The sequence below is a fragment of the Ursus americanus genome, chromosome 23 (assembly GCF_024610735.1).
Source record: "Ursus americanus isolate L20-20 chromosome 23, mUrsAme1.1.p, whole genome shotgun sequence".
NCBI classification, from domain to species: Eukaryota; Metazoa; Chordata; class Mammalia; order Carnivora; family Ursidae; genus Ursus; species Ursus americanus.
The window spans coordinates 24,443,198-24,720,049 of record NC_142149.1 but is presented as its reverse complement, the minus strand read 5'-3'; the positions used below and the strand labels follow the sequence as shown (position 1 = coordinate 24,720,049).

General features: G+C 55.2%; 10 protein-coding genes and 2 non-coding genes across 23 annotated transcripts in view; 5 read left to right on the top strand and 7 right to left on the bottom strand.

Annotated features, from left to right (window-relative positions):
- Positions 1–23,284: 23,284 nt before the first annotated feature.
- Positions 23,285–28,159, bottom strand: TMEM92 (transmembrane protein 92). Its single transcript, XM_045773100.2, has 5 exons — positions 28,010–28,159; positions 25,338–25,363; positions 24,440–24,514; positions 24,121–24,316; positions 23,285–23,879 (listed from the first exon to the last, which is right to left on the bottom strand). The coding sequence occupies exons 1-5, from the start codon at positions 28,076–28,078 to the stop codon at positions 23,772–23,774; spliced, it is 474 nt and encodes a 157-aa protein (XP_045629056.2). The 5' UTR covers positions 28,079–28,159; the 3' UTR covers positions 23,285–23,771.
- Positions 28,160–47,374: 19,215 nt separating this feature from the next.
- On the bottom strand, positions 47,375–47,444 carry LOC123776829 (small nucleolar RNA U2-30). Its single transcript, XR_006775504.1, has one exon. It is a non-coding gene; the product is annotated as a small nucleolar RNA U2-30 (small nucleolar RNA).
- Positions 47,445–47,603: 159 nt separating this feature from the next.
- Positions 47,604–47,683, bottom strand: LOC123776825 (small nucleolar RNA U2-19). Its single transcript, XR_006775500.1, has one exon. It is a non-coding gene; the product is annotated as a small nucleolar RNA U2-19 (small nucleolar RNA).
- A 38,544-nt stretch (positions 47,684–86,227) lies between these two features.
- On the top strand, positions 86,228–103,526 carry COL1A1 (collagen type I alpha 1 chain). Its single transcript, XM_045773051.2, has 51 exons — positions 86,228–86,455; positions 87,983–88,177; positions 88,275–88,309; positions 88,415–88,450; positions 88,546–88,647; positions 89,451–89,522; positions 89,779–89,823; positions 89,988–90,041; positions 90,237–90,290; positions 90,813–90,866; positions 90,987–91,040; positions 91,369–91,422; positions 91,513–91,557; positions 91,675–91,728; positions 91,844–91,888; positions 92,033–92,086; positions 92,325–92,423; positions 92,516–92,560; positions 92,656–92,754; positions 92,889–92,942; positions 93,052–93,159; positions 93,240–93,293; positions 93,568–93,666; positions 93,835–93,888; positions 93,977–94,075; positions 94,663–94,716; positions 94,946–94,999; positions 95,104–95,157; positions 95,256–95,309; positions 95,780–95,824; positions 95,917–96,015; positions 96,271–96,378; positions 96,822–96,929; positions 97,133–97,186; positions 97,358–97,411; positions 97,647–97,754; positions 97,842–97,895; positions 98,015–98,068; positions 98,225–98,386; positions 98,472–98,579; positions 98,746–98,853; positions 98,961–99,014; positions 99,122–99,229; positions 99,596–99,649; positions 99,764–99,871; positions 100,169–100,222; positions 100,513–100,620; positions 100,712–100,994; positions 101,132–101,322; positions 101,636–101,878; positions 101,997–103,526. Exons 1-51 carry the CDS (start codon positions 86,362–86,364, stop codon positions 102,141–102,143), a joined length of 4,386 nt encoding a protein of 1,461 aa, XP_045629007.2. The 5' UTR covers positions 86,228–86,361; the 3' UTR covers positions 102,144–103,526.
- A 7,422-nt stretch (positions 103,527–110,948) lies between these two features.
- On the bottom strand, positions 110,949–121,061 carry SGCA (sarcoglycan alpha). The gene is made up of 10 exons (XM_045773082.2): positions 120,882–121,061; positions 119,665–119,784; positions 119,410–119,564; positions 119,179–119,251; positions 118,627–118,825; positions 118,067–118,229; positions 116,908–117,116; positions 116,683–116,709; positions 111,407–111,599; positions 110,949–111,142 (listed from the first exon to the last, which is right to left on the bottom strand). Exons 1-9 carry the CDS (start codon positions 121,045–121,047, stop codon positions 111,419–111,421), a joined length of 1,293 nt encoding a protein of 430 aa, XP_045629038.2. The 5' UTR covers positions 121,048–121,061; the 3' UTR covers positions 110,949–111,142; positions 111,407–111,418.
- LOC148107963 (histone H1.9-like) lies at positions 115,449–116,031 on the top strand. Its single transcript, XM_087854495.1, has one exon. It carries the CDS (start codon positions 115,453–115,455, stop codon positions 115,963–115,965), a length of 513 nt encoding a protein of 170 aa, XP_087710621.1. The 5' UTR covers positions 115,449–115,452; the 3' UTR covers positions 115,966–116,031.
- A 13,635-nt stretch (positions 121,062–134,696) lies between the features above and the next one.
- PPP1R9B (protein phosphatase 1 regulatory subunit 9B) lies at positions 134,697–151,126 on the top strand. The gene is made up of 10 exons (XM_045773015.2): positions 134,697–136,608; positions 140,534–140,666; positions 141,943–142,063; positions 143,917–144,021; positions 145,117–145,252; positions 145,879–146,031; positions 146,142–146,195; positions 148,670–148,899; positions 149,234–149,330; positions 149,524–151,126. Exons 1-10 carry the CDS (start codon positions 135,232–135,234, stop codon positions 149,575–149,577), a joined length of 2,460 nt encoding a protein of 819 aa, XP_045628971.1. The 5' UTR covers positions 134,697–135,231; the 3' UTR covers positions 149,578–151,126.
- A 3,337-nt stretch (positions 151,127–154,463) lies between these two features.
- On the top strand, positions 154,464–170,435 carry SAMD14 (sterile alpha motif domain containing 14). Its single transcript, XM_045773016.2, has 10 exons — positions 154,464–154,981; positions 158,326–158,380; positions 164,074–164,240; positions 164,745–165,033; positions 165,758–165,845; positions 165,945–166,019; positions 166,124–166,283; positions 167,459–167,578; positions 167,663–167,818; positions 168,695–170,435. The coding sequence occupies exons 2-10, from the start codon at positions 158,338–158,340 to the stop codon at positions 168,848–168,850; spliced, it is 1,254 nt and encodes a 417-aa protein (XP_045628972.1). The 5' UTR covers positions 154,464–154,981; positions 158,326–158,337; the 3' UTR covers positions 168,851–170,435.
- A 278-nt stretch (positions 170,436–170,713) lies between these two features.
- On the bottom strand, positions 170,714–187,267 carry PDK2 (pyruvate dehydrogenase kinase 2). 4 transcript variants are annotated; one of them, XM_087854493.1, is made up of 11 exons: positions 187,129–187,267; positions 184,239–184,380; positions 177,190–177,261; positions 176,622–176,806; positions 176,018–176,107; positions 175,734–175,811; positions 173,546–173,622; positions 173,354–173,452; positions 173,085–173,192; positions 172,374–172,487; positions 170,714–171,786 (listed from the first exon to the last, which is right to left on the bottom strand). In XM_087854493.1, exons 2-11 carry the CDS (start codon positions 184,304–184,306, stop codon positions 171,646–171,648), a joined length of 1,032 nt encoding a protein of 343 aa, XP_087710619.1. In that variant the 5' UTR covers positions 184,307–184,380; positions 187,129–187,267; the 3' UTR covers positions 170,714–171,645. The 4 variants fall into 4 exon arrangements, with proteins under 4 accessions (XP_087710619.1, XP_045628974.1, XP_045628973.1 ...); XM_045773018.2 differs by lacking the exon at positions 187,129–187,267 and adding an exon at positions 186,257–186,536 and having other exon boundaries at positions 173,546–173,619; XM_045773017.2 differs by lacking the exon at positions 187,129–187,267 and adding an exon at positions 186,257–186,535.
- A 3,914-nt stretch (positions 187,268–191,181) lies between these two features.
- Positions 191,182–223,092, bottom strand: ITGA3 (integrin subunit alpha 3). Of its 9 annotated transcripts, XM_087854490.1 has the most exons (31): positions 222,970–223,092; positions 222,476–222,544; positions 221,686–222,126; positions 221,545–221,610; positions 219,792–221,367; positions 218,950–219,157; positions 211,345–211,472; positions 210,946–211,025; positions 208,973–209,222; positions 207,625–207,711; positions 207,039–207,246; positions 206,416–206,612; positions 204,675–204,763; positions 204,411–204,547; positions 204,169–204,255; positions 203,006–203,073; positions 202,797–202,933; positions 202,081–202,230; positions 201,886–201,983; positions 201,374–201,521; positions 201,032–201,100; positions 200,115–200,194; positions 199,927–200,004; positions 199,296–199,398; positions 198,970–199,152; positions 198,643–198,765; positions 197,785–197,898; positions 196,733–196,831; positions 193,778–193,903; positions 193,243–193,385; positions 192,367–192,531 (listed from the first exon to the last, which is right to left on the bottom strand). In XM_087854490.1, exons 5-30 carry the CDS (start codon positions 219,880–219,882, stop codon positions 193,275–193,277), a joined length of 3,249 nt encoding a protein of 1,082 aa, XP_087710616.1. In that variant the 5' UTR covers positions 219,883–221,367; positions 221,545–221,610; positions 221,686–222,126; positions 222,476–222,544; positions 222,970–223,092; the 3' UTR covers positions 192,367–192,531; positions 193,243–193,274. The 9 variants fall into 9 exon arrangements, with proteins under 9 accessions (XP_087710617.1, XP_087710616.1, XP_087710614.1 ...); XM_087854488.1 differs by having other exon boundaries at positions 221,545–222,126; XM_087854489.1 differs by having other exon boundaries at positions 219,792–221,610.
- A 31,865-nt stretch (positions 223,093–254,957) lies between these two features.
- Positions 254,958–260,960, top strand: DLX3 (distal-less homeobox 3). Its single transcript, XM_045773050.2, has 3 exons — positions 254,958–256,298; positions 257,317–257,507; positions 259,096–260,960. Exons 1-3 carry the CDS (start codon positions 255,974–255,976, stop codon positions 259,441–259,443), a joined length of 864 nt encoding a protein of 287 aa, XP_045629006.2. The 5' UTR covers positions 254,958–255,973; the 3' UTR covers positions 259,444–260,960.
- Positions 260,961–275,023: 14,063 nt separating this feature from the next.
- DLX4 (distal-less homeobox 4) overlaps positions 275,024–276,852 on the bottom strand; it is a 5,123-nt gene continuing 3,294 nt past the window's right edge. The window contains exons 2-3 of the mRNA XM_045773075.2: positions 276,057–276,253; positions 275,024–275,645 (exon numbers count right to left, since the gene is read on the bottom strand). Of these exons, the coding sequence (XP_045629031.1) occupies positions 275,403–275,645; positions 276,057–276,253 (440 nt within the window). The 3' untranslated portion in view covers positions 275,024–275,402. The remainder of the gene's footprint in view (positions 275,646–276,056; positions 276,254–276,852) is intronic.

The window sequence follows — 276,852 nt, the reverse complement described above, 5'->3', positions numbered from 1 at the left end:
GGGCACGTGCACTCCACAACGGTTTGGGAGACCGCAGGGCACCGGGGTTCCCCTCATGGGCTCTAGAGCCAGGCGACATGGGTCCTGATCCTCCAGGCACAGCTGAGTGACCCTGAACGAATTACAGAAACTCTCTGAGCCCTGGTTCTTCTCTAAGGTGGGGGTAAGAGTTACACCTACTACCTCCGGCCGTAGTAGGGCGAGCACAGGGCCTGGCTCCTGCCAACACCTGGGAGTCAGGGTGTCACCATTATATTCTTACTTGACCCAGCCGACTGTTTTGGAGCCTCCCCTCCCCATGTCGCCTCGGGCGGAGGGCTGGGCAGGCCTGAGCTGCACCTTTATTGACATTCCCACCCCACGGGCTTACGTGCTGCACCTTGTCCCCACACGGCTGCAGTTGACAAGCGTTTCTCTGAGCACCAGAAGGCAGCCCCTTCTCACGGGCAAGGGTGAGACTGCCGGCCGGGAGTCAAGGACGCCTGCGGACAAGGGCTTCGCGCGGACGGCGCTGTGTTGCACTGATGGCATTGCCCATGATTCTCCCGGCAGGGGTGTGGGGAAGCACGGGAGGAAACCCCTCGGTGGAAACCCAGGCCAGGCTGAGGCCCTCGAGAACACAGCCACACGCCTTGATCAGGAAACATTCTTCTTGCCCCATCGGTGGCTTCTGGATGAGACAGCAGGTGACTGCAGGTCTCTTCGGGGACCTAACGAAGACCATTTGAACACGTCCTAACTTGCGCTCTTCGGAGATACTGTCCTCTCTCCAAAACCTCTCTCAGACACATTTAGGCATGTGAACACACACACACACACACACGCGCGCACACACACACACACACACACTCAGAGCTTGCACCTAATAAACTACTACTTGGTCCTTCAATGCTTACCTTCAAAGTCAGTACCTAACGGATGGGAGGCTCTGACCTGCGTTCCCTTGACGCGTCCTGGGGCGTTAACACTTTCCCAACCCGTTAGGGAGTTGGTGAGCACCAGGAAGGTGTGTAGGCCAAGAATCCCGTGCCTAGGACCTGCTTCTCCCTGTCCCTGCTGCCGCTGAACGTGGTCTTGCCCACCTACGGAACTCCCTCCACCAGTTTCCATCCAGGCTGCCAGCTTCCAGTTCCTTCTAACTGAATTCCTCAAACTCAGGCCTTGGCTCTTCTTCAAAACTCTGGAATGTTCTGTGCACAAAGCCACAGAGAAATCCCAAAAGAAACACCGACTGATCTGACTAGGTCAAATGGAAGACTTCTGACGGTTAAAGAAACAATACGTTAAAGGCAAACCACAATCCAGGGAGAACATTTGCCACTGGGAGGAGGGATGAAAGGTAGTGGGTTCAACAAATATTTACGGAGGGCCTAGTGCTCGCTGAGCATCGGGAGACAGAACGGAGCGGGAGCACAGTTTGTGAGGTTGCCTTGTGTGTGCACACACGCCCATGTAAATGTGTGTGTCTGGAGTGTGCGTGGAAGGAGTTCCAGTTAGAGGGAGTCCAGGAGGGACGGAGTTTGGCGCACAGCGGGTGCTGGGAGAAGATCGATGTAGCTGGATTGTAGACGATGAGGGGCTAAGGCCAGAAGGGGAGAGAGGGGCTTCAGCAGAGGCCAGACCTGCCGGGCTTTGTATTGTTTATTTTTTAAAATATTTTATTTATTTATTTGAGAGGGAGAGAAAGCGCATGAGCAGGGGGAATGGGCAGAAGGAGAAAATTCTCAAGCAGACTCCGTTGAGTGGGGAGCCTGTCATGGGGCTTGATCTCATGACCCATGAGATCAGGACCTGAGCCAAACCCAAGAGTCAGACACTTAATCAACTGAGCCAGCCAGGCACCCCTTCTTTTATTTTTTATACTTTACTCTAAGAGCCATGATAGACCCTGGGTGGATTTTAAGCAGGAGGGAACACGGTGGGATTTGCCTTTTTCCAAGCTCAGCATGGCCGGTAAAGGGACGGATGGTGGAGAGCAGTGCAGGGGTGGAGGCAGGGATCCCTGACAGGACTAATGGCAGCGTGTGAGGTCAGGCACGCGGCAGTGCTGGCTTGGAGCAAGTGGCTGCACCTGCCACAGGTTAGTGACGTGGCGAGAGACTCTGAGCCAGAATTACGCACCAAGCCACTCCCAGATTCGGACTCTCAGAAACACTGTTAGGTAATACAGATTTGTTGGTAGAAAGTGCTCGGTTTGGGAGTAATTTTGAATGCAGCAATAGAGAACGAATACACCCCTGGCTATTGTTTTAGGCAATTTTTTCATTTAGCAAATCTTCGTTGAACAACGACTCTTTCGAAACAGAAATCGTACTTAAGAACCCTAAGTAAAAAGCAAAGCACACAGGACAGCATGGGGAATAGTCTGATTTGTATAAAGATGTGTGTGTGCTGCAGGATATTTAGACCACACAACGTGTATCGCTTTCTGCTATAAATTTTCCTATATTGTCGGAGTTTCTTTACAGTGAGCGTGGAGATCCTGGGGGTTTCCTAGGAAAGTCGGAAGCCCGTGTGTCCAACATCAGCGCTTCACACACTCTGACACACGTTACCGGTTGTCCAGGGGGATTTGTTAAAATGCTGAGCCTGATTCGGGAAGCTTGCAGGGGGCCTGAGATCCTGCATTATTCTAGCAAGCTCCTGTGCGATGCGGAGTCCGCCTGGCACGGACTATATTCTGAGTGGCCAGGCTCTAAAGCGACCCTGAATTTGGCTCAGGGCTCTGGGTTCGAATGCTGACTCTGTTCCTAAGCCTTGAGAAAAACACATAACTGCCTTGGTCTGGGTTTCCTCTTTGGTAGAAGGAAAGCGGGGAACATCTGTCATTGTTGGGACTCCATCCTTTGATATTGGGCCCTCTCTGGGCCCTGAAATGGGCCTAGAAACCAGCTTTTCGAGCCCCACTCCCTGCCTCTTCATGTGAGGGGCATGGCTGGCCCTCCGGAGTAGGCCCTGGGTCTCCCAGTCAGTGAGAAGGGGGCTCAGTTCCCGCTGTCCCACCTCCCCGCCTGGCCCGGTGGGTCTCAGTCCCTCTGCGTCCCCGCAATCCCTCCTCTGTCCAGACGATGGCAGCAGAGGACAAGGAGTCCCAGAGGGTGGCATCCTGCCAACGGAAGGTGACAAGTGGGCTTTGGAAACATTTTTCCAAGCTCAAATGCTTACGAGACTAACCGTGCCAGGTCTAATTCACATTTTTATTTGTTTAGGATTTAGTCTCTAGCTTTTTTCCCCCAAGAAGATTTGAAGCATTATGTTAAGGGGGAGAATTCGGGATTCAAAATAGAGCAGAAGCCAGGCCGAGATCTTACCTTGCACACCTGAACTGACCCTCCAGTCCTCAAGTGAGTTCTGAGTGTCAAAGGAGAAGCACGGGGTCTTCGGGGCAGGAATGGAGGGGGTGACCGCACGCAAGTCGAGCCAGCCTGAGCCACAGTCAGGCTGGGACCCGGAGGCTCGGTTTTGCTTTCTAGCCTCGCGATCCAAGGGATTCTTAGCTCGATTTACAGAGGTGGGAACAGATCCTGCGAGGCCAGCATGGTGACCACGGCCCCCCAGCTTAAGCGGCAGCGCCGTGACCTCTCCCCTACCTCCCTCCGTCTCCCTCTAGGGACACGATTTTCATTTTCTGGTCCAGCGGCCATACCCACCATTGCAGAAAGGTTTTTTGGTTTTCGTCTTTATCCCTGGAGATTACACTCATCGGAGTGTGTCAAATGACCCAGCCTCACAATGAGCGGTGGTTTGCACAACGGTTGCGCAAGGCCCGGACTCTGTGTCACAGATGGGCGTGTGGCACATGGCGTCAAGGGCCAAGGATAACAAGCCAACTTGGAATTCCTGGAGACTGAGAGAAACTGGTTCAGTCCTATTGCTTTCCGATGGTTCCTCACACTCTGGCCACACAGGCCTCCTGGACGTTTCTCCAACTTACCAGACACACTCCTACCCCTGGGCTCTCGCACCTGCTGTTCCTCTGCTGGGGACATGTTTCCCTGATAACAGCAAAGCTCCTGTCTTCGCCTCTTTCAAGTCTTGGCTCTACGGAGTCTTCAGGGAGCCTGCCCGGACCTTTTGATTTACAGCTGTACCCCCTCGGCCCCACAACGCTGGTCCCCCTGTCCTTGCCCTACACGTTCCCAGGACTCATCACCTGGTCACAGACTATGTCATTTATTTACGTATGACGCCTACTTACTTATTTATATGCTTACGCTGTTGTTGTTAGGATTATATCAAATAATAATAATTTGCAATCGAATCTTTAGTGATTACTCTGCCGTTTATTGTCTTGTCTTTAGGAAGGCAGGCTTTTTGGTGTTTTGTTCCCTGTTGTATCCACTGAGCCTGAAACAGTGACTGCCACATTGAGTAGGAACTCCAGAATGAATGAATGAATGAATGAATGAATGAATGAGCTACCCTGATAGTTACATGTCAGACACACACTAGACCTATCAGGGAAATACTGCCCAGTGGACAAGTGACTCACATGTGAAATTCATATGAGCACATGTGGCCGACATGTGCGGGATGTGTCACCCACCCCGGCAGACACTGGACCAGAACATGACAGAGGGACCATGCGATGCATGTGTAGACACATGTAAATCAAGTGACAGGATATAAAAGACATGGGAGGGGAAGGTGATGGCCCAGGCCGAGTCCACTGAGGAACATGGGACAGATCAGACGGGGCAGGTGGCAGACACATGGAGAGAGAGGCTCGTCGCAGGCCCGTAGGAGTGCTACCGCCCGAAACCTCCGAGAGCGGGCCCGTCTTCATTACCTCACAGAAACAGATGCGGTTCCCAAACAAACAGCTTCCACTTTCTCTTAAATGAATAGAAGTTCACTCCCCGCCGACCCCCAAAATATCTTATGCCTGGACCCTCTTCCCACAGTTCAGAGATTTTATTTTTATTTTTTAATTTTAATTTAATTTTATTTTTGCCCTGGGCCTTTTTGGCAATCTGTGGAAGTCTATGGACCCCTTGTCAGAAAAATGCCTAAATGCACTTTGAATGTATAACATAAAAGACATTGGAACAAAGAAACAAATAGGATTAAGAAGCAATAACCAAAATATTTGGGAAAATTATCATAAAATAATGCATGTGCTTCTTTATAAAAATACTAAATAAAGAGATCTAGTGGTGGGTCTCATAACTAACTTAATCTTGAAGTAGTTCTGAGTATAAATGATATTTCGAGGCACTGGCAATGCCTGTAAGGTGAGACACAACATCTGTGGTTTCTGTGGGACAAATCCACAGGTCCCACTGTGCTCACATCGCCGTGGCTTGTTGCCTACCTTCGTGCCAAACTGCACGTAGAAGTTTGTGAAAATGAAGGCATAAGCACTTTCCCATTTCAGTTTGCAGATTCCCTGAATTCTATCCAGGACTCTACTGGGGGTCCGTGGACCTCATTGTTCAAACCTGCCTTCCAGCCACCCTCCGGAACCGCAGGCAGCTTAAAAGAGTCTATCCTGGCTCTAGGAATTCAGCTTTAAGCCTCTTCCCCATCGAGGAGGTAAAAGGTTTAAATCACAGTGAAGAAGAACGACAGACTGGCAAGGCTTGATTTTGGCTGGGTCTGGAAGGAGGAAGAAACAGAAGGTCCTCATCACCAGTCAGGCATTTTGCCATCTGCTCACGCGCTGTCGAACTGTCACACTGATCACCGCAGGAGACTAGAGCCAGTGGCGGGCGTCCTCCTCCTTGTGGCCAGGATAGGAAAGGGTCCCCCCATGGAGACCAAGCTGGACTCCTCCATGAGCCTTGCGGGTCTCGTACAGAGGGCCCGGTGAAGTGACATCAAATAGGGACTACAGACAGGAAGCCCCAGGAGGAGGGTGGTCAGCCTGGCAGGTTGTGTCCAGGTGCTCCGGAGAACCTGGCTAGGACAGATCACGGTCACTGAGGAGTTCTGAGGGACTGCCAAACGCTCTTGACATTGAACCCATCTGGTTCTCACAGCTTATTCTGAGGATTCCAGAGCCTTCCCAAGGCTTTCTCCTGTGTCCGGGACTGAGAAGCTGCCCTGGGGAGTCCCGATGTTTCCCAGGTTAAAGGAGAGTCGTGCAATTGATCCAGTCCCACTTCCGGTGTGAGCACGGTGTGACCCATGGAAAAATAAATATGACAGTACATCCTGGATTTTCTAGGGTAGTTCTGCTGGTGCAGATTGTGTGCCATTGTCAGAATATACGTCCCACAGATGAAAGGATAAAGAAGATGTGGTTACATACAACGGAATACTACCCAGCCATCAACAAAAGGACATCTTGCCATTTGCAATGACGCGGATGGAACCGGAGGGCATTATGCTAAGCGAAGTAAGTCAATCAGAGAAAGACAATTATATGATCTCACCGATATGTGGAATTTAAGAAACAAACAGAGGCGCATAGGGGAAGAGAGGGAAAAATAAAACGACAAAATCAAAACCGTATGAGACTTTTTTTTTAAATACATATTTTTTAATATTTTATTTCTTTGACAGAGAGAGAGAGCTCAAGCAGAGGGAAAGGCAGGCAGAGGGAGAAGCAGGCTCCCCACTGAGCAGGGAGCCCGACACGGGGCTCAATCTCAGGACTCTGGGATCATGACCTGAGCCCAAGGCAGCCGCTTAACTGACTGAATCACCCAGGGGTCCCCCATAAGAGACTCTTTATCATAGGAAACAAACTGAGGGTTGCTGGAGGGGATGGAGTTGGGGGATGGGGTCACTGGGTGTTGGGTATTAAGGGGGGGCACGTGATGTAATGAGCCCTGGGTGTTATATGCAACTGATGAATCCCTGACCTCTACCTCTGAAACTAATAATACACTATATGTTAATTAATTTAATTTAAATAAATTTTTTAAAAAAGAATATATGTCCCACTTTTGAGTATGAGAAGTGAAGTAACCACACACGTGGATCGGGTTACTGTTTTGGAGATGGGAGGACATTTGTTTTGCTATATGAAAACTTTTTTTTTTTTAAAGATTTTATTTATTTATTTGACAGAGAGAGAGAGACAGCCAGCGAGAGAGGGAACACAGCAGGGAGTGGGAGAGGAAGAAGCAGGCTCATAGCGGAGGAGCCTGATGTGGGACTCGATCCCATAACTCCGGGATCACGCCCTAAGCTGAAGGCAGACGCTTAACCGCTGTGCCACCCAGGCGTCCCTATATGAAAACTTTTGCTACGGTTTGTGAATTATATCTGCTGGTCCAGAATCAAGCATAATCACTTTAACAGAGACAATTACTCCCTGGATTAGGAAAAGCACCTTGACGCACATTTCTGTTCATGGAAAGCAAGACCTCAGAGTCATGGAAAGTCTTAGATAAAAAGAGTTAAAATGCTCTTCAGAGTGGGCTGCAGGCTGCAGTTTGGGGGTCTTTGGGGAACACAGGGAGAGGAAGAGAGATCCAGCTGCAGGTGGGGCGTGGGGAAACCGCACGTGAGGCGCCCCGAGCTGGGAGGGCTGGAGTCTCGAGCTCACGGGTGATTAACGCACATCATGAAATGTAACCTTTCGGGAAGGTTTTACAGCGGGTGGGGTTTGGGGCTGCCCAGAACTTGCCCTCGGCCCCAGGAGCCCACCGGAGTGGCACGTGACTGTGGCAGGGTCAGAGGGCACCAAGGGCCAGTGGGCTGGGAGATGTCAGGGACTGTGGCTTCTCGGGGCACCCCGCATTACCAGAGCATTGGCCAAGGGATTCTGCCCATCCTGGGTAAAGATCGGCCTTGTCCTAGGTAGCTTTAAGTGGGGTCACCGAACAACTTGTCCTTCCAGCCACTTCTTCCTGAAACCTCCTGAGCCCCCCCCCCCCCGCCCCCCGCCCTGGCACAATTGCCTCATGGGGCTGGAAAAGCTGCTTCCAGCAAGTTCGCTGGGATGTAACTAACAGGTGGTTCTGGAGACAAGTTCTTGCTTGTCTACACACACCATCTCGCTACACGTTTCCAATTAGGGTCCTTAGGTCATCTATGTAGCACTGACCACTCTGTGCCCGCATATCTATCACGTGACCCGCCAGAGCCCATCGCCCTTGTTACACGACTTTGTCAGTGGGGCTTGGGAGGTGGGAAGCAGGTGGGAGCCTGTCGAGGGTGGGGTGAGGGAACAGGAGGAGAGCGCCAACTACAGAACCTCACAGGGCTGGCGAGGTGCTGCCACTAGGGAGACATAGGCATCTGGACACACACCCCCGGAAGCCATCTTATTTTTTAAGGGCGACCTCAGGAGTCTGGAAGGCTTGGGGCCCCATGGGCTGCCGACCCTTGAGTGGGTCTCACATCTCCGTTAGCCTTGGTTAAGAGGATATTCATTGGCTCAGTTTAACCTGAATCCTGGGGGGGAGTTTTGCAAAGATATAAAGATCTCGTTTGATCCCTGAGAGCTCAGCCATAAATATTGTGGTACCCTTTTAGTTTCTACCTCTACGGAGGCTGACTTTGTTCTTCCCATCCTCAGTTTCCTGTGCTCACCCTCCAGGTCCTAGGTCTCTAGTTATGTTTTGGTGGTCTCCTATTTTTATCCCTTTCCCTTTGTTTTGCAGGTAGGAGGAGGTACGGAGGCATTTCCCTCCCACTGAGGGCTTTGGAAATCTCCTACAGGCTTTAGAAATGTCACATGGTACTGCAGTCACAGCAGCCGGGCAGAAACACACGGGAGCTGCTGTCTGCAAACCCAAGATTTAATTCTAGCCCAGCTACTCACTTACCTCACAGCCTCCGGGAAGGTAGAGCCTTTCTCAGAATCTGTTTTTTCATCTGTAAAGTGAGGGAGGGGGTCCAGTAGGTTACTCTGGGCTCTTGGGGTTGCAAACCACAATAAACCAATTCACACTAGCTTGAGCAAAAGTGGGGGATCATTAGCTATTGGTTGCCAAAGAAGAGGGGAGTGGCCAGGCTATGGGAAGGCAGCTGGACCTCAGGAACAAATAGAGCCAGGCATTTAATGGTCATCAGGACTTTCTCTCTGTCTCCTGTCTCCACTTTCTTTGTCGTTGTCATTGTTTTTGTTTTGCTCTTTTTTTAAAATATTTTATGTATTTATTTATTTGAGAGAGAAAGCATGAGCATGGGGAGAGAGGAAGAGGGAGAAGCAGGCTCCCCTGCTGAGCAGGGAGCTCGAAGTGGGGCTCAATCCCAGGACCCTGAGATCATGCCCCGAGCCGAAGGCAGACCGACTGAGACACCCAGACGTCCCTCCACTTTCTTTTAAATGTTGACTTCTTTCTTTCCCGCTCACCAGGTTTCCTTGTGTAGTGGCCAGCACGGCCCCGGGGCCGCCGGACCTCCGTCTGACAGCTGCGCTACCTGGGCAACCCGGAAATTAGACAGACGGCACGGAGTTCCAAATCCGAAATTCTCATGGGCCCAGACTGGAGCGGCGCCCACCCTGCACCGGTCAGCTGTGGCCAGAGAGGTAGAGCCAGCCACCTAGTGAAAAACGGCTGCTCCCTAGTCCCAGGGTGAGGATGTGAATGCGGAAGGGGTGCAAGTGGAGACAGATCCAAGAGAATCTAAGGGACAGGACAGATGGGAAAATGTGCAGTATAATAAGTTTGGAGTTTAATTTTTAAAAAAAATTTTAAAAGATTTTATTTATTTGCCAGAGAGGGAGCAAGAGTGAGAGAGCAAGAGCACAGGCAGGGGGAGCGGCAGAGGCAGAAGGAGAAGCAGGCTCCCCGCTGAGCAAGGAGCCCGATGCGGGAATCATTCCAGGACCCTGGGATCATGACCTGAGCCGGAGGCAGACACTTAACGACTGAGCCACCCAGGTGTCCCTGGAGTTTGACTGTTAATGGAAGTTCTGATGTTGCTGTGTCAAAACAGCAAAAAGTGTCTTCTCGAGTCTCTGATCAAAGTTCTTAACCACCTTTGTTCTGAGAAAATGTTGGCAGGAAACTAAAGCAAGTTTTGCATAAATTATTGGTCAAATCTCAGCTAACACAATAGATTTTCTCAAACGGATACAATTAAAATGTAATCCCTTTGAAAGGATTCTGAGAAGATCCTGGAGCAGAAAGCAACTCAGGAATCTATCTCCTTGCCTAGACAACAATTGCACTGGCAACCACTGTCTGATGTAACTCTTTTGGAACTCCGGAGTCCATTAAAGGCTTGCAAGTTCCAGGGGAAGGCTTGGGCAGTAAATTGCAGTTAATTTCAGTCAATTTCAGTTCTTAGCACAGTAGTAGCTGCCCATCCCCCGTCCCATCCAGGTGGCAGCCAGCTGTGCGTGTCTTCCCAGAGCGCCTTGCACACAGCTTGTGGGAACCCAGACAGGCAAAAAGGACCCTGTCCTCCAAATACCAGGGATCTGTGCTCTGACTGCCCATCACTGCATCTGATCTCAGAGGCACAAAGAGGAGGGCCCCTTCTAGTAACACAAAACCTACCAAGATGAAATCATAAAGAAGTAGAAAATGTGAATAGATCTATGATGAGCAAGGAGTTTGAATCAGTAATCAAAAATCTTCAGGCAAACACGCAAAACAAAACAAACAAACTCTGGACCTGATGGCTTCACTGGTGAATTCTACCCAATACTTACAGGAGACCTAATACCGATTCTTCTCAAAATTTTCCAAAAACAATGATGAGGAGGGAACACTTCCTAAGTCATTCTACGAAGCCAGCATTACCCTGATACCAAAGCCAGACAGAGACACTATAAGATAACTACAGACCAGCATCCCTTATGGACATTGATGCAAAAATCCTCAATGAAGGGGCGCCTGGGTGGCACAGCGGTTAAGCGTCTGCCTTCGGCTCAGGGCGTGATCCCGGCGTTACGGGATCGAGCCCCACATCAGGCTCTTCCGCTATGGGCCTGCTTCTTCCTCTCCCACTCCCCCTGCTTGTGTTCCCTCTCTCGCTGGCTGTCTCTCTCTGTTGAATAAATAAATAAAATCTTTAAAAAAAAAAAAAATCCTCAATGAAATACTAGCAAACTTAATTGAGCAGCATATTAAGAAGATTTTATACCATGACCGAGTGGGATTTATTCCTGAAATGCAAGCATGCTTCAACATATGAAGATCGAGTCATGTAACACACCACATGAACAGGATGAAGGGAAAAAGCACACGCGATCATCTGTTGATGCAGAAAAAGACTTTGACAAAATTCAACAGTTTTTCGTGATAAATACAACAAACTAGGAAGGAAATGACCTCAATGTGATAAAAGCTATCTATTAAAAACCCACAGAGGGGCGCCGGGGTGCCTCAGTTGTTAAGCGTCTGCCTTTGGCTCAGGGCGTGATCCCAGGGTCCTGGGATCCTGGGGCATCAGACTCCCTGCTCTGCTGGGAGCCTGCTTCTTCCTCTCCCACCCCCCCTGCTTGTGTTCCCTCTCTCACTGGCTGTCTCTCTCTGTCAAATAAATAAATAAAATCTTTAAAAAAAATAAAAATAAAAACCCACAGAATTCACACAACTAGAACAAATAATCCTAAAATTTGTGTGAACCACAAAAGACTCCAAATAGCCAAAGCAATCTTGAAAAAGAAGAGCAAAACTGGAGGCATCATAATCCCAGACTTCAAGATACACAACAAAGCTGTAGTAATCAAAACACTATGGTACTGCCATAAAAATAGACACATAGGAAAAAATGCAGACACACAGATCAGTGGAGCAGGATAGAAAGCCCAGAAATAAACTGACGATTCTATGGTCAGTTGATCTTCGACAAAGGAGGCAAGACTATGCAATGGGAAAAGGAGAATCTCTTCAACCAATGGTGCTGGGAAAACTGGACAGCCACAGGCAGAAGGATCTGGACTACTTCTTACACCAGACATAAAAATAGACTCCAAATGGATTAAGGACCTAAATGTGAGACCTGAAATCACAAATATCCTAGAAAAGAGCATAGGCAGTGATTTCTCTGACATCAGCTGAAACAATATTTTTCTAGATATGTCTCTTAAGGTAAGGGATACAAAAAAGTAAACTCTTGGGATGACATCAAAATTAAAAGCTTCTGCACAGCAAAGGAAACAATCAACAAAACCAAAGACAACCTACTGAGTGGGAGAAAATATTTGCAAATGACACAGCCAATAAAGGATTAGTATCCAAAATGTATCAAGAACTTATGAACTCAATACCAAAAAATCCAATTAAAAAGTGGGCAGAAGACATGAACAGGGGCGCCTGGGTAGCACAGTGGTTAAGCGTCTGCCTTCGGCTCAGGGGGTGATCCCGGCGTTATGGGATCGAGCCCCACATCAGCCTCCTCCGAAATGAGCCTGCTTCTCTCCCACTCCCCCTGCTTGTGTTCCCTCTCTCGCTGGCTGTCTCTATCTCTGTCCAATAAATAAATAAAAAATCTTAAAAAAAAAAAAAAAAAGACATGAACAGACATTTCTCCAAAGAAGACATCCAGATGGCAACAGACACATGAAAAGATGCTCAGCATCACTGATCATCGGGGAAATGCAAATCAAAACCATAAAGAGATATCACCTCACACCTGTCAAAATGGCTAAAATAAAAAAAAAAATACACAAGAAACAACAAGTGTTGGCAAGGATGTGGAGAAAAAGGGCCCTCATGCACTGTTGGTGGGGATGTAAACTGGTACAGCCACTGTGGACAACAGTATGGAGGCTCTTTAAAAAATTAAAAACAGAATTATCATAGGATCCAATAATTCCACTGCTGGGTATTTACTCAAAGAATACAAAAACACTATTCACAAGGATACATGCAGGCCTGTTTATTGCAGCATTATTTACAACAGCCAATGAATGGATAAAGAAGATGTGGTATAGACATCCGATGGAATATTACTCAACCATAAAAAAGAATGAAATCTTGCCATTTGCAACAACATGGATGGATCTAGAGGGTATCATGCTAAGCAAAATAAATCAGCCAGAGAAAGACAAATGCCATATGATTTCACTCATATGAATTGAAGAAAGAAAACAAATAAACAAAGAACAAAAGAGACAAACAAAAAACCCAGACTCTTAAACATAAAGAGCAAACTGGTGGTTGCCAGAGGGGAGATGGGTGGGGGGCTGGGTAAAATAGGAGAAGGGGATTAAGAGTACAAAACCCCCGCTATTACATTGGGGCTTGCTTTATACTGAAGCATGGGTGGCGATGTCACAAACAGAATTGAGTTTAAATTTATAGCTGCATCCTGAAATTAAGTGTGATGCTTTTGTTCCTTTTATTGTCAAATAGTTTTATGAAACTGGTTGGGTTTGAGAAAAAAAGAACCCACAGGGAATGTCATATTCAATCGTGAAAGACTGAGGGCTTTTCCTTTAAGATCAGAAAGAAGTCAAGAATGTCTGCCTTTGCCATTTCTTTTTTTTTTTTTTTTTTTTAGATTTTATTTATTTATTTAACAGAGATAGAGCCAGCGAGAGAGGGAACACAAGCAGGGGGAGTGGGAGAGGAAGAAGCAGGCTCCCAGTGGAGGAGCCTGACGTGGGGCTCGATCCCGTAACGCCGGGATCACGCCCTGAGCCGAAGGCAGATGCTTAACTGCCGTGCCACCCAGGCGCCCCGCCTTTGCCATTACTACTCATCATAGTACTACAAGGTCTAGCCAGAGAAATTAGGGAAGAAAAAGAAGCAGAAGGCACCCAAGCTGGAAAAGAAGTGAAATTCTCTCTGTTCACAGATGACAGGATCTTATATGTAGAAAACCCTAGAGATTTTACACCAATGATTATAACTAAGAAATGAATTCAGCAAAGTAGCAGGATACAAAGTCAACACACAAAAACCGGTTACATTTCTATACACTCGCAATGAACAATCTGAAAAGAACATTACAAAACAAACATTTGTAACAGTATCAAAAAGAATAAAATACTTAGGAATTAATTTAACCAAGGAGGTGAAATACTCTTACAATGAAAACTACTAAACATTTCTGAGAGAATTTATAGAAGATATCAATAAACGGAAACACATCTCATGTTCATGAATTGGAAGACAAATGTCTATACTCTTCAATCTTCAGACCCAACACGATGCCTGTAAAAATCCCAAAGATGTTGGGATGCCTGGGTGGTACAGTCAAGGTTAAGTGTCGGATTCTTGGTGTCAGCTCAGGTCTTGATCTCAGGGTTGTGGGCGGGAGCCCCGTGTTGGGCTCAGCACTTAGGATGGAGTCTGCTTGGGACTCTCTCTCTCTCCCTCTCCTTCTGCCCTCCCCCCCCCATGCTCACTCTCTCTAAAATAAATTAAAATATCCCAATGATGGGTTGGTTTGTTTTTTTTTTTTTTCAGAAATAGAAAAACTCACCCTAAAATACACATGGAATTTTGAGGGACTCAAAACAGCCAAAACAGTCTTGAAAACCAAGAACAGGAGGACTCATTTCCTCGTTTCCAAACCTTCCATGAAGCTGCAGGCGTCAAAGCTGTGCGGTACTGGCATAGAGACGGACATCTAGACCAATGGAACGGAACAGAGAGCCCAGAAACAAACGCTCGCACACAGGGGCAAATGATTTTCGATGAGGCTGTCAAGACCGTTCAATGGGGGAAAGGAGAGTCTTTCAACAAATGGTGCGGAGAAAACTGGGTCTCCACACATAAATGAATGAAGCTGGAGCCACGCTTAACATCATATGCAAAAATTAACTCAAAATGGATGAAAGACCTAAATGTAAGACCTAAAACTGTAAAACTCTTAGAAGAAAGCATAAGGCAAAAGCTTCATGACATTGGCTTTGGCACAGATTTCTTGGATAGGACTCCAACGGTACAAACAACAAGAGAAAAAAATAGACAAAGTGGACTTCATGACAATTAACATTTCTTGTGAATCAAAAGATAATATCAGGGCACCTGGGGGGCTCAGTCAGTGAAGCGGCTGCCTTCGGCTCAGGTCATGACCCCAGGGTCCTGGGATCGAGTCCTGCGTCGAGCTCTTTGCTAAGCAGGGAGCCTGCTTCTCCCTCTCCCTCTGCCTGCCACTCCCCCTGCTTGTGCTCTTTCTCTCTCTGTCAAATAAAGAAATACAATCTTTTTTAAAAAGGAGGGAAGAAAAAGACAATATCAAGAGTAACAAGGCAACCGACTGCATTTGAAACAATATTTGCAAATCATACATCTAATAAAGAAGTATTACCCAGAATATATTCAGAACGCCTAAGACTCAAAAACAAGAATGCAGACATCCTGATTTTAAAATGGACAGAGGGCTGGGGCGCTTGGGGGGCTCCGGTGGCTAAGCATCCTGCTCTTGATTTCGGCTCAGGTCATGATCTCAGGGTAGTGAGATTAAGCTCCAGGTAGGGCTCTGTGCTGGGTGTGGAGCCTGCTTAAGAGTCTCTCCCTCCCTCTCTGCCCAACCCCTGCTTGTCCGCACTCTCTAAATAAATAAATAAAATGAACAGAGGGCTTAAGTAGATCTCTCTCCAAAGAGGATTTACAAACGGCCGAAAAAGCACACGGAAAGGTGTTCAACATCACTGATCATTAAAGAAATGGAAAGCCAATGAGATACCACCTCCCACCCATTAGGATGGCTACTATCAAAACCACACAAAACAGGATATGAGGGCAATTTGCCTGGGACATCTGTCACCCCATTGATTGCTAGGGTTGATGAGGCTGGTCTGGCTGGCTAGGCGGGTGTCCCCTCCCCACCCTCCCCGCTGCATGGAAGAGGACGCCCTTCCCGATAGAGGCTGTTCTTCCAGCCAAGGGTATACGGGTAGCTGCGTTCCTGGGCCAGATCCTCCAAGCGAGCTCTCAGGATCCATGTGTAGGAGAATGTCGGAGAGTCAAGCCTCCCAGGCTCCAGACACATCTAGATGAAATGCTGCATGTGGCCACCTGTCTTTAAAAAACAAACAAACAAACAAAAAACCTGGAAAATGAATGGAGAAATTAAAATCTTTGTGCACTCTTGGTGGGAATGTAAAATGGTACAGCCATGCTGGAATACAGTACAGCAATTCTTCAACAAACTGAACATAGAGGGGCACTTGGGGGGGCACAGTCCATTGAGCACCTGACTCTTGGTTTCCACTCAGGTCATCATCTCAGGGTCGTGGGATCGAGCCCCGCATCGGGAATCCGTGCTCAGTGTGGCGCCTGCTTGAAATTCTCTCTCCCTCTCCCTTTGCCCCTACTGCTCATACTTTCTCTCTCTTAAATATATAAAAAAATCTTAAAAAAAAAAAACCTGAACATAGAATTACCATATGACCCAGGAATTCCACCTGTGGGTCTATACTCAAAAGAATGGAAAGCAAGGTCTTGAAGAGCTATTTGTACAGCAAAAGTTCGCGGCAGCACTATTCACAATAGCCACAATGTGGAAGCAACCCAAGTTCCATCAGCACATGAACGGATACGCAAATACACACAATGGAATATTGTTCAACCTTAAAAAGGAAGGAAATTCTGACACACACGACCACATGGATGAACCCTGACGATGTTCTACTGAGTGAAATAAGCCAGACCCAAAAGACAAATACTGTATGATTCCACTTAGATGAGGCACTCAGTCATATATAAGGGGTCAAAGTCATAGGGTCAGAAAGCAGGATGGTGGTTGCTAGGGACTGGGGGGAAAGAGCGAGAGAATGGAGAGTTACTATCTAATGGGTACAGTTTTACAGATGAAAGGAGCTATGCATTTGGATGGAACCCCCGCATGGAGGTGGCGATGGCTGCAAGCAAAAATGCCATTGGTCCCACTGAACTGAACGCTTCAAAAGGGTCATGGCAAATTTCGCATTCTGTATCTTTTACCTCAATAAAAAAAACTGGACAGGAAATTGGAAAAACAAACAAAACCACAACAAAAGCAACCAAATGGCACAAGCAAGCTGGGTAGGGGATAAGAGACGGAAGAATAAGACTTATTTATATGATGTTTTAGTTCGGAAGTCCACAAACTATAGAAATTGGTAACTGTGTGTATATACCATATATAATATATATATCTCATGCCCCATGGAGGTGCGCCTAGATGCCCAGGAAACGTCTCTGAAGTTGAGGTCTTCTTCCTCTTGTCTCTGCGTCTCTGTGTGAGCAGGAAACACATTTGGCTACAAGAAAGTCATGGTCAGGTACGAAGGAGGGAGAAGATCGATTCAACTTTGCATTCACCACTGCAGTGGAGTCTGCGGATTACATCCCCCTACACGCAAATTACTAGTTCAAATGAACTGCAAATTAACAAAAGCAATAAACATGGCTTTGTATTGGAGCCTGGGCACAAACACCGAACCTGAATTTGACCTAATGATCTTTAACAACGTAAAAAAAAAAAAAAAAAATTTAATGTGGAGCCAGGAAATTTATTTTTTTAATAATCTTTTTATTTTGAAATCATTGCAGATTCATAGGAAGTGACAAAGATAGTAGGAAGAGGTCCCGAGTTCCCTTTGCCCAGTTCTTCCCAGTGGGTACATTTTACCCACATTCTCAAAATCAGGAAACTGACACTGGGACAATGTGTGTGTGTGTCATTTTATCACCCACGTGGATCTGTTGTAACCACCACTGCGAACAAGGTACAGAGCCATTCCGCCAGGGCAAGGACGTCCTTCCTGCCACTCCTTGATGGTTACACCCACTCCGTTCCGCTGCCTGCCCCACGTCACCCCTGACCATTGGCACCCACCGATTCATTCTCCATCTCTATCACCTTGAGGACACTGAGTTTAATTTTTTTAAGATTTATTTATTAGAGAGAAAGAGGGAAGGCATGTGCATGTAGGTGCACAGTGGGAAGGGAGGGGCACAGGGAGAAAGGGAAGCTCGGGCAGACGCCCCGCTGAGTGCGGAGCCTGACTCAGGGCTCCATCTCATGACCCTGAGATCAGGACCTGAGCTGAAATCAAGAGTCGGACACCCAGGTACTCCGAGGAGACTGAGTTTTAAACCCAACGTTTGGTCCTGCCAGCTGTGTGATCTTGGATGAGTCACGTCTCTTTCCCGGACTTTGTTCATCGAATCTCTAATAAGATGAGGTTGGACTACATCAACATTTCTCCCAAATTTCCGTAAGATGATAGGATCCCGAAGTTCCACAGGGATTATGAGAAGGAAAACAGGTTTTATGGGGAGATAAACTACATCCAGGAGCTCCTTAACCTGGGTATTTCTCTTGCAGGAACTTCTGAGCTTTGCTTTCGAGGTGGCCATGAACACGGTGGCCAAAGTGTGAGTCAGTCAACAAAGAGTGACATCTACCACATGGGCACTATTGGATGGGACAGGGAACATGGCAAAACGCCGTCCCGGAGGAGGCTGGGTTCCGAGTGGGGAAACAGATCGTAAACATGGAAGCACACAGATAAATACGAGGCCCTTCAGTACTGGGAAGCATGGTAAGGAAGAGAGAGGGGTGCCGTGAATGTAATGGAGTGGGATGGTCAGGGAAGGCTTCTTGGAGGAGGTGACAGCTGAACTGGAATGAGGGTGATGAAAGGTGGCTGCCATGTGAAGACTATGGGAGAAGTTCAGGGGAGAGGAACAATTCCAAGGAGAAAGGCCATCAAAGGCCCTGAACTAGGCTGATTTGGGACAGTCAAGGCTCAGAGAGAGGGCCGCTATGGCTGGAATGCAGTGAGGAGGGAGGGGAGAAGAGGTAATTTTGGAGGGGATGGGAGGGACCACACCTGGTACGTCCTGCAGGCCACAGTCAGGGGGTTGGAGTTTATTCTGAGCACAATGGGCAACCAGCAGAGGCTTTCAAGCAGGGGAATGACGTGTCCTATTTGGGCTTTAGAAAGATCTCCCTGACTTCAGTGTGTCACATGAACAGCACGGGCGAGAGGGACGCAACAGCAGCGGAGGCAGGAGGCCGGTTAGAATGTCACTGGGATGGCCTAGGCTAGACTTGACCATGTCTTGGTCTAGGGCTGGAACTGTGAAATGGTGACAAGTCCTATGGGTCTAATTTCAAGGCAGGCGGAGAGGGTAAGAGACAGAGGGAAGTCACAATCACTGGTTTTGGCCCGAGCAGCTGGCTGGCTGCCCTCTATTCAGGGTGGGACAACTTGGGAAGGACTTGGCCGGGGTGGGGGGGCGGCAGGAATTTAGAGCCTAGTCATGGCTGTGGTGTGTTCCTTCGGTGTCCGAGTGGAGGTGTTAGGCAGTTGAGCAGAAGTTAAAGACAGAAGACTGCAGTTCGAGGGAGAAGCCTTGGCCAGAGGTAAGGATTTGAGATCGGCCGAGCAGTAGATGGTCTCTGAAGGCCCAGACTGGATGGGAGCCACTGTGGGAATGGGTGAAGATAAGAAGGGAGTGACAGTCAACTCAGGTCCCTCAGGGCAACCATCATTCCGAGATGGTGGAGGAGGAGGGGAAAGCGAAGGAGCCTGAGAGGGAGCTGTGGGTGAGTAGGAGGAAACCCAGGGAGGGTGGCATCAGGGAAGTCTGGAAAAGAAAGTTTTTCGAGGAGGAGGAAGTGACCAAGTGTGCCAAATGTCGCCGACAGACTGAGTACATGAGGTTAGAGAACTGACTTCTGACTTCGGCAGAATGTAGGTCAGTGGTGATGGGGACAGGAGCCACTGCAGGTCAATGATGGGGACAAAGGGATGGCTGGAGCAGACCGGATGAGGATGGGGTGGAGGAGGGGCGTGGACCAGCAGGCATGGGAATGAGGGTGTCAAGCAGGGCTTCTCCAAGATGGGCAGTGAGGCGTACTGATGCCCCGAAGAGAATGACAAAGGTCCACTCGTGAGGGAGAAACAGCTGATGCAGCAGCATCGGGAACGAGGTCCTGACAGGGTACGAGGGGGTGAAGCCCAGAGAGGGGTTGTCACCAGAGGTGGGGCGGGTATCAGGCGGTTCTCCTGTGACTGTATTCTTTTCTGTCTCTGAAGTCCGTGGCACCATCACCAGCTGAAATTGAGGCTGGGCATGTGGGAGAGTCAAAGAGAGTAGAAGGTACAAATCAGTCATCTCCAGAATGAGACTGGGAAGCTTCCAGGGCATGTTGGAGGAGTTGGGGGCCCGCTTGGGATCTGCGGTTTTGATTCTAAAGGGAGTCCAACCGCACAGGCGTGCTGGTCCTTGAGCAAAAGCTGGACCCAACCAGAGTTTGGGGTTTTGCCAGGTGAGTACGAGGGATGGAGAAGGGGATAGAGGGGTTGGAGGCAGGGCAGTGACAATCGGGCTGGATCAAGGACTCCAGGCTGCGTAAGGAGGCCAGTGAGGACGTGGCGGATGGCGCTGCTGGGGGGCTAAGGCTTGGAGGTCTCATGGGCTCAGAGAGCTGCTGCCGCCGGGCTAGTGCAGCTGTAAGACTAGGAGGTGAGGCTCAGGGAGCGGGGCGCTTGAGGGTTACCAGGGATGACACACTGGGGCGCGTGGCTAATGTAGGGGTGGAGGTGAGGCTGCTGTAGTCAAGGGGGATCCCTGAATTCTCTTACCTCCTTAGCCCTCCCCACGTGGGAGTCCGAGAGCTACCTCCTACCGGAGCTGGAAGGGGTGAACCTCTTCACTGCACAGAGAAACTGAGACCCAAGATGCCAGGTGCAGAAACTTCAAGATCAGAAGCCAGAGTTCTGAATCTCAGCCCCAGAGTGAGGGGAGATTCTTGTTGTTGTCATCCCTCCCCCTCATCCCCCAGCCTGCCCCCTGCCCCAAGGCTTTCCCCTGCACTCCCCAGCCTCTGGGGAGAGTCTCCTGCAGACAGAAGTTCACAGCCACAAGGAGTGCCTTCTCGTTGTTAACCACGCCACACGTGTCCTTACAAACGTCTGGTGGCAGATCTGCACACTTGTTCTGTCGTTCATTCTCCCACTCAGTTAATCGTTCCTTCCTTCCTTCCTTCCTTCCTTCCTTCCTTCCTTCCTTCCTTCCTTCCTTCCTTCCTTCCTTCCTTCCTTCCTTCCTTCCCTTCCTTCCTTCATTCATTCCATGATTCCATCTTTCAATATTCTTTCATTAGGCTCGAGCTGTTAAACCAAGTGCAAAGGATGAGTTTTCGGTCACTGTGAAATTGCTCATTCACCCAACCAACCAGCCAGACACCCGACACGTACGGAGTGCCTGCCAGTCCCACAGCTGCATCAGCGAACATGTGGGCATCACATGTTCTCAAACATCTGGCAGGTGTCCAGGCTTTCCCCTGCCCGCTGCTGCTCTCGTCCCTGGCAGCACATGTCATATGTGTGCCAAATGTCGGAGCTCTTCCAGCCTCTCCCTCATAGCAGGGCTGGTAATATATGAACTGCTGTCGATCAAAGTCCACAAGGCGAGTCTTCATAAACTTCTAAAGCTGCCTCTCTCTCCATTAAAGAATTTTTTTTTTTGATTTGAGGAAGCAGTGCTTGCTTATTGTAAAAAATACGACAAAGCATACATAGTAAAAATCCTCCCTTACCATCGGCTCCCTCTGTCCCTCCATCCCACAGTGCCAACCACTCTTAGACGTGGGGCAGTGGGTGTGGTTTGGTTCGCATCTTGTATAGATCTTTTCTATACATTTGCAAAGAAAAAAATATATATATAAATATGCATGATCAAGTATATACTTACAAATTGAGACCTAGACTATTATTCTGCAACTTGCCTTTTCTCTGTGACAACGAATGATGAGCGTTGTGCCAGGCTGGTGCTACTGACCTCCTTCATCCTTTCTAAAGGCTGCATTGCATTCATGCTATGGACGGACGTGGCACATTTAATTGGCTCCAGACAACGACGTGTCTGGTCTTTTGATTTACCCCCCCAGCTACAATGCTGCGATGGATATCTTTCTGAGTTCCTCTGTCCGAGCTTTTCTGAAGGCTCATTCCCAGAAGTGGAGCTGCTGGGTCACGTGCATTTTCAATTTTAATGGATACCCAGTGCCACGCATAGTACCCAACACATAGTAGGAGCTCTGTAACGATTCGTGGCGGGAGAGGATGCTGCTAGATTGCCCTCCAAGGTCACGCTATTTCCCCGCCTGCCACTAATAAGCAGAGAGACCTAGAACTGGCCGTGTCTGCCACGAGGTCCCAGCAATGCTGGGTTTCAGGATGACCACTGACTTTCCCTCGGGCCACTCCACTGCCACTGGGGAGGACTGAAAGGTCTCATGCCATCTTTGATGAAAAGGAGGTGGCGTCTGGGATGAAGGGGAGCTCCTCCTCCGGGTCTGCAAAGCCCATCGCTTCACGTCCTCCCGCCCAGGTGGGTGTTTACCCAACAGGGGCAGCATCAGCCCTGGGACTGCTCCAACTGGGGCTAGCCACCCTTGCACAAAGCAGACGCATCTTCCTTCTGCTCTGCCAGATCAATCCCTGAAACTCAGGGAAACTTGTCATGACTGACGATATTGTCCCTAACTACTCTTCTCTCTCTGGAGCTCTGTCCCCAGCCCCAGCCAGGCAGCCCCTGTTCCTAGCATCTTCTGGTCTGGCTGTGCCATGTCCCTGCCCCCGGCCCTGCCAACTGCCCGGGTCGTGACACCCTAAGGCTGGGTATTCTCAAGAGAGTGCCGGCGGAGGCATCCCTGCCCACACAGCAGGGCCAGTCCTACCTCTGATCCTTCCAGGAGCTTTGGCCAGTGTTGTGGCTGTGCCCACTAGTCTGGGGAGGAAGGCCGGAGGCATGTGTGGGCTGCAGGGAGCAGCTCAAAGGCAGGGTCTCGGTGGAGGAGCCCAGCCCTATCTGGGCCCTGACACCAGCATGGGGGGAACCCTTCTCACTCTGCATCCCCCATGCTAGTCCCCCACCTCCACGCTTTGCTGTAGGCCCCATGGGGACTGATGCCCCAAGAAGACGCAAGACGCGATGGTGAATGCTTCTTTCCTCTTAAGGGTTAATCCCAAAGATGAGCTCAGGTGGCAGTGCCCGGAACCACACTGGGCTGGAGCAAGGGAGAATCTACCCTTTCCTCTCCCTCCAGGAGCTTCCAGGGCGGGGCAGATCAAGGTCTTCGGAGGCTCTGCCCCACAGATGGCCAGCCTCCCCCACACCCCTCTCCTTTGCCCCCTCCCCACCCCCACGGTGAGAAAGGCCGGGAGCTGAGCCCCTGGGCAGAGCAGTGGGAGGATGGGATGGGGAAGAAAAGGACCATCACTCTCATGCCATCCCAGCTCCCTGTCCAGGCTCTTCAGCACCCTGAGCCCTGGGGCTGGGTCCAAGCATCTGCAAAGACCCTCTTCCAGAGGGTGATTCACAGGGGTACCGTCTGCCCAGGTTCATCACCAACACATCAATGGTGAGATTTTAGGTGCAGGGATCTGCCCCCCAGCGCACCCCAGCAGTGCCTGGGCTTACTCCCCGATGACCTCCCCACGCGACCTCCCCACACAGCCGGAGGCAGACTCTCAGTGCCAATCAGCTAAAATTTAGTGAGTACACATGAGGAGGGGTTCAATGGGGTCCTCCCTATTCAGGTAGACCTCGGAGCCCACGCAGTCCAATCAGTCTCCCGCGGCACAGCAGTGCCCTCTAGAATCTCTCAGAGCTGGCTGTCCAGGCAAGGTGTGTATGCCCTCCAGAAACAGGGTTCTCTCCACTCCTCAGAGTAGCCCATTCCACCATTAGGTGCCTCAAGGGTTGACATTTTCCTCCTTAGCAGCCTCTGACATGGGATGGAGGGGGGCAGGGGGACGCTGACACTCGGGACCAGCTCTCGGGAGGAGAGGCAGCTTAGATGAACCAGGACAGGAAAAGCAATAAGTTAAAACCAAGAAGAGCCAGAGACACGGCAGGATGGATGGGGCATCACAGGGGTCCCAGGAGTCTCTGGCTTAACCCAGGAGGTGTTGGCAGGGAGGGGCCGAGGCTGCAGTCCTGGCAGGTGGCCGGGGCTCAGAAGGCTGGGTTGTCCACGCCCCTGCGCACCTCGGCAAATTCTTCAGGACTGAAGCTGTAGGGAGGGGGCGGCTCCATGGGGGGCAGGACCGGCTTCAGAATAATCTGCAGGGAAGAGAGGGGACACAGAGACTTCTAGGGCCCGGCAGCAGCCCTCACCACCCACGTGCTGGCTGAGTGTCTTTACCAGGGGGAGGGGTGCCCCGTGGCGGCTGCAGAGCCCCCTCTAGGTCCGGAGGCCTGGTGTAAGGAGGGCCCCACTGTTACCCATGGCTCTAAAAATCTGCACCGTAGGGAGGGAGGGCCAACTGAGGAATAGAGCCAGGAGTGGGACAGAGACACCCACCTCGCTGTAGGGGGGCGGGGGCTCAAAGGTGGGCGTCCTGACCCTCTCTGGGGGGACAATGGAGGGCGGCTCCGGGAGCCCCTGGTGATCCACTGGGGGGTCCTGCTCCTGTTCTCCGCAGCTGCGACAGAACCGCTTAGCCAGGCCGCAGATGCACAAAAGGGGTAGAATGATGAGGACGGTGATGATGAAGACCCTGGGGTGAGGAACCACCGACATCCGCCTGAGTCTCTCTGGGCTGCCCCTGCCACCCCCCCAACCGGAAGTCCTCCCCCCACCACCACGGACACTGTGCCCGAGGAGCCGGCCCTGGGCTCACCTCAGGGGGCCGGAGAACAGCTCATATTCTTGGCAACAGCTATCCCCACAGCATTTGAATCCTTTGGGGCAGGTGCTGGGAGGGGGGGGTGGTGGCAAAGAGAGGCTGTTGGTACCAAGGTGGCAGGAAGACCCCAGCCTCCCCCGAACTCACCCATATCCTCGGGGAACGAGCCACGCCCCAGCAGGGTGGGGAGGAGGGGCCCTCCTTGGAGCCTGTGGGCGAACCTGGGGCTGGGACCTTGGGGCTGGGACCCAGGAGCTGGATTCTAGGCTCATCTCACTGCTTGTGCCAAGTTCCACTCCTTTCTGGGTCTCACTCTCCTCATCTATGAAATGGGTGTAAAGAATGTCCTGTCGACTTCACTGGGCAGGTTTAGGGGCGGCGTGTTGCAGTGGCTGCAAGAGCCCTCGAAGGAGATGGACAGGGAGGGAAGCAGTGGGAGCTAACTCGCTGGAGCCCTCGCTGGTGCCCTTGGACTAAGAGGGGGGAGGGAGAGGGTGTCCCTGGAACATTCATCTGCTCAGGGACCACCCCCCTCAGCCCTCCTTATTGCGCTCAGGCCTTTTAACATTTATGTATTAAGAACGGCACAAACGGTTTGCGGCCCCACCCCCTGGGGGGGGGATACCCTCGGAGGAGAGACAGCCTGAGACCCAGAGGGCGGAAAGAGGGGCGGGGATTAGACTTCAGACACGCCCACGACTGCAACTCCTCCCCTCTTGGCTGGAGGAGGAGGGCAGGGAGTCGGAGGAGCGGGGAACCCTCTCCGCTAGAAAGGCAGTGCGTGAAGATGACGAATGGGGTAACTTTCTGCGCCCCCCATGAAGGCAGACAGGGAAGGATTTGGGGTGTCTCTTCCCCAGACTGGAAGTTATAGCCCAAATCCCAGACTTACAAGAAAAGTCCACATCTGGCAGCAGCCTGTGGAAGAAAAGAGGCAAAAGTTGGGGGGGGGGATCATAAACCGAGGGGTGGGGCGGCATCCCTATCCCCCTGCTGCCCTGGTAGCTTTGAGCCTGCAGCGGGCTCCCAATGGATCAGCACCCTCCCGGGAGCCTGCTCGCCACCTCGCTCCAGGTCTGTGCCTGGAGCCCCAGCTGACTCCGGGTGCCCCCAGCTCTTCTTTCTCTCCGCACCACACCCCTCACCCCCAGGTCTGTAAGCTCCTGCCTCTGAGCACCCCTCTAGTCTATCTCCTTTCCATGGCTCAAGTACAGTCAGGGGTTCCAGCAGCTCTCCTCCTGCTTACCCCAATCACTGTCCACACTGCAGACAAGTTCCTCTCCAGCAAATCTGATCACCCAAAACCCTGCTGGGGGCCCCCTTCAGTGGCTCCCTGGTGCCTGGACTCCCCGCGACCAGCCTCTCCCCCTTGCCCTCGTGCACACGCACCCACTGGGAGTTCCCAGAACACTCCTGGCTGTTCTACACCTGCGTGCAAGGGCAGGCCCTCTTCCTCCTGCCTCCATCCTTCATAGTCTGCCAAACACCCATTCATCTTCTGGATCTCCGCCTGGTGGTGGGGGGGGGTGTTCCTTGCTCTTTGAAGCCACCCAGACTTTCCTCTCCAGGCCCATTTTCCTGGGCCCTCCCTTCCTCTTCTGCACCAGTTCGGTAGGGCATCCAGGGTACTGGTCCAGAAGTTACCCGGACGACTAGCAATGATGTGTACACGCTGCACTTGGAACGTTCTTACCCCGGGTATCGGCAAGCCTGGCTCCCGCCTCTCACTCTCTGCCCATCTTACTGAAAGCTTCGTCTACACCCCCACAGCATTCCTTGCCCCTCACCTGGCTTTTCTGCAGTGCTTCTACCCACATCGAGCACACTGCAGGCTTCCCTCTGACTTGTTCATTGTCTCATCAGAAGAATGTGAACCCCAGGAGGGCAGGCATTTTTGTCTCATCACTGGTGAAACACCCAACCATCACAATATTGGCAGAATGAATGAAAGAGCATTCGCTGATTACCCGGTTGCTGCTCCCAGACTGCGGGGAGAGGGGTGGGGGGCCGTGGGGAATGCAGGGGTGGGACACGGGAGGGAATGGGAGGTTATCTGTCACTCCACCCCAGCCTCAGGGGACAAACAACCACAGCGTAAGAGTAAGTTGCCGACTTCAGCACACCTACCACGACTACCACGTCTTCATACCTTCACTGGAAAATAACTCAATCACCTTTCAAGTACTAACGACAATAAAGCCAAGAAAACCAACGACAGCCAGTAACAGGTGTGGGCTGATTCCCCTTTTCTGGGCTCAGCTCCACCCGGAAGCCTCCCTCCCACAAGCCTTGGCCCCTGGGGACTATAGCAGGAATGAACCCCCTGAAGGCTGGCCCAGAGAGGGTGGGAGCTTCACAGCACACAGAGGCAACTGCAGAGTTGGGGACAGACCCAGGGGTCCAGGCACTCAGCAGCACCCTCTTCCCCCTCCCCCAGATTCCAGACCCCATCTCTCCGGGTCTCTCCCCATCTCCAGGCCCCCAACTAAGATGGACAGAAAACAAACAGGTTTAATAAATGAACGCTGGGTTGCTGTTTGGGAAGGTAGGTCTCCCAAATTCTCTTCCCCTACTTTAACCTAGGGCTGGTCTTGTCTAAGGTGGCTCAGTCTGAGTTTTACTGGGCGTCAGCGTGGTCGTGGAGAACCCCAGCTTGCTGACACGTGCAGTGGGGAGATTACCAGCACCTGCCGCCTGAAGTTGCTGGGAGAAATCAGGGGGATGCTCGGCTTAGTGCTGGCACCCACAGCTGGCCGAGGAGGAGCGCCAGGGCTTCACCGGCACGGCCCCACGAGGCAACACAGTTGTGTGACTGTGCCCTGTTCTGGGGAGGGGGCCCGGGATGTCGCTGGCATTGTCAAACAGAAGTGAAAAAAATCCCTGTTCTAGGCCCATGTCGATTGCCAGAATGATCTCCCCAACATTTTCAGAGTTTAACGGAGGAACAGGAGCAATGAAGGGACGCATCAACCCTGGGTCTGCTCAGAATCACAGATTTCAGAGGTCAACCCAGCCTTGGGTCAAGCAGCCAGATCAAATCCTGCCTAGGCTGGAATCCTACTTCCACTCCTGGGAGGGGTGGAAGGAGCCTTCTCTCCCCTAAGGCATAAGCAGAGACACAGTCCCAGAGAGCGCCAGAGTTTCCCCCAAGGTCACCCAGCACTGGAAGAACAGAGTTAGGGTGATAAGCTGGCCAGACGACCAGACTTCAGTCCCCTTTCTGACGCACCGGGAAGAAGCGGGAAGGTCGAGGCCAGGCTAATGGGAGGGTCAAAGTCCCCACTCACAGAGCGGCACTAGGTGTCAGATGGTGGTGGGCGGGGGCCGGGTCCCTCCACACGATCCCCCCTATACGGTTCCGCGATAGGAACCCAGGCCTTATCAGGGCCTCTCTAGGCTGCCCCCACCTGCACCTCCCCAGCAGAGAGAAAGGAAGTCTCTAATCGAGTACGGTCACGAGGAAATCCTGACAATGGAAGGTGGTGACCGGGCTCCAGAAGTAGGCCCCTGACCCACAAGGGTAGGGCCCTGAAAGTTCTACAGCTTTACCTCCCCAGCGCTCACCTGTTGGGGGCCGACCAGGAGGCCGAACAGCAAAGTGGGTACGAGGCCGGGGACCCAGGTGTCGGACATCCTGGCACGGGGGCCAAGGAGCTTCCGTGTGTAAGGGGAGGAGGGGAGAGGCGGGGCCGCGACCTCTCCCACGTCTCTCCACCTATGGGGCCCCGCCTCGGGATGGAGGCGGAGCTTATGCACGCGCAAAGGGCCGGACTTGGGGCAGGGAGGGGGAGGGAAGGAGAGGGGAAGAGATCGGGTTTGGGTCTTGGAAGTTATGAGGTAGAAGAGATTAACTGGTTAAAAAAAAGAAAATGTGGGGTCAGTTCTAGAGCTACTCCTTGCCAGTCCCCGCTCCTCCACCCTTAAGTGGCCCCAGGCTTGAGGGAGGCAGTGCTGCGCGGGGCCGGGAGTGGGGTGGGGGGCGCTGGGGGAAAGGATACGGGCAGAGCGAGCCGCCCACTGCAAGCCGCCTCTCATCTAGGCTTGCGGGGAACAGAGGTTGCGGGAGAGGGAGGCAGAGGCCCAGGAGTGGATTGAGGGCGTTGTATGGGGGGGGGGGAGGTGTCACTTTTTTTTTTTTTTTTTTTTTTGGCCAAGAAGAGAGGGACTGGAGGCCTGGTTGATTTCAGGAGCACAGCATTCGTGTCTGCCCAGGGTCCCCTGCAATCCTGGGAGGATGTGTTGGTGCACTTCCTCCATTTGACTCCAGGGGAAATTAAGGCCCAGGGTTCAGACACTTGCCCCCTGGTTCTTCAGCGGTCGGGAATAGCGGAAGCTAGGCGAGCAGGGGCGCGGCGGAGCAGGCCCATCCGGATTCCAGGAAAGACCCCGCGGAGGAGGTACCGGCTGGGAAGGCCGGATTCCGACCCTCAGCGGCCGCACCCCAGCCCTCCAGGCGCGCTGTGCTTCCCAGGTCCGGCCGGCAGGTGGCAGCATCGCCCAACGCCGGATTCCCATGGAGCCGGGCTGCGCGGCGCTGGGACCTGCGGCCGGGTCCCCCAGAGCTCCCGCCCTAGGGGAGCTGGTTGGTGGGCGGGGTGGAAGGCCGCTTCGGGGGACCACAGGCGCCGGGCCAGAGCCAGATGCCCAAACACGAAGGAGACGTGTGGACCCGGTGCCGGAGGGGGAGAGATGGAGCCCGGACCCCTGGGGAGGGGGCGCAGTGGAGCTGGCGGGTGGGGTGCTGCTCCCGGCCCGGGGAGACAGGGAGGGCTCCCGGAGAGACTCAGCAAGCAGCTGGTTAGGCGTCTCCTGCCGCGTCCCTAATCTGACTTTGCCACTGAAAAAGATCCCCAACTTGGTAGGGATGCACACACTTCCTCCCCTGGCTGTCTTGTCTTTTGCTTTTTCTCTCACCGCTTTCTCTTTATCTCTGTTCTCATCTCTGTCTTGTGTAACCTTTCCTTGTCTCTCCCCGTCCTCCTGTTTGTTCGCCCCATCGCCCTCTCCACGCGGTTCCTCTCCATCTCTGCGTGTGAGCTTGTTTTCCCATCTCCGCTTGTGAATCACTGTCTCCCTTGGAGTCTATTTCTTTCTCTGTGTTTCTATTTCCTTTGTCTCTGATTTGGTCCTGTGTCTCCCTGACTATATTTCTCACCGACTCCCTGGTCTCTCTCTGTCCCTTTTTCCCTGTCTCTGTTTCTCATTATCTGTTGGCCCTTTTTTTTTTTTTTTTTTTTTTTTGCCCCTAAGGACAGAATCTTCCAGTCTCCTGATCCAAGTGAAATCAGTGTCTGGCCCCACAAAATGGCCTCTATTTCCAGTTCCCGGTGACTCTGAGCTTGGAGAAGGTCACGGGCAGGGCATCTCTTCCCTCCTGCCCATGCAGTTGGCTCTGGCCCCAGCTAGACCCTCTACCAACAGGGGGCTAACCCATCGAGTCTCGGAACCTTCTCCCAGCAACACCCACACCGCTCCCTCCTTAGTGAGGTTGTTGCTAAGCTGGGCTACCCTCCTGCCCCTCCTTCCCTCCTGCCCCTGCCCTGTCACACCCACACCCAGGGCTGGGATCCCCTGCCACTCCGCCCAGACCTGGAGTCCTGCAGAGGCGAGGCCTTTAGGAGAGAGGAAGATGGGTGAGCTTAGGGGAAGAGGGCATCCTGGGGAGTGAAATGATGGAGCTGAGAAGGGGATGGAGGAGCTTGAGGGGTGGCCGTGGAAGGCTGGGAGGACTGATGCGGTGTGGGGACCAGGCAGGCACCAGTGCCCCGAGGAGGGGCAGGCGGGGGGGCAGGAGGCTGGCATTACCCCCTCTGGCTTTCTGGCATCCACCTGACACAGTTCCGCTGTCTGCTACTGGACAAAATACAGGACGCCCCGTTAGATTTGAGTTTCAGGTAAACTGAATCATTTTTTAGTATGAATAGATTAAATATTCCCGTGCAATATTTGGAACATACTTACACTAAAATTTATATGTTGTTTATCTGGAATGCAACTGTAACTAGGTGTCCTGTATTTTTATTTGTTAAACCTGGCAACCCCTACCCATGTTCCTAAAATGTCATCGGCACAGACATTTGAGAAGAGCCCCTCCGCCTCCCGTCCCACATTTCCCCAGTGGGAAAGGGAGGCTCATGGGGTCAAGTCCAGAGGGCCTCTGGCATCTGCCTCTTGGTCCCCAGTTTTGTTGTTTTTTTTTTTTTCATGACACCAACCTGCCTTTCTCTGTGCCTTCCCGCAGTCGGGGACGGGGTGAGGGACCTGGAAGTGGGTGGTCCCAACTCAGGCCAGGAACCCCAAACCTCATTGTCAACGTCCAGCGTGGCTCCCAGGGGGCCCCAGGATTCTTGATGGGTGAGGTCGGGGGAGGGGCGGGGGCACAACGGGGCCCCAGACAGAGGAGACAGAGGCCGCTCTTGTCCGGAGGAGGAAGGTCCTGCACAGGACACCATCTTCTGTTGGACACTCAATCTGGCCATGGGAGCGAAGTGTAGGCATGCCTGTACGTGTGCGCTTAGGCACGCAGGAGGGGAGGCCCGGAGGCCTTAGGCGGTCAGTGGGTCCCTCTAGATTCCACGCCAGATTCCATCTGGGGTTTCCCAAGAGCAGTGAAGTCGGAATGTCTTCACACTCGCTAGCTGCCTCCCCAGCCCATTCACCGAAGAACGAGCCGATTGTCTGTAGCCTACGAGGGCCCAGCTGCAAGGGTCCTGGAGGTCAGCGGGTCCACTTGCTCCCCTCTCGGAGAAGCCAACAGGGGCCCGGAGGGGTGGGAAGGCCAAGTCACACAGGACCCTGGGGCTGAGTCAGGACCAGAACCCTGCAGGCCTCGAGACCCCACACCCACAGGCAGCCTGGGAGGAAGAAGCTGGTGGTCTGGAGGAAGGACTTCCTCACAGGGGGCTGGGGGGGGGGGTCTTGCCCAGTCCTAAGTGAGGGGGAAGAGCCAGGCTGAGTTCTGTGCCTCTCAGCCCCTCCCCTGTGCTGTGATGGACGCTGATAACCCGTAATGACTTATGGCAGTTGGACTGGATCTTTCTTTTCAAAGTCTGCAGAACGCTGTTCTGCTCGAGCCCAGTTCTGCTGCAGGGAGGGAGAGACTGTGTCGGGAAGTGTGTCACCGCGGTGTGCTGTGTGGTCTTAGGACACTAACCCTCACTTGGCCTCTCCAGACTCTCTGTGGTGGGGGGTGGGGGTGGGGAACAGGGGGTCACAGAGGTCATCGTGAGGATGACATAAACTGCTCAGCGTTGGCATACAGTGACGGTAAATAAACGCTAGCCTAATCCTCACAAGCAGTAAATGTTTAACTCCTGGCAGAGGAAAAGGGCCCCAAGCTCCTTCTCTCCATTTCACGTCAAGGCCCAGTGAGGTGCCCAGGAATGAAGGGCCTTGCTTCAGTCTGAGACCCTCTCTCGGCCCCCTCTGGATGGGCCACTGAAGTCCAGCCCCCTCTGCTGGCCATGAAGTGAGTCTGGGCCCCACCCAAGAGCCAGGTAAGAGAGGGCAGGGCCCGGGACCCACCTCAGACAGTGCGGGGGTATTGACCACTCTTCCTAGAGGACCACAGGGGGACCGGTTTTGGCGGTGGTGCTGGGACCAGGGATTTGAGTAATTCGTTCTGTTTCTGGTCTGTCCCCCACTTCTGCTCCCCCACTGCCAGCTGAGGGCTGCCAGGGTTGGCCTCCTGGTGGCTGCCCACGTCTCCCTCAGGCTGAGAGCCCAGGGGGACTACGCCTGTGCTCATCACAGGTGTCTCCCTGTCACCGCCTTCATGCCCACGGGCTCCCCGCCTGCCTTTGCCATGCGTGTGCTCTGTGTCCTGCCCGCACGTCCTCCAGCCACCCAGCAGACCCCTGTTCTTTCCCTTCTTCCCTCTGCGTGAGCCATTCTCCCCACCCAGAACACCTGTCCCCAGACCCCCTCTGAAACGGAAGAAATTCTCGCACATTCTTCAAGGCTGAGCTCAAATACCAGCTCCTCCAGAAAGCCTTCCAGGACTCGGATCTTCACACCCAGGCCTTTTCTCTCAGCCTCTCTGCTGGCCCTGGGCCATTCTCCCTAGAAGATGTGTCTACATGTTCTAATGTTCCCACCAGGCTGCGGGGGCTGGTCCAGTTCTGATTCATCTTCATTTCCCCATGACGCCGGGTTCCAAGTAAACACTGGCTCTGTTGTCCCTGAATTGAAGCCGGTTGGGGGCCTCCCAGGGTCAGGGGCCGGATTTCTCTGAGGGGTTAGGGAATGAATTCCCAAAATCCTTGGGAGGGCGGGGGGAGAGGGCTCTCATTTTGGCGGGGGGGGTTGTCCCAGGCTGACTGGGCTGTGTGTTTTGGGGGAATCCATCTCTCCTGCTTCCCGACCACCCCCCATCAAGTGGACACATACCCTCTCAGTGAGTAAGATCGCTCCCTCGGGATCAACTCCTACGGGGGCGAGCTGCGAGCACTGCTTGGCTCACAGTCCACCTTCCAGGCGGCCGCAGGATGCATGTCGGGTTGCCAACAGGAATGCTTGGCCATGGGGCCAGGATCTGAGCCTCCTTTCCCAGCATTCCTTTGGAAACTGAAGTCCACTGGTCCTTCGTTCATTCTCCGGGTGATGGGCATGGGGTGGGGAGGTGACTTCTAGAGTTGATCCCAAGTCTGAGCCACCAACCTGCGGGCCAGGAGGGGGGAGGGAGGCCGGCCACCTGACACTTAACGCTGCAGGCAGCTTATTATCCTAATGAGCGGCTGGAGGGGCTCCACTAACACTCACCTTCCCAGAGGCTAAGCAGAGACAAAAACGGCATTTGGGAGCCATTATTCTTCCAAAGTGTAGGTTTCAGGGGGGCACGGCCAGGGGTGGAGAGAGAGAGAAACACCTCCAAGAGGTGGGGTAGAGAGTCTGGGGCGCCAAGCCCTGGTCCCCTCTCTCTGGGTCTCCTTCTCCCCAAGGCTTCCCTGCCCCTCCCCCTCTCTGCAGCCCCACTCCCACCCCCAGCCTTGTGTTGACTGCTTTAGATAGAATCCTGTAGCCAGAGAGAAAAAAAGGGTTGGCAATCCCCTGATATCTCCCACTTCCTAGCTCTGCTCTACTTGGCCCCTTGAAAGAGGACCCTCCTGCACCCCACGTGTAGGTGCCTTTGTGTCAGATCCAGATGTTACCGGGGATTGTAGTCAGACTTCAGAAGAACTTCCCAGTCCCAAAGAAGCTGGGACTTCAGGCAGCCAGGGGAAAGAGCAGCCCCTTCCGGGGGCTGGGCGCATCCAGGGGAGGGCCTCTAATGGGTCTGGGGGCTCAGACTAAAATGCAGAGAAGGCACAGCTTGAGACACCCCTGAAGCGGATCGCTTCTTAAGGACCTGGGGGTCAGGCAAAGAATGAGGGCGAGCAGAGGGCCGGGAGAAGGGAGGTGGGCAGAGATCTCGTTCTTCCGCAAACCAAACCATAGCTCCTCTAAGCAGCCACATCATCTGGCCCCCGGCCCAGGACAGACTTGGCCCCAGTTGTGCGCACGCACCCTTGTGTGGGCGCGTGCAGCGTGTCCGCCTGTGTGTACATACATGTGCACGCGTGTATGCACAACCCCCGCCCCCCGCTTCCCCAGCTGATGTGGTGGCCCCCCTCCTCGCCCCCCTTCCCCCACCTTATCACCAGGCCAGCCGTTAGGGGGCGGCCTCCAGGATCCCCCTCACCCCAGTGGCCCTGTTAGCACTTCCTCCCTCCCTTGTTAGCGCCTCCCAGCCCCTCTTCCGCCTCTGGCCCCTGCCATCCCTGGAGAGAGGCCCCGTGGCTTGCAGCCCAGTTCTCATCTTCCCATTCCTCTTGGGCTTCTATTTTCCTTCTTTTCCCGAAGCTGAAGCCCCCTGTCCTGTCCATTCTTCCTCATCCACGTGGAGAGGTCCTTCCCCCCACCCCCCACCCCCGACAGGGGAGCCTGGGGGATGATGAAGTCAGGGCCCCAACAGTGGAGGTGGCCCTCCTCCTCTAGGCTGTGGTACCAAGTGAGCCCATCGGCCTGGCCTGGCCTGCCTGCAGGGTGGGAAGGGGCAGATTTGGGAGGGAGCCCGGTTCTAGGGGCCAATGCTAAGCCCCGGTGCCCGTGGTGTCACCCCCCCGCAGGGCCAGTCCCCAGTCTGTCTGCAGCACTGGGGGAGATGGAGAGAGGGTAGAAGCGTCCTCTTCTGCCCCGCGGCCCCCGGCCGCGTGTGCCCCAGCTGAGCCTGGGCTGCTGAGTGGGACAGGGTGGTCTTACGCCCGGAGCCAGGCTGTCAGGCGGCCAGGACTGCAGGTTTCCTCTGCTGAAGGGCCCCTTCCTGGCCGGCTTTGATGTGTCTGCGAGGTTAGGGAACGATGTTTGGCTTCAAGGCCTCTCGCCAGGGTAAACTCCCTCTGCCTGCTGGGCCAAACCACTGCCTCCTCACTGGGGCTCGCCGGCCTCCCCCAGCCTGGGGCCTGGCCTCCCCCAAGGCCAGCGCGGTCCTGCCTGCCCGGTGCCGTGGGCACCAAGGGGCCAAGGTCACTGTCACCTGGGAAGGAGCCGGTGGTCAGTAGACGTCCTGTTGCAGAGATTGTCTCTGGGGCGCTTGCCTGCCTGCTAGGTGACACGGGCCCAGCCCAGGTCGGGGTGGAGGGGGTGACCCCAGCTTCTGTGAGGGGTGGGAGTGAAATGCAGTGTGGGGGAGGGGTGTCCACGTGGAGCTGGCTGCACAGGCTTCAGCTCTTCCAGATGTGCCGAGGCTCCAGATGTGGGGATGACTCAGCCCGGAGTGGGGAGGGGTGGGCGGTCCATGTGGGGGGTATGACAAGCAGGGGGAAGTGAGGCCCCCCCAGCAACTGTCGGCTGCAGCTCCCCTTGCTCTGGAGCCCCCCTGGGCCGGGCGGGTGGAGCTGCCGGGAGCTGCCCAGATGTGCAATCTGGGTGCAGATGGGCAGAGGAGAGAACGAGGCTCCAGGGCAGGGGGCTCTGCTAGGAGGTCACCCAGAGACCAAGAGACAGAGGCAGAAGGCGGGGGCAGTGAGTGGGGAGGGGGTGGGTAGAGGAGGTGGGAGGGGGGATAGAGATGGAGGGAGAGGCAGGGAGAAGCTCAGGACTGAAATGTTAGACCCCTCCTGGCTCTTTTGGGGGGTGTGGTGCTGGGAGGAGGGTGTGTGTGTGTGTGTGTGTGTGTAGGACCTTGCTGCTAGAGTGTAGGTCCATGTGCGGTAGGGGGGATCGGGGCGAGCATCGTGTGTCTGACCCCTGTAAGCTGTATCTGTGTGCGGAGTATTAGAAGCCCTTGTGCACGCCGGGTGCGCTGGGCAGTGGGGCATGGTGTCTATGGTCTGTATGATGGAGGAGGAACGTGGAGACAGTATGGGTGTGGTGATTGGCGGGGTGGGGGGCTGTGATGGCGTGTGCCTTTGGGTGGGTCAGTCCTGCAGACCTGGGGAGTCCAGAGGCGTCCAGGCACACCAGAGCAGGGCTCCAAAGTCCTGAGGCTTCTTCCACCTCCTCCAGCCTCCCCACTCCCTGGTCCCCACCTGGCCCGTGAGATCATCTCTTGTCGTGCAGCTGAGAGGCCGAGGAGCTTTGGGGGGCTCGCGCCCCATGTGCAGCTATGTGAGGTCCAGGTTTGCAGCCGTGCTGGATGTCTCTCCCTGCACCCCTCCCCCAGCTGCGCAGTCCTGGCCTCCTTTCTGGCCTCCAGGTGGGTCTGCTGGCCGTGCCTCTGGCGGCTCCCTGGAGAGCCCCACCTGTGCCAGCTGCCCATGCCAGGGTAAACAGGGCACTAAGTGTCTGAGCCGGTGCCCGCCACGCTGGGCACTGCTTCTCCACTCCAGGCTCTGCTGTGGTTTGGGTGACCTCCTCCAGCTGAACGGCAGGTCCGATGCCCCAGGCCCCATAAACAGGGTTTTCTGGGCAGGTAGGGATTATGGGGACCTGGTAAGCGGCCGGATAATCAAGTTTAATAGGGACACAACATGTTACCACCTATAAGGGGGAGGAGCTGTTGTAACTGGCACCCCCCCACACACTGCAGGAATCCTCACCCCTCCCAGGCAGCACTGGTGGGATCTTCTATTCCCTCCCACCGCGCCCCCCCCAACTACTCTCTCCTCTAGGATCTCGGCACAGTTCTTGGCACCCACTTCATTTGTGAATGCAAATATCCTTACAGTGGTGGCCCCTGACCCGCTCCTCTTGTTCTGTCCTGTTCGCTCCCTTCTCAGTCCGTGGGCGAGCCCTGTCCCCTAAATCACATGCGTGAGGTATGAACTTGGACGTGCACCTGACCCGCAGACACAGCCGTACCGCAGCCACTGCCCGATCCCTGGGCCACCTCACTCTCTGCTCCTGGGACTCAGACCTGGAAGCCAGCTCCTGGGGGCGGGTTCTCCTGGCCTCCCCACTTCCTCACCCCCCTTCACCCCCTCCTTCAGCACCAGTCCCCTCCCCTCCTCTGGGGCTGAGGCCACGGAGAGAGGGGGCACTTATCTACCTGTCCACCCTCTGAACTCACTGCGCTCCCCCCCCCCCACAGGGCAACGGAGAGGCCAGAGAAGCCTCAGCCCCCAGGAAGCCTTCTGAGGGGCAGCCAGTGGGAGCAGAGGGGAGGGGCCCCCCTGGCAGGGGTGGGGCAGGGAGGAGCAGCAGGAGGGTCTCCCCCCGACCCCGCCGCTCCCCCACCCCGGGGTGGCCTGGAGACCTTTCATCCACACTCTTGACAAGCAGGGCAGAGGAGCCCAGGGGGCAGGGGCCAGGCGTCCAGGCTCACGGGTGCCACGCAGTAGAGGCCGGGTGCTGCCAGGCGGGGCCCGCCCCGTCCTCCCGGCCTCCGTGATGTCACGCACCTGGGTGTTTCTGAGTCTGTGTCTTCCCTTACTTCTGTTCGTCTGTTCCTCTCTATCTCCCACTGTCTTCTCGTTCCTTCTCTTTCGCCTTTTCCCTCCCCTCCCTTCTCTGTAGTCCTTGAGGAAAGCAGCTCCAACCCGGAGCTGGGTTCCCAGAACGGAAGGTGGTTTTTCCAGGGAGGTCCTTGGCTTGGCCCTGTGGTCTCAAAATAACCACGTCCAGCTTCCCACTTTCTTTGCCCAGCCCCCCACACCAAAATCCCCCTGTGCTTGGGGTCCTTGGAGCCGGAGCCATCTTGCCCTTGCCAGGTTGGGGGGGAGGGGCTGCCCATCTTCAGAACTGCTCGCTTGGCAACCAGGGGGTGAAGACACCTCTCTCTCTCTCATTCCTGAGAAACCTGAATTCGGGGAGAGTGAGTGCAGTCCGGGGCCCCATTCCTGGGTGACCAGAAGCCCAGCGTGCCCGAGATCCAGATCTACCCTTGCCTGGGTGTAACTGTTAGCAGCACTCCCGAAGTCTCCTGACAGGGACTGTAAATGATATCCCCGTGCCCTGTCAGACCCTGGGGAGTCTCACAGCCTCCCCCACTGACTTCAACTTCCTGGGAGAGCTGTGTAGCCTGCTTGGGCCTCACCCACCAAAGGTCAGCAGGGCCAGATGGCAAAGAGGGGAGCCGTATAAATAGCCATTTTGGGGGGAGGCCCCCCAGCTTTGGTCAGGGTGGATCCACTTGCTGGAGAGGGAAGAAGGAGAGTTGTGGTTGCCCCCAGGCAGCATGTAATTTAAGATTTATTTTGGGGCACTCTCTCCAGCTGGGGTGGGGCTGAGGTTAATTTAAGGGTTTAATGGGGCAGAGGTTAGAGGGGAGGGGGGAGAGAAGCCCTCCTCCTCAGGCCTGTCTGGGAAGGGGGGGTTCCTTTCCAAGATTGCGGCCACCCTCGGATCCTGGGTCCGTCTGCAGAGCCCTCCCTGGGCCCCCTGCACCTGCTGGCCAGGGCTCCGGCTCATGGGTCTCAGGCACCGACAGCAGTGGCTGCTGAAGGACGTGGTGGCGGCTGTGGTGGGGGCAGCAGTTAGCGCGCGGTGGGCGCTGCTGGAGGAAGGGGGGCCCTGCTGGAGGCTCGATGGCAGGGGAAGCAGCCATTCGTGGGAGCTCTCTGCGCACCCAGCTCTTGCCCCCAGATGCTCCCTTCTCTGTCCTTCCGCAGACGTGCGGGGCTCCACGTCTGATGGAGACGCAGGCTCTGCCCGCACGGAGGAGCCCTGGGTCACGGGCTCTACTCTCAGTGACCAGTCATTATTTTCTTCACAACCCCTATCATGATCTTCATTTTCAGTCTGTATTTGTTTATGGCTTTAGAGTCTGGGTCTCTTCCTGGAACTTAAACTCTGGGATGGCAGGGACTTTATTTTGGCCCTCCCAGTGTCGTCAGCACTTACCTGGCACAGAGGAGGAAATTTCCCGAATGAGTGAGTGAATGAATGAATGAATGAGGAGGGAAGCAGCACCAGGTTGGAGAGGCCCAGGTCAAGAGGCAGTGGGGGACACAGTCTGAGGTCTCTGTAGGTACCCCACACCCCTGTGCTCTGGCCCCTTCACCTTGCAGCCTCCTGCCCCCTCTTTGCGGCCAGGAGCCACCCCGAGCTACGGGCTGCCGTGCAAACGTGGGCCCCTTTCCACGGGCACACCCTCTCTCACCCTCCCCTCCTCCTGTGGTTCCTTTTGCTGCCATGGCCACTTGACCAAATCCTGCTAGTCCTCTCAGGCCCCAGGCAGAGTCAGTCGCCTTTTCTGTGAAGTCTGCTAGGGTCCCTCTGCTGGATCCACACTCCCGTAGCTTGTTCTCTGGGCCTCCCCTCTCAGTCTGCACGGGCCTGCTGGGGTCATTGCTTCTCTCTCTCCTTTAGGCCAGAAGCCCCTGGGGGCCAGGCTGTCCTGGAGCCGGTCTGGAGCCTGGCAGCCCACCGGGGTTGCATCTAGGAGACTGTGAGCTACCCAGGAGGCCAGAAGTGGGTGTGTGCTCGTCTCCGGCCCAGCTTCTGGATCTGCGTGATTCGCTGGTGAGAGGTGTATGTGATGGTATATACTGTTGGTGGTGGTGGGTGATTTCAGAAGTCTGGGACGACAGCCAGGACCCAAGTGGTGGAGGGGGGGCATGGAGTTCCTCTTAGAAAGATGTGGAGTCTTCGGGTCAGAGAGAAGGAGTGAGGTGGAAGAGGGCACCGGGGGAAGAGTGAGGGGCATGGAAGGGTGGGGGAGCCTGGGGCATGGAGAGGATGGTGGGACCTGGGAACAGAGATCTGGGCAGGCTGGGGCCAGGGAGAAACCATGACCAAGGGTCAGAAAAAGGCAAAAGCTTCTTGGTCCCTAGACAATGTGTCCCTTCCGCGCCTCAGCCTGCTTTACTTGTGTGGCTGTTGACATCATTGGCCTTTAAGGAGACCTCCTCCTTTGGGGGCTTTGGCGGCCCCCTCCTCTCCTGGTTTCCCACCTCCCTCTCCGGCTCCTCCTTCTCTACCCCCTCAGGGGCGCTGTCTTCTCTGTCTTGCCCCGGGTTTGGGCCTGGCCTCTTCTCTCGGCCCTCTCTGCGGGGGCCCTTCACACCTCCAGCCGCCTGGGAAGCCCCTCTAGGTGGGTCACAGCGTGGATCACTGCGTTCGGCAGAAAACCGCCCGGCCAGATGTTCAATCCAGAAAGCCAGGAGCCAGCCCTTATCCCTCTGCCCATCTGTCACCGAGTCCTGTGACTTCGGCCTCCTGTATCTCTGTCAATCTGGCCACCTCTTTCCACCCTGCCGCCACTGGCCTGGGCCTGGCCACTGTCACCTCCCACCTGGACCGCGGGTGGCAGCCTCCTAGGGGCCGCCCCTCCTCCACGCCGATCACTTTCCAGCCAGTCCACCATATGTCACCCTGAAATCTTCCCAGAACACACATTCGATCCTCTCATCTGACCACCCCCACCGCCACCCTAAGCGCTCCTGCATCTCCCTCCTCTCTTGCCCCCCCAGCCCCCCCCCCCCAGCCTCTACACCTGCAGCTTCTGTACTGGGTTCTCGCTCATACTGGGCTGTTGCAGGGGCTGCTCCCGAGGCCAGCCACGCTCTCCCTCAGGGCTCCAGACTGGGAAGTCTTATCTAATGCTCTGCTCCCTGAGCTTGGCTCAGGACTTCTCTCCCAGCACCCCCAACACACTGCATTGAGTGCATTGCACCGCACTTCACTCCTTGCTTGCCGAAGCTCTCCTGGGACAGAGGCCGTAAGTGCCCACGATAAGGCCTGGCACAGGCAGGGTAGGTGCATGGGAATTGTTTCTTGGTGGAACATTCCTTCAGGGGAGACTGACGGGGCAAGAAGGAGGAAGGCAGAGGGCTTCGTCCCAGGGCGGGGCAGTGAGGCAGTGGGGTGGGGGAGCTGCCAGGACCTGGGGACAAGCAGGGGCCTTGCTTGGGGTGCTGGCCCTGGGGTCCAAGTTGAGGCCGCCCTGGGCCTGTGCTGCTTGTCCCGTGGAAACGGACCTTCTCGGGAGACATGAGAATCAGCAGAGGGCTCGGCTCTGGGCCACTGCCTCCCAGCATGCTCCACGGCTGCCCCCCCTCACCCAGCAACATCTTCAGCAACAGCCTGGGGTCCGAACAAACTGGCCACACGCAGATATGCCCACTGTCTCCTCCTGCTTCGTGGCCAGGCCCAGGGGGAAGAGGCTGTTCCCAGGCGTCTGTGGACAGTCCCAAGTGGAGATCTTTTCTGAGAACTTGTAAAAAAAACTCATAGGGCGTTTTACTCCCTACCGCATACTATGTCCTTGTATGTTTTAATATGAAAATAATGCTTTAAATCACTTACCATGGGGAAAAAAATGGACACCCTGGGGAGAGGAAGCAAATGATCAGGCCTGAGCTGTTCTTGCCCTCTTCGTGGGTTTGGCAAGAGTGCAGACCAGGAGCTGCGGACCGGGTCCTAGGCCCTGCTCTGCACGCACTGAGCATGTCTGCAGCGTCCACAAAATGGGCGGTGGGCCGGTCATGTGTTGGCTGAAGACTGTGGCCGCCGTTCAGCGGAGCAGTGGGTGTATGGACCCAATGATTCACACACGGTACCATAGGTTCCCGGCTGGAGGTCTGGGAGCCCGGCCCTCTCCAGGTGCCCTCAGGGACCAGCAGAAGCAGAAGGGAGCACCTAGGCCGGTGCCCCTGACCTGCCCTCGCCCCCGCCCCCCGCTTCTGGGGAGCAGGATGGGGCCTGGGGGTCCAGGCCGTGCCGCCCCCTTGACGGCTAGAGGAAAGGGTGAGCTCACCCTCTGGCCCCAGCAGAAGCAAGCGGGTAGGAGAATAATTAAAATGCCAGAGGTTAGGAGGTGAAGTTACAATGGAAAGAATGAAGCCCAGCGCTGCCGGCTGCTCTCCCACCCCACTCCCTCTGCCAAGCCCACATTTGATTTTTATTTCGGGAGCCGCCAGCACAGCACTTGGGAGGGAGCAGAGAAACCTCACTCTTGCTGGCCCTGCCACGTCTGGAGCTGGGGCCTGCATGGGGGAGGGGCTCCGGGCCCCCCCACCCCCACCCTGAGGGAGAGCCTCCAGGGCCCTCACCCCCAGGGACCCAGCCAGCCTTGGGAACCAGGCATAGGGGAAGGCGGCAAGTGGGGCAGGACTGGGACTGGGAGGCGAGGAATGGAGACCCAGAAAGAGCGAAGGATCTTCCTTCCTGTTTTCATTGGCCTTTGCCCCTTTACTTCACTCATTTGAAGCTGAGGGAGAGAAAAATCCTCCAGCCTCTAGCCTGCCCCCTTTTCCAACTTTTGCACCCCCATCCCAACTCTAGGGATGTCCAGTCCATTGACATGTAAATATATGTGGAAGGGCTCTCCCTCCCACCTTGTTCCTTATGACTTGCTGGGTGATCCTGGGGAAGTTACTATCCCTCTCTGGACCTCAGTTTCATCTGTGAAATGGGAGAGTAGGTAAGATAAGAGGCTCGTTTCCAGAGGCCTGGACACTGTCTTCCGCAGGCCATCCTCTCCCAGGCACATCTCTTATCTGCCCCCTCCAGGGACTGGGAAAGTGGGGGGAGCTGCTGGCCCATCCTCTGAAGAGCACTGAGCCCCTTCTTCCTGTAGATGGGAGCCTCGGGGGCCAACTCACATTTTCCTGCTCTCGGCTTTCTCTGCCGCCCGTAATACACTCCAGATGGTTTCTCCATCTGAAAGCCGAGGCAGCAGATTCCAGAGGGAAAGTGGTTGGGCTCCTCTCTGGGCTCCTCTTTCCATCAGGCTGGAGAGGGGGCCTGGGTGAGGGACTGGGGTGGCTGGAAAAATGGACTGAGGAGTGGGGGTGGTGCTAGCTCCACAAGAGGAGGGTGGGAGGTCTCCCCGGGCTCCTCTCTGCCAGACGAGGTGCTGGGGACAGTGGGAGAGACTGCGGGGCTGCGCGGAGGCAGGGGCATGGCCCAAAGCACCCCATGGCTTCCTGCAGGTTCTCTCCCCGATGGATGGGGCAGCCCACCAAGAGCTAGCTGTTCAGGGGGCTCTGGGCCCCGGGAAGGAAGGCTTTCCGGGGCTTCCAGTGCTGGGGAGAGAACGCTCTCCAATGAGCCAGACATAAATCCTGACCGCCACTTTGAGGCTCTGCAAACCTTGACTTCTTAGAGCCTCCATTTCCTCACCTATAAAATGGGGCATAAAATGCTGCTTGGGGTGGTCGTGAAGGTGACATGGATCATGGAGAGAAAGGCTTCCCATGTCTCCAGGTGTCCAGAAATGCCCAGTGGCTGCCTGGGGGACCCTCTGAGCTTGCCTCCCCCTTAGGAAAAAGCCCTGGGCTATCCCGACTTGGCTCCCTCTTGCACAGCTTCCCAGTGGTTCCTTCTAGGACACCAAGGGGACTTTAAGTCACCCTTCGGAGGCTGTTTTGGCAATAAGCCTGGGAAGAGGGTGCTAAGGGCCTGAGGCTGAACCCAAGCCAGGGCTGGCCTCCTCCCTGGCCCCTCCTCCTCCACCTCAGCCTTGTAGGACTGAAGCCTGGGCCTGGAGAGCCACGTAGAACGAGGGGGCTGGGGGGGGGGCAGTCCTTCCCAGCCAGGCCCCGCCTGCCCCTCAACTTCCCTGCCAGGACAGCCTCCTAGCCACGCTCTCGCCTTCTCCCCTCCGCCTCAGCTGTACCAAGGGGAGTGCTTCGATTTTTCCACCAGAAGAGCCAAGAGCAAAATGGGAAACAAATCCAGCCTGGTCCCCCTGCCTGACCTGTGGGGAATGGAGGGAGGCAGAGAGGAAGCCCCCAGCCCCTTCCTTACCCCCACTCCCCTCCCACGCAGGACACTGGTCTGCTCCAGGATCCCACGGGCCAAAGACCTAACTGAGGAGGGGAGGAGAGAGAAAGGGAGGGACCCTCACTTCCCCACACCCACCATGAGGCAGAAAGTCTGGGGCTCGCAGTCTTGCTGCCTTCCCCCCTCCCCACCCACTGGTTCTCTGGAAAAGAATAAGAAAAGAGGCCACCTCTTCACTTCTCACTCTGAGGCTCTGTGTTGGGACCATTATCAAAGGGGAAGGGACAGTTCCTGCTCTCAGGTGCTCCCTGTCTAGACAAAGAGATGGGACCTCCAAGCCCCCTTCCAATTAATGGCCTCCCCCAGGTCCTTCCCCTCATTAAGCTCCCTCCTGCCACCAAGCTCCCCTCCCTCACTGACACGCCCCCCCATCACTGAGTCACGCTCCCCCCGCTGCATCCTGTTCCTTCCACCTCCTTCCCCCACCCTGGGCTACCCTTCTCTGCAGTGAGCTCACCTCAGCCGCACAGAGGTGCGCAGAGATGCAGGCAGGGTCCCAGCCAAAGTCCTAGACACCTGGCAGGCCTGAGCCTTTCCTCTCCTCGCCCTAGGAAGTGGTCCCCTCTCCTGGCCAAAGCCCGCCTCCCCGGGCTCAGGGCCCCGCATTGCTGCCCTCCCTCCCCTCCCTGGTTCTCCAGGTGCTGCCCACATCTCCCACTGGACGGGCCTCCTTCCCGTCTGCCCACAGACACAGGCTAGTGTCTCTCCCCACCCTGCGCTCCTGAACCCCCACGTCACCTTCCAGGCCCTCTCCTCCCTTCCCAGCACACTTCTGAGGGCTGTCTCAGCGGCCAGGGAGCTCACTCCTCAACCTGCTGCAATCTGGCTTACCTTGGGACCCTGGAAGGGAATGGCGTTCTCTGTGGAAGAAGATGACATCAACCGGAGCCTTTATAACCGGTCACACACCACGTCGACCTTTCAATAAAAAATTGTCAGGCAGACAGCTGTCTTCCTCCATCTCCTCCTTCTCCTTGCCCTCCTCTTTCTTTTCCTCTTCCCTTCCCTTCCCTTCAGGAACAATTCAGTCCAGAAGCCTTTAGATAGGCCAAGCATGGTAGATGTCCCTGGGGGTGGGGCTGGGGAATGCAGTGGTCCAGCAATGGTTTGGGAGCTCCAGTGAAGTAAGGAGGGCTTCTCTGCTTGGGGGGACAGCCAGAGCAGGACGGGCAGTGGGACAGGCGAGAGAGAGAGTGAGAGAAGAGAGTCAACGCTCAATCATGGAAGCAGATAGCCTCACCCAAATGTCAGAGCTTGAGCAGAAAAAGGAAGGCATCCAACGGGGAAGACAACCTCGTGTGAGATGTTAAGACCCAAACAAGATAAGGACGATATCCACGTGGGGGCCAGCTCCGTGAGGGAGATTGGTTGGACCCTGAAGGGGCATTTGACTAAGGTGGTGGCCAAGCACCAAGAAGGGGAGTCCACAGGGGATAAGAAGGGCATCCCTGAAAAGGCGGGGGCAGGGCATCCAAAGGGTGTGGGATGTCAGAGCCTGTTGAGGTGAAGAACATGTCCAGGCGGGGGAGAGGGTGGTCATGGTGGCCTGGGGCAGAGTGTTGGAGCCCAGGAGGGCTTAGGAGGGGTCTGCACAGGGAGCAGGGGCAAAGGCCATTGGTTACCCATAGAGGGACCAATCCAATAAGGAAATGTGTTGAAAGAATGAGCCAAGTTTCTCAGTGTTGGCAAAACATGTTAAAAATATGGGAAGGGAGAAAACTAGAATGAACCCTATGGTGTGGGGTTGGAATTGGAGGTATTGGTGAGAACTCGTGATTTTCAAAATAAACAGATATAGAAATAAATGTTGATGTCAGTGTGTACATAGGTGTTTATGTTGTGTGTATGTGTCAATGCACATACAAGTATGTATATACATGCATACATTTCCTAGCTTCACCCACCGAGAGGGCTTGGGAGCAGTGACATCTTAATAATAATGAGCATAGCTAGCACCCAAGTCTTGATTTCTTTCCTTTTTTTAAACTGAAGTATAGTCGACACACAGTTAACATTAGTTTCAGCTGTACAACACTGTGATTTGACAACTCTATACGTTATGCTATGCTCAAGTCTTGATTTCTAAATACCGCTGTCCACCAGAAGAAACCAGGACTCCTTTCAGGAAATGGCTGATTACAGGGCTGGGGCAGGGAAAGTACAAGACAAGCCTGAATCATCTTGTGCCAGAAAATAAAAGAAGTACTCAGGAATGATTAAATAGAGTTACCATTTCTAAGCACACCCAAGAGAAATAAAAGCATATGTCCGCACAAAGACTTGTGCAGGGATGTTTATAGCAACATTGTTCGTAACAGTCAAAAGGTGGAAACAACTCAAATGTCCATCAACTGATGAAAACAAACAAAACATGGTCTATCCATACAACGGAGTATTATTCAGCCATAAAGAGGAACGAAGTAATTATACGTGCTACCCCTTGGTTGAGCCTTGAAAACATGATACTAAGTGAAAAAAGCCAGTCACAAAATACCACGTGTTATAGGATTCCATTCCTGTGAAAGTCCAGAATAGGGAGATGTACGGAGACAGAATGTAGATTAGTGGTTGCCTAGGGCTGAAGTGGGGACAGGAGGATACGAGGAGGATAGCTAAAGATTACAAGGTTTACTTTGGAGACAACGAAACTGTTCTAAAATTGACCGTGGTGATGCCACACATCTGTGAATGTACTAGAAACCACTGAATTGTACACTTTAAATGGGTGAATTGTATGGTATGTGAATTATACTCAATAAAGCTCTGCTAAAAATAAGTAGTCAAAGAATGATGGAGACATGTCAGAAGAACGCAGGAGCCAGCTGGGAAGGACTTCCATTGGCTGCGTCTGATTCTTTTGAGCATCAAAATAACAAATGATATTAATAGATTCCAACTTATTGAATAAAATAGGGATCCACGACTCTATACCGATATAAATGAATGAATCCATGGAAAGTCTGTTGAGGAATGAGGTATTTACACATTCTCAAAGTGCTTTCCTACAAAATATTTATCCATTGTAAAGGGAAAAAGGTAACTTTACAGTGAAGAAGGCTGGTAGACACCAACTTCATGAAGTAGTCAAAGCGAACACCACAGTAATGGGACAAATGACAATCAGGCAGGACCCAATAGGATGCAATGGGAGAGAGACAGTATCATTTCTGCTACATTCCTACATGAAATACTCAATCTGAATTTAATTAGGAGGAAACATTGGACAAGTCCAAGTTAAGAGACTGTCTACAGAACAATGGGCCTATAACACATGCATAACTACATGCGTGTCATCAAGGTTAAGAAGAGACTGAAATGTCATTCCATGTTGACGGAGAATAGAGATATCTGAGCACCACAGGTAATAATGTGATTCTGTCCTGGATCCTTTTGCTACAAGGACTTTATTGGGATCACTGGTGAAATGTGAATGGGAGGTGTGGGTTAGATGGCAGTCAGGCTTCAATGTTAATTTCCTGACTTTGATGATGTTATCCAAGAGGATGTCCTTCTTCACAAGGACCACGCACTGAAGTGTTTGGGAGATAGTGGCAATTTCCTCCCAGATGAGACAGAGGAATAGGTTTTTGTACTATATTAGGGACTATTCTGTAAGTTTGAGATTGCTTCAACTTAAATAAAATTAATTATCATGTCTGTAAAGAAACTGGAATAATGCCTGAAACCTAAGAGAAAAACAGATCATAGAAAATACAACCTCCCAGGAGATCCAGATATTAGAGTTATCAGACATAGTTTGTTGTTGTTCTTGTTTTTCAATTCTGAGCTCAGATCAAATGTAGAAACCTTCACAGTTATAAAGGTCAGTAGTAAAACCTTTTCATCATTGCTCAGAACTGATTAACCTTTTATATACACACATCCCCCCATTCTCATTCATCCATCAGCAAGTCCTCAGTTATCCACTGTCACTTTTACACACACACACACACACACACACACACACCACAGGCATAAGCCTTATTGTTTTAAATTACTTTATATATTTGCTTCTCAGAACTGCAGAGATTAGGCATTAGGTAGACTGGAAGGTCTTCTGATGCTCAAATTTGGCTATTTTCATCAAGACACAGTTTGAAAATGAGATTTTACTGTGTAAAGAAATAGATAAAAAACTGTAGGCTTTCATAAAAGAATTGGGATTCATGAACAGTAAAGAATCAGATGGAATCCTAGAATGGAAAAAAATACAATAACTAAAATTAAGAATTTATTACACAGATCTAAAGGCATTGTAGATGGAGCAGAAGAGAGAATTAGTAAGCCGGAAGGGAGTTTGGCAGGAAATACCTAGATTGAAGCACGGACAGAAAAAAAAGACAGAGAAGACAGAGAATAGCACTAATGTTACATGCAATACAGCAAAAGTTCTAACATATGTTTCTGGAGTCCAAAAAGGAGAAGAGAGAGATAATGGGGTAGAAATAATATTACTGGCCAAAATATACTAGCCAAAAATACTCTATACTTGGCATAAGCACCAAACTAAATAGGGTAATTACAAAGAAACCATACTCAGGCGCATTGTAGTTAACTTGCTAAAAATTAAAAACAGAGATAAATCTTAAGAGGCACATTACTTCAAGGACACAACCTTAAGACTGACAAATTGAAGAAATGAAACACATATAATCCGAATGTATTTTGAATATAGTTTGAATAGATGGGATTAACAGCATATTAGACATTGCAGAAGAAGAGATCAGTAGACTTGAAGCCATATGACGACATATCAGTGGAATGTTTCTGAAAGGAAGCACGGGGAGAAAAAAAAGAAGCACACTGAAAACATAAGAGAACCAGTGACCTCGAAGAGGCTATCAAGTGCTCTAACATACTTCTGGCGGACGCCCTGAAAGAGAGGAGAAAATGGAAAAATAGTGACCCCAGATTCTCCAAATCTGGCAAAAACTAGAAACCCAAAGATCCAAGAATCTCAGCACTCACCACAAAATGATAGTGAGGTCGATTATCATCAAGTTGCTGAACGTCTGTGACAATGAGAAAATCTTAAAAGAAACTAGAGGGGGAAAAGGACATTACATGCAGAGAGGTAAAATCATCACGGCCTTATTGTCAGAGGCTACGCAGCCAGAAGACTATAGAATATAATTTTTTTAAGTGGTGAGTGAGAAGGTACTATCAACCTAGATCTTTAAGCTTAGTGAAAATACCTTAAAAAAGAAGGTGAAATGAAGACTTTTGCGCACACACAGACGTGAAGGAATTTGTCATTAGTCAGCCCGCACTATAACAAATGTTTGAGTTTTTCAGGCAGAGGGAGCACGATGCCAGATGGAAATTTGAATCTACACAAAGGAATAAATAGAATCTGAAATGGAAAATATGTGGTTAAATATGAAAGATATTTTTCACCCTTACAAATTGGTTTAATAGACAATTGGCTATTTAAATAAAAAAGAATAAACTGTATTGTAGGGTTTATAACACGTGGAAATGAAATGTATACACACAATGGCACAAAGTATTAGAAGGGAAAATGGGACGATACTAAGTTTTTAACTTTTACACGATGTGATATAATCTTTTTTTTTTAAGATTTTATTTATTTATTTGACAGAGACAGAGACAGCCAGTGAGAGAGGGAACACAAGCAGGGGGAATGGGAGAGGAAGAAGCAGGCTCATAGCGGAGGAGCCCGATGTGGGGCTCGATCCCATAACGCCGGGATCACGCCCTGAGCCGAAGGCAGACGCTTAACCGCTGCGCCACCCAGGCACCCTGATGTGATATAATCTTATTTGAAGGAAAACCGTTATAAGTTAAAGATCCATATTGTAAACCCTAGATCAAGTGTCGGCAACATTTTCCTGTAAGGAGCCAGAGAGTGAACATCTTAGATGTCAAAGGCCATACATTATCTGTTGCAACTAATCAACTCTACTGTCGTCATATAAAAGCAGCCATAGACAAGATGTAAATGAGTGAGCATAGCTGTGTTCCAATAAAACTTTATTTGTAGACTCTGAAATCTGAATTTCAAACCATTTCATATATCATCAAATATTACTCTTTTGAATTTTTCAACCTTTGAAAAATGTAAAACCTATTCTTAACAAATCTCCCAGGCAAAAGAAACCCAGATAATTTATGTAGATACTCTGTTCTCAAGGTGATAATAACTCCCCACTCCTTACACATGTGGGCTGGGCACGGTGACTTCCCTCCAAACAGTACAGTATGGAAAGGGATGAAAGGGTAATGTTACAGAATCCTGAAAAATACTACCTCAGCCAGATGTTCAAGATCCATATAAACAATGATAAGTCACATTGATAGTATGTACTCTTGATTCAAGATCCATATAAACAATGATAAGTCACATTGATAGTATGTACTCTTGATTCAAGATCCATATAAACAATGATAAGTCACATTGATAGTATGTACTCTTGATGTGATGTGATTAAAACAACACTTCCGGAGCTCCTGGGTGGCGCAGTCGTTAAGCATCTGCCTTCGGCTCAGGGCGTGATCCCGGAGTCCTGGGATCGAGTCCCGTGTCAGGCTCCCTGCTCTGCTGGGAGCCTGCTTCTTCCTCTCCCACTCCCCCTGCTTGTGTTCCCTCTCTCGCTGGCTGTCTCTCTCTCTGTCCAATAAATAAATAAAATCTTAAAAAAAACAAAAAAAATGACACTTCCCCTGTGTGGTCTTCCTTAAAAAAACCCTTAACCCTAGTCAAAGCATGAGAAAAACATCAGACAAATCCAAATAAAGGGATATTATATAAAATATCTGACCGCTACTCTTCAATATCGTCCAAGTCATAAAAAAATGGATGAATGGAAAAGAAAGAGAGAAAGAAAGAAGAGAAAAAAGAAAAAGGAAAGTCTGAGAAGCTGTCACTGCCCAGAGGAGCCTGAGAAAACATGATGTTTAAATGTAGTGTGGCATCCTGGATTGGAGCCCGGAATGACAAAAGGACATTAGGTAAAAACTGAGGAAATCTCCCAAGTAATTGTTGATGGATGAGTGGGTAAACAAAATGTGGAATATACATACAATGGGATATTAACCAAGCTTAAAAAGGAAGGAAATCCTGACACAGCTACAACATGGATGAACCTGGAGGACGTTAGGCTAAGTGAAATAAACTGGTCATGAAAAGATAGATCCTATGTGATTCCACTTATGTAAGGTATCTAGAGTGATCAAATTCATAAAAATACAAAGTAAAATGGTGATTGCCAGGGGATGGAAGAGGGAAAAACGGGGAGATATTGTTTAATGGGTATAGAGTTTCAGTTTTGTAAGATGAAAAGACTTCTGGAGATGGGTTGCACAATGATGTGAATATATTTAACACTACTGAGCCAAACACTTAAAAATGGCAAGGATGGTAAATTTTTTTTAAAGATTTTATTTATTTATTTATTTATTTATTTATTTATTTATTTATTCATTTGAGAGAGAGGGAGAGCACGAGAGAGCACAGAGGGATAGTGAGAGGGAGAAGCAGAGTCCCCTCTGAGCAGAGAGCTTGAGGTGGGACTCGATCCCAGGACCCCGCGATTAAGACCTGAGCTGAAAGCAGATGCTTAACCAACTGAGCCACCCAGGCGCCCCTAAGATGGTAAATTTTTTGTTGTGTGTATTTTATCATACTTTGAAAGGTTTTATTTATTTGTTTATTTGTTTATTTGAGAGAGAGACTGTGTGTGTGTATGTGCAAGCAGGGGAGGGGCAGAGGGAGGAGGAGAGAGAGAATCCCAAGTAGACTCTGCGCTGAATGTGGAGCTGGATGCGGGACTCGATCATGATCTGAGCCAAAATCAAGAGTCAGACACTTAGGGGCGCCTGGGTGGCACAGCGGTTGAGCGTCTGCCTTCGGCTCAGGGCGTGATCCCGGCATTGTGGGATCGAGCCCCACATCGGGCTCTTCTGCTATGAGCCTGCTTCTTCCTCTCCCACTCCCCCTGCCTGTGTTCCCTCTCTCGCTGGCTGTCTCTATCTCTGTTGAATGAATAAATAAATAAAGTCTTTAAAAAAAAAAGAGTCAGACACTTAACCAACTGAGCCATCTGGGCCCCCTTATTTTATCACAGTTCCTAAAAACTAAGAAAATCTGAATAAAGTATGAACCTTAGTTAACAAAAATGTATACTACTGGTTCGTTAATTGTAACACACGGACCATACTATAAGGTAAGATGCTAGGAATAGAGAAGAGTGAGCACAGGACATATGGAAAAGCCACACTTTCTTCACAATTTTATATACTTCTTAAACTGTTCTACAAAATTAAGCCTGTTATTTAAAAAGAGTTCTTGTTTCATGGGCCATAAAAAACAGGTGAGGGGCTGACTCCTGCCCTAAAACAACCACTAAAAATATTTAAAAGCAATATGGATATTAAGGGATTAGTAAAGATCAAAGGAATATTTTAAAACAATTAATTTTAAAAAGGCAAGAAAAGAAGAGAAAAGAAAGAATACATGGGACTTATAGAAAACAAATAACAATGGATGGAACTAGAGGGTATTACGCTAAGTGAAATCAGAGAAAGACAGTTATCATATGCTTTCACTGATATGTGGAATTTAAGAAACAAAACAGAGGATCATAGGAGAAGGGAGGGAAAAATTAGATGAAATCAAAGAGAGAGACAAACCATAAGAGACTCTTAACCATAGGAAAAAAACTGAGGGTTGCTGAAGGGGAGGTGGGTTGGGGGAAGGGGTAACTGGGTGATGGGCATTAAGGGGGGCATGTGATGTAATGATCACTGGGTGTTACATGCAACTGATGAATCACTGAACTCTACCTCTGAAACTAATAATACCCTATATATTAATTAATTGATTTAAATAAAACAAAAATTTATTTTAAAAAAGCTAATATTAAGATGGTAGATTTAGACCCAACCATACTGATCATTACATCACTGTAAATGATCTAAATCCTCCAAGACAGACTATCAGATTGGATCTTTACAAATCAAGCCCCAATTATATGCTATCTTTAAGACATAAGACTGACATCTATTTCCACAGAAATGATGGAAATGAGAAAACAATGAAATGACGTATTTGAAGCACTGTAAAATAACTGGCAAACAAGTGAAAATATCTTTAAAAGATAAAGATGATTTGGGGTGCCTGGGTGGCACAGTGGTTAAGCATCTGCCTTCGGCTCAGGGCGTTCTGGGATCGAGCCCCGCATCGGGCTCTTCTGCTAGGAGCCTGCTTCTTCCTCTCCCACTCCCCCCGCTTGTGTTCCCTCTCTTGCTGGCTGTCTCTATCTCTGTCAAATAAATAAATAAAATCTTAAAAAAAATAAAAATAATAAAAGATAAAGATGATTCCCATCTGGCATGTGAGGAAGCTTGGAAGTCATAATCCCATCCTAAAAACAACTAAAAAGCTAAACAAATTGAAAAAAATCAACAGTTCTTCTCAGATCCATGACAGGGCAAACTCCTGTTCCAATATTGGAGACAGATAGGCAGATACCAAGCATCACAATCTACTTGAGCAGAAATCTCTGCAGGGATCAGTGCCAAGGTAGGCAAACCTGAGGTATAACTGACGAATTTCAGGAGGCTCAGTGTAAACGTCTGAAAGTTAAAAATTTCAGAGGGACCCAGGTATAGAGGAGCCCTACACTTCTGTGAATTTTACTTCCAAGAGCTCCAAAAGGGTTCAATCAGAGAAAAATCCCCTCATGCTTCCAGGAAGGAGAAGAGGAAAGAGAGCATTGTGAAATATCTTGTGTACATTAAAAGGATAATAAAGGAATATGATGAAAAATTCTACGCCCACGAATCTGACAACCTAGATGAAATAGACCAATTTCTTGAAAGACGCAATCTGCCAAAACTCACACAAGGAAAAATAGACAATTTGAATGGGTGTATATCTGTTAAAGAAATTGAATTGATAACTCATAACCTTCCCAAACAGAAAGCACCAGGCCCAGATGGGCTGTCTGGTGAATTCTACAAAGAATTTAAGGAAGAAATTACACCCATTCTCTACAATCTCTTCCAGAAGATAGGAGCAGACAGATTACTTTCGCTCTTATTCCATGAGGCCAGCATTATCCTAATAGCAAAACCAGACAAAGACAGTACAAGTAAAGAAATCTAGAGACCAACATCTCTCATGTACACAGATGCAAAAATTCTCAACAAAATATTAGCAAATCAAATCCAACAATATATAAAAAGAAGTATACACCACAACCAAGTGAGATTTATCCCAAGTATCCAAGGCTAGTTGAACATTTGAAAATCAATTAATGCAATCCGTAATATCAATGAGCTTAAGAATAAAAATAACACAATCATCAATAGATGCAGAAAAAAACATTGACAAATTCCAACCCATTCATGATAAATAGTCTCGCCAAACTAGAAATAGAGGGAAAATTCTTCCCTTAGCAATTATAGAAAAGCTGAAGAAGAAAAAAGTAAGCAAAGAGAGAATTCAAACCAATATGAGTGATATATATATCATATCATATCATATCATATCATATCATATCATATCATATCATATCATATATATATCGGTGATATATAGCAATTCATATATGTATATATCAGGTTCATATATATATACATATATGTATATATTCAGGTTCACATGCATGGAACAATTACCAAAATTGACCTTATACTAGGTCACAAAGAAAGTCTTGGAAAATGTCAAAGAAAGGAAATTATACAGAGTATGATCGCAGACAACCATGGAAGTGAGCTAGAAATCAGTAATAAAAGGATAACTTGAAAATCTCCAAGTGTTTCCTTAAAGAAAAATAACCTATTCCTCAAAGAAAAATTATGCTTGATATCAGAAAATGTTTTAAATAAATTATAATGAAACATATTAAAACTTGGGAGGTAGCTAAAACAGTTCTTAGAGGGAAATTTATGGACATATATACATACATTAGAAAAGAAGAAAGTCTGAGAAGTCATTTAAAATAACAAAATAAACCCCCTAATAAAACAAACCCAATAAAAGAGAAGGAAGAAATAATAAAGACCAAGAATGATCATGAAAGAAAGAAAGGGCACCAATTACCAACCTCAACAGTAAGAGGTCATCACCATAAATCTTACAGACAATTAAAATATTATGAGGATATTTTCATGATTCTCTGCCAATAAACTTGAAAATTTTGATGAAATGGGCAAATTCATTGAAAAACATGAGTTACCAATCTTCAGAAGACAACATAAAGAATAGTCTTATATCTATTAGAAATATTTGTCAGTAATTAAACATTTTCCTACAATGAAAATTGTAAGTCCAGATGGCTTCTCTGGTGGATTAACATTAAAGACATTAAAGAAAGAAATTACACCAGTTTTACATGAACTCTTACAGAAGAGAGAGACAGAGAGAGGGAGAGAGAGATTGAGAGAGAGAGCTTCCTAACTTTTTGGATGAGGGTGACATAATCTTGATATTAAAACCCAATTACAACATTACCAAAAGGATAATTACAGAATAATATCTGTTAAAACATGGATATAAATTCTAAATAAAATAATAGCAACAAATTCAGTGTTATATAAAGATGATAATGTATCATGATGAATTTGAGTTCATTCCAGGAAAGTGAGGTTGCCCCTACATATGAAAACCAATTATGTAATTTACTACACTAAAGTATAAAGGAGTAAAGTCATATTTCAATAGATGTGAAAAAAATTCAATAAAAATTTGACATTTATTCATGAAGAGAATTTCATAGCAAACTAAGAATAAAAGGGAATTTTCTTAATCTGATAATCTAAAACAAAATAGTTTTAATAAATATCACACTTAATGGTAAGGTATTAGAAGCTATCCTTTTGAGACTGGAATAAATGAGGATGTCCACCACCACCACTTCTATTTCATTTTATGGGCAGTCCTAGCCATTGCAATAAGGCAAGAAAAAGAAAAGAGATGTAAGATTTGAAAAGGAAAAAAAAAACCCAAAAACAAAAACAAACAAACCTGTGGTCATTTGTTGATGGCATGATTATGTATGTTGAGAATCTTAAAAAATCTATAGGTATGCTAGAAGAAAGAGTAAATTTAGCAAGGTTACTAGAAACAAGATCAATACACAAAAACCAATTGTATTTTTATAAGTTGACAATAAGCAATTAGAAAATGAGAAAAGATTTCATTGACAATAGCATTTTTTAGATTAAAAAAACCCTAAATACTTAGGAATAAAATCTGACAAAATATGTTTATAAATTTACAGAGTATTACTGAGAGGAAAAAAGACTATTTATTTATTTATTATTTTAAGTAGGCTCTCCATTCAGTGTGAGCCCAACATGGGCCTTGAACTCACAACTCTGAGATCAAGATCTGAGCTGAGATCAAGAGTTGGTTGCTTAACTGACTGAGCCACCCAGTCACCCTGAAAAGAGACTTAAAAAAAAAAAGAAATAAGAATATACTATATTCATAAATTGGTAGTGTCAATATTGTAAAATGGTCAGTCTTCCCCCAATTGGCCAACAGTTTCAGTTCAATCTTAATAAAACCCAATACACTGCTGGTAACAATTAAAAATGGTGAAGCCTCTTTGGGAAACAGTTGGTTAGAAACAGTTGGTCAGTTTCTACAAAGGATAAATAAAATGTTACTATGTGATCCAGCAACTCCATTCCTAGGTATATGCCCAAGAGAAATTAAAACATGTCCACACAGGGACGCCTGGGTGCCTCAGACAGTTAAGCCTCTGCCTTCAGCTCAGGTCATGATCTCAGGGTCCTGGGATTGAGTCCCACGTTGGGCTCCTTGCTCATGGGGGACCCTGCTTCTCCCTCTGCCTGCTCTGCCCGTCACTCTCCCTGCTTGTGCTCTCTCTCTTTCTGACAAATAAATAAAATCTTTTAAAAAAAAAATGTCCACACAAAAACTTGCACATGATTGTTCACAGTGGCATTATTCATAAAAGTGCAAATACGAAAACAGCCCAAATGACTATCAACTAATGAGTAGATAAATAAAATGTGGTACATCCGTGCGAAGAAATATTATTCAGCCATAAAAAAGAGTGAAATACTGACACATGCTAACATGGATGAACTTTGTAAACATTACACTAAGTGAAAGAAGCAAGTCATAAAAGACCACATATTTTATGATCCCATTTATATGAAATGTTCAGAATAGGCAAATCTATAAAGACAGAAAAAAGAATTAACGATTGCCTAAGGTTGGAGTAGGGAGGAGTGACTGCAAACAGGCATGGGGTTTTTCTTGAAGGGTGATGAAAATGTTCTAAAATTTATTGTACAAATGTTTGCACAACTCTGTGAATATACTAAAATCCACTGAACTATACACTTATTTGAGTGGATGATTTGTACGGCATGTGAATTAAATCTCAAATCTACTAGTTTTTTAAAAATTCAATTAGATATCTCTGAAGGGGGTTTTTTTGGTGGAAATTGATAAGCTGATTCTAAAATTTATATGGAAATTCAAAAGGCAAAGGATAACAAAGATGGTCTTAAAGGAGTACGAAGTTGGGGTGGCTGGGTTGCGCAGTCAGTTAAGTGTCTGCCTTCGGCTCAGGTCATGATCCTGGGGTCCTGGGATTGAGCCCTGCATTGGGCTCCCTGCTCAGTGGGGAGTCTGCTTCTCCCTCTCCCTCTGCCCCTCCCCCCAACTTGTGCTTGCTCTCTCTCTCCCTCTCAAATAAATAAATAAAATCTTAAAAAAAAAAAGAAGTATGAAGTTGAAGGACATAAACTAGCTGTTAGGAAGACTTATTTCAAAGCTACAAAAATTAGAACAGTAAAACAGTTAAAACTTACAGACAAATAGATTGATAATGATACAATGGAGTGTTGAGAAACAGGCCCACACTTATATGGTCCAATGATATGATGTGGGGAAAGAATGATCTTTTCAATAAATGCTACTGGATAAATTTACTATCCATTTTGGGGGGAAAAAACTTTGATTCTTACTTCAAACTATACAGAAAATTCTTCCTAGGTATATCATTAATACAAGTGTAAAGGACGATAGAAATATGCCTTTGAAATGTGAAGGAAAACCATTTGTCACCTGGAACTATATACCCAGTAAAATTATTAGTTGAGTGCGCGGGTTGATTAAAGACATTCTTAGATGTTCAAAGTTTCAGAAATTATAACTCCTTTGCACATCTTCTCTAGAATCTATTGGAGGATGTACTCCTAAAAACAAGAGAATAAGACAAGAAGGAGGACGACATAGCCTTCAGAAAATGAGGGAATCATGGGGCGCCTGGGTGGCACAGCGGTTAAGCGTCTGCCTTCGGCTCAGGGTGTGATCCCGGCGTTCTGGGATCGAGCCCCACATCAGGCTCCTCCACTATGAGCCTGCTTCTTCCTCTCCCACTCCCCCTGCTTGTGCTCCCTCTCTCGCTGGCTGTCTCTATCTCTGTCGAATAAATAAATAAAATCTTAAAAAAAAAAAAAAGAAAATGAGGGAATCGGATGTAGGAAAGAGGCAAAGGAAACCTAAGGAGGATGGTGGAGGGTTTCAGCATGAGCGCCGTTCATGGGGGTTAGAGAGACATGGGATTGGGGTGGATCCATGGTCTGCAACATGGATCGCTTCAAGAAGAGGAAACTGGCAGAATACCTGATGTGTCCGAACATTAACAGGGGATTTGGACAACTAGGGTTGAAATAGTGGTCATTACTTAGAAAACTAAATGAACATCAGCAATAACCACAAAAAGATAATTATTAACTCCCGAAGAAAAAGCAAAAGTGATCATAGTACACTATCCAGCTCAGACATGAATAACAATTACATCGACATAATAGGGTAAACACTGCAAACTGGCCTAACCCAAACTATCATGTAACCATATTGGGAGATTTGGTGGGCCTGGGAGTGTGATTAAGTGTGGTAGAGGCAAAGAATGAAAAAAAATTACATCCTCATCTTCCATACTGGGAAGTCAAAAGAGAATGGCTAAAACTGAAAAATCAAGAATTGGCCACAAAGCCTTGTTATTTAGAGATAAGGAGAATTTCTCTCAAAAAAATCAGCTGATTGAATGGAAAATCACGACTTGGGGAAGCAAGAAATAAGTATGAAGGGATCCGGGACTGCTCCTTTTCCTTATATGCCCGGTAAACTCTTTGCCTCTTAAACCATGTGCATGTATATCCTTGGTAAAACTTAAACTACATCTTTTTTTTTTAAGATTTTATTTATTTGACAGAGACAGCCAGCGAGAGAGGGAACACAAGCAGGGGGAGTGGGAGAGGAAGAAGCAGGCTCCTAGCGGAAGAGCCTGATGTGGGGCTCGATCCCAGAATGCTGGGATCACGCCCTGAGCCGAAGGCAGACGCTTAACCGCTGTGCCACCCAGGTGCCCCTTAAGACTACATCTAAAAAGACTAATGCACACAGTAAAAGAAAAAGAAAGCTTCTAGAAGAAAACAGTGGAGAATAGCAAAAGAAAATAAGCCCATTATTTTAAAATTAGGCAAAGAATTCTTAAATAACACACACAACTAATTATCAAGAAAAGATGTATTTTTGTAAAATCAAAGACTTCTATTTATTAAAAGACATGACTGAACAAAAAGGCAAGCCGCAGAATGAATGATAGTTTCTTTTCTTTTTTTAAAGATTTTATTTATTAATTTGTGTGTGTGAGAGAGAGCGAGCTCCTGCACAAGCAGGGGGAGAGGCAGGCAGAAGGAGAAGCAGGCTCTCTGCTGCGCAAGGACCCTGGGATCATGACCTGAGCCAAAGGGCAGACACTCAACCAACTGAGCCACTCAGGAATCCCGAAAGATATTTTCAATGTATGTATCTGACAAAGATCTCCTAGCCAGAATATATTAAAATTATCCTACAAAATAAGAGAAAAAGATAGACAATTTGATGATTTTTTTAAATGGGAAAAGACAACATACTTTTCATAAAGGAAGGTATACAAATAGCTAATATGTGCATGAAAAGGCATTCAACAGAGTTATCAGAGAAATGCAAGTTAATACCACAATGAAGTACCAGCACCCATTCCCCAGGAAGACTAACATTTAAAAGACTGATAATTCTAAGCGCTGGCAAAGAGATGGCCACTGGAACTCTCGCATCGCTGAGAGAAGTGTGTATCCAATCACTTTACAAAACCCCTGGCAATAACTACTACGGAAGCTGAACTTATGCATTCATTATAATTCAACAGTTCCACTTTCAAGTACAGAGCCGATAGAAGTGCACACATATATGCACCAAAAGGGCATTTAAGTGTGATATTAGCCACATTATTCCTAATGGTAAAAAACTAGAAAGAATCCAAGTAGCCATCGGTGATGGAATGGGTAGATAAATAGTGGTCTATTCCTTCAGTGGAATACTATACAGCAATGCCAAAGACCGTCTATGGCAACACGCGGAAACATGGGCAAATCTCACAAACGGAACATTGAGTCAATGGAGTCAGTCACAGACAAAAGAATATACAATGTGTTTCATTTACATAACGTTTAAAAATCAGCAAAATTATTCCACAGTGCTAGAAGTTAGTTATCTTGGGGAGGGTAATAATTGGATGGTGTATGAGGGGGACGTCTAAGGGGCTGCTGGTAAAATTCCACTTTGTAAAAGCTTATGAAGTATGCCCTTAAGATCTGTGCACTTTATTTATTTACTGTTTTTTTGAGAGAGAGAGAGAGTGTGTGTTCAAGTGCGAGCGAGGTGGGGAGGGCCAGAAGGAGAGGGGGAGAGAAAGAGAATCTTAGGCAGGCTTCATACTCAGTGTGGAGCCCCATGCAGGGCTCAATCTCACAACCCTGAGATCATGACCTGAGCCGAAATCAAGAGTGGGACACTTAGGGGTGCCTGGGTGGCACAGTGGTTAAGCATCTGCTTTTGGCTCAGGGCGTGATCTCGGCGTTATGGGATCGAGCCCCACATCAGGCTCTTCCTCTATGAGCCTGCTTCTTCCTCTCCCACTCCCCTTGCTTGTGTTCCCTCTCTCACTGGCTGTCTCTATCTCTGTCGAATAAATAAATAAAATCTTTAAAAAAAAAAAAGAGTTGGACACTTAATCCACTGAGCCACCCAGGCGCCCCAAGATTTGTGCACTTTTAAAAAAAGATTTTATTTATTTATTTGGGAGAGAGAGAGTATAAGCAGGGGGAAGGGGCAGAGGCAGCAGGAGAAGCAGACTCCCCACTGAGCAAGGAGCTCGATGCAGGGCTCCATCCCAGGACCCTGGGATCCTGACCTGACCCGAAGGCAGACGCTTCAGCGACTGAGCCACCCAGGTGCCCCAAATGTATGCACTTCAAAGTAAGTATGCTTACCTCGATTTTTAAAAATCCTCTTCCTGTCTCTTTCCCCTTTCATCTTTCCCTTCTTTTCTTTTCCTTTCCTTCCCTTCCTTTGCTTTCCCTTCTCTTTTCTTTTCTACCTGAACAATGTAGCCCTTAAATCATCAGGTAGGCCAGAGCAAGGTAGATGCCGTTGGTGGTGGAAGCTATAGTGGTCCAGAGAAAGGGATCAGAGCCAGAGCAGGGCGACGAGGACATCCACCTTGAGGAGGGGGTGGCTGGCATGGTTCGTCAGCCTGACAAGGGTGACAGGGGTCTATGCATTGGAATGGCCCCATCCAGTTTATTAGAGCCTGGGTGAGGAGGGCATCCCTGCATGGGGAAGCCACAACCACAGTATGTTTAAGAAGTATTCCATGCATATGGGGTGGCCAGGTGTGGGGTGTCAGACTGAGAAGAGTAAGGAGGGCATCCACATGGCGGGGGATGACCAAGTGTGAGGAGGAGTCAGCCTGAGTGGCAAGGGAAGGGCATTTATGCGGAGAGGTGGCCTGGAATGGGGTTACAGAGCCCGTGCAGAGAGTGGATGGAATCCACACGAGGAGGAAGTGGCAGCAGAGATGGAGACTGGTTACAAACAAGGAATAGATCGAATAAGTAAATATATTAAAGAAAACAGAAGCTGGGTTTCTTGTTGTTGGAGAAGGACATTACATGTAGGGAAAAGGAGAAAACTAGAATGCACCCTGTGGTTTTGGATTAGAATTGGAGGTGTCTGTATCAATCTATAGTTTCCAATGTAGACAAATAAAGAAATAAATGGAGATGTGAATATGTCTAGGTGTATGCATTCCCTAGTTCTATCTTTCGAGAAGGCTTGGGGACAGTGACATTCCAAAAGCAGTGAGCACTTACCACCTACATCTTGGTTTCTAAGTACCACTTTCCACTAAAAGGAACCAGAAATCTTTGAAGAAATGGCTGGCTCCAGGCCCGGGGCAGGGAAAATACAAAACGACCCTGGAACATCTTGTACCAGAAAGAAAGGAATTACTCAAAGAATGATAGGGACTAAATTAGTTTGCTGGGGCTGCCAGAACAAAATACCACCGGTTAGGGGCTTAAACAACAGAAATTCATTTTCTCTCTGTTCTGGAGGCTAGAAGTCCAAGATCAAGGTGTTGGTAGGTTTGGTTTCTCCTGAGGCCTTTCTCCCTGCCTTGCAGATGACAGCCTTCTGGTTGTGTCCTCACATGTCCATTCCTCTGGCCACCCTGGTGTCTTTAGCCTCCTATGAGGACGCCAGTCCTATTGGATTAGGCGCTCACCCTTTTGACCTCATTGAACCTTAATGATCTCTTTAAAGACCCCATCTCCAAATACAGTCACTTTGGGGCTTCAACAAAAACTTTGGGGGGAACATAATTCAGTCCACAAAGGGGACAAATCAAAAAGACACGTATGTCAGCTTGAAGAGGTTCCCACTGGCAGAATCTGGACAATTTGAACATCAAAAGAAAGAATATTAATACTGATATAAAGAAACGAAGAAATAAATGAAGAAAAGACGAAGCTTTCCATTGAGTAGAATAACAGAAGGGTTGGCGGAACTAGATAGTCACCATTTGGCAACTATCATAATAACAATATTTCAGCCAAGAGAGAGCAATGGCTGCTAAAATTAATGTCCAAGTTGGATGACGAATGGGAGTTTGCATAGTACTTTACAAAGTACCTCCCCATGAGAAAACTTACTAATTAAAATAGGAAAAGGGATACCCTTACAAGAGCTAAACCTGGCAAACCACATCTTAAACCACCAAAGTGCGCATCCTCAGTAATGGGAGAAAGTGAAGTCGTGCATCCCCCGAGAAAGTGCAGTGAGACCGCAGCATCCCTTCTGTGATGTTCCTGCCCCAAACGCACAACTTGAATCTAAACCGTGGTACTGGATTGGATCTTTGGCTACAAATGACATTACTGGGACAAATGGTGAAATCTGAATAAATCACAATAATGCATCTCTAATTTCTGTGGTTGCCTTGTAGGGGAACGTCACTGTTTGCGGGATTTACACTATTCAGGGGTGATGGGACATCATGTTGAAAATTTGTTCTCAGATGCTTTAGGAAAAAAAAATGTCTTGGTGCTATTCTTGGAACTTCTCTATAAATTTGAAATTATTTCTAAACAAGAAGAAAGAAAATGGTGACAAAAAACCTTATAAAAATTATGTGTATGGAAAAAGTATGTGTGTGTATATAGGCTAGCAGCCAAGGGGTAGGATGTTTTAGACGTCTATGGCTTCTGCCTTCCCTTGCGTTCATTCCTCTTTCCTCCAGAAACAGCCTCCAGATTTTATTTCGGGGAGCTGCCCCTCCCCCACACCCGGTCCATGTGTTGCTGGTGTGGGCACATGCCCAGGTCAGCTAGCGTATTTCATCTGCCTGGCCACCGTCGTTGGTTTAGGGAAGGGCTCAAGTCAGCCCAATATAGGTCAACACTGGGATTTTTTTTTTTTCTGAAACTATTGTGAAAGAGGCTGTTTTTCTCCTGGGGTTGCTTAACTTTTGGAAAATAAACCTGGGATGGCTTGCGACCACCACATGGAGCTGGACTGTTTCAGGGCACAGAAAGGCATTTTAGAGACAAGGAAAAAGGAGAGAGAAAGAAACCGAGTCCTCTTGATATCATTTTAGCCCATAGACCCAGCTGTACTTGGACTTCTGGGTTCAGTAAGCCAAATATCTTTAATTTTCTGCTTAAGCCACTTTGAGTTAGGCTCTTGGCACTTACCGCTAAAGGAATCATGACTAATGTTAGGAATTCCTAATTCAGCTGGGCTGGAGTTCAGGGGGAGGAAGGAAGAGAGAGCTGGAGCTGCCAGCCAGACACGACAGCACCGCTGGGCATCAGGATTCGGTGGGAGTGTGGGGCCCTCAGGCGCACTTGAACGTACTTTTGGAGAAGCGGAGAGCAGGTGGTAGGGAGACAATTGCCAAACAGAAGTCCTTGAGTGACTCTGGGCAAAGCCTGGGGGCTTAAGACTTTATCCCCAATCAACCTCACCTCATAAGAGCTTGCCGCCCAGCCCACAGCCCAGTGGCCACACCCTTGGCACAGCCCTGACCGGAGCCACTTGCAGACTTGGTCCTGCTCCCCGCTTCCAACCTCATGGTGACTTTGCTTTGCATTTCTTCACACAGCCTCCATTCGCAAAGCGCCTTGTCTCTGGTTTGTGCCATTGGCGTCCGGCCAACCCTACGAGGGCGGAAGCATGGATGATTTCCATCTTATAGGTATGGAAAGTAAGGCTCAGAGAGCTAACGCAACCTGCCCAAAGTCACACAGCTGTTCAGTGGCAGAGCCAGGACTAGGGGGCAGGGCTCCTCTCTCCACGTCTAGAGCTCTTTCTAGAGCTCTCTGAACTTCGGAATTTCCAAGCTGGGGCTGAGGGATGGCACCTCACTACCCTGGAGTGGGGTGTGTTGGAAGACAGAAACTCTCCCATTGGATTTTGGGACTGCCTTTGAGTGAATGGTGCAGGGGTCAGGCTTTCAGGAGCACATGAACCTTCAGGAGAGGGGAGTCAAGTGGGAACACTGTCAGGCAGGGGTCAGGATGCTGACTGGGGCAGGGCAGGGGAGGGGAGCTTCACAGAATACTCAAGTCCACGGGCAGGACAGCCAGCCCCATGCCATGCATTGGGCAGGGCCCTGAGGAGTCAGGAATTGAGAAAGGATTAGGTTGAACCCCACCGGGAAGAAGCCTGCTGTTTGGTGGAAGAGAAACTAACAACACGAAGGAGATTCATAATAATTACATATTACCTAGTGTGCAGCATACGCTTACTTATGCCAGATACTGCTCTAAGTGCTTTCACTTCTCACAGCAACCCCCTGAGAAAGATCTATTATTATCCCCATTTTAGAGATGAGGAAACTGAGTCACACGGCTGTTAAAGGAGGGGCTAGGCTTTGGACTGGAGGTCGGAGCCCAAGCTGTCCAGAGCTGCACTATCGTGCTCCCACCAGATTCACTGAGCGTCTGCACAAGCGAGGCACTGCGCTAGGGCCCAGCCAGCATGAACAGGACCAGCGGCCCCAGGCCTCCCGGAGCGGCGGCGGGAGGGTGGGATGGGGGAGGGCAAACCGCCAGGCGGAGCGCGGGCTCTCTAGGGGAAGTGTGGGTCCTGCGCAAGCCTGGGCGAGCGGGTCAGGGACGGCTCCCTACAGGGGTGTAGGCAGAGTGAGTCTCTGAAGGACGCGGAGTCCAGTCGGTGGAGAGGAGAATGCACCAGGCAGAGGAGGGGCAGGAGGCAGGAAGGCCTCCAGTCGCCCCTGAAGCCCTGGACGGCGGGCAAGGCTAAGGGGGCTCCCGCGGTGCGAGGCTCCTGGACCTCACCCCCAGGGCCCGGGAGCCCTGTGCGCCCCGGGGCCGCGGGCACGTTGCCGGAGAGCCGGCCCCGGGGGCGGTGGGGGCCTGTTTCCGAAATGCAAGCCGGACACAGGGGGCCTGGGGACAGGCCGGATGGGCCCCGGATTCTAGAGACACCGAAGAAAACGAGTCTGCAGAAGTGACTGGGCACAGTGACTGGCCAGAGCGGGATGAAGGTGGTGGAAGCGCGCTCACGTGTGTGTGTGTGTGTGTGTGTGTGTGTGTGTGTGTGTGTGTGTGTGTAATGAGCCAACGAAGCGCGCTCACGTGTGTGTGTGTGTGTGTGTGTGTGTGTGTGTGTGTGTGTGTAATGAGCCAACGGAGCCGTCCAGGCACAATATTTCAAACCAAGGAAAGCTGGGCCCCGCGGGGCCACGGGAACTCAGCGGGAGGGGCCAGTCCCCCAGGGATGCAGGCTGGGGGTGGGGGGGGGGGTGGCGGGCGACTAGGCGGCGGGATCCGGGCGGGGGTGGGGTGGGGAATCCAGCTGGGCAGGACGCAGGCAGAGGGAATCCGGGCGGGGGGACGCCTCCGGGCGGGACCAGGCAGGACACCAGCGGGAGGCGTGGGGCGGGAGGTGGGAGGGGGGTGGATGGGCAGCGCCCAGGGGCCTGCACGTTCGAAGCCGGGAGCGGGAGGCGCGGGAGCTGGGGAGGCAGGGCCCTGGGGAAGCGAGGGCTAGGGCCCTGCCCTGGCGAGGGGGGCCACTGCCGGGGAGGAGCGGTGCAGAGCCGGGAGGAATAACCAGGCACGCGCCCAGAAGACCACCCAGGCCTTTTGGAGAAGGGCTTGGACAGGAGCGAGGCGGGGGCAGGGAGAGGAGTAGGAAGCTGTTGCGGGGATTCTTAGAGGTGGTGGGCCGGGGCCAAGGAGAGCGCAGCGCCGATGAGAGCCCAGGGATCCAGATTTTAGAGGGAGAAGAACCCTGAGCCCAAGAGATGTCAGTCTGGGGGTGGGGTGTTAAAACCCCGCTCTCGGCTGTCAGACCTCAGTTTGAGACCCAGTTGCCACTCCCTAGGGCAAGTTACCTAAGCTCTCTGAAGCTCAGTTTCTTTGTCTGGAAAGTGGAGCTAATGCTCTATCTTATAGAACTGTTGTAAAGGTTGGAGCAACAGAAGCAAGGGGCCTGTACTCAGTAAGCCCTCAGTAAACCCGAGCAGTGTTTAGTCTGTAGTTCAGGTGGTTTTGCCAGAAAGAGCATTTTGGGGAGCATAAAATCGTAGGTGGTTGTCCTCCATCCTCCTCCACTAGCTGGGTGGCTTTGCGGGGGTAGCTCCCCAGGGCTTCTGGGTCCTCCTTTGTAAAATGGGAACACTCATACCTTCCACCCTGGACTTGGAGTGGAGAAGATGGGACACTGTGTGAGCGGGAGCTTGTGACCCACCGGGAGAGGCTGGGATGGTCGCTGACAGGTCTTGGGGGCCTCCCTGCATTGGCTTTGGGGATTTCTTTATCTGCCCTGGAATGTGCGGGCAGTCTTAGGCAGCAGGGAAAAATATTTTTCACACTCCTACATCAGCAATCCCCTAATGGGCGTTGAGCTCACACCAACCACCACGTTTAAGCAAATTTTAAAAGAACATGGTGTTTCTAAAATAATAAAAATGCAGCTTTGTAAAAGTAATATGAAAGGTAATTGTTTTGTATCATGAGAGGGATGGTGCCTTCTGAAAATCTCCACCAGTATATCCATGCCCTGTGACAGTAAGAGGCCGTAAGGGTTTTCACATCCTGTCAGTTTCTTTTCTTACTCCTTATTTGTACCAAATTAGAAAATCCTAAACCACAATTACAGGTCATTAGAAATGGCAGCAAATGTTTGGTGGCTGTCCGATGGTTGTGGATTCAGACCAAACAAGAATTCAGAAATCACAGAGCTCTTCCTCCCTGTAGACTATTTTCCACTCGTCTCGACGCTAGGTCAACAGGTACAAAGCTTCTAAAAGTTAGAAGACTGAGTATTTCACCTAGAGAGAGAGAGAGAGAAAGGGAGGGAGAGTGGCAGATGGAGTTATAATCCTCTCTTTGGTTGAATTTGACTCCAGAAAGAATTCTTTAAGTTCTGATGTAATATTTGGATGTGGTTTTATATTAATCTTAATAATATGTCATTGATTCCATTCTCCTGCGCAGAACCAAAAATCACCAAGTGTGGAGACAGAATCAAACTCTCATACTGGAGCAGTCACACTGCAGTTTGGTTTTAAGAAATTTGGCTAAGTTGATCCTCAACGGCGAACATCATAATAGTTTCGTTATGTCTGGGCAATACGGAAATTGAACAGAGTGCCCTGTGAGCAGGACACTTAAAATCTTGGAACAGGTCTTAAGTGGCATTATCAATGACACAAGAAAATGGTTTTATCTCATCATTGTTCTAAAAACTTCTTGTGGGAACCTTTTCCTCCAAAGCTAGAATGTCTCAGGGTGGAAGAGTAGACTCTTGGACTTGCTGCCCTTGTCCTTGAATAGGATACTGAAAGAAGTATGGTCAATAAACGAGATTGGATCATAGGCACGATTTTGACCATTTCCTTCAACTCTATATTGGAGAGGGTTTTGGTTTGGCCATGCATTACGGAGATCCAAAATAACAGGAGCTTAAACAAGACAGCAATCAATTTCTCTTCCGGTTGGTAGTCCAGAGATCGGTGGTCTAGGGGTGGGAAGGTGGTTGTTCCCCATTAGTTTGTCCAGAGATACATGCTTCTTCTATCTTATTGTTCTGCTACCCTTAGGTCTTGCCCTCACTAGCCTGCTTCAAGGTGGCCCACCATGAAGAGATTCCCAGCAGGAGTTGAAGGAATGTGGAGTGGAAAGGCATGCCCACTCGTTATAAAGACCTGAAAGTCATACTTCGGCTCACATCCCATTGGCCAGAACACTGTCACATGACCACATCTAGCTGAAAGGGAGGATGGGAAATGTAGTTTTTATTCTGAGTGGTCCCGCATCCTGCTAAAAATTAAGAGAAGGGATCACAGGATATTGGGGGACAATAGTTGACATTGCCAAAATGTGGGGGGAACCAGGAAACAGATAGAAACTGGTTTTCAGGCACAGTTTTTCCCTTCCTTGGAGGGCTGCCCTTCCTGGTGCTCCCTCAGCAGTGTTGCCAAACCATCTTTTCTTTCTATTTTTTTTAAAGATTTTATTTAGGGCGCCTGGGTGGCTCATTTGGTTGGGCGTCTGCCTTTGGCTCAGGTCATGATCCCAGGGTCCTGGGATCAAGTCCCACATCAGACTCCTCTCCTTGCTTGGCAGGGAAACTGCTTCTCCCTCTGCCTGCCACTACCCCTGCTTGTGCTCGCTCTCTCTGTCTCTCTCTGGCAAATAAATAAATAAAATCTTTTTAAAAATACTTTTTAAAAAGATTTTACTTATTTGAGGGAGAGAGAGAGAGAAAGAGATCATGAGCAGGGAGGAGGGGTAGAGGGAGCAGCAGACTCCTCGCTGAGCAAAGAGCCCGATGTGGGACTTGGTCCCCAGAACTTGGGATCATGACCTGAGCTGAAGGCAGATGTTTAACTAACTAAGCCACCTGGGCCCCCTCAAACCATCTTTTCAATTCATATCATGATTCATGAAACAATTCATGCAAGCAAAGAGTCTTTTTTCCTGAAGCATGGATTTTTAGTGATAAAACTAAAAGTTATCAAATGTTTTTCTCAGATATATGAATCACACACATGCTAAGTGTGGTTGGACTCTGCACAATATTGATTTTAAATTTTTTTTTAAGTTTGTTTATTTAAGTAATCTCTACACCCAACATGGGGCTCGAACTCGTGACCCTAGGGTCAGGACCCACAGGCTCTTCCAACGGAGTCAGCAAGGCACTTCTGGACATCCTTGATTTAAACCAGTGTCACACATAGACCCATATGAATGTATGAAAAGAGAGATGAGTTGAAACTATTTCTTCAAATCACTGATCGTGCCACGTGAGACCAGTTCTAAGATCTTTTTTTTTTTTTTAAAGATTTTATTTATTTATTCGACAGAGATAGAGACAGCCAGCGAGAGATGGAACACAAGCAGGGGGAGTGGGAGAGGAAGAAGCAGGCTCATAGCGGAGGAGCCTGATGTGGGGCTCGATCCCATAACGCCGGGACCACGCCCTGAGCCGAAGGCAGACGCCCAACCGCTGTGCCACCCAGGTGCCCCCAGTTCTAAGATCTTAAACAGCTTGCCCAGATGACGAGATGTTCAGTTGTGACAGTCCAAACCTAACCTTAGAGGAGCAAAACTGTTTGATTTTTAATGAGGCGTGTAAGATGGCCGGGTTTACTAAAACCAAATTATTTTCTCATAATGTACGCAGCTGGTACCCTGTGATGTCCAACACCGTCATCGATAAAGGAAGGTTGCCGGAAGTTAGCTCTGCTCTCTCTCTGAGCAGAATGTGTCATGAATAAACAGTTCTTTCACAAGCTTCTCAGATAGTATTACTTGTATCTGTGTTTGACTAAGAGGACTGCGATTTTCAATGCTGCCTGGGTCGTTCTGTTTTTCTTCTTGCCTTTAGTGGGGGAAAAATCCATCAATTTTTGTCCTGGAAAGCTTATTTTACTCTTATTCTGGAAAAAAAAAAAACAACCTCTAATGGTTTACCAGAAAGGTCACTGGGCTTTGTTTAAAAATGATGTTAAGGGCGCCTGGGTAGCGCAGTCGTTAAAGCGTCTGCCTTCCGCTCGGGGCGTGATCCCGGCGTTCCGGGATCGAGTCCCACATCGGGCTCCTCTGCTGGGAGCCTGCTTCTTCCTCTCTCACTCGCCTGCTCTGTACCCTCTCTCGCTGGCTGTCTCTCTGTCACATAAATAAATAAAATCTTTAAAAAAAAAAAAATAAAAAAATAAAAAAATAAAAATGATGTTAAAGTCTTGATGGCTTTATGCCACTATTTGACAACGTTTCATAACACACAACACACTGGGGATTAAGACGGGCTGGTTAGCTGGTCCGGTGAAGTCCGGTGTTGGATATCCAACATCGTACTTCGTATTTACACTTTTCTTTCTCAGCTGCTTGTGCGAAACCATCACATGTGTCCCCGGTTCTTCGAGATTTACAGTTTTTCAAACTAGATTCTTGTTCACTATTTCCTTTTGTAACACTCTGCTCAGCTGTAGTATTCGGGTTACTATTTTCCTCACTCTTCTCAAGCTTTAATGAGCCGCTTCTGAGCTGTTGACTTATTTGAGTTGAGGATATTACACATCACAAAACTAATAACCAAAACCCATAAATGACATGAAAATATATCGCCTGAGAGAAACTGCCAAGAAGCATCAACCAAACGCAAACCTTGGAGCTCATGCACAATGTTGAAGATGGGACAGTTGTTAAGGACATAATGGGATTGCTGTGAAAATCTTAATCAATTTTGCACTTGAATGTTATAAGTAAAATAATTCCATCCTTTTTTCCCTTGGAGATCTCCGCCATCTGTGGACCACTTGTAGACCTTGAGGGACCCCCCCCCCCGCCATGGTGTGGTCCCATGGGGACCACACTTGAGGAAAATTTCTATAACCAGCAAGCCTACTGTCTGAGTCACGAGATGGAGGGTGGGGGTGTCCTTTTACAGTGGTCTCTGGCCACCTCCAGCTGGGAGTGAGTGTTCTTGGCTGAGTGGCATTCCTCGTGGGGGGAACATTGATCGACACATCAGCGGACATTCAAGAGAGATCTAGGGCAATGTGATCACCAGAAACCTGGGCAGCTCAGTTTGAAGGAGACTCGTGGAAACAGGAAGGGTCTGTCAGAACCCGGCTCGTGATGGGCAGCTCCAGCCACATGGTCACCTGATGTCCCTGCTTAGGTACTCTGCCTCGACCAGGGCATACAAGAAGCTGTTTTTCAAACAGCGTAATCCTCCAATGCAGATGCCCTTTCTCCAAAACCCTAGGGGTCTACACTGTGATTCTCCTGTGGGGGTGTCGAAGTCTTTCTTGATGTCACAAATACCTCCAAAACCATAGGGTCTGTGGGTCCGAAGGTGCCAGAGACCACTCCTGGAACAGTTACAGAGCTCTTTCCTGCTCTGGGTCTCTCTCAAATTCGGCAGCCTTTCATGCCACCTGTAAATGGGTCAGAGCCATATTCCCAAACATAGACTATGTTTTCTCCCACGCTTGCAAAGCCTTAAAGATGTGCCTTCTTATTTGTGGTGAGAAATACAAGATGCAATTATTTCTCCCTGTCTTTGGAAGGATGTCCATGCATGCCCCAGACCTCTAAACCCCTAAAGGCTTCACTGATGTTATGAGCTTTTAAACTTTGGTGGTGTTTTTTGCTTCTCATCTTCTGGAATGCATGTGTCTTATGAAAGGTCCCACTTCTTTCTCTTCTGATCCACTTAACATGATGTTAATTGTCGATCGTCAAAATAGTAGACCAATCTGATATTCTGTAGAAGTCCAGATGATCCAGGAGCCTTCAGACTATGTTATGACAGAGAGTGCGAGTGTATCATGCCCAGGACAAGACCTCCAATGTGTACCATCGTCCATCCCAAGTGAATGCAAATCGTTTCTGCTGCTCCTGATAGGGAGGAAAAAGAATGCATTCACTGGACCAATGGCCACATACCACGCACCCAAGGTGTGCTCATCTGCGTTAGTAAAGCTATCCCGCCTGGCCCAGCAGCTGCAAGGGGATTACTTGGTAGTGTGCACTGTGGTCCTCCAGCAGCTATCTGGTGACTTTCTGGTTTTACAGGACTTAGCCATTGCAGCATGCCCACTTCTCTGCGCCTTCTGCTCCCTGTCTGTCTGCTATGGCAATGCTAGCTAGCATTTCTACTTTACGTAGTGTGAAGTTGGCCCACAGTCGATCCAAGTCCCAAATCCTATTACAGAGTCTGCTTCCTGGGGCCCCTGGCTGCCTCAGTCAGTAAAGCATGTGACTCTTGATCTTGGAGTTGTGAGTTCAAGCCCCATACTGGGTGTAGACATTACCTAAAAAAAAAATAAATAAAATCTTAAAAAGCTAAAGTCTGCTCCCTTGGACCACTCCTGGTACCAACCATCTTGGGACAGGTCCCTGGGAAATGGACTCTGAAATGGAAATTTGTGTGCACGGATCTGTGGGAGAGCGAATGAACCAGGACTTAGCGGAGGGAGATCGTTAACTGCAACACATTCCAAACAGAAGTCTCAGCCGATCCCACCAGGAGCTGTGGAGCTGAGGTGGCCCTTCGGGCTTGGCCCCCTTGAGACAAGGGATTGGGGCTTTTGTACCCTCACGTCGACCAGTCATAGGTTGACTGCCTCTGAGGAGGGAGCATTGCTTTGGCTGACAGCGATTCTTGGAGAGGGCTGGGGACCCAGCAGCCTCCCATGTTGCTATCCGTGGGAGGGGGGGGAATGGGTGTCTCAGTCCTGCGGCAGGTGTCTGGGCAGCGCACCCGGGGGGCACCTACCCCAGAGGCCGGGGCAGGGGCAGGGGCAGGGGAATTTTCAAAGGCCTCTCCGGCCATCAGAGCTTCTTCGAAAAGTAGTGATGGCCCCATCACCAGAAGTATGTGAGCCTGAGTCTGTAACGACCTGTCCGGGGCTTCACAGAACAAAAGCATGGACCCAGCAGAGCTTGGCCTGAATGAACGGTTTTCAAACGGGGTTCCGTGACACCTGAAGTGTGTCTCAGAGTTCTCACGGGGCTGCACGACGATTTGTATTCAGCTTCATCCGCGCCCTTTCCCGTCACTGCTGTGACAGAAACAGTCCCACTCTCATCCACTCATAGGCTAGGGCTCTGCGCAAGGTTTTGTTTGCAGAAAGGCTTTTGTTGGGGTGCCTGGGTGGCTCAGTCGTTAACCATCTGCCTTCGGCTCAGGGTGTGATCCCGGCGTTCTGGGATCGAGCCCCACATCAGGCTCCTCTGCTGGGAGCCGGCTTCTTGCTCTCCCACTCCCCCTGCTTCTGTTCCCTCTCTCACTGGCTGTCTCTCTCTCTGTCAAATAAATAAAAATAAATCTTAAAAAAAAAAAAGTCTTTTCTTGCTGAAAAATAACACTTGGAAATGTTACAGAATACCTAACCAGGAAATGTTACAGAATACCTAACCAGGACTCCTATCAAGGTGGTGAAAAATAAGGAAATACGGAGAAACTGTCATAAACCAGAGAAGACCGAAGAGACATGACAAGCAAATACAGTGTGACATCCTGGATGGGATCCCGGGACAGAAAAAGGACATTAGTAGAAAAACTAGGGGTGCCTGGGTGGCACAGTCGTTAGGCGTCTGCCTTCGGCTCAGGGCGTGATCCCGGGTTATGGGATTGAGCCCCACATCAGGCTCCTCCGCTGGAAGCCTGCTTCTTCCTCTCCCACTCCCCCTGCTTGTGTTCCCTCTCTCACTGGCTGTCTCTCTCTGTCAAATAAATAAATAAAATCTTAAAAAAAAAAAAAGAAAGAAAAGAAAAACCAGTGAAATCCCAGCGAAGTCTGGTTTAGTTAATAGCAATGTACCAACATTGGCTTCTTAGTTTTGGCAAACGTACCACGGCGCTGTAGGCTCTGAACATTAGGAGGAATGGAATGAGGGGTTTATGGAAACTTTGTTTCCTCTGCAACTCTGCTGTAAATCTAAAATTGTTCCAAAATTTAAAAAAAAAGATATTTTTAAAAATTGCATTAGGAACCCATCAGACAGATGAGTTCTAAATGTTTCCAGAAATGAGGAGAAAGATGGGCTTTGCTGGTGCAGGAAGGCTCCCAGGAAGATGCCAAGCTTGGATATTAGGTGGGGTTGGGGTGTCCGAACATTGGTGCTTGGGGAGGATTCTTGCCCTCAGATCTCTGTGTGGAGTTTTGGATATCCACGCTCCTGTCCTTCCTTTTCTCCAGCTTCTCCAGGAAAGTGAGGACCCATCTGGGAAAGAGGCAACTGAAGCTGGGCTCCCTGGAGTAGACGGGACTGTCGAAACATTAAAGTCTGAGCAGACTTTGAAGGGAGATCGAGAGGCTGGTTTGTGCTTCAGACCCTTCATCCCGGCTAAATACTGTCCAAAGCACAGCCCAAGCTGAGCCCAGGAGAAGCCAGAGGAAGGAGGAGACACAGTTCCTGCCCGCAGTCTGATGGAGGAAACCTGGGTTATGACCTCAAGGAACCCCAATGTGGTGGGGAAACACAGAGCCTGCCCTCAGGGAGCCCTCAGTCTAAATGAGGAGACAGAGTCTAGTCTCTACCTTTGGGAGCCTCCTGTCTGATGGGAGGGACACATTCTGAAGGGGGAGGCAGGATACATTCCAGACATGCCGACTAGTGATGTCTAGGCTGACTTTCAGATATTGGTATTCGGGGACAGGAGAGCCCCGGAGGAAGGGTCGAAGAGGAGAGGACTGTGCCTTTTGTAGAAAGAAACCAGTAGGGAGGGTCCTGGGACCGAGCTGACAGGTCCCCTGGAAGTGGGCCCTGCTCAGATATGGATATCTGCTCAGAGGGTGGGTAACGAAATCTCTGATCCATTGTCCTCACAAGCACTGAGAGCAGCTGACAAGCAGTGAAGGGACAGGGAAGGACAGGTGAGGGATAAGGGAGAGATACACACACACACACACACACACACACACACACACACACACACACACACGGAGACAGATAGGGGAGAGAATCAGCCAGAGAGGCCGCGAGAAGATCTGAGATGGAGTGATACCGAAGTGATGTGAGCATAAGCCCAAAATAGAGGCAGAAGCAGAGAGCCCCTGTCCCTCCCCTGCCCTTGCCCCTGCCCGCGCCCCCCCCCAGCCTTGGCCCCCAGCTGACCCAGCCCTGGCCCCCAGCTGGGCAACCCCATTTGCATCTTCCTGCCTCTGCGCCCTCATTCAGGCTTTGGCACAGCCCCAGTGTTTTCCCTCACTAGGTGTCAAATGCGAACTAGAGCCAAAATCCACATGTCCTAGCTGCCTGGGGAGGAGGCTCCCTGGGAGGGAAGGAGAGTGAGATCAGCACAGTCTTCATCTACTGTGTGGTGCTGGGCAGGGGCAGGTGGAGGAGGCGGGGAGGACCCGGCACAGCGCTGGGCACAATGGGGCAGTCCACAGCTGTTCCTGCCTGGCTGAATGAGTTGTACCCAGCCCACCTTAGAGAGCAGGCTATAGCATGGTGGTGAGAGCCTCGGTTCAAATCTCAGCTTCACAACTTCCTCGCTGTGTGACCTTGAGCAAGTTACTTAACCTCTCTGATCCTCCGTTTCTTCATCTGTAAAACGAGGCTAAGGATATTAACAACACCTATATCATTAGGACTGTTGTGGTCATTCAGTGAGCTAACGTGGATCGGGCACTTAGGGCAGTGTCTGGCATGCAGAAAACACCAAATAACTCAGCCGGTAGCATGTGGGTGCGTCATGGGTATGATTTTCCTGCATCCGTTACCTGCATGTATGTTCGGTGTGGACGTGGTGTGTGCAAGGGGTGCTTCCGGGCTGGGTCATAGTGAGGGCGGCAGTGATGGAGAGCCACGGGGAAGAGCACCGGCTCTGCGGCCAGGCCTGGCGGGTGTGGGATCTAGTCACAGCCTCAGCACTTCCTGGCTGGGGGGCGGGGTGTAAGACCAGAATGGGTGTAAGACCTTGGGGGATTGTCCATGAGGAGGAGCCAAGTGCCACCGAGGAAAGACCGAGGGCTGTCATTCTGCCTGTATTGTATGTGGTCTGTGGTACGTGGCTATGCATGGCCGGTGGTTGTGTGGATTTGCAAATACAGGAGACATGAGGCAATGGAAAGAAGGCTGATCTGGCGGCCGGGGCACCTAGGTTCTCTCCCAGCTCTAGGAAGGGAGTCTCAGGGCAATGCCTTGATCCTTCTGGGTCTCGGTGTGAAGACCGACCTCCCAGAGCTGTCCTAGGGCTCAGGTGAGACGATGTGTCAGGTGCCGCCAGCAAACAGCACTTCTCAAGAGCTTTCTGGCTGCCGTGGCTCCTGCGGCTGGTTTCCAGCCACCTGTCCCCGCGATCCTTCCCATACGCACGCGCAGATGGAGTGTGCATGTGGGTGCAAATAGCCACTTCTTCGGGCGAGGCAGGGGGGCATCCCTTGGCATCTGCCCTCGGTCTCTTGGACCTGCCTGAGTCCCAGCTCAGCCACTTCCTAGCTTTGTGACTCCAGGCAACTGGCTTAACCTCTCTGTGCTTCTCTTTCCTCCTCTGAAATTGGGGACGATAAGAGCACCCCCCTCAGAGAGCTTTGTGAGGAGGACAGAGTTCAAACGTGTAAAGTGCTTACGGCCCAGCCTGGTACAGATGTTTGTGGTTACTCCTGAGTTGGCCTGGGTCGGAGGGGTGCGCTCTGCTGCCCAATTCCCACGTCCTTCCTGGCCAACAGATAGCTCATCCCCTGGAACAGTCCTTTCTGAGCTCCGACCAGTTTCCCTTAGGCAGAAGTTCCTCGAAGGGTGCAGCCCGCGGCACGGCAGCCAGCACACACTGCTAAAATAATCACATTTACAGGAGGTCCAGGATGTCGGTGGGACAGATATTTTTGAAAGTGGATGTTAGTGAGTTTCAGGAAAGAGAGGCAGGGGACAGGCTTGTGCGGGTCCCCGGCGCTGGGAAGAAGCAAGATTTTCTGCGCTCCATTCCTCCCCCTCTCACACCCCATCCCACCCAGAACCTCACAGAGAGGCGAGGGACCTGAGGGGGTGGCTGAATCGGCTTTGGCAGGGTCAGATGTCCCCTCCCCCTGCTCCTGCTTTGCCCTGGCCCTGCCAGTGACCTCGGGAGGAGGAGAACCAGGAGGCGGGGGGATGTAAAGGGGTGCTGGTGGGGGGGGTGATAAGAGTGAGAGAAGAAATGGGGGGCCTCAGAGAGAGGGAAATAGAAATGTGGGAGTCTGCCAGACCTAAGCAGGCAGAGGGTCCCGTGCACACACAAATATACGTGTGAAAGAGTGTTTGTCAGAGTGTGTGACTGAATGTGTGTGAGGCAGTGTGTATGTCTGTGCCTGAGCGTCTGTCTGTCTGCCCGGGAAGAGACAGATTCACAGGCCAACACCACCGGCAGGGACTTCTTGTGACCAGACTGCTGTTCGGCAGCGGGGGAAGCGGGCTCGGGAATGAAATGCCCTGTCCCTGGGCAAGTCGGGTGCCAGACCCTCGGTCTAGACGACTAATCCAGGGCTGGGGGGTGGGGATGAGAAGGAGGAAGAGGGCCAGGGAGACACGTTTTACGGGGAGAGGATTGGGAACTCTTCCTAACCCCTGGCCTTGCCTCGGTCTCCCCTCCAGCCTCCAGCTAGAGGAGGAGGGGCAGGCGACAGCCTCGAAGGGTGCAGGGCCCCTGGGGGAAGGGTCCAGCATCGGGCCTCCCCCTTTCCTGCAAACGTGGACTCCCCACCCCAGCCAGCCGGGACGTGTCATCCTTGGAGCCCGTGGCAGAAGCTGCAGCCTCTCCAGCTTTCCTGCCGACCCGGCCTCAAACGTGGGGAGGGCCCTTCAGAAAGAGGTTTGGGCCCATTCCCAGTTTGGCAAAACTGAGCCCTAAAATGGAGCGGGGAGGAGCCTGAGTCCACGAAAGTCTGGCCCTCCCCTACCTGTCCCTCCTCAGTTTCCCCACCTGGGCGGTGGGAGAAAGGACAGGAAACCCTCTCTGGGAGAGCTGAAGTGGAATCGGGGGAAATTCTCTAAGCAGGCCCACACCCACTCTTGCTCATGGCTTCCCCACTCCTCCCCCAGAGCCCCCTGGCTGGGAGAAGCACCCTCGGTCCTTAGGGTGGGGGAGGAGGGGAAAGAGGGTCCACAGCCAGGGAAGGGAAGCTGCAACCAGAGCAGACATTCCCGATGACTCACGGGCCCGGAACGCCTTGAGAGGGGGCAGGACAGCCCTCTGCTCAGCTGGGGCAGCCGGAGAAGACCCAGGCCCCGAGGGGGCAGGGAGGCGAGGGGAAGGCAGAAGGTCAAGAAGCAGAGCCCTGGAAAGGCTCAGGGAAGGTCACTGAGAGATGCCCTAGGGAGGAGCGACCATGGGCTCCCCACTTCCATCCTAGCCACAAACTGTGCTCCCGCTGCAACAGGAGCAGCGAAGGCTGCTTGTTACCGAAGACACCCCCTTCCCTGGCCTTCAGGGAACTCTCTTTCTGGAGACTGGTTTGAGGGGAGGACAATGTTCTGCCGCTACCCCTTCCCGGGCCTGAGAATCACACCGTCCTGCCCTAAGGAGGCAAGGGGATAGATTTGATGATCTCCACGGAGCCCCCCCTTAGTTCTTATCCACTCTAATGTCCTTCACCGCTGTGCTCCTCCCATGACCCCAGACCCCTCCATTTGCTGGCCTCCTCTCTGGGGAGGGGAAACTGAGGCCCAGAGTGGTCTGGATGTACAGGGCATACAACTGCTCCCTCCCAGGTCTGCCTGACCTGGCAGAGCTCCGGGCTCAGGGTGCCTATGTCCAGTCCCTCCTCCCCCCAGCAGAAGAGGCAGTAAAGCCTTTAGCCTACGTGGCAGGCAGAGGGGGGCCTGCAAGGGAGGGGAGCTGGGAATGAGGTCAGCGGGTTGGATGGGCCAGGCTGTGGCTGTGAAGGCATCTGGGCTGCAGCAGTCTGGAAGGTAGGGGCCTCCGGGCCGGCCACTCCCAGCCCCAACCCGCCATCCACCCGCCCACCATGGCCTGTCTCCGGGCTCCTGCTCCTCCCCTCCCTGCAGCCCACACTCCAGCCAGGCCAGATGGTTCCCATCAAGCCTCTTCCATGTGGCAGTTCCACCCTGCCCACCAGGCTCCCTTCCCCCTCCGGCCACACAGCTCAGCTGAGTGTTGGGGAACAACTCTCCTGCCCTGTCCTCCCCAGGCCTGGACTGGTATCATGTGGGATCCCTGGATACGTTGAGCCCCCCACCATCCCCAGTTCCTTTCCCGGCCCCTCCAGCTCTCCAGCAGCCGCCACACTCAAGGTCTTAAAGTGCAGCAGGGATCTTACCTCGGACTCCTCAGTCTCAGCTGTGTGACTGCAAACAGTCAATTCGCTACCTCTGAGCCTTAGTTTTCTCATTTGGGCGAGGAGGGGAGAGCAGGGCAGAATGAGCTCAAAGTTTCATTCTACCTGAACATCCGTTGTTGTATCATATTCCCACTTTGAAAGAATATAAAGCTCCAGAGCCTAGTAGCAATGGAACACCAACTTTGGAGGGGTCATCTGGTCTACCTGTTTGCCTGCTCCCAAGGCATGTTTCCTTAATGGTCTGAGACCCACAGATCCTACCCACTTTCTTTGCATCTCCCTCTCTCCCCCAAGGGCTCCAGCCTTCTCACTTGAGCTCTACTGCCACCAAGGTAGAGGTTTTCTGAGCAAGTCCTTGGCAAAAGGCTTACAACCATACACTGCTCAAAAGCAGCCATGGGCTCTCTACAGCCACCAAATTTTAAATTCTTCTGCCAGAACTCAAGGCCTCTAGAAGTTGGCCCCAGCCTACCTTTCCAGCCTTAGCTTCCATGTTTCCTCTGCACAAGGCCTTCTCTCCATGACCTCTGTCTCTGTTGAGGTCAGGGGGGGTTTCCCAGGTTTGGCAGTGCCCTTCCTCCCATTCCAACCCTGCATTCAAAACCTGTCCCTCACCTCCAAGACTCAGCTCAAGAGCAGCTCCTCCCTGAAACCCGACTTCTCTCCTATTGGCATTCTCATCACCTGTGCATCTCTCTGGAGCCTTCCATTCACCAAGCACGACACAGGCCAGCAAGGTGGTCTCACTACTACCCCATTCCACAGATTGGGAAAATGAGGATCAGAGAGATGGAGAAACTTACACAAAATCACACAGCCAGTGCTGCCCTGGGTGAGAGACATTTCTGTCTTTCTTTTATTCCCCACCCAGACTCCCCATTCCCTGAGGAGCGGAACTGTTGTCCCCAGAGCTCTCAGCACAGGGCTGGCCGCAGGAAGTCCGCAGTAACCATCCACCAGATAGAATTGACTAGAATGCTTGCAATAGGCACCAAACTCAGGATGTCCGTCCCTACACGGGGCCCTCGCCCAAACCCCCCCTCCAAGGGTACCACACCATCCAGTCTCTCCGAAGACTAAGAGTCATCCCTGCTCCTCACCACCATACTCCCGCATCTGCCTACGCCAGTGCCTATAAACTCTGCCCCCCAAAGGCTCCTGAATCCATTCTCTTCTCTGTTTCCATCCTCTTCAACCTGATCCAGGCTGCCATTATCTCTCAGCCCTGTAGCAGCTGACTTCTCTCACAGCCCTCCCCAGTGATGACAACCATCTTCTACACAGACCTGACTCTGCCCCTCCCTGCTTCAGACCCTCTACTGGGGCCCAGGGCTCTAAGGACCGGACTGAACCTCCTGATGCGGCTTCTTTGGCCTTCCGGCCTTTGCTTCCTGTGCTCCAGTCACCCTGGTCTTCTCTGGATTCTGTGGGCACCTAGAACTTTCACGCTTCCCTCTGTCCCAGAGCCTCTGCCTATATGGTACCATGACACTCACTGCAAACCCCACCCTGCCACCTACCCCTTTCCTAAGGTGTCTTTAGCTCATCTGCCAACCTCTTCAGGGAAGCCTTACTGGGCCCCCAGGTCTAGACTCCCTGGGATGCCTGCTACTCAGAGCTCCATGTTCCTTTCCTTCATGACCTTTCTAGTTGCAATGACGTGTTTATTTATGCAATGTCATTCCTGTCTGTCTCTACCAGACACAAGCTCCATGAGGGCAGGCCCTGACTGGCCAGGCCCCAGTGCAAAGTGCCTGACAGATAAATATGGTTGAATGAGCCATCTGGATCCTTTATCTGTCCAAGCCACACTCTGTCTATAGGGGTGCTCTGCCCAGGACTGGGACAAGTGAGAAGACTGGGATTCCCCCATCCCCCACGCAACCCCAGCCCCAGAAACTCCCGAATCCCAGGTTTGCCAGGAAGAACTGGTGGCCGAGGTAGAACAGAAAGACACCAGGCACCTGTGGCCAAGGTTTCCTTGTTGGGGGGGAGGGGGTGAAGGAAGCAGCTGGGCTCTGGACAGATGCCTGTATCTCACAGAGGTTCCCTCTACCCCTTGCTCTTTTCCCTTTCAGATCCAAGCTTCAAAGGAGCCTTTGCACCCACCTCCTAGGCACTCGGACCAGACTTCCAGCTGTGATGCGAGACTCCCTAGGCCCCGCCCCCTAGGCTGGCAGCTCGCCTGGGGTGGAGGCTGCATGCTTGTGAGCCTCAGCATCAGAAGACAGCCCCAGGAAGGGATGAGGAGCCAGAGATACCGGAAGAGAATACGAGAGAAAGAGAAGGAGGGAGGAGAGTGTGGGTGGAGGGGTTGGGACAATGGGACCGATGCAGAGGAAAGAAAGGGGAGGAAAAGATCTAAGAAAAGGAAGGAAAATAGATGACCAGGAGAAATAGGGGTGGGGTAGGGGGATGAAAGAATAGGAAAAAGGAAGGCAGTGGGGAAAGAGATCGGGGCTAAAGTGAGTACAGAACAGAACCAAACCAGAAAGACAGAAATAGCAGTTCAATGAAGCCTGCTGTGCCCCCAGACCAGGGGAGGGCTAGAGATGCCATCAAGCCGTGCCAGGCCCCCGGCCCAGGAGCTCACACTCCAGCAGGAAAAGATGGACGCTGACTCGTCACTTGAGATCACCAGAGAACAGAATCCAGCACCTGTTCTCGGTTGGGACCCACTGGGGACCTGGTGAGGTGGCTGGAGTGGACCTGGGGAGTCTTAATGTCACTAATGGATCATGCCCCAGCCCATCTCCCCCAGAATCATCCCAGCCCCGTCCCTGGCTCCTCTGCCTCCACTTCCCCCTACTTGGACTCCCCCCACCACAACCCAAGAATGGGGCGGACCCTGCCAGGACTAGAAATCAAGACTTCTCTTCAAGACCCTGGATAGAGGGCACACTCTAGAAAAGAATGAGGTGCTGGCTGGGCCTAGATGTGGGTATCTTAGAGGAGGGAGAGCCAAAAGTAGGGGGGGACCCAGAGAAAGAGCTCAGGAGAGGGAAGGGTGGAGAAAGAACCAGAGTCCCATGGGAGAGGAAGAGGAGGAAGGCAGGGGACAGACAGACAGGAGTAAGGGTGGGAGAGAGCGGGGAAAGAAAGACCGAAGGAGGATCGGGCATCTCCTCACTCTCCTCCCCTCACAGCTGAACTCCTCCAAGCTCTGTGCACTCTGACTCCATTTCCTGGCCTCCTACCTGTTCCTCAGCCCCCTCTAGTCTGGCTTCCTCACCCATCACTCCACCAAAACTTAGGGCACTCATCAATGACCACCATGCTGCCAAACCCAGGGGGCATTTTGCCCCTTAATGGTACTAATTCTCTCTGCAGCATCTAATTCTCCATCCTTCTAGAACAATCCTCCCTTGCATACATGACACCCACCATCCTTCTCCTCCTTGCCCTCTGCTCCCACTCTTGTCCTGTCTCCTGTGCAGAGGGGCTCCTCCTCCCCTTCCCACTCCTTCAGCCCCCAAGGGTCCTCAGGCTCTGTCCCAGCCCTTCATCTCTCCTCCCTCCATGCTTACTCAGGAGACAACTCCTTCCACACCATTGTCCTGGGGGCCCCTGTTTGTCTTTCCTCCGAGCTCCAGACCAAACACACAAGGGTAGCCCCCACCTTTCTGACAGGATGTCTCACAGGCACCTAACACTCCACACGGACAAACTTCATTCCTCATCTTCCCTCTAAACCTGGAAAAGATGAAGAGACAGAGGGACATCTCCGAAGGTTGAGGGACTTGGGTTGAGGCTGAGGCTGAGAGAGAGCAGAGCTGTGCCTAGAAGCTAAGGGACACAGCTGAGGACCCAAGGGCCAGGCTGGTGCAATGTTGAGCAAAGGGAGGGAGAGGGAACCCCACACACTTGAGGTCTGTCCCATACTCTGCCCCCAGGGACCCTGAATAGGACCAGAGCAGAGCTCTGTGACAGGGATCCGTGGAAACCAAGCTGTGAACTATAGCAACACTCTCAGACCCCCTCCCCTTCTCTCTCCTCAAACCTCTCCTAAGGACCCTCTCTCTACTACCCGTTGGCGCCAGGGTGGGGGGAGAGGAACATTCTGGAAGGTCAAGACTGGGGAAGGAGGGCAGGGGAACTTCAGAGCAGCTGGAAAGGGCTGATCTCCCCCCCCCCACACACACACCAGGTGCCCTACTTCTCCCTAGTCCCACACCACAGATTCCAGACCAGGGGCTTGGGGGGCTCCCGATAGAGGGGGCCACTGGGGATCACAGGCCTGCCCCGTCTCTCAAGGAAGGAGGGCACTTGGGGAAATTTGGAGAGGGAGAGAACTCAGAGCTCAGCACTTTCCTCTTTCTGTTTTTCTTCTTGAGGAATTTTTTTCCCTAAGTGCTGATGACTTTACCATTGCTTGGGGGTGTGTGGGGGGAGATTTTGGCTTTTGTTCCCCCCCAACTCCAAATGCCCAACTGAAGTCTAACATTCCACAAGAAGCCAGAGCTTCAGAGTTTCCTAAAGATGAGGTGGCGTCTCCTCCCCTGTCTTAGCTCCCTCCCTCATCACCCCCCCCCAAGTCTCAAGCCCAAGGAGGCCCAGCCAGGCTGGGAGGAGACCCCAAGCACATTCTTCCTCTCACTGTCATGCTGCAGAAATTAAAGACACATCTTCGGGCTGGGCGCCCGCCAAGCGTTTCAAGTCGAAAGTGGCAGAGGAGGCCCTGGGCCTCAGCTCTATGCCACGTGTAAAGAATGCTTGGAAAGCCTCTGCCCACAGCTCCTGGGACAGAGGTCTGAAACTGGATGTTGGGGCCGTGGCTGTCACACACCACACACACACGCAGAGCCCACCCCCAACTCCAGGGGTCCCCGAACATCCTTCAGAACCCCGGGTCTGAGACGTAGCAACTCCTTGTCATTTGAGGCTCCATCTCTTCTTTAAGACAGGCCTGGGATGCCTGGGCCAGCAGCGCCCAGGGAGGGGACTGGAGGCTGGAGTCCTGGCTTCGAGAACTCAGCCAGGGAGGTGGGCAGGTCATGGCAACCCTCATCCCAAGCCTGTGACACCCCTTCCCAGATAGTCACTGCAGAGGGACAGGACCCTTGTCCCCCTTGTCCCTGACCCCCAGGAGGTGGAGTGGGGGGGGATTGCCATCTCAGCAGCCCAATGCTGTCCTGCCCTGCCGTCGCTGGCACTAGGCGGGGGCAGATCCTGGGCCACAAGTCGCTGCCACATGGTGGGGATAATTGATGAAGGCCCGTCCCTCCATTGCTGTCTGCAGCCCTGCCTCTCTGGAAACTCTATATTTTCCCTTTAATTATAGCCCCTGCACTCTCCCTCCGCTGCCCCACCCGCACCGCTCATCCTGGCTGCCCACGGCCTACGTGGCTCCCTCCCCTTCTGTTCCCTTGGTCTTTTTTTTTTTTTTTTCCTTTGCCTTCGTTGCACAAAACCAGCTGGGGGAGGGCGTGGAGAGGGGCGGGGGGGGGAGGCAATGGAATTTTGGATGGTTTGGGGGAGGCGGGACTCCCCGCTTCCACGTTTGCAGCTCTGCAGTGTTGGGGGTGGGGTACCCAGGCAGGAGGGACTGGAGTTGATGGACACTGCAAAGGGACCCCAACTGCCTTCTCTTGGGCCCACAGATTTTGGTAGGGCCAAGAGTAGAGTGCTGTTGGGAGGTTGGGACGTGGGGAAGGGAGGACACTGGCTTCTGGGGCATTCCCCCAAATACAGCCTGTTGTTCTTGGGGTCTCCACCCCCCTTTCAGGGTACAGATGATTCCTGGTTCCAGGGGCAGAGAGCAATGCCTTCGGTTTTCAGGAAAGAGGTGGGGAAGTGGGGAACATCCTCTAAAATAAGGTCACTCGACCTTCCCTGCAATTCCATCCCAAACCCCCAAAGGGAAGCCTCCCCCTCACACCCAAATTCGCCCATATGCCCCAACCTTGAGTCCAGGTACGACCAGGGAGGGGCTTTCTGCAGCGCTCAGAAGGAGCACCCCCTCTCTGGTCCAAAGTCTTTTACCCAAGTGCTCCCAGGTTTGACTCTGCGGGGGCGGGAGGGTCTCTAACCAGGCCCTGGCCACCGCCTGGCCAGCGCTCACCCAAGACCCTTTTCTAGGTCCCTAGTGATCACAGCTGCCCCTGTGCAAGCTCACTGCTCTGGGGGGAAGAGTCCCAGGAGCTTCCCGCCGCCACTCTGCTGCCCTATCGCTTAACCCCCGCGCTTCCTCCTGGAGAGATCACACAAATTTCTCACCGGTGTCTCAGCCTCCCTACCCCATCTCTCTGAGTCACACCTTGCATTTGGGGGAGAGCATTTCAGTCCATCTTGGAGCCTGAAGCATGGCAGAACTGACGTCCTCACAATAAACCCCCTCTTGCCAACAAACCCCCACCCAAGTATCTCATTCCTAATGTCTGCAAAGGAATCTCTAACTTGTTTCCGAGATATGGCTGAGCTCCGTATCCCGCCACACCAGAAGACACCCTTAAACAGGCACATCTTTTAAATGTGCTGGTTCTCCTGTTTTAGAAGAGCACCCGGCCTCTTCATACCCATCCCTTAGTTCTTGCCCAGGATGTCTGTAGGGTGAATGAGGCATGGCCAGGACTACCTGCTCCAGATCACCCTCATTCCTTCCACCTCTGGAAGCTTCTCCTCCCCGCTCCCCAGTTCCAGTTCCTCCAGATGGGGGAGTCCCAGGAAGAAAGCCCAAGGGGCACCACTACCCACTCTTTAGCCCACGCTATACCGAGGACTTAGCCGAACCTCAGCCCCAGCATCTCTGGCTCGGGCTGGGCTGGGGGGCTGGGGAGGCCGAGCTGCGAAGGGGGGAGATGTGCGGTGGACTCCCTTCCCTTCCCTCCTCCTCCCCCTCTCCCTTCCAACTCCCAAATTGGGGGCCGGGCCAGGCAGCTCTGATTGGCTGGGGGACGGGCCGCCGGCTCCCCCTCTCCCAGGGGCAGAGTTCCTCCCCGCTCTCCATCAGGACGGTATAAAAGGGGCCCCGGCCAGTCGTCGGAGCAGACGGGAGTTTCTCCTCGGGGTCGGAGCAGGAGGCACGCGGAGTGTGAGGCCACGCATGAGCGGACGCTAACCCCCACCCCAGCCGCAAAGAGTCTACATGTCTAGGGTCTAGACATGTTCAGCTTTGTGGACCTCCGGCTCCTGCTCCTCGTAGCGGCCACCGCCCTCCTGACGCACGGCCAAGAGGAGGGCCAAGAAGAAGAAGACAGTAAGTCGCAAACTTTGAGGGAGTGCAGGGCTACTTGGTATCTTGCCCTGCGCTCGGTCCCGGGGGTCCACGACTTACTGAATCTCGGGATGCTCCGGAGGCTCAGGGATGGAAGGGAGATGGTGAGGGCTTTTCTCGGGCGCCGTGACAGAGAAGGCAGTGCACCCTGGGGGGGAGGGTGGAGATGAACGCCCCCGAGAGGGCAGGAGGGAGCGCCGCGGGAGTTGGCACAGGAGGGAGTCCCGAGCGCTCACTGTGGAGTACCACGGGGGAATTCGGGGCGGGGGGCGGTCTGGGGGCTGGCTGAGGGGAAAGTACGTCGAAGATGGGACGGGGGCGCCGTGCTGGGAGTTTGGAGCACAAGATGTAAAAGCTATCGGGAAGGCTGTGGGATGATTCATAAGGAAAGATTGTTTGCCCTCTCTGCAGGCTAGACAGTGTTGCTGGGGCCGCGGGGGTGCTGGGCTGAGGGGGGAGGGGGCGCGGAGAGTGGGCGGGTTGGAGGATGAGAAACTTTGGCGCGGACTTGGCAGGGCGGGGTCCTGGCGCCCTCTGCTGATCCACACTGAATCCCGTGCCTCCCCGTCCAGCGCTTCCTCGCGCAGGAACTTCATTAAGTGGACGGGCGTTATTGCCTGTTGTGGACCCCACCTCTTAGTCCTGGAAAATAAAGCTAGGGCCTGGGTAGCCTCAGTCTCTGAAAGTGGCCCGTCCCAGGAAATTGCTTAGTGTTGCCCGCCACCTAGTGGCCGTCTGAGTAGAAGCCCGTGCGGTGGGCGTGGTTAGTTAGCCTCATTACTATTTGCGGACTTTTTGGTTCTTTGGCTAAAGAGTGACCCAGAGGCTCTGGCTAGTTTTAGGAAGGAGGGGTTGTCCCGAGGGAGGGCTTTTGATATGTCTAGGCGCCGGAGGTTACGTTGTATCCTACTTTGGGGGTCCAATTCAAGTCTCTGGGCGGGACCTCAGGCCACTAGGCCCCGCCCCATCATCCTAGCCCCGCCCACGCAATCCCACCTGCCCTGGGATGGGGCGGCATGGGGGCTGGACCTCCCTTCTCTCCTCCTACCGGTCCCCCGACCCTACCCCCGTCTCCACCCATACCACGCCCCCCCCCACGCCCCGAGCCTGCCCGCTTGGTGGGGCCCCTCCTGTTCTCTCTCCTCCCCACTCCCCCATCTCCCCTCCCCCATCCAGTGGCTTTTTTATTTCCCTTGGCTTTAGCGCCGATGGGCTGGGGTTGGGAGTTGGAAGCAACTCCGGCCTAAAGCTTTGTTTAAATTCCTGAGAACTGGAAAGAGTTATAGCCGCCCTGGCCAGGCGCCTCGGCGCTGTCACTGGCCCTGATGAGGAGCAGATGAGCTTTTAAGGATTTGGGGAAGGGGGGGCGGGGAGGAGGAGGCGGGAAATGGAAAATCTAAAAGTGTCCTTACGACAGACGGGAAAGGCGGGTAGGACTGGAGTCCCTGGAGCCCCGACGTGGGGGGCTCGAGCGCCGCTGACAGCCCCTCCTTTCCCCTCTTGCCCCAGTCCCACCAGTCACCTGCGTACAGAACGGCCTCAGGTACTATGACCGAGACGTATGGAAACCCGAGGCCTGCCGGATCTGTGTCTGCGACAACGGCAACGTGTTGTGCGATGACGTGATCTGCGACGAAACCAAGAACTGTCCCGGCGCCCAAGTCCCCCCGGGCGAGTGCTGCCCCGTCTGCCCCGACGGCGAGGGTACAGCTCGGGGGCCTGGGGCTGGGGGGCGGGGGGCGGGGCTGCCGGGGGCATCGGGTGCAGACCCCGCCGCTCACCCGCATCTCTTCTCCCCTAGCGTCACCTACCGACCAAGAAACCACAGGAGTGGAGGTAATCCTCTGCCCTCGACTTTTGCCAGCCGCCCGAGTGTCCTCAAGCGCTTTCCGTCTCTAACCCGGCTTCTTTTGTTTCTTTTCTCCTCCCCCTACCCTCTAGGGACCCAAGGGAGACACTGGCCCCCGAGGTCCAAGGGTAAGTAAGCGTGGCCTTCGCTTGGCTGTGGGGGCTGTAGGTGCGCGTGGCCAAGGGCCTGCGCTCACGGCTGCCCTCCCCCTCCCCCGCTGCAGGGACCTGCCGGCCCCCCTGGCCGAGATGGCATCCCCGGCCAGCCTGGACTTCCCGGCCCCCCCGGACCTCCCGGCCCCCCCGGACCTCCTGGCCTCGGAGGAGTAAGTGAAGACTCAAGACAGTCCTGGCAGGCCCTGTGTGCTCCCCTCACCTCCTGTTCTTTGTTTTTTTGTGGGTTTTTTTGGCAGATGGCATACTTTATATTTTGAAATGATTTCAAACTTACAGAAAAGTTTCAAGACTAGTGCCAAGAACTCTCACACACACTTCACAGTTTGTCGCATTTGCTTTATCAGTCTCTATGTATACATATAACTGTCGCTATTTTTCCTTCTCAACCATTTGTACCAGAGCTAGCAGCTGATGTTATGTCCTTTTGCTCCTAAATACTTGAGTGTGTATTTCCTGAGAACAAGGACTTTCTCTTACCTGACCTTTGCACAATGATTACATTTCAAAATTCTAACATTGACACATAACTGTTATCTAACATATGGTCCCTGTCCAAATTTCAACAATATCCCAATAATGCCCTTTATAGCATCTTTTCTCCTGATCCAGGATCATGAATTCCATTTAACTGTCAAGTGTCTTCAGTTTCCTTTATTCTGGAACATTCCTCAGACTTTCTTTGTCTTTCATGACACTGAAATTTTTTTAAGAAGCCAGTTGCTTTGTAGAGGCCAATTCTTTTTATAAGACTGTCCCTCAATTTGGGTTGGCCGGGTGTGTCCCCGTAATTAGAGTTGGGCCCTGCATTTTTGGCAGGAATATCTCACAAGTGATGTTGTTGTCCTTCTTAGTGCGTCACATCGGGAGGCAAATGTCAAAATCCCACTGTCAGTGACGTCTTCTGCCTTTCAACTCACTGATTTCTCATGCACTCTCTCTTGTTTTTTTCTAGAACTTTGCTCCCCAAATGTCTTACGGCTATGATGAGAAATCAACTGGAGGAATCTCCGTGCCTGGCCCCATGGTGAGCCACTGGGGGGCAGAGAGGACAGAAGAGGAGCCAGTGGGGATCCAGACAGGATGGGCCAGTGGTGGCATATGGGGGTGGTATAGATAACTCAGGAGGTCAAGACGACCATTGGAACCTGAAGTCCAGAGAGGATGCAAGACAACTGGGTGGTCCCAACAGGAACCACTGGGAGATAGCAAGACCACACTCACATTGCACTTTCCTACAGAGGTATCGCTATGGCCTCTCTCTTTTTTTTTTCCTTTTGTAGGGTCCTTCTGGTCCTCGTGGTCTCCCTGGCCCCCCTGGCGCACCTGTGAGTATCCAGGATGTCATCATGTACTGTCCTGCGCTTTGGTCTTTAGAAGGGAGGATTGGGATGAGGGTAGAGAAGGTGCTCTGAGAGATCTGTTAGTGATCTGGGGAAAGACTGGTAGGGACCTGTCCTTCTAACCGAATCCCTCTTTCCATGTTCTCCAGGGTCCCCAAGGTTTCCAAGGCCCCCCTGGTGAACCTGGCGAGCCTGGAGCCTCGGTAAGTGCCCCCCAACTTGTACCCTGTGCAAATGCACTGTCTCTGTACAAATACGTGGATTCTCCTATTGAAGGACCCCTCCCCCCCTGCTGTCTGGGGTCTTCCCTACCTCCTCCTTCCAATCCCAGCCTTCCCCTTCTTTTTTTCCTCCATTATCCTGGTTATTCTAATCTCCTTTCTTATTGTTTCCTCTAGGGTCCCATGGGTCCCCGTGGTCCCCCTGGCCCCCCTGGCAAGAACGGAGATGATGTAAGTAGCCCAGGCGAGAAGATCCCGTCTAGCCCCCAACACCTCCATGGGCTAGGTCCCTCTAATCTCCACTCCAGTGCCCCACCACCTTTGGGGGTGATGCCCAGAGAAAGGAGGCCAAGTTCTCCCTGATGCACGGGACGGCCCTTGAACAATGATCTCCACCCCTTGTGGGATGTCTCCCCATCTCCCCAGTGGAGGTGACCGGCCCTCCCCTCACCCCAGCCACCTTGATGCATTCCCCAAACCCGTCCCTCGGGATGAATGACTTCCTTAGGCTTCATGGCTCTGGGCATCTTAGATCTGCTCTCCATAGATAGAAATAAACAGAAATACCTTTGGAGGGACTCAAAATTCACCCAACAAGGATCTTGCAGTAGATTTAAGCTGAGCTCTAAATGCAAAGATAAGATTCTGGGTTCCTAATCCTCACCTTCTGACAGCACTAAGAAAACTCAGCCCTTCCGCGCTTTTGCAGCCCACAGGGGACAGGGGCATGATGGCCTTTTCTCTTCCTTTCAGGGTGAAGCTGGAAAGCCTGGTCGTCCTGGTGAGCGTGGGCCTCCTGGACCTCAGGTGAGTGGGGATGCATGGCTGGCTGTGGACTTTGCTACAGGGGGGCTTCATTTGGGAGCTGTGTCCCCAGTGGCAACTTCTAATGGCCCTGCCTCTCTCCTCCTTTTCTTTTCTCTCCAGGGTGCTCGGGGATTGCCTGGAACAGCTGGTCTTCCTGGAATGAAGGGACACAGAGTAAGTCCCCTTTGAGCCATCTAAGCTCCCAGAATCCCAGCATCCGACCTTTCCAGCCCCTTACCCCAAAAGATCCTGTGTGCAAGCTGGTGGGGGGTAGCTACAGAAGTCCCAAGGGATAGAGAGTAGATATCCAAAAGAACTTCCCTCCATCGGGAAAGAAATCTCAATAAAGCGATTGGGCGAGCTCTTGGCCCAGTTGGGGTTCAGTCTAGTGCAGAGACAGAGGCTGCGGTGACCTCCTGAGGCACCTTCTCAGCTCAGAGTGGGAACCAAGGTGGTCCACCCCTTCCAGCGGGACTCACCTTGGCCCTTCTTCCTATCTTAGGGTTTCAGTGGTTTGGATGGTGCCAAGGGAGATGCTGGTCCTGCTGGTCCCAAGGTAAGAAGATGCCCAAATGTCGTGGGCCTCGTCCCCCCCCCCAATTCCCACCCCATGAACGAATTCCTGACTGTATTCTCTATTCTCTAGGGTGAGCCCGGTAGCCCTGGTGAAAATGGAGCTCCTGGTCAGATGGTGAGTGTGCCCAGGTCTAGAAGGAAGAGAGGGAGCAGGGTATAGGGGCACGATGAGGTTTGGGGGGAAAGGGTAGGGTCTCCCATCTTATGTGGCTTTTCTGGCTTTTGTTGTCAGGGCCCCCGTGGTCTGCCTGGTGAGAGAGGTCGCCCTGGAGCCCCTGGCCCTGCTGTAAGTACTCCTGGCCCCTTGGGGGACGCCTGGGCTCTGGCAGGAGCTCCTGATGAGTTACAGGGACTGGCCCGTGCCCATCGCACGTAACTGGGGCTTCCCCTCTCTCCGGCAGGGTGCTCGTGGAAACGATGGTGCTACTGGTGCTGCTGGGCCCCCTGTGAGTATGGCCCTTGACCTCAGGCCTGGGAGTGGGGAGGGCTCTCAGTGTCAGCATGCGCCTCGGAATCCCAGGACCTCTTCTGTCACAGGCTGGGACTTGCCGCTGCCACCTTCCTTCTTGACATTTCCATTTCATTCACAGGGTCCCACTGGCCCCGCTGGTCCTCCTGGCTTCCCTGGTGCTGTTGGTGCTAAGGTGAGCCCCCTGCCCTCCTCTGAGCACAGCTCCCACAGGCCAAGGGATGGGTATCTCTCTGCTCCCCAAACCGGAGGGACCCAGCGAAGCCTATTCCCCTCTGTCCTGGGATCCTCTTCTCCCATCTGGGAGTCTTGATTCTTGGGCTTCCTGTCCCTCCCCTCCCCCCACCCCGACATCCAAAGGTGAGGTTGGGCTCCCAGGCTGGCTCCTGACATGTCCTTTTCTTCCCATCCAGGGTGAAGCTGGTCCCCAAGGAGCCCGTGGCTCTGAAGGTCCCCAGGGTGTGCGTGGTGAGCCCGGCCCCCCTGGCCCTGCTGGTGCTGCTGGCCCTGCTGTGAGTGTCGTCTCCTAACCGCCCGGGCCCGCCGGGCCACTCCCCAGTTCCCAGTCCCGGCCTGTCACTCACCCCCTCTCTCTGTGCCACAGGGAAACCCTGGTGCTGACGGACAGCCTGGTGCTAAAGGTGCTAATGTACGTACCCCGTGGGTGTCAGAGCTGCCCCGGTGCCCCCCTGCCACCGGCCCCTTGCCCTCCGCTCTGGGCTCAACTTCTTCTGCTTCCCACAGGGCGCTCCTGGCATTGCTGGCGCTCCCGGCTTCCCCGGTGCCCGAGGCCCTTCTGGACCCCAGGGCCCCAGCGGTCCTCCTGGCCCCAAGGGTAACAGCGTAAGTACCCCTCTGTCACCAGTGGCCCAGCCCACGCACTGGCTCCAGTGTGCCCCCCCCCCGGGGAGCAGGAGGAGCCAGGCCAGCTGAGTACCCCCGACTCCCTGCTCATCCTCTTTTCCTCCCTGGTGCAGGGTGAACCCGGTGCTCCCGGCAACAAAGGAGACACTGGCGCCAAGGGAGAGCCCGTAAGTTCCCCCACAGCTCAGCCTGTCTGCCCTGGGAACGCCTGGGGGGAGACCCCAGGGGGATGGGAGCCCTCACTGCTGGCCTTCCCCTGGCTTCTGCCCTCTCCAGGGCCCCACTGGTATTCAAGGCCCCCCTGGCCCTGCTGGGGAAGAAGGAAAGCGAGGAGCCCGAGGTGAACCCGGACCCACTGGCCTGCCTGGACCCCCCGGCGAGCGTGTAAGTTCCCCCTTCTTTGTCCCCCAGCGCCAGCCTGGCGCCCCCATGTTGGAGCTCACCAGTCTCTTCTCCCCCTGCAGGGCGGACCTGGTAGCCGTGGTTTCCCTGGTGCAGATGGTGTCGCTGGTCCCAAGGTCAGCTCCCTTCACGGCTAGGCTGCCACCCTGCTGCGCCCCAGGCATTCCCTTCCTGTCCCCGTGGAGTCGCCCCCCACCTCCTGCCCCAGTCATTACGCTCCAGACCGTTGCTGCGGACTCTCTTCACACTGGGCTTCACCTTGACCTTCCCCCTGCCACCAGTGCCCCTCAGAGCACCCCACTCTGCCCCGCCGGGAGGAGTAAGAAGCTGGCCCATGGTAAAGAAGCCCAGACTTGAGACCCTGATTGTCCCTCTGACTCCCCCAACCAGGGTCCCGCTGGTGAACGTGGCTCTCCTGGCCCCGCTGGCCCCAAAGGTTCCCCCGGTGAAGCGGGTCGTCCCGGTGAAGCTGGTCTGCCTGGTGCCAAGGTGAGCCCGGCCCCTCTGCCCCGCTTGTCCTGAGACCCTGCCCGTCCTGGGTGGGGTCTGAAATGAGGCGCCCCACACCAGGACCGTGGATCTGCCTCCTGAGGTGGCCCCTCCCCTCCTCGGTCCCCCTTCTCCCCACCTGGCTCACACCTGTCTGCCTCCCCCTAGGGTCTGACTGGAAGTCCTGGCAGCCCCGGTCCAGATGGCAAAACTGGACCCCCTGTAAGTATCACTCCCCCCGGGGCCCCTCCCACTCTCCCAAACACCCACCTTCTGTCCTCACCTCCGATTCTGTGCCTTCCGTCCTTAGGGTCCCGCTGGTCAAGATGGTCGCCCCGGCCCCCCAGGCCCCCCCGGTGCCCGTGGTCAGGCTGGCGTGATGGGATTCCCTGGGCCTAAAGGTGCTGCTGTGAGTATTCATGGAGGAAAGTTGCAGAGCCAGGGGCAGGCACTCCTGGGAGATGAGAGTCCTGGGCACCAGTCCCAGTGTTGCCACTGACTTGCTGTGTGGCCTCGGGCCACTCACTGCCGCTCTCTGGGCCTCAGTCTCCCTATTCAGAAAATGAGACCTCTCCTGGCTCTCCTCCCATCGCCCTCTCCTTGGAAATAAGTATTGCTGGAATAGCCCCCCCACACACACACAGAGGGGTAGACTGGGCCTGTAATATGATAGTCACCCCTAAATCTTGGGGAGTTCTTGGAGGTTGAAAAGGAGGTTCCAGAGGAGAAGAAAGCCCTTTGCAGCTCAGGTCACCATGGGCATTTGGTGGCATGAAGGAAGGGAGAGGGTGGGGGCAGCAGCCTGAAGGGACACGTGGTCTGGGGGGAGAGGGCTCAAGGAGACACGAAGGGACCAGCGGTAACAGCCAGCCAAGCGTACCAGAGCCGGGAGAAAAGAAAACCCCTTAAAAAATGTCACTCGGGGTAAACCAGAAGGACCCAGGAGGCCTGGCTTCCCATTTAAGCCCCCTTGACTCTGACTCTCTTTCCCCACAGGGAGAGCCTGGCAAGGCTGGAGAGCGAGGTGTGCCTGGCCCCCCTGGTGCTGTTGTGAGTATTGCCCTGTGGTCCCTGCCCCCATACTGCCCCTGCTCGTGACACATCCCCTCCTCACATGAGGGGCACAGAACGGGCAGCCCCTCATCAGGGCAGCGGAAGCCCCCAGCGGGGTCTGCTCTGTGCCCTGCTCAGGCGCCCCACTGGCCCCTCTGCCTCTAGCAGCTGCCCTCCTCCCCTGCCACCTCCTCCCCACCCTGAGTCCTTTGCTCTCTCCCCACAGGGTCCTGCTGGCAAAGACGGAGAAGCTGGGGCTCAGGGACCCCCTGGCCCTGCTGTAAGTGTCCCTGACAGGCAGTCTGGGGAGGGGGCACTGTGGAGACACCTCGTCCCCCTTTTCTCCTGGACCTTCCTGTGACCACAGCGTTCTCTCTGTGACAGGGCCCCGCTGGCGAGAGAGGCGAACAAGGCCCAGCTGGCTCCCCCGGATTCCAGGTGAGGCCTCCCGCCTGGCAGGGGTTGAAGGTCTGGGGTCCCCCTTGTTCTTTTTCAGAGTCTAATCTCACCCTTTCCTTCCCTCCCCCATTTCCCAGGGTCTCCCTGGCCCCGCTGGTCCTCCCGGTGAAGCAGGCAAACCCGGTGAACAGGTAAGAGGTCGCAGGCGGCCAGAGAGGTGGGGAATGCAGGGCACCTCAAGGGAGAGGCCAGCCCTCCTAGCTAAACAGATAACCAGCAGCTGGAGGGATCCAGGTTAGACACCCCGCAGGACTTCCCGTCATGAAGGGAGCCACACAGAGGGAAGCAGAGAGCTGAACATCTGCATGATATGATCAGGACGGCCCGCGTGGCTGCTGGCCCGGATGACTTTTTTTTTTTTTTTTTTTTTGGAGCTGCCGGGATAACTCTGACGTTTCCCTGAGCGCAGATTTTGGGGAGGGGGCTGTCTCTGACACAGCCCCAGGAGGAAGAGAGCGCTAAGCCCAGTTCAGGCCTGAGAAGGACTTGGTCTCTAATGACAGACCCTGAGGGCCAGCCCCCAGGAGGAGAACAAGAATGCTTTCGCGTGGGGAGGGCCAAGGTGGGGTTGGCTCACTCTCTGTCCCTCCCTCCCCCTCAGGGTGTTCCTGGCGACCTTGGTGCCCCCGGCCCCTCCGGAGCAAGAGTAAGTAGAGCCTCTTGCTGTTCCTGCCGAGACGCCCAATGCTTGGCCCTGTCTCTGGAGCAGCCATCACGCGCCCTGTCCTTCCCTTCCAGGGCGAGAGAGGTTTCCCCGGTGAACGTGGTGTGCAAGGTCCCCCCGGCCCCGCAGGTCCCCGTGGAGCCAACGGTGCCCCTGGCAATGATGGTGCTAAGGTGAGGGCAGCAGGGGGACCGGGTCCAGCCCCTCTTGAGGCGGGGGTGCCTGGCTGTGGCCAAAGCCCCCCAAGATGTGGGTGAGGAATGGGAGAGGGACAGGACGGGGTGGGGTCCATGTGCAGCCCCAAGTTCTGGGCTGGGAGCCTTCTTAATCCTCAGCACCGAGACTGGGAGGTATCAAGAGGGGGCTCAGGGCTGTGACCCAGTCCTGGGACCCCAGGCCTCATGCCAGTCCTCTTGGTTGTCACCTAGGGTGATGCTGGTGCCCCCGGAGCCCCAGGTAGCCAGGGCGCTCCTGGCCTTCAGGGAATGCCTGGTGAACGAGGTGCAGCTGGGCTTCCCGGCCCTAAGGGTGACAGAGTAAGTCACCCCCCACCCCCACAGCTGTGCAGGCTCCCATCTCTGTCTCCCTCTGCTTTGAACGCCCCAGCCTCTTTCTTTACCCTCCCTGGGATCTGCCCCTCATCTCCTTAATCTTCCCTTCTTCCCCTCTGGCCTCTTGGCTGATAAATCCCTTTCCAGCCTATCCAGGCTCTTCCCTCCCCACGAATGACCATGGCATCTGGAAGAAAGGGGACCTCCTGGCTGGGGACCCCTTATCCATCCCTCTACACAGGCATGGGCCTCTTAACCTAAGTTCCATCAAAGTCCCCAAGCAGATGCCTTTTCCTCTGAAAGATCTCGAGTCCTGAGCCCATGTTGGGGGCAGGGCAGAGCTGGGGAGGAGTCCCAGACACTAGCACGGTGTTCCAGGTCACCTCCCTGTCCCGCACTGGAAGTCTCAGGCTTTCCTGTGTCTTTAGGGTGATGCTGGTCCCAAAGGTGCTGACGGTTCTCCTGGCAAAGATGGTGTCCGTGGTCTGACTGGACCCATTGGTCCTCCTGGCCCCGCCGGTGCCCCTGGTGACAAGGTAAGGTGGCCCCACCATCTTCCCTAACACACAGCTTCCCCACAAGCCTTGGGCATGGCTTTTGGCAGGAGGCAGGTCCTGCCATTCTGAGCTGGTGACCCGAAGGTGGGAGGACCAGAGGGGAGGGGAGGCTCTCCTGGGGTCATCTCCTGGGAGGACTCAGGATGTGTCCCTGACCTGAGCCTCTTGTCCGTCCCTCTCAGGGTGAAGCTGGTCCTAGCGGCCCTGCTGGTCCCACTGGAGCTCGTGGTGCCCCCGTGAGTACAGAAGACCCACACTCTGCCCTAGGCTTCATACTTCTTGCCTCCTCCACCTTCACTCTCACCTGCTCTGGGCCCTGGGGAAGGCTCCTCGGGGCCCATCTTCCCCCCCAACTCTGCTCCACCCCAGCCCAGGGCCCCACTCCAACCTGCCTCCTTTTTTTCTAGGGAGACCGTGGTGAGCCTGGTCCCCCCGGCCCTGCTGGCTTCGCTGGCCCCCCTGTGAGTACCAAGACCCCCATCATTTCTATCACCCGCTGGGACCTGGGACCTTGGGTGACTGCCGAAGGACAGAGGCGTCGGCCGGAGTCAGGGAAGGAGGGCGGAGAGGGGATCGTGTCCCATTCGAGCATCTTTCTTCCTGGAGTCTCTGCCCTTCCCAAGCCCCGTGGAACCACCTGATCCCCTGAGCTGCCATGCCCCGCTCCTCTGCTCACCGTCCTCCCTCCTCCCCCAGGGTGCTGATGGCCAACCCGGTGCTAAAGGCGAACCCGGTGATGCTGGTGCTAAAGGCGACGCTGGTCCCCCTGGCCCCGCTGGACCCACTGGACCCCCTGGCCCCATTGTGAGTATCTCACCCTCTGGCCCTGAGCTTCAGGCAGGCCTGGGCCCGGGACCGGCCCGGTCTTAACGGCCCTGTGCTCTCCTCTAGGGTAACGTTGGTGCTCCTGGACCCAAAGGTGCTCGCGGCAGTGCCGGTCCCCCTGTGAGTATCTCACTCCGCTTCTCTGCTGGGACTCCTTCCAACCGCTATTCGGAGGGAGGGGTGGCCGGGCCAGCTCAGGGGGCTGTGCTGCCTCTGACCTCTCTGTTCTCTTCTGCCAGGGTGCTACTGGTTTCCCTGGTGCTGCTGGCCGAGTCGGTCCCCCCGGCCCCTCTGTAAGTAACTGTAGTGGAGCTGCTCTGGCGGGGGGGGTGGGGGGTGGTGTTGCTGGTGAGGGGCACAGGTGGGGGGAGGGGGGGTGGGCTCCTCTGAGGCCTCGGTGGCGCTCCAGAATCCACTGGAATGTGACAGCTCCCCTTCTCCCTGCCCAGGGAAATGCTGGACCCCCTGGCCCCCCTGGCCCTGCTGGCAAAGAAGGCGGCAAAGGCCCCCGTGGTGAGACCGGCCCCGCTGGACGTCCTGGTGAAGTCGGTCCCCCCGGTCCCCCTGGCCCCGCTGGCGAGAAAGGATCCCCTGGTGCTGATGGACCTGCTGTAAGCCCAAGCTCCGGAGGGCTCCCGAGCGGGGGTGTGCTTCCTGGCCGCTGCAAGGAGCCTCACCCTCCCCTCCCTCCCCCAGGGTGCTCCTGGCACTCCTGGACCTCAAGGCATTGCTGGACAGCGTGGTGTGGTCGGCCTGCCCGGTCAGCGAGGAGAAAGAGGCTTCCCCGGTCTTCCCGGCCCCTCTGTGAGTGCCCCCTCACCTCGGGGACTCCCGAGACGAACCATCACTGGGACTGCGGACTTGGAGGCTGCAGGATGGGGGCACTGGGGCCAGAGAGAACAGAAGCGGGAGATGAAGCTGGGGGCCCTCCCCCACCCTGTCTCTGGCCTGACTCTCTCTTCTCCTTCAGGGTGAACCTGGCAAGCAAGGTCCTTCCGGAGCAAGTGGGGAGCGTGGCCCCCCTGGTCCCATGGGCCCCCCTGGATTGGCTGGACCCCCTGGCGAGTCTGGACGTGAGGTGAGCCATCACCAGCCCCGTGCCAGTGCCCCCAACGAGGCCACTTTGGCCTTTGCCCGAGCCTCCCTTCCCCTGGCTGATACTCACCTGTCCCTCTCTCTCTGCAGGGATCTCCTGGTGCTGAAGGCTCCCCTGGACGAGATGGTTCTCCCGGCCCCAAGGTAAGAGGGCTGCTCCCCAGGGCCACAGCCCCACCTGCTGCTCCCCAGCCCCAGCCTGGCCCCTTTAGCTGGGACTGACTCCTCGTCCCCTCCTCTGCCGCTCTCAGGGTGACCGTGGTGAGACCGGCCCTGCTGGACCCCCTGGTGCCCCTGGTGCTCCTGGTGCCCCTGGCCCTGTTGGCCCCGCTGGCAAGAGCGGCGACCGTGGTGAGACTGTAAGTAGCCGGACTCTAGCCTGCTGTTTCAGGGCTGGGGACTCTCCGGGCCGGCCCGCGGGCCTGCAGATGAGCATCTGATTTCACCGAGGCTGGGGGAGGGGGAGGGGGTCTTGCGAGATGGCCAGGCCCCTGGCCTTCCTGAACACCCGAGCCACAGCCCAGCCTCGAGGCCCTGCTCCCAGATCGGCCCTCCCCTCCCCCGAGGACTGGGGTTTGTCCCCACGTGCTTACCCCAGCTCACACGAAGCCTGAAGTCACCTGAAGGTTCATCTGGGGCTCAGGAGGGATGGACGTGGCCATGGGGTGGTTTCATCCCGCAGCTCAGGCCGTAGAAGGATCTAACATGCTCTGTGCTCTCCCCAGGGTCCTGCTGGTCCTGCTGGCCCGATCGGCCCCGTTGGTGCTCGTGGTCCCGCTGTAAGTGCCCAGCTCTGGCCCTCGTGTCCTCAGTACCTGGCCCGGATGTGGACTACACCCCACTTGGTGCTAATGAACCTTCCATCTGACAGCCTGTCCCCTCTTCTCTTCTAGGGACCCCAAGGCCCCCGTGGTGACAAGGGTGAGACAGGCGAACAGGGTGACAGAGGCATAAAGGGTCATCGTGGCTTCTCTGGTCTCCAGGGTCCCCCTGGTCCTCCCGTGAGTATGCTCAGCCCCCAGCTGCCCTTGAGCCCTGTTATACAATGAGGGGGGATGCTGCCTCAGTTTCCCCTCCGGATAGTCATTCTCCCTCCTCCTTAGCAGGGACTGGGGTGTAAAGATCTATAGACATTTCTAAGGGGCTTCTGGGAGGGTGAGGGACACAAAGAGGGGGTGGAGGGGTTCTTAGCCTATGAACACCTTGGAATTAGATGTCCACAATAACGGGGAAGGGGACAGGTTGCTGGCCACACTTGACCCACACGGGGTCTTACCGCCTTTGCATCTGTCCTTCAGGGCTCTCCTGGTGAACAAGGTCCTTCTGGAGCTTCTGGTCCTGCTGGTCCCCGAGTAAGTCATGCTTCTATCTATCTTCCCTTGCTGGGGCCCAAGCCCAGGCTTACTTCAGGGCCCTCTGCCTGGAACACAGGTGTCCCCACCTCTCTGTAGAAGGATTCTGGGGGCAGGGGTTGGGAGAAGGGAAGAAGAATCCTGGACAATCTTGCCTGACTGTGGGAATGAACAAGGATGAGGCCGTGGAGGCCAAGCCAGGTGGGGAGGGTGGTCTGCTTCTCCGCAGAGTTGGGCTGGTGGTCCTGTGCTTTCCAGCAGGCTTCCTCCAACCATCTTCCCCTTTGCAGGGTCCCCCTGGCTCTGCCGGTTCTCCTGGCAAAGACGGACTCAACGGTCTCCCAGGCCCCATTGGCCCCCCTGGTCCTCGTGGTCGTACTGGTGATGCTGGCCCTGTTGTACGTAGCCCTCCACCCCATCCGCCCGTGGCCCTCAGCCCCAAGGGCGCTTGGACCCTGGTAATCCCGGCTCTTCTCCCTCTCTGTGCAGGGTCCCCCCGGCCCTCCTGGACCCCCTGGTCCCCCCGGTCCTCCCAGCGGCGGTTTCGACTTCAGCTTCCTGCCCCAGCCACCTCAAGAGAAGGCTCACGACGGCGGCCGCTACTACCGGGCCGATGATGCCAACGTGGTCCGTGACCGTGACCTCGAGGTGGACACCACCCTCAAGAGCCTGAGCCAGCAGATCGAGAACATCCGGAGCCCTGAAGGAAGCCGCAAGAACCCTGCCCGCACCTGCCGGGACCTCAAGATGTGCCACTCCGACTGGAAGAGCGGTGAGGGCCTGCCCCTGTGGTGCCCTTCCTCCTCCCCCTCCTGCCGTGACGGCGCTGAGCCCTGAGCGGCCCAGATGCCCCCGTGGGCCCCACCACCCCTACCTGCCCTGACCCCATCTTGCTCCGTCCCACCGCAGGAGAATACTGGATTGACCCCAACCAAGGATGCAACCTGGATGCCATCAAGGTCTTCTGCAACATGGAGACAGGCGAGACCTGCGTGTACCCCACTCAGCCCCATGTGGCCCAGAAGAACTGGTACATCAGCAAGAACCCCAAGGAAAAGAGGCACGTCTGGTACGGCGAGAGCATGACCGACGGATTCCAGGTGCGTCAGCTGGACCTGGAGCCGCTCTCCCAAGAGAGGCTGGCCCGGGGCTCAGAAGGGGCAGGAGGGGAGGTCCTGGGTGGACTAGACCTCTGCTAAGGGGGACGGACAGAGCTGGGCTGGGAGGCAGGAGTCCTGGGCCCTTGATCCTGGCTCAGACACAGGGTGCTCACAGATGAGCAAGGGGTGTTATTTCTGGATGGGAGAGGGGTCCGCCGGGATGCTCTCAGAGGACTCCAGGGAGGGAGGCGGGGACTGGAGGCTCTGGCGTGGTCACTCACTCGCTTCTCCCACCCCCACCCCCACCCCACAGTTCGAGTACGGTGGCCAGGGCTCCGATCCTGCCGATGTGGCCATTCAGCTGACGTTCCTGCGCCTGATGTCCACCGAGGCTTCCCAGAACATCACCTATCACTGCAAGAACAGCGTGGCCTACATGGACCAGCAGACCGGCAACCTCAAGAAGGCCCTGCTCCTCCAGGGCTCCAACGAGATCGAGATCCGGGCCGAGGGCAACAGCCGCTTCACCTACAGTGTCACCTACGACGGTTGCACGGTGAGTCCCGGGTCGGCTCGCTGTCTGGGCTCCGGCTTCCCTGGCAGGCCGTACTTGCCCTCGCGCCACCGCTCCCACCCGGTGACACCCCTCTCCCGTTGTCTCCCCTTCACCCCAGAGTCACACCGGAGCCTGGGGCAAGACAGAGATCGAATACAAAACCACCAAGACCTCCCGTTTGCCCATCATCGATGTGGCACCATTGGACGTCGGCGCCCCAGACCAGGAATTCGGCATGGATGTTGGCCCTGTCTGCTTCCTGTAAACTCCCTCCCACCCAACCCGGCGTCCTCCCACCCAACCCACTCACCCCTGACCCTGGAAACAGACAAACAACCCAAACCGAACCCCCCAAAAAGCCAAAAAATGGGAGACAATTTCACATGGACTTTGGAAAATATTTTTTTCCTTTGCATTCATCTCTCAAACTTAGTTTTTATCTTTGACCAACTGAACATGACCAAAAACCAAAAGCGCATTCAACTTTACCAAAAAAAAAAAAAAAGAATAAATAAATAACTTTTTAAAAAAGGAAGCTTGGTCCACTTGCTTGAAGACCCATATGGGGGTAAGTCCTTTTCTGCCCGTTGGGCTTATGATGCCTCAACACTGCCCTTTCTGCTCCTTTCTCCATCCCTCCTTGGGGCCTCCCCTTCAGTGCTCCCCAAATCTAAGTCTCCCCAAAAGACACAGGAAACAATGCATTGGCTGCCCAGCAACCAAAGGCAATGCTAAAACACCCAAGTGACCCCCACACTCCCAGCCCGCTCCCCTCACCCAGCACCCCCAAACCCTGGGGGGACCTGAGGTTCTCAGACTGCCAAAGAAGCCTCCACCATCTGGCATCCCCGTGGCTCCTGCATCAATCCCCTCTTCGTTTTCGAGGGGGCGTGCTGGGGGACCACGGGCCCCTCGCTGCCTGCCTGGTTTGGAGGAAAGTCAGGAGGGGCCACGACAGAGCGGAAGGAAACCGCGGATTCATTCGGGGACATGTGTCAATCCCCCGTGCGACAGGGCTGGGTGGGAGAGACTGCTCTGTTCCTTGTGTAATTGTGTCGCTGAAGGACTACCTCTTCTTGTCTTTGTGTGTCACCGGGGCAACTGCGTGGGGGCGGGGGTGGGGGCAGGGCGGAAGGGGCTCCCCATTTTATATCAAAGGTGCTACATCTGTGTGATGGGGTGGGGTGGGGAAGGAATCACCGGTGCTATAGAAGTCGAGGCGCCCCACCCCCAGGCCAGCAAATGTTCCTTTTTGTTCAAAGTCTTTTTTTATTCTTTGGTTTTTTTTTTTTTTTCCTTGCGGATGGGGACTCGTGAATTTTCTAAAGGTGCTACTTAACTTGGAGGGAGAGAGTGTCGCAGCTCGGTGCTCCCTTCCACCCCCTCTCCGCCCCCCTGGCCGCCTTTCTCTCCATCTCTTTCTGTCTCTCTCTGAAACCCGCTCCTCAGCTCACCCCATCCTCACGGCCTCTCTGTCCTGTGTCCTCTCTCTGGGTTTCAGAGCACAAACTTCCCAAAGCGCAAAGCAGTTTTTTCCCCTAGGGCTGGGAGGAAGCAAGACTCTGTACCTATTTTGTATGTGTATAATAATTTGAGATGTTTTTAATTATTTTGATTGCTGGAATAAAGCATGTGGAAATGACCCAAACATATCTGCAGTGGCCTTCTGATTTCCTGCCTTGGAGTCTGGGGGGCGGGGTGGGGAGCCTTGGGTGGGTGCTTTGGAGGGGGGGTGGGGGGTGGGCTCTCCTCTTTCTTGCCCTTTCCCTCCTCCCCCTCCTCCTCTTCATCTAACACCGTCCACAGGGGCTCCCCCCTTCCTCTTGCCTTTCTTATGCCTTAACCCTTTCCCCCTCCCTCATGCAGTCTTCCTGGCTTGTCTCCCAAATGCCCTTATTGCTCACAGGGCCACACAGGCTACCCCCACGTGCAGCAGCGCACGCATGTGCACACGCCTCCCTTCAGATCCTGGGCTGCCCAAACCTCAGGCCCACTCTCCATCAACACCAGCAACTCCGCTGTGGCTGTGGGCACCCCGCAAGGTGTGGGGGTGGGGCGAGTGGAAGACACTGCCCAGGGGGCATGGCTGAGGGAGGCGGGACTGGTGAGGTCTACCTGGGAGCCCCTCAGCAAGGCTTCTCCCTGGGCAAACATGGAGGGTCGTCTGGCCTCTCCTCCCTCCTCGTTCACTCTGAGGTCCCCCAACGGAGCCACAGGCAGGACAGCTCCAGAAGGGTCTCTGAGAGGAGAGGAATGGCTTTGGCTCTCCGGATCCAGGGAAAGAGGGAGGGAGCCCGCTTGCCCTCAGAGGAACCTCCCCAGGGCCCTCGAGCTGCCATCAAGGCACTTACAGGGTGCTGTCCTGCGGGCAACAGGCCCTGAGCCTCTGGACAGGTATCAGGTCCTTCTTGGCCTTCTAAGTCCCCATGACACCGGGGTGCATGGTGGCCTGGCAGGTCCTTTAGTCTGGCCTCTGCCTCTTGCCCACGCCTGATCCTTTCCAAAACATTCTTGCTTCCTCTGCCTCCTTCTTCTCCCTCCCTTCTCCCTCCCCCTCTGCCCACCACTCACCCCTGCCTGCCTGAGAACCTGAGGCCCCTGGAGGGAAAAGGTGATTTTCAGCTCCCCAGCCTCAGGGAAGGGGGATAGCCGTGAGTAGTGTCTGGGGACACAGAGGTATTGAGAAGTCGGAGCGGACCAGGCGCCCAGAGACCTGGAGACAGGGAGAAGTTGAAGCCCGTGCCCCCAGCCCACCCACCCAAAGTCTCAGGGCCTAAACCGCCAAGGCAAGAAAGGCCCCCCCACTCCGTCCCTCCCTCGGGTCTCAGAGAAACAAAGTCTAAGAGGCCATCGGCGGCAAAGCTAATGCCATTGCTGTCATCAAGTGGTCATGACGATTAATTGTGCCTTTAATAATTCATCATTAGCACTCCTACCACGATCTGGACAGTGTAGTAAAGGAATTAGTCTCGAGTGGTTAGGAAATATGACATGTAGATGAGGGTTTCTTCATAGGCAAACTGCCCGACCTGTGCGGTGATGGATGGGTGATGCCTGGGAACCCCCGTCTGCCCCGGGTCTCCAGGATCCCCCCCTGCCCCCAGGGGACAGCCAAGGCTCTACCTGGATGCTACCCACCTGTGCCTTCTCGCTGTCCCCTCCCTTGCCCACACCTATCACACCAGCCAAAAAGGGTGACCACAGTTCCCACGTATGCACCATGCTTTCCATGTCCAGGCCTTTCTTTATGTCCCTTCCTCTGCCTGCTCAGCCCCCTGGACTCCAGATCTTGCGTCCCCTCATTCCCCCCTTCCGTTCCCCACCCCCCTCCCCCCATGCTCTCCAGGCTCAGTGGGGCTGACTGAGGCCAGAGGCCAGGCGTGCCATGCAGGGCTGGGCACCGGGCCCTGCTTAGAGACTGGGGAGACTAAAGCGAGAACGTGAGGTGGCAAGGGGAGCTTTCTAGGCGAGAGCATGGAGCTGTATGTGCCGTTCACTCTGAACGGGAACAAGCAGGCGTAAGGGGAGGAGCAAGGAAAACCAGCCCCCACGGGGGAGCGGACAGCGTGGAAGGCCCCAGGCCAGTGCTTTCTGCGACCTCGAAGCGCACTCTGTCTGTGGGGTCCAATAGCGTAGCCACGAGCCCCACGTGGCTCAGGAGCACTGGACCTGTGGATGATGCCATTGAGGAGCTCAACTTTAAATTGCATTTAACTGTAATTAATTTTAATAGCTACAAGCGGCTAGGGGCCACCGTGTTGAGCACCTCTAGACAAATGAGTGAATATGCCTCTTAGTGGGTATGTACGGATCTGCGCACGGGGACATGAGTGTGTGCGTGCATGTGTGTGCACACGCCCGCACGAGGGCACATGAGGTGACACCATGTGGCAGGGCTGTGCAGGGCAGCTCGGAGCGAGGCCAGAATGCGGTTTCAGTGTGTGTGCAGGACAGGAGGGGAGGGGGACAAAGGGGCCATTGTACCACATTCCCGACTCAAGCCCTCCTCTCGGCTGACATCACAGCCGCCCTAAATAGAGCTGCCCAGACCCGCTCCCCCAGGCCCCGGCTGCCCCCTGTTCGTGGCACAGCGCCGGCGGCTCCCTCCGCCACTCCACGGGACTCCCCTTCGTCTTCTCTGTGAGGAGATGGGCTATACTCGTCAGGCTGATCTCTCAGTCAACTTCAGATGGAAAATTCTAGAAAGGAAGGAGCCTTTGTTTGGATTTTTTATTTTTGCTGCTCTCTCAGAATCCTGGGTCCCTTTTGTGGTGTGAGCCCGTCTCCTGGCAGGATTTTTTTCCCGACCAAAACGTGGCAGATTTCCCCTCCTCTTTCGGGTTAGCTCTTTACCCCTCAGCTGCCCCGGGGCCTCCAAGACTTTCCTGGATGGACATGGGTGAGGTTGAGGAGGGGAGAGGTTGTTGGGGGGCCGTCTAGCTGGAGTGTGGGAGCCTCAGGCGAGCGGGGCACCTGGGGCTGTGTGTAGAGCAGGAGAGGAAGCGTGGGGCTGCTCTCAAAACCAGGAGGCACAGGGGAAGCCTGCTCGGCGGCTGTGAGTGTGGGAGGCTGTGTGAGTGGGTAGGCGGGTGCCTCCCACACACCCCCGTGTGGATGAGAATGTGTCTCACCGTCTGCGGCCCGCCCACCCATCAACAAACGTGGCTGTGTTCAAAGGGGCCCTACACACGCGTGGGTGTGTTGGGGATGGGTGGGGGGTCTGTATATGTGAGGACCACTTCCCCACACACGGCAGCAGAAGAGATGCCGTGTGAACTGAGAAGGTAAGGGTCTATCTAGCAGCAGGGCCATGCGTGTGCATAGGCGTGCTGGAGGGCATAGGAGGGCCTGCAGGTGAATGGGGGCAGCTGATCGAGGAGGAGCAGGGGAAAAACCAGAAGAAGCTGGGTGTGGGGAGAGACCACCGTCCCCAAGTGTCAGGGCCATGCAGCCCGAGCGCTGATGAGCACGCGTCTCCGTCCCCTTCCCGCTGGGAGCTCCGGAGGGTACCAAGTAGAGCTGAGAGATGTCCACGGACTGGGAGGCAAGACCCGGGAAGAAGGATGGCCTTGGTCTAGCAGGGTAATCAGCCCTTCCACACGCGGAGATTTCAATGCCTTTGCAGAGCACGTGCACAGCAAGGCCCAGAAACGAGGTGAGTTCGGTGCGTGCGGATGCCGGAGAGTGGGGTTTTCTCGGCATAAGGCGGTGGAAGGAAGAGGAGGACAGGGTGGGATGGGGACCAAAGCACAGTTTAGAACAAGGAGGCCACGTGTTCAAGTTCTGTTCAAGGGGCAGACCCCGGCCCCTGCAACTCCTCCAGACTTTGGAAAACTCACGCAGGCACCGGAGGTCTGGCATAAGCAGGTGTTCGAGAAAGTGAGCAAAGGGGCTGAGTTCTGGGTTTGGGTTGATCTGGAGTGGAGATAAAGGAAGAGCCGTGAAACCAGCGCTGCCCAGTAAAAATAGAATGCGAGCCACAGATGTAATTTCTCATTTGAGCCATAGTAAGGCAATAAAAAGAAACAGGTGAAGTTAATTTTAATAACGTTTTATTTAACCCAATATACCCCCAAAATATTATTTCACTGGCCAGCAGACCAGCACCAGGGAGCATGGGAATTTCAGCCTCCACCCCAGACTTAGAAGGAGAGCGTGAACCCTTCACAGGGCCCAGAACGTAAACAGAGCTCATTTAATCTGGACCTCACGGGGCAGGGGGACCGACGGGCCTCTGGTTTGGGCGTGCTCATGCGAGGGTTCATGTGTAATAAAGTCTCCTGTCTTGGGAGCTGCCGGAGGCTGGGCACTCGTCCAGGGCTGGCAAAGCCTCCCAACAGCCCCCAGGCAGTTATGGTTAATGTCTTATGAGTAAACGAACTGTCAGAGGCGCGATTCGAGTCTTGTTTGCTCTGAGCCCAAATCCCAACAAACCCACCCTGTAGATAGGGTGTGTGTGTGAGGAATCGGGGAGACACAGGCCCTGTGGGGATGGAGGGCAGCAGTAGGCAGGGCCCTCTGTTCCCCTCGGGCAGACATCTTCCTCCGGGACTGAGAGCTGCTGAGGGAACGTCTAGAGTCAGGCCACCGTGGGGCCCTGTTCAGGGTGAAGGTTGAGGGCCCCCACACCGGGCCTCGGGGCAGCGCTGGCCATGGGACTGGAGGAGCCGAGGGTGGAGCAGGGCATGAGGCTGCATCTCAGGGTGGAGAGGGCTGGGGGGCCGTGGTGGCTGTTTTTCCCTTGGCTGTGGAGGGTTGGGTGTGACTGCCGTGGGACCTCACCCCTCGGCCAGGAGAGAGGTGCTGAGCATGACCGTGCCTTTCCCATGCGCTGCCGGGGGCGCCTGGGTGTGCACGCCCTTGTGCCAGGGCAAGGCTTGGTGTCCTGCTCGGTCACGCCATCCTCCCAGCGCCTCGTCTGGGCCACTTCCTCCCAGGCCGGCAGCCAGGCTCCCGTGCGCTCCCGGGAGCCAAGATCTCGAGTCAGAGCCGGGCAGCGGAGGGAAGCAAGGGGCCGGCCGGGACCGCTCCCTGCCCCGGCTACCCCGGCAAGAGCGCAGACAGGGAGCAGGCAGCCCCTTCCTCCAGGGGGCAGGGGTCGAGGAGGGGCACCCCGGAGAGCAGGCTGGCAGCTCAGAGCCTCCAGCCCGAGCAGACTCTGCAACTCCAGGTTCTGGCCAGATGAGGGGCCTCAAGGCAAAGGAGGAAATGAAGAGACAGAGACACTGTCTTGTCAGGGGACCCGTGTGGGTGGGGGGAGGCTACCCCAACAGGCACTCAGTCAAACACGTCTACTGAGCACCTCCCCTGTGCCCGCCCTGAGCCTCTGCTGGCCTCCGCAGATGCTTATGGGATAACTAACTAACTAACTAACTAACTAACTAACTAACTAACGGGTTTGGGTGCTCAGCAGGCAGGGAGACGAGAACATAATGGCGGAGGCGCTAGCAGTGGCCTTGCCCACCCCCTTTGCCCAGAGAGGAGCAACTTCCTTAAGAGCTCTGAGCATGCCCAGACCTGAGCCTCCCTTCAGACCAACTTTCCTGAGCACCTACTGGGCGCAGACGCTGCCCGCATCCCCGGCGGCCCCCAGAATCCTGCCCTCCTGGAGCTTCTATCTAGAGTGGGAAGCCAGCCTGGACAGGGCACAGGGTGGGGTGCAGGGTGCCCTGGAAGCAGGGGGGCCGGGGGGCTCTCTGAGGAGCCGCCCCTTGGACACAGACCAAAAGGACGGCAGCGAGTGAGGGCGGGCTTATTGGATGGGGGAGGGGGTGGGGTTCCAGCAGAGGGAAGGGCAGGGGCAAAGGCCCTGAGGCAGGAGCGTGTTATGAGGCTGTATGGCCACAGTGGGGTGTGAAGAGTGGGAATGAGGTCAGAGAGCTGGGCAAGGCCAGCACCCCCAGTCAAGAGCATGGATCTTACTCTCGGTGGGACTGGAAGGCATTGGAGAGTCAAAAGCAGGGGGCGAGATGCCCCAATCTTTCTCTTGAGAGGATGGGCCCGGCTCTTGCTGGAGCTGAGACTGGAGGGGCAGAAGGGACGGGGCGCGGTGGGGAGGCTGTTGCAGGGGCCCAGGAGTCGGATCCTGGTGCTGCGCCGGGAAGGTCAGAGGGGAGGCCATGAGAAGTGGATGGATTCAGGACATACTCGAAGGTGGGGACTCTGGGGAATGAGGGAAAGGAGAGAGGTCCAAGGGGACACTCACACCCCCTTGCCTGTACACTTCTGAACACCTCCCTACGATATTCAGAAACTTAGCCGTCCTCAGCGGTCCTTGGCCCAGGACATGCCACCATGAGACTGGGGGCTGCCCTCCCCACCAACCCCAAGCCTGGGCCCCTGTCTCCAAGTAAGGGAAAATTGCACGTGCAGCCCCCCATCTGCACGGTCCACCGCCCCCTGGGGGGAGGAAGAGGGATCCACCCATGCCCCAGGACAGTGGGTGGATCACAGGCCTGGTGGTCAAACTCAAAAAGGGATTTTGAGGTCACCGTGGAGGAAGCCTTGTCTTTTTTTGGATTTTCTTGGAGTTGCCACCCAGATCCAGGGGCCTGAGACCTAGGCTGTGAGTCCTTGCTCCTCTGTTATCCCTCCTTTATCTGGGTCCCCTTTCGGGCCTGATCTCTGGCTTGGCCTCCCAAGGCAGGGGTCAGATGTGAGACTGGCTGTGGCTCAGGACGGCGGTGGGCAGGGGCCTAGTTGGTCTGGTGTGGTTGTAGTCACCTGGGAGAATTGTTTCTAGCCATCTGAGCTCTCCAGGGCCAAGCTGGTGACACTCAGCTCAGCAAGGGTGCCAGGTCACGTGGTGTCCCCTGACTTCTGCCCAGACTCTGGAGAAGCCCACCAGTAAGGGGTCACTGAGCCCAGGCATTCAGGGTCCCATATCCCAACTCCTCTCTTCATAACTCACTTCCTCGCAGAGTGAGTTACAAAGGGGCTCTTCCTCTAGGGGATCCAGACAGATAAGAGCCTGGACCTCTTGCTGCCAGAACCCTTTAGCCTTCCAAAAAGCAGCGTGTAAGTGGACATACGAGGTTCTTTTTTTCTTTTTTCTTTTTTTAAGATTGTTGTTTATTTATTTGAGAGAGGGGGAGAGCACACAGAGGCAGAGGGAGAAGCAGACTCCCAGCTGAGCAGGGAGCCCGATGCGGAACTCGATCCCAGGACCCTGGGATCATGACCTGAGCCGAAGGCAGACGCTGAACTAACTGAGCCGCCCAGGGGCCCCGACATACCAGGTTCTAATCCAAACTCTGCCACTGGCTTGCTCTGGGACCTTGGGGGAGTTGCTTACTCTCCCGGGGCCTCGGTTTCCTCCTCTGTAAAGTGGGATGACCCAGTAACGCCTTGCTGTCAGGTTCTGTCCAACGAGTAAGACCAGGGCCACAGGTAGCAGGTCCTTCCTTCTTCCTTCCAGAGAAGTTGGGAAACCAGCAAAATGCCCAGAGTCCAAAGGGCAGGCTGGCAGTCCCTGGCTCACACTGAGGGCTCCCGGAAGGCAGAAGAGGAAACTGAGGCAGCAAGTGCTGGTGGGAGGCTGCTGAGAAGAAGGAACTGGCACAGCAACAGGTGAGCAGAGTGGCAGCTATTTATTCTGGGCATCCGGACCCCAGACACCCTCACCTCCCCCCTCCCGCCATCTCTCTGCTTGTTCCAAGCCTGGGGGCCATCAGGCCAAGAGCCAGAATCTTGAGGAAGGATGTGGCTGTGGGCCAGCTGCTCTGTGCGTGGTGGGGAGAGAGGAGCGGGAGGCCGGGTCTGGAACTGGAACAGCAGGGGTGAGGGGGTGAGGGACTGTGATGCCCAGGCCCTGGTCCTCCTGCCCCCACTGCAGCCCTCTGACCCCGAGTGTCGGGCACCGGGGGGCATAGCCCCAGCCCTGCTGAGCACCTTCCACGGCGGCCTCAGAGGAGCAGGCAGGGCTGTGTGCCCCTTCCCTTGACCTCCCCCTGCCCACCATCTGCCCCAGCCTCAAGCCAGGAGCCACCTTGTCCCAGAAATGGGGCTGGCACCGCCCCCCAGGCCCACCTGGCTGTGCCCTCAGTGCTGGTCCAGGATGAGGGGCACCTGGGCGCTGTCCACTTGCGGAGGCAGCTGCTCACCCGTGCGCACGTTGAACATGGGCAGCGTGGACAGCGGCCGGGGCACCTCCCGGCTGGATGCCATCTGCCGCAGCTCCTCTGTGTTCCCGCGGATGGTGCAATGGTGGACCATCTGGATGCTGTGAGCACAGGGCCGGCCCAGTCGTCAGCCCTGGGAGTCAACCCCCACCCGAGGCTCAGGGTGGCCCTGCCTCTGAGCCACCCTGCAGTCCTCCCCACCTACACATGACTGGGAGGAGGGGGGGCGGGAAGGGGAGGACAAACAGGAAGGTCTTTGGTGCAGGCTCAGCGTCCAGTGATGGAGGCATAGGGTGTGGGTGCAGACAGCCTGGATTCAAAGCTGTGTGTCCCTGGCAAGTTGCCGAGCCACTCTGTGCCCCAGTGTCAACTGTGAAATGGGCATAAAACTAGAACCTACCTCCTAGCACTGTGGTGCAAATTAAACGAGAAAAATGTTTGGAAAAGTGCTTGGCACATGCTAAGAGCTCCGGAGATGCTCGACATGGATAGATTCCCACGGTGGATTCATATTTCCAGAGGCCAGTGTTCACTGGGTTCTATATTCCGATGACCCTCTAGGCCCCTTCTAGAACTCAGCTCGCTCCCCTAATACTCTCTCCTACCATTGACCATCTAATCTTCCCTGTGTCATCCTTGTCTTGGTCTGGCCAACCTCCGCCCTCCATCTCTTCCCACCTCCTCCTTCGGCTCCTGCTGTTTCCAGCCAGACCTCCCCGGTCTCATCTTCCCGCTCCTCCCATCAAGCCTCGCTGGCCTTTGTACCTGGACTTCTCCCACCCCCGCCCCAGGGCTAGCTCTGGACACTGAGTCTTTGCTCTCTGCCTCTAGTCCAGACCACAGCTCCCTGAGGCCAGCCCCTGGCTCTGCAGTGGGCCTGAAATCCCCAGGGCAGTCAGGAAGTCCTTTCTGAGCTCTAGGCTTTCTAGAAGAAGACTCTCTTCTGTCTTCTCAGAAAGCTCAGCGTATTCTCATTTGAGATTCTCACGAGCTTGCTTTCTGCTGTCTGGGGCAAGCTTCAGTTCATGCTGAGAAGTGGGGTAGCCCAGTGTAACTAAGCACGAGGACTTGCTTTGGGTTTGAATGTGAGTTCTGCTACTTACTGCCTGTGTGAACTTACACACGTCACTTAACTTCTCTGTGCCACTATTTCCTCAATTGCGATGCAGTTTTTGTACAAATTAAACGAGTTAACACAGGAAACACACTTCAACGTGTCCTGGTCAGCATCACAGCAAAGGGAAGCTAATATTACAGGAAGCCTGATATGGCTATTATCATCCTTAGTGTTATTTTATTCTAGTTGGCGCACTGATGCACTTGGCCTCCAGAAAGGGATGTTTCCAAGCCTCTTTACACGAACTCATCCACATTTGTGGGTCCAGCCTGGAGATATTTTCCCAGACTCCCTGGTTGCCAGGTGAGATAGACAGCAGGGACTCCTCATTACAAACAATAAGAATTAGTTTCCTTGGGACGCCTGGGTGTTTCAGTCGGTTGAGCACCGACTCTTGATTTTTGGCTCAGGTCATGATCTCAGGGTCCTGAGACTGAGCCCCGAGCTGGCTCCACACTCAGCCAGGAGTCTGCTTCTCTCCCTCTTCCTCTCCCTCTGCCTTCCCCCAGCCAACTCTCAAAATAAATGGTCTGGGGGCAGGAGGACCAGTCTTTAAAAAAAGAAGAGGGTGCCTGGGTGGCTCAGTCGTTAAGTGTCTGACTTCGGTTCAGGTCATGATCCCAGGGTCCTAAGATCAAGTCCCGCATCAGGCTCCCTGCTCAGCAGGGAGTCTCGGTCCCGCTCTCCCGCTCCCCCTGCTTGTGCTCGCTCTCTCTCTCTCTCAAATAAATAAATAAAGTCTTAAAAAAAAAAAAGAATTAGTTTCCTTAAAGGTGCGGTGGTCCCAGGCAGGGTGGAAACTACCCTACTTTCCTCTGGGTTACCGATCAAATGGGGGTGGGGGGCTATGATCCCCACACCTGTCCAAGTCTCAGTGGACCCCAACACCAGCTAGAGCCTGAGAGATTAGACGGCAGGTCAGACTTTCTAGCTTCATGCTGAATGGGCCACACTCCTTGGGGGGGCGGAGGGGGCGGTGAGTAGGACCAAGTCCTGTCTGGTTGGCGGGAGGAGGCGGAGTCACCCTCTACAGCCAGGGGAGGGTCAAGATGAGCTCTTGAGTCTGGAATTTGGCAAGCAGAGTTGTCCAAAACACAATTTTCCATTCCCAGGCAAGGGGAGGCTGAGGGAGCAAGGAAGCAAGAAGCATGTGGATGCTTAGGACCAGAGGAAGCCAGGCAGGTAATGCGCCACCCCCCCCAGCCCTGCATCTGGGTCTCATTACTCTGGCGACACACACAGGTGGAAAATGTTCTGGGGATGTTTTTCCAGAGCAGGAGGAGAAACCAGCCCCGTTGCTGCCTTCCCCCACAGCCCTTCCACATCAGCAGCTGGGCAGACGAAGGAACAGGCGGGCATTCCTACACACACACACACACACACACACACTCTTTCCGCCACTAACACATAGCCCTCAAGCCCTGTCTCGGACACACAGACCACAGAAGAGGGTCAGGCTGGAGGACTTTCTGATCAGCAAACGCTGATACATGCAGCAGAATCACAATTTATGGATAATTTGAAAAATGGTAGACATCGAACAAGTAAAAAAAAAAAAAGGATTTGTAGAAATAAATCAACTCAAAATCCAAACCAACAAGGGCTAATACGGCACACAGTAAGCCTGGTGTTTGATTCAACATTGCTGGGGGAAGCAGATTTTCCTGAGAGCTTCAGGGCTCCCAGCGTGAGCCAGCAGCACTGGCCATGCCCGAAACCACTGGTCAGAAGGGAATTTCCACGATGGCAGAAGATATAATTGATCAAATTTGGCACAGGCCAAAAAAATTGAGGAATAAAATGTTCCTTGAAAAACTGACATGGAAAATCACTCATCTCAATGGGGGAAAAATTCGATCAAATAAAAATGAAAATAGGAAGAAAAAAAAAAAAGGCAAAGCAGAGCAGAGCCTTTCCATTGCTTTGTGATCAAAGAGGACCAAGGAATCGAATCGACCTGGGCAGAGCAAGGAATTACAGTTTTGTTCGCTCTGGAAAATACCCGCCCCATAACAACTCAGAAATGTGGGTATAATTCTGATGCAAAAATGTTTGTATTCCTTAACCCAGTGGGTTGAGCTGGTGGGGTCAAAATGGTGGGTTTTAAAACTGAGGTCTCAGGGGGTGCCTGGGCGGCTCAGTCGGTTAAGTGTCCCACCCTCAATCTCAGCTCAGGTCATGATCTTGGGGTCCTGGGATGGAAGCCCACATCAGGCTGCATGCTCAGTACAGAGTCAGCTTGTCCCTCTCTCTCCCTCCCCCACCCCCCGCCACCACTTGCTCTCATTCTCTCTCTCTTAAATAAATAAATAAAATCTTAAAAAAAAAAAAAAAAACCCTGGGGTCTCAGAACACCCTGAAATCAGCCGGTTCAGGTGCATACGTTTCTCAACACACCTGCACGCGCACGTACACACCACGTGGGTCCACCCATCCACCCGCACAGCCTCAGCCCTTCTTCCCGGGGTACCTGGCTCGTCTGATGCCCACGGTATCTGGCAACTCCCGTCCGCACCTCCCGGGAGGGAACAATGGGACCACTGTGACCCTCACAGGATTCTGGTGGCCTCACAATGTCCCCCTGAGGTCACCACAGAGGTAACCTTGCCACCCCCTGCCCCCTAGGCACAAGTCTGCTGAGGCCAGCCGTGGGAGATCATCCTTGGTCCTCCTTCTGGCCACCCAGGGGGAGGCTGGGGCCCGAGCCCTCCGCGGAAGCCTCTGAGGGAACCAGGAACAGAGACTCGCCTCACCCACCGAAGAGCAGCCCGTGGAGACTTCCCGCCGTCACCCTGGAGGTCCCTGCTCCTAGTTCCCTTCACCCGCCGCAGGGAGAGATGCAGAAAGACACTCTGGCACCTCCCCCCTCTGCGCCCTTGGCCTCGAACACAGTGCAGGGTGCGGGCCGGCAGGCCAGCGCCTCCGGGTCCTCCGGCAAGAATGAGACTGGGCGCCGTGCCAGCCCCAAAGCCCGCCGGAAGCCCAGCATATCCAAGGTGATCCTGGGGGTTGTGGCGGACAGGGGCATGCACAACCGCGTGAGCCTCGCCACACTGAAGAAGGCGGTCGCCACCATGGGCTACAACATGACCCGGAACGCCTGGCGCTTTAAGCGAGTGCTCAAGGGGCTGGTGGACAAGGGCGTTCTCAAGCAGGTGACCGGCAAGGGGGCCTCGGGCTCCTTCCGCATGGGCAAGAAGTTTGCCTCCAAGTTCAAGCTCAGGGCCCAGAGACCGCGCCGGTCTGGGCAGCGCCGGCCCGGGCAGCGCCGGTTGCTGGTGGGCTCCCAAAGGGGGCACAAGCGGCTACGCAAGGAGGTTCGCAGGGTGGCCAGATGCCGCCGCAATTAAGGAGGCAGGCCAGGCAAGCAGGCAGGTGTGCCAGGCCCGCCACAGGCTCCGTGCGGCGGGAATAAAAGAAGCCTAACTGATTTCACACCTGCCTCCTGGAATCTTTGGGGTTCAGGGGAGTGGGAGTGGAAGAAGGCTGGGGACAGAGGAGGGGTAAGGCCATGGGGGGGGGGGAACCTGAGCAAAGTAACAGTGAGATGGATTTGGGAAGGGCTGGAGGAATTGAACGCATCCACAGACATTAGCTATTTCAAGGACCCCGTCATCTGGCAGGCGAAGAAACCAGGGCCAGAGAGCGTCACGCTGGTCGTGTGGCAGAAGCCAGCCTGGAACAACACCTAGTGTCTGACTCAGGGAAGTGTGTGTGCGTGTGTGTGCACATGTGTGCACGTGTGTGCATGCGTGTGCATGCAGCCTCTGAAGTTGCTTCTCGAACCCTTTCCCCCAGGGAGCCACAGGCCCCCACACCTGGCCAGGTCCCCTCCTGTGTCCCAGGTTAGAGTCCTCCATGGAGACCCAGAAAATGAGAAGGCCAGACCAAGAGAAGTCAGGCCCAGCAACCAGCCAGCCCAGACCTGGAGCTCAGCAGCCAGGCGTGGCCCCCATTAGCCCAGAGTAATCTGGCTGGTCTGTGCTGCTCATGGAGTTTGGGGGAGGGGGCCTAGCTTGGTAGTCTAGGGATGCTCCCACCCAGCCCCCCAGCTTTCCCCTACTCACTCCGAGGTGGCCAGGTCTCTCTTCAGCCTGTGGAAAATCGGGGGAGAGGATTAGCTAGTATCCACCACCCCCTCTTGGTGCCAGGCCAGGCAAGAGATCCTCATCCCCCCAGGCTGAGGGCCCCGCTCCCTGAGGGGTCTGCGTCCCCAGGCAGCACAATGGCCATAAGGAGCCCCGTGGGGGTGCTCCGCGGGGCCTTCCCTGCCCTCTGTCCCCCTCACTCACCGTCCCTCCCGCCGACAGCACATGACGTAGGCCAGCAGCACAGTGAGCAGCAAAGCCACCAGCAGGGGCACCAGGAGGGTGACCAGGGCGTCGGTGAGGAAGTCTCGGGCCGTGGCCTTAGTCGGAGGGCAGAAGAACGGGTCATGCTCCAGGATCCCATCACCTGGGGTGAGGACCTCATCTGCGGGCTCTGGCACAGACTTATCCACCTGCTCAGAGAGCCCAGGGCTCACCGACGAGCCGTTGGCTGGACATGGAGACCCACAGTGGACGGGGCAGGGGTGCCCCACACAACCACAGGGCTTCCTCCTGCCTGTCTCCCCAGCCTGGGTGACCTCGCAGGACAAGCCCTGGGCTAGGAGCCCAGAGAGAAGGGTGAGGAGAGGCAGGTCCGTATAGGGCCCGACTCTAGGGCCCGACTGCCTGGGTTTAACTCCTGATTCAGACAGGGCTGGGCTGGATGACTTCCCTCCCCGTGCCTCCCTCCCCCACCTATAAAGTCAGAAGACTAATAGCGGTCCGGCTCTGGGGTGGCGGCGAGGGTGAAGCATGTTGCTTGGCTAGAGCCCAGCACACAGCAAGTCCTCAAGGATGCTGTTGATGATCAGACCTTGGCTGCACTGTGGGTCAATTCGTGGGAGCAGAGTACTCCAGGGGTTCCCAGCCCAGGAAGTCAGGGTCTCTAGGGACCCCAGATAACTGCTCAATATCCCAAAGAGCAGTAGTGAGCATCCGTGGTTTATAATTTGGGGGTGAGAGCTCTCTCTTCCATATCACGGGCAGATTTGCTACGTCACACCTTAGGAGGAAGCAGACAGAGCTGTCCCAAAGAGTCCCCTGGTGGGGAAAGGGTTTTTGGAACTGCCCTATTGGAATGATTGTTCTAGCTGTTGGGTTGGGCGCATAGGGGACTTCTGGACCCTGGGATCCCTTTTCTGGATTATGGACTCTGTCGCCCTCTCGTGGGATGAGGTGGAACTTCAGAGCCTGTGTGTGTGTGTGTGTGTGTGTGTGTGTGTGTGTGTGTGTGTGCGAGCGCGCGTGCATAATCAGAGAAAGAAACAGGAACAGAGAGGTAGGGTGGGAAGAAGGCTAGGGAGGAGACTGTGATGGGGACCAGGCCCCATCCCCATCCCCCAGAGCCAGGGTCCCTCCTCACCAGGGACACATTGCACCAGTCAACACGGAAGTGTGGTGCCAAGGTGTCATAACAGGACAGAAGCGGAGGCTGACCCTGGGCACAGCGAGCGTGGCTGTCGGGAGATGCCACCATCTTCAGGCAGGTGGAGAAGGGTGAGGCAGAGCCCACCTTGATGTAAACCCTGGGCCCAGAGAGAAGCCACGGTTAGCAAACGGGGGGGGGGGGGGTGCAGGCACTGGGCCCTGGAGTTTTGGGGTTGCAGGACCACCTTGAGACCTGGGTTATGGTGAGAGTACACAGAGCACCCCGGTCTTCTGGGGGGGGCTTATGCCCCCAGGAATGTCTCTTGATAGCTGGGTCTTTTATGTCCTCGTGGGGTATCAGGGAGTATAGAGTTCAGGGTTTGGGCCCAGGAAGGGCAAGAAGATGAAGGGGCGGCTGGAGGGAAGTGGACGGTGCTGTGGAACTGGGAGATACACATGGGTGTGAAGGTACACGAAGGTGCTCCGTGCCCACCACCACTCCCAGAAGGCCAGCTGCCGCCACCTCCAGGAAGCCCTCCTGGGTCGCACACTTACCCTTCCTTGCGACCCTCAATGGGAAGGGGGACGCGGCCCCCACGGTCCAAGGCGGAGGTGATGTTGAGTAGCTGGAGCTCCCCCGGCTCCCAGAGCCCTCCCAAGGCTGTGAGGAAGCGACTGGCAGGCGTCGGGGGCAGCACCTCCTCCACGTCATGGCTGCACACCAGGAACTCAGCTTGGTATGGCAGCAGGGGGCCTGGAGATGCCAGGTTGGCACTTGAGGCCCCACACGGAGTCCTGCACGGGTCCTTCCCAAGCCTCCCCTACTCGAGCTCCTCCCCATGCCCCTCAGACTCCTTCCTTCCTCCCTAACTTCCCACCCCTCACAGACCCCAGATGCCCTTCCCACAGCCTCAACAGCTTCCCAAGGCCCCACAGACTGTCCACAGCGGCCAAGAATACAACTCCAGAGCCCTTTCAGGACACCCCGCTCCCATTACTCCCAAGTGTCCCCTTCACACCCCTCTCTCTCCTTCCAAGGGAAATCCTCCAAGACTGGCATCAGAGGGGGGTGGAGGTGGGGCGGGGGTTCGGCGGGGCTGATGGTACCTTCTGGGTCCCCAATCAACAGCACCAGCCTCTGCCGGGTGGTGTCAAAGCTGTCCCGATTGTAGGCTGTGACCTGGTTGGGGGGGGGATGCGGAAGAGGGCTGAGGGATGGGGCGAGGGGAGAAACGCGGAGGGGACTGAAACACCCTCAAATCATAAGCATCTAAATTATGTAAATGAGCATGCACGAATGCCCACAGGGGACCCAGCCACTGGGGTCCCTGCCAGTACCTCGATGACCTGGCGCCCACGATCTTCGGGGGTGGGGGTGCCGTACAGGAAGCCAGGCTGTCGGGGGCTGCGCTGGGTATAGCGGAGCCACCGAGGCAGGTCTGGGTGTCCCTGGAGGTGGGCGTGGTAGGTGACAGGGGCGGTGGGGGGGACATCTGGTGAAAGGGAGGAGAGGGGATTGGAGAAACGACAGGAGCCTTCACCGGCCCCTGGCCAGGCACCGCCAGCCCCCCATGCCCTTCAGGCCCCTCTCACCGGCGTGCTCAGGACCACGCAGGACGGTTTCCTGGTCCAAGGTGTGCACAAAGACACGGCCCACAAGAGGCTGCAGGGTGGGCTGCTGGGCCTCGGCATCCCCCAGCCCTGCCAGGAGACCTGTGGGGACCCCACAGCCCCGAAACACACGCATCAGCCTTGTTCCTGCGCTGGGGAGAAGCTTCTCCAGGCAGGAGAAGTTGTGGGGGGCTCCCAGGAAAGGACAGGGGGTGGAGTCCTGGCTGTGCCACACACTGGGTTCAGTGACAAATCCCAGACCTTTGTTGGGTTTGGATGTGTGGGAGCCCCCTTCCCCAGTCCTCATTTTAGGCTCCCTTTGAGGGGTCACACAGGGCAGGGAGACTGGCTGAGAGGGGCGTGGGGTGGGGGGATGGATGCGTGTTAAGGACACTTGTAAAAGAACCCTTAAGAAAGCCCTGTGGGGCGGGGCGCCTAGGAGGCTCCTTAGGTTAAGCATCCAACTCTTGGTTTCAGTTCAGGTCCTAGTCTCAGGGTCTTGAGATGGAGCCCCCTGCCGGGCTCTGCCCCTCTGGGCGCGGAGCTTGCCTAGGGTTCTCTCTCTTCCTCACCCTCTGCCCTGCCGCACCACCCCCACAAACACATGCTCAGTCACTCTCTCTGCTCTCTCTCTTTAAAAAAATAAAGAAATAAATAAAAATTTTTAAGAAAGAATGCCTGGGAAGCTGGAGGGGAAGGGGGAGGGAAGGAGTTTTGGGAGGAGGTGGGTAGCCGTTCTGGGACTCCCTCCCAACTCCCCTATACACAGGCGGCAAGAGGCCCACAGCAGAAGCCAATAAAAGCTGAACAAATGGGATCCTGAGCCCCAGGGAAAGGACCTGCCCTAGCAGGCCCCCACACCCTCCCAAGGCCAAATTTAGCCTGGGCTTAGAAAGAAGGCAGACCAGCCGGCCATTAAAGGGCCAACGACACTCCGGGCCTGTGTTGTCAGGTCCACCTCTGCCTAGGACACCCCACCCTTCAGAGCTCTCAGGCCCCCGCATCCCAGAGCCCCCCTCCCAGCCCCATTTCCCTGGACCTCCCCTTGGACACAGCATGAACACCCCAAAGTCCTTCTGGCCCCTGGCCCCGGATCCCTCCCCCCGAGGGACCTCTGTCTTTCCACCTCTTCACCCGTGAATCCCCGTAAATCCCGTCCCTTCATCCTGGGCCTCTCCCAGGAGAAGGCCCCAACTTGCCCACAAGAAGAATCCAGATTAGAGCTGCAGCCATGGCTGCCCCAGCCCGGTCTGGCCCCTGTGAGTGACAGAGACAGGAGCAGGGGAGGAGAGAGGGAGGGAGGGGCGACGGGGGAGGTGTCCCAGAGCAGCTGGCCCCAGCTTCTGCCAGTGGGTCCCTCCCCATCCCCACCCAAGCAGGCACTGAATCTGGGGTGAACACTCTCCTCACAGGACAAGGTCCCTCCAGGGATCCCCTCCCAGTGGCCAGAGAAGGGTTCCTAAACCACCAACCTGACTACCTCAGTCCCCTCTGAAAACGCTAAGGGCTCCCTTTGCCCTGAGTCCCTAGCTGTTGATGGCTTTTAGACCCTGCCTGTACCTGGCCATCGTGTCCAGAATCCCCTCCTCTCACCCCTGCCAACCACACACACACACACACACACACACACACACACACACACACACCAGGCTTCTGCCCAGCCTTGCTCTGCTGCCTGACCGCCCAACTGACATGCTCTCTAACTGCCACTCACCTGGCATGACTCAAGACAGGCCTCCTCTCCTCCCTGAAGGCCTTCTGTGCTCCCCTCCTCCGCTAGGCCGAGCTGGGTGCCCGCTTGGCCCTTGTGCACAGACAGCACTGCGGAGCGGGGGTGGGGGTGGGGGGGACACTAGAATCTTCTTATCTTCCTATCCCCAGACCCGACGCAGGGCCCGGCAACAAGCAGGTGTAGGGGGGACAGGGCAACAGTCTTCTTAACAGCACACAGAACAGCTCGGTGCCCATTCACCCAGCCCTGATCCCCAGAGCAAGCACCCCCAGCCTGTACCCCAGGTCTGTGCAGAGAGAGCACCCCAGACAGCACTAGGCAGGTAGAGCCGGGGGAGCGGAAGGGCTGGCACAGGCTTGGAGGCCTGCCAGCCCGGACCCGAGTCCCGCTTTGACCACTCGCTGGAGACGTGGCCTTGAAAAACTCAAGTGTCCGCTCTAGGCTCTGTTCCCACACCTACGGCCTGGCAAGATAATGCTTACCTCTCGGTGTGCTTGTGACGAAGCCACAATCTCATGAACTCAGCGCGTATTTACAGAGCACCCCCTGTGTGCCGGACCCAGAGGAAGCGGTGGCGGGGGGTGGGGAGACACCTGCCCCCACGGAGTTTGCAAGTGGACGGGGGTGGGGGGGTGGGGGGGTACTATCGGCTGAGCCCCCCCCCCCCCACCGTGCACCAGGCTTCACATCACCGCCCCTACGGTAATTCCTTCTATCCCCGTGGCAGTTCCCGGGACCGCTTTCACCCCCATTTTCAGATGAGAAGAGTGAGGCACCAGGGCTTCATGACCAGCCCCCCTCAAGGCCATACTACCGACCAGCTGAGGCCCGTGCCCTGGCTGCCAGGGCGCCCTGTCCCCCTCCCTCTTGCCTCGGCCAGGGTTGTGGCTCCAGGTGTGAAGGGGGTGGGATGCCCTTCTCTTTGGGGGCTTCTGACTCAGAGCAGGCAGGGGAACTCTCCCTAGACGTCCTGAGAAGGAGACGGGGACCTGCGGGTGCCAGGATTCCAAAATCCCCGGTGCGCCCGTGAGCATCCCTCCTGGGCAGCGCCACCTCCCCGCTGTGACCAGCACCCCAAACATGGACGCCGGGGACCAGCTCTGGTGGGACCCGAGGGGCACAGTGTTGGCCTGAAGACCGGAATGACCAGTGGGCGGGTTACTTAGTCCTCATCTTCCCCCCCGCCCCCCGCCTGACCGCCACACCCATCCCCAGAGAGACACCGAATTCCAGAGTCAGCATCCACTCAGGCTCTCAGACAGGGCAGGCTTGGTCCCAGAGTCGCCTTGGCGCCTCTCTGCCTTCCCAGAGAAGGAGATGGAGGGCATGAGGGAGAAAGTTTCTGGAGGCAGAGGGAGAGTCAGGGGGCTCTAAGGGAGCAGGCAGAGCTGCCCGTCTGGCCAGCTGCCCAGGCCTCAGCCCCTCGGTGGCTCCGCGTGACTCCCTTGCTCTTCTCTGGAGCCCTCCACTCACGCCTTCAGCGGTCTTAAGGTAGCAGTGCCCGAACCCAGTGCCACCAGGCCCCCAGAGACCAGGTTCCTTATGGATGCTTCTCCCCCTCCCCCAACCAGGGACGGTGCCAGGAGCCGTCCAGAAGTCCCCTGGAAGTCCCTTGTGGCTGACCGAAGGACCTCCCCACCTCAGAGCTGTCTGGATTGCAAGCCGCTGCTAGAATGCTCAGCATCTCTTTTCACTGGGGCCTGGGCGTAGAGAGTGGGGTCACAGGGTCCTTAAACTTTGTAGTTTGCAAATTGCACTGGTGGGTGTGGAGCCCAATGCGGGATTTGAACTCTCGACCCTGAGATCAAGACCTGAGCTGAGATCCAGAGTCAGATGCTTCACTGACTGAGCCACCCAGGTGCCCCTTAGTTTGCAAATTTTAAACAAAACAAAAGTCTACAGAATAAAGGAATGAAACCTCCATATATCCGTCCCCCAGCTTCAACAGTCAGCAACTTGTGGCCAATCTCCTGTCATTTGTACCCCCCCTCCCGGAACTTTCCCTCCTGTTTCATTTCCTCTGTCAATATTTCAGCACGTATCTTTGAAAGATGAGGACTCTTTTATTCTTACTTATTATTTTTAATAGAATGACTCTTTTTTATTTTATTTTATTTTTTTTTAAGATTTTATTTATTTATTCGACAGAGATAGAGACAGTCAGCGAGAGAGGGAACACAAGCAGGGGGAGTGGGAGAGGAAGAAGCAGGCTCATAGCGGAGGAGCCTGATGTGGGGCTCGATTCCAGAACGCCGGGATCACGCCCTGAGCCGAAGGCAGACGCTTAACCGCTGTGCCACCCAGGCGCCCCGGAGAATGACTCTTTTTTAAACAATCACAATTGTTACACCTGGTTCATGAGTATACCTTAAAGTTAATAATAATTCCTTACTCTCAGACCTATAGTGTTCAGACTTCCAATTTCTCATAAACGTCTTTTTTTTTACAGTGTATTTGTTTGAATCAGGATGCAAATAAGGCACACACACTGCAACTGATCGACGCCGCCCCTTTAAATCTCTTTAAATCCATGGGTTCCCAATCCAAACCTCTCTCTCTCTGTCTTTTTCCTTGAGAGAACCAGGCCATTTGTCATGCAGTTTTCCAGTCTGGGTTTTGCTGATTGCATCTCTCGGGTGTTCTTTAACAAGTCTCTCTGACCTCTGTACTTCCTGTAAATTGTATTTCCTGTACATTGTTATTTCCTGCAGATTGTAGTTGGATTGAGAGTCCTGATCAGGTGTAGGTTCGATTTTCTTCTGCAAGACCACTTCACAGATGGTGGTATTGCTTCTTCCATCCAGAAGCACAGCCACCGCCGAGGCTTTGTGCCGCATCCATCAGTCTCCCCCTCCCCCAAGTGGCGATACTCACATCCAATCACTCTTTCCCTTATTAGCCGGCATAATTCTCGACACAGAAACTGCCCCTCACTTACTGTTTGGTTACTGAGTGTTGTAGCTCGTATAGGAAAGATAGGATAAATACTTGATTTTGTCCCTGTATTTGCCAGTTTCTGAATAATGAGTGGATTCTCTAGCAACCCTCAAACTTCAGCCTGTTAGCTTTTCAAAAACAGTAGCATAATTATGAAGGTATGGCTTTAGGCATATTTGATTGCTTCGGTCCATTGTGACTAGTGTCCCTCCTGGTCCTCGAGCTGTCCCTTCCTGAGCTCCCTCTGTGGCCCCTCGCCAGTCGGAGCATCCGTCTGAGGGGACAGGTAGGTGGGTCAGGTCTCTGCCTCTGCACACCTGTCTCCCCGGCTTTCTGGGCTTTCTGCCTGATCTGTGCCTGTCAGTGTCCCGATTTAATTCCTCTGGTCCTTTGTCCCTGGCTTTCCCCATCTCAGTGAGTATTTGCTGAATGAATGAATGATTGAATGAATGCATCATCTCTCCAACTCTCTCCTTCCACTTCTGTCTCTATCAACCTGATTTCTGAGGGCCATATTTTCTTCAGCTGCATCTACAACGGGGGATTATATGTTGTCATGAGGGACAAAGGAAAGGGATTCTCATCATTGTGATCTGATTGTCGCATCTGCGTCCCAGACTCCACCCACATCTTCCCCCACTCCTCTTCACCGCCCCCAGCGCCACAACAAAGGATGCGATCTGTGAGTTAGCCACGAGAGGGCGCGTTCGAGGCTGCAGTCTGGACCCGCGCCTGCGCAATATCGGGGCAGAGCGGGGACAGCGCGGGGGGGTCGCGGGGGCCGGGTGGAGGGGCGGGAGCGCTCCGCCCGGGGTTGGGGTTGCGCGTCAGAAGTGTTTGCTGAGCGCGGCAGCTAGAGGGGGCGACGCAGGAGGAGGCCCATGGCCCCGAGCCTTGCTTCGTCCTCCCCTTCCGGGTCCAGAGGATGTTCTAACAAGCGGGGAGGAGAATCCGTCTGGAGGCCGGGGGCTGGACACAATGCCCTCTTTCCCACATCTCCATCATTTGTATCAGCCCTCCGACTTCCAAGGACACGTCCCCGTTTCCCCACCCTCCACGACGTTTGGGGGCGCGAGTCTGAGGACCTGAGTGTACCCAGATGCCTCCTCCCTTTTTTATCTTTGGCCTTCAGCCCTCGAAGACGTTCCTTGAGCCTTGTGACCGCCCAGAGCAATCAATCATGGGTCTGAGAATACCAGAGACCATCCCTGGCCAAACTTTTCAGCTTACAGGAGAAACAGGAGGGGAGGGACTGTCAGAGGGCTCCCAGCACCGTGCTCTGCCCAACTAGATCTCTGGACATGGAGAAGAGATACTCCCTCTCTGTAAAGTGGGGGTAATAAGGATCCACGAGATCATGAAAGCGGAAGTGCCTTGTAAACTGTAAAGCCCTGGAGAAAGTAAGGGGTCTTTTATTTATTTAGAACTGAAGGTGCAAGACTATAGCTGCCCAGGGCGAGGCCACGGGCACAGCCTGAGAGCTGGGAGAAGTCAGATTTAGAAGCCATTGCTCAGTGATAGAAGGATTAGGAAAAGAAAAGAAACAAAATCTCTGACATTTTTTGCAGATGGTATGATTATTTATATAGAAAATCCAAGAGATTCCACAGGCATGTTATTAGGGAGTTGATTCTCCAGCATATAAGGGGATCAGCAAGGTTGCTGGACAAAAGTTAATACCCAAATACAAATAAAATACGAAATCCAACAGTGTTTCTATACACTGTTATTAGAAACTGTAATATCTTTTTAAAAATAAATCATTAACAATAAAATTAAAGTTGTACAGAACCGCCAAAAAATTCACAGATACTTATGAAGCAAAACGATAGGCTGTAAAACTATAAAAACTATAGGCTATAAAAGGAATAAGTGGAGAGATGTATTAAATTTAGGTATGAGAAGCCTCAATGTCAGGAATACAAATCTCTCCATATTAATCTTCTGATTCAATGTGAGTCCAGTGAATATCCCAATAGGATTTTTCAGAGAGGTAGGCAAGCCGATTCTAAAATTCATGCAGAAGAGCCAAGGACCAAGAAGAGACAAGACAATTCTGAAAAAGAATAAGCCCCTGACAGATACCAAGACCTATTTGGAAGCGATAGTAATTAAAACAATGTGGTATTGGTGCCGGGCTAGACAAAGAGATCAATAGGACAGAGTGCCAGAAACAGATCCAAGCATATGTGGGAATGTGATTTATGATGTCAGCGGCATTGCGACTCAGTGAGAGGGAACAGACTAGTAAAAAGTGTTGTGACAATTGGCTTTTCGAATGAAAAATCTTCGCACCATCTATAAATATTAGTTCCAGATGGATTAAAGACATTAAAGTGAAAAAAACCCAAAACTTTAAAATACTTAGAAGAAAATGCAGGAGATCTCAGGATAGGAAAAGATTTCTCAGACAAGAGACACAACTCACAAAAGATTGATTAGTTTTACTACATTACCAAAAAAAAAAAAAAAAAGAATAAGCTTTCTGCTATCACATTATAAACGAAGTTGCAAGACAAGCAACGGCCTGGGTGACAATGTTGGCAGCATGTGAAACAGATAAAAGGACCTGAAAATAATGTAACGTGTGTCAACCATACTAAAAGAAATTTTTTTATTAGAATTATAAATAAATAAATAAACAACTAAAAGTTTAGTATTCAAGATATATAAAGAACTCGTACAAATGAATAAGGTAAGCACAGACCTTTCGCATGCCACCCCAAATAGCATTCCTTCCCTTCTTCCCTGCTAATGGACCCCTGGTCTGATTCAGGAATCCAGAGTCTAGGCTTTTTGGGGAGGCTGGGCCTTCCCCAACTGCATCAGGTGAATGGTGACCGGTCTAAATACAGTACGATACTTCGGTTCCTCCGGTCAGTGGTTGGTTTAGGCGTGCACGTGAATGCAGTTTTGGCCACCAACACCAGAAGTGACATCTCCTGTGGGGCCTCTGGGAAAGAGACACCGAGAAGAAAACATCCACTTTCTTCTATCCTTCTACCTGTCTGCACAAGACACCCGAGGGGAGGCCACGATTGTGGACCACGAGGGGGCCGGTCTAAGAGGCAAACCAACATGATGAGGAGGACTTTGTGGAAAGATGGAAAGAACCTGGTTCTTGATGGTCACAGCTGAGATGCTGAATTTAACCAACCCTAAGACTTCTTGTTATGTGAGATCATAAAATTCCTTTTTTGCTTCAACCACATCTAGTTGGGCTTTCTGTAACTTGTATCAAAAGGTGCACCAGGAAAAAAAAATGGTGGAAGAGCTAGCAAAGGATATGGACGTAAGCAATTCGTCCAGAGGAACCCCAGGATGGCCACTGATAATGATAGGACGCCCGACCTCCTAAGCCGGGAATGCAGATTCAAATAAGGTCTCACTTCACACCCATCAGACTGGCAAAAATAAAGAGTCTCCCAAGAGCAGATGTTGGCAAGGATGTGGTCAGACAGGACATCTTGTGCAAATGCTGGGGGTGAGAGCATAAGGCGGAGCTGTTGCCGGAGAGGGTGGTCAGGCAAAACTAGCCGAGTAGAAAGTGTGCTGCCCACAGCCCTGCTCTGGGCTCTGAGGTATCCGCTCTCCAGGTGGGTTCACACCAGTTCGCGGGGGTTCCCTGCAACCTTGTTTATTTTTTTTTTTAAGATTTTATTTATTTAGAGACAGCCAGCGAGAGAGGGAACACAAGCAGGGGGAGTAGGAGAGGAAGAAGCAGGCTCATAGCGGAGGAGCCTGATGTGGGGCTCGATCCCAGAACGCCGGGATCACGCCCTGAGCCGAAGGCAGACGCTTAACCGCTGTGCCACCCAGGCGCCCCCCCCCCCGCAACTTTGTTTATAACAGCAGAACAGGGCGACACCTCAAAGGCCCTTCGGTAGAGGGGCTGATAAATAAATTGTGGCTTATTCCCCCGATGAAATACCAAACGGAAGTTAAAGGGAAGGAATCAATGCCACATGTATCTGCGTGGCTCCGTTGTGAAAAAGACACCGAATGGAAAAAATGACGCAAAATGATCCTCACAGTAGGATGGTTGTTTCGTACGTATTAATAATACAGAAAGCATTACTGTCCGCTATTTTATGAATACTTCGATATGTAGGGAAAATATCAAATTATGGGCTAGACTCATAAAGGAAGAGAATTCTTTTTTTCTTTTTTTTTTTAAGATTTGGTATATTTATTTGAGAGAAAGCATGAGAGGGGGGAGGGTCAAAGGGAGAAGCAGACTCCCGCTGAGCAAGGAGCCCGATGTGGGACTCGATCCCAGGACCCCGGGGATCATGACCCGAGCCAAAGGCAGATGCCCACTGGACTGAGCCACTCAGGTGCCCCAAGGAAGAGAATTCTGATGCTATAACACAGATGAACCTTGAGGATATTATGCTAAGCGAAATAAGCCAGGCACAAAAGAACAAATGCTATATGGTCCCCCTTGCATGAGGTACCAAGAATTGTCACATTCGTAGACACAGGAAGTGGGATGGTGGTTGCCAGGGGCTGGGATTGGGGGGGGGGGTGGCGGGGAGACGTGGGGACTTAGTGTTTAACGGGGATGGAGTTTCAGTTGGGAAGATGAGAAAGTTCTGGAGAAGGATGGTGGTGATCGTTGCCCAACAACGTGAATGTACTTCACACTACTGAACTGAGCACTTCAAAGAGCAAATTTTATGTTATTTTAAGTATCTTACAATTAAAAAGAATAAAAATAGGGGCACCTGGGTGGCTCCATCAGTTAAGTGTCTGACTTGAGCTCAGGTTGTGATCTCAGGGTCCTGGGATGGAGGCCTTCCATTTGGGGGGCTCCCTGCTCAGCAGGGAGTCTGCTTGTCCCTCTGCCCCCCTCCCCCCACTCATGTGCTCACGCTCTCTCTCTCATAAATAATAAACACAATCTTTAAATAATAATAATAAATTATGGACTACAAAGAGCACATCCCAAATTTGTGACAGTAGGTGTAAAGGGCAATGGGACCGAGACAAAGAGAAAGAACCAAGTTTCATGTCCTTTCCTATGAAAGAAACTGAAGCAAAAATGACACAAGGCTAGCATTTATAAATTCTTTTTTTTTTAAGATTTTATTTATTTATTTGAGAGAGAGAGAGAGAGCACAAGCAGGGGGAGGGGCGGAAGGAGAAGCAGACTCCCCGCAGAGAAGGGAGCCTGACCCAGGATCATGACCTGAGCCGAAGGCACACACATAACCCACTGAGCCACCCAGGCGCCCCAGCATTTAGAAATTCTGTTCGTTGGGATGCCTGGGTGCCTCAGTCGGTTAAGCGTCTGCCTTCAGCTCAGGTCATGATCCCGGGGTCCTGGAATCGAGTCCTGCATCTGGCTCCTTGCTCAGCGGGGAGCCTGCTTCTCCTTCTGCCTGCAGCTCCCCCTGCTTGTGTGTGCGCGCTCTCTCTCTCTCTCTCTGACAAATGAATAAATAGATCTTTTTTTAAAATTAAAAGAAATAAATTCTGTTTGTTATGTGATTCTCTGAACTTTTCTTATTTTTGAAGACACTTTTCAAACTAAAATAACATATATAACATTTACATATCATGTATGCATGCTTTTTTTTTTTTTTTTTTTTTAAGAAAGAAGAGTTTTCTCAAAGAGAACTGCTCTGAAGTGGCAGGATTTGTCCCCTCAAGGTCACCTCAAGTGCAAGGGGTTGAGCGTAGGAGACAGGAGATCTGGCCTCTGGAGGTTTTCCCATGCAGGTGCTGTGCCAGGCCGAGCCTGGCAGAGCCAGTTGGGAAAGGAGCTGGCATGAGCACGATGCTCTTTTCCCTGCCCCAGAGCAGGTGAGACAAAGGCTGTGGAGGAAGGTAAGTCAGAGCCAGTCTCTCCTCCTCAGGCACCGTCTGCACGAGATCCAGGGAGCAGATGAAAAATAGAAACCACCATCGAAACACAGGAATGTATATTATTAGCAGTGGGAGCAGGCAGTAGAAAGGGTCCTTCGAATCTGCTGATGACAAACTACATTGCCCAATCCTTCCGGGTAATTTTTTCTCTGACCTCCCCGCATATGTCTGGAGCTCCCACAGCTATGGCTGTCTGCGTTGCAAAATACATATTTACAGGCCCTGTAAGCCTGGCTAAATATAGGCTTTCTTTTAAGGCAACTGATGAGTTGGAGAAATCTTTCCTGTGTCCCACCCCTTCCCCACATCCCAACACACACACACACACACACACACACACACACACACACACACACACACACCCTGACTCCTCCTTCTGTGGGTGGATCCCAAGGGACCCCTGTCCCTGCACAGGCAGTGGGGGAGTTGAGGCACCAAGAGGCAGGAGTGAAAAGCCCTTTGGCAAGTAGAGAAGGGAGGTCACCTTCACTCCTGGGATGACCCCGAAGGATCTCAAGAAGCTACAGACAGAGGGTGCTTCTGTCTCTGATTTCCATATAATTGACCGTAGAAGGAAGCAAGAGGCTGGAAGTCTCGTGAAGACCCACACACGAGATACGAACACTGACGCCCATTTTGGCCACACTTGCTCACGCGTGTGCACACACTTCCACGTGTGTTCAGATACACACGTGATCAGTTAACAGTAGACTCATCAAGCTCCTTCTTTGTGCCAGGAGCTGTTCTAAACGCATAAGGCCTCACAGAACTCATTTAATCCTCAACACTAGGAGGCTGCTCTGTTGTCTCCATTTTACAGATGAAGAAATTTGTTGTAGTCCCTTAACTGGGGAGTGGCAGGTGGGGAACAAAGACGGTCTGGCTTCAGAGCCCTTCTTCTGCTCTGCCAGACCCGGGGTCTCCAAGCTCAGGAGACACACTCAGACATTCAAATTGAGCTTTTTGAGGAAATTAGGCTTGGGGAGGGGAAATGACTAGCCCCAGGTCACCCAGCAACTGAGTGAAGCTATGATTCAGCTCAGACCTTGTGAACCACAGCCTGGTCTTTCCTCTAAAACTGGATAAGTCACTTCCCTCCGCACGTCTCAGCCCTCCTCATTCCCCCTGGGAACGGGTCAACTAAAGGCCGTGGCGGGCCCCTCCAGCACCGACATCCTGGATTTAAGTTTTCCTCCATGTAGTCGTGTAACAACACATATGCCTTTCCAGCATCTTCTTATCTGCCCAAGTCCCTGGCAGAGGAGGACGGATGAAGGCGAGTGATTGGGGCAGGGACCACTGGCTCTGCACAAAATAGTCGAAGGGCAGGGTCCAGGCCAGCCTCTGCTCCGATGATTGTGGCCACAGAAACGCAATGTTCAGAGGCCAAGTCTCAAGGCCCCAGGGCTGGGAAGACAAGCCAGCCTGGCGCCCAGCCCAGGCCCGAGCCCAGGGCACTGAGGGCTTGGGACTTATCACAGATCTCCCTGCCTTCATCACCCGTTACACCCGGTGTTTAAAACTGGCAAGCCTCGAGGAATAGTGTCAGAGGGCCCTCATCAGATCTGGGGGTAGGTGGGAAAACAGGGAGGGGCTCTATCAGGAGAAGGGTCGAGAGCAGATTCTCTCTCCCCGTAGAAGCCTCTCGCCTTTTTAGCAAGGACTAGGGAAGGCATCTCCTTCCCCACACCCCTACCTTCTGCGTTCCAGCCAGTTTCCTCAGTTTATCCTCTTGGGGCAGAGACACCAAGTGACTTTTCCAAGGTCATACAGCTAGCAAGTGGTAGAGCCAGGGTTTGAACTCTGGCAGCCTAGCTCCTGGGTCAACTTTGGGAACCACTCACCCTTTCTTCCAGGGCCAGGTGAGGAAGGACCACCATTTAAAGACCACCAGGCAACTTGGCCATCAAGGCCTTCTCCACAAAGGACAATAGAAAGGATGGTTAAATCACCGTGGGTTGCTGAACAGAAAGAGAGGTGAGGATCACAGCTTAGGGGGATGAAAATTAGGTTTAAACCTTTCCAGTTGGGTGATGACCCTCCCAACCCCCTCTCCTCACCCTCCTGGCAGGTGGGATTTCTGCTCCAGGCAGGCTGGCAGGGAGGGGATGGAGGAGCTCATATTCCATTCCCCACCCCAGCCTCGCAGGCCAGCCAGCTTGGTGCCTGACCCCGGGGAAGGAGTGATGGTAAAGCACTTACTGCTCCATAAAAGCTTCTTAGGAAATTCTGGCTGGGGGTGTCGCTGAGCTAACCAGGAGCCCATGAAATAATAATCCCACTCCTTAGCCTCAGCCATCCAAGCTCCAGGCGACTCCACCCTCCTGCTTCGCAAAGCACTTAAAAGGGTTTCTCCCTTGGAAGTCTCAGGACAAGGGAGATCCAAGGATCCCAGCAATTCCAGATCCCCCCAAGCTGCTGCTGGAAGTGTCTGGGGTCCCAGGGTCACTGGGCCTGACTGCTGGTTCTCAGTTCCTCCCCCCACCCTTAGGAGCTGGATTTCCCACCTGGCCAGAAGCGTGGGCCCAGACCCCTTGGGCTGGGACCAGTTAAGATGACTCACTAAAGGGTGTGGGAGATTCTGGGCAGAACACCCAGGGGCCTGCGCCCTCCTCCAGTCCACACAAGAACTTCTGGGGACAATGCCCAAACTCCCATCCTTTAATTAGGTGAGGTTTCTGGATACCCCGACTTCCACAGAGGGGTTGCGGGGCCTGCTGGGGAGGCAGGTTTCAAGCTCCAGACTTTGAACTTGGAAACCCAAGTCCCAAAGCTCATTCCTAAAGGTCTTCTAAAAAGGGTTAGGAAGGTTGAGGATGGCTTCTTTAGTCTGTCCCATCCCAAAGTATAAAATCGGGAGGGGGAAGGGTCCTGGGCAGCTGGGCAAAGAGGCAGGTGGCACTGGAAAGCCTGAGGTCTGGGTTCATTTCCGGTCTCTGCTCAGAGCCCAAACCTTCCCTCTCCCTTAGCTTCAGGATCCAATCCTGTGGTTCCAGGCCCCTCCCCGTCCCAATATTCAGGATTCCCAGGCAGCTTCCCACACCCCATCCCCCACGCTCTTTTGCACGTGCTAACCGGCTTATATCCCGCAAAACCCACCGACACCCCTACAGTGGAGGGGTGGGAGGATTCCCTACAACAGCCGTTCTAGGCAAGCTGGGGAGAGAGTGGGAGATTGGGATGAAGAGGAAGAGGATGGAAGAGAAGAGGGCGGGGGAGGACGCAGAGACCGCAGGAAGGCCTGAGATGCAGGAAGCAGCTGGGAGTGGGGGGAGGCTTTGTGCCTGAGTTGTTCCCTGGGTCCTAGGGTCCACACTGTTCATCATTTCCTGGGATCTGTGGAGTGAAGCAGCGCATCTGGACCTGTCACGGTCTAGGGGGTGGACCTTAACTCCCAGGCCTGGCAGCTGGGGACGGGTAGGGGGCAACCCCTGGCTCCTTGCTGTGGATTATATGGGGGTTGGGGAGAGCATCACAACAGCTTCCTGGGTTTCCAGGGCAGGGGATGTGGAGGTCACTACCATCTTTCCCCCTGCCTCCCCAACACACACTTGCGTACAGTGGCCGGGAACATTTAGACCAGAGACCCAAGCTAGAGCTCTCACTGCTGAAACTTTCGCCCCAGGCCTCCAGAATTCCTCCTCCCAAACTCCTCCGTCCTGTTTGAGAGGCAAAAGCACCCACATAGGGGCTTGAAGACAGGGATCCTACCCCCTCCCTTGCAGCATGGTTGCAGAGCAGGCTGGCGACAGGACACCCCCTTTCAAACTTCCAAAGGGCAAAGGCCAGCTTGGGGCTGCCACCTGGGGGATGAGGACCATTTCCTCTCTCTGTTCTCCTTCCTCCTCCACCACAAGGCCAGCAACCCTGGGCTAAGCTTTCACACCTTATATGATTGCAAAAGGTTCTCCATGAGAAATTGTTAAAATACAGATTCCTGGGCCAGCCTCTGAGATTCTGCTTCGCAAAGTTTGGAGGAGGGCCCAGAAATATGAATTTAAAAAATTTTAAAGTGCCCAGCGATTTTGATGCTGATGGTCTTCAACCAGACTAGGGAACTCCCAGGACCTTGAAGGCAACGATCTTTTGCCCCGCCCCCCTAATCTCCCTTCCCATTTGGGGTGGAGAGGGGCCCACGCTGAAACCGCTGGGGCTGGATTGCCTCCCCCAATATTTGGTGGGGCTGTGCTTTTGTGGGTTGTGATAAGCCGCAGTCAGAGGTTGGGATGGAAGGGTTGAAGAGGACAGGCCAGGACCGGGGGTCAGCGTCAGGGGGTCGGAGAGGGACGGGCAGGGGAGGGGATAACATTCGGGAGGAGGGGAAGGGGAGGGCTCACAGACTCCGGCCCCGGAAATCCGATCCCTTTAGGACCCAGAGGTGCCAGTCCCCCAGCGGCGGCGGCGAGAAGGGCAGCCGCTCGGTCTCGGGCAGCCGCCGCTCGGGCAGAGCCAGAGAAAGACCGAGGCTCGGGGCGCGGGGGGGAGGGAGGGAGGGAGGGTGGCGCGGCGGCGGCGGAGCAGCCCGGGCCGGCCGAGCAGCCATGGGCGCCGGGGTGCCGGGCCCCCCGAGAGCCGAGACCCCCGGCCGGGGTGGGGGACGCCCGGGCTGCCAGCCCCGCTGACACTGCCTCGGACGATGTGAGCCGGCGCCTTCGGCGCTGCTTCGCGGGCAGGGCGCGCGGTCCCACCGGCCCCGGCCGCCGCTTTTCTAATTTGGGTGGGGGCGACCGTAGCAGGCCGCTCGGGCTCTGGAAGAGGGGCTGGCTGTCTGTGGCAGCTGGATTGGGGGAGGCGACCCACACAGGGCGCTCGGAGATTTTTTTTTCCCCCTTTTTTTTTTCCCTTAAGCGGGGTTAACTGTTTTTGGCAGCTTGGTTGGGGGGAGCCTAAAAAAGGCCTTCCGGGGTTTCATTTCTCGGGGGGGAGGGGGCGGTGGTCCCGACTTGGCCAGCCGCCTGTTGGAGGGGGGGAGCGGGAAGCGAGGGGATGCGCCCCCGTCTCCCCCCACCATGATGAAGACGGAGCCGCGGGGGCCCGGGGGTCCCCTCCGGAGCGCCTCCCCGCACCGCAGCGCCTACGAGGCGGGCATCCAGGCGCTGAAGCCGCCCGACGCGCCCGGGCCCGACGAGGCGCCCAAGGCGGCCCACCACAAGAAATATGGCTCCAACGTCCACCGCATCAAAAGTATGTTCCTGCAAATGGGCACGACGGCGGGGCCGCCGGGCGAGGCGGGCGGCGGCGCGGGCCCCACCGAGGCCCCGCGGGCGCCAGAGCGCGGCGTGCGCCTGTCGCTGCCGCGGGCCAGCAGCCTGAACGAGAACGTGGACCACAGCGCCCTGCTCAAGCTGGGCACCAGCGTGTCGGAGCGCGTGAGCCGCTTCGACTCCAAGCCCGCGCCCTCGGCGCATCCCGCGCCGCCGCCGCACCCGCCGTCCCGGCTGCAGGAGACGCGGAAGCTGTTCGAACGGAGCGTCCCGGCGGCCGCGGGCGGCGACAAGGAGGCCGCGACGCGGCGGCTGCTGAGGCAGGAGCGCGCCGGCCTGCAGGACCGGAAGCTGGACGTCGTGGTGCGCTTCAACGGCAGCACCGAGGCGCTGGACAAGCTGGACGCCGACGCCGTGTCGCCGACGGTCAGCCAGCTCAGCGCCGTCTTCGAGAAGGCCGACTCGAGGACCGGCCTCCACCGTGGGCCCGGGCTCCCCAGGGCCGCGGCCGCTGGGGCTCCCCAGGTCAACTCGAAGCTGGTCAGTAAGCGGTCCCGGGTGTTCCAGCCGCCGCCGCCGCCGCCGCCCGCCCCGTCGGGGGATGCGCCGGCCGAGAAGGATCGCGGCCCCGGAGGGCAGCAGCCTCCGCAGCACCGAGTGGCCCCTGCCCGGCCGCCCCCCAAGCCCCGGGAGGTGCGGAAGATTAAGCCGGTGGAGGTGGAGGAGAGCGGGGAGTCGGAGGCCGAGGCGGCGCCCGGGGAGGTGATTCAGGCGGAGGTGACGGTCCACGCGGCCCTGGAGAATGGCAGCACCTTGGCAACCACTGCCAGCCCCGCGCCCGAGGAGCAGAAGGCCCAGGCGGCCCCCGAGGAGACCACGGCGACCGTGGCGGCGCCTGAAAGAGGGGTGGGCAACGGCCGGGCCCCGGACGTGGCCCCCGAGGAGGCGGATGAGTCCAAGAAGGAGGACTTTTCGGAGGCGGACTTGGTGGACGTGAGCGCCTACAGTGGGCTGGGGGAGGACTCTGGGGGCAGTGCCCTGGAGGAGGACGACGAAGAAGACGAGGAGGATGGGGAGCCCCCCTACGAGCCCGAGTCGGGGTGCGTGGAGATCCCGGGGCTGTCGGAGGAAGAGGACCCGGCCCCGAGCCGGAAGATCCATTTCAGCACGGCGCCCATCCAAGTAAGTGAACCCCCCTCCCCGCCCCCGCGCCGCCCCTGCCACGTGCACGCCGTCGCCCCCGCCTCGCCAGCCGGGTTTGGCAGGCTGAGTCAGCCCCTGCCACCCAGCCCCCTTCCCAGAAGTTACCACCCTGAGGGGGGCGTGGGGGAGTTCCAGCTGTTTGTCAGAGGGGGACGATTTTCAGGCCCGAGAACAGGGCGGCCTGCCCCGACCTGCCCTCAGGTTCCTCTGCCTGCTGCCTCGCCCTGGCTCCGCCGCACCCGCGTCCCGGGACACCTGCTTCCCCTTCCTCTCCCAGGCACTCTTTCTCCGAGGCTGCCTGAGGCTGGGGCTTGGGTGGTGGGAAGGTGTGTGTCCCTGTGTGTGTCCTCAGGAGACCCTCCCCACATTGGTCCTTACTCCACCGAGTGGGGGAGGGGAAAGGTGGGGGAGCTTAGAAACACCCTCTGCGTTCCCCTTAGAGAGGAGGGAGGAGCCAAGAACTTCCTAAAACGAAGGTGTAGGGGACTGCAACCCTCCTCCATCCTGTCTGTAGCCCCCACCCCAAGTTTGCAGAAGTGAAAGAGGGAAGCAGGTCTTTGAGGGTAAGCTGAGCTGGGGCCATGTGACTCAGGGTGGGGGGAAGGCCTGGCGCTGGGGCCCTGTTCCCTGGGGTCTGTGCTGGGCCAGCTGGTGAGGTGGAGGTGTTGGGTATGGCAGGGAGCAGGCCCCTGGCCTGGCCCAGGAGGGGGCTGGGCCTTGGGCAGGGCACAGAAGAGAGGGGTGGGGCCGGGAAAGCCCCCAACATGTCTGGCAGCTGCCCGCATGCCTTTGCTCTTGGCTGCTCTGTAGGGCAGACTCCCATGGCCTTGGCAAACTCCAAGTGCTCTTGCCACATTCTCTGGGTATCCTGAAAGACCGGCCGGAGCTGCCCCTTTTGGGGGTCTCAGTCCCCCCATCCCCGCCACCACTCTTGGTGATTAGTCTGTGGCTTGTGCCAGTGCCTGGAGATCCTCAGAAAGTGCTGTTGGGGTGGTGGGGACATCCCCGGGAAGAATTAAGAGCCCTAGGTCACCCCTGCTTCCTGCCACCCTCCCATTTTGGCTGGCACATCCAGCCTAGATGGCCCTTTCTCAGTGCCCCAGGCTCAGCTGTGCCCAGCACTGGTCCGCTGGAGGGGGCTGTCCTGGCCCTGGACTCTCCCAGGCCTGGACCCTGCCTTTACCTCTCCCCAGCCAAGCTCTCGTCCGTTTGCACAAAGTTTCCATAACTGCTCCTGGACACTGAGGCTGCCCGCGATTCCTCCCAGCCCTCCTAGAAAATCAGCAGCTGCCCTCCCCCCCCCCCCCCCCCCCCCGCCTCAACCCCAGCCAAGTCCTGAAAGGTGCTACTCCTGCCAGGCCAGCCCTCCCCGTTCTGGGGCTGCAACCTCATAAGTCCTTTCTCCACCCTCCCTATCCTGAGGGTCATGGGATCCTGGATGGAATGGAGGATGAGGGTGTTTCTTGGGACCCGAGGAGGAGGTGGGGACCCCCCCCATCACCAGTTCTCTGAGCGGCCTGATCCAGAGATGGAGTTTGGTCTTTCAGTCCGGGGCCTCTGACTTTCTATATTTGACACCTTACCCTGATTTTGGATAAAAAATAGCGCACGATTTGGAGCAGTGCTCCCCAGCTCCCTGGGGACTTGCTCACAGAAGCGTGGGAGCCAGTGGTCTGTGGTGCCGCCTTGGTGTGTCTGACTTTTGACCTTGCTGGGGATTTCCTCCTCCCAACCGTGGACGGACGGTGGGTCCCCGTTGTTGCCCCTCCCTGCCTCCATCCTGCATTGACACCGATTCCCAGGTCTTGTGCCCTGCGGATGACCCAGTTGTTGCCTTTATGGAGGCTTCTGCTGAGGACAGAGAGCCCAGTTGCATGTTGTCACTTGGGGCAGGGGACTGGGCCCAAGCCGCTGATAGGCTGGGCACATCGTGGTGGGCAATGTGAGGGGCGGTCTGGGGCCTCTGAGCCTGGTTTCCTGCAGGGGGCAGGATTTGATCAGCTGAGAAGAGAGGGGAGGGCAAAGCCCAGGGCAGGCTGGGAGGGTGTTTTGGAGGTCACGGTGTGTTCGCTCACTGGCTCCAGCGCTCACGCACACCCATCGGGGAGGGGTTTCGTTGACCCAGACCACCACAAAGACTGAGGGATGAAGGGACCCTGTCCGCTGGAGCAGAGGCTGAGGGTCAGGGGACTCAGATGCAAAAGTGGGCCAAAGCCGATTTGCCAGGCCCAGGGCAGGAGTGCAAGGGGGACAGAGTCACAGGTGACCCACCCACCAGGGCCCAGCTGGGTGCAGTCTCATCCTGCCTTGCCACTGGCTGACCCAGGTGACCTTGGCAGTAGACCTGACATCTTATACTGTGTGCAAACTGGGTGGCCCATCCCTCCAGGGGGCTCGGAGGCCAGTGGCCAGATGTCAGGAGGGCAGTCTGACCATGGCCCGACTGACGATGAGCTGTAAGGGCCCAAGCTTGGACTTCTCTGATGTAGTGAAATCGAGGGCAGGGAGCGAAGTGGCTACGTAAGCCCCTCCCAGCTGCACTTCTCATCCTGTGAAACCCCGCCATGGGAGCGAGGCTCTGGGGGGGGGGGGAGTGGAGGATGACACTGAGTGAGCCCAAACAAAGGCTGGGACACAAGTGTGTTGCCTGCCAGGGTGCCCCTGGGCCTGCTCCTGGAGGAGAGGGGGCCCTGGCAGGGGCCTCGGGGGACACGGTGCTCCACTCCAGCTGCTCAGGCCTCAGGCCCAGCCGTCTGATAGAGCTGCTCCCATCCTTCCTCGCCCCCGTTTGGCTCCAAGTGGTGCCAACCTGTCACTGTAGGCAATGAAGCATGAACGTGTCATGGTACCCCAAATGGTGCTCATTAACCTCCCACTGGGGGTACCCCACCTGGACCCAGAGTTAGGCTCTCCCACAGAGCCCCTGCCCTAGCCTCTCCGTTCTCTGGAGGAGGGTCAGAATTCCCCTTCTCACTGAGAGACACAGGAAGGAGACAGCAGGGGGGCACAGGGGACAACAAGGTAGGGCTGGCCTTGGAGCCCCTATGCAGGTTGGGTTCACTGGGGACAAAGTCAGAGAGGCTGCCACCTCCCCGAGCTCCTTGCTTTCACCAGGGTCCCGGGTCTCTGGCCTGGGCCTTCTAGTGTGCTGGGGATAGGGGCACACCTCAGAGCTGCTTCTCTGGAGGGAAACTGAGGCCTGGCCATGCAGGCAAGGCCACGTGGGCCTGGCGATCTCCCCCATCCACCTTCTGTCACCTGAGAGGAACCTCAAGTAGAGGGTTGCCCTTTCCCCATGGGGGTGGAAGTGGTCCTTCCTGCTTCCCTCCCCCACCCTGGCCTCAACTTTAGGCTCAGGTCAGCTGGGTCCTGGGTGCCCTTCTGTCTTCCTCTGTTCCTCTCTCTCCTCCTCCCTCCCCTGTCCCTGCGTCTCACACCCGCTCCCCCCTCTCTCCCCATCTGGCATCCTCCAGGATCTTCTCCATTCCCACTCCCCTCCTGTGCCCCTCCACTCCTGCTCAGCCTGTTCCTTCCACTCTCCTGCCGTCTGTGTCTGCCCCTGTCTGGCTCTCTGGGTCCCCGTGTTTCTTTCTGCCCCAGTCTGTTGGTCTGTCTCTGACCTGGAGATCTGGCTTCCTGAGTCGGCTGGTTTCTCGGAGGTTGCCCTTCCTTTCTTTCCACAGCAGCCACACTCAACGCCAGTCGGGGCTGTGGGAGGGAATAATGGTGTGGATGGGGCAACCGGGGGCTCGAGCACCAGAAGGGCCTGCCGTCCGAGCGGGGCTCATGTTGGGGCTGGGGAGGCCGGGAGCAGGAGAGGGACGCCGCTGGGCGCTGGGCGCGTGCCGTGGCGGCCCCTGGCCACCAGCTCCGCTCCTGCCTCCGACAAGCGGCCCCTCTGCAGGTGTTCAGTACCTATTCCAACGAGGACTACGACCGGCGCAACGAGGACGTGGACCCCATGGCCGCCTCGGCCGAGTACGAGCTGGAGAAGCGGGTGGAGAGGCTGGAGCTGTTCCCTGTGGAGCTGGAGAAGGGTGAGAGGCCGGGACCAGGCCGCAGGGGGTGGGGGGGGATCTCCTCTCTGGCGCCAGCTGTGCCCTGGGCACCTGTCGGCACCCCCAGCCACGCGGACTCCAGCAGCCAGAGCCCCTGCCCCGCCCCGGGCCGGCCTCGCTCTGTGCTCCTTCGGGTGCCAGGTCCCCAGGGCCGCTCGGGCGGGGTCCTGGGCTCCGTGTGGGCCGCGCAGTGAGGGAGCAGTCACAGCTCACTGGGTCCTTCCGAGCCGCAGTAGGTGCTGGGCAGGGACGGGAGGGGCCGCTACGACAGCACGTGGACTCAGGTCAGTGGGGTCCCCGAGGAAGTTGAGGAAGTCATGCTTGCGCTGAGCTCTGAAGATGGGAATTCAGGAGAGGGTGCGGGAAAGAGGAGAGAGGCTTGGCCAGATTCTGACCACGAGGGCGAGCAGGGTATGCAGGGTCTCGTAGACCATGTGGAGGACGCTGTCTATTTTCTAAGATGGACGGGAAACCATGGCAAGGCGTGGCAAAGGTATTCTAGAAAGACCACGTCGGGCTGTGCTGTCATAAGTGGATGGAGAGAGACCATGGTGGTGTGGACAAGACGGTGGCCGCGTGGGAAGTGGGTGTACTCGAGAGATCCTTGGGAGGTAGAGTCTGCAGGATCTGGTGGTTGTTTGCTCTGGCTGAGACTGTGAGGGGGAGAGAGGAATCCAGGTGACTCCCAGGCCCCGTGAGGGAGTGGCAGACGGGAAGAGCCTGTTTGTGGGGGACGATAAGAGTTCGGGTGTCAGAGGCCCATGAGACAGGAGGGCACAGCTGTGGAGAGGAGAGCAGGAGGTCCTCAGTCACGGAGACTCTAAGTTTGGTTGAATCTGCATAGAGAAGAAGGCCAACCCCATCATGGCTGCTCCCATGCCATTCCACCCTTCCGTACCCCTCATCTGTGTCTACAGTAGTCTCTGGTTCCCCACCCCCCCCCCCCCGCTGCACCTGCCCAGGCCACCCTCAGCATGCCCTGTTGCTCATCGGTTCTTTCAAGGGACAAAGGGCTGGGGGTGACCCAGGAGCTTCCTAGTTGGCTTGGCGAGGAGGGGGTGCACAGAACGGTGTCCCTTCCTCAGTTGTGGACATCCCCTAAGCATGGGGACTGCTGCTTGAGGTCGAGCCGTGCCCTAGGTGAGGTTGGGGGTTGGGAGGGGCCTCTCACTCTGTCCCCTGCAAGCCCTGGCTGGGACGCTTCACCCCATCCCCACCTTCCAACACCGGCCTGTCGTGACTTTCTGCTCCACAGACTCCGAGGGCCTGGGCATCAGCATCATCGGCATGGGGGCCGGGGCGGACATGGGCCTGGAGAAGCTGGGCATCTTTGTGAAGACGGTGACCGAGGGTGGTGCGGCCCACCGGGACGGCAGGTACCCCCTCCCCCTCCCCCACCTGCTGTCAGCTGCAGGCCAGGCCACTGAGCCGGCATGGGCCCCTGTCTGTGTGGCGCTCAGGTGTTCGTGAAGCCTTAATGTGCCAGGTGCTGGTCTAGGGGGTACAGCAGTGAACAAACCCCATGGGACCCCTGCTCTCATGGTGCTTACGTTCTTTGGGGGGTGGGGAGGGGGCTGCTTGGAGACGTTGTACGTCCTGGTCTTGAGCGTGTGTGGGCCATGGGAGGGAGAGCACGGCCATGGAGTCTGTTCCTGGTGGATACATCTGAGCTTTTTTTTTTTTTTCGATTTAGCAAATATCGAGTCCCTGGCTCTGTGGTGGGGCTGGAGCCAGGCCCTGGGGAGTCCGTGATGACTTCCCTTGCCCTCAGGAAGCATGTGGTGTGGTGAGGCAGACAGACATCCAAGGGGGCACGTAGAAAACGTGGGAAAAGTACCGGGTGGCATGAAGGCATAAAAAGCAAGACTTGCTCCCTCTGGATAGCAGGGAAGGCTTCCTGAAGGAAGTGATGTTGGAGCTAGGGCCTGAGGATGAGCAGCAGTTGGTTAGGCCGAGGGAGCAGAATGTGCAAAACGTTCCAGGAAGGGGACTGAACGCGGGCAGGTATGGCCGGAGCCGAGAGAGCAAGGGGGATCCGGGAGTGTGGTGTGCCCGTGAAGGAGGCTGCTCCTTGCGCGTGCGTGTGTGTGAGCATGTGTACCTGTGTTTGGCATCTGAGCCTGGAGGGGTCAGAAGGCTCAGGAGGGCCTCCTGGAGCCCTGGGCAGCCCAGCGACCCCTCTGTGGGCCACTCCGCTGTGTATGTATCATGGGGGGGGGTGCGCAGGGAGGAGTGGGAAGGGCTTTAGGGCATCCCCAGGGTTGTTGGCACTTGGTATCAGGGGTGCCTTGTGGTGGCACCTCCAAACCCAGACCCCCTCCCTGTGACAGAGTGGGTGTCCCTGTAGGGGCTGGCTGACTTTGGGGTCATGGTGCTAGAGCTGGGCTTGCCCCACTCAGGCTGCTTCTGCCTGCTGTGGCCCACGTGGCATGGGGGGGTGGACAAAAGGACAGTGACAGTCCCTCCTCTTTCACTTACCCTCCACCCCCAGTTTGGACTTCCAGAGCCATTCCTGTGGTCACCTTTTGGCTGTCAGCGGCGTGGGGAGTGTGTGCACATGGGAGAGAGGGCCCGCGTGTGGGGGGCAAGGGGGCGAGCCGCTCACAACAGGCCATTGCTTCCACTTTGCAGAGGAGCCCTGAGAGAAGGCCTGGAGCTCGCAGGAGGCTGGCAGTGGAGGAAGGAGGTGGCCAGGGGTCCTGCCATCCCCCTTGGCCGGCCAGGCTGGCCCACCCCCATCTCTCTCCTTCTGGGGTGGAGAGCCAGGGCTTCTCCTGCCACACTAGAATGTGGTGGGGGCTGTGGCCCTGGCTTGGGTGCAGCGAGCACAAGAGCGTGCCACGGGGGTCTCAGGCATTTGGGAGAAAATCTGCAGACCCATAAGAGGACTGTGTGTCACCTGTGCTTTGGGTGTGGCTGGTGGCCTTGAGCTCTGTGGGTGTCACACCACTCTGTCCGGTGTGAAGGAGGAGGGGACAAGGGTGTGATTATGACAGGAAGTGTGCTTGGTCCTGCCTGCCTGCATCGGATTTGCTTGCCCGGGTCTCACTGCCCAGTGGCGGGTCTGGCTGATCCCCAACCCTCTGGCCCCATGCATTTTATGCAAGTAGACAAAGTACCAGGACCCAGGCGGGGACTGAGCCTCAGGTTTCTGATGGAGGGAGACCACCACTACCTCCGCTCCAGTTCCCCCCCTGACGGCCCCCCTAACCAATGTGGCCTCTCCTAGGATCCAAGTGAATGATCTCCTGGTGGAGGTGGACGGCACGAGTCTGGTTGGAGTGACCCAGAGCTTTGCAGCCTCCGTGCTCCGGAACACCAAGGGTCGCGTGCGGTAAGGGCAGGCAGGGCCGCGCTGGGTGGGCAAGTGGGAGCAGACAGGAGGCCTGGCCCCCATCCCGCCTCTCTGCCTGCCCGCCTACACCCACGTAAGGTTTCGAGTGGGCCACCTTATAGACGAGCTTCCACGGCCTCCCTGCCTGAAGGAATTGCTGTGCCCATAGCCCTGCCCCATGCCTGCCGTCCTCTCCCAAGCCCCTGAGCGCTGCTGGCCACCGACGCTCGGGCTTCAAGGCCTGTGCTCTGCTGCGCCTCCAAACTGGCTTCTTAGATTTATTCTCCTTCCCCTGCCTGTCCGTGACTCATTCACTGAACAATCAAGATGTGCAGGGAGAATACCATCCAAATTGGGGTCCCCCCCACCAGGCACTTCATCCTTCCCTCCTCACCGGCTGTGTAATCCTGGGAGGACTCCCCTTCCCGGGGCTGTCAACTGAGGGAACTGGGTTAGAAGCTCCCCACGTCCTCTCTGGCATAACATGCAGGGACCACTCCCTGCCCTCTCCAAAAGGGGCACTGCCCCCAGGAAAGGGTGGTGGAGAGAAACAGGATGTGGGTGGCCACGGAGAGGAGGGGCTAGTGCCTGGAAGTTCCACTATTTCCTCTCCATCCTAATCTCCACTCACCATCATCCCGCCCCTTCCTGAAGCCTGGGGGCTTGAAGCTCACGCCGGGCCAGATGCCCCTCCGTAGCCCCAGGGCAGGGGAATGGGGAAGCCGGCTGCTGGGATGGGTCAGCCTCGCCATTCCCTGGCCTCGTTTTCTCCCCTGTGGTGGAGGAAGAGCCCCCTGCCGTGGCAGCCCCTGAGCTCCTGTCCCCTGCAGCGCACCAGGGGTTTGGCTGACATCACCCCTCCCCCAAAACTGGCTGCGAGGGTGAGTGGGCCTTCTGGCTGTCCAGGGAAGGAAACCCAAGAAGGGCCCCCAGCTCCCCCATTCATTATTAACACTCCGCAGCCTCTGGACTCAGCCCTCTCATTTCACCTCCCTTGGGAGGGTCTGGGTGTGGAGAGGGGAGCATCAGCTAGGAGGGTGATGGTATCACCCAGTTGAAGACAGAGGCTGGGGGATGATGCTCATGCCCCCGCAGGTTTATGATTGGCCGGGAGCGGCCAGGCGAGCAAAGTGAGGTGGCCCAGCTAATTCAGCAGACCCTGGAACAGGAGCGATGGCAGCGGGAAATGATGGAGCAGAGATACGCCCAGTACGGGGAGGATGACGAGGAGGTAGGGACTCCCGGCCTGGCCGGTAGCATCATCACCCCCTGGTGGCCGGATGGAGCATCACACTCCCTCCTCTGCCTCTGCCGCTTTCCCAGGCCTCCTGAAGGAGGCCAGGACACCTTTCCCTATCCTGGGGGAGTCCCCAGACTGAGGGAGGAGTTGCAGACCCTTCCTTCAAAGAACCCTTAGTCTGATGCAGGAGTCACACTCTGTCTTCAGAGAGCCTTCCTGCTCCGACAAGGAAAATGCACTTCCTTCAAAGAGTCTCCACTCTGTGGGGAAGGCAGAGCCTCTACCCTCAGGGGACCTACTCTGAGGAAGGACGAGGCTCTAGACCTCAGGAGAGCCATAGTGTGAGGGGGAAAGCACAGGCCGTTTCTTCAGGGGTCCCAGTCTCACGAGGGAACCACCTGTGACTTCGGGGGACTCCCCAGGCTGTTGGCCATGCCGCTGGGGTGGCACCGACCATGCCACCGGGGTGGCCTCAGCCTGATGCGGGAGGCATGGCCCACAGCCCCGGGTCGCTCCCAGTCTGACATGGACAGACCGTTGCCGGTCTAAGCCCTGCTCCTCGGGGCTCATGGAGGCCGAGGTGGGCAGCGTGCACAGCCTCCTTGCCCCCCTCGCAGACAGGAGAATATGCCACTGACGAGGATGAGGAACTGAGCCCCACGTTCCCGGGTGGCGAGATGGCCATCGAGGTGTTCGAGCTGGCGGAAAACGAGGATGCCTTGTCCCCTGTGGACATGGAGCCCGAGAAGCTGGTGCACAAGTTCAAGGAGGTGGGCAGAGGGGGTCCCTGGGGTGGCGGAGGGCAGAGGCGGGCCTTACCCTGCCCCGCCGCACTGCCGACTCCAGCCAGAGCCGAGCACCTGCCTCTCTGCCCCCACAGCTCCAGATCAAGCACGCTGTGACTGAGGCGGAGATCCAGCAGCTGAAAAGGAAGGTAAGAATGTGACGGGGGAGGGGGGGATGAGGGCTGAGGGGATGACCCCCCGGCCTCACACCTGCGGACACTAATACGGAACCGTCACCCATCGCCCACAGGCAGATACAGAACAAGCTACTCTGAGGCAGGGGAGCGTAGTGTTAAAAGCTCGAGCTCTGGACCCCTGTGTGTCACCATCCACTTGCTGCTCTGTGCCTCAGTCTCCTCCCCTCTAGAATGGGATAATAGCGCCAACACTGTATGTTCCATTGTGAGGGTTGAGTGAGATGAGGCATACAAAATCCTTAGCACAGCACCTGACTCCTAAAAGGTGCTAAATAAAAAATCGAGCTATCAGCTACTCGACGGAGTGACACTAGGTCACTCTGGATGTCTTCACATTCTTACTGTCCCACGCCTGTCCTCTGCAAACAGGCCCAGTGATCAGTGTAAGCTCCCCAGGGATACCCACACTGACACATGCCAGCCTGGACCCCAGGCCCACTCACCAGGATCCCTGGGGACATCCACTCTGTGTGGACATGGAGACAGGGGACCCAGGCTTCACGTGACATTACGCCCAGGGGCAGCAGCCTGGATACGCAGACTCCCTCTACGCTCGTCTGCTGCGGAACACACAGCACAGCCATCTCTCGGGACATGTGCGTTCTCACGCAGGGCCCGGTGCCGACGCTCCCAGATGGTGACACTCGTGACACACAAACTCGCGTACATATTATGTACCGACACCCACTCAAAGCCCATCGGGTGCCAGCACGCGCGCAGGCATGCTGATACGCAGACTTCATATGAAAAGCCTGCATTGGGCCCCCACTGGGCCTGGACATGAGGCGTCCCAGGGGCCGCGGGGCTTCCGGGGTGGCGGGGAGAGACTGGCTCATGGGGGCCACGCGGCCATGGAGAGGAGAGGTCACAGCTGAGCCCTGAGGGGCAGGCAGGGTTTAGTGACTGAGGCTGAGGAAGGGCACCCCCGGGGGAGAGAGGCTGAGCTTGGAGGAGGCCCTCTGGCTGTGGCAGCTGTTCCTGTGGGGACGAGGTGGGAGCTGAGCTGGCCTGCCGGTGGGGGCTGTGGCTGGCAGGGTCCCGCCTCCCCACCAAGGACTCTGGCCTTGGCCCTGCGGCCACATGGGGATTAGAAGGGGGAAAGGCCCCTGCCTACGAGGGCATGAGGGTGGGCAGGACTCGGAGGCTCGCAAAGCAGTGAGAGGCCGTGGCTGTGTCCTGGGGTAAATGGCGGCCAGGGTTGCCCCGAGTGTAGGCGGAGGGCATGGAGACGAAGGGCGGGTTGGAGCTCGTTGCTGAGGGCGAGATGATAGGTCTCGCTGCCGGGTGGAGGCAGAGCACGAAGGCCCAGGGGTCAAGTCAAAGGTCTGTTCGTGCTGTCAATTTGTAGCCGCCTACAGAGTGCCTTCTGTGTGCCCCGCGCTGTTCTAGGCCCTGCAGTGCGCAGAAGCGCATTTGATCCCTGCCCTTATTATGGCAGCGTAGCGTGCGCACTGATGTCTGTACCGTTATCAACAGACACGCGGTCCTGCAAGAGCACGCAGGGTCACTGAGCTCCTAGAGCGGGGGGGAGCCTCAGCCAACCAGGGGTGTGTGTGCGCGCGAGGGGGTGCTGCTGGAGGGAATCACGGGCGGCTTCTCGGGGGAAGTGATAGATGGAGCAGAGAGCGGAGGGGTGAGCTAGTGGGAAATAATGGGGCAAGGCGGGGAGGAGGTGGGGACATTCCAGGCAGAGGGAACGGCACGGGCAAAGGCCCTGTGGCAAGAGGGAACGGGGCAAGTCTGAGGGTCTGCAGGAAGGCTTGTGTGGCTGGGGCACAGACAACAAGTGGCGTTTGCAGCCAAGGAGATTGGAGGGACAGGCAGGGGCTTGAGGCTGAGCGCTGGTGGCAGTGAGATCGTGGAAAGGAGGAATAGGTTTGTGCAGGTGGGGGCAGATTTGGGGCATGGTGCCTGCGAGGAGCTGGGAGACAAGGTAGAAGAGGAGCCAGGATTGTTGAGGAAGCCACAGAGACAGGGGCTGGTCAGCAGGCCCCGAGCTGCAGAGGGGACAGAGAGCGATGGTGACCGTCCCCTGGCCTGCTCTTTTGCCTCTATCATCTTACTGGAGCCCCGTGAGCTTGGCAAGGCAGGGATCAGTCCCATTTCCCAGATGGAAGGACTGAGGCTTAAGACAGAAGTTGCCTTGCCCCAGGTCACAGAGTGAGTCAGTGACTAACCTGGGCCTCTTTCTTGCTGGGAGCGTGGCACAGTGTGGGGGCCCTGACTGGGGGCTCTGCGGCTGAGCCCCCACCTCTTCCCTCCAGCTTTTAGTGCTCGGGCTCAGCCAAGGAGAGTTAGCAGTTGGGGGGCAGTGGGCTCCACATCCGCAGGGGTCAGCCAGAGACCGGCCCTGGTGCCAGGACGGGGGCGCTCCTTGGCTCCCTGTGCCCCCCCCCCCAGTCCCTGACTGCTCCTTCCTCCCTCAGCTGCAGAGTCTAGAGCAGGAGAAGGGGCGGTGGCGGGTGGAGAAGGCCCAGCTGGAACAGAGCGTGGAGGAGAACAAGGAACGCATGGAGAAACTGGAGGGCTACTGGGGCGAGGCCCAGAGCCTGTGCCAGGCTGTGGACGAGCACCTGCGGGAGACCCAGGCCCAGTACCAGGCCCTGGAGCGCAAGTACAGCAAGGCTAAACGCCTCATCAAGGACTACCAGCAGAAGTACGTGCTCAGGGGGCTGGGAGCGGGGAGTCCTGGCCCAGGGAGCACTGAGAGGCCGTTAGTGGCAGCCCCTCCCCACCCCCAGCTGAGCAGGGAGGCAAGGAGCAGAAGTCGGAGGGCTTCATGGTGGAGGTACCTGGGCCCAGAATGACTGGGCACCGGAGCCAGCACAGTCAGGCCCCAGAGGTTTTGGGAAGACCTGGGGCCTCCCGACTTCAGGGAGGGACAGAGCTGCCCCGGTGGGGCTGAGGACAGGGCTGAGGGTCCTGAGACTCCTTGGATGGAAGCCAGACTACACACCGATACCCATGGTCTGTCCCCTGCTGATCCCTAGGGAGATCGAATTCCTGAAAAAGGAGACCGCACAGCGCCGGGTTCTGGAAGAGTCAGAGCTGGCTAGGAAGGAGGAGATGGACAAGCTCCTGGACAAGGTAGGCCCGGGGGGCCCTGGGGCCTATGGAGGGGGCAGCAGGCAAGCCCCCCTTTCGTACCCCCTCTGTGAATCCTGGAGGGAGAGAGGGAGTCATGCTGCTGGCTCAGGGTCATGTCCCCATTAGGGGGTCAGAAGGGGCAGGGCCCACACTTGGTACGCAGGCCTGACCCCCTCTCCCTTTTGTTTGCCAGATCTCAGAACTGGAAGGAAACCTGCAAACACTGAGGAATTCCAATTCTACTTAACAGGAATCATTCCTTGAGCGGACAATAATGAATCCCCTCCCACTGTCCTCCCTCCCCTGTCCTCAATACTTCACCCCGCCCCCTACCAGCCTGGGGACAGGTGCCCCGACTTCCCCACCCTCCGCCCCACCTCCCCCAGCTTCAGGGACCAGAGGACCTGGGCAGACAGAGGTGGCTGGAAGGACGGCCTCCTTCTTGCCCTGTGGGGCTGAGGCACAGAGGCCAAGGGATGCCGAGGGGTTGGCCTGGGTGGTGGATGGACACAAGGACCTGCAGACCATACTGCCAGACTTTACAACCTCCAGCCTTTGTCTCTGGACTGGAATGGGGCTGGGGGCTCTCCCAGCATCTCACCACCTGGAGGCTGCTCCCTGCCCACGGGGCTCCTAGGTGGCCCCTGGGCCTCTTGACTTGAGAGTCTACCTTCTTGGCCCTTTCCCTGTCCCCCATCATTGTGCTGTCTCTGTTGCATTCTGACCCTCCTGCTGGGAGGGGCTGCCTCCACACCTCCTCCCATCCTGGTCCCCCCCACCCAGGAGGGACAGAGTCCACCCCTGAGCCTGGAGGCTGGGCCTGGCCCTGCACTGATTTCTCATGCATCCTTCGGGAAAAGGGGAGAGTCCAGGACACCTGGTCCCCAGCTCCCCCTTTCCTGGGGCAGCAGCCCTCAATTTTTCCTTGTGCCTCCCCACCCCCAGGTGCCAAATAGCCATAACCTCCTCCTGGAACTGTTCTGTGGCCTCGCTGGGCTCCGGGTTTCCTGGCCAAGCCTGGGAATGCCAGGGAGGAGAGAGGTCAGCTTAGGGGGCCTGGCTACAGAGCCCCTGGTCTTAGGCAAGGGGAACATTTCCCACTGGGGAGCCAGGCCCTGCCCTGCCCAGGGCCACACCTGGAAGCCTTGTACTAACATCGCAAATTCAGCCTCACTCCGCCCACACCCACAGTTTTCCAAGGTTTTGACTGGAGGGCAAAATTTTACTACTACTCATCTTTTTGGAGACCAGGGCTGCCCTGCTGGCAGCCTGCTTTCTAAGTGAAATCCTCTTCGTTTCCCCACTTGAACCCCAAATTGGGGCTTGGACCAAGGGAGGTGAGACCCCCCCCCTCGGGTCCCCTCCCCTTTCAGGATCCATCTCTCATTTTGCCTCCTCCTCCTGCCCCTGCCCCAGACTGGATTTTTGTTCATTTTTTAAAAACAGCCCCCATCACATCCGTTTGGGCTTCTCGTCCCCTGTAAATAGACCACGCCATCGATCAGTATTTCTCGCCCCCCACCCCCGCCCCCAGACGTGCCCCTACCCCCTGAAAGAGCTGGCTGTCTCAGTGCCCGGGCCCACGCACTTCACCTCCTTCGCCGCAGCGGATGGAGGGGGCGGGGCCGGGTGGGCGGGGCCGCGGGGCGCTTCCGGTTTCTCGGGCCGGCACCGCCCCTGCCCCGCCCCCCCGCAGGACTGCGTCTCTGTATATAATATATATATGTATGTATTGTTCCCGGTTTTGTACGGACCATGCCCTATGTCAGGTCGTCCCCATAAAAGCAGCCCCCAGAGCCTCGCTGCCTGGTTTCTTGATTCTTGGGGGTGGGACAGGGCTGTCGGTCAGTGCCCCAAGGTCCCTTCTTACCGGTGCTGCCTTGACTGAGGATCCTTCTCGTGGGGATACTATATTCCCGCTTCCAGCAAACTCCCTCTTTGCCACCATTTCCCCCATCAGCACCCATGCTTTTTTATCCATTCCTCTTGGGCAGGGCTGGCGTTTCTAGAGTTCCTTAGCCCCGTCGCGTTTCCCCTTTTTAAGAGGCCTCTGACAATTCAGAGAATGGGTTAGATACGATAGGGTGAGGCCAACCGCAGGTCCCTTCCCTGAGAAGTCTAACCTCATGGGGATATGCAGCACCTACTCTCACAAGGGACCCTACCTGAGGTACCAGAAGGATCAGAGGTCTCCTGGGGGTGGGAGGTGACACTCAGAGCAGTTTTGTGCCCGGGGTCCTAGAGAATCTTTCTGTCCTAGAAAATTTAAGTAGCCCAAGCCCCCTGCCCTACGCCAGCATGTCTGGTTGCTAACTCACCAGCGCTAATAGAATGGGTCTGGCAGTCCAGATGCCAGGGTTCTAAGGACAAGATGTGGTGACGTCCCAGAGAACAGAGACAGCAGGGAGGGGTAGGGCCAAGGCTTGGCCAGTCCCTGATGCCAGCCTTGCCTTGCTCGGGGTGCTGGGGTGCGTATGTGTGAGATAACAGAGGCACAAGGCACTTGGGCTCAGTGGCTGGGCCCCCAAGGGGATTCTCACATTCCCCTTTGCCCAAAGGAATGAAGTCCCAAACATTGGGGCACTTCAAGGTCACTGATGGGTCCCTGACAGCACCTGAGATGACTGGACTCTACCAGAACTCCAGGTGGCAGTCAGCCCCTGAGGCAGCCCCTCCCTTGAGCATGGTTTTGTCACGCAAGTCTCATGTCAAGCCAAATTCAGGCTTCCCACTTTCGAGAGGAAGCTCTCAAAAACCCTAGTTCTACACCGCAGGGCTGGAGAGCACCCGTCCAGCCTGCCGCCCACTTGGAGAGCACCTGGAAACCCGGGCATGGTGACCATGCCTCTTAAGGCATCTTCTCTGGGGGGATCATCCTTGGGACGCTTCTGGGAAGAAAGATCCAGGTGGCTGAATCCCAGTATCGGAGACCACCAAACTACAAGGCCACGGGTCATGGCTCCAGAGACAGAGGTCCCTGAGGCCCCACTCAAGAAACCTAGCCAAGAACTTCCAAGAAGTGACGTGGCCCAACCAACCTGGGTGGGAAGGCAGATGTGGGGGTTGTGATGGCTTCTGCTGGTCTGACTGTAGCTGTTTCTAGGGTGAGGTCCTGCTGCCCCCCGCCCCCGCATCTGTCCTGTGTATTATGTGAGGGGCCTGCACATCGTATGTTCCAAAAGGTCGGTCAGGTGGTTCCCCGTGTCTAAGCCTGAGTGTGTTGTATGGCGAGGGCTGTTATGTGGGGCTTTGCTTTGAGTTTCTCAGGCCTAAAATGTGATGTGACCATGACCTATGTCCGTGTTTGGGGCTATGTCAAGTGGTCGTTGGCAGGCCTATGTGAGGCTTGTCGCCTCAGCCCTGCCCTGTCACTTGCTCCATTCTTAAGAGCTTGAGCAGGTTTGCCCCAACCCCGATACTTGTCACACAGGAGGGAAATCAAGTGAAGGGCATTTTCTGAACTCCCAGGGGCTTAGGCATCACTAGGAACAGGGGCTCCTCCCTGGCCCTATAGCCTAGAAGACACCTTTCCGCAGAACCTGCCCCCGCCCCCCCCAGCATTGATGTTACATACCCATGATCTCCCTGTTCCCTGCAGGGCCTATATAACCAACCCCCCCCCTCACTCAGATCTCACCAGATGCCTGAACACCAAGACCCCAGACTTAGCCCTGTAGGATGTCACCCAGAGTCCCCACCAACTCCCCAGATCTCCACACTCTAGCCTGCACTGCATGCCGCCAGCAGATTCTGAAGACACGCAGAGACCCCCAAACTCCCACAGATTTCCTAGGATAACTTCAGCCCTCAAAGCTTATTAATTCAGTCTTCACCCACAGCCCCAAGACCATCCTGGCTCAACATGCCACCTCCCACAGCCCCTTGGAGACCTGTGACTACAGAGACCCCAGCCAACCCTTAGGGAACTCTATCCCTACAGGCCGCACACCTCCCGGCTGAGCTCTGGACCCCTCTATCCAACCTCACCATTTGCTCTTGAACAAACCACTTTCATTCTTTGAAGTCTCTGTTTTCCCCTCTTAAAATGGGGGTAATAGAAACAACCAGGTTTATTGTAAGAGTGACATTGATAATCGGGGAAAGTGCTTTCCTACAATGCGGGGCTCCTACGCCATCACAGCCATCACAGTACGGTAGCTTCTTGATCATTATGCTATCTCCCGGGGCTGGCCTGCCACCACCTCCAGCTCACCACTCCAAGTGTGATCTCATCCCCCCCCCCCCCCAGGACTCCAGCCTCCAGCCAAGGCCTCCTTCTCCCTCCGTGGCCAGCGGTCCTCAAATCTGGTCAATTTCTTCCATTCTGTATCCTGAATAGTGCTCAGCTTGATCTGCGATCTTCATGCCTACCGCCCTCCTCTGTCACCAGTCTCACCAAGGCTCTTCCTGCCTCAGGCTGCCCTCTCCAAGCCACTCTCCACAGAGGAGCCAAAGAGTTCTCCTAAAAAGCAAATCTGAGCCCCTCACTCCTCGGTTACTTTCCCGTCTGGCTCCCAGGATAAGCTGAAGCACCCCCTCCACCCCTGCACCTTCTCAGCCTCACTCCTCTTCCTCTCTTGCCCTCCACCCCCCAGCCCCACTAGCACTTCTACCCAGCCCTGGCCTGCAGGGGTAGCCAACACAGCACCTTCACCTGGAAGGCTCCCCGATCACCTCCACCTCCACCCTCACCCACCCCCAGGCCGCCCCGGCATCCTTCGGTGCGCCGTCTCCGCGCCGCCGAAGTGTCCTCTGTGAACCGGGGCTCAGGGCGCCCGGGCTTGTGAGGGCCTCCCCACTTATCTGTCCCCCCCCCCCCCCCACAACGCCGCGAGCGCCGACGCCTTGGCCCGGGTCGTTCTATTCCCCTAGGTGCCCCCAGGCCTTGGTGCACATGATTGCTCGATGGACGTCCAAAGCCGGGATGAATCGGGAGCCCTCACAGACCTCGCGGAGGAGGCGGAAGCCCGGTGGGTCCAGAGGCGGGGCCGCTCGCACCCCCCGGACTTCCGCGGCCGGAGTAGTAGCGGCAACTCGGAATCCCCTCGCCCGGCAGCCGCTCGGGGCCGCCTCCTCCCTCCCCTCCTGCCGCCTCCGCCCCCTCTCCCTCCCTCCCGCCCTCTCTTTGTCTCCCGGCGCCAGCCTCCCCGCCACGCGCCCCCCGCACCGCCCCTTCCCGGGAGACCCCCGCGGACGCTACGCGACGCGTGTCTGCCTGCCCGGCGGGGGGCCTGCGTCCGGCGGGGCCCGGCTGGCGGCGGGGCGGGGAGGTGGTTCCCTCCCTCTTTCCCTCCCTCCTCCCTGGCTCACACGCACACACACAAACACGCGCACACACACGCGCGCACACACGCGTACACGCGCGCGCGCACGGAGCATCCTCCCGTCAGGGCTCTGGTCCAGCCCCGCCCGCGCCTCCCGCTCCCCGCAAACCCTCTCCTTCTCTCCAGCTCCCCCCCATCCCCTCCGGCTCCCGGACCCTCGGCGCCCGCGCCCGCCCCTCTCCCGGGATGGAGCGGCTCGAGCCCGCTCGCAGCCCCCCGCGGCCGGGGTGACGGCCCCCCGCCCCTCCCCGCCTGGCCCGCGCCCCGAGCACCATGGGCCTGAGGGGCTCCCGCGGCGCCGGACGCTGAAGATGATTGATGCTGGAGGTGAGGACCCCGACGTGGACGGGGAAGCAGAGCCGGGGTCACCGGGGCTCGTGGCGGGACCCTGAGTGAGGTCGGATAGGGCCTTTCTTCCCTATCCTGGGGGGCCGCGCGGAGCTGGGGTGCTGGGCTGCCGGGGGAGGGGGCGGAGATAGGATTTGTGTCCCTAATCCTCTCCCTCCCGGAGAAATTAATTTTAAAAAACTGGTGTGGGGGGAGGGGGAGAGGGCTTAACTCCTTCCTGCCCGGCGTGGAGTTGGATGGCTGGACCGGAGAGAAACTAGCCGCCCGGCCCCAACTGGGAGTGCGGTAGGTGCCCCGGCCTCCGCCGCGCGGGGAGCGCGGTCCCACTCGTCCGTCGCCGCAGCTGGGGCCTAGGGGAGGGGGCGCCGCGTTCTCCAGCTCTCCGCTGCCCCCCTGCCCCCAGCCTCCCCTCCCGGGCCTTTCCTTCCCGGGTCTTTCCCAGTTGCACTTCTGTCTTGGTCTCTTTCTTCTCTTCCCGGGCCCCTTTCCTCTTGCCTGCCCCGCTGGGGCCTGCCCCTCTCCCTACAGCCGCCCCTTCCTCGAAGCCCTCCCTGGGGCCTCACTCCGTGCAGAGGGAGCCTGGCCTCCACCACTGCTTTCCCCGCCCGCCCCACTCATCTCTTTCCTCCTCTTTCCTCCTTCTCTCTGGAGCTCTGTGGACAGTCTCCACCAGCCTGTTCCTACTTCCCACTCCCCTCTGGCGCTTGTGTACCCTTTCTCTTCTTCCCTGGCTCCGGGGAAGCCTCCCTTACTCTCTGAGAAGTCAAGGGTCATAGGTGCTACTCCTCTGGGAATTGGAAGCTCTGGGAGGAGGGAGTGGCCTGGTAGCCCCAGTACCCAGGCTGTGTTCAGAAGGGCAGGTTCATTTCCACCTTGTGGCAGTTCCTGGTTAATTGTGTGCCTATGAGAGAGAGTGTGTGTGTGTGTGTGTGTGTAGGAGGGTGAAGGGGGGTGGTTTTCCAAAGCTCAGTTTTGGTGACAGGGGCCTGGTGACCTCTTGGATGGCCTGCTTCCCAGAGTTCCTCATGGAACAGTGTAGGATGGGTCCCCCATACACACCCCAGGTTGTTAGTGGTTGAAGAGAGGGAGGGAAAGCCATTTGTGCTGAATCAGGATGGGTTAGGCACAGGTGTGAGCTGGAAGGCCCAGCCTACCCCAGAGGATACCCGAAAGAGGACTCTATCCACCAGGGGGTCTTCACCCAGGACTGGGACTTTGACTAAAGAACACATGGGATCTCCATTCTCAGCTAATCTAAGAGAGGAGGCACCACTACTGACCTCAGGGAGCCTCCATTCTGATGGGAGAGACCCTTCTTATCTTCAGAGAGTCCCTAATCTGATGGGGAGAATACCCTCCCTTCTCCTCGGGGGGCTCCCATCTGATGCAAGAGAGATATGACCCATTTAGGGAATCAGTGAAGTATGAAAAACCCCTATTTCCCAGGGGTTGGGGAAGGGTGAATTTAGAAATTGTGTGGACAAATGGGAGGAGGGAGCGCTGTCTAGGACAGCTTTCTGGTGAAGAGGGGGCAGCCAGGTCCTGGTCAGCTGAGGCTTTGTGATTGAATGAGGGAATTTCGCTCCTTCTTTGGGGCAGCCTCCCTTCCAAGATGGCCCTTCAGGCAGGAAGAGAGGTTCTAGAATTTCTTTGCTACTGGCATCCAGAGTTGAAGAATGGCAAGAGAGTTCTTGGGGGGCCCATGTCCCCTGGCCCCTTCTCATATCTCATTTCCTGCTTTCAGCCCCAAGCATCCATGGAGCTTGGGGTGGAGATGGTTTAGAAGCTTCTCCCAGTCCTAGACAGTATGGTCAGCTTCCCTTCCTCTACCTTTCTCCCTTCTCCCCGCAGGGTCCTCTCCTCAGCGCGCCCTCCAAAACTGCAGGTTATCCCCCAGGATAGGGCTGGAGGGCAGGAGACAGGTGGAGGTTGAATTCCGCCTCTTACCTCCTGCATCTCAGTTTTCCCATCTGTAAAGTGGGGATACTATGAATCTCAAGCCTGCATGGCTCACCATGAGATGATGTATATGTAATATCAGGAGAGAAATGTTGGAAAAGACTCCAGCAAGCAGGACGCCTAGCCTTCCCATGCCTGTCAAATGCATGTCTAGGCCAGCGCCCTGCTCTACTCGTGGGCACCTGAGTGTTCGCAGTAATTGGAGTTCATGTCCCAGCCCTGCAGTGTGCCCCTGCCGCTGAGCTTCCCCCCGTCCCCTTGTCCAGTATTCCCCTTCCCCTCTAACACCCAGGTTTAAGGCTGCGGGCCTCCTGCATCTGCTAGGAAGCCCGCCCAAGCTGTCTCAGCAGCGTGCGTCCTGCTTCCCCACCTGCCTCCCTCCTTGCTTCCCACCAAAAGGCAAAAGCAAACCAAACCCCTACCCTTCACACTTCCTGCCGGAACACACTTGCATCACTAGATTTGGCTGTCCACCGCGGTGCTATGAGTACTCCTCACAGCTTCTGCATCTGTGAGTCTGTCTGGAACTGTGAGAACTGCGGGTTTGTCAAGAACAGGGGCCCTGCTGATGGTGCCAGTTTCCTGAACAGCTCGTGTTCAGGACGGCAGGTGGTGAGCACACCAGTGGTGGGGGTGGGGGGCAGGCAGGACTGGGTGATGGACGGGAAGATGGATGGGTGGTTAGTATGAACTGATGGGTGCAGAGATGGGAGGGTGGATGGATAGGTAGATGGACGGACGGACGGATGGATGGATGGATGGATGGATGGATGGATGGATGGGTGGGCAAGTAGATGGATGGCTACGTAGGTGGGCAGGTAGATGGATGGATGGTTGGATGGAAGGACCTGGATTCTGCTCCTGATTTTGCCATTGGCTTGTTATGTGACCTTGAGCCAGTCATTCTCCCCTCTGTTTCTTTATTTGGAAAATGAGAGGATTGGATTTAATAATCCCCCAAGATTTCTCCCAGGTTTGCTGTTGGACAGTTTATGATGATCGGACGTTTTGGGGGAATGCCGATGATGGAAAGGCCCAAGGCTCTGAAGGGGGGGAGGTTCAGTGAGCCGTGTGAAAGCACACGGCAAATCAGCTCGGACCCAAACCACAGGACTCCGCCTGTGTCTACACCCTGGATTTGCTTCTGCCCCCTACTCCTCTACTTCTGCCTCCTGCCCCAACTCCCACCGTCTGGGGTATGGTTCAGACGACTTCTTTTCCAAGGGGCTGCAGGAAGAGTTCTAAGGGAAGGTGAGGGGCCAGAAGGCCAGGAGCAGGCGGCCAGTGGCAGGTCCCTTGTCTCCCCTCACCACCCTGAATCTCTTACGTAGTCTGTCTCTCTCCCCGCCCTCCGTTCCCCTCAGCTCTCTTGAGTCATGGCTTCTTCAAAGCTACGAGAACCTGCGGATGAGGTTTTCGGTAAGTTCTATTTGCTCTAACCCCAGCCAAGGCCACCGGCACTGGGGAGATTCCCTCTGGGACATCAGTGTGTGCCTTTGTGTGAGTGTGTGTGTGTGTGTGTGTGTGTGTGTGTGTATTGTGGCCTGGCGGCCTGCGTCTCTGTCTTAACACTCTATGCCAATGACAACCACAACGATAAGGGTCTCCATTTATGAAGTGCTGTCTCATGTCAGGTACGAGGCTCACACCCCCATCGCACAACGTCACTTACGCCCACGACAATGCCAAGAGGTGAACCCATTGTACAGACAAGGAGCCGAGAGTACGGAGTGCTGAAGTGACTTGCTTTAAAGATCACGTGGCAGGTTAGGGGCAGAGCTAGAAGGGCCTGGAAGTCCGGACTGTGCGGCTATGTACCATATCCAGCCCAGGGGATAGCCATTCCCTCCACATCGTGTGGGAACGGAGCTCGGCCTGCAGGATATGCATGGAAATCAAATACGTAGAACTCAGAGCCCTGGTGCTCCCAGGCCGACCCCCTCTGTACACGCTGGGGTACACGCACACCCCCGCAGGCTGTCTGCTGTGCGGTGTGGGCAAAGCCCACCCGGACAGGGCAGAGCGCCCAGCATGCCCCAGGGTGGAAAGGCTGCTTCCCAGCTGGATTTGGGGGAAGAGTCAGGGAGCAAGGAACGGGAGGACCGGGAGGACCGGGAGGATCATGGAGGGGGAGGTGGGGACAGAAGCCGTTGCCCGAAGCCTGTAGCCTGGGAGCGGAGCGGCCCTTGGGACCCTCCCGTTGGTGTGCAGCCTCAAGGGGCTCCCGGCTTCTCTTCGTCTCTGCCTTCCCTCCCCTCCCCTCCCCTCTTCCCCCTCCCCAGCTCACCCCTTTCTCCCCTGAGTGGCCACATGCCCTGGCAATGCCAGGGACTGCTGCTTCCCTGCTCCTGGGAGCGCTGATTTCCTGGCCTCCCTGGGGCGCATGGAATGGAGGGTTTGCCTGCGGGACTCCTCCAGCCTCCAGCTGCCTCTGGGCCTCTCAGACTCTTGGGTCTCACCATCTGCACCCAGGCCTGGCCGGACAGAAGTGAGCTCCCCCTCTCCCAGTCTTCTGGGCCTCCACTCCCACCCCCACCCCAACCCTTCCTGTTTTTCCTTCTCCCGGACCTGCTGAGGTGGCTCTAGGATGCCTTGCCTGCTTCCTGATACGAAAGGAATTAAATATTCATGACTCCCCACTGCCCAGGGCTGGGGAGAGAAAGACAGAGAGACAGACCCACACAGAGATGGACGGAGGCCAGGGACCCAGGTAGAGCCAGGACCAGAGGGGAGGCAGGCCCCACCTGGCCTCAGAAACACCTCAGCACCCCCGGGAGTTCCTTTGCTCCCTAGACCCTCCAAGGTAAGCGGCCCCACAGTCCTGATGTGGCCCAGAGTCAGAAGGGTCCTTCTCCCTGGCCCCGGGGGGGCTGGGCACCAGCTGAGGGCTGGAGGTGGAGGGGATGTTCGGCAGCTCCCTGCCCCACCGCCCAGAACAGCAAGAACGCTAGTCAGGGAGCCAGGAGGCCTGGATGCTCTCCTTAACTCCCTCCGCACCTCTGGCCAAACCTTTCCTCTCCAAGCCTCAGTTTCCCCACCTGTAAAATGAGGGGTTGGACTCACCAGTCGTGCCCATCTCTGCCTCAAAAGAGGTGTAGGGGGCTTGTTTGTTACACACTGAGTCTCTGGAGCCAGACTGCCTATCACCCTGGCCCCTCTCTGCAGAGGTCAGGAGCTCTGGGGCAAATTAAGGCTGCCCCCGGCATTCCTGGAGTTGCTCCCGCCTAGGGTTGTGGGGAGTTGAAATGAGCTAGTGATTGTGAAGCTAGCGCAGTGAGAGCCCAGTAAGGATTCGCAATTGTTACTCTGTGGTTCGGTCCTCAATCCTTGCTGCTTGCAGATGATGCTTGGAGATGCTGTGTCGTGGGGGGAGCAGGGGACAGAGGGCTCCCTCCCTCTGCTCAGCCGCAGGGCCCGGACACAGCAGAAGCAAAGCAGGGGCAGTGAAGGAGCTGGAGGAGTGGTGTCAAGGCTGGGGTCCCACATAGCGGTCCTTTGACAGGCTCTCTCCCCTCGCCAAGCCCCCACCGCTGCCCTGGGACACGTGCAGCAGGTGCTGTGGGGGTCCACCCTCTCCCGCCCCCTGCAGCCAGGCCAGCCCCCTCTCCTTGCAGGCTCCATGGCCCACACCCTCCCTTCTTAGAAGGCTCCTTCTTGTTCTTCCTACAACCTTGGCTCTTTCCTGACACCCAGACAGCCTGGCTGCCTCATCTAAAATAGAGCCCCCAGACCCTGCCTCTTTCTTGCCCTGCACAAATTCCACGGAGCCCCTGCCGTGTGCCAGGCTGTGTGCGAGGCCCCAGGGAGACTGTCACAGGTTAGTGCTGCTCTCGCTGCCGCCGCCACCAGCAGCTCGAGCTCGCTGGGCACGGAGCCACGGGCGTTCTGGGGAACCACCTTATCTGGGTTACCTTATTTGACACTCACACAACCCCGGAAGGAAGTACTTCCTCTTATGACCCCCATTTTACTGAGGTCGAAGCCAATCCCTAAAGGTAAGGAACTTGTCCAGCATCACCCAGTTGGCAAATGGCAGAACTGGATTCAGCCCCGGCCAGCGGCTCTGAACCATGGTCCATACAAGAGCACGCTGCAGAGAGGGGGAAAGGCGGGGGACACAGATGGGGTGAGCTGGGACACCTCCCCCCCGCCGCCCCGGGGCCTGAATGGGGGGCTGAGGGGCGTGGACTTTGTGTTACTGGCTTTGGAACCCACTCCCCCCCCCATCCCCACTTCAGCCCTGCCTGGGGTTTCAAAAGCAAGCAATTATGGGACACAGTCAGAAATGTGCTTTAGAAAGTTTCTTCTAGTTTGTGGGAAGTGGGGAGGGAGGCAGACAGGAGGCTCAAGGCAGGGAGTGCGGGAGGGCTGGCTGCTGAGGCCACGCTTAGGGGGCAGGGCTTGCGGGCAGGGCTTGCCAGCGGGGCTGGTGAAGACCTGAGTAAGGCCCTTAGTCCAGAGGGAGGAAAGAGGCCATGTTCTAGGGCTGTGAGGAAGGCAAATCAACAGAAGTGTGTTTTGTTTTAAGCACCTACTATGTGCCAGCATCATTCTGGGTTAGAGTCGTGAACAAAATAGAGGAATGTCTGCCCTCACGGAGCTGCCGTTCTAACGAGTGGAGACACAGTACACTAAGTACAATACACAGCATGCCGGAGAACGACACATGACGCAGGGAAAAACCAGGCTGGGGCTCTGGGGGGAATTGTACATTGAATAGTCAGTAAAGTCCTCCGTGATAGAAAGCATTTGAGCAAGGACCTGAAGGAGGCAAAAGAGACAACCCTGCAGAAATCTGTGGCAAGAGCCTTGCAGGAAATGGCAAGAGGAAGTGCAAAGGCCCTGAGGTACAGTGAGGCTTGTGTGAGGAAGAGCCAGGAGGCTAGGATGGCCAGAGTGGAGGGAGCAAGAGCGAGAGAAGTAGAAGCTCCGAGAGGTAAGGGGAGCACAGATTGAGTCTGGAAGGCCCCTGGGAGAACTTGGCACTTACTCTGTGTGAGATGAAGTCCCCAGAGGGTTCTGAGCCGAGTAGTGACAAAGGCTGACATGTTTTATCAGGATCACTCTAGCTGCTGCGGTGTTGAAAATAGACTGTCAGTGGGAAAGGGGGGAAAAGGGAAGACCAGCTGGACGGCTTTTGTAATAACTGAGGCAGGAGGTGAGAGTGATCTAGACCAGGGAGGCTGTGTGTCCCCCTCTCCCCTCCCCTCCCTTCCCCTTCTCTCCCCTCCCCTCCCTTCCTCTTCTCTCCCCTCCCCTCCCTTCCCCTTCTCTCCCCTCCCCTCCCCTCCCCTCCCTTCCTCTCTTCTCCCTGCTTCCTCTGCTCTCTCTCCTCTTCCTCTCTGCGTGGAGGCACGCATGTGCGGCTGTGCACACACAGACACATAGAAACAGCAATTTTACTGCGGGGAGTGGGACGTACAGGGACGAGCATAACGCATTCCATCCTGCGTTCTTCTGTCACTCAACGACCATCAGGTCACGGCCAGCCCCCCACCTCTATCCACTCCTGTTCCCCTGGATTATTTTGAGCCTAATCCAAAATGTCATACATTTCACCATAAAATCTCAGTATGTCTACACGTATTTCGGAAGTAGCGCTAACAGGACTTGTAGCTCGGTGAGTTTGTAGGGCGGGAGAAAAGAGTCAAGGGCGACTCCAGCGCGTGGCCTGAGCCGCCGGGGCGATGAGGCTGCCAGTCACAGGTGACATGTATGCCGAAGCTGCCTGTCGGACAGCCAAGGGGAGGGGTCCAGTAGGCAGCTGGACACGTGACCTGCCAGCTGGGGCGGGGCTGAGGGCGAAGGGGAGCTTGGGGCTGTCTGAATGGGGTGGATGATGGGGCCTTTCATGGGGCCAAGGCGCAAAGGGGAAGCCAGTCTGATGCAAGGTGGGAGGTTCATTTCCATGGATTATTCGAGGAGCCTGGGTGCCTTTGACACAGCAAGTTCCCTGGTGGGTGCTGAGGGCCCCAACCTTGGAATTCAGGGAGGGGTCAGGGCTGAACCAGTAGGTGATAGTGAAGCCAGGCCAGCAAGTGGGGTGGCTTAGGGGGTGTCTGCAGAGCAGGCAAGGCAGGGCTGGCATGAGTGATGGGATGGGCAAACCCCGAGATCATGGGGCGGGGGAGTGGGGAAGAAAGGTCTGTCTGGGAAGAAACTCTTCTGCCTGGAGACCCCAAGTTTGGGGGCGCTGCCGAGTGAAGACTTCCTTTCCCAGGGGAGGGGGTGGGAGCGAGTAAGAAGAGAAACTAGGAGCAGTCGGGTTTACCCATGATCCATGGGGCTTGCCTACTCTGCCTTCATCCGGGACCCAGGCCTGCACCACTGACCCCAGGATGGGAGAGGCAGGCCACATGGGGGCTGGGTTTTCCCGTTCAGTAGTGCTGGGTCTGAGTGCAGCGCCGGGCATGGCCCAGCAAGCCAGGGTCCCCGTGCAGCCAGTCTCTGGAGCCACTCTACTCAGGCTCAGAGCCCAGACACTGATAGCTGGTGGCTGCAGGCGAGAGACTGAACCTCGCTGAGCCTTAGTTGGCTCAGCTATCAAATCCGTAGAAGGTGCATAATAGCTGTGCCTAGCTTCCTGGGTTGTTTTGAGTCCATAAGGTGCTGTATGAACCTCCCGGCACATAGTAGGCGCTTCGTAAATGGTGGCTCTTATCACCGTGATGGGTCTGGTCTCCCCCCAGCCCTCCTCTCCACAAACCTACCCTCCAGGTGCTCTGGAAGGGGTGCCCCCCGCCCCCCCCTGCTCTTCCCTACTTCCCAGCATTGCATAGACCAGCTCCCCAGCCTCCTCTCTACTAAACGCTCACCGGACCTTAGACCAGCTTTGTGGTTCCTCCCCTGACCCATCCAAACAGGACCGTCCTGTCCTCCTCTGTGCCTGTGGGATGTCCCACCACACTGCTGTGTTTCCGTGCGGATGTGTCTGGCTTTCTCTGAGACTGTGGGGACCCCGTTCTCCATCTCATCTGTATTCCCAGCGCCCAGCACTCAGAAGCGTTTGTCCAGTGTCTGGGGTGTGAGTGCATGCGGCAGCCTGGGGTTGGGGGCCTCTGGGCTTGCTGTCCTCATGTGTCTGGTCTCGGCCCCCTTCGCCTGGTTCACAGACCTGGACTTGGCTGTGCCAGAGACCGTCAGACTGGACAGCAGTTTACACAAGGCCCGAGCCCAGCTACTGGCCAAGGGCCGGAGACACCGGCCCTCCCGATCCAGGCTCCGGGACAGCGCCAGCTCCGCAGAGGAGGGTGAAGGCTCCGATGGGCCCGGAGGCAAGGTTGGGACAACACTGCCAATCACGCATACCCTACCCACGCTCTTGCCCCCGGACAATCCCTCCAAACCCTTTTCCAGGGAAACCACACTCCCAGACTTCTGACATAGTGACGCCAACAACGGTTACCTGCATTCACTATGGCTCGCGTGAAACTTTTAAGCAAAGTATTATCATTCCCATCTTCACATGGGGAAACTGAGGCTCCAAGAGGTTCAGGAACAAATTCACACAGGAAGGGAAGGAAGTGGGATTCAACCCCAGCCGACGTGGCTGAAGGCCCCCCCAGCTCCCACCTCTCACTGCCCAGGCCCCCCCCCCCACGGCCCCGCGGGCACGAGGACAACCCTCCCCTCCCTGAGTCCCCCAGCTCCTCGCTGCTCCGGAGCCTCTGAGCCTCCGAGCCTCCGAGCCTCCGGGGTCGCAGTCTGCAGAGTGAGAGCAACGCCCAGCCCCTTGGGGATTCGGAGAGGAGGGTTGGCAGTGAGCGGCCGCCCCCTCCCCCAGGTGACCGACGGCTGCGGGAGCCCCCTGCACCGGCTGCGCTCGCCTCTGCACTCGGGCCCGGGGTCCCCGGCCGGGGGCTCTTTCTGCCTGGAGCCTCCGGGGTTGCGACGCAGCCTAGACGAAGACGAACCTCCGCCCTCGCCGCTCACACGCTACAGGCCCCTGCACAACGCCGCGTCGCACGAGGGCCTGGCCGCCGCGTCCGGCTCGCCGCCGCGCTCCGCGCCCTCCTCGGACAGCTCGCCCAGCTTCGTGCGCCGCCACCCGCGCGCGGAGCCCCACAGCGAAGGTGAGCGGCGGGCGGCGCGGCACCCCCTGCTGGCGAGCGCTGGGACTGCAGCGGCCCGTGCCGGTTCATGGTGGGCGGGGGGGGGGGGGGGGACACACGGAGGCTCCCTCCATCACTTACTGAGCGCCTACAACGTGCCAGACACTGTTGGGCACTGGGACACACAAGTAAGGAAACAGGCAGCCTTTGCCCTCACGAGGCTTGCAGTTTTGGGGAGAAACAATCTAATCATTCCTTACAGTTTAAGGGAGAAGTGATCAAATCATCCCTTAATTAAATGTATAGTTACAAGTTGTAATAAGTGCTCTGTGAGAAACGTGCACGGCTGCAGCGGCGGGAGGGGGGGACGTAGCGAGGTGAAAGGACATGGGGGGAGCCTCCTGTAAGCCTTCTCTGAGAAAGTGACACGCGAGCCAAGATGGGAAGGCTGGTTAGAAGTCAGTCGGGATAAAATGAACAGGGAATCCTCGCGGTCCCTCCTTTTTCATGGTTTGCATAAGGCTTTCATAAATATCCCATGAAATAAGCAGGTGTTCTTGTGGGTCAGGTGTTATCCCCATATTTGAGATGAAGGAAGCTCAGAGAGGTAGAGTGAGTCGTCCAAAGTCACACAGCTAGTGAAGGGCACCAGAGCCAACTTGCCTGCTTCTAAGTCGAAAGAGGCAGCTGAAGGAGGCGGGCAAGCTACCACATGGGCTATTTCCTTCCCTCTCTTCCCCAAAAGATGACAGCCGGGATGCCAGCCCACCTGAGCCCGCCAGCCCCACCATTGGCCTGGATAAGAAGACTCGCCGAAAGTTCCTGGACCTGGGGTGAGTGGAGAAGGGGCCGGAAGCAAAGGCCTGGAGCTTTGGGGTGCAGGGTAGCACGGTGGGCAGCACTGCCCCACTCCCCCCTGCCCTCCCTCACAGGGTCACCTTACGCCGAGCGTCCACTAGCAAGAGCCGGAAGGACAAGGGCAGCAACCGTTTGTCCATGGGCAGCAGGTAAGCGGTCCGCGCTGTGCCTCAGCCACAGCTTCGCCCGTGGTTCCCTGGGGGCCCGGCCGTCCCCGGGGTGCCCACGCCCATGCTGGGTGCTCTCTCTCCAGGGAGTCAGTGGAGGGGTCCGGCAGGTCAGGGGGCTCCCCGTTCCTGCCCTTTTCCTGGTTCACAGACAGCGGTAAGGCCTCGGCGCCCTCTGGCAGCAGCACCTCGCCCGCCTGCCCCCCTAAACACGAGGGCTTCAGCCCTAAGAAGTCAGCTTCTCAGGTGAGTCCGCGGCCTCCCTGCCCCCGTCCTGGGCCCAGACTCAGGTGACATGAGGAGATGGTACTTCCCCCGGCTCAGGCTGGGATCCAGGCATTCCTGGGGTCCGTTTGTCTATCCATGGAGCCATTCAGTGATTCATCAGTTCATCCGTTCCCTGAGTTCATTCATTCACTTGTTCACTCATTCGTATTCCGAGTAGTTCCTCCGTTGAGTCATTCACCGCGCGCAGCCCATGGAAGCTCGGCTTCCCGTTACCCTCCCGGCCCGAGGCCTCCTCCGCGCCTGCCGACTTCGCCTGGCTCCCCTGTCTCAGTTGCTGGGCCGCCTGTGTGGTGGGCTGAGGCTTGGAGGAAGACGGGATGAAGGGGGCCCAAACTAGCCAGTGCTCGGGAAGCTCGTGACCCTGTGGGAGAAGTGGGGGACAAAAGTGGCCACGCGGGACTGCGTCTGCTCATGCCACACTCTACGCTACACAAGGCTCTGAGCGCCGTCTTTGCTTTCCTTTCACGAACCACAGGTGCTTACCCCAGTTGTACAGATGAACGAAGGGAGGCCCAGAGAGAAGGGTCTTGCCACGTGGGCTCGTTGCCGGGTTCTGGGGTTGTTCCTTAGGTGCTCCTGGGGCAGAGGAGTTCAGAAAGCTGCGAATTCAGGGGAGAGAGAGCTCCGTCTGGCTTGGGACTTCCGTCTTTCCTCTCTCCCTGCACACACTCCCTCCATCTCTTCCTTCCCCCGTGCTGGGCCCTCGGATAGCATGGTGAACAGACAGCCCAGGGCCACATAGAGCTTCTGATCTCTACCCGGGCACTTACAAGCCGGGGTGCTAGAGGCTATGATGGGGAGGCACAGAGGGAGAACCCCTAACCTAGCCTGGGGGAATCCTGGTCAGCTGCCTGCAGGCTGGGACACCTAGTCTGAGACCTCTGCCATTCCTGCTAACTATTCTGCCTCACTTCTAGCCCCATGACCTACGGGCCTTTCATCCTGAGGCCTCCCATGACTCCCCATGTCCTCTGTGCCCGCCCAGCCCTTGGTTTGTGCATAGGAAGCACTGAGCTACTCCTGGTGCCCAGTCCCCAGCTTCAGCTCCATCCAAATGAGAGCTGTGGGTTGGGGGGACCCCCCTGGCTTGGGGGTGAGCTCTCTCCTCAGCGGCATGCACCCCTCCTCTCTAGGAATCCACCCTGAGTGATGACTCCACACCCCCTAGCAGCAGCCCCAAGATCCCAAGTGGTCCCCGGCAGGAGACCAAGTGCTCCTACCCCTACCACACACTGTCCCAGTCTTCAGATGAGGTAAGCAAGCCCTGACCTCTGAGTGTGGGGCGTGCAGGCCACAGGCCATGTCTTCCTGCTCACTGTCCTTGGTCTCTACCCCAGTTCCTGGATGAACCCCTCCCCACTGTCCACCACTGGACCAGCCAGCAGGTGGGCCAGTGGCTGCACAGCCTGAACCTGGAGCAGTACGCTGCCGAGTTCGCCGCGCGGCAGGTGGACGGGCCCCAGCTCCTGCAGCTGGACGGAAGCAAACTGAAGGTGGGCAGAGGAGGAGAGCCGGGACCCAGCCAGTGCCCAAGGCAACTTTCCAGGATTGGGGGCCCCCCACCCTAATCTTTCATTGCCTCTAAGGCCACTGCCCTGACCTCTGACCTCTGACCTCTGGGCAAGGTCCTTGGCCTGATCTTTGCACTCTAGCATGGGTCCCCCGTCTGCCTCAAAACTCGAGCCCAGTCCTTCAGTTTGACCTTCAAGCCCCAGCCCAAGGCTCCAGGTTAACATTGACCTCTAGGACCGTCGCATCACCTGACTCTTGATTCTGAGTCTCCTGCTGTCCGAAGAAATCAGGCCTCTCCCTGATCACCTTGCCTGATTCTCAGTCTTGGAGGCTGCTGGTAGTCAGGGGAGGTTGTGGGGGGGGGGGGGGTCTCGGGTCTCTGTGCTGGGAGGTTTCTGGCCTGTTCCCTACCCTCCACTACATTGCTTAGGCAAGTGGTGTTGAGGACAGGCCCCAGGAAGTCTCTGGATGGGGAGGGGCCTCAGCCACTGACTAGCAGTGTGACCTTGGGCAAGTCACTCCCTATCTGTGGGCCCAGGGGTGGGGAGAGGGGCAGGGATCGTGCCAAAGCTGAACTCCTGAGTGGAGGAATGGGAGTCGAATATTGCCAGGGGTAGGGGCAGGGGGCAAAAGGTCTGGTAGCCTCCATCAGCATCTTTCCCAAAGGCTCCCCTTCAGAATTCTTGCCCCGAGTGTTCTGATCCGCGGGTCAGTCTGGGAGGTGGAGGTCACACTTCAGTGAGGACTCTCCGAGCTCCAGGCAGAGTACCCCCAGGGCACAGAGAAGCTGGGGCTGGGGTTGGCTGGGGCCCGAGTGATGCTGGGGCTCCTTCCCTCACCCGTGAATTCCTCCCCAGAGCCTGGGGCTCAGCAACTCGCATGACCGGACGCTGGTGAAGCGGAAGGTGAAGGAGCTGGCTGCCGCCGCTGAGAAGGAGCGCAAGGCCCAGGAGAAGGCCGCACGGCAGCGTGAGAAGCTCCGGCGCAGGGAGCAGGAGGCCAAGAAGAGCTAGGGGCTGGCGGGGGGCAGGCACTGGCACCCAGGCGCTGGTGGCCGCCGGGCTCGGTGGGCGCAGGCCTCAGCGGGGAGGCGGGGCCTGGGCGCCAAGCTTGGGCTGGCCGGGCCCCACACTCTCAGGGGGTACATGCCCTCTCTCACCCTGTCACTATCTGGACCCAGATCCCCCAGAAAGGGAGACCCCGGGAGAGGGCCCAGCGATAAATCCGGTTTTAAGGACTTGTTTGGCACAGAGTTCCTAGGGGAGCTGGCAGGACATGGGCAGAGGACAGAGAGGCCGGGGCTGAAGCAAGTCTGGGCACCCTGAGGCACCCGGGTCAGTCTGACCCTCTGCCCTCAGGCCGTGGCGGTGCTGGCCAGCGGGGAGCTAGGACGCCTGCCGGCTTGCCTGCCTGCCCGCTAGTGGCTCTGAGATGGGGCCCCAGTCCCAGGGCTTAGAGAGGTAGGAAGCATCGCAGCAGGGGCGGGTGATAGAGCAGCTCTTCTCTAGCTCTCCGAGGTGGCTGTGTGCTGGGAGAGCGCTCTTCTGCTCCCAGGGGAGGCGGGCAGGCACTGCAGCAACCTGCACTCAGGGCTAGACTCCCAGTCTGCACTCAACGGGAGAGCGGCGAGAGCAGCATGGTTACCCCCAGGATCTTTGCCAGGACTTTAGGAGCAGGAAGGGACGATGAAAACGTCCTTCCCCTTCCCTGTCCTGTGGGTCCCAATGGTGAGATGGCATCCATACAGGCCTGCCCCTCCTGGGGCCCACTCAAGGCCTGGTCTTTGACCTGCTCTCTAGCACAGGGCCCACTTCTCTTGTTCCCTCAGAGGACAGCTGAGCCCTCTCTGGGGACAGAGCAAACTTGGAAGCTGGGGGAAAAGGAACAGAGGACACCCCCGCCGGTAACTAGGTGGCACTGAACGGGTGAATCCTCACCCCAGCCAGGTAGAGAGGCAAAATCTGGGAGTTCCCCTGGAATCTTCTGGAAGGGTTCATCAGCCTTCCCCCATGTGCTCTGGTCCCTGTCGGAGCCTCAGTGGGTTCCAGAACTGGCACAGTTGTGCCGGCTCTGGTCCCCTGCACCACAAAGAAGGGTGGGGCCAGACCCCTGGGTAGGGGTGGGATCTATCCCAGCGGCCCGGGGATGACATCTGTCCTTGTAAGGAGGGAGTGTTAGGTGCAGCACTGGCCGGCAGCTTCTGGAGGATTGGCCAGTGACCAGTGGGGCCGGGGGCCCTCTGATTAGAAGTCCCCGTCTACCTCCACCTGCCTACAGTGGCGGACAGGACCCAACGCATGTCAACTCCCCTCATTCTTGCTCAGGGGCTGTGGCTTCAGGGCCACCCCTGCTCTGGCCACGGTCTGGTCCCGGGGACTCAGCCCTTTACTCCTCTCTGCTGTCTGTGCGGGGAGAGGAGCTTCAGAGGAAACAGATATGGGGGCACCAGTACCGTCGGGGCCTGTTGGAGGGGCTGGTGGGGAGGGTGGAAGGCACCCAGGCCTTTGAAACTATCAGGAGCTACATGGGCGCCCACCTGCATGTGAAGGGGGGGTGGTACTCAATTTATTTCAATAAACACTTACGATGTGCCAGTGACCTCTGTCTGCCCCCGCTGGGAGGCCGGGCTGGGACAGCAGGCAGCGCTGGGTCCGGAGTGTGGAGGGGGTGACACGTGTGTCCCCAGGGGCCGCACTGTCAGGTGTTCTGCAGGGATGGCTCTGCCTGGCGGTGTGCTTGTGGTGCACACTGAGTCATGCCCTGGGCTGGGTGTCCCGAGTGCGTCATATGGTAGTCACAGGGACTGCGGTCTGCGTGCGTTTGTGCCCGTGGATCTCTTCCCCTCCCCCCACCCCAGGAAAGCAGCCAGGCCACAGTCTCATTCAATGTCCTCTTTACTGTGGATGTCACGGTCATCGTCACAGCCACTGGGAGGAGCACACGACTTTAACCCCTGTGTGCTGAGGGGAAGGGTGGGGGCTTTCGGGGCTACAAAACTAGCTATGTACATAGAGCATTCTAGGGAGGAAGCCACCCCAAGCATGTGCGTGTCCAGGCACAGTGGGAGTGGGGGTCTGGTGTTGTGCGTGTGGGGCGGGAGGTGGGCCTGTGCATGTGAGCACGTGCTGGGGAAGGGCTTGGGAGGCGCCTGAGGGCTCCGAGCCGCTTGGCGGGGCAGCTGATCTCTGGCTCCTCTCAGCTTCCTCCACTTCAAGGGTGAGTCCTGGGTGAGAACTGCCCTCTCCTAACTTTGACCTTCAAGCTTAGGGTGGAGGGAGAGGCTGCAGGACTAGACCCCAACCAGGGGCTCGAGGGTGCAACCCCTTTCTCTCCCCAAGGACACCCGGCCCCTTGCTACCACTGACACTGGACCAGGGCCGGGGTGCCTGCACGGGCTGGGGCGGGGGTAAGGCAAGCAGGGTGTCCACTTGGAAGGCCAGGGCTGTGGAGGGCAGTGAGGGGGGGACCCTGGACCCCTGGCAGAAAAGTGGCAGCTCTGGTCTCAGAAGGAAGACTGCCATGGAAATATAGCTCTGGGACCTCTGCCCACCATCAGGATGGAGACGTCCCCCCATCCTTAGGCATCGTCTACAGAGACCGAACGCCAGGGAGACCACCGAGGAGTCTCCGGAGAGATAGAGATTGGCACTTAGACCACAGCCTGGTCACCGCAGTGATTTCCATAGAGACAGAAGCTGGTCATCAGGGAGAGCCCTCCCCCCACCTGGGGGGGATGGGGAGGGTCGCCGTGGTGGCCAGTCCCAGAGATGGCAGTCCATCCTCTCAGGTGCAGGGGAGCGGGCGGCCCTCAGCTGACACGGTACGTGGACGTGTTCTTCGGCTCTGTGCTGGGCACGCACCAGTCGCCGGCCTCCTGGATGGTCTGGTAGTGGCGCCAGGCTGACTTGTTGTAGACGGGCAGGCGCTCCACCGAGTCCGTGGACAGGGCCTGGAGAGGATCGGGGTCAGCCCATCCCGCTTCCCAGTGCCTCGCCCACTTCCTGGTCAGTCGCCCCTTTCCCGGCGTGGGTTGTGGTGGTGTCAGACCATGGCCTCCATGTCCCACCCCGTGTCCGAGTCAGCCCAGCTAGATGTCAGACACTGGCCGAGACAACGAACCCCGGGCCAGAGAGACCCCTGAAAGGACCTGTCCCTTCGGTGCCTCACTCCTGCCCATTCCGGGAGGCTACTCAAAGGGTCAGGGAGGTAGAGGGAAGGTGGGCTGTGACCTTGAAGGAGGTCGCCGACTCTGGGCCTCAGTCTGGCCCTGAGCCGAATGACAAGTTCTCTGTGGTACCCCCCTTCCTTTTGCTTATAGGAAGTCACAGATCCCCAGAACTGGGGTCTTAGTCACGGACCATGGACTTCCTTAAACTGCCTGCCGAGCTGGGAACGTCTCTGCAGGTTGGGGAAGAGTAGCTTTGCTCTGATTCTCAGTCTGGAACGAGGAAAGGAGTGGAGGGGCGGAGACGAAACCTGCCAGCAGGCTGACCGGCCAGCACGCCCCGCAAGCTGGGCCCCGCGCCGGACCCTCACCTTGAGATAGATCACAGCGTCGGTCCCAAAGCCCTCCATGGAGAAGAGCTGCAGGTCTCCCTGGAAGTACTTGGCGTAGAGGCGGGAGATGGGGAGCCCGTACCCGAAGCCAGCCTACACGGGGGCAGGAAGGGAGCGTGACCAGGAGACTGGTGCTGGGCCTCCTGGAGCGAGGGGACCAACGTGCTGAGTTGGGGGGTGGGCCAGGGGATTCCCAGGATCTCCCCGGGGGGAGGGCAGTCAGTCCGGTGGAGGCAGAGTGGCTGAGCAGTCTCAGCTGCGGGGGGCAGTCAGCGGGCCGGCGGAGGAGCTCAGCCCTGGGAGCTGGCGGGTCTGGACAGCGGGTCTGGACAGGTCACGGGGCTCCTGGGTCTCAAGTTCCCAAACCCAACCCCACCTGCCCTGCTGGGCATGACAGAGAGGTGCTGATGAGTGACCTTCGTGGGGCGCTAGAGGGAGAGGGAGAATTGAGGAAAGGTGACAGACAGACACCTGCAGCTCAGGTGGGGGGCGGCTGCAGGCTGGGGGGATGGGAGGAGCGGGAGGGGGCCCGGACTGGGAGAGATGACTGACCCCGCATACAGCCACACAAGAACGAAGACCACGGGAGGCGAGGAAGCGAGAGACGGGGAGAGTGACAGTTTGACGAGAAGTAGTGAAAAGACAGGCATCCTTTAGGAAGTGGGGGGCACAGGAGGGAAACCATCTCACCAGTGGGGTCCCTCCGGTGCCAGGCTGGGGGGTGGGCGCTGTGGAGTACATGTAACTAAAGAGTCGCTCGATCTTCCTCAGGGGGACTCCCCCACCTCGGTCACTCATCTGGGGGAGACGGACGTGGCTTCAGTGCTCATGCCCCCACCGCCCCGACACCCCGACCTCTTGGTCATCCCCATCCTCAGGGTCTTCTCTGAGCCTATCTCCCGGCAGGAGGGAAGTCCCCACCCCACTGCTCTCTGGCCCCCAAATCAAGGGTCACATACTTTGATGGACAGATCTTCCTCACCCAAGGCCACCATGACCTTGATAGGTGGGAGGACCAGGCTGGACTCGTGGCTCTCCACGGTTGCGCGCATGGCATTCTGTGGAGTGAAAGGTGGAAGAGATGAGTGAGATCGGCCTAGGCCTAACCATCCCCCCGCGCCGCAGAGGACCAGCGCCCCCCATCCCCTTACCTTGAAGAGTTCAAATAGCATGTGGTAGAGGTGGGAGGGGACATAGACCATGTGAATGGGCTGTTTGGAGTTGGCTGCTGCCGGGAAAGTCAAGACCAAGGATCAGGAAATTGTCAAGAGGTCACCATTCAGCATTCATTGACTCAGCACCTAGCACCCAGCACTCAACTACCCATTTACCCGCCAACCATCTGCCGGGTCATTCAGCCAGCGTTTGTTCATCCAGCTATCCACGCATCTGGTGTCCATTCAACCATCTACCCACACAGCATCCATCCATTACACGATGTCCATCCGTCCACCCGTTCATCCATCCACGCAACCACCGTATCCACTCAACGTCCACTAATCCCTCTATCCACGCATCCAGCGTCCACACCACCACCTGCTGTCCCTCCACTACGCATCCGTTCAAACACCCATCCTTCCCATCTACGGTCATTCCCAGAGGGCAGATCAGCCTTCCATTCACCCACTGTTCATCTAGCCCCTCACCTATTCCGAAAGTATCTATCCAGCCTATAGCCAGCCTACTAGCATTCACCTGGACCCCAGAACAGCTGGAGAACTTCTGAATCCAGTGGGGGGAGGGGAGGGGTGCTGCACCTGGTTCTCTAGGCTGGAGAGCTTCTTGGCGTTAGGGACCGCGTGTCTTTTCCCAGTGCCTGGCACAGAGCTTTGTCTGCAGCGGGAGCTCGATGAATGTGTAATGGGTTAATGAATGAAGGGCTCTCGGGCCCTGTGCTGGGCAGTGGGGCATAAAGATGAAGACAATTCAGCCCTACCCTCTCGGAAATTCAAGTCTAGGCAAAGGCACAACTGACTTTTACATTGGGTGTTGTACCCGGAGCTACGTGCCAGGCCCTGCGCCTGACCCTAGGGATACTGAAGTAACGTGGCCGGTCTCTGTCCTTCCATCTCTGCTCCCAAGTAATTCAGACAGTGCATTACAGAGGTACACCCAGGCAGCTGGGTGCCTAACCGAGTTTTCTGGAAAGTCTAAGAAGGCTTTTCGGAGGACCTGGACTGGAACTGGGCCTTAAAGATGGGGGCAGCGTGACTTTCAGGCATGAAATGACTCAGGTTTCTGGCACACAGGCAGGGGGTGGCTGAGGAGCAGGTGGGGGAGGGGAAGGGTGGAGAAACTTCCAGATCCCTGATCCTCCTGGTTCATCAGCAGGTCCTGACCTTTCTACCTCCAAGATATTTATCAAATCTACCCTCTTCTTTCCATCTCTGCTGCCTTCCCCTCCCCTGGATTCCAGCAGTGACCTCCGAACTGACCTTCCTGAGGTTTCGCCTGCCCCCTCCAACCTCTAAATATCTTTAGAACGAAAGTCAGACCCTGGCATCACCATGCTTTGAACCCTTCAATGGGCTTCCCTGCTGCACACGACATCCCAGCTGCTGTCTGTGGCCCATGGGCCCTGCATGCCTTGGCCTCTGTGTCCAGTGCCTCCCCACCCATCTCCCAGCCCCCTCACCAGCCCTGCTGGTCCCTGACCACCCACCCCACCCAAAGTAGGACCCCTGCAGCTATCCTTTTGTATCCATTCTTCCCCCCCTCTTGTCATAGATACCCCCTCCCTCAAAGTTCTAACGGGCTCCTGGTTGCCCAGCTAGAGACTGAGTTCCCAGCCTCCCTGGCAGCTGGGCCTGGCCAGGTGACTTAGGGGAGTGACTGTCCAACCCCTGGGTCCTGCCTTCTCCATCCTCTTCCCCTTCTCCAGCTGGAACTGAGACATGAGGGTCGGGAGCCAGGTTTGACCACTCCACCCCAGGGGCTGGAAAGAGGGAAACCTCTCTTTTAATTAAGCTCCTCCCCATCCCTGTCACGTGAGCTCATCTTGTTTCCTCCCTGTCACTTGTCACCATCTGAAATTAGCTTGTTGATTATTTGCTCACTGGCTAATGGCCCCCTTCCCCAGCCTCCCCAGCATCAAGAATGTAACCTCCGTGAGAACAGGGATGTTCCCTGGCATGTTTACTGCTCAATAAATACTCACCAAATAAATTAGTAATAATACTACCACTACTAAGTCAATAATAGCTCTGCTTCTGTCCCATCCAGTTCTTTTCCTTTGTTTTTTTCCTCTGGTTCTTTTCCTGACTCCCCATCTCCCCTTCCTCTCCAGAGGCCCTAGACAGACAGACTCGCACACGCGCGCACCCAGCCTCGCTCACTCACTGTTGATCTCCTGGATCTCCAAGTCAGGCGAGGCCATGTAATACTTGTCACACAGGAGCTTGGCCATATCGTAGGCATCTGAGGGAAGAGAGGGGCCATTCAGGGAACAGGGCCGTCCACCCAGCAGGCAGTCCTCTTGCTTGGCACTGGCACGAGGCACCACCAACGTTAAACCCAAGAGGATGAGGCCCCCACCCACGGGGGAACGGTGCATCCTCTGGGGAGGCAGCTGGGGGGCTGTCTCTGGGGCTCCTCCGTGGGCCAGCACGGTGTGGACGGCTTACCCTTCACCACCTCGGAGACGTTGCAATTGGGGTCGATGCTACCGATGTGTTTGGGGTGGGCTGGGTTGGTGCTGCCGTCAAAAATCAGGGCTGCGGGCGAGAAGCTGTTGGTGGGGCTCCCCCTCCTGCCCCCAGGACTCTCCAACTCCACCCCTATATCTAACACCTCTCCTCTCACCCCACCCTGGGCCCCTTGGTGCCCAGCTCAGGCCACGTCTGGACTGTTTGCAGACCTGAAGCATTCCTCTCAGCGGGCCTGGTACCCCACACAGCCCACATTACAGGTCTTCCTTTCGCTACGGCATGGAAAAATCAATTTACCATCCTGCATCCGACATATCTGAGCGTGAGGAACTCACTTAATTTCCAATGGGTTATAATTCTCAACAATCACAGCGAACAGTCCGGGACTAGCAAACTCGAAACGACAAACTATTTCTGAACACAACAGAGCTGCGGCGAATACCACATGGAACGCTTTGCAACGGGGCGGTGTAACTCCGCCTTCCGAAGCGCTCACGACAACACAGGGCACCGCGGCCCTTCTCCTGCGCGGGGCAGCCGGGCAGGTGCCGTCGGGTCCGGGCCCCCCAGCCCCGCTCACTGTGCTGGTTGATGAGCATGCGGATGGAGATGCGGCTGAGGTAGAAGCGGTCCAGAAAGTACTGGATGTTCTGGTTGGAGACCGGGTCGTCGCCGTAGGTGTCCTTGTACTCCAGCACGCCCTGCGCCATGGTGGGGACCACGTCGTTGTGGCGGTTCCGGATAGTGACCAGGGCATCAGTGAACCTGCAGGGCGCGGCGGCCGTTAGCCCCCACCCGGGCCCAACCCTGGGGCACCCCCACTTCCGACCTCCTCTCCACGTGTCTTCATTCACTCGACCCTTCCCAACCTGACAGACACACAGCGCCCTCCCCACTGCTTCCCAAGCCCAGCCTGACTCTCCCACTGCCTGCCCGATGCCAGGGGAGCTCCTCGCGGGCAGGAGCATGGATCCCCCCCAATCAGACTGAAGGACACCGAGGCCAGGGGCTAACTCCCCCTCAGACCAGATATCCTTGAGGACAGGGATCATTTCTTCCCTCCTCCTGGCCATTTCTGCCTCGGGGCCGTGACCCAGGGCCCCTCGCCTGCACCTGCCCTCCTGCCCTCCACTAGGGCCCTCACTCACTGGCTCAGGTTACGATGGTCCTCGGGGTCCTTGTCCAGGAACTCCATGATGTCCAGGAGACTTTGGACATACCTGTGTGCAGTGGGGGGGGGCATCACCTCAGCTCCAGGCCAGGCTGGGCCCCCTTCCCAACCACTCAGCTGCCCCCGTACCCGCCCTGCCCCTGCCGTGGGCAGCAGCACGCAGAGCCGCCCCCACGCCTGCCTCGCCCCTGCCGTGGGCAGCAGCACACAGAGCCGCCCTGCTTGACAGGCTACACCACACTTTTTCTCAATTCATTTCATCTGTATGCGAGTCTCCCTGACAACACAGTAAGTTATGCAAGAACATTTCTCATTTGCTGGTCCCCCTCATAGCACCTTTGCCTTGGAATCCAAGAATAGCAGTCTTCGGAGGGCACTGGGGCTCATCCCATCCTCGGGGTCTCGTGGGTTATTGACCAAGAGAGAAGGCTAGGGCAAGTCGCTTAACCTCCCTGAGCCTCGTCATGGAAACCGATCCTAACATTTGTCCTGCAGGGTTACCGTCACATCCCATGGGGCACGGCTGGCAGAGCGGCTGGCCCAGGGCACGTCACAGAGCAGGGGCTCAGTGAGGATTATGGCCGAACGCTCGGAGCTGGGCACCAGGGCCGTGCAGTCTGCCTAGGGAAGTGGATTTTAAATGGTGGGTGGGAAGGACACAGGAGCAGGGCAGGCATGCCCAGCTCTGACCGTGGGTGGGGCTGGAGCCCACGGAGAGCCAGGACAGCTCACTCGAAAGGCCCAGCAGGAGTGTGTGGCCCCCCCACTGCCGCCCATCTGCAGGCCTGGCTTGGAGGCCGATTTCCCCAGGACCTAGAAGAGCTGGGGAACCAGGGGAGTGTTGGGAAGCCCCGAACTCGAGGCAGCAGGGGGCCAGCCTGTGCAAGGGAGTCATGCTCACCTGTAGCAGCAGACAGGGCCAACCTAGAGCCGCTGTCCCCCTGCCCCTGTAAGCCAGGACCCCCACCATTTCCCTGCTAACATGTCCAGCCCATGGGTTGTTCTCCTGGGGAAGGCCACAAAGCAGAGCCTCTCTCTGGTAGAAACACTTGTAGCCAGCAGGAAGGAGGGGCTGCCAAGAGCCCTGGGACAGAGGGTTCTGTGGCCCAAGGTCTCTCTAGAAAAGGCCCCTCCATGGTAGCCACATTCCTATATACACAGTGCTGTGACCTTAACAGGTAAGAAGGGCAAGAATTAGTCCCATTTCACAGGCTCCTCATCTGAGGCCCGAAGCAGTCATCAGGCTGGGAGGCGGTGTCATGAAGACTTAATCCTCGTACTCTTGCCACCGCGCAGTGCTGGGTCTGCTCAGAATGCTCACCTCCGCGTCCCTGAGGGCCCCTCTGCCCAGAATACCCTTCCCCCTTCAACTACCAACCGCTGTGCTCTCTCTCTCTCTCTCGCTCGCTCGCTCGCTCGCTTCGGACACTAGAGGAGGGGGTGGGGGCGCTGGCCAGGGCGCTGGCTCTGCTGGGTCCCCGTCCTGGCTTTTCCCCTCCGGGCTGTGTGGCCTGGGCAAGTCGTGGAGCCTCTCTGGGCCTGAGCTTCCTCACCAGGAAAGTGGAGGGTTCTGTACCTACCGCTATCACTGCCTTCCAGTGAGGGTCAAAGGTGACACTTAGCCCTGTGCCTGGCACGCCGTGAGCACTCTCTAGATGTGTGCCCTTGTTATGAAAGGTGGTTTACACACCAGCCACAGCTCAGGGCATCCTCTGAGCCCCCACGCGGCACCCGACACCATCCTCCTGGTTGTACTGGGCGTAGGCTCTGGGTCCTGTTGTAATTACACTCTGGACAACCACCATGCTACGGATGGCAGGAAGGGGGCCGTCCCAGCCCTGGTGCTCCCCTTCTGCCCTCCCCACCCAGCAGAAGAGACCAGCCTCCCCCGCCCCTGCTCCCCCCCATCCCTGCAGCCCCAGCAGACAATCAGAGAGGCAAACCAAAGGCATCAAGCTCCCTGGAGAGTAGTAACAGGCGGGCTGACTCTCCTACGGAGTGCCTGTGCCCAGAGTCTACCCAGGGCCTCCCGGCCCCCAGCAGCCTTGAGGAGCATGCCGTATTTCCCCTTTTTGTAGATGGAAACCAGCTCAGAGAAAGCAGGTGATATGGCTCAGGCCCCACGTTAAGGGGCCACACTGGGATTCAAACCCATGTCTGTGTGACTCCCAGTTCACACCACGTGGTCAACCGCTCACCATCCACACTGGTCCCAGCAGTGCTGCGGCCGAGGTGATGGCTGCCGCCAGCCTCAGACAGGGCTCGACTCCCCTACTTTCGCCTCCGTGGTAGCCTGTGAGGTGAGTGCGACTGCTGCCCCCATTCTACAGATGAGGCGGTCACCGAGCTCCCAATCCCTGCCCCCTCCCCCATGCCCAGGATAAAGCCTTCTGCTCATGACTCTGGGAGGGCGAGGGGATTTGGGGAGAAAACCTGCAAGTGTGCAAGATTGGGGTAGGTAGGGAGAGGAAGGGGAGGAAACCAGCTGGAGAGTGGGGCCCAGAACCCCTTCCGAAGACAGGGGTGGGATGGAGGGGGGAGGCAGGGAGGGCGGGGGTGGGAGCTAGGAGGCACTGGCCCTCTGGGCCAGGAGGCGAAGGGGCGGGGACAGCATCCAGTGCAGGGGTAGGCCCAGTGCCCTAGCTACTGGCACCACCCCTCTGAGGCTGAGAACCCTAGAGAACAGAAGTGGGGCCTGGTCACATGGCCAATGAAGTGGAGCAAAGGGCACCAGGACAGACGGACAATGGGCAGTGCCCGCCAGCACGGGTATGGGGAGGGCCGCCAGCCTCGGGCCTCAGTCTGCGGGACTATGAAGCAGGGTTAGGACCCCTGCCTGCCTCCCTCACAGGGCCATTCCGTCCGGGGAGTGGTTCCTCGTGGGCTCTCCGGAGGGAGAGGACAAGATGGGAAGGATCTTCCCAGAGGACCCTGGCCCTGGCCTGAAGCCCGCGGAGGCCTGGCACCCCACATGTCGCCCTCAGGCAAGATCTGGTCCTAAAGGGAGAGACACTGAGGAGTGACACTGGCTCCTGGGCTGCGCACCACACCGAGGGCCAGAGAAAGAACTGGGCTTGGACCCAGGAGGCCCAAAACAGCGGTGCGATGACAGATGTGGTATTGACATCCCCCCTCGGCTGGACAGCGCAGGCCCAGCAGGCAATGCAGGCCCAAGAGAGCTGCCCTAGGGAAGGCCTGGGCCTGCCAACCTCAGCACCAAATCAGGCCGCCCAGGACTCCTGCCTTCTGGAGCTTTCTAGCCTGCCCAGAGCCCTGGATTTGGGAGGCAGGGGGTGGAATGTGGAGGGAGGTGGAGGGGGCATGTGCGTGGTAGCGTGTGTGAGTGTGTGCGCACCGTGCACTAGCGTCCACAGCCGCTGGCAGTAAGGAGTGTGAACAAGGCAGAGGGGAGGTGGCAGACCTGCCCCGCATCTGGAAGCTGCTCTCTGGAGGGGAGCTGAGTGCAGGCTCTGAGCCAGGCAGGCTCGGGTCCTGTGGCCAGCTGTGCCCTATAGACGCCACTGAGCCGCTCCGGTCCCCGGCTCGAAAATGGGGTTCACGGCAGTACCACTCCGACATCCTCAGTCTCAACTCTGGTTACAGAGGGAGAGGCCGAGGGGTTCGGCGAGGACGTGACTCCAGCCCCGGCTCCATGCCTGTGCAGCGCGGGCCACTGGAGCCACAGCCATGGCGGTGGTTCTTCTCAAGGGCTATGGTTCCCGCCGGGCGGGAACGTGGGCCCCCCGCAGGCTGGGTTTGGGGTCTACACACAGGCAGGGGAGGTTCCTGAGAAGGCGCTGGCCACACCGCCTCCCACCCCTTCCTCTACAGCCCTTGCGAGACCCTTAGTGAGAAGAGTGACTGCTGTCATGATTCTACTCTGCAACTGGCACTTAACCCCCCTCCCCCACTTTCTGGAAGCACACTCCTACCAGCTCCACACCCCCCTCAGGCTGGCTTTCTCTCCTGCTCTGTGCTCTCGCATCGCTAGCCCAAGTGCATTCCGGGAAGGTGGACCTACTGTCTCAGCACTCTTCCTCTCCCCTCACGAATGCAGCCGCCAGATCACAGCCTAGGCTGGGGTCTCAGCTCTCCCACCTGCTGCCTGAGTGATCTCAGACACATGTCCGAACCTCTCCGAGCCTCAGTCCGCTCATCGAAATGGGAGTAATGGCAAGGCCTACTTCAGAAGGCTGTCGGGAAGGCTAATTGGGTGACTATGTGGACATGCCTAGAATAGTTCCTGGGGCATGGGAACTCCAGACCCTCCAGGGCTGTTTGCTTTTATCATCACCATCACCATGGTGACCACGTTGTCTAACAGAACCTTGGCCCCACTCACATCTGTGGTCTGGAGGTCCTGTGTCCCCGAAGCTCGGGGACACAGCTTGTGTGGACAGAGTTCCGCACACTTTGGCATCTAATGGTGGCGTTTGCATTAGAAACAGAACGGATCCCCATTTTACAGGTGAGGAAGCTGAGGCTCACGGAGGCCAGAGGGTTTGCTGAGGACTAAGTATCCAGCAAGCAGCGAAGCCACTCCTCAGAGTCAAGTATGCTGACACTGATGCCAACGGTCAGGGCTTTCTACCGTCTTCCAGTCACTTCCAAAATGGGCTCCCTTCGCACCAGGTCTGTCTGGTTGAAACACTTTACCAGGTTTATTTAAAACCAGGAATGCTCAACTTGTCCACACTGACTCTTGTCTAGAAGCTCGCTACAGCTGAGTAACAATGCCACCAGCCTTTACCACACTGTATCACTACTACCGCACAGAACATTTGCACCAGACTTTTCCATTTTCCAAACGGCAGCGTTTGCTCCTTACACGTCAGACTCTGAGGGTAGAGGCCCTCTTGCCAGGCTCCTTGGTATGCTGTCCCCCTCCTCTCGTGCAAACCCTGCCCACCTCCACCACCTCTACGTCCAAGCTGGCAGTGGGTTCTCCTGGAGCGGGGGTCTGCACTCTGTTACAGGTGGCCCCCTCGCCCCATCAGGAAGTCCCTCCTCCCCTCAGACCTCAGTCTCTCTTGCTGCAGCCGACGATGCCCATTCTCTAGAAATGACCTCAGTGGGCTCTGGTCAGTGTGTCAGGACATTCTAGCCATCCCGTAGCTGTTCTCCTCCAAGCTGAATCAACCACTGGGAAGTGTTCGCTCTTAGTCTAACTTCGCCCTGTCCTGCTATTGGCTGGACATGACTTCCAAGGCCAGGCCAAGCCCACACATGCGTAACTGATTTTCAGAAATGGCCTCTGCAGGGGCCTGGGGGCATCCCCAGCAGTTCGGCAGCTCCCTGTTCCCCCGCATCCCGACATACAACCCCCGGCTCGCCTAGGAACACAGCGTCCAGGGAGGGGCCTGAGAGGGCCTGTCCTGGCGTCAGGGGCCCGCTGGAGAGGCAACCAGGCCAGTCAGCTGGGCAGAGCTGGGGAAGGAACAGATGGCACCTTCTGTCTCCTCCCCACGACTTCCCCACCACCCCGCGGTGGGAGATGCTGGTTGGCTCAGATGTCCTGGACCTCTGACGGCCAGGGCCCAGTGAGGGGTGACCTGGTTGGGCTGTAGGAACGCCAGCCCCTGCCCTCTACCCCCGTCCCCCTTGACAGCTTGCCCCGAAGGCGCTGCAGGCACAGAGTGAGGTCGCTGGGCCCTCGCTGGGCCCTTGCCTGCCTCCACGCCCTGGCACAAGCAGTTCCGAGGCCTGGAATGCCCTTCCCTTCTTTCTAGGTCTAGGCTCACTCTGGCCCCCTGGAAGGCCCAGTGACATGTCACCTCCTCTATGCGTCCATTTCAACTTCCCCACAACTCTCTGCTTCAACTAACATCCCGTGTGTGCCTGCTGGGAGCCTGGCCTTGTGCACAAAACACTTTCCTTACTGTATCTCATTAAATCAGAGTAAGTCCTGCCTACGCATATATCTGTACATAGAAACGATGCTAGAAGGGCACCGCTAAGACCTTCTGAAACCCTACCACAGTGTTTGGTTATGGTGTGGGGGGGAGTGGGTGCCATTCTCTTCTGTTTTCCTGTGTCTTCCAAATGTCCAAGCGGACATGTTATACTCCCATGATGAGGAGGAAAAGAGCCCCAATCCATGTTACTTTTTAAATAACATTTTGGTTCTTTAGTAAAGGTAACCTACGTCACTCTCAGTTGACCACTCTCCTGCTCCCCGCCAGCTCCCAGGCTCCTGGAGAGCAGCTGCTCCTGCTGCTTTCCTGCTCCCAGCGTGGCGCTGGGCTCACAGCATGTGTGGACCCTGCTCCTGAACCCAACAGGGAACCACCGCCACGCCGCACCATAGCCAGGAGAACTGGCAAAGCCTTTAGGCACAGGTGCCACCAAAGACCAACCAGGATTAACCATTTGCACGCCAGTCACACAGCAAACTCTTATTTGTTCTTCATGTGACCGGCCACTGGTTCATGTTATCCAGTTACTTAACCTGAGCCAGAGTTCTAGAGCGACCTCTACTGAGGATTTCCCTCTGCTACTGCTGTAACTTTTGGTCTTTAGCCCTCCAAAGTTCTCGGGGGTAGGTACTGTGCCATCCCTGCGTCTGAGTGTTTTCCAACATCCAAACCAGGCTGACTTGTAGCTTGGATTACATCATTTGAAAATTTGTTTCTTCCTGTTTCTTTTTTCCTACAGTGTTGCCCCCAGATAAACAGTACCCAGCAGGGGCTGGGTTTTTGGAACCAGAGCTGGTGGTGAATGCTGACATTCGCGTGGTTTGGGTTTTGGCTGTGAAAACGGTTCCCCAGGTGGATCCTGGGTTTCTGGAGAAAGGAGAGTGGTAAGTATAGGGCGGGTCCACGGGCATGGAGGCTGGGAGCTTTATCTCAGTCCCTGCTCTGGCCTAGCATTCCACTTGACCTTGGGCAACTCTCCAGCCTCTTGGAGCCCCTGTGCTTCCCCTCTGTCCCCACCTCCCTCAAGGCTGCTGGGAACACAGAGATTCTGGGAGCCTGGGGGCATCTGGCAGTGGAGTGGGAGCTGCAGGGGCCTGGCCAGGGGTCTCACCAGCTCTGGACCAGCTGCACTGAGGGTGTGCTCAGCACTCGGTCGGGAAGCAGGTTGATCTCTTTCATGATGTTGGCCAGGCGCACGGGCAGCTCCTGCCTGAGGAAGGTGAATGAGGTTTTCTCACAGGCATTGCTGGACCCTGGAGGGAGAGAGAGACAGGTGAGTCCACAGAGCTGCAAACCACTGGAGCCAGAGGTCATCTCGGGGTCAGGTTGATTTAATCCTTCATTTCCTGAGACTTCAGAGAAGTGGCCTGGGGCACAGAACAAAGCAGCTCTCCTAATTCCCTGCAGTGCTCCTACCTCTATGCCACCCTGCCTAACCCTCTCCAAGCTTGTGTCCTACCCCCACCCCTCCAGCCAGCTTGCCTTCAACCACAGGGGACAGGGCCAATCCCAGGCCCATCTGTAGCCGCCTCTGGCCTCAGTTACCTCACTTCTTCATCTTCTGTCTCTCCTAGCAGACACTTGCTTTGAGGGGTGGAAGGGGTAGGGTGGGGTGGATCGGGTGGGCAGAGGAGCCTGGGAAAACCACCCCTTCCCGGGTCTGGGCCTGGCTGGGGGGCCCTATGCCTGGACCATAGCAGCAGCAGGGCCCCAGCATCATTTCTGGCCCAGTCTGTCTTCACTCAGGCTGGTCTTGATGACCACGGTCAAGATGCCCCTGCGTTAATGCCCACGTGTGAGGCACACAGGGCCCAAGGATGGGAACCCAAGTATCTTGGTCCTTGGTCTGGCTTCAAGATGAAGATGGAGTGGTGGACTGAGGCCATGGCCTAGAGTCAGAAGAGCTAGATGCTAGTCTAAGTTCTGCTTCCAAATCTGCCGCCTAGGGCATGCGACTACTCTTCCGATCGTTTCCCCCACTGCACAAGTGGACCAAACTCTACTGTGAGCCCCACCTGGCCCATTTCTATAATCGGGGTCCAATTTGAACCGGACAGCTACTGGTGGCTGGGAATGGGCCCAGGGGGCTTTCCTACATGCGGACAGCTCAAATAGGGCAGGGGGGCAGGCAGACAAGTCCTGGGAAACAGGGGCCCTGTGTCCTAGCTGCCACCTCCCCACCCCCTCCCATCAGTGACGCAGCTGTAACTTGAGCCAGGCACTGTCTCTTCAACTCCTGAGAGACCTGGGCACCCCCTCCTAATCCCCAGCTGGCACCATGGAAATACAGCGTAGACAGACAAGGCCCACACAATGCCTGTTTCAGTGGCCACAGTGGCACAGCCTTGCTTCTGCTCCAGAGGCACCCGCAGGGCCTTGCTGGTGGGTGATCCTGGCCCAGGAACCTAGGGGTGGCCAAGGCTGCAAGCCTCCTGACTCCACCTCATGGTGCTCCAGGCCTCCGCCTGTTTGGGGACAGGGAGCCAAGCCCAAACAGATTTGCTCTTCAAGTGTCCTTGCCTAGTGGGCCAGCTGGGGGCCAGCTTCTTCAGTGGGTGGAGGTATACTGATCAGCGACCTCCCTCCTGTTTACGTTTTTTCTGAAAGAACCGGGTCCCCAGCTGACCCCAGGGTGCCCAGCCCAGCCCAGGTCTCCTTCCAGATGTCTGCACCTCCTAACCCCGCCTTGTTACTCCCACCAGCATCCCAGCCCATTCCTCTCCATCTCCTTCTCTTTGAGTCACTAGGCCAACCACCATTAACCCTTTCTGTCTGGATATACCCCACTCCCTTTCTACCCTAACATCACCTCCTTGCTGTCCCTTACTCTCCAAGACCTCTCACAAAGCCCAGCAAGATACTTAGACCCTTCCTTTCTCAGTGCCCCCACTTCCCATTGACAGCCCAGTATAGAGCTCGTCCCCAGGATACCTTAACCCTTTCAGGGCCAGTCCCTGCCCCTTCCCCCCGCCTTAACCCTTTCCTGCCTGTACCCCAGCAACCCTTCCCTGTCACGCTGGGCCTCTCTTCTCCTCCGCGTTAACCCTTCATGGCCAGGGCCCCCTCACTCACCGCCTCCCGCGCCCCGCGGGCCCCCACGGCCAGCCCCCCCCCCCGCCCACTCCATACCAAAGTCCAGAAACTGCTTTATGGACAGCGGGGACGGGGAGAACTTGCTGAAGTGTTCGATGTACTTGGGGGCCCCTGCCAGGGACGCATTCTTCAGCAGCGCGCAGACCCAGCGCATGGCGGCGGCGGCGGCGGCGGCGGCGGCCGAAGCTTGGGCTCGGGCTCCGGTTCCCCCGCGGGCTGCGCTGGCGCTCAGCTCGGCCCAGCTCGGCCCAGCTCGGCCCAGCCCGGCCCAGCGACCGGGACCGGCCACCTCCTCCCCGCCCCGGCCCGGGCAGTCCTCCAAGCCCCGGCCAATCGGCTCGTCGCGGCGCCCCGACGTCGCCAATGGCCGCTCACAAACAAGCCCGGAAGAGCCAATCGCCTCTCGCTCCGGCACGTGGCTTCCCACCCAGGACCCACCCCCTTAACCCCGTCCTTGCCCTGGGCGGCCTGTTGTTTTCGGGAGGCCGCGCCGACAGCCCGCCTCCCGGGCGTTCGCTCCGCCCTTTCCTCCTGCGGGCCAAGCCCCGCTTAACCCCTGCCTCCCCAGAGGTCCGTCATTCCTCCTCCCTTTCCACTTCTTCCTCTCCCGCTCCCTCCCAAATCTGCTTCACTCGCCTTCCCTGAAATTGTCCGGGTAGCTTTCAACGAATCCCTTCCCTCTCAAAGGGACCTGTTTCACCTGTCCTGATCCCCACTTGCGTTCCCTCGGGTGGGACGATCTAGGGGGTTCCCAGTCCGGATGACAGTGACTCGGACTGGGAAAGTTTGCAAACTTCGGCATCAGGACGCAAGCCCATGCTAATCCCTCATACAGACGTGCCCCCACCCACTTCCACAAAGATCCAAGCGGCTCAGGAAAAGACCGCACCCAGAGTCAAAACCCTTACTAACGACCGGCCGCGGTGGAGACAGCCCTTCACATCAGCGCCGTGAGTGCAGGTTTCAAAACACTTTATTCTCTACTCCTGTGACCTGAGAAAGCCACCATCTTCGCACTGGGCTGCCTTAGAGAAAGGTCGTGGCAGGTGATCTGTGCAGGGAGCCGGGGAGCCTGCCCTTCCCCAGCTGCCCTGAGCTCTTGTAGGAACGCAGCGCGCGCTCTTGTGGTGGAACGCGGTACGTCCTGACAGTCCCCCCTCGGCCCCCCTCCTCCGGCCACCGTCTTGTCCCTTTGATGTTTTCTCTCTTTAACTGTTCAGTCCCTGGGCCCCACTGACCAAGTGCTCAATCTGTGCTGGGCTTTGTGCTGGGAACAGGAAACCCAGAAAGGATAAGGACGTAGGCTTTTCCCTCGATCATTTCATTTCTTAGTTTGGGAGGTAGCCGCATAAGTAAATAAGTAGTTACTGTATAACAGAATGTGATTACAGTTAACACGGAGCTACGCAAGGCTTCGCAGTGGAAGGGACTCTTGGCTGGATGAATAATCATCTGTGTGCCAGGCAGTGTTGGCATGCATTATCTCCTTTAATTCTCCAGACGGCTCTCTTGTGCTATTATTATCCCCATTATATAGATGAGGAAACAGGCTCAGGGATCATTCTCAAAAGCAAATCTGAACTTGTTACTTCCCTTGCTCACAGACTTTCAGTGGCTCTCCGCTTCTTACTGGCACTTTCCAGCTCTCACACGATCTGCTTTGGCTTAACTCTCCAGCCTCCTCTCTCCACATTCCCCTGCTCAACTTCCAGCCATGCTTACCTACTGCCTTGAACCAGCCTCCAGTCTCCAAGCTATTGCAAATGCTGTCTCTTCTGTCACGATCATCCTTTCTTCTCACCACCTATCCATTCTTCAAGTCTCCGACCCTACAAGGCTGGGTTATGGGCTCCCTCTAAGGGCTCCTTAGACCTCCCCAATCTTAGCACCATTTGGCTCTTATCACACCAAGTGGAAATTGTCTGCTGACTCATCTGTCTCCTCCACTAGACTTTAAGCTCCAGGAGGGCAGGGCTGTCTGTGTCCGTATCATTCACTGCTCTGTCTCCAGCACCAGGCACAGCATCTGGCACATAGAAGGGAAACGAGTGTGAAAAAAGAATTGGGACCAGCAGGGAGACATGCCACAGAGTCATCAGGGAGGACCACCAAACATCCTTCCAGCTAACAATTAAAGCATTGATAATGTTGGTGAGTGCAGTCTTCAAGTTGCCCAGAAGAGCATACAAGATACTTATGAAAAAGGCTGGCCCTGTGCCTGCCACATAGTAAATAATCAATCGATAGCAGCTATTACTATTTTTTAAAAGATTTTATTTATTTATTTGACAGAGAGAGTCAGCGAGAGAGGGAACACAGGCAGGGGGAGTGTGAAAGGGAGAAGCAGGCTTCCCGCAGAGCGGAGAGCCCCATGTGGGGCTTGATCCCAGGACCCTGGGATCATGACCTGAGCCGAAGGCAGACCCTTGAGGGCTGAGCCACCCAGGCGCCCCACAGCTATTACTATTGTCAAAATTTAAGTAGGGAGGGGTCCCTGGGTGGCTTAGTCAGTTGAGCGTTGGACTCTTGGTTTTGGCTCAGGTCATGATCTCAGGGTCATGAGATCAAGCCCAAAGCCGGGCTCAGTGGGGAATCTGCTTAAGGATTCTCTCTCTCACCCTCTGCCCCTCTCCCCGCTCTCAAATAAATAAATAAATAAATAAATAAATAAATAAATAAAGTCTCTTTAAAAATGTAAGTAATGAGGAAAAGGCTGTATACTCTGAGGCTGGGTGTAGGAGAGCGAGATTTCCTGTGATCTTTTCCTTAGTGCTGGACTTCTATATTGTGGCCTCGGTGCGTGGATCAGAATTCCTTCTGCAGAGATAGCGGCAGGGTGGTAATGGGGGTGGCATGGTGTGGTCAGGCTAAGTTAGATGATGCTGAGGTTAAACTCCTCCCCACCCCACCATGCCCAAATTTCCCACTACATGTACAGGGCAGGTTGGTGGTGGGAGGGGGACTCTCAGGGACTCAGACTGACAGACATTTTATCTCAAGGCAAGCCTCTACAGCAGCTGAATCAAGAAAGCAGAACTGCGGGGACTCTCACCCAGCAATTAACGGTCTCCGCCCAGCATTGAGCCACGTCCCTCCTGCTCACAACTGATTGGCTAGAATTAGTCACATGACCTCATCCAACCAGGAGGGTCCAGGAAGTGCAATCCAGCCATGTGTCCAGAGGGGGAGAATCACCTTATGGGTCCTTTTAGTGACTCCAAAGCCAAGACCCTCTTTGGGAACAGTTTGGAGGTGCTACAGCTCTGAGGAGCTCCAGAAGCTTGCCGTTATTGAGAACCTTTTATGGAAAGTGGGCATCGCTGCCTCTCTGCCATTATGGTTTTTTTTCATAAAATTTTTCCAGATTTTTTAATATTTATTTATTTGACAGAGAGCAAAGAGAACACAAGCAAGGGGAGGGGCAGAGGGAGAGGGAGAAGCAGACTCCCCAATGAGCAGAGAGCCCGGTGTGGGACTCGATCCCAGGACCCCAGGATCATGACCTGAGCCAAAAGCAGCCACTTAACTGACTGAGCCACCCAGGTGCCCCTGCCATTATGTTTCTTTCATAAAAGTGTAGCGCCAATCCTGAAAATGATTACTTATACTGCAGGGTGTGTGCATATGTGTGTGTGAGAGAGAGAAAGAGAGAGACTGTGTGTTCTCATCCAAGCATAAACAGTCTGTCACACACACACACACACACACACACACACACATACACACACACGACTGGGGGCTGAGCCTGTGGAGCTGGCCAGAGGGATGTGTAGATCCCTAGATCCTTTATCTTAAGCAGGAAGTGTCTGCAAAGGACAGGACTGAGATGGCCTGAGCTCTGCTCAGCCTCAGCTGGGCTTTGCCAACCCACATGCGGTATTACTCCTGACCGGGTGAATAACCCAGGTTTTGGAAAAGGACCTGAGGGGTTCCCGTTACTGGTTCTGAGAGCTCCAGGTAGGGGCTGGGGTTTTCCTGGAGGAACTGGACCTTCCACTGTTAATCCACCCTGGAAAGGGCAGTCCCAGCACAGAACGTGAGGGGCAGGGAGGTGTGGGCTCCGGTGGGGGACGCCGAGGCAGACATCGGGGGGGGGGGGGGCTCCTGGGAGAACAGCCTGGGTCTGTGGGCTGTCGTAGCAGCTGAATCAAGGATCTGCCACTAGGCTTGTCTGAGTAGTAATTTTCAGCCTTCAGTGAAGTCTTCCAAAGGTCATAGCTTTGAGGACAACTCACAGAAGAACCTATGCCACAACTTGGACAAAGAAGCCATGGGGAATGCAGCCCTGCCGTTCTCCCAGGCCCGTGTGGAAGGGCGACCTTGTGAAGCAGAGGGCTTGATCCAGTGCTGTGGGCTATGGAGGTTTGGGACTGAAGCCTCCTTGGAGGAATGGCCACAAGACTAGGACTCCAGGTACTCCTGCCCAGACACTGGGGGATACCATGACGTTCCAGTCTTTCCAGTGTTGGGTCACTGGTTCACCCTCTGATCTACTCATCGTGGTGTCTAGGGGTGGGTGTGGAATCGAGGCAGAAGAGCAGGCTCTTACCACCCTGGCACCCAGCCTCCCCCCACCACTATCCAGGACCATCTGCTTCTACAGCAGAGTAACCTTCCTCTTCCGGACCCTGCACACCACCACCTCTACCTCCCGCCTCCCTCCCCAGGGTCAGCACACTGTCTGCCAAGAAGCCATTTTGGATTCTATCCAGTCTACTCAGGTCCTTTCCCAGACTTTATGTTCTGGATCTCAGTTATATGTCCATGACCATCCCTTAGATCAGGCTGTCCCTGAGAGCAGGGACTGGTATGTCCTGCATACATCTTCACCCTCCCAACCTCGAAGATCCCTGCACCTGGCTTTGTCCATCTAGGGGTCAGCTAGATGACATCACTATCCAACAGACTGAACTGGGGTTGGGATGGGGTGGGCAGTGGGGAATGGAGGCCGACGCAGAGCATACAAACTGGGAGCTGTTTATTGTTGCAGTGAGAAGCCTATGTACAAAGAAGGCACAAGGAGGGGGAGGGAGCTCTCCTGCTACAGTACCATGGAAGTGTGTAGGGACTGGAAAAGGGGACTGCCAAAAGGCAGGGGTCTGGAGAGGTTTCCTGGAACCAGCCTCACCTTCTAGAATGGGCCTCAGGACTTAGCCATGGGAGAAGGAGGCAGAGCTAAGTTGGCTCCGAAAGCCAAGGACAGCCAAAAACCCCCCTTCTAGGCCCCCTACCCATGGTCAGTGAGGGGAGAGTACGTTCCAGCCGATGGGGCAGGGACAGGGCTCCCTCCCCGTTCTACATTCAAGTGTTGCTCCCTCCGGGATCTTTGGGGTGGGGGGTGTCTCTCCGGGCCTTCAGAGGCTTGGATGGTAGTGGTCAGTGAGCAGTGGGATCTCCTCTCTCCTTCCAACAGCTCCTTGGCCCAGGACTGGTCCCCTCCTCTGCTGAGCATTCCTCCGTGCTCCCAGGGCAGTCCCTCTGCAGTCGGCCGGGCTTGTCGGTCTTCGTTTCTTCAGACTGCATTTCCTGCCGGAAGGGAACCTCCTCTGAGGAGACAGGCTTCACAGAGCTCTGTGAAGGAAAGCCATCCTGGGGACCTTCCTTCTAGTCTGCTGTGCTCTTGGGTCCAAGCATGCCAGGTCCTGGAAACGCCACTGTGGGCAACCTGAGGTGGGTCCCACTCTCTGGCACGGGCGCTGGGAGCCGCGGCTGGGGGGGCCTGGTGCGCTGTTCCCTGTCAGTAGTTGTAGTCTCGATAGCAGAGTCAGTCCAGTGATTATGGCTCAAGATGGGTCCAGTGTGAATGCTGGGGGCGTCACCACAGTGGGGGCCTTTTCCTCCTGGCTGGGGTGGGGGAGGCCCTTTGGCTTGGTTTTGGCACAGGTGGAGGCAGGGACACGCATGTCCACGCACCATCCATGGTGCACAGCACAGTCCACAGGCGGTGGGCCCCCCCCATGTGTCCAGGGCCCATGGCCCAGCCCTCCTGCGGGGAGAAGTCCGTGGCCAGACAGCTTGTGCCTGTGCTAGAAGGGCTGGGTGTGCCCAAACCTGCTGGCGCGGCCAAAGGCAGTGGCCCCTGTGGACTGTCAGGGGCATAACTTATGATAAATAGAAGGGGGGCTGGGGGAGCGGGGGTGGGATCAGGGAGGACGTCAGTAGTATCGGTCCCGAGTCTGCCAGCTGGTCACCCAGTGCTTCTTGGGAGGCACGGTGCTCCCTGGAGGTGGGTAGCGCTCCTCCTCCCTGATCCGCACCGCGTGGTACTTGGGCATGATCCGGTAATAGCGGGTCCGCTTAAAGAAGTCACACTGGGGGGGAGGGGGAGGAGAAGAGGAAGGGCATCAGCATCCAGTCCTCGAGGTTGTGGGACGATGTGCCTAGCCCCTTCCTCCGCCACCCAGGACCCCTGACCCAAACACATGCCATCTCCCTGTACTGTGACAGGGAGGGCGAGGTTGCCCACCCTCGGCCCCAGAGGAAGGACGAGCTGAGGAAGGCAGAGAGGAGAGGGGGAGGCAGCTGGAGACAGAGGGTTGCTGACGGGATGGCTAGGAAGCATGGTGGTCTACCCTGATCACACTGTGGGGGCGGGGGGCCAGTGTGTCACCCCGGAGGGGCTCCAAGGAGGAAAGGTACCAGTTCTAGGTGAAGGACTCTCCTAGTCCCCTCCTTCTCTGGAGGTGGAAATGGAGGCCAGAATCACTCTGGATATTTGCTGCGTGGCCTAGAGATGGGGCCTAGCCTCGGCCTTGGTCCTTTTCTGATCCCCAGAAAGCAAAGGGGGCATGGGGAGCACTTTATGGCTCCCTCTTGGGGCCCCAGATCTTCAGGGGAGGCAGTGAGAAGACATCTTGAGCTCTCCCAGGGAGTGGAGGGAGACCGTGGCCTGCCCTTTGGGGTGGTGCTGAGGGCAGAGTGAAGTGCAGAGAGGGCCCATGAGGAAGAAGAGCAGATAGGACAGAGTCAGAGGCCCCGGCCAGCTGCGGGGCTCAGGGAAGAGGGCCCGGAGGCCGCGTTACCCGGGTGGGCCGGGGGCAGGGGGCTGCCCCCCTCAGTAGTCGTCCGTCAGCCTCTCTGTCTCTGACGGCTGGCTCTTCATCTCCGCCTTCTGCCTCTTAGCTTCATACAGGGCGCGAGTGCGGGCTCGCTTGAAGAAGCCGCACTGCGGAGGGGAGGAGGTGGGGATGGGCCATCAGGGGGCGCTGGGGGGTCCTGGCCAGCAGCACTCATGGGCTGGGGCTTAGGGCTGGGGAGCCTGGATGCCTGGGTCCCAGCCCCTGCTTGGTGGTGTGGCCAGAAGCCAGAGCTCCTGGCTTCCCCTTTCCAGCCTGCAGATCCCCCCATTAACCAGGCAGGGATGTCCTGGTGGGTGAGGTGAGGATGGGGGTGGGGGGGCAGGGGGTGAGACTGCAAGCTGGGGAGGAGGTGGGGACAACACAGGAGAAGGGTGGGGGTGGGATGGAAGTGAGGAATGGGATGAAGGGAGAGCTGGTGAGGGTCCGCGGGCAGGAGGTCCCAGAGCGGGAGTCCGGGTGGTGGTCTGGGGGTCCTCACCTTCCACAGCAGGAGAATGATCAGCCCCAGCAGCAGCAGCCCGGCACCCACAGCCACAAGCACCAGCCACAGCTCGATCTCCGCTGGCAGCTCCTCCACCAGGTCAGAGTCAATGTCCACGGAGAACTGGCAGGGGGTGAGAAGGGGCTCAGCCCTGTGTCCACCCCCTTAGGCCCCAAGGCTGCATGCTCACCCCTCCTGTCCCAGCTGGGCCCAGGACCCTGCTGTTTGACCTCCTACCGGCAGGGGGCACTCAGGCACCAGGAAAAGCCCCTGCCTGCCCCCTGACAGCCGCAGATACCTCCATGCTCTGGTTCTCCCTAGGTGCAGACCTGGCTCCAAAGGACCAGCTTCAGATCTGGGATGCAGCCTGGAGTCTGGGTTTATAACCCACACATCCGGGCTTGAGTACCAGCTCCATCCTTGATGAACTGCGTGGCCCTGGACAAGTAAGTTCACCTCTTTGAACCTCCATTTCACGCTCTCTGTTAAGGAAATCATAATGCCTACCTGACGGTGTATAGCAAAGTGGTCAAGAGCATTCTGGAGCCAGGCTACCCGGGTTCAAGTACCAGCTGTGCTATTCACTAGCTGTGTGACCTTGGGCAAATCACTTAAACTCTCTGTTGTTCATCTGGAAAATGGGGATTATGAGAATGATACCTACTACATAGGTCACTGGTGAAGATTAAATGTGTTTACTATCAGTAAACTGCTTTGAGCAATACTTGGTACATAAGCAGCAGTTCATAAATATTTACAAAAAGCAAAGAATGCAGAGCATAGAGTACCATTGTTTTTCTTCCCTTACAGTGGATATATATAGATATATTTATTTATATTAATCTATAAAAGTATATTATATACACTATATGTAATCATATATACAATGCAAAATATATGTATTATACAACTGCATTGTTATATATAATATATATTATTTTATAACATATATAATGCAATATTGTATATAATAACATTATAACATACATAGCATAGAAGTGCTATATAATATATATAACAGAATTATATTACATATAATGTATTTTTTATATAGTGAGAGAAAATTTTTTCTGACTATATATGGTTATTTCTTTAAAAATTATTTTGATTATTATTTTTGTTTAAATACAGATGATATCAAGAAAACTAAAGGTTCCCAGTCATTTTACTCCCTAGAAATAACTCTTCAGCATTTTGGTGAATCTCCTTCCGTAGTTTTTCATGCATATGTTAAACACATGTCCTTTCTTCTTCCACATAAACGGGGTCTCTGTGTGCTGCACACCCCTCCTGCGACCTGCCCTGCCCCCTCTTTCAGCTATAATCATCATCTCTTGATGTCAGTTAAGAAAGATCAACTTGACCTCTGACGACTGCATAGTCATTCTAGAAAATGTACCACAATGTATTGAACCGATCTCCTACTGAAAGACATGTAGAGTGTTTCCAGTTCCACGCCATTATAAACCACGCTTTCCAATATCCGCATATATTTATATTTGCATATTCGTCCTCTTAGCTCCTTAAGATATATTATCATGGGCTGGATCAAAGGAAGTGTGCGTTTTAAACTCTAATAGATATTGACAAATTCCTTTCCAAAAAGAATCCATCCATTTATACTCTAACCAATAGCATTTCCTTCTACCTCATCGGCACCAGACAGCCTTTGTGTTTTTAATCTTTTCCAATCTGATAGGGAAAAAAGTCCTGTGGCTGTGATTTTTATGTCCTGACTACGGCGGTGGCCATTTCTAGTTCACCCTGGGTACACTGCCTGTTTGTGTTTATGCTACCCTTTACCCAGACATACTAAAAACATATATCAATCCTTCGTCTTATATGCTAGAAATTTTTTAAAAGCAATCTATCGTTTGCCCTTCTAGTTTCCTTTTATCGTCTCTTTTGCTGTGTACAGGTTTAAAATGTCATACAATCTAATTGGTCAAATGTTTCCTTTGCAACTTCCAGGTTTAGTCAGCTAACTCCCTCTCCCCATAATTAAAGATTCTTATTAAACTATTTCCTGAATTTTCTTCTGGTATATTCAGTTTTATTTCCTCCACTTAAATATTTAATCTAACTCCACTGTAGTTTTGGTTATCATGTCAAGTAAAGGTCTGTCTTTACTTTTCAAATGCGTTCTCCCAACACCACTTCATAATCCAACTTTCTCCATTGGTTAAGAATGACATCTGTATAGGGGCGCCTGGGTGGCGCAGTCGTTAAAGCATCTGCCTTCGGCTCAGGGCGTGATCCCGGCATTCTGGGATCGAGCCCCACATCAGGCTCCTCCGCTATGAGCCTGCTTCTTCCTCTCCCACTCCCCCTGATGTGTTCCCTCTCTCGCTGGCTGTCTCTCTGTCACATAAATAAATAAAATCTTTTAAAAAAAGAAAAGAATGACATCTGTATAATAACGTAAATTTCTATTCTGTTCCATTGGTCTTTCTGGCCCTTCCTCCGCTATCTTAATTTATTTGAGGAGACAGACCCCAATACATTTCAGCAACCCTCCCTTCGTCTCTGGTATCATGTCCTCCATATCTCCACTATAGCCTTGTCACGAAAAATTATTGACAATATTGTCATTTTTCCCCCTCTCCGATGTAACTCAGAATCAAGTTTGAGAGCTTTGTTTTCAAGTTTCCATGGAGATAGAACATCTTCACAGAGAAGTTGTGCAGATCGAATAAGCTCACACAGAGATTCTCAGCCCCAGTTGCTCCTTAGAGTCACCGGGGGACTTGTAAACGTACCCCACCTGGGGTCCCACCTCCACGGACTCAGATCATTGCTTAGGGGTATAATCCAGACACCGGAAGTCCTAGTGGAGTCCCACGTGCTGCCAAGATTGAGAACCATGTAGCTAACGTGTGTGAGTGTTCTGATCACCTGCCCTGTGCTCCCGGGCCCTGGCCAGGCACCGAGGCTCCAGAACACGTCACTCACCCACACGGTCTTGTTCTCCATGTTGATGGTGGGGATGCTGGTTCGGAGGAACAGGGTAGCCCAGCCGGATACACTGACTCTGTCAAAGTCTCTGTAATCCTGAATGGGGGGGAAGGAGTGGGTCCAAAGAAGCCGCCAAAGCCCCTCTGAGCCTCCCTTTTGACCCTGAGCCTGCCCCCCAGGGCAGCCTCCCGCCACACAGCATCTCTCAGCAGCACATCCGAGAGCCAGGCATCTGTCCACACAAACGCACATCATTCATGCATCGGGTCCTATGCCGGATGCGGGGGACAGCAGAGACAAGGAAGGTCACGGTCTAGGGTCAGGTCTCTGGGCTAAATCTGGCCCGTCACATGCTTTTGTAAATAAAATGTTTTTGGCCCGCAGCCACGCCCATTCATTTCTACATTGTTAATGGCAGCTTGTGCTCAACTGCAGGACTGAAGACGCGCGGCAGAAACCGTACGCCCCACCAAAGCCGAAAAGATCTCTGATCTCGTCATGGGCAGAACAGTTTGGTCTAGGCGGCTGGCATGTGAGTGCAACCCAGAGCACAGCGTGGTGGGTGGCACGCGCACCTTCTGAGAAAGCTCTGGGGGTGTCTGGAGAGGTCGTTTGCAGCCAGAGCCCTCAGAAAAGACCTCACTGGTGGGGGAGCGGCCGGGAGAGCTTGAAGGGCTGAGGAGGAGTTTCCGTGCAGAGATAACAGAAGGGGATCTGGCCTTCGGGGGGAGGGAGCGGCCCCGCAAAGATGTGGGCGTGGGAAAGGAACAGGTGCAGGACGGAATAATGGACACACGGGAGAAGGTCGTTTTGGCTGGAGACGACCATGACATCATGTCCACACGCAGACACACATACTAACGCTGACAGGCATACAGTGACAGGTGCACAACGCCGCCTGTGTAAAATTCGATGCTCTCACGGACACGTGCGCACACAGCACACGTACGCATATGAGGCCTGGCTTGACACTGGCCTCACCCTCTCCCTGTTGCTCTCCCCACCCTGGCAGGGGGGGCGCGTAGAGACCTCCAGACCCAGGCACTAACCTCAATGAAGGTGCTGTTCCATACTCGTGCCTGCACTGTCACATTGGTGATGACGGGGGTATCGGGAATGGGGCATTCCAGCCACACACAGCGGGCCTGGTCACTGCCACACTTCTGAGGTGGGCAGGGAAAACAGGACGTGAGACAGTCTGGGACTCCACATTCTTCCTGCTTCACCCCTTCCCTTTGGCTCTTCCCCTGGCTTAGTCCCACCCATGCCAACCCCAAGGGGCCCTACCTCACCCCTTCACTCGTGCATACCACCCCACCCCCACACTTACCCACTGAAGTCCCAGGCTTTAGACCAAGCACATATAGATGCCAGGGACGTAGATAACATGACATCTGGTCCCTTCATATATAAATGGGGCCCAGCGCCCCCTTCCCACCCCCTCCCACACTGAGCCTTTGTTCACACTAGCTTCCGCCACCTGGGACACCACTTCCTCCCTCTCCACCCAGTGAGGCCTCAACTGGCTTCCCAGGCCTGTTCCTTTCTCCCTTCAAACAGAGGGCGCCCTGCACCACCCCCATCTCCCTGCCTCCCCTCCGTCCTCCCTCTCCCATTCCCAGCTCTAACATCCAAGACTTCAAGCAGCTATATCACCCCCAACAGGACGGGAATAAAGCCAGTGTCTCTTCCTTTGGCCCCCTGGATTGGCTGCTCCCCAAGGGCAAGAGGAGAGGGATGCCCGCTGAGGTAGGAGCTGAATCTTCCTCCCTCTGACTAGGGGCGCCTGATGGCACAGGGGTCTCCTGGTGACTAGCACCCAATTTTCCTTGCTTCGGTACCCCCTGGTGCCCACACGCCCTGTGATGGTGGGGACGATCCCTTCCAACCTTGTCCTGGCCACTCACCAGCTTTGTCTCAGACTTGGCTTTCTTGGCAGCAGCCAGAGTGACTGGCGGGGGGGCCGGGCCTCCCCCTGGGTCCAGCTGTCTCCGCCTGCGCTGTGGAGATGGTGGCCTGTCCCCAGGGACCTGAGGAGGGAGGGAGATGTTGGCTGGGAGGAAGGAGTGGGAGCAGAGTCAGGGGAGAGGCAGAAAGGGCAGGGGGGCGAGGAAGCCTCCTGAAGGTGTATGCGGAAAGGGAGGGCAAGACACTGGCCTTTCTGCCCTGCAGCATGCAAAGGAGACATGATGCAAATGAGATGTAAATGAAAGACCCCCCAGTGGTGTGCTTACAGAGAGTGTGAGGTTCAGAGGGTTGACAAGGTCTCCAGGTGGTCGGCAGGGCCAGGACCCATTGCCATGGATGGTGATCTCTGCGGGGTACAGCAGCCACTTGCCATTGATGACTTCATAGGGCCACTCCAGCCCTAGGACCAGGGTCCCCAGGGCTGCCAGCCCTTCCCCCACTGGGCCCACCTGTGGGCACAAGGGGTGTCATGGCCACTGCCTCCTGGAAAACCATCTCCATCTCACCCATCCCCAACCCTCACACCCTCAGCCCCCAGGCCCATCCCCGCCTTCCCAGGAGTCCCCGCCTAGGGTCCCCATGGCCCCCTCACCTGGAACTCATACTTGAGGGGGCTTCCCACATCCTCCACAGTTTTCATGCCAGACTCGCCCATCACTGTCCCTCCGAAGAAGCTTTGTAGCCGGTGATTCACTCTAAGGGTAAGAAAGATGCTGGTCTGGGGGGGATGGGAGGGGCCCTGGCAGAGCGGATGGGCACCAAGGTAGGCGACCTGCAGCTCCTCTGACATCAGGCAGACCTGAGCTAAGTCCCTGCTTTGCATTTACTCTCTGTGTGCTAGTTACTGCCCAAGCAAGTTAGGTATCCTCCCAGAGCCTCAGTTTCCCCATCTGTAAAATGGAGTTCATAGCAGTTGCTATATCATGGGGCTGTTGTGGGAAGTCAATGAGTTGCTGTATGTAAAATTCCTAGCCCAATGAGCTCTCATGAAATGGTAGGGCCACACCAACACCTGGGCCCCAGGGTGGCTGATTCCTCCACTGCTACTTGCCTTACAAGGGAAGAAATAATAACAACGATAATGATTGTTATTAACGGAAGGGGCGACCCAGGGGCAGAGGACACCAGGCCTACAGAGGTGTGTCTGAGGAGCTTGGGAGCCACGCTGAGGTCAGGGAGACCCTGGCACGCGCACAGCAGGCTGGGGAAGGGAGGCTACCCACATGCTGAGTGAGGCCTGGAGTGTGTAGTCCACCAGCAGGGTCAAGGTCACGGGCCACAGGTTGTCCTGGTGACTTGACCTGGGGCAGGAAGGCAGGGGGTAGGGGAGAGGTGTCAGCTGAGGCCCGGGCTGGAGGAGGTCCCAGGGCGCCTCACCCCTGCCGCACACTGGCTTCTTGAGGTCACTCACGTGGAGAGCTGCAGCTGCGCCTGGAGTTCCCGTGTGTGCAGGGTCACTCCGGTGACCTCGAAGGCGATGAGCAGCTCCATCTGCCATGAGGACCAGGGAGGCAGAGAGGGGCGTTTGGGGCCAGGCAGGGGTGATGCCGTGGGGGAGAGAGGGGCTGAACCCTGGTTCTCTGGCCTCCTCCCCCCTCCCACCCCGTTCTGGGCCAGGGGCCTCTGCCTGGCCACCTGCGTGCACTCTTTCACCCTGTTAGCCTCATCCTGCTTCCCTTTCCCCTTCTTCTCTGTCCATGCCATCTCTGCTAATTTCAACTACATGACCTTGAGCAAGTTACTGTAACTTCCTTTTTTTAAAAAAGATTTATTTATTTATTTGAGAGAGAGCACGCATGTGCAGGGGGAGGAGCAGAGGGGGAGGGAGAGGCAGAGAATCTCAAGCAGACTCCATGTCGAATACCCAGCCCCAAGAGGAGCTTGATCTCATGACCCTGAGATCATGACCTGAGCCGAAATCAAGAATCAGGAGCTTAACCGATTGAGCCACTCAGGCGCCTGAGTTACGTAACTTTCTAAGCCTGAATTTTCTTTCTGTAAAGTAGCATCTACCGCCTCGAAAGGTTGTGAGAATTGCAGCATAAAAAAAGTGTGAAGTGTTGGACTCAGGGCCCGGTACACAGTAGGTGCTCAGCAAAATCCAGTTCCTCACCCCCACCTGCTCTAGTTTTGTGCATAGCTCCCTAGCGGCCCCGTTTTTCTCAGTCTCTGAGTCTCTCCCCTTGCCCTCCTGTATCTCCCTGTCCCCTACGCTGGCTCTTTGCTTCAAGGAAGCCTGGGAAGCAGGCAGGCAGAAGCAAGGTTAAGGAGCTCATCAGAGTAGCAGCCTGGGACCCACAGGGCTGGGAAGGTGTGGCCGGCACTCACCCTCTGGTTCCGCTTGAAGGGGTTCCCCAGCTCACAGACAATGGTCTCATTGGCCTGGCACATCCCAGCCTGAGGAAAGCAAAGGAATCAGGTCTGGGTGGTCAGAATAGGGCATCTCCCGCCCCTTCCCTGTGGCACTGGGTCTGATGCCCTAGAGGCTTGAGCACCAGCTGCTCCTAGCATTAGAGACGCTGCAGACACCTGAGGAAGCCCAGCCGAGAGGAAGCAGGGTGGACACAGGACAAATGAGAACACATGTCAATGACATGCATATAAGGATGTAAATGCTTGTGGAGCCCTGGGTGGGCTCTGAGCCCTGCGCGGGGGGGGGGGGGCACTCACGGGGCGCACTGAAGACAGCAGCAGGGCGGGAGGCACGGTCAGGGTGAGCAGCGCCTCGTGGGCGTCCTCCCCAGCGCGCTCCCTGCTTGGGGCGTTGGTCACATCGATGCTCAGGAGCAGTTTCCGGCCATCTCTGCTATACTGCAGCCTGAGTGGGGGAAGGACCCCGGATCTGAGCCCAGAGCCCCGCCCCGGCCCGGGACAATTAGGCCCCGCCCCTCAGGTCTACGAAGTGAAGAAAGTCCCTTCTCGGGACAGCCCGGCCCGGCCCTCTAGCCTCTGGAGAAGCCCCTCTCCTGGCCAGCGAACCCAGCCTAAGCATCCACCCGGCCCATTAACGTCCCTGCTCTCCACTCGCCTCTCCCCGAGCCCCCCCCCCCCCCCCGCACCCATCTTCCAGGGTCGCTCGGATCGCCCAGACCCGCAGGGCTCCGCCCCTCACCCCCTCTCTTAGCCCATGAAGCCCCGCCCCGCCCCTCCCTTGGCCAATCAGCGCGCGGTCCAGAGCGCACCTGCTCAGCGGCTGCCCCAGCTCCGACAGGAAGGCCGCCCGCATCTGCAAATTGCTGTCGCATTTGTTGTCCTGGCCGCACTCTTTCTGGAAGTGGACCTGGGGGTGGCCGGAGGCGTGAGGGTCCATCCCCCACAGCGCCCTCTCGCCCCACAGGCCTCCCGGTCCCCGCCCTTCCGGCCCGGGCCCCACCCACCTCGGTGTGGTTCTCCAGAACCTGCGCCTGGTTCAGCACCGGGTAGGGGTCTAGGGACCGCAGCCCCAGCCGGGGGCGCTCGGGCATCCTCAAAGGTAAAGAGTAGTTCATAGAGATGATGATGGGACGGAGTTTGTCGCGGACGTTGTCCTGGGGAAGGAGGGGGAGCTGAGCCCAGCGCCGCGCTCCCCTCCCCCCTCCCCAAGTTGGACCATCAAGGAGGAGCTGAGGCCCCCTCCAACCAGTAAAGCTGAACCCCTTCTGGCCTATCACCAAATTGACCCCCTTCCTACAACTTTGATCCACAAGCAAGGTGATGGGACTCCTTCTCCCCAGAGATGGGGTGGGGGGCATATTGGGGGGTCAGGGGTTTGTTGAACCTCCCTTCATTCCCGGGGTCCCCAGGATGAGCTCTTTCAACCGTGATATCCTAGAGCTGGTCCAGCTGAGCTGGTCCCACACTCATGGGCCCCTTTACCCTGAGACACCAACTAAGCCAAGAGTCTCACATCCCTCACTTTTCTCAGAGGCTCTCTATCTCCTTCTACCACATTCTGTGCACTGTACCCGCTGCAGACCTATGGCCTCCCAGGCCAGCCACCCCCCACCTCTGTCTCCGGGGAGACTCCAGTCCCATGCCCCTGACCTGGGGGGACTCTAGCTAACCTCCTCCAGAGATCTTGGAGCCCATGTCCCATCCCTGGCCCCTCCCTCACCATCAGGAGCAGTTCCAGCTTCTGGCAGCGCATGTCAGGCATGGAGAAGAAGCCGTGGAAAACGGCTGACTGGCTGCGTGCAAAGCGAAGCCGAGGGGGTCGGCGGTCCCGATCGGCCTCCAATGTGTAGGCCAGGGCTGGAAGTGGATGGGGTGTTACCAAGTGGCCAGGCAAGCATGCCCCTCCCTGCCCCACACTCCCACACTCACTGATGTTTCGCCTGTAGTTGGGGTTCCCTGCACTCTGGTTGTAAGCAAAGCACAGCTCCACCTGCAGGCTGTTGGGAGGCGGGAGACACAGAGGAAGCGGTCACAGTGGGACCCAGTTATCCAGGCCCCGGCCTTCACCCTTGTACTGGGCCAGGCTCTTAGGAGGAAAGGCAGGGGCAAATCTGGGGAGCCCACAGAGCTGGTTTGGGGTGTCCTTGGCCTCTTCCCTCCCCACTCCCATGAAAGCCATAGAAAACAGGGTTAGGGGGCGCCTGGGTGGCACAGTTGGTTAAGTGTCTGACTCTTAGTTTCGCCTCTGGTCATGAGCTCAGGGTCGTGAGATTGAGCCCCTCTTTGGGCTTCACACTTAGCAGGGAGTCTGCTTGAGACCTCCCTCTCCCTCTGCTGCTTCCCCTCCCTCTAAAATAAATAAAGTCTTAAAAAAAGAAAACAGGGTTAGAGGTCACCAATGGGGAAACTGAGGCCCTCAGAGCAGGAGTTGCCCAAAGTCATCAGTTGGTTGGTGCCCTGCCCGGTCTTGTACAGGACGCGCTGTGCAGATCTCCTTCTCCTGCTCACCCCTGCTTTCTGCTCTGGGTCCCTTTCCCTTCTGATCCAGGCCTCATTCACTCAAAGGCCGTGGGGTCATCACCACCATTACTGTCACCATCTTAACAACTAACATATTCTGAGCACTTCCGGTGGAGAAGGTGCCATGTAAAGGGCTTTTTGTACATTATCTCATTTAATTATCACAACAATCCCATAAATTCGTTATTATTATGAACTTTGTTTTATAGGCAATGAATCTGAGACTTGGAGAGAGAACAATTTGTTCAAGGTGTCTCTCTCTCCTGTCCACCTAAGCGTCTCCCTCTTCTCTCCTCCTCCGGGACCTCACTCCCCAGAGCCCACCCCTACCACTGCAGTGGGCATAGCTGGGATTTGAACAAGGCCATCCAGAGCTCCCACTCCTAACCGCCATGACCTCCTAACCCTCCAATTTGCCCATTACCTCCTGCAAGGAAGTGGCTTTTTAATGAGGTTAGGTAGGAGCGGCAACGCTTACCCCAGGATTCAACCCTCGAAGGGTGGGATATCAGGAGTTGCCCGGAGAGGGGTTTGGGAGGAGTGCGTGGACACACAGGGGCCGAGAGTCTCACCAGGAGGTGGCTGTGCAGAGCGCAGGGTCCAGCACGGATGGCCTGGCCACCAAGGTCTTGTGGAGGATGTTGATGACAGGCCGTGCCCTGCAAAGAAAACAGATATCAGTGCTTCCTGCCTGGCATGTGCCAGGCCAGGCCCGGGGCTCAGGCTTGCGTGGAGCTGGTGCCGAAGGAGGACGGAGCGGGGCCCCACGCAGACAAGGCTGGAGGTGGTCGTACCCACCATCGCCCTGGCTTACCGCAGCAGCACGATGCGGTCTGACAGGCTCCCCACCAGCAGGTCCGGGTAGGAGTTCTCATCCACGTCCATCCGCCCGCTCAGTGAGTAGCCGAAGGTGGCCAAGCCGGGCAGTCCCAGCTCCTCCCCGTGGATTACCTGGGGATAGAGGGGAGCAGTGGGGACAGGCTCAAGGTGAGCTCTGGGGAGCGGGGCCCAGGGGGAATAGGGAGAGGGCAGGTGAGGGGAAGGAGGGGAAGCCCCCTTTGTCCCTGTCCACCTGTACCTGCTGCGGCCGTCCCAGAAGCCCCCGGGAGCTGCTGTGGTAGACGTACACTTTGCCCGAGCCCTCGAACGGGGCTCCCACGGCAACGTCTGGAGAGGAGAGGCAGGACACGTCACCCTGAGTCCTGGGAGCCCCATGTCTCCCCTATCTTGCACTCCAGGCCACAGGGTCCAGCAGGAAACAGAGCTCACACTGCCAGGCAGTGTTCGGAACATCAGGGAATGGAGCTCTATGGCTCAGGATTAAAACTGGGACCACTGTGAGCCCAGTTGCCTCCTTTTATATTGTGGGAAAGTAGGTCTAGGAGAGACAAGGGACTTACCTAGAGTCACACAGCAAGTTAATGTCACAGGCAGGCCTAGACTCAAGACTCCTGAGCACCGGCCTAGTGTTTGTTTTCCCTTACTATGGTACCTTCCATCTCCCCCACCAGCCTCCCCTTCAGACACCCGGTTCTTCTAATGACATATACCAGCACGGTCACAAAGGAAGTGTTCCCCGTCGGTGACTTTGTCAGGTAGTTCTCAAGCACCGATCTCACTTAATCCTGACAAGACTGCTGGGGTTAGGTTCTGCTGTCCCATTTTATAGGTGAGGAAGCAGACTCAGAAAACCCGAAGTCACACAGCTACTGAGTAGAAAGACGATAGCTGAGTCCACGTCTGTCTAACACCGGGGGCCGGAATTTTGATCATACCATCACTTTTCTTGTGAAAATTCCTTAGACTTTAGACTTTTAAAATTCTAACCGTTATTTCCACAAATAAAGCCCACATGTTTTATTATCTCCTTAACCTTTACTAAACTCTTTCTAGTTTGCGGCTTTTGATCTGATAAGGCCTAGGGAACCGGAAAACCACGGTTGGTAGAAAAGTATGTAGGAAAAGTAAGTAGGTCCTGAGTAGAAACCGGAGGACTCACCTATCTGTAAATGCTTGGGCTTTGCTAACCGAACTTTCTAGCATCTATTTTGGGCTCTTTAGAGACTCCTCTGCCTTCCTGTTGGTTCTCAGGTATGTTCTGGAAATTGAGGTTGTCAGAAAAAGTGGTTTCCAGATAAGCCAGGTGCTCTCATGGCAACCAGGCTCTTCCTTCTTCCATCTCTTTCCTTGATACCCCAGGTCTGATTGATTCCCAAGTCCTGCAGAGCACTAGACATCCTCTATATCTGGGGTTCCCACTTTGTCCCAGCCCTTAGCATCCCACTCTTGATACATTCTTGATCTTAACACCCCCAGCCTTGCTCTCCCCCATCCATCCCATATCACTCTCCAGAACCATCTTTCAAGGTACCAAGCTATCATATCACATCCATGCCCCAAAACGTTCTCTGGACACCCACCCCTCCACCATTACACAAAGGTAAGGCCCCAGTTCCCCCGTCTGACTTTCAAAACATCTACCCCATCTCCACATTGCCTCTCCAAGCCTCATTCATCTCTGATGTGAACACACCACATCCACTAAAATTGGGTAGATTGAGCAAGTATCCCACACTCACGTGATACCCATTCTCTCCCCCTCTATTGTGTGTGCACACTCAGTCCAGTGATACATCCACTCCTCTGGAAGGCCCACCGAGCTTGCCGCTGGTGGCTCCCTCTGCATGGCCTCTCTGTATTACTGCTGTGAACTCCCTGGGCCTGGGCCCCATCCCGTCCTCTCTTCGGGCCCTGTCAAGCCTGGTATGCAACTGGCACTCAGTCAGTGGGTGTGCTGGGGCAGGAGGGCTGGCTCATACCCTGGAATCCATCCTGGTTGATGTCACCAATGCTGGCCACGGAGAAGCCAAAGGCGGAGCGACTGGGGCCGTGGAGAAGGAGGGAGGGGTGGGCAGGAAAGGAGGTGCCTGCCTGGTTCATGAAGACATACAGAGCACCCCCTACCTCTTCCTTCCGCTCAAAGTAGTATGGGGCACCCACCAGGAGGTCCTGCCACCTGCACGGGACAGAAGGAGGGAGAGATGAGACAACATAACCCTTGCTTAGCGGGCACGAGTGTGCCAGGGCACATGGCTATACCAACAGCATCTCTGGCCATGGTTCACGGGAAGGACATGGAAACGCCAACATGACCCGTCTGATAGAAGACACACGTCACCGAGAAGCCAGGGAGCGCAGATCACACCCAAACAACCCACATCAACGAGAACATAAAAGGACAAAAGGAGATGCGGGTGTCATGCAATTGACATGTAAATACCCAGAGTCTCCTCAAGGCTAATTGCACATCAACATGCAAATCCCTGTAAACAGCAAGCAAACAAATGAACAGTCGCAACCTTCCATTTCTCTGCCCTGGCTTGGGCAAGCCTGCCCCCCTCGCCGTTCCTCCTGGCCCCAGAGAAAGTCCCTGGATCCTCACCCATCATTGTTCAGGTCTGCCAGGGCAATGGCGCTGCCAAAATAGGCGCCCACCTGCGTGCCCTCCAGCACCTGCCTCTTCCGCAGGTCTCCGCCTGCCTCCTGGCTCAGCAAGAAGACAGCGCCCATATGTCGGTGCCGGGGGGCACCTGTCACGATGGTGATGTTCGTGGGGTGCAGGACGGCGCTGCCCACCTGCACTGTGTATCCTGGGATGGGGGGAAGGTGGTCAAAGCCCTGTAAACTTTGTCCCCTTCCACTCTGCCCCCCAGACTCCCCAAATATCTTCTATTCCTCTATTTCAAGTTGGGCAAGAAAGTGGACCCTGGACGCCCAGCCTCCAGCCCTGCCTGCACACCGGACTATGACTTCCATGAAGGTAAGGACTGTGCATTTTGGGTGCTTGAACAAGCCCAGCATACAGGTAATGCTGAATAAGTATGTGCTAGTTGAACTAAATGCCACTAGTCGCACCTGCACTGTGGCCTCACTCTTCCACCAGGCACTGAAGGTGAGAGGCCAGCATGCTAGGAACTGAGCCCCCTCCTTCCCTCCAGCACCCCATGAGCCACTACAGCTCGACTCACCAATATAGAGGTTTCCTTGGTTCTCTGAGTCCTTATAACTATATTCGGATAAATCCCAGTCCTTCCGCTGAATCATGTAGCTGTTTCCTTTGGGGAAGGGGAGAGGAGGAGTTTAAACCACCACTTCCTCCAACCACCATATCCAGGTTCCCCTGCCACCCCCACCCAATGAGAATATAATAACCCCTTTTATTTGTGAGCACTTTGCCGTTGGCAAATCACGTCCGCTCTATTTTAATAATTCTGTGAGATAGAATGATGATGCCCATTTTGCAGATGAGAAAAGTAAGGCTCAGGGATAGGGAGTAGCTGTGGAGCCAGGGCTGGAAGCCGGTCATCCAGCCTCCTGGATACTAAATGACATTTCCCTCACTCTAGACACTGAGGCCAGACTCCACGCCATTATCTCCTGGTCCTGCCCCCAAACTCGGGCCACCTACCTGTCCCCTGTTCCCTGGGACTGCTGCTGGAGGGTACCTGCCACCCTGCCGAGGTTCTAAAGGACCCGGGGGTGGGGGAGGCAGGACCAGAGGACTGAGCAGAGGCCTCAGCCTCCGGTGAGTCTGGAGCTACGACTACGCCCTGGGCTACCTGTTGGTCAAGAGGAAGAGATTCGGGGCTCCCTCTGCCTGTTGATTCTGCAATTAACAAGGGTGCTGCAAGGAGAGAGGGCTCACTGGGGCTACGACCTGTGTGGTGGAGAGACGCAGAGACGGAGGGCGTGTGAACCTCAGACCCCCGAGCGGCAGCGTGGCCATCAAAGTTACAAGCACAGCTCTTGATACAAAGAAAACCTCCACGAGCCCCCCAGAGATTGCCCTCTATGTATCAATGAGGAAAAAATGCCCCCGGCTCATTGATAAGTGGAAAGAGAAAGCAGCAGAACAGCGTGCTTAGTGTGATTCTGCGTGTGTTCTTCAAAGAGAGCTATATATTCTAAAACAAGTCAGAGGCTGCCCAGGACGCGCGGTAGTCTGCGTGGGGAAACAGGACAAGGGAGGGGGTGGGGGAGGAGGGGCACTCTCACTCTTTGTGTTACCAAATCCTACTGTCCCTGTTAGTAGTTGCACCAGGAGCATGTTTTATTTTTTAAATAAGGTTTTCAATGCCCAGACGGACCTGCGTTCCAGTTCAGGTTTCATAACTTACTGTTGGCAACTTGGGCAACTGACTACGCTTCTCTGAGGCTCAGTTTTCTGTAAAATGGGCGCAAGGACGCTTGCCTCCTATGCGTAATGTAAGATTAATTAACATACTAAGTGCTTGAGGCGTGATATGAGCAAAGAGTTCTCCTCTGCCCTCTGGGAGAGGGGCTCCCCGCTCCTCCCGCCGTCCCCGCAGCCCCTACCTTGCCAGTTGTAGGCCCCGGGAGCGCCGAAGTACACGGTGTTGTGGGTGAAGCCGCCGCTGGTGCCCAGCTGGCACATGCCTGTCGCCAGGTAGTCAGTGTTGCTGTTGCACATCTCATTGTGGTAGGTCTGCCAGTCATCGGTGGGGTCCAGCTCAAGGTCATTGCCCCGCACGTAGCACTTGCCCACCATGCGCCGCTGGTCCTCCGACCCTGACCATAGCACCTGGGTGTAGCGGTGGGCGCAGACCTGGGGACACACACAGCCTGAGCCCGCGGCGGGGACCGGAGGCCGACCGTCTCCTGGGCCCTGGGCACCTCTGGCTTTGCTGCAGCAGAGCTGAAAAGAGGTCTCCCAGCTTTTCTGCCTTCCCACAGTGACGCCTGGACCCACATCTGCTTCCCAGAATTCGGAAATCTGCTCTGAGGGTTGGGAACACTTTTTGGGAAGGCCAGGAGGTCCTGGATTTGAGCGTGGCTTACAGATTTTGGCAAAAGGAAAAGGGGAAAGGATGAGGGGGTGTGGGGTCCGGGCTCTTGGGTCCAAAAGGAGCTAGATACAGAGCAGATGAAGGAACTTACTTCTCTGCTCTGCCCTCTTAATGGATGGGCCATTATTAAAATAATAATGGCAATGACACCAGTAATAATAGCCCCTAACACCTACTGAGTGCTTATTATACGCCGGACAGAAGTCTAAGCTCCTCACATATTAACTCCAGGATGCCTCCCAATACCCCTGCAGAGTAGGGACAATTTCCACTGCCCCCCATTTTAGATCAGGGCACAGAGAACCAAGTCTCTAAGATCTCCCATCTAGAGAGACACAGAGAATCCTCAAACCAAGGCTGTCAGCTCCTGAGTCTGAGCTCCTAAGCGCTAGGCTGCTCCCGCCTCTGTCATAGCTTCTCCCCGCACACTGGAGGGGCTCGACAAACAGTTGTGGGACAAACCAATCAGAACAGGGTGTTCGTAAAGCAGCCAGGGGCCAGGCGAAATCCAGACCTGGGCCTGGGCCTTGCCTGCTTGCTTTCCGTGTCTTCTTCCAGCTGGGAGCTCCACCAGCAGCGGGCCTGGGTCACTCTGCTGCTAGTGTTAGCAGGTGTGGGGCACACAGTAGGTGCTCGGTGACCATCTGTTGAGCGGGTAAGCAGGCAACCGCCCTAAATGGAATGCTAGACCACATGCCTTCCAGAACTCTAAAATGGCGTTTCAGTGAACTGATGCAAACCCGGAGCTTAAAACCGTGTTCAAAGGTGACAGAAATTGCAACAGAGATGAGTATGGGGGTGGTGATTGATTGGACGGGGGCACACTTTCTGGAGTGATGTAAATATTTCTTTAATGGGTGTGGGTTACACAGGTGTTTCATTGGTCAGACCTCATTAAAACTTAAAATCTGTACATTTCGCTGTCTGTAAATTTCACATCGAATTTTAAAAAAGGAAAAAAAAAGAAAAAGAAATGCCTATCTGGGATTCAGAAATTGAGACCCCAGGGGCTGACACGGAGGAAGGCATCCAGGAAGTGACAAGTGACAGCAGGGAGTGGCCCCAAAACCCTAGCGGGTGAGCTGGGGTCAGCAGGGCTGTGCCTCTTCCGCCGGCCAGCCTGTCAGGAAGGAGCGGGCCCAGGCCTCACTGCCCCAGGCTCTTTCTGCCCTTTCCTTCTCACAGTTCCCTCAGCTCATTCCCACGCAGGGTGAGCACCCCGGGAGGGTTGGCGGTGGAGGGGAGAGGAAGTGGGTAATTCAGACAGGACCCAGGCCATGCCAGGCCCTGGCAGCACGCCATAAGTGCAGGATCGAGGGGACACTCAGGCCGGTGGAGACAGCCAGCCACAGAAATGGACATCTGCAAGGTCTCAGCTCACTCACCGAAGACCCCTCTCCTGCCCTCTGCTTCCCTCCCCAGCTCCTGGGAAATGATGGAGAGGGCTGGGGTGGGGGGAGCTGGCAGTGAGGGCCCACTTACCAGGACTCTGCCTGCAGGGCCCTGACTGGCCACCGTCACCCCAAGCCACATATCCTCAATAATGTGATGGTCAGGGTCACCTGTGGGCATGGGAGGGATCATGAGCTGGGGCACCCGTCCTCCCAGTGCTCAGAGCCTCCAGAGGACAGGGGCTGGTCTTCCTGGCCCTCCACTCCTGCAGGCCACCCTCCCTATGCCCTTCTCCAGCCCACCATCAATCTCAGTTCCACAGATCCCATGTGGTCCCACTTTCCTCTAGCGCTCCCTCCTCCCAGCTGGACAAGAAGGGACTGGAAACTGCCCAGGTAAGCCTGATAGCTCCTCCAGGTCACCCTCTGTGCTACCCCCCCCCCCAGCAGACTCCTGACCTAGTGCTGATCCCCAGCGCCTTCCCCTCACTTTTCTCTGAGATGTCCATCCGCTCACAGTCGTTCTTGTGGGCAGTGAGTGGACACAGGTACACAGCACCGGTCCGGTTGGTGTAGCCATCAGGCACGGCGAGGTCCCGGGGAGCACCAGCCAGGAGCCTGGGGGGAGGGGCGGGTGGGAATGCAATGAGGTTGGTGGGCCCCGGGCTCAGACTCCGCAAAGCCCGCTTCAACCAACTTTCTGTTCAACATGTTTGCTCAGCACCTGCTGTGTCCCTGGTGCCAGGCTCTGTGCCAGGCTCTGGGGTCAGGAGATGAATGGATCCTGGCCCCGGTCCTCCGGGAGTGGCCAACGCAGGAGAGGCGGGCAAGAAAACAGACAAAACAGACGTCTGCAGTATGTGCCTCCGGAGAGGAAAGCAGGGAGAAAACCTGCCCAGAGGCAGCGTGGGGAGTAGTCCCGGAGGCTCACAGAAGGGGGAATCCAGTCTGAGGATGATGACCAGGGCTCACCAGGGGGAAGGGAGGAAGGGCACTGTAGGCAGAGGTATGACCGGCACAAGGGCCAGGAAGCATGAGCAAGCAGGGTGACTCAGGATCCGCACGGCCCTTTGTACAGTGGGAGCTGGGAACATGGGGGGGGGCGAGAGGGGGGACAGAGGAGGGCAGGGTAGGAAGGGAGTTTTAAACAAGGGGGTGGCATGATCAGATCTGGGTTTTGGAAAGGATGCTTTGGCCTCTGAGGTGAAGGTAGACCAGAAGAGAGAATGACTGGGGGAATCCTGGCACAGGGTTCAACTTCTGGGAGGCCTGGGGGAGATGATGCTGGAGGCCTGGGTCCTTCCTCTCTAAATTATATGAGGACTCGGGTCTAGGGGCTAGCTAGCACTGACGAATGGGAGCAGGAGATGACACTGGACGCAAGGAGTGTCCCCGAAACTGGAGCGGGGTGAGCTGGGGTCAGCAGGGCCCTTAGGCGACCTGAGTGATGTCTATTCTCCCCCCACCCCGCACGGCACCACCACTACTGTGAGACAGGCATACGAGGCATGGGCGCCTGGGCGCCTGACACTTCGGACAATGGGGCCACAGGGCCAAGTTCTTGGCAGGTGGGCCCGAGAGTGGGGATCGCCCCCATCCTGCCCAGAACCCACCTTTGGGGACACCTACTGCAAGTTCCTACAAGGGTGCTTAGGGCCCTGGCCACCCATCCCATCCCAGACAGGTGGCTAGAGGAGAGGAAGGCAGATCAGCCTGGGAGCAGTGTCGCATAAGATGGTTCCTGGCCCAGCAGCCTCAGAAAATCCCTGGCCTATTTGTTAAAAACCGGCCAACTCCTCAGCCTACCACAGACCATCTGACTTAAATCTGGGGGTGGACCCCCGGAACCTGCCTATTGAACAAGTGCCCCAAATATCGTGCACCTCAGTTCTACCACCCTTTGCTCCCCGGGCATCATCTCCCTGCAGCCTCCGGACATTCTGCCGGGACAGCGGACGCAGCCTCCTGGGTGGCAGGTACCTCCCGGGTACCCCTCCATCTGACCCCAGCAACGCTATCACCCTGAGGCTCCCAGCTCAGAACCCGGGCTCTGGGCTTCCCGTCAGCGTCTGGAGGTACACAGCAACGACCCCGCCTGCGGCTCCCGCCTGGAACCTGTGAGAGAGGGCTGCAGGGAGTGGGCAGGGCAGGGCCTGGGCATGCCGGGACCTGGGGTGCCTCCGCCCACTGGCTGTCAGGAATGCACCGCCCGGGGGTGCTGGGAAGGGGGCGGGACCTCCGCCTGCGCCTCACATCTCAGCTCCGACCTCCTCGAGCAGGGCAGCGTCCCTGGGGGCAGGGGTGCAGCTTCTCCCAGCAGGGCAGGGCTAGGAGGTGCGGGCAGGAAGGCTGGCAGGGCCCCAGGGTGGCAGCCAGGCCCGGTTAGTCACCCTCTGTCTGGGCTGGAGAGGGTGCCTCGTGAGTCCGCTGCCTGCCCACCCGTGGACCTCTGCGCCCGGCGCGACTGCCAGGTGAGAGAGCGAAGGAAAAGCCCGTGGGAAAGGGACATCTCAGCCCGTGGGAAAAGAACCAAAGGGTCTGGTTCTCAGGTTTCTTCTGCCGCACGAGGGCAATTTCTTTTCCCTCTCTGAGCTGTGAGTGCCTCGTCTGTGAAATGGGGACAGCAACTGTCCCACCAACCTCCAGGGTTGTTGAGGGGAACAAATGGGTTCATTCTTCTAAAGGGCTTTCCGACTATGAAGTCATGGCCAACGTGAGCACTCAAGTCTGACTTCTGGCGGCATCAGGGTCTGGCCTTTGTTCAGCCCCAGGTGTTCCTCCAAGCACCCAGGAATTTTTGCCCCACCTGGGTAGGGAGTCTGGAAACGGAGGGCAAAGAGCAGACAGGTTCAGCTGTTTAGAGGGAGCCGAGGATGGGACCTAGTAGTCCTTCCAGCGCGGTGGAGTCTCCGAGGTGGGGGTGGGGCACTGGCAGAGTCGCACTGGCGCAGTTGCCCAGATGTGGCTGAGGGTAGAGGCAGAGAGTTGGCTCTGGTGAACTTGAAGGGGTAGGTCCAGGCCTCAGGGGGAATGGCGTCCCTGGAGAGCCCAGGCTGCCTTCCAGGGTGTGAAATGCAGTGGAAGTGTTGCTGTCCCCCTGCTGCAGCCCTGACCAAGCTGGGGGGACATGAGGTGGCCGGGGAGCAGGGTGGCCATGACCTCCCAGCTTTGCTCATCTCAGAGGGAGTGGGCTGAGGGACCCCTCCTCTTAGCCTCCTGGGGTACCGAGCAGGCAAAGCTGGGCATGAACGGCATTTGGGATTGAAATAAATCCCTTTACCATCTACACCCGCTCAGCCCTCACCCTGTACTAGCCTTGGGTACCCTCATTCCAGCCCCACATCCCAGGCCCCTCCCTCCCCAGAGATTCCACAAGGAGCCCCCCTCCAACCCCCCTGGAGTATTTTTAGCTCCTACTTGGCCTGCTCAGAGGCCCTTTAAGGCCCTCTGGCTCCCAGCCCGGGATCCAATGGGTCTCTAGCCAGAGGACTGGGAGTTGGATGGGGGAAGGCATGTGTAGAGGGTCAGGTCCAGCTCCCTTGAGCCACAGCCAGGTGTGGGAGATGCCTTCCTGGCATGCAAATGAAATGTAAAACAGCACGCAAATGAGCACCTCTGTAGCCTGCTCTTGGGTCTGGTCCAGGTCAGTGAGTCCAAAAGCTGACCCCTCCCAGACCACCACTGAGCCCAACCTCCAGGCAGCAGTCAGAAGGGGAGGCTAGCAGGAGGCTTTGCCCAGCTCTTGGGGCACGGAAGAAAGGAGATCTGACTTGCCCTCTCCGGGAGCTGGGCTGGGCCCCTCCGGGAGCTAGGGGGATGGATGAAATGACCTCTCAAGCGCTTTTGAACAGCTCCTCAGCCTCTTCTTTGGCTCCAGCCAGCCAGCCCCTCCTGGCCTCTGGGGAGCCCTTGAACTCCAAGTTCCATAAAAGCACTTCCTCACCCCCATTCCATCATTCTTCCTGGGGGGGGGGGGATTTCACAGCTAATGCAACAGCCAAGCCGAAAACAGCAGACTCGGAGGAGGCTGGAGAATGGGGCCCAGGAGCATTCCAGGCACCAGGTTGGCTCTTCCCGAAGAGAAGAAGGCTCCCTGGGGAGCCCTGGGATGGGGTGATGCTCAGAGACAGCGCCTGTAAGACTCTACAGGCCTCACCTCAGGGAGGCGCCTGGGAGGCTTTCGGTTAACCTGGAGGGTACCAGGGGCAGCCCTGAGACCACAGCCCCGCGCCTCACCCCTCAGGGCTCCCCACCACCTCAGGCCGGGAGGCCGATGGCACAGGGCGCCGCTCCAGCTCCGAGACCGGGGGCGGGTGGGGGCCGCTCTCAGATGCTGGATGCCAGCTCCGTGCCCACCCTGCTGCCTGAATTAGCCGTCTCCCCAGAGGCTGCTCCTGTGGCAGCTGAACCGCAGCCCTCTCCGTCCTCCCCCTACATCGTCCTGACGCTGCCCACCCAGCCCCCTCTCCCCTCTGGTGACTCAGCCCTAGAACCAGAGCAACAGGCTGGAGGAAGCGAGAGAATGAGAGAGGATAGGAGAAGGAGGCCTTGGCCCCAGACAAGGCTGTTTTTCCCATTTCTTCTCCCTCTGGCTGCCTCCTTAGTATCTTTTCCATATCTGATCCCTCAGGGCGTTCTTCGTGTGGTCTACCCTCCATCCCTCGTGCTGCAACAGACATCTTCTTCCTCCTTTGTTTGGGCTCCGGCCAACCCCCTTCCACTTCTTTTTCTACGAGATCAGGCTTCCCCTGCCTCCTGCCCGGTACAAAACTCCTTGGCCTGGGCTGGTCACTGGAGAGAGCCCAAGGAACGGGGCGCCCCGTGGGCAGGCCTTCTGCCTGCAGCCGCAGCTGTTCTGCCCATTTCCTCTGACACGAGCCTTGGAGGCTGCCAGGCGCCTGCCCTGCCCAGGGAAACATGTTTCAGGAGAGTGCGGCAGGTAAGCCTGGTTCCTACCCACCTCAGCTATGACCTCATGGGCCAGGAGCCACGGCCACCGCCTCCTGCCCCAGGCTCCACAGACTCCCTCAATTCCACACGAGGGCAAAGGGGAGAGAGAGCCCCAGAGGTATCTTCCATAGCCCACAACGTCAGGCCAGACCAGGACAACTGGATTCCCCGAGGGAACGACAGAGCAGGTGCTGGGGCCTGGGGGGCAGGGACCAATTCCCAGAGGAACAGTCCCTCTGCTTCCCCAGGCCTCGACACACATCTCACCCAGAAGCCCGAAGCACCTTGGTCCTCGGCCCTGCTTGTCACCCCTCCCTTCCGGCACCTGGGAAGCTGGGGCCTGGGTTGGGGTGAACTCCGATGTTGTGGGCAGGGAACTCCGATCCAGAACAAAGAGGGTCCACACTTGGGTTTTTAACCATTTCTGGAATAAGGTCTTCTTTGAGAATATGACGAAAGCCGTATTCTCCCCCTCCCCCTGCCCCCAGAACAACGCACAGACGCAGGATTTCACGTGTATTTGCAGGAGCCCCCCGCAAACCTCCTGCAGACCTTCTGTGAACCCCAGGCTCAGAGTTTGTTCAGGACCAGGAAATCTCTCCCCTTTTCCGAAAGGGCTCGTAGGCTAACAGAACGTAAGACCTAACTTGTTGGTTCCCCTGAGCTGTGCACTCAGGCAGCTGTTCACATCTGGCTACACAGCTGGCTGCAGCTAAGCCCAGCTGGCCCAGCTGGCCCTCCTAAAGGGCCAAGGGGCAGAATTCAGTGAGAGGAGGAGATGAGCCATGATACTGAACCACCTCCGGGGAAAGACAGGATACCCGAGAGAATGGCCCAGAACTCTATCTAGAACTACCTGCCTCTCCATGGTTCATTAGTTTGAGAACCTTCTGGGCTCCTAGCAGGCCTTATGCCATCTCTAGCCACCCAGGAAGAAAAGCCTCTGCTCAGCCATCTTGGGGGAGGCCCGTGGGTAGTAAGGGCCTGGCTTCAGCACAACAGCCCTAAGCTGCTCCCCAGAGACATGGGCACGTACAAAGCGTTTTACACACAGCGTCTCACCAGAGCCCCACTGGCACCTCATGAAGGAGGCATGGTGTCCCCCTCCCCCACATTAAGACTCAGGTATTAGTGACAGATCCAAGACTGGAAACTGGCAGGGGGACTCTGGCGCCTCTCCTCCCTCCCCAGTGCCAAGCTGCCTCTTCTAGGCCAACAGAGGCAGGAAGGAGGATACAGATCCAGGTCCAACCCCTCTTTGGAGAAAACTGGGCCCAGAGAAGGGAAATATCTTGCTCAAGGTCACATAGCGGGTAGGGGGGTGGGGTGGGGTTTACAGAGTCCATTATCTACTCCAGCTTTTCATTATTTACTCTGGATTCCTGATATTCTTTTTACCCAGTGTTGCCTTATATCATGCAGATTAAGTATTGAAAGTCTAAAAATCTGGGGCGCGCCTGGGTGGCTTAGTCGTTTAAGCGTCTGCCTTCAGCTCAGGTCATGATCTCAGGGTCCTAGGATGGAGCTCCACTTTCAGCTGCCTGTTCAGTGGGGAGTCTGCTTCTCCCTCTGCCCCTCTCCCTGATCGTGCTCACTTGTTCTCTCTCTCTCTCTCTCAAATAGATAAATAAAACCTTAAAAAAAAAAAAAAAAGAAATTCTAAAAATCTTTTTCTGGGCTGGGGCAGGAAGAGCACCAGCATAGAAACTGGTGCTGAGCTCCCTTTTAGGGTCTCCCGAAGATGAAGGGCTGGCTGGGGGCAGCCCACAGTTGCTGGCGCTGTGCTGGGAAGGGTGTGGTGGCCTTAGCCTCTGCTACAAGCTAGTAGGCCAAGTAGGTAGGTAGACTGGGCAGGGCTGGGCCAGCAGGGCAGAGGCCAAGGCTGGGGCAGATTTTGGACTTTAGACATTCCAAGCTTCCTCAAGTTTCTGCAGGCCCCAGCCAGAGCTGGGAGAGGTTTCAGTACACCCTGTATCAGACACGTCCTGTTGCTCAGCCGAGTTAGACACCAGGTAGGGGTAGATTACCTGGTAGGTCCCCCAGCCCAAAGAGGTAGGTGGGACCTGCCTGACCCATCCTAACTCCTTCCCTCCTGGGGTAGCCTCCCCTCCCCCAGCCGCCTTCTCCCTGCAGCCGCCAACCTCAGCACCTGAGCCCAGGGCAGAGAAACTTCTGAAACCTAGACTTGCCCCTCTAGGCTGGAGTGTGTCAGTGGCAGCGGGGAAGGAGGGGGGGGGGATAGGAAACACAAACAGCTGGGTGCAATCTCCTTCGCTCCTCTCCCCTGTGGATAGCTCTTCCCCCTCCCTCTCCTTACAGCTGTCGGGGAAGGCGAACAGAAGAGAAAAACACCATTTCCCTCTTCAAACCAAAACAAACACACTCAGGGTTGAAGATTCAGCATGAATCTGTGGAATGCAGGGAAGATGTCTGGTGGGAGGGCGTCCCTGCTGGGGGTGGGGTGGGGGGCAGGAGACCAAGCAGGAGTTGGGACAGCTCCCTCTACTTCCCCATCTTCAAGGGGTCAGAGGGAGCTCCTGGACAGTTCCAAAGGCCCAGACTCGCCCATTACCTCGCCCTGCAACCGCCAAGCGCCAAGCACCAAGCACCGAGCTGCAGCACAGGCCCTCCAGCCTGGCTCTGCAGAGGGTGTGGCTGGCAGGGCCCGCTGACTAACGCGAGGTGTAAAGGCCCCGGGCGGTTAAACACATAGGCCCACAGGTTCTTCCCCAGAAAGGGGGAAAGAGGGATCCACTGGGTGTTTACCTGGCAGTTTTCCCCAGGTCCCAGCCCTGGAAAGAAGTACTCGTATATTAGGTACCCGGTCGACAGAGTGGGAGGAGGCTCAGGAAATGGGGATCCCACTTCTACTTTCAAGGGTGGTTTAAAGGGCTGAGGGGCTGAGTTTAGACAGGTTCCGGCGGGGTCAGCACTTGCCGGTGATTGCTGACCCCATCCCACACCCCATCCCTCCACTTCCCGCCAGACCTGGGCAGGGAAGGGCTGCCCAGGTCTCCGCCCCCTTAATCCCGGTTCACTAGAGCCCGCCTCGCGGGCCTGGAAGCCAGGCTGCAACTCGGCTCTGGATCCGCACCCTGCACACACACTCTCCCCCCCAACCCCCACCCCCGCCAGCCTCACTTACAGGTAGCGCTGCTGCCGCTCCGTCTGCCGGTGGAGGGCGACCGAGTAGCCGAAGAGGCTGCCCGGGTTCCTGGCCTCCTTCACCACCAGGAATCGGGTGTCCAGGTTGAAGGCGGAGGCGACGCGGCCGCCGGCGGCCACCATCAGGGCGAGCGCGCAGAGCAGCGGGCGCGGGACGCAGGCGGCGCGGCGGGGGCCAGGGCCCATGGCTGCGGGGCGGGGGCCGGGGCGAGAGCGCGTGAGGGCGTGGAGCTGGGAGCGAGGACCTGTTCACCTGCTCCCCGCGCCACCGGAGAACACTAGGGCGGGCTGCGTCGCTAAGCCCGGCAGCGCTGAGAAGTTTCTGGCCCCCAGCCCCGGGCAGTTTCACGTCCGCTCAGGCTCTGCGCTCTCAGATTCCTCTCCGAGGTTCGCGGGTCTACTCTCCTGCCCTCCCGGCCGGCGAGTCACCGCCCCCCGCCCCGGCCACCCTACCCGGAGCTGGTCCCGGCCGCGCCCCCTCGGCCGCACGGTAGCCTGCGATCCCGGCTTGGCGGCGAATCTGGGAACGCAGACCGGTAGACCGCAAGGAAGACGGGAGGGAGCGGTCCCCTCCGCGCGCGCCCCGCCTCCCCACGCCCAACTCCGCACCTCCCCACCTTGCGCGCCCAGCCGGGGCTCCGCTTTCCTTCCGGGGAAAGAGAAAAGGTCCCGGCTCCGCCACCGCCTCTTAAAGGGGCAGCACCTCCCCTCCCTCCTCATCCTCCCTAATCAGGCTCCGCCCTCTCCCCCAAACACCTGTCGGGAGCCCCCAAAGGCTTGGATTTCCCCTCTCCGCCCCTTGCTTCTCCCAGGAAGCGTCACCTCCCCAGCAAGATGGATTGGACGGGCGGGGCCGGGGGTGGGATTTGTCCGGCTGCTTTGCTCCGGCTCCTACTGCTGCTGGAAAGGCCATTCCAAGCGCGGCCACCTCTGCGGGCCGGCTGGAGAGCCCCGGCGTTGGCGCATCTGGGAGGCGACATCCGCGCGCCGCTGGGTGGAATGCTGGCTTCGCCTCCGCAGCGCTGGGAGGCGGTTGGCGGTCTCTGGACGTTCTTCCTCGTTCCCAGGCCCTTCGCTGTCCTTGTCGAGATGTGTTTCTCTTGCCCACCCGCCCGCACCCACCCCGATCCGGGCTGGGTACGGTACCTCAGCAAAGCCAGACAGATATTTCGCAGTGGTACTAACCAAGCTTTGCTAATTGTGATAAGCAACAAGACAGCGCTTCCCCCAAAGGGCCCCGCCTTCTGCTATCCCTTATAAACCCTTCGGGGTGGAAACGAGTCCCTTCTCCTTAGAATGCACCGCGTGGCCAGGGAGCTGGGCCCAGACTGTGCTCACATCTCATTCACTCCTGCCTTCAGGGCCCAGCCCAGCAGATTCCCAAAGGTCTCCTCCTCCTACTCAGGCTCAGCCTAAGTGTTTGGAGACTGGGCGGGGACGGCAGCCTCCACAGGTGTGTAGTGGGTGGTGCCAGGTGGAGGTAGGTGGGCGGGGCCCAAAGGTCCGGTCATCCTCAGAAGAATCTGACTGAAACGGGACTTCGAGAGATCACTATGTACTTTCTTGAATCGGACTCAGATTTCTCATATCGCAGCACAAAGACCCACTTCCCCTGCACATTTTTTTTCCCCTCCAGGCTGAAGGAACTTTCTTCTTTTGGCTCAGAAGTTCAGCCTTCAGCCCTCACACTCTTGATTTAGTTTAGTTTAGTTTTATTTAGAGTCCCTGTCTCTGAAAGTTTATAATAATAAAAAGAAAACTACTATGTAGAAAGTGCTCCAAAAAAAAAAAAGGAAGAAGAAGAAGAAAAGAAAGAAAGAAAAGAAAAAAAAAAGAAAGTGCTCATGCAACAGGAACTATGCTAAGTGCTTTATAAAGATTATTAGATTAAATCTTCACAACAATCTTTGAGGGTTATCTGCTTTAAGATGAGAAACCCGAGGTTCAGAGAGGTTAAGCAACTTGGTGAAGACCGCACAGCTTGGATTTTAGTCCTGTATTATCTGACCTCTAGGAGTCCTTCTTGACCCCTTATGCTAATCATTAACATTTGCACAATACTCAGGGCAGGTCTAGGTTGGGGGGGGGTGAAGCTTGTACAATTTGGCACCCACCCTAAGGAAAGGAAGAAGGAGTCAGAGTACAAAATTAGATTGAGCGCCTGGAAGGGGACTTGAACGTTAGAGCTGATGAATCATTTCACGTGCAGACTCTTATTTCATCCTCCCATCCTCCCCGTGAGGTCAGGGTTATCAACCTCATTTGACTTAGGAGGAAACCTGGATGTCCAAGGTCAGACAGCTCAAGGGGGGCAGAGCTAGGACTGGAAACTACTCACCACAGCTGCATCTGGAAGAGAGGAGTCCCAGACAGATGTTGGCCAGACAGCCAGACGCATCTGAACGAAAGCCACTGCGATAACAGCTTTCTCTACGGTGCTCATCGCTGTCTGCCCTTAGGACAGCACTGGTTCCCGAGCTGTGACTCCCAGAGCCACCCAGCCTCTCCCTGGGGTCTGTCCCCATGGCCTACAAGGGATTAGGAGACATCTGGGGGCAAGGACCAGAAAGCTGACCTGGATGGAAGTTGACCAGTTAGCTTGTTCTCCTTTGGACGGGCTGCCGGGTCCTCCACCTTATTCCTGGAGAAGGGGAGACGGCTGGGGCCAGGAGGGCAGGGGCCAGGGTGGATGCTCCGTGTGGGCAAGGAGTCCCACCTGAAACAGCTTTGAGAATCCTGTGATGACAGATGGGCTCTATGCCAGGCGTTATCTCTTTGGCCATCCCAAACAGGAATGATCAGCATGTCCGATCCCAGGGCTGGGAGCAGGAAAGGGATGAGGGATGGTTTTTCCACTCCAGGGGAGTATCCTGAGGGAATGTGGGAGTGGGAGCAGGGCGCCTGGGAGCGGGGGAGGGCTGGAGCTAAGGAATGTGGGGGAGTGTCAGAGAGATCTGGGGGAGACAGAGTGGGGATGGAGGGAGATGTGGACGTTGGAAGGGGCTCTGCGCCGGAGAGATGCAGAAAGAGAAACATCAAGTTCATGAAGATGGTCTGAAGTCCCCTGGTTCCGGCGACGACGTATCATTCCACAGCCTGATCTCATCCCTCAGTTGACTCGGTCACGTCAATGCTTCTCCATGGAGAAAGGCCCCACCTAGAAAGGTAGACAGAAAGAAACAAGGGCACATGAATAACGCGTGTGAGGAGGAATCAGAGTCCTTTTTTTGATGTTTGAGCGCTGACAGCTTGTAAGCCCACCTCTCCCCCTTTGCCTCACACCCGGACAAGCTGATAACAAAGCCCAGGGGCCCTGTTCCCTTCTTTGGCGGCCATGGGGGATTCGAACCCCTTTCCCACACAAATGCTCACCTTGATCTCAGTCCCTAACCACAAGAAGGCCACCTCCTCTCCTTGCTCTCTCAGGCCATTTCAGACCTTGTTCAACAGGCCAGCCCTGCTCTCCCCAGAGACCTCAGTTATGTAAATAATAAACTTTTTAATACCCTCTTGGCCTGTGTGTGGCGTCATCAGTCTTGATATCAAGCAAAACCTTGGGTGGGGTCCGTCTGCTTCTGCGAGGAATGGTGACAACAAGTCAACTATGGGTTCTGCTGTGGAGGCTGGGAGGCTTCTTGGAGGAGGAGTATCTGGACAAGAGAGAAGGGAAGGACTAGCAGGGCAGAGGCTCGGGAGAGAAGAAAGCAGAAGAGTTACTGGGGCCTGGTTTGGGGTGAAGTTTTCTCTGTCACAACAATGACAATGTCGGGATTCTATAAAGGTGCCTTGGTTTTTTCAGCTCTTGCTGGGTTTGCATTAGCCTTTCTCTGCCCCCCCCATCTCGGTCTCCCAGGGCCCTGGACCGCACCACTTGCTCCCTCACTCCTCACAGGAAGGTCCGAGCGCAGACAGGTTGTGCACGGGCAGCTGGAGGAGAGAGAAATGGAGCAGAATTGAGGCGCCTTGTGGGTTGAGTGGGGGCTCTCTTCAGCCCTCTCACCTTGGGCAAGGTCCTTTCCTCCTCCAAGCCTCGATTTCCCCATCGGTGCAATGAAGGGGCTGGAGGAAATGTCTCGTTATTCCCCAGCCAGCATCCCGTGTGTCCCAAGGCTCCTAAGATGTGTTGAACTAAGTGGACCAAATCTTTGCTATTGAATTAAGACTCAGGTCTCTATCTCTGATCTGAGTTGAAAATGCAAATTACTGAGGAGGGAGGGAGGAGCAACGAAGCATGAATGGTTTTATCAGATTTCCTTTCTCCGGTGACCTAGATACGTTCAGGCAGGCGCCCTTCACTGGCTCGGAATGTGTCAGCCTCAAAGCTTCACGGACACCCTACTATGTACTGGCACAGAGCTGAGAACCTCCAGGAGTGTCAAAGATAAAGCGGGGCAACTTTGGGGGAGCCCGAGCTTTCATCGTGACCCCACATGTGGAGAGCTCTCACATGGCAAGTCTAAACCTGTGGGGCATGATATTTTAGGGCCCGTGCTTATGGGACAATGGGGGGAAGGGCAGTGGGGGGTGACCCACAGTCACTCTCAAATCTTCCAGCCCTTACCATGACTTCTAGTCTGGGCTTGCAGTGTGATTATAGATACCAGACTCGCAGGTCTGTGGGAAAAGAGAAGAACTGGGGCCCAGAAGTCGCTCAGTACGTGGTAGTTGTTCTCACTATACCTGCGTTTCCAGCAGCCCCGACAGTCCCTCAGACACAGTCCCTTCAACCCACTGCACGTCCAGCCGAATGCAATTGGCTGCGTACTCCTCATGGCCCTAAAGCAGAGAACCCAGGAGAGGTGAGTGGGAGGCCAGCTCTGTCTCATACATATCCTCTTGCCCCTGTCCCCTCCCCAAGCCTGGGATCCTGTTGGGACAAATGTCTTGGCTCAGTGGGTTGAAAAGGAAGGTTGGAATTCTGAGGCATGAATCGCTGTGCCCACTGACTCACTTCCTCCTCCCCACCCACTCCGGACCCAGCTGGGCCCTGAGTAACAGGTTGGAGCCTCCTCCCCACCCTTGCTCCTCCTCCCAGCACCCTACCCCCCTGGGGCCTCACTGTGGCCCCCACCCCTGCGGGGACTGCTGCAGCGGGGCACTGAAGCCAGCTACCCCTGATTTGCAATCTGCTTACAGGTTTCAGTGAGCTAAGGAGCAGACTACAGGGCAACGGGGGGGGGGGGGTGGCAGGGGGAGGGCACAAGCCCTGCTCTTAGGCGCCCTGAGTCTGATGTGCGAGGCAGGGCACCCTCTGGAGTTCGATCTGGGAGGTAGCAGAAATTCCCCTCTTCATTAAGGGCCCTCTCCTTTCCTGCCAGGATCACAGAAATTCTCACCATCAGGCAACCTTCCTGTGGCCTAAGGCCTTGTCTCCTGAAGGTTCCTATTAAAAGGCGGGGAGCTCTACCTGGCGGTGTAGCACGTGGGCTCCCTGGCAGGGACGGGGCAGGATGTTACAGCATCGACCACAGAAACCAGGGCCCCGGGGGATAAATGATTCAGGCAGCATGAAGGTAGAGGAAGGGAGGGAAAAGGCCAGAGCTGGGACAAAGAATGATTTCATGGGGGTGGGAGGGGCGGGCAGGGGTTCCAGACAGGCCCCTGGCACTGCCCTCCCTGGTTAACTGTTAGCGTGATCGGGCAATGAGGAAGGCATTTCACTTTCCTGCAAAACAATGCCCAGAGTCCTGGCCTTTTCCCTCTGGAGGTCCCCTTCCCCACCTTGTCCTGGGCTCCACTGAAGGGAAGAGTCAGTCGCAGGGTGCTTGAGGGATGACAAGGCCACTCTCTCAGTGGCAGAACGGCTCTGGGCAGCCCTCCTGACGGTAGCTGGGAGGCTGGACTGCGGAGCCAGACGGAACCCAGGTGTACGGCGTGGGGGAGGACTAGCAGACATACACATGGGCATGGGCCCAGTGAGGTGCCTTGGACCAGGCAGCCGGGCAGCGATCGCAAGCACAGAGGCTGGAAGGGACACACGCAGGCTTCAGCTTGCTGGCCTTGGAACTGAAGGGAGCGGATGGGTTCCCACCAGGCAGTGGGAGCATTTGGGGATTCAAAAGACCCATCTGGGGCTGATGCAGGGAGGGATATGAGAGAGGATGAGGACCTGGACTCTTACAGAGAGGGACACGGGCTTGAGAGGTATTTGGGTGAGGGCGGGAGCAAGAGCTGGTGGCCGGTGGGTGCAGGGGACGCGGGGAGAGGTCAGTGGCAGGGATGGCTTGTGAGTCTGTGGGACGTCTAGGGCCTCCTAGGTGCAGGTGCAGGTCTGCCCGGCCATCTGCCAGAGGCCCCAGGACAGAGGTGGAGAGAGACAAGGAGGCCAGAGCCCAGGATGGGCCCCAAAGTGGTGTACCCCAAACCTACCAGCAGAGGGAAGTTCTCAGAGGCCTTTCCCTAGAAGCACTAGCCTCAGCCTGGACATCAACCGGGCCGTGGCATCCTGGCTCCTTGTGGTCAGGCTGGGGTCACAGCAAGCTCCCCTGAGATGGTCCCCAGAGCCCCAAGCCCCACAGGCCACTCACCACCTGGACTCAGGACTCCAGGCCCACCAGCCCTGTCCTTCGTTCTGTCTAGCCCTCTTGTTGTTCTCGCTCTCTTGGTGACCTCAGTTACAACCCCAGGGGCTCCCACTTCATTTATTCCATGCCTACCCTGCTCTCTGCTCCCATAGACAGCCTTAGGCTTCACAGCACTGCACCTCCATGCTCGCTGCCAGGGTGCCAGTCAGTGGGATCTGCTACCCCAACGCGTTTCAGCCTCGAACTCACTTTTGGTCACCTCCAAGCCTCCATTTCTTTGCAGAGTGGTGATGATTGTGCCCAACCCTGGGGACAGCTGGCAGACTGACCGAGACCATACCTGGAGAGCACCCGGCATGGGGGCACACACTGTGCCCTTACCCTCTCTTGCCTTAGACAATCATGATCCGGCCGCCGAGGCCCTCCTACCCTGACCCTATTCAAAACCAACCTTGGGGGCGCCTGGGTGGCCCAGTCAGTTAAGTGTCTGCTTTTGGCTCAGGTCATGACCTCGGGGTCTTGGGATCAAGCCCTGAGTTGGGCTCCCTGCTCAGCGGGGGTCTGTGTCTCCCTCTGCCCCTTTCCCCCGCTCATGCTCTTGCTCTCACTCTCTCAAATAAATAAATAAAATCTTAAAAAACAAAACAAAACAAGAAAACCTTGGACAACTTTGCAGAACCAAGCCTAAAAAACCCAGCTGCTCAGCTCAGCCTGGGGCTTGCGGTCCTCCATGACCCCCTGCTCGCCTTTGGTCCTCGCACTCCACACTCCCATCCTTTCCCCATGGTCCCAGCCTTGGGGGGAAGATCTTCACCCTCCAAATCCTGCTCACCCCTTTCTCAAGACCTTTGCCCAGGGTGTTCCCTGACCTGCAAGCAGCACCCCAGCATCTTTCTGCCCATTGACAGCTCCCCTTCCGTCAAGGCCAATTGAGGTCCACCGTCTTCCTGGCTCCCTGGGCCTCCACAGATGCTTTCTGCTCCAGGATAACCCTGTTTTTCTCTCGGATAGAGCACGTGTCACGTTGAGCCATATGTCACTTATTAGCTTGGGCAACGTTGCTTAAGAGCGCTGTGACTCAGTCTCTCCATCTGCAAACTGGAGTGAGTAGGGGCACGCAACCGTAGAGTCACTGTGGAGAGTAAATGAGAATTGCAGTGCCTGCCACATAGTAAATAGGTCAATACATGTTATTTTTTATTGAGACGGAGGTGGGGGTGACAGTGGCTGTCTACCTCCCAACAGTCCTGACTCCCAGGGAAAGCAAGCTCAGACCCTCTCTCTCTTTCCACCCTGCCAATAGCTCCTACTACAGTGCTCTGCTTGGAGTGGAGGTCAATGATATGCATCAAATTGAATCTTCTCTGGTCCATCAAACAACTCATAGTGCTTCTTATAGGTTCCCCTTGGCTCCATTCATGTGGGGCATGGACATTTCTCTGTCCAGGAAGTGGACCCCTGAGAGCTAGTGGAGGTATTGGCACCTGGAGAACCCCATCACAACACCCTTATCACAGAGGAGCCTGGTTGACCTTCCCCAGGGCTCAGAGTGGGACTCCAACACAAGGATAGGGAGACAGTGGAGAGTGGGCATCCTGGAAGACTTCCTGGAGGAGGAAAATGCGGGGAACTGGGCTGAGAAAAGGGTTTCACTCTGCCAAGCCCTTTATGTAGATCACGACCTTTATTCTTCATGACAAGCCTGTGAGGTCAGTCCTATTATCCCCTTTTCCAGAAGAAAACAAAAGTCCAGACTGGCAAACTGACAGGCCCAAGGTCACAGCGCTGGTGAGGGGGCAGGATTCTAATCCCGACCTGCTGGGCTCTGAGGGGAGGGCGCAGCTGAGAGGCAGCCCAAACTGAGTGTGGTGGGAGAATTCCAGCCTCGGGCCAGCTGCCCACGCATCCAGGGAGGCGGTGGGAGGGGCGGAAACAGCCACCAGAAGCCAGGGGCACGCGGCAAACAAGGGTGCCAGGAAATGAACCGGACCCGGGGTCCTTCCTCCCGGCCCGCCCTGTGCCCCTGGCCAACTGCCGCCTCCCATTCCCAGTGTTCTCTGCAAGAGAACAGAGAAACTTGGGCCGGAGCCCAGGGATGGCCGGGAGGGTCTTGAAGCCCAGGGGGAGCCCTACCAGACCTAAGCCCCCATCCTACCCCACCCCTGTCCCAGGAGAAGAGACAGAGCAGGATCCTAGGGGTCTTGTCCTGTTTGCCTCAGATGGAGCTCGGACTGAGGTGGGGCGCAGAGAAGGCACTCGATAGATGTGTGTTGAAAGGAAGGACGGCAGGTGTGGTGTCAAAACTGCCAGGCTGGAGGGGAAGAGACTTGGTCCTGACACAGTTTCTGCCCCCTGCCTAGCGACTCTGGACGAGTGTCAGAACCTCCGTATCCATCAGATCAGAGCGTTGTCCTGGAATGCCCATCACGGTTTGGGCCCCTTCCAGCTCTGACAATGCAGTCTTAGTCATTCTTCTACTCGCTCACTAATTTGTTATTTCAGTGAAATACATAGTAAAGCTCCGTAAATATATTTTGGTACTAATGACGCGGTGGGCAGAGTGGCAGTAATAAGCAAAGGTTGGGGGAGGGTGGTGATTTGTTAAGAGCAAGGGACTCTGGAGTCAGATGGCCTGGGTTCAAATTCTCCCTCCATCACCTGCTGACTGAGTAACCTCGGGCAAGCTCCTTACTCACGTTGAACTTCAGCTTCCTCATCTGTAAGAGGGAGATAATAGGAGTATATACCTCATGGGATTATTGCAAAAATTAAATGAGATAATGCAAATAAATTGCTTGGGGAAATGGTACATAGCAAGTGCCCAATAAATGTTAGCTATTATTATTCCTTGGAGATGAGTGAATTTCAGCAGGCAAAGATGGGTGGTGTGTGCGTGTGTGCAGGGCTGGCGTTGGCGGGGGAAGCATCAGAACAGCGTGTCCTTGGATACAGAGGTAGGAAAACCCAGTAGGAGTCTAAGGAGCAGCGTGAGGCCAGTGCAGACAAGGTGGAAAGAGGTTAAGTCGGGCGCACATGGCCAGGGGCTTTGGTCAGGCTGAGAAACTTGGATCCGACCCTGTAGATTGGCATTTCCCAGCTAGTGCTCCCCCAGAGTTCCATGAGCTGCTACTGGATGTTTTATAAATATATGGGGGGGGGGGTGGTGTAGCCTGGGTGGCTCAGTGGGTTAAGCATCTGCCTTCGGCTCAGGTCATGATCCCAGGGTCCTGGGATCGAGACCGGCATTGTCATCGGCATCGGGCTCCCTGCTCAGAGGGGAGTCTGCTTATCTCTCTCCCTCTCCCTTTGTGTGTGCTCTCTCTCTCTCTCTCTAGCTCTCACTCTCTCTCAAATAAATAAATAAAATCTTAAAAATATATATATACATACACACACAAGGGGGAACGGTGGAGAGGACTAGATGTCCACGTGCAAAAGAATGAAGCTGGACCCCCACTTCAGATCACATGCAAAAATGAAGTCAAAGTGCATCAAAGATCTAAATGCAGGAGCTAAACCTATAAAACTCTTAGGAGAAAACACTGGGCTAAATCTTTGTCATCTTGGATCTGGCAATGGATTCCCAGATGCGACCCCACAAGCACAAGCAACAGAAAAAAATATAGGGAAACCGAATGCCACGGGGGTAGGGGGGTGGTCTGAATGTTTGTGGCCCACCCTGACATTCACATGCTAAAAAGCTAATCCCCAACATGGTGGTATTTTGGGGGGGCCTTCGGGAGGTGATTAGGTCAAGAGCACAGAGCTTCGTGATTGGGATTAATGCCCTTTTAAAAGGCTTCACAGAGCTTCCCAGGCTCATGTGAGGATACAGGGCGAAATCTGCACCTGCAAGAGGGCCCTCGCCACCCGCACCCACCCGCCCCCGCGCTCATGCCCTGACCTTCCACTTCCAGCCTCCAGGACTGTGAGCCGTAAATGTCTGCTGTTCAGAATCTCCTCAGTCTGTGGCATTTTGCCCCAGCAGCCCGAACGGACTAAGACACTGTTCTTCACGCTTTAAAACGTCACAGTGCTTCAGAGGACACCTTCACGAAAGCAAAAAGATAACCCATAGGGTGGAATAAAATAGTTCTAAATCACGTATCGGATACGAGATTGGTAGTAGAATATATAAGGAACTCTTACAACTCGATAGGAAAGAGACGAGTAATTCAGCTTAAAAACGGGCAAAGGATCTGAATGGTATTTCTCCAAGCAAGGCCCGGAGACGGCCAACAAGCCTAGAAGATGCTAGACATTGGGGAAATGCAAGTCAAAGCCACTCCACGCTCACCAGGATGACTAGAAACGAAAAGGCAGATCAGCGTCGGTAAAGACGCCGAGAACTCGGAGCCCTCGCGCACCGTTGGTGGGGATGTGAAATGATGTCATGGCTTCAAAACACAGTCTGGCGTTTCCTCGAAGAGTTAAATATGGAGTGACCTTTCGGTCCAGCAATTCCACTCCCTGGTGTACACCCAAGAGAAACGAGCACATACGCCTCCACGAAAGCTTGCACACGGATGTTTCTAGCAGCATTGCTCACAGTAGCCCCAAAGTAAAACTCACCCGAATGTCCAGCAACTGATGAATGGACAAGGAGAACGTATCACGTCCACACACCGGACTGTCGTTTGGCCCTAAAGAGGAATCAAGGGCTGATCCACATGACGGTATGGCCGAAGACATTTTGCTGAGTGAAAGGAGCCAGTCGCGAAAGGCTGTATGTGGTACGATTCCATTTACATGAAATGTACAGAATCGGCAAATACGGAGACACAGAGCACATTGGTAGTCGCCTAGGGTCCGGGGGAGGGATGGGGGAGCAGGTTGGGGATGATGGCTAAAGGGCATGTGTGGGGTTTCTTTTTGGGGTGAGGAAGATGTTCCAAAATTGATTGTAGTGAGGGTTGCATGACTGCAAATAGACTAAAAACCACAGAATTGTACACTTTGAGCGAGTTGTGTGACATGTGAATTGTATCTCAATAAAGCTGTAAAAAAGAACAGACAAGGCAGGGTGTGAATCTATTGTCATGTTCATTTAGGAAGTTCTGGGTCCAGGAGGGGAGTGTTTGCTTTGGGAATGCTTTGAGCCGACGTGCGCTCGCAAACTTGGAGTATGTTGGAGTTTGCAACGTTTCCCGCGATGATGACCGTAGTTTACCGTGGCACCATATTCAGAGGAACTTCTCTTTGCTGTTTCCAAAACATGTTTCACAGAACACAGTTTGGCAAGTTTGGCCACAAGCAATGGGGAGCCACTGAAGGTCCAAGCAGTGGGGGGTGGGTCTGGCTAGAGCTGGGCTTCCTTCGAGGAAGAACAGGCAGCAGTGGGGAGAATGGAAAGAGGAAGGACCGCCGAGCGACTTGGTGCCTGCGAGGTGGTTTAAAAGCATCTGAATAGACTTTTCTCCAAAGAAGATACACAAATGGCCAATAAACACTTAGGAAGATGTTCGACATTATTAGTCATCAGGGAAATGCAAGTCAAAACCACAGTGTGAAAGCACTTCTCATCCCCTGGGTGTGCAGGCAGGGTGGCAGGGGTCTGAACATGACCTTTGTTGGGGGGAGGGGGGACACCATCCTGCCTCACCTCTCTTTGGCTCCTGAAAACGGTGCTTCCCTCCTCCCTGGGTTCCCCCACCCAAGCTCTAGGAATTCCGAGACCCTCCCTGACCCGGACAGGAGCTCCCCACCACCCTGGCGCTTCCGGAGAGGATGCTGGGGGCTTTCATTCATCCTGGCTGTATTTATGTCCCTTTTCCTGGAAGTGGGATGGGCACCAGCTGGCAAGGCTGGAGGGGGTTGGGAGAAGGCACCAGGTTTGGAGACCTAGAGGAGCCGGAGCAGTGGGGGGCAAGAGTGGGTAGGACCAGGTTGACCTGATCAGAGCCTGTCTGGTCCCAGAGTACCTTATTTCCCCCAGGCCATGAGAAGCACACCCACAGCTCAGGGCCGAGAGAACTTGAGAAACTTGGCTTTTAAGTCTTGAAAGCCTCAGTCATAATGGTTAACATTTATTGCATACTTAGTGTATACTCTATCCCATGCTAAATGCCCCTCGTCTGCTCCTTAAAACAATCCTATGAAACAGGCACTATTATTACCCCCATTTTACATATGAGGAAACTGAGCTCTAGAGCACTGCAATAATTTGCCTGATATTACACAATGAGACAGTGGGCCAAGGCAGCCTCATGAAATGAGATTAGATACCGAGCTCTAGACAAGGGCGATGTTGGAAAAGCGCACGCAGCTGCCTTCTTCCCAGCCCTGACCAGCGTTCCTGTCCCACAGCCCAGCCCAGGGCCGCCCTGCATCCGCAGCTGCTCCTTGATCCCTAGGAGCGCGGGCAGAGAGCACCCTGAGAGCACTTCAGCCGTCCCCCTGCAGCAGGTGAATTTTCAGCTGCCTGGGGTGGGAGTGGTCCAGAGGTGTCCTTCAAAAGACATCCTTGTTGTCTCAATCTGACACTGCAGGAAAGTGGAAAGGTCCCCTTGTGTGTCCCCCTCCAGGCTCCTGGTGGGGCAAGGAAGGGGACCCCCGAGGAGTTTCGGGGCTTCTGCCCAGGGATCAGCCCTTCCCGCCAGGGTGACAGCGGGCAGACAGCTCTCCAGAAAGGAGCACGGTAGAGCCGGGTGAGGACCATAGTTTATTTTCCAAAGGCCAGACAGGGTTCGTTTCCACCCCAATACCAAGCCAAGGGCTCCCAGGAGGGCGGATGCTAGGGTTCAGAAAGAACGCCCATCAGCAAACGGGAGAGAAGGCTCGGGGGTCTCCCAGCTGGAGCAGACTCTGTCCAGCCTCGAGGCAGGGGGATGGCTGATGTGGTACCATGGTGGGTGGTGAAGAAGATTGTTCCTGTCTGCGGCCGGATCTGGCGGAGGGCCCTGCTGATCCTTGATGCTGATCCCAGCTCGGAGGCAGAGGGACGCACACTGCGGCCTACTGCTCCTGCAAGCCTTCTGTGGCTGCAGGAAAGAGTCGTCTGTGTGCGGAGGGGCGGGCACGATTCACTCCCCAAATATTTACGGACAGTGTTCCTAGTGCTGGGCCCGGAGCCAAGACTCTTGGGTCAGGCCCTGGCTGCGTCCATTACTCTCGTCTCACACGGGCGGGCAAGCCGACTCCGGACACAGGGCGGGGAAGCTGGAGGAGGCAGGAGCCTGGCTCACCCCACGTGGGGGATGGGACCCATAGAAGAACAGTAGCTGCTACCCACAGATCCCTCCCACAGCCCACCCTCCCGCCAGGAATCTGGCTGCCGCCCAGAAGCCTCAGGCCTGCTCCCAGAGGAGAGACTGGGAAACTGGGGGCAGGAAGAGGGCCTCCCAGGCTCCCAGGATGGGGGTGGGAACAGTCTCTCTGGTCTCCCTGGTTCACATTCTCCAGGCCCCCAAGAGCGGCGGCTCCCCCACGGCCGGGCTGGGTCAGATAAGCTGCTGCCTGCCTTCCATCCGGGGCGGGAGGATGGCCGTCAAGGCAGAGCTGACGGGAAAAGATCATCAAGGAGCTTGACGGGAGTGGGGGGCGCTGCCCTGGGCCGGCAAGCAGCCACCTCCCAGACTACGGTCACATCACCCACGACAGCCCCTGGACACATACCTGGAACCACCTGCTAGTGGGGGGCGGGCCCCCGGAAAGTGAAGACCCAGGTTGTGGCAGTGGCGAGGGGCCGGCCCTGTGCAGCTCCCCACCTCTGGGCCAGTGGGGCCCTGCCCCACTCCCAGGGCCCCTGCCCATGTCCCTTCTGGAGCCTTCTCCCTTGCCCCCTCCTTCGGCTCCATCACCCTACTTCCGCCCTCTTGTCCCGGTTCCCTCCGTGTCCCTGTCCCCCCAGTCCTCATCTCTCATCTCTGCACAGACAGGCTGGGACAGGAACCCAGGTGCCGCCCACCTGAAAGCCTTGGGGAGAGGAGCGGGCCTAGGCCTGGAAAAGTGGTTGTAGATTCTCCGGAAGTGTTGAGGGCCCAGACCTTTGGCCTTCTCTGTGTCTGCCCGTCCCCGCCCATGCCTGGGTGGTTTGGGGCGGCATCTCTCTCCCTCAGGGTGTGCTTGAAGGAGCTAAATCTGAACTTCAGCCAAGTCTCTCCTGACCAGGTAAACACCTGCTCTCCTTTCCCACAAGGCCACCCTTTCCCCACAAACACCCCTGAGGACAATGGGAGGAGCCACCCATCTGCCCCCAGAGGAGCCCCCATCTGTTCATGGTCAGTGCTGGGAGGGGCTGTCAGCCTGCAGTCCTGAGAAACTCGGGTCCCCTGGGGTCCAGGGCACCGGTAAAGGACAGGCCCTCTGCCTCACCGTGGCCTCTCCTTCCCCATACCCGGGCTTCCCTGGCTGGGACTGGTCAGAGGAGTAGGCCGGGTCTTCCACACCTTTTGGGGGTTCCCAGCCAAGGCAGCAAGAGCAGGCCTACCCTAGACTTGGGGTGTTTGGTGGGAAATGTGGCTGTCACGGCAGATGTGAGCACTCCTTCCCAGCACTCATGTCCCTTCTTCTCTCTTCTCATTCCCCCCAGCATCTGAAAGGTCCTCTGGCCTCTCCCAAGCTCCAAGGCTCTGTCCCTCAGGAAGTCTTCCAGGTGGAGCTGACTCAGGAAGTGCTGGTGAGCGCCTGCCCTGGGCCTGCCCCCGGGAGCCCCTGGCCCTGCTGCACAGATGTCTGTGAGTTATGTGGGGAGACAGGCAGAGCGAGTGCCCTACTCTGCTGGAGGGGCTGGCGTGCTCTACATTTTGGGAGGTTGGGGGATGGGGATGAGAATAGGGACAGCCTCTCTGAAGGCGTCGAGGAAGGCTTGCTGGAGGAGGTGGCGTTTGGAGATGGGCCTCGAATGAGAAGGGTCCTATTCCTCTTGGGGGCTATGTCCAGCCCTGCCACCCCCTCACCTCTACACCAAACTGGAGCCCCCCTAACCGCAGGAGCAGAGCGTGCTCCCTGTCTTCCTGCCAACTCACCCGGGGTGCTGCCTCTTCTCTACAGCCTCCCACCTCCCAAGGACCCCCAGCCCCATGGCTTCCCAGCCGTGCACTTTGGGCCCATGACGGGACCTCATTTGTACAATAGAGATAGTAAGACATTGCCTCCCCTGGTTTTCCTGCTGATCAGCTGGGGTCATGCTGGTCCATGAAGGTGAGGGCTTGTCAGGGTCCGGACAGACCAGACCCATAGGGAAGCAGCTTAAACAAAGGCTGAAGAGGACTGGGATCTCCAAACTGTGAGAGACGAATGAGACCATTGTCGTCCTTCTCCTCCACTGGCCCTGGGGGGAGCAGAAGACCCCGGTCCCTTAGCCCCAGCTTCCCCAGACTGGCCCCTGACTTGCAAGGCAGCAGGTCATTGTTCCCAGCTCCCCAGGGCTTGCTGACGCTGCTTGGCTCTTTGGGGGTCCGAGTCCTTCCACCCAAAGACTTGGGAGGTGGGTTGGGGAGGGTGGTCTCTCCTGCATGTCTTTCCCGATATCACTGAGGTGAATCTCCTTGGCCTCCTCCAGCTATCTAGGCCTTTGGCCACTGACTTTGTCCACGTGTCAGTGTCATGTCCGACAGAGAGGGGCTGACCTTCTGCAGCCCTGCACCAGTGCAGGAAGGGGGAAGGGGGAAGTTCATGGAATGGATGGCCCTACACCACATCTAATCTCCCCTGCTCACCTCACGTGAAACCCCAGGTTCACCCAGGTTCATGAGCTCCCTAGACTTCCAGACTCAGTCTGCCCCTCCCATGTGAAAATCCATGCTGGGGTTTTAAGCATCAACCCTCACCCCGAGGGGCCTGAGTGCTCCCCTCTCTCTCTCTGATTTCCACCGATTGCCAGATTTTCCATGTCCTTACAGCCCTTCTCCCGTGAGCTGTTGGCTCCACACTTGGTCAGGCCCTCCCTCTTTAATTCCTCCTTAAATATTGCCCATGGAACACTGAGGGAGGGTGTCATTCCTGAGGGGTGGAGGTGACCAAGGAGGGAGGTGGCCTATGTTTCCACCCACCACTGACTACCAGATACCACTGGTGTCCAAGCACCCAGCGGCCTCTCCTCCCACGGCCATGCTCCATCTCACCCTGTCCGCCCATCATCTTGTGATCTTGTTGGTTCTCTGTCCTCTGCTTTGTCTGTCTCTGTTTCCTTCCACCCACGCTGCCCAAGATTCATCTGCATTGTTTCTTCCAGTTATAACTTGTTCCTTTGCATTGTATAGTATGCTGCCATATGAATAGACCACCCATTATTGATCTAGTCTACTGCTGATGGACATCTGGGTGTTTTAGTTCAGGGCCACTGGCCATAGTGCTGTGGTGAACATCCTTGTGTGTTTCTTTTGGAACATAATGTATGCTTTTCATGTTGGATACGTGCCCAGAGGTGGAAATGCTAGGCCATAGAGGCTGAGTATGTTCAGCTTTAACTGATGCTGTCATAAAATTTTCCAAGGTGGTGCTGCCAACTTATACTCCCTTGGGCGGGTACGAAAGTGCTATATGCTTCATATCCCTGCCATATTTCGTTGGTCTTTTCATTTAGCTTGTTGTGGTTTTTGCATTTTCCTAGTGACATGATGTCGAGCACCTTCCCTTCTGTTCACAGGCCATTTGAAAAGCCTAATTTGCAAAGTGCCTGTTCAAGTCTCTTGCCCATTTTCTATTGGGTTGTCCATTTTACTTTTATTGATCTGTAAGAGTTCTTTGTACATTCTGGATACAATCCTTATGTGTTGCAAATATCTTCTCCAACTCTGTAGCTTTCCTTTTCACCTTCTTAATGGGGCTTTTGATAAACAGAAGTTCTTCATTTTAATGGAGAATAATTTATCAAGTTTTTTCCATTAGGTTAGTGATTTTTGTGTCCTATTTAAGAAAACTTTGCCTACCCCAAACTTATGAAGATATTTTAATATTTTCTTCTAGTTATTTTACCTTTTTATATTTAGATCTGTGTTCTATCTGAAGTTTATTTCTGTGTGTGATGTGAAGTAGGGATCAAGATAGCTTTTTTCCATATGAATGTCCAATCAACCCAGCACCATTTATTGAGCTGACCATGCTTTTCTCCATACAGTGAAGCAACAATATCTGTGTCAAAAATCAAGTCATCACTTTTGTGTGGATCTGTTTCAGGGCTTTCTATTTTGTTCTACTGGTCTAGCTTCACACTAACACCACACTGTCTTAATATCCGGTGCTAGGAGTCCTCCAAATGTTCTCTTCTTCAAGAGCGTCTTGGGGCACCTAGATGGCTCAGTTGATTAAGCATCCAACTCTTGATTTCGGCTCAGGTCATGATCTCAGGGTTGTGAACCCTTCCACACTGGGCATGGAGTCTGCTTAAGATTCTCCCTCTCGACCCTCTCCCTCCCCTCTCTAAAAAAAAAGCTTGTCTTGGCTATTCTTGGTCTTTTGTATTTCCATATAAAGTTTAGGATCAACTTGTTGATACAAACACACACATGTTTCTGCTAGGATTTTGATTGAGATTGCATTGAATCTATAGATTGATTTGTGAAGAATCAATACCCTTACAATATTGAGTCTTCCAATCCATGAACACGGTATACCTCTCTGTTAATGTAGATATTTTACAGTATTTCTCAATGATGTTTTATGGTTTTCTGTGTATTGAGTGATCTTTTACTTTTCTGGTTAGATTTATTTCTCAATAAGAATTTGATATTTTAATGGTGTGTAAATGATGTTGTCTTTTGAATTCCTTTCTCTAATTTCTCTAGTATATTGAAGAACACTTGATTTCTTATGCTGAACTTGTATGCAGTGACCTTGCTAAATTCACTTATTTATTCTAATAGTTTATACATTTTTTGGATTTTCTCTGTGTACCATTATGTCATCTAAATATTGGCAGTTTTATTTTTTCCTTTACAATTCTCATAACTTCTTTCTCTTGACATATTGCCCTGTCTGGGACTTCTAAGTGTAGTGCTGGGCAGAAGTGGGGATAGGGAGATCCTCGTCTGGTTTCTGATCTCAGCAGAAAAGCTTTCAATATTTTGCCCTTAAGCTTGATGTTGGCTGTCTGTGTCTGGAGATACTCTTCATAGCACTACTCTTTTGGACATTTTTCTGATAAGAGAATGGTCTAAAGGCTTGGGGTAGGGAACAATGTGTGGGAGGGGAGCCCCTGAGAGTAGTCTGCTCTGCACTTAAAAAACAAAAAGGAGTTGTCTCCAAAAGGGATGACTCCCCCTCATAACCTCCATCTAAACTTCCGTCTAGTCTAGGTCTCTGGGGGATCCTCGCTGGCTCTGGAACATGAGATGACCAGTCCACTCCCATCATTTCTCAGGTAACTAAAGCTCAGGGTAGGGTAGTGACTAGCCTCAGATCACCTAGTAAGTTGGTTGCAGACACAGAAATTAGAACTCAAGGTCCTAGATTCCAGCCCCCCCTTCAACCACCACTCTGGTCAGGAGTTGGGAGGTGGCCAGAAGGTAGAGGGATGTGCATGTGTTTTAGGAATAGAACAACTTTGCCCAAGTACTGGACCCATACCCACAGATGCTGTGTAAAGAAGGTGGGCAGGCAGCAAGAGAGGGAGGGGGCCTGGGCTGGGTGGAGGTGAGAGGCTATGGAGGAACTGGCCCTCACTTCTGGTCCTGTGCAGTTTGGAAGGAAGCTTTGGGGAACTCTCTCCAGGGCGACCCTGGACCATCACTCTGAGAAGGCCTTAGAGATCAAAGACTCAGACCCCTGAACCCCAGCACTCAAGGGATGGGATGAGCCCATGACCAGAGAGGGCAAGTTCTGGACCCAAGGCCTGCAGAGAAGTGGTGCTGAGCTGGGGCCAGACCAAACCCTGAGTTTTTGATTGCCTAGAACAGGGACAAAGGCCCTGCAGAGAACCCCAGTCTGGTCCCTTCACTTTCTACGGCAAATTCCTGGGATGACAGGGCTGAGAGAGGGAAGAGAAAATGGAGGGAAAGGAAGAACAGAACAGCCCAGAAGAGGATGAGGAGCTAGACACAGAGACCAAGAGGCAAGGGGCTGGGAAGCACCTGAGCGCTGGGTGGGGGGTGGGAGGTGGGGGGAGAAGCTGGAGTATCCTGAGACCTGGGATACTGAGGTCAAGCGGCATTCTCCTCTTCTGGCCCCCCCTCCCCCGCCCACGAGGAATGTTCGGAATGTGATGAACTGATAAGAGCTGGGACTCCCACTCCACCTGGCACAGGGTACTGAGGGTGGGGTGCTTTGCCACCCCCACTTATCAGAGGGGATTTTCTTCTTGGGGATGGGGTGGGGAAGTTTTCAACGGACATAATCTTCATGGAGGCACTTGGTGGAAGTTCTGAGGAAGGGGTGCCTCTCATGCAGGGCCAGCGGGCCAGATGCCAGGGCCATGGGCATGGCCAGATGCTTTCCAGCTGAGCTGCACAGTGAGTCAGAAGGCACGGGGCCTGGGTTGAGGGAGGGGGTTCCCAGTTGCCAGGGAAGCTGGGGCAGGGGGAAAGGGGAGAAGGAAATAAGGCAGAACAGTGGCTGGCACTCCTCCAGAGGACGGGGCTCCATGGCAGATGGCCAAGGAAGCCATCTGGGGACCCTGTCCAGAAAGTGACCCCGGTAGGTGCTACCCCATCCCTGCTGGGTCGGGAGTCCCAGAGCATAAGGAGCCGCCTGGGGCCCCTGTGGTCCTCACTGAAGCCGGCGCAGAGAGCCTCCAATTCAATTCAAGGCCGTTACTCTCAGGTGTGTTCTTAGCCTCCAAGCTAACCCCTGCCCACCCTGCCTTTCTGTGGATCCGTGGGGCCTCCCTCTGGCAGAAGGGGTACAGCAACCCTGAGACCCTCAGGCCTTGGGCCAGCTCCAGGTGCCTGTTTCTTGCTCTCTGCATGGACACTTCTGAGAAAGCTGCCAGAACGGAGCAAAGGGAAGGGAGGAACGGGGGAGGGGAGGAACTGGTGGTTTGAGGTTGGCCCTGGTTGGAAGAGGAACAGAGATGGAGAAAACCTCAGCCCCAGGGACCAGTGTGTGGCTGCACCTGAGACACGTTGTGGGCGACCTGAGATTGGGGTGGGAGGCAATCCAAACCTTGCTCAGGGCCTGCTGCCCGTTGGCTCTGGCTGAATGAGAACGGAGGGCAAGGGGTGCCATTCCACAAGGCTTCAGTGGGAACAGACCCAGGCAGCAGGCCTGCCCCACAGACGCCTAACCACCACTACGGACGGACGCTCATCTGGGCATTTCACCTGCTGCTGGGTAGGGAGGAATTATGCAGGTGCCTGGAATACAGACTTAGTCTTGGCTGCTTGCTTCCCCCCACACTTAGCACAATGCCTGCTGGCACTTATGAGGAGTCCAAAGTGCTTGGGGAATACAAATCATGAATGAATAAATGATGGATAAATAAACGTATCAACCAAATGGAGTTCCCAGCAGCCAGAGGCCTCAGCATTTAGAAATGGGCAGGCCCGCCACCTGGTGGCGATTGCGCTCATTGCAGCCCATGGTCAGGGCGCAGCGCCCTTCGCCCAAAGGCAGACCCCTGGGTTATAACAATGTCCTCCCACCTCCTCCGTCCTCCAGGCCACACCACCTTGTTTTTCAGCATACTCTGGCAGTTTTCTTTTATTTTTAAAACTCCAGGCCGCCTGGGTGGCTCAGTTGGTTAAGCGTCTGCCTTCGGCTCAGGTCATGATCTCAGGGTCCTAGAATCCAGCCCCGCATCTGGCTCCCTGCTCAGGGGGGAGTCTGCTTCTCCCTCTCCCTCTGCTCCCCCCCACTCGCTCTCTCTCTCAAATAAAGAAATGAAGTCTTTAAAAAAAGTAAATAAAACCTCCAAGGAAAGAGATTCCTCCCTAACCTTTGCTCCTTAGGAAGTCCTACCTGTGTTCTGACCTTCATGTTTTCCTCTTTTCCCTCTTGTCTTCAGGGCAGAGAAAGAATCAGAGGGCTCCCCTCCCCTCACCCAGACTGGAAGGTCAGCCTGAGGAGGGGCCACCTGATTTTGTAAATACAGTGTTATTTGTATATTGTCTGTGGGTGTTTTCTTGTTGCAATGGAGAACACACTCTCTACAAAGGCTAAACTACTCTCCACCTGGCCCTTTCCAAAGTTTGCTGCACTCTGCGGTAACTGCTTTGCTGATTCACTTGTTGAACAATTGCTAAGCACTTACTCTACCCCAGTCCCGGGATAAACGCTGGCTAGAGTCACAGAGATAAGGGACATCGCGCCTGCTCCCTTGGCACCCACAGTCTACAGGGAGAAACCGGCAAGTAAAGGGACCACCTGTCTAACCAGAGGCTTTACCACAGGAAGTCAAATTGCTGTCAAGTCCACCAGTGGCCACACAATCAAATGCACCGCTGAAAAGAGCACTGAATGAACAAGGGGGATGGGAGGCAGGGAAGACAAGGCTGGGGGTTGAGCCCTCATAGAGCCCTCCCTCTGCCTGCTGCTCCCCCTTGTGCTCTCTCTCTCTGACAAATAAATAAATAAAATCTTTAGAAAACAAAAACAAAGCAAACACGTGGGAGTAGAGTGATGGTGGCAGGTGAGAGAAAAGTAAATTGATGACCGATGGTCCCTGAGAAAGGGAGCCGTGGAGGAGAAAGTTTAGTGTTTAGGGATAAAGACGGGAGGTTCCATTTCCAACATAGTTCGAACTGCCGGTGGGATGTCCAAGATAGAGCGTCCAGAAGGCAGTAGGAAACCCAGCTCTGGACCCAAGGGGAAGACCTGTGCGGGAGCTGCCGTCGAAGGCCATAGGAGCGGAAGAGATTGTGCAAGGAACAAGGGAAGGGAGGGCCGAGAACAGAGGCAAGAACGGGGATCCCAGGGCATCCATTCCGTGCCTGGCTGGGGGCAAGGTGCGGGGGACAGAGCGGGAATCAGACGCGGCCCCTGTCCTTGACAAACGCGCTGTCCAATCAGTAAGAGCCACAGTGACGGATTATCTCAATAGAATATGGTAAATGATAAAATGGATGCATGTTTGTTCGGCCCCAGGGAGCTGGCCCAGAGCAATTGAGCAGAAAGCACTTTGGCTGGCCACTGGCAGGGTAATGGATGGCTAAGGATGTATTGCCTACACAGCACCTCTCCCTCTTCTGGGAAGAGTCCCGGGTTTCCCCTGGCTACTTCTCCACCCTCAAGCTGTCTTGGAGGGCGCTGGCTCCCTCCAGCCCCCTCCAGCTCTGGGGAGAGCTGATCGCCCAGGCTCCGCCACTACTCGGTGCGTGGTTCAGGGACGGGCGTGTGAACTCAGGGCACCCATGGAGACCCAATCCCAGGACTGTGTCTGGGGAAGCGCTTTCCTGGCAAGGACTGTTCCGTGAAGAAGGCTGGGCGGGGGTAGCCACACAGAAAGCAGATGGAGAGAAAAGTAGACCTCATTTGAGCTCTGTGAAGCTCCGGGCTTCTGGAAGGCAGTGAAGTCCCTCAGCCACAGTGACTAGCTTTTTAGAGGGCCAATCTTTTAAGAGGGATGCAGCCATACCAGAAACAAAAATGAAAACTTGACAATATATGATCTAAGCATGTTTTATGACTTTAACATAAAGGTATGAAAATAGTTATTTATTTGAAATTGTGTTATTCTTTTATTATTTTCTTTCCTGGTCTATAAACGCCGTTACTTAAATGAAATAATAGGACTAGTTAAAAGAGGCAGTTAGTGCCGAATGATAATAGGACCAATTAAATAATATGTGTGAGAAAAATATAACAATATTTTTAGGATATCTCTTTATATCTGATATAGACAAATTTATTTGAACTCTTTAGAACTCTTTGCTGGGGGGAGCCTGGGTGGCTCAGGGGTTAAGCGTCTGCCTTCGGCTCAGGGCATGATCCTGGCGTTCTGGGATCGAGCCCCACATGGGGCTTCTCTGCTGGGAGCCTGCTTCTTCCTCTCCCACTCCCCCTGCTTGTGCTCCTTCTCTGCTGCCTGTCTCTCTCTCTGTCAAATAAATAAATAAAAAATCTTAAAAAAAAAAAAAAGAACTCTTTGCTGGGCTTTTAAATTCTGTGGGCTATATGATTGTGTATTCTTTTTTTTTTTATTTAGGTTTATTCATTTAAGTAATCTCTACACCCAATGTAGGGCTTGAACTCATAACCTTGAGATCAAGAGTTGCACACTCTTCCAACTGAGCCAGGTAGGCACCGTGGATTGCATATTCTTAAAATATATAAATGTAAGACTTTAAAAAGGAGAACATCAGTGTAATAGGACAAATCAAGCAGATATTGCTCATATTTCATAATAATAATAAAAAAACAATGGCATGTTTCTGTCTGGCCCATGACATGGTAGGATAACGTGACTCCCAGTTTTCTATTCCAATGATACTTCTCTGAACTTCCTGCAGCCTTTATTTAGGACAGCCTCCTTTTCTTTCATGTAGTGTGGAAACTTCACACAGTCAAGTGTAAAATTCACTTGGACCCACAGCTCTGTGCTTATCAAGCCCACATCATATTGATTCCTTGTGTCCGTCCAGTGTGATAATTTCCAACTAAATCCACCCTCAACAAAAACACACGAGCATGGACTGCTTGGGATTTTACTTACTTGCAAGAGCAGGCTTTTAGACTTGTGGGAATCCGTTATGGGCTCCTCACAAATGCCCATCTACTTTGTATCTACAGGCTTATTTTGGTAGACCAGCTGTTTATCAATTGGTCCTTTGAGTCTATGAATTTATCATATAGACTAGCCACATCTAAAACATCCCAGCATTTTTAAATATTTGGATGTCATCAGAAAGTTGACTTTGTTCTTAGGGAAAATGGTTTTAAAACATAGAGGTGATCTGGGGGCACCTGGGTGGGTCAGTCAGTTAAGCGGCTGACTTGATTTGGGCTGAGGTCATGATCTCAGGGTCAAGAGATTGATCCCCCCCTCCCACACCATGGGGCTCACACTCTGTGGGGAGTCTGCTTGAAGTTCTTTCCCTCTGCCCCTCCCCCCACTCTCTCTTGAGCACTTTCTCTCTCTCTCAAATAAATAAATCTTAAAAAACAAACAAACAAACAACAAACCCACAAAGGTAATCTGAACTGTGAAATCCAAGTTGGATTGTATGATGGTTAGTTTTATGTCAGCTGAATTGGGTTATGGGATGCCCAGGTGTTTGGTTAAACATTATTCTGGTGTGTCCCTGAGGGTATTTCTGAATGAGATTAACATTTGAATCAGTAGACTGAGTAAAGCAAATTACACTCCCCACTGTGTGGTTTGCAGAGGGGGAAAGGGGAGGGGGGGGAAGGGAAATCCCCCCCACCACATCTAATCTGTTGAAGTCCTGCATAGAATAAAAGGCTGAGTAAGAGAGATCTTGAGATTCCACCCTCCATAACTACACGAGCCAATTCCTTACAACAGTTAGATGATAGATGACAGATAGACAGATATCACGTTGGTTCTGTTCTCTGGAGAACCCAGACAATGCAGATTTTAAATAAGCTACAGTTCTTATTTTTAAAAAATTAAGAAAATCTTAGGTTGATTTTTTTTTTTTTTTTGAGTTCGGAAGCAGTCTTATTTCCTAAATGTGAGTCTTTTTTTTTTCTTGATGAGTTTTGTCACAGCCTACACATGATATTGAACAACTCAAATGCAGTCAGTTCATCCTTCCGTAGGCTCCTTATGGCCTCTCCAAAATCATCAGTTTTGGAAAAATAGCATATAAATTTCCATTTTACTGTGATCCCTTTCATTTTTAAAAGATTTTATTTATTTATTTGAGAGAGAGAGAGATGTGGGGAGGGACAGACGGAGAGAGAGAAGCAGACTCCCCACTGAGTGTGGAGCCAGCTCTAGACCCGATCCCAGGACCCTGAGATCATGACCTGAACCGAAGTCAAATGCTTAACCAACTGAGCCACCCAGGCGCCCCTCCTTTCTTCATTTTTGCCTTTCATATGCTTCCAAATTAGAGAAGGGCATTCCTCTTCTCTCACCCTTTAAAAAATGACTTTACAGGTCGACATTCTAACATCTCTGCCCCAGACAGCGATACTGATAGTCATCTAGTAGGCATGTGTCTAAGGATGATCTCTTTCCAGGTGTATAAGGTTAGTAATCTCACTAAATGCTTCTGCACATTTCAAAGAAACTGAAACAGGACTAAAAATCATTGTTATGGGGGAGCCTGGGTAGCTCAGTCAGTCAAGCGTCTGCCTTTGGCTTGGGTCATGATCCCACGGTCCTGGGATTGAGCCCCATGTCTGGCTCTCTGCTCAGTGGGGAGCCTGTTTCTCCCTCTCCTTGCCTGCCACTCCACCTGCTTGTGGGTGCTCTCTCTCTCTCCCCGTGTGTTAAATAAATAAATAAATAAATAAATAAATAAATAAATAAAATCTTTAAAAATAATAAAAAATAAAAACGTTAGAGCTTCAGTATTTCTTTTTTTTTTTTTTAAAGATTTTATTTATTTATTTGACAGAGAGACAGACAGACAGTGAGAAAGGGAACACAAGCAGGGGGAGTGGGAGAGAAAGAAGCAGGCTCCCAGCGGAGGAGCCCAATGTGGGGCTCAATCCCAGGACCCCGGGATCACGCCCTGAGCCGAAGGCAGACGCCCAACAACTGAGCCACCCAGGCACCCCGAGAGCTTCAGTATTTCAACTACGTACATCATTGGCCTTTTAGCAGCATTGTTCACAGGATGTGCAGGACATTTTGCAAGTGAGATCTTTTCTATTTTTTGGTAAGAAGTTTATAGACTGAATGGCATTTGCTAAAATAGCAGAGCAAACACTTCATTGACCACACATGACAAGGAATATAGTCCTTGCAAGAGTAGTCTGGAAAAGTCACTAAACAAATGGATGACGGCGTCCCACAGCAAACAACAGCAACAAATCCTGGAGAGAAAGAAAAATCTGATTTTCAGAGGTCCCACATTATAAAATCAAAGTACCTAGTTTCAACAACAAAATTACAAGGCCTACAAAGAAACAGAAACAGGGTCCATTCCCAGGAAAAGACACTAACAGAAAGGAAGCACGGGCATTGGGCTTACTAAAAACAAAAACAAAAACAAAAACAAGCAAACAAACAAAGAAACAAACAAAGACATTGAACTTACTAGACAAAGACTTCAACGGTTTTTAAAATATGCCCAAAGAGCTAAAGAAAAGCATGGACATATAGCAAAAGGAAATTGAGAGAATGGTTTCTGAACAAATAGAGAATATCAATGAAGAAATAGACATTATAAAATGAAACCAAATAGAAATTCTGGAGCTTGAAAGTACAATACCTGAAATGAAAAATTCCCTAGAGGGATTCAACAGTAGATTCAACCAAGGAGAAGAGTCAGTGATGGAAAGAAATTCAATTGAAATCATCCAGCCTGATGGACAGAAAGGAAAAAAAAGAAAGAAAAAAAAGTACAGAGCCTAAGAGAACTGTGGGACACCATCAGGTATACCAACATATGCATTATGGAAGTCCCAGGTGAAGAAGAGAGACAGAAAGACTATTAGAAGAAATAATGGCTAAAACTGACCCAAATCTGATGGAAGACATGAATCCACACACCCAAGAATCTCAAAGAATTCCAAGTAGGATAAATTTGAAAAGATCCACACGGAGACACATGACAATAAAAAAACAAGTCAGACTACATCACTTGTCTGCTCACAATTCTGCAATGGCACCTCATCTCACTCAGAGTAAAATTCCTTACCACATCTGTGAGGCCCGACATAATCCCTCCACACCTGTCACATCACCTCTCTGCCTTCATCTTCCGGTACTCTTGCTCACTCTCTCTCCAACCACACTGAACTCCTCGCTGTTCTTCAACCCGGTTCATAATTCGAACTCAATCACTAATGAAGGTGTGTTGGAGTCTCCAACTATAATAGCAATTTATCTTTTTCTTCTTGTCGTTCAATTATTTTTTTCTGCCTCACGTATTGTGACACTCCTGTTAGGTGCATATACGTCAAGGATTGTTATGTCTTCTTGGAGGATTAACCCCTTTATCATAATACAGTGCCCCTCTTATCCCTGATTATTTTCCTTGTTCTGAAGTTTGCTTTGTCTGAAACTGATAGAGCTACCCCAGCTTTCTTTTCGATAGCGTTAGCGTGGTGTATCTTTCTTGATTCTTGTATGTTTAATCAGCTGTATCTTTATATTTAAAGTGGGTTTCTTATAAACGACATATGGCTAGGTTTTGTTCTGTTTTGTTTTTTTATCCACTCTGTCAGTCTCTGCCTTTTAATAGATGGTTTATATCATTCACGTTTAAATGATTATTGATTTGGTTGGATTAATACCTGCCATCTCAGTGGCTGTTTTCTGTCTATTGCACTTGCCTCCATTTCTTTCTTTTTGAAATCTGTCCCCTCTTTTTGTACCTTTTCTGGCTTCAGTTGAGCATTCTGTATTATTCTGTTTTCTCTTCTCTCTGAAATACCAATTATAGTTTTAAAAAAACATTTTAGTTGTTGTCCTCGAGTTTGTGATATACACCTTACCTGATCTAAGTCCATTTTCAAATAATACTCTGCTGCTTCATGGCCGGTACAGGTATCTTATAACAGAATATTCTGCATTTGTCCCTCCTGTCCCTTATGACTTTTCTGTGATTCATTGCACTTATCCATAAGTTGTAATTACCCAATATGTTGTTGCTGTTATTATACAAACATGTTTCTCTTAGATAAGTTAAGAATAATAAAAATAAAAAAATATTTAAAGATTTTATTTATTTATTTGACAGACAAAGAGACAGCCAGCGAGAGAGGGAACACAAGCAGGGGGAGTGGGAGAGGAAGAAGCAGGCTCCCAACCGAGGAGCCTGATGCGGGGCTCGATCCCAGAACGCCGGGATCACGCCCTGAGCCGAAGGCAGACCCTTAACGACTGAGCCACCCAGGCGCCTCTAAAAATAAAATATTTTATTTTATCTTCATTTATTCCTTCTCTTATACTCTTCCTTTCTGTACACAGAACTGAGGTTTTTACTTTTACCATTTTCCTTCTCCCTGAAGAACTTCCTTTAACATTTCTTCCAAAGCAGGTCTGCTGGCAAGAAATTCCCTCAGTTTTTGTTTGACTGAGAAAATATTTATGTTCATTTTTGAATGATATTTCACTAGATAAAGAGTTCTATGGGTTTTTTTTCTTTCAACACTAAAGATGTCACTCCACTTTCTTCTTGCTTGCATGGTTTCTGAGATATCCAATATAATTCATATATATATGAATTATATATATATAAGATACATATATATATATATATATATATAACTTTCTTTTAAATTTCATTTATTTTTTAAAGTAGTCTCTACACCCAACACAGGGCTTGAACTCATGACCTTGAGATCGAGAGTTGCATGCTCTACTGACTGAGCTAGCCAGGTGCCCCTATAATTCATATATGTGTTCTTCTATAAATAAGATGGTATTTTCCCCTTGGCTTCACTCAAGATTTTCTCTTCTTCTTTTGTTTTCTGCAGTTTGAACAAATTCCAACCTCCCACTCTCTGACCCCAAGAGTTCTCCCTCCATGAAGCCCTTGCTGCCTCCCTCTGATCACGTGGGGACTTCCAGCCTGGACCTTTCTTCTGCTTCTCCACCAATCACCCCATTCTTCATTTCCTTCTTTGCTCAACTTGGACTCCCCTAGAAACCACTTTGGCAACCACTTTTCTAATGCCTGCTTCTCCCTTGCCTATCCAACAAACCTCCACCCGTGTCAACCCAACTGTCTGCTCACAGCCAGCCACAGAGCCCCCTGGAGAGCAGCCCACCACCTGGGATGGACCCCACGATGCACCCTGGGTCACTACAACCTTAGAGTGTCCCACCACAGAGAGGGCTGCGACAATCCAAAGTTCTTCTATGTCTGTAATCAGTCCTTTCCTGGTCCCCATGGCAAATGCTGCACTTCAGACTTTCTCACCTTTCTGCACTTTCTTTAAGCCTCTGATTCCTTCCCTCTCCTCAGCTGTTAACTTCACACAAACCTTGCATACACACCCATACAGGAACCCCCAAATACCTTGAACCATTCTTTTTACTCTGAAATGTCTCAAACATCCAGAAAAATACAGAGAATACATCACAAACATCCATGTGTCCTGTACCCAATGTTATCCAATTGTCTTCTGAGGCTAGCTCAGTAGAGCATCTGACTTTTGATCTCGGGATTGTGTTTGAGTCCCACATTGGGTGTAGAGATTACGGTACCTTTTTTGTTTTCATTTACTTCTGACTCCTAACCTGCAAACATACCTCCAACCCATAGAGATTAAAAGTCAGACTGCCTGGGTTCAAATTTTGAATGTGCCACTTACTTAGCCTCTCTGTGCCTCAGTTTCCCTCTCTGTCAAAAGGTGGAAATGAGAGTGCCCACCTCACAGAGTGGTGGGGCACTGAATGAACTCAGGTGTAGAATGTTTGAACAGTGCCTGTCACACAGTGAGTGCTCCGTGAAAGCCAGCCCTTATCATTGCATCTTCCCTCTTGACTCAACGGAGGCTAACCCCTTGGGTGGGGCTCCAGATCCTTCCTCTCCCACCTACTCAGGGTTGGATCTCTTGATTAACCCCTCTCTACTGGCTGCTATAATTGACATCTAAACAAGCTTGCTTCCATTTGAAACACACACACGCACACCCACACCCACGCCCCCCCCAAGAGGCCAAATACCCTCCAGCTACCGTGCTTTCCACTCCCTCCTGCCTTTCATAGCCAAGCTTCACGACAGAGTTGTCTGCACTTGTCCTCTCCATTTCCTCCCCTCCTACTTGTCCCTCAACCAGCTGTAAACAGCCTTCCCGCTTCCCCTCCACTGAACCTCTCTTCCTGATATCACTGATTGCCCCCTTGAAATGTCATCCAAAAGGCACGTCTCAGTCCTCATCCTGCCTGAACCGCATGTCCCCAGCAGGATTTGAGCTTGCTGACCACTCCCTCCTCCTTGAAACACTCACCACCACTACCACCACCCACCCACACACTCAGGGCCACTTCCCTCCGCACTGCCTCGCACCAATCTGGTCACTCTCTCCCAGGAGCTGCCGTAGAACCCTCCTTGGCTCTCTTCTCTCCCTCCCTTCCAGAACCATCTCATCCATGCCAGTGGCTTCACTTACCACAAGATGCCCCAAACCCCCAATTTGCATCTCCCATCCCAGACTTATTATTGATTTTTCAGACCCATGGAGCCAACTGCCTGCTGGACAGCTCCAGCAAAGCCGGTCAGACTCAACATGGCCAGACTGAGCTAAGCGCCTAACCACTTGGGAGAATGACTTGGCAGTATCTTCTTTCTTTGTCTTTGAGATTTTATTTATTTATTTCAGAGAAAGAGAAGGAGAGAGAGAGAAAGCCAGGGGAGGGACAGGAGAGGGAGAGAAAGAATTTCAGGCAGACTTGGCACTGAGCCCCTTGGATGTGTTTTATAACCAGCCGCTTCACCAACTGAGCCACCCAGGAGCCTCCCTGCACCCCCAGCAGTATCTTTGAAAGCCAAACATACACCCTGTGGCTCACAAGTCCGCTCTCAGGCACCCAACAGCGTGTACATATGTGCGCCAAAAGACATGAACGAGAAAGCTCAAAGCACTGCTCATGATGGCCCCGAACAGGAAACTACCCAAATGCCCACCAACAGTAGAACGGATAAAGAAATGGTGGTATATTCACATGCTAGAACCCTGCATACAACAGTGAAAATGAATGATCTACAAATACAACCAATAATACCAAACCCACATAAACGTAATGTTGAACAGAAGAAGACAGACATCAAAGAGTCTTATTAAAAAATAAATAAAAAATTGGGGCGCCTGGGTGGCACAGCGGTTAAGCGTCTGCCTTCGGCTCAGGGCATGATCCCGGTGTTATGGGATCGAGCCCCACATCAGGCTCCTCCGCTATGAGTCTGCTTCTTCCTCTCCCACTCCCCCTGCTGTGTTCCCTCTCTCTCTGGCTGTCTCTATCTCTGTCAAATAAATAAACAAAATCTTTAATAAATAAATAAATAATAAATAAATAAAAATCACACACACACACACACACACACACAAAAGTCAAAAATCTGCAAAACTGACCTGTAGTACTAGGAGCTGAGACTTCACCCTTGGGGAGTCGTAACGGGAAAGGAGCCTGAGGGGGCTTCTGAGAGCTGGTGCTCTCGCTTCCTGCCCTGGCTGCCAGTTACACAGCCATATTTGGTTCACACAAATTCATTATTTATGATTTGCGCACTTTCTTTTTTTTTTTTAAGATTTTATTTATTTATTTGACAGAGAGAGACAGCCAGCGAGAGAGGGAACACAAGCAGGGGGAGTGGGAGAGGAAGAAGCAGGCTCCCAGCAGAGGAGCCTTATGCAGGACTCGATCCCAGGACCCTGGGATCACGCCCTGGGCCGAAGGCAGACAAAGCAGACGCTTAACGACTGAGCCACCCAGGCGCCCCTGATTTGCGCACTTTCATGCGTGAAAGTTTAAAAAAGCAAAAGGAAACAGGCACCCTCTTGCTCATCAAGCAGCCCCTTTCCTTGGTGCTCTCTCTCTCTCTCTGAGAACGGTCTCAACTTTCCACTTCGTTGCCCAAGTCAGAAGCGTGGGGGCTATTCCCCACGGTCCCCTCTCCTGGTCACTCAGCTCCAGTCCATTCCCAAGCACTACTGCTCGGCCTCCTTGCTGTCTCTCAAACCCATCTGCTTCCCTCCATCCTCACTGCCTCCTCCTTACGTTGGACCCAATTGCCCTCTTGCTTGGATTCCTTCAGGAGCCTCCTGGTTGTCCCCCAGCTTCTAATCTTGTTCTCTCTGATTCATCCCCACACGGCAGCCAGAGGGACGCTTCTAGAACCAACATCCAATCATGTCTTCTCTTGATTAATATCTTTCAGTGGTTCTGTGTAGCCGCTAAATAAAGCCCATTCTTTTGCTCTGGGGTTCTTTTTTTTTTTTTTAAAGATTTTATTTATTTATCTGACAGAGAGACAGCGAGCGAGAGAGGGAACACAAGCAGGGGGGGTGGGAGAGGAAGAAGCAGGCTCCCAGCGTTCCCAGCGGAGCAGGGAGCCCAATGCCAGGCTCTATCCCAGGACCCTGGGATCACGGCCCTGAACCGAAGGCAGATGCCTAATGCCAGCCAACCAGGCGCCCCTGCTCTGGGGTTCTAAGGGCTCTGTGCTCTGGGTCTTCGGCTCCACTCCAGCTTTACCTTTAACCAACTCTCCCCCAATGCTGTGCCCCAGGCAGTCCCATGAGCCTTTGCAAAAACTTTTCCCAGAACTCCCTCCTTCCCCTTATCCTTGCTTTTCCTGGCCAAGTCTCACACATCCTCCAGGTCTCAGTCCAGATATCTTCTGCCTCCATGTCACCATGTCACAGCAGCATGTGCCACACCTGTCCCAGTACATGTCACATGGTAGTAAAACTGGTGGCTTTTGTGTCTACTCCCCCTGCTGGACCGTGGGCTCCATGCAGAGGGCATTGTGTCTGTCTTTTTCATCCTCCATCCCCAGCACCAAGTCTAGCAGAGGCTCAGGAGGGATTTATTGAATGGATGAAGGACTCCAGGAGACATCTGGGTTGCCAAGGGCCGGAGGTCTGGGGTATATGTCCAAGGGAATTGGTGAGAAGGTAAAGGCGAGTTCTCCCTTGAGTGACAAGAGTCTCTAAGAATTTAGAATCAGAGTTTGAAGGGACCTCAGAAGCCATCTAATAATCCATTTTAAAAAAAGAATTATTTATTTATATGAGAGAGAGAGTACAGGGGCAGGGGAAGGGACAGAGGGAGAGGGAGAGAGGAAGCCGACTCCCCGCCGAGTTTGGAGCTGGACATGGAGTTTGATCTGATGACTCCAGGATCATGACCTGTGCCAAATTCAAGAGTCGGACCCAGGTGCCCCACAATAATCCACTTTTTGTTTTACAAATGACAAACCTAAGAGAAGGAGCCACTGGCTAGACAAGGATGGGTGGGGGAGGGAGGAGGCAGCTGTGGAGTAAGGCAAGGTGATGATGAAAAGTGAATTTTTCGTGCTGATATAGGGCTCCTAATATCAGTGAAGAGAATATTCCTTCTGAGTATGATGGTGGGGGCTTTGCATGGAGCTCGTTTCCACCATCTCTCCAGTGGAGCCGGACTCTGGCCTCCTAATATCGACCACTAGATGGCGTCAGCTCCCCGGGCAAAGGAGAGAGCAAGGGTGGGCCAGCTCACCCCGTCTCCAACCTCCTTCCTGAGTTCCTCCCCTTGGTCCTGGCACTCTGCGAGCCCAGCGGCTGTGGCCATGCCCAGATAGCATGAAACTTGGGTTCCAGGAAACAGCTTGCTTCAACAGTCTACCTTTTCTCATGCCCAGGGAGAGGGTGGACGATGGACTTGGACCTGGGCATTGGCCAGCACAGCATCTCCGTCCTGCCAGCCTCCCAGAGACCCCTAACACACTGCCCCACAGCATCCTTCCACCAGGGGCGGGACTCTGGCCTGACTGACACCTGCTCATCTTGCTGGCCCGGATGAGGTGCAGTCGGTAGCACTGGTCACATTACTTGGCTGACAACCTCGCCACTCCTGAGCCTGCAAGTGTCTGTGCAAGGACTAGGGGTTCCAGTTCTGCTGGCCTGCCGGTCCCTGTGAGGCCACACACGGCCCTATCTGGGAAGCTGCTCCTACCTTGGAGTGAGCTCACTTGATGCCAGTGTGGGCTCCATGCCTCCCCCTTTTCTCATTCTGCAAGCGCACTCAGCCAAGATGATTCAGTCCCTCTCCAGGACTAGAGAGTCTCAGTTAGTCATTCAACAAACATCTATTGAGGACTGAGGTTGTGTGTGTCAGGACCTGCTCTAGGTACCTGAAAGGTAGTAGTGAACTGCAAGATACAGTCCCCGGAGGCTTGGAGCCCAGCGTGCAATGGACTACCAGATGCTAATCTCACATTACCCAACAATTGTTGAATTGTTCACTTAAGTCTTCAGTGTGCATTTTTGTCCATTTCTTTCAGACTTTCAAAGCAGAACGGAGAGCACAGAAACTATGCTAATGTAATCCACCACCCTTCCAGGATTCCAGGATTCCGGACTCCTGGTCCAGTGCTCACTTACTGAAGTTAAGAGCTGCAGGTTGGCGGGGTGGTGAGGAGAGAAAGGAGTGAGGCTTCTGCGAGGACCTCACGAGGAAGGTAGACTGACTCCCTGCCATCTTGAATCACCTGGCCCTCCTTGCCTCGGTGGTGAATGAATGAATGAACTGCTGAGAAGGGGGCTTGCCATATGCTGTCCCTTTTCTGTGGGGAGCTGGGGGCTCCAAAGCAGGCCCTGCCCGCCTCCCCCGCTCGCATCCTGGGAGGGGAGCCGGCCGGGCCAGTGCCCTCGCTGCCCCCAACGCCTCGAGCTTTCTAGGCGCCCTCTTGGCAACAGAACAGAGGGCATCCCGAGCGGGTGGCAACTCGCCCCGCCACGGGCTCAGAGCGGCGGGCGATAGGCGCTGGGGGGACGCGGAGATAGACAGACAGATAGCGCTCCCCTCGCCCGGCCCCCGCCCCCACCTTTCCCACGCTGCCTCCTCCCCGGAGCGGCTCAGACCTGGCGTGCACTCCTGCCCCTCGGCCCGGGGACCGGGGCCCTCTGCCTCCGCCCACCGCAGCTCCCAAAGCCCTGGGAGCCCCTGATGGCCTGCCCGCGGAGTCTAACTTTGGAAAGAGGCACAGAGCCCCCAGCACACTTCCCTGCCTGGCGGAAGAGTCTAGGAGGGAAACCCCTCCCCCGGCTTTGGCGAGACTTGGGGAGGCTGCAGAGCCCAGAAATGACCACAAGGTGGCGCGCTGGCACTGCGTGTCCTGGGTCGCCTTAAGCCCTGCCCGGCAGTCGAAGGGGACCTCAGAGTTGACGGGGCTGCCCTGTGTGAAGGTCCTATACGGCCAGGAACTGAGATTTGGAGGAGCTCCCCCTCCCCCCAGAAGAAGGCGGAGAACAGAATTGGGGGTGGAATGGAGAAATGCTGTAGGCGATGGGAACAACTTGGATGACTTTACAGGCCAGATAGAACTGTGGAGCCACCAATCGCAGGAAGGGGAGCTTCTTCAGGGCCTTCTAGAAGGGAGGGACAGGACTCAATGGATCATCACGGTTCCCAGCTCCTGGAAACTGGGACGGTGCTAAGAGTTTTATACACATCTGCATACAACTACACATGCACAACGCTGACACCCCCTCCCATGGCCTTCCACTCACACTGCTTATACTTCCCCCACCATGCCCGCGCGAGTGTACACACACACACAGACACACGCACACACACCGTGCACTTTTGTGCATCTCTGTATACTGTGGAACACGTGAAACCTTTACACAACATACCCCAATACACCCGTGCCATATACCTGATCTCTCCAAATGCCCACATTCCCCCAGTATTGCCCCCAATGCACAGAATCTGCCCCCAAACTTACTGAGACACACAGAGAGCCAGCCTGTGTCTCCCCCCACCCAGCCTCATGGGGACCCCAGGTCCCCTGCTCCCTCCAGCAAGCATGGGCAATCTCTGAAACTGCATCACCAGATAGGTCATGGCCCTCCACCCTCTGCATTAGCCCCTAAATCCACACACACCTGCCCCCCCCCCCGGGGCTGCCTCTCCAACAGGACCCTCTCAGCCCCATTATGACTTTCACAGTACCAAAGCACTTTGCCCTGACGGGCCCCTTTCTCTGTAAAGGCATCCAAGATTACATTTTATGACTGCATTGCTGTAAATATATCAATATATAGTCAAACATTTTCTTCAACCTAAAATGTCTTTCCCTTTTCTTATGCTTGCAAAAGAAATTACAATATTTTCACGAGCCCTGGGTCCTTCCCAGTCTGGGCACATCTGTCCGCCCGTCGTTTGCAGAGTGTCGGCACACACACCACCTTGGACCACCTCCCTCCACAAACACCCAATGGGCAAATTCCCCTGCTTCCCCATCTCCCAGCAGCAGCCAGGGAGACAGACAGACTGACAAATCCTGGGGGCCCCAGCGGAGACATCCTCCCCCCACTCCTTCCTTGGGAGACACGGGGGGAGGGAGGGGGGTCTGAACTGAGGGAGGGAGCCACAAGAGGAGTAACGTGTGTGCGTGTGTGCGTGTGTGTGTTTTGGGTAACAACAAAGAATGGGGGAGAGAGAGAAGAGAAAGAGAGAGAGAGAGAACGAAAGAGCGCAAGAACATGTTTTGCCTCCAAGGCAAGACTTGCAGCCAATCAGAGCGCTGGAGCCTCCCTCCGCGGCTCCACTATTGAGTCTATAACCGGCTGGCCGGGCGGTGCTGGCAGCATTTGACTGTGGCTTGGGACGCGACGAGAGGCGCGCAGCGACCGCCGGAAGGCCGGCGATGGTCTAGGCGCTCCTCGGCCTCCCCTCCCCCGAGACCCCGCGGGCCCTCCCCTCGGCCTCCGGACCCACACCCCCGCCGCGTCTCCTGCGCCTCCTCGGAGCTCCTGCCCGCTTCGGCTCAGCGACCCAGGCCCGCCCCGGGACGCGCGGCGCCCGCCAGGATGAGTGGCTCCTTCGATCGCAAGCTCAGCAGCATCCTCACGGACATCTCCAGCTCGCTGAGCTGCCATGCGGGCTCCAAGGACTCGCCCACCCTGCCCGAGTCTTCGGTCACCGATCTGGGCTACTACAGCGCTCCCCAGCACGACTACTACTCGGGCCAGCCCTACGGCCAGACCGTGAACCCCTACACCTACCACCACCAGTTCAATCTCAACGGGCTTGCGGGCACGGGCGCTTACTCGCCCAAGTCGGAATATACTTATGGAGCCTCCTACCGGCAATACGGGGCGTACCGGGAGCAGCCGCTGCCAGCCCAGGACCCAGGTGAGAGCTTGGAGGGTTCCCCTAAGCAGAGAAAGGCGGGGAACGGAAGCCCAAATCTGGGGAAGCCTCGAGGGGGGGGGGAGAAAAGTGCTGTCTCAAGTTAGACAGAGTGGGCTAGATGACCCCAAGAGGGGACAGACGACCTTTCAGTCCCAAGGCTGGGCACCCGCGTCTCGGGGAGGATGGGGCCAACTAGGGGAGGAAGAAGAGGGGTGTCAGGGGACCTCTGAAGCGAGGTGTTTTTGCGGGCACATCAGCTCTTCCATCAAGTGGCAAGGGCTTGGGGTTACGCAGTGGGGACTGGAAGCTCCAGGGACCCTCTGGCTGTGGGCCGGGGAGAGGGGGGAATGGTAAGGGGGACATGGAGAAAGACAGACAGACAGACACACAGACACACACAGAGGAAAGCGGAGACTGAGAAGTGGAAAAATGAAAAAAAGAGAAAGGTGGAGAAAGAGCAAAAGAGAAATGTGGAGCGACAAAGTGAGAGAAAGGAACCGAGGAAAGGCCAAGAAAAAAGGAGAAAGGCAGGAAGGAAGAGGGAGACTGTACTATGCTTGCAACTTTTCTGCGAATCTAAAACTATTCCAAAATTTAAAAAGTTTAAAAAAAGAAAAAGGAAGGAAGGGAGAACGGAGGGGAAGAGCGAGAGAGGTGACCGAGGGCAAGGTGGGGCGAGAAGGGGGCGGCCGGCAGGCGGATGGCGAGGAACCGCGAGGCTGGGAGGCGAGCCGGGAAGGCGTCCGAGCGAAGCCTCGGCGGTCCCCGCCCGGGTGGCCGGCGCCGGGGACTGCACTCTGGGGGTCGGGCGCGGAGCTGCGGGCTGGGGGCGCGCGTCGTGGGCGGCCGCGACGTCCGGGTCCCCGTCTGGCTCGGTGGCCGCGGCAGCTTGCCGGGGCACGGGCGGCGGAGCGCGCAGCCGGGCGGCCCGCAACGTGGGGCGGCCGGCGGGGCCCCGGAGGGCGCAGGGGGCGCAGGCCCAAGCTGAGCCGCCCCCCGCCCGATGCGTTGCCCGCAGTTTCCGTGAAGGAGGAGCCGGAAGCCGAGGTGCGCATGGTGAACGGGAAGCCCAAGAAGGTCCGAAAGCCGCGCACCATCTACTCCAGCTACCAGCTGGCCGCCCTGCAGCGCCGCTTCCAGAAGGCCCAGTATCTGGCGCTGCCCGAGCGCGCTGAGCTGGCCGCGCAGCTGGGCCTCACGCAGACACAGGTCAGTGCGGGGCCGACGAGGGCCGCCGGGGCTCGGTGGGGCCGCGCGGGACCTGGGGGCTCCCCAGGCGCCGCCGAAGCCGGCTGGCCTTTGGAATCCCCGGCAGGCCCTTGAAACCCTTGCCGATAGAGGGAAGGCCACCCCTCCCCCATGCCAAGTCTCAACTGCTGTCGGAAGTGTCTGCATTAAAACGTGTACAGGCGTGCATATTTGTGAACCTGTGCAACTGTGTGTGTCCGTCACAAGGAGAGCTATCCTCCCCTTACTCCAGACTCCCTAGCTCCCAGGCTTCTCAGCAGTGCTTGTCCCGCACTTCCCAGGAGTCCGCATCCCGTGTCCCCCCCACTAGGCCAGGCATGTGTGTGCAGCCTTGTACCTACATGCGTGTATGCGTGGATATTTGCACACATGCTAATGGGTCGGAATGGTCGCATAAGGAGTGCGACCTTTCCAGGGTCATCCTGTCGATTGATGGAGGGACACGTGTACGCGGCTGTGTACATGGCTGTGCACAGTGGTGAGCGCGTGTACAAAAATGTATGGTTCTACCAAGACGCCACATTCATGCTCCGCACCCAAACGCTTCAGCCCTTCCCCTGCCCCAAGCCAGGAAGGGAGATTCCCCCCAAACGGAGATAGGAACTCAAAGGTGAGCTCCACCCCTCCCCCCAGCCTGTTCTAGAGCCCCCAGCAGCCTGTGCCTGCTCAGGGGAGGAGTGGCTGGTGGATGCCTGGCTCCCTACAGGTGTTGACAGGCGGGCCTGGGTTGCTGCGTGGGGCCCGGTCCTCTGGGAATCTGGGTCACCCAGTGAGGAGCTGATTCATTGTTTGTACCAGTCATGGGGTGGGGAGCAGCAGGGGGAGGGGGAGATACCCCAAGGGAAATTTGGGGAATCATGGCTCACCTGCTCCTGAGTCCCCAGGTCAACCCCCCCCCCCCGTGAGCCAGCCCCCCGAGCACTCCTGGTGCTCCCGTTCGTGGGGCATGGACCTGGGTGCCTCCGTGCCTGCGTGTATCTTCATAACCTGGGGTCTGAGTGTGATGCTGTGAGTGGGCACATTCCTGCACATGGCGATGCTTCCGTGGGTGTGTGTTTGTCTCTGTGGATCTGTGCGCCTCTGCGTCTGGGTTTCTAATGTGAACGAAATACCACGAACTGCCCATCCCCCACCTTATGGGCTGCCTTTTATTGAGTGCTTACTATATACCAGGCGGTCCTAAGTTCTTTATCTGTCCGAACTTATTTGAGCCTCATGATGACCCTACGAAGTAGGGGCTGTCAGCATCCCCATTTTGCAGATGGGGAAGGCGAGAACCTGAGAGGTTAAGTAACTTGCCCAAGGTCACACACTTGGTAAGCAGGAAGAATGGACTTTGGAGCCAGGCAGTGGCCTGTTTCCGATTGCGTTCTATCCCGGATAGAAGAAAGAGGCTGGCCCTAGGTCAGGACACCTGGGTTTTGCCTGGATCTTGTGTGTAACATGGGGTACTGGACTTGCCTTCTCTAGGCGGGGTCCTCTTGGGGTTTTCCCTAAGCATCCTGAGAGGCTAACTTGCTCCCCCTTTTCTATACGCCCTCCCGCGCAGGTGAAAATTTGGTTCCAGAACCGCCGCTCCAAATTCAAGAAGCTGTACAAGAACGGGGAGGTGCCCCTGGAGCACAGCCCCAACAACAGTGATTCCATGGCCTGCAACTCACCGCCGTCGCCCGCCCTCTGGGACACCGCCTCCCACGCCACTCCCGCCCCCGCCCGGAATCAGCTGCCCCCGCCGCTCCCATACAGCGCCTCCCCGAGCTATCTGGACGACCCCACCAACTCCTGGTACCATGCACAGAACCTGAGTGGACCCCACTTACAGCAGCAGCCGCCTCAGCCGGCCGCCCTGCACCACGCCTCCCCTGGGCCCCCGCCCAACCCTGGGGCTGTGTACTGAGCACCCACCTGGCCTGAATCTCCCACGAAGGACCCGGGACCAGGCAGAAGGCGCCTCCGTCCTAGCCGACACTCAGGAATCATCGAGGAGCACAGGGGAAAAGGCACCCCTTTCCCCCTTCCCTTGCCCCTTTCTCCAGGGACCCGAGAGCTTCCAGATGAAATATGCATGGACCAAGGATGTCCCCTGAACCTCCCTCTCCCTGCCTAGGCGCTGGGGTCCCCCTCCAGATGTTGGGGCACTCCATTCCAGCTGGGACAGCCGTTCCCCTTCTGCTCCAGGAGCCTGGATTGGCTTTCAATGGCCCATCGCCTTCCAGCTTCTAAAACTTAGTGCTCGTTCCGCAGACTGGAGACCTTGGGGACCAGGGAGACTGCGGAGCGTTTGCAGGTCAGGCCTGGGCTGGGGACCTGCTAGGCCTGGTCCTTCCCAAGCCACCTGTGGCTCCCCACTTTCCGAGCATCCCCTCTGCCAAAAAAGACATTGGATATCGTGACCAGGACTCAGGGTGGGGACGTCAGGCAGCCCCCAGCCCGCACTTCTAGCCCTCATTTCAGATTTGAGGGCTAAACCAAAGAACGCCCCCCCTCCCCAAGTGAGGGAATCTTTTAATATCTGTGGCTTTAGAGGGAAGAACTCAAGGAGCCATCTCTCTCCTCTCTCCCCCTCTGGTCGGAGAGGGGCGGTGGGTCTCAGGTGTCTTTCCTAAGGACCCATTTCTTCTTCCGTGTATAGGACTTTGCACAACTTTGGTTTTAAAAGCTGTTGAAAACTAGGAAAACAAAGGGCATTGTTACCAGATAGGACCAGTCTCCCCTGCATGGGCACCTCTGCTCTGCCCCACCCCCACCCACCTCTCCCTCTCCTCCAGTAAGTTGGCAGTTCGGGCGCCAAACCCCAAATCTCCAAGGAAATATGCCAGGCAAGACAAACCCCAAAACATCCCCTTTCCGGTGACTTTGGAAACAGATTGCTCCCGCAGATGGAGAATGGCGGGTGAGGTGCACCGGGAGAGAGGGGAGGGCGACAGCTCCATGCCTTTACGGGTGAGGGGGTGGCTGTCTGGAGGGCTGGCAGCGCCGCCCCTCCTTGGCCCAGACGTCCCCCCAGAGCTAACCTTCCTCCACCCTGATGTGGTCAAACATCGAAGAAAAGGGGAGGTAGAAGACTAACTATATATATATATATATATATAGTATGTATTTTTTTTTTTAAGAGCAACAGAGAGAAGCGGCCTCCTCCCTACTGTGGTTTCCTATTTATGTCGTCCTTTCCTCCTGGACGTACCTGCCTGTGCGTCGTGAGCCGAGAGAAACAGGGATATGGGCTCCGGCTGGATTTGGCTTTGGTGGGAGGTGCGGGAGCAAGCAGAGGCGAGGTAGATCTCAGAGTCGCACCCGAGGCGGGGGGCAGGAACGAAGCCAACTCCCACTCCCTCCCAGCCTTCTCATTTTTGCTTTCTTACTGGATCCATCTTTATATATAACGTTAATAAAAAAGAAGAAAATAACCACTGAGCTCTTTGAACTGGAGGCTGGAGGCTGGAGGCAGACAGCTCCTGGGGAGGGCCTGGGAGTTGGGGAAGGTGTTGGACACAGAGAGACTGCTGAGCCTCCAGGGGCTCCTGGGGGACTCAGAGCCCTGAGGATCCACTGCTGGGACTCTGGGCTCAAGCGCTGGCCTGGGCCTGGCCCCTGGTGGCAGGTGCTCCTGACCCTGTGGCTGCCCCTGACTTGGGCAGGTCTGGGTGGGTGGGAGGCTCCCAGCCGTGGCCTCCCTGACTCCACTCTGCTTGGCGGCTTGGCGTTCCTTGCCTGCCAGCCAGCTGCCTTCCGCCACTGCCACCGCAGCCGCCGCCAGGTCACCTCAGGGCTGCTCTTTGATCTTGGGCTCACACGCAGACATGCTTGCACACGCGTGTAAACCCCCTGCCTCCACGCCCAGGCACTCCCCGGTCCCTCACTCTCTGGTCCGTCCCTTCCAGCTTGGCGTGAGGGTGGGGCCTCAGGCAGGGGGAACACCACTGCTCCTGCAGCTGACAGGGACCCCAGCCCATGCTGGGGATCCAAGCGGGATGAGGGAGGCAAACAGACGGAGGGGGTTCTGTGTTTCCCTTCTCAGGCTCGGGCCCTGACTCAGAGCCTTCTTGCTACTGCCCCCCCCCAGATCGCCTGGGCCAGCATTGCTCCCACCCTCCCCTCCTAGCTGCTCACCTCCAAGACTGGAGACAGGGAGCTAGAGGTGCTGGAATGAAGGGAGGTGTGTGGGTGACACATGCTGGTGCAGGTGGGAGACAGTGTAAATGCGTGTACATGCCTGTGAGCTCCTTTTCTCTCTTACACACGTACCGAGACTCGTGGTGCCATCTCTCCCTCCTCACCCCTGCATGGACTCCCGCTTGAGACAGACACACAAATACACCTGAGACCCCTTGGTGTCACACAAACGTACAAAGCCATAACACTCCCAGAGACGGGGGCCTCCAACACGCAGGTGCGCAAACACGTGTCCCTCGCATCACCCCAGAGTGTCACGCAGGTACGAGCCCGCGCACACGAGACTGAGGCTCCCCGTCCTGGAAAAAGTCTTGGACTGAGAATCAGCAACACCACCCAGCAGCCAAGGTGACCCAGCTCAACCTGAAACCTCCCTGCGGGGCCCTCAGTTTCCTCATCTGTCAAATGGGGACAACAAGCCCCGCCCTTTTGGCCTCCTGGGGCTGTTGGGAGGCACGGAGCAGAACACAACTGAGAGGTCAGAAGGAAGGGTCTCTCAGGCTCCCCCCCCCCCTGCCCAGGACCTGGGTAGACAGCAGTCCCGGGCACCTGGCCTGGGGGTGCTCAGGGCTGGGCTCCAGAACGGTGGGGAGCCCCCCCAGCCCCACTGCACCCCTCTCCCTCTCCGGAGGCTGGCCTTGCCTCCCCCCAGGCCCGAGGGAGGCAGAAGGGAGGAGGGCCTTCCGCCCACGGACGCCAGCCGGGCTGGCAAGGGTTAAGTGGCAGCTGCCAGGCGGGGCTGCGCTGAGCAGTTTGGTTTGAGGGCTGCGTGCAGGCAGGAGCGGCGAGGCGGCAGCCGGGCAGACTTGCTGGAGACACTGCGTTTTATTAGGGCTGGGCTGCCAGCAAAGGGAGGGAGAGGGAAAAAAAGGGCAGAAAGAGAGAGGAAGGAAGGAGGAGGCTGGGCAGGCAGGCTGGCGGGCGGGCTGCTGCGGGATGAAAGGATGTTGTAAGCTCCCTAATTCCTCCCTGCTCATTCCTGCTCCGTCAGGCTGGATTAACTGCCCCGGTGACCTCCCGCGGGGGTCAGCCCCACCCCTGACCTCCCCTTCCTCCTCGCCTCACCTCGGGGCCACTCAGCTCGTCCCCCTCACTGGTCCTGGGCAGGGGGCGCAAAGAAAAGGCTGGGGTGGGGGACCTGGCAGGGTGCCAGGGTGGGGCCGCTGAGCCCATCTTTTGCCAGGTGCTTCTTGATGACACCGGTTGCCTCGCAACAAGCTTTGGGGAAGGGGGAGGGGGCTGGGGAACCCCAGTCTGCCCTGGGGGTCGCTGTTCTCCGAACCTAACAGCTGACAATCGCTACAGTCCTACTCTGTGCCAGGCATTGGGCGTGGGACCTTCACCAGGGGTAGGGAGGTGGGTGATATAGTACCCATTCTTCGGATGGGGAAATGGAGGCTCAGAGAGGTTCAGTCTCTGTCAAGGTCACATAACTAATATGTGGCGATGCTGGGATTTGCACCCAGGTCTGTCTGGAGATTGGGTGCTCTTAATGGGCTTTTCTGCCGCTCAGTTTACTAAGACGCCCCGGGGCAGAGCGTCAGAGAGCAGGAGCCCGCCGCCGCCACCACCCGCCACCGCCGCTCCACCCACCCCAGCCCGCCAGCCCTCCTCCCTGGGCTCTTCCCTGGAGGAGAAGTGGAGGGGGGAGGGGCTGGTCCGAGGAAAAGCTTAAGGCTGCGGTCAGGAATGTGTGTGCTGGAGTCAGCTGACCTGAGCGGAATCCTGCCTCCACCACTGCCCGGGCTGGGTGATCTTGGACAAGTCACTTTAACCTTCTAAGCCTCAGTTTCCCCATCTACACTGTGGGGATAATGCTACCTGCCTACTAGGGTTGTTGAGAGGATTAAATAGGATAATGTGAGTAAATGCTTAACAAGGTACCCAGCACATGGCGAGTACTGCTCGGTTCATGAGAGTTGCTGTTGACAACGGTGGATGGTGACGACGGCGACGATGGTGATGGGGGGGCGAGAAGGGGCTGACTCCCCACCTTGCTTCCTGCCCCCTCTCGTCCTTCCATACCCTCAATTCAGACCCAAGCCACTGGCTGCCCTTGATCCAGCCATCTCGAAGAGGAGTCGGTGCTCTCCCAAAAGGAGTCCATCAGCCAGTATTAGTGAGCACCTGCTCCAAGCTCACCACTGCAGGGGCTGGCGCACAGCTGCCTGGAGCCTGGGGAAGGGAGCCACACACCTGTACCAGGTGCTCCCGGCCGGAAGCGGGGCCAGCCGTGGAGACCCCCCCAGCTGAGCAGACCTAACACAGCCCGGGAGGACCGCAGAGGGGCTGTCAGGGAAAGGGCAGGGGCAGTGGGTGGGAAGGAGTCCTGGGGAGGCTCCATGGAAGAGGTAGCATTTGAATTATGCCCTGAAAGAAGGATGACAGGATGACAGGCAGTGCTGGGGCCTGGAGACGTACTCCCTAGAGTGCCAGCTACGGAATAACTCCCCTTCCAGGACTCAGGTGGAGAGGAAGGAGGCCCAGGGGAGAGCTAGAGGGCTGCTGAAGGAAGGGGCAGCCTGGATGCAGAAGGTTCCTAAGTCTTTCTCCAGATGCCAGGCTCAGAGAAGGGCAGGGTCTGGCAGTTCCCGGCCCCTCAATTGTGCTGGCAGCGGCCCTCACACCCTGAATTTGGGGAAAGGAAGCTCCTTGCCCCCCTTCTGAGAGGAGACAGCCCTGGCCCTTCTCTACCCCTGTCTCCGAGGCCCCTCCCTTCATGGGGTCCTGGACAAGGGATCCTAGAGCTCTCCCACCCCCCCCCTTCAGCCTGCATACACCATTCGCCTCGGCAACACACCATCACTACCACTTACTCCCCAGTCTAGGGAAGCCCCCAGCTCAGTGCGGAAGGGGGGTCCGGGCATCTGAGATAGGACCCCTGGTGTGCAGCCTCCCAGCCCCTAGGGGAGGGCTCTGGTTGGCTAAGGCAGGCTGAGTGAGTTACATCAACCCAGCCCAGAGGGGATGGAAGAGGAAGGGAGGGGAGACAGAGGGGAGAACAGAGAGGGGAGGAGAATGGAGGGGGGAGGAGAAGGGGGCGCCTGCTGCCAGCACCCTGGCCTCTGTTTTTCCAGCCTTAATTGCAGCGTTAATCACCTTAATAAGCTGTTTACCAGCCACCCAGCAGCCTGAGACTGGGAGACTTAGCAGCCAGAAAGTGCTTGGAGATGAGTTTCCTGGCAGCCCCAGGGAAGGGGAGGCAGTGCTGACTGGGGGACCCTGGGGGAGGGGGCTTGGGGCAGAGGGGGCAGGTGGGGGCTGGTGGAAAAGGCTGGGGTCAAGAAAGTGCAGAAGGCCAGCCTCCAGCTCTTCGAAGAGGCCCAGCCCCCTTCCACAGAAGCCCTGGAGTCAACTCCTTGGGCTAACCTTCTCTGACATCCAGCCTGGGTCCCCAGCACTCCCCCTTTCTCCTTTGCCCCTCAGGCCCATGCAGCATGACCAACAGAGTGACTTCCCAGGCCCCAGTTCCCAGTTCTGTAGAGTTATCTGGCCATCTTGACGGCCTTGTCCCCAGCTCACAGCACGGGGCATGGACCCCATGAATATTTTGTCCACCCTGGGCTGCAGGGCAAGTGGACATCTTAATACCAAGGTCCCTGGGGGCAGAGCTGGGAGATGATCTGAAGCGGGGTGAGGGGGGCCCGGGGGGTGAGGGCAGGGACTTGGGCATCTTCCCCAGGACGGGGACGTACCCCCCCCATGCCCAGCACAGGCTGCCGTAGCGGGACGCCCAGTGAGCACAGAATACCTGAACGAGTGAAGGAAGCGATAGGCCTCTTGGGCCCCTCACGCAAACCCTCTTGGCTTCGGTCCCTGTTCTCATCAGATGAGGGTGAGCCTGACGGGGAATGATACCTGCCCTGTCTTTTGGGTCTTGGGGGTTCGATGAGAGGAAAGCCCAACACCGAGTTGCTGCTCCCGAGCCAGCGCAGGGCCTGAGAGGGCTGCACCCTCCCTGCACATCATCTCATCTAATTGTTGGGAGTCAGCCCCAGAGAGACTTTGCGACTTGCCCAAGGTCACACAGCAAATCCGGGGCAGCGCTACGGCGTGCCTGTTGGGGCTCCTCTGCCTATCAGCAGGCCATAGCTGGACAGGCACTACTAAGTGGGCTCTGAAACCCTGGCCTCCAGGCTGCAGAACCGAGAATGTTCTCTGCAGGACAAGTGGGTCAGACCTAACGATCTGAGCAACCCCGTCCCAGGGGCTGTGATGGGTCCAGTCCACTGGCTGGAGAATTTTGGAGGCTCTGCTGGGGGTGGGAATGGGGGGAGTATGGAATTGGCCTGTTGGGCCCCTTGGAGTCCTGGAAAGCTCAGAGGCCCTGGAAGCACTTGGGAAGGGTCTGGAGTCCGCTGGCTGCTCTGCCCCAGGTCGGCAGTCTGAGAGAGGAGGGGCTGAAGGGTGCAAGGCAGCCAGGATAAGCACCCTAGGAGGAAGCCGACCTGGGGAGGGGGCCGATGGGGGGGCGGTGGAGCCCAGAGGCTCAAACTTCTTGGTTGTCTCTTGGGGCAACTTGGAGCAGGATTGGAGATGTCTGCTGAGTAAGCAGGGCAAGGAGACTCCACGCCCTGGAAGATGAGCTGGTATGGGGGGGGGTGTCCCCCCACCCCGGGTAGTTCACCTCGAACCTGGCAAAAGGCAGCAGGGTGCCCTTCCCTGTGCACGGAGAGTGCCTGGCCACGTCATGCAATGCGTGTGGCACCGTCCCACACCCACCCCTGGGGCCAGGCAGGCCTGCCCTGAGCTCAGGCATCACCCATGGGGGAGGTGGGGGGAGAGACATACCCTTGGCTAAGGGACGTTAGGGAGGAAGCTGAGGAAAACAAGAGGCCAGAGGGAGTAGGAGGCTGGCTGGTAAGGAAGGAAAGCAAGAGAGCATTGCTTCCAAGCACAGACTCAGATCCTCCCAAGATCTGGGCAGGGAAGCTGCCGAGCACCTACTGTGTACCAGCCCTATGCCGGGAGCTTTCACGGGCACCGTCTCATTCGATCTTCTCAACTGCGTGGAAGTCAGTGCACTTTTTATTCTATTTCACAGGTGAGATCACTGAGGCTCAGAGAGGTTCCGTAGCTTCTCCTAAAGTTCCGCGGGGTCCAGCCTTCTGAATCCCTGGTCTGTGGGCCTCTTACCACCCCATGGCCTCCGAGAGTGAAATGGAGAGAAGGAGTGCAGGGGGCCAGGCTCGACCTTTCCCTTTGTTCTCAGACTTGCCCTGTGCCCTTAGAGACACCAGGATTGTCATTCCATAGACTAGGACACGCGTGTCCAAACAGTCATATGTAGGCACAGTCCTGAGCTCAAACCCTGGTTTGGACCCTTAACTAGCTGTGTAGCCTCAGGTAAGTCACTTGCCTTCCCTGGGCCTCCCTTTCCCTCATCTATAAATGGAGCTAATCATACCTATTTTGCAGGGCTGCCAAGGAAATGAGATGATACATATAAAGGGCTTAGTGCGTAGCTTGGCACCATGATGGGCGCTCAACAAACTACACTTAGTTTTCAATGAAACCAGCCTGTGTGCCGGTAGGACCCTCCTCAGTTGGCCTAGAGAGTTCTAGGCACCCTCAGTGGGCTCAAAGCTGACCCTTTCTCCTCTGACTGGGGCAGAGCTCTCTCATACTGGGAATTCCTCCTTCTACTGGGAAATTGCTTTCTCGATTCCAATCTAAGTCTGCCATGCTTCAGACTTAACGGAAGGGTGCGCACCAAGGACAGAGCCATGTGCTGGGCCGTAGCGCCAACAGAAGGGAGGAGAGCAAGGCTTAATACTCTCCAGTTACTAATCAGCTAAAGAGCTGCTCTCCCCACCTATATACTTACAGTACTGTATTATTTTGTTATTTACATTATAACAGGAATATTTTCCCTTATTTATTGCTGGAGAACAGCTACTGATGTCTTATATATATCTTGTATCCAGCCACTCTACCAAAATGTTCTTAATTCTGCTTTTTCCCCCTAGAGTCTCTTGAGTTTTCTAGGTATACAATCAAATATCAGTAAAAAGGAATGGTTTTACCTGTGCTTCTTAGCTTAGTAGAAAGCATTCTGGGGTGATGGGAGGGGTGACCTTTGATGAAAGCAGAAGTCCAGGGCCTCACATGCCTCTGCATTAGCTCCGAGCCAAGCAGCCGCTGGATGGTCTCACCGCTTCAAGTCCCTCCTCACCTGGGGACCCTAGAGGGCTGTCCTAAGAAACACAATCAGATATCCTCACCCCGTAGCCAGCCTCCTGCACAACTTCCTTCCCTCTTCTCAAAGCAGCTTTGAAATGTAGCCCAGCACTCACGTTGCTGGGTTTCTGGGGAAGACAACTAGACTAGGGTTCCACTTGCAGGTGGAGATCAACAGAGGAACAGGGGGGCTTGGGCAAGATCTCTTCTGGACACAGAAGGTTTTTCTGGTTAGAGACAGCGATGATAATTAATCAATCCTTGCTGAATCCTTACTCTATTATAGTACCTTTTGTGTTTTCACTCATGTAGTCCCCACCACAACTCTGTAAAGACCGTACTACCATTATCTTACTTTTCCAGTTGAAGAAGGTGAGGTAAGAGAGGTTAGGAAACTTGCCCAAGGTCACAGAGTTGGATTTGAACCCAGGCCTTGGTTCTTTACTATTTTGTGTTCCTGGAGTTGGAACTGTCCTCTTCACCATTGCATGGTAAGCTGGTGAGTCAGAGGAGAATTTAGGTGGGTAGGGGAAGAGGGACACTTTTTGGCACCAAATCGGCATGGCCAAGATGAAGACGTAAGTCACCATATGCCCTGGCGTGATTGATACATTTCACAACACACCAACGAGACACTCTCCCTGTCTCCATGACCTTCTGAGATAGTTTGATCATTATCCCCACTGCATTGGTGCGGAAATGAAGACCCGGGAAGGTAAAGTGACCCGCCCAAGGCCTTTGAGCTACGTGTCTGCATTCCAGAGACTCCATGAAGTCTCCCCAGAGGAGACACATTTTATTTTTCAAGGAGCCAGGAGGAATAAGTCTTCTTGCGTGGACAGGCCTGCCAACGGGCTGGGAGTGGGAGGGATCCAAGACCAGGGATGAGTCCCAGGGCAGATTCAGGCTTTGGAAAGGGAGGTGGGAGGGCTTGAGGAGGTCACAAGGGATGGAAGAAGCCTACATTGAGATCCAGCTGATCCCCCTGGGCTTGGGGAATGTGACAGGAGCCGGGCAGAGGCATGTCAGAAGGCTCCTGCAGTCTGGCTTCCCCCAGGATCTGTTGGAGCAAAGAATTCCCGGTGGCTCCAGGGCTGGGAGGAGGAGTTTGCAACAGGCCCCAGCTTGCAGAGACAGAGAAAGCAACTGCTGGGTCCAGCCCTAGAGGAGTGGTCTCGGGGCTCTGCAGCCTGCATGGTGGGCAGTGGGAGGGGTGGGACCTGGGCAAGAGTCATGCGCCCTTATGAAAAGTCAGCCCTCGGCCCTCCACCCCAAAGAGAATGCGTGCACCAGGGCTGGGAGAGGGGTGATCCGGCAGAGGAAGGAACCACTGAGTGGGGGAGCCCCCTGTCTGAGAGGGGAGGCCAGTGCCCTGTTCTCTGGGAACTCAGTCTGAGGGCGAGTCCTGAAGGGTCAGGCAAAACAGGACGGAGAAGGTGATCTTGGGAGTGGGCTTTTAGGCTGAGGGGATTCCTGAGCCAAGGGGGAAAGAATGATGCCTCCCAGCTAGCCTCATGACCTCTGTCGGATAATTTGATGCCCTGCTCCTGGCCTCATGATTCAGCCTATATGTTCTTCATTAGTTCGAAGTGGGGAGGGTAAGAGAGTGGGGGCCACAGACCAGAGTGGAATTCCTCATGCTGGCCCAAGGGTCTCTCTTCCATCTGACCCAAAATTCAACTGAACTCTAAAGGGGAGGGTTCAGACGCAGTGGAGAGGAATCCATTCCACATATATTCCACAGAGAGTGGCACCCTCCCCTGGAAATGAAGTAATCTCTCCATTTTGGGGCCAGAGAAGCTGAAGGCCTGGCACTGTGAGGCGCTGAATCAGAATCCTTGATGTTTGGAGGAAGCTTGGGGCCAACTCCTTTCCCTTCCTGGGCTGGCCAGACATGTCCCCCAGGATGCCAATGGGGCTGAGCACCTCGGAGTCATCAAGCTATGGGGTTGGAAAGAGCTGCCGAATCCATCTATTTTGAGGAGGGAAGCAGAGCCCTGTATTCAGGGGCCTCCAGTCTGATGGGAGACAGGCTCTGCCTTACAAATCTCCAGACTGGAGTGGAAAGTGGTGGTGGACACATTTCAACCATTACACGCACGCGTGCACACACAGACGTTTGGGCAAGAGAAATGATCTGAGCTTCAGAGAGGGTACGTAACTTGCCCAAGTCCCCCCCCCCCCCAAGTAGTGGCAGAACACTTCCCTCCTCACCCTGTGATCCCAGGTCCCCTTCCTCCCTCCTTGCCCCTGGAGTTGCCCTCAGGGCTGGGAAGGGGGGTGGTGGTGGTGGTGATCCGTGGGGATCTCAGAGAGGACAGTGTTTGGGTTCCTGCGCCTTGGCTGGAATTGATGGCCATGTCTGGGAGCCATGGGATGTGCCAGGAAGGGCAGCCCCAGAGCTCTTGCTGGAGCTCAGGGAAAGGAGGAGGCAAGGCTTCAAGAAACAAAGAAAATAAAGTCATAATAAAATTACTGGGTTTCTGCGGCCATCCAGTCTCCGTCCCCAGCTGTTCACCAGGGAAATACTCGCTGAAACTAGGAGACAGAGAGCTTGGACAAAGGGCCAGAGTGAGAGGAGGGTGGGAGGGGAGAGAGAGAGAGAGAGAGAGAGAGAGAGAGAGAGAGCGCCTTCCCCACTCCTCACCCCCCGCCCCCAGGAAGCCAGTCTGTGGGTTTCTGGGTATGTTTGTCTCTCTTCTGCCTCCTCCTGTCTCATCCCTGTGTGTTGTCCTCCTCTCTGTGAATGTGTAACCTGTGAGTGCACGTGTCCCTGTACAGTCACAGTGGGGCTTCGTGCGCACGCGCTCACGTGTCTGCGTGCAGCTTGCCAACACGTGTGCCGCTGTGTGTCCGCCTGCCTGTGTGGGCACCATCCTCAGGGGAAATGTGCGTGCCCTTGTGGAGTCCCCGTGCCTGGGTCCCCATACCTGCCCAGTTCTGTGCATTGTCCGGGGTGTTTGTATTTTGAGGATGGGGGTGGAAAGGTCTTTAATTTCCCCTTGTGAACCCATCTGAGCTGGCCAGGAAAGGGGGTGAGGCGGCCACTTTTCCCTCTCTAGGCTTTTTCATCTTGGAAGGCGAGAGACAGTAGTCACCCCGGGGGCTCAATGGCTCCCCCAGGGTCTAACAGCCGGGCTCCTCAGAGCAGGGGTGGGGCAAGGGCTGGAGTAGAGAGAAACCAGAGCTGGAGGCCCTCCTCTTCACCCCTCTGTGGGATGGGAGAAACAAGGCAAGAGATGGCAGAGAAGGGAGGGCATGGAAGAGAAATACTTTGGGATTTTTCTTTTCCACCATAGCTGCAAGAACATTACTCACCTCCTGGAACAGGGGCTCCCAGGGAAAGGGGAGACCCTGGTCCCTTGAATACCAGCTGTCTGTGGGCAGGGTTCAGAGGGGTCTTTGCAGAGGCCTGAAGCCACCATCACCTTTCTGTCTCAGCTCCCCACTCCTCCCTTCTACTTCAATCCCCCCATCCCACGCCCTCTGAGGCCACAGGAGTCCTGGCAAGGAAAGGGTTATCCAGGTGTGTGGGGGTGGGAAACTCCTGCGGGGTGCTTTTCTGGAGGAAGAGGCTTCTGTGGTCCTGAGGACCGAGAGCTGAGAGATTTGCCACCACCACCAAACACTGGAGAGAACTGAGCTGAGACTCCAGCAGGCCTAGCAAGCCTCGATCAGGGGAGGAGGGTGAATGGGTGCCTCATCACCTCCTGGGAAGCGAGAAGTCAGTGTAGCCTCCTCTGGCTTTTCCCCTCTGGACCCACGTACATTCCACTTTCTGTGGAAGTCCTACACCTCCAAGACCCCATCTACACGGGCCTCAGCTACCCGGATAACATTCCATTGACTCTGGATCCAATCCCAGAAGCAAGTTCAGGCGTCCAAACTCAAATGAGGTTTGGAGCTGAGTAATCAGCTGCTAGGGCTGTGCAGACATTTTGTCGGGGGGGGGGGGTGGAATCAACCAGCTCCCTCCCCCCACCTTGCACAGCAGATTTGGGGGTGGGGGAGGGTGGGTCTGTCACTCCGTGTCTTCCCAGCCCCCTCCCACCACCGCCTTCTCCCACTTCCCACCTGCAAGTAATTTGGCCAATCAGAGGGCAGTTAAGATTGCGCGCGGAATCCCTCTAGATCTGTGTGCATTCGGTGGGGAGGCGCTAACCTCCTTCCCCCCCAGACCCCGTGCACCCTTTTCCTCTTCACGGCAGCAAATTACTTGTAATTATCTCACACTGAAAACCTTCAGGAGCTGCTCCCAAAATTGCTTTAATTAAATTAATTGAATCTCATTTTGTTGGGGGAGAGAATGGGGGGCCTGTCTTAAAATAGCATATGGGGAGAGGGGAGGGAAGCCCCAAGTCAGCTTCCACCCCCCCCACCCCACCCCCTCACCCCCCCCCCCCCCGCCCCGTGGCTGAGACCCTTGTAGGTGAGAGTGTGCCCTGGCCTCCTGGTTCCCATTCTCCAGTCTCGGCTGATTTTAGATGCCCTTCTGCATTGAGGGCCTCGCCTGTGCCCTGCTTTGGAATGGTGGTAACAAGGAATGTGCGTAGGTCTCCAGCCTCCAGCCCCAATCCTCCTCCCCACCCTTGGGAGGCAGAGAGGTGAGAGGTGAATGGATGGTGGTGGCAGTATGAACTCACCCTGGCCATGACCCCTCCTCCCCGATAATCACCCAGCAGCTATAAATGCCATTTGTGAAGCACGGTGTTCCAGGCACCGTGTCAAGCATGTTACAAGCACTATCTCACTCCATCATCACAGCTACACCGCGAAGCAGGTCCTATTAGCATTCCCATCTTAGTGGGGAGGAAAACCAGGCTCAGAGAGAGGTTAAGGAACTTGCCAAAAGTCACACAGCAGAGCTGGACTCTTTGGACGCCCAAACTGCCATTCTTAACCACTCGATTTTGTCCCCACTCCATTGTTGATTTTCCCAGAAGGGAGTCTTCATGGGGAACCACGGGCTCGCCTTCTCCAGCTCAGATGGCTTGAGGGAGGTGAATGGGGCACATCCCCCCCTAGGGTTTCAAGTCTATCCTCACCCAGGAGCCCAGGGATGTCGGACCAACTCCCAAGTGGAAAGGACTGCCTTTTCCCCTGGAAAGGTCAGGTGGATGGGGGTAGGGAAGGGGGGGCCGCTGGCCTCTGGCTGGGAGAGTAATTACACTCCTTCTGCTACTTAACTTTACAACCTGGGCTGTTGTTTTAACGATGCGACTCGTGTTGGGCTGTCCAATTAATCTCGCCTTTGGAGGCTTTCCGAGATGGGGCGGTAGATCTTATCTTGGGTCTGTGGAAAGAGGAGTGTAACCTGCAGTGGGAGGAACAGCCTCCCTGAGGGCCTGTGGCCTCCGAGAAGACCCAGGGGAGGGACTGGGACCTGGGGCTGGGCCTGTGGAGCTGCGGGCTAGGGGCAGGGGAAGGCCCAGAGGAAGATGGAGTGTTTCTGCTCTTGGCGCCCTCATTCCTCACTGCTCTGATCTCGGCTTTGGCCCACTCCACGCCTTTTGCCATCCCCAGGATAACCCTCCAGGTGTATTTTGGCCAGTGGGGGTGGCCATTGACCCAGAAGGGTCCTGGGGGGGGCTGATTGCAGGCCTCCTGCAGTGGGCTTTCCACTGACTTTGTACCCCCCCTACTCTACAGAGACCCCAACTTGGGCCTCTTTCGGGCCAGGGGCTTGGCTTAAAGTGCCTGGGTGGACTTTTCCAACTAAGGCAGCCCCCCAGTTCGCAGTGCTTGGGAACAGGTTTAGGCAGTAAGGGGGAAGATGACTCGGGAACTTTGCGCCTGGAATTGGAGGCCCCTCCCCCAATCCCTTGGGCCAAAGCTGGGCTGGATTCCCTAAATTGTTCGCAGCCCTGTTCCTGGGCCTCTCTGCCACTGGGTGCTGCGTGTGGCGGGGTGTGGAGGCCATGAATCTACCGCTGGTCCAGGCTGAGTCGAAGCCCCAGCATTACTGCCTGGAAGATGGCCCTTACCACACAAGTCGCTGCTCCTCTGTCTGGCTCCCCTGTATGCCTCAGTCACCCGGAATCTCCAGGATCTAACACAGACCAGACGCTTCACCCATGTTTGCTGGATGGAGAAGTCCAGCACCTTCTGGGATTTTCTTCTCCTCCCCCTTCCCTAGGTGGGCTGGGGCCTCTCCAGCCCAAGGCGCACACTGGGAGGACTGGACTGGCTCAGTGGGCATCTCCCCTTTCCAGGTGAGCAGGGACTGACCACAAGATGGAGCGCGGGGGGACTCCAGTCCCTGGCTCCCTCCAGAACTGGGCCAGGACAGAATTTGCAGGTGAGGACCCTTCAGACTTTGGTCATCTGCAGTATTGGCATCTTCTGGTTTCGCGCTGGAGCGTATGAAAATGGTCATTCGAACATTCCAGAGCTACCCCTTCGGAGCTAGTTAGTGGTAGAGGCACAACTGGTATCCAAGCCTCTAGCTCAGTGCCTGAAGAGTCCGATGGGAGACGAGAGAGAGAGAGAGATAGAGAGAGAGATAGATATGAGCACCCAACCCCCAGCCCTAGAAGTCAGGAAACAAACAGACGCACAGCCAGGGCCCAGGCTTCTGTACAGATTTAATCTCCGAAAGCTCCAGGTGTGGGGGACGCTAGGTGGGTTATAAGTAGGAACAGTTCCTTTGGACAGAGATGGCTGTGAGGAGCTGAACTGCCAGCCCGCCCTCTGTATTTGGGGGTGTCTCTACTTACACTCATCCAGAGAGTCCGTTTGCCCCCTATTCTCCCCAAAATGTTACCCTACGGGTTCCCAAGAGGGTGTGCCTGTGGGGATGTTGGGTATTACGGGTGGGAAAGGAGAGATAGACTCTTAATAAATACCCGTTGAATTATAAGGATCATTGGATGTGTTATCTATCACAACTGAACAGACGCGGGAAGAACAAGGCTTTTTTAGGAGAAGAGCATGAATTGCCCACAGGTCCACAAACTCCACATTTTCGGCATCTCTTCTACCTCACAAGATGGTGCGGAGGTGTGTCAGTCACGGGGCAACGGGCCAACCTCTAGAAAAATCGGTGAGCACATCATGGCGCTCATCGTGAAGACTTGGGATGCCCACTTCACTTCCGCTTTTGCTCATAACAGGGCTGGGCAAGGCCCAAGGCACACAGAGAGGAAAAAATACTCGAGTGTTTCTTGGTTTTGCCTCCAGGCTGTGGTAGACTGCAGTCCAGGGAAAGGCTGGGAAGACTAGGGGTCCTGGGAGGAGTCTGAACTTCAGCCAATGACTCTCCCTCCAGAGCCTCTGTCCATGGTCGTGGTGGGGGGCGGTGGCGAAGACCAAAGTCCTTGATTAGGCTGTTTGGGTTACAGAGCAAGGGAGACAGGACTCCACCCCATGCTTGTTCTCTTCTAACTCCTTGTCCACTTGAGAAACCCCATCTGGAGCTGGTTTCCTCCGGGACCAGAAGGGGTGCAGGTGAGCTGCGTCCTGGGCTTTGTGGACGATGGGGGCCCGACCCACCCTTCCCAGGTCTCACATCATCTGAGATGGAGCCAGGACATCTGGGGAGTGATGCTGATACCAGGCTCCAAAGCTGTTGCCGTAGCCACCGGTGGGCAGGGCCCCTGCCTTGGGCAGATCCCAGAGGGATGGAAGGGGCGGGGAGCAGGGAGACAAGGAGAGGGGTCTCCCAGGGAAGTCCCCTTCCTGTCCTCCAGAGCTCTGCTTCAGGAGCTTCTTGTATTTGGAGCGTTTGTTCTGAAACCAGATCTTTACCTTGGGAGAGAAGAAGGGAAAGAGGAGAAGATGAGGAGTGTGTGGGGGGAAGGTGGTGAGCCAGGGAAGGGGACTCAACGGTGCAGTCCTGGGAGTGGAGCAGAGGCTGGGGACACGCTGCAGTCCTCCAGAGTCCCTGAAGTTGCCGGAGGTCCCGCCCCTGAGCTAGTAGCCAGTTCTCCAGGTCTGGGTGCCCTCTTCTACCTGCATCGGCGCCTCCCCGCTCAAACACACCTTTTGACACAGTCCCCCAACCCTTAACCGAGGGCCGGCTCTTAACACGCCCTAGAGAACTGCGGCAACAGGGCTCTAGGGGACTCCTGCGGCATCCCCCCCCCCGGGGAGGGGAGTGCGTTCGCAGAGAACACCTCCGAGGAAGGCTCGCTGCAGGAAGGACAGGCCCGGCCTCACCTGGGTCTGGGTGAGGCCGAGCTGCGCGGCCAGCTGGGCCCTCTCGGGCAGCGCCAGGTACTGCGTGTGCTGGAAACGCTGGTTCAGGTGCTGCAGCTGCAGACTCGAGTAGATGGTCCTCGGCTTGCGGAGCTTCTTGGTCGGGGCCTGCGGGCGCTGCTCCGAGGGCTCCGGGGACAGCGGCGGCTTCTCCGAGTCTGAGAGGCAAGCACAAGGCGGGGTGTGCGGGAAGGTGAGAGGGTCGGCCGCGCGGCTTCAGGAGCTCATTTGCATCTCGTTTGCATGTAGGCCTCCCAGGAGCCGGAAGGGCAGGTGCCCTGCTCGGCCCTCCCCCACCTTCCGCTCCACGCCCCCTTCCGACCCCACGCCCCCCGGGCGCCAGGTGGAACAAGAAATGGTTCTTGCCCTCAGGGAGCTCCTACTCTTGCGGGTCCTGTGACCTTAGGAAGAGAGCGCCAAGGGCCAGAGCGAGGGTACAGGTGGCGCCAGGGGCGGGAGGTCAGAGTTCAGGCGGGTGCTGTGGCGCCAGCTTGGGGTGGGGCGGGGCCGAAAGGCTCGGTCGAGGGCCGGGCTGAGGCCTAGAGCTGACGGGGGCAGGGTATTCCTGGCGGAGGGAACGCCGGAGCAGTGCTCAGAGGACGGAGACCGTGTTTGCGTGGCAGCCTCCCCGCTGCCAGAGGAGGGGTGGGTCAGAGGGGCCCGGCCAGGCGGCCTTGAAGGCCAGGATGAGCACCCGCCCCCCTACCCCCAGCATCCGAGTATAGAAAGGGCCTCCAGGGTTTGCCATCCCCTATTG

Coding starts and splice junctions, on each gene's coding strand:
- SGCA (XM_045773082.2), bottom strand. CDS start 121,047: ATGGGGAGGGACCCACTGGCAGAAGCTGGGGCCAGCTGCTCTGGGACA. Junction 119,252..119,409: donor GTGGGCGCCAGGTCATCGAG/GTACTGGCAGGG, acceptor CCCCCCAACCAG/GTCACAGCCTACAATCGGGA. Junction 117,117..118,066: donor ACTGGTGCAATGTGTCCCTG/GTGAGGAGGGAC, acceptor CTCTCTGAGCAG/GTGGATAAGTCTGTGCCAGA.
- SAMD14 (XM_045773016.2), top strand. CDS start 158,338: ATGGCTTCTTCAAAGCTACGAGAACCTGCGGATGAGGTTTTCG. Junction 165,846..165,944: donor CGAAAGTTCCTGGACCTGGG/GTGAGTGGAGAA, acceptor CCTCCCTCACAG/GGTCACCTTACGCCGAGCGT. Junction 166,284..167,458: donor CTAAGAAGTCAGCTTCTCAG/GTGAGTCCGCGG, acceptor CCTCCTCTCTAG/GAATCCACCCTGAGTGATGA.
- COL1A1 (XM_045773051.2), top strand. CDS start 86,362: ATGTTCAGCTTTGTGGACCTCCGGCTCCTGCTCCTCGTAGCGGCCACC. Junction 92,755..92,888: donor CTGGCCCCAAGGGTAACAGC/GTAAGTACCCCT, acceptor TCCCTGGTGCAG/GGTGAACCCGGTGCTCCCGG. Junction 95,825..95,916: donor CCGGCCCCTCCGGAGCAAGA/GTAAGTAGAGCC, acceptor CTTCCCTTCCAG/GGCGAGAGAGGTTTCCCCGG.
- ITGA3 (XM_087854491.1), bottom strand. CDS start 219,689: ATGAGGAGGGAGGGGAGGTGCTGCCCCTTTAAGAGGCGGTGGCGGAGC. Junction 211,473..218,949: donor GAGCGGCAGCAGCGCTACCT/GTAAGTGAGGCT, acceptor CCCTCCCCCCAG/GCTCCTGGCTGGTGCTCCCC. Junction 207,712..208,972: donor CGGGGCCTACAACTGGCAAG/GTAGGGGCTGCG, acceptor CCTTCCCCAAAG/GAAACAGCTACATGATTCAG.
- LOC148107963 (XM_087854495.1), top strand. CDS start 115,453: ATGCAGAAAGACACTCTGGCACCTCCCCCCTCTGCGCCCTTGGCCTCG.
- DLX3 (XM_045773050.2), top strand. CDS start 255,974: ATGAGTGGCTCCTTCGATCGCAAGCTCAGCAGCATCCTCACGGACATC. Junction 256,299..257,316: donor GCTGCCAGCCCAGGACCCAG/GTGAGAGCTTGG, acceptor CGTTGCCCGCAG/TTTCCGTGAAGGAGGAGCCG. Junction 257,508..259,095: donor TGGGCCTCACGCAGACACAG/GTCAGTGCGGGG, acceptor CCTCCCGCGCAG/GTGAAAATTTGGTTCCAGAA.
- TMEM92 (XM_045773100.2), bottom strand. CDS start 28,078: ATGTCCGACACCTGGGTCCCCGGCCTCGTACCCACTTTGCTGTTCGGC. Junction 24,515..25,337: donor GCCAGATGTGGACTTTTCTT/GTAAGTCTGGGA, acceptor CCCCCCTCCCAG/CACCTGCCCCAAAGGATTCA. Junction 23,880..24,120: donor CCCCGCCCCCCTACAGCGAG/GTGGGTGTCTCT, acceptor TCTTCCCTGCAG/ATTATTCTGAAGCCGGTCCT.
- PDK2 (XM_087854492.1), bottom strand. CDS start 186,374: ATGCGCTGGGTCTGCGCGCTGCTGAAGAATGCGTCCCTGGCAGGGGCC. Junction 176,807..177,189: donor GACCATCGTAACCTGAGCCA/GTGAGTGAGGGC, acceptor CGCGCCCTGCAG/GTTCACTGATGCCCTGGTCA. Junction 175,812..176,017: donor CGTCTCCGAGGTGGTGAAGG/GTAAGCCGTCCA, acceptor CTCTTCCCTCAG/ATGCCTACGATATGGCCAAG.
- PPP1R9B (XM_045773015.2), top strand. CDS start 135,232: ATGATGAAGACGGAGCCGCGGGGGCCCGGGGGTCCCCTCCGGAGCGCC. Junction 146,032..146,141: donor TGGTGCACAAGTTCAAGGAG/GTGGGCAGAGGG, acceptor CTGCCCCCACAG/CTCCAGATCAAGCACGCTGT. Junction 148,900..149,233: donor ATCAAGGACTACCAGCAGAA/GTACGTGCTCAG, acceptor GCTGATCCCTAG/GGAGATCGAATTCCTGAAAA.